At 39.0% G+C, this 288,358-nt stretch overlaps 1 protein-coding gene and 1 non-coding gene across 2 annotated transcripts; one reads left to right on the top strand and one right to left on the bottom strand.

Annotated features, from left to right (window-relative positions):
- Positions 1 to 41,217: 41,217 nt before the first annotated feature.
- On the bottom strand, positions 41,218 to 41,361 carry LOC142452257 (small nucleolar RNA SNORA48). The gene has a single exon (XR_012785280.1). It is a non-coding gene; the product is annotated as a small nucleolar RNA SNORA48 (small nucleolar RNA).
- A 156,128-nt stretch (positions 41,362 to 197,489) lies between these two features.
- On the top strand, positions 197,490 to 200,959 carry ATXN7L3B (ataxin 7 like 3B). The gene has a single exon (XM_075551268.1). It carries the CDS (start codon positions 197,814 to 197,816, stop codon positions 198,105 to 198,107), a length of 294 nt encoding a protein of 97 aa, XP_075407383.1. The 5' UTR covers positions 197,490 to 197,813; the 3' UTR covers positions 198,108 to 200,959.
- The last annotated feature ends 87,399 nt before the right edge of the window (positions 200,960 to 288,358 follow it).

Raw genomic sequence — 288,358 nt, 5'->3', positions numbered from 1 at the left:
CAAAACAAAGAGGAAAAAATTAATGAATACTTTCTATGAAGCCATCATCACCCTGATACCCAAACTGGGTTAATACAATCAGAAAAAAAGGAGACAGCATGGGGAAGTCAACTATATTCTAGCCCAAAGCTTTAAACATCAGTGAAATGTTTAAACAATCCTGCACTCTATCCCAGTGGTATTCATGTCAGGACTACAAGGGACTGACATCAGATGGTTAATCAACACAATATAATATATATGAAAAGAAAATAGTCATATTATCATATCCAATGATGCAGAAAGAGTAACTGCAAGGTTATCAGTTGGAAATCCCTGCAGGAGAAAGATGAGGCTTTCTCTACTGTAAAGACTTCCGGGGTCAGAAACACACAAGGAGAGTTGTGCTCTGTCGTGTAGGGTCACTATGAGTTACAATCAATCTGATGGTGGTGTGTTTTGAGTTTACACAAAATAGCCAGTAGAAGACTCAGCAGAGGAAAGGGCCTTCCCTGTGAAAATAGACCGGAGACAAGGATGGCCTTCATCATCCTTTTAATCAACATTCTCTTGGAAGTCCTAGCCAGAGAAACAAGACAAGAAAGGGAAAGAAGACATGACGTTAAAGACAAGAAAATGGTTGAAGTAATAGAAGAATGTTGAAACACTGTAGGTTTAAAGGTCAGCATTCAATATTACTTGGATTCCTCTACAGTAATAAAGACTGGTCAGCAAAAGAAATCAAGGAAACAGTACTGTGACAGAATTTATGTCAACTTGCACCAGTGTGAATGGGTAGGGGTGCAGTCCAATTTGTCAATCTGGTCACAGCCTCATGATGCATCCTTGGAGATGTGGCTTCGATATGAGAGACTGGGAACTGCTCTCTCTGGCTCTTTGTCTTCCGACCTCCTAGGACTCTGGGTGTGCCTCTAGTGGTGTCCCCATATGATCTCCTGAATCTGAAAGGCAACCTCAGAGCTGTCAGAGCCCTGATATTTTGCATTGACCCAGAATCCACACAACTGTGCACCAGCCAGCCTGCGGTCTCCCTGCAGCCCACTTGACCATTCTGAGTCATCTGCCTCAGTCAGAAGAGGGCTCCAGGTAACATCAGTCCCATGGACTTAAGTTGGGCTGGTGACATGCTTTCTTGGCCTAAAATTACTTCTTGAGACCTTTTAGATTAGCTAAGGGCCCTTTGAACTTATTTTCCAAAGAATGCCCCTATATAAAGCTCATTCTTTCTGTTCAAACCTTTTAAAATTTACTTCTTGATATGAAGTACTTTTTTATATCAATATGAGTGTCAGTTGTTTTGTTTCTCTAGACAACCCAGTCTAACACAAATACCACTTACAATAGTATCCATATGGCTAAAAAACCTAGAAATTCATCTAACCAGGAAGACGCAAAGATTATACAATGAAGAGGATAAAACATTTCTACAAGAGATTAAAAGAGATGTGAAAAAAATGGAAAGACATCCCATTCCTATGGGTCAGATGACTTAATATAATAATCATGCCGATCCTGCATAAAGCAATCTACAGATTCAATATAATCCTAATAGAATCCCAGAAACAGTATATACTGAAATGAAACCTATTGACCAACCTCAAATGAAAAGGAGAGAAACCTGAACAGCCCAAACAACCTTGAAGTACAAGAGCACGGCAGCTGGGTGATGCTCCCGATGGACAGAGTGTGGGGAAATGTGGCACCAAACATGGAGATTGGTAGAACTCTCAAGACTCTGGGCCTGGGTCACCTTTCAGGTCTGGAAATGGGCAGTGTTGACATGAGGACAACTTACAGAAGATTAGTAAGAAAAGGGAAAATTTAAAAAGGAAACATATGGGGAAAGTGGGATTAATAATGGCACATTGAGGGAATTGCCATGAAGGAGAATCAAAATGAGTCTGGACTGCTTATTGTGAAATTATTAGCTGTGCTGTAACTTTTCTTTGATTTACAATTGAAGAAACGGTCCATAACTGACATCCTGTGACTCCTACGGTTAATTTTAACAAATCAAACATCAGACAGGCCTCCACTCCCTGACCTTTTAACGCTATTCCGATATTCAAGAGAAGGCCATGCCCACATCATTGACTATGACTGATTGACAGGCCAGACTCCACCCCTTTGCTCAAGTTGACAGGCAATTATGAGAAGATAAAGGAGCAAGGAAATTAGGGTTTTGCAAAGGAAATGTCAATCACAATGAAAAAGAATGTTGACACTTTGTGCTAGATATAATTAATATCACAAAAATTTATGTGGAAATTGTCAACTGGAAGCATAACTTGTATAATTTCCAACCAAAAAATTAATAAAAGGTTATATTAAAAACTGCAAACAATCTCGAACCAAATTATAAAGTAGGAACCACTCTACCTGCAGCACAAATAAAATAGTCATTTCGGGTGTTTAGGAAGTGAGCCAAACTACAAGGTTCAATTGCTTCCCAAAAGAGAATTGATGGACTGAGCTATTTAATTAAGACTGAAGTGGCAAGAACCGTGGAAAATGATCAGTTTAGTCCAATTGTGACAAAAGCAACCAAAATAAAAAATTGCAATTTGACAAAAATTGTCCAGGATCCAGGGTCTACCTGAAAGAGAGGAAGTGGGGAAAGCAAACATAAAAGATAGACAGCATTTGTTTTGGAGATCACCGAGCTCTAGGGCTGTGAGAGAGGGCATTCATTAAATTAAATTAATAGAAAAGTTACACATGTCTTATACTATATAACAATAGTATAACCTTATCAATACTAATAATGCAACCATATAAGTTCCTTAATTTGTGCTGACAATAATTTCTACTTCATGGGTGAAGAAATTTATATTATAAGTTATATTTAAAATTCAAGGAAGTTACTTAGTTCCACCCCTACTAACAACAACACTGGGGGTGGAATGGCTAAACACCCATTCTAAAATAAATAAACACCCATTCTAAAACACCCAGGGCTAAAATAAAAGTTGGCTGGCTAAATCCACTAACAACTCTGAGGAAGCAAAAATATCTGTTCTAATAAAGAACCAGACTAGTAAACTCTCTGTATAGGGAAGTTCTACTCTGTTCTATAAGGTTGCTATGCATTGTAATTGGCTTCACGGCCCACACAAAATAACACCAACTCACTATACATTGTAATAACACCTTTCCAGGTAAGATTTTCTTCAATACAAATTTCTATATTTGTTTTCATTTAGGAAAAAAATGCCTACCAAGGAGGAGCTAAAATGTGAAAAAGTGTTTAAAACATTCCATGGGAACATTGCACTATTTCTCCATTCCCGTTTTCTAAGAACTTCATTTAGCCCCCACGAATATACCTCAATATGCTGTAGACAGTGATGTGAAACTGAAATATGACAGGCCTGTCCGTGTGGGATTGCAGTCTAATAAAAAAAGCATTGTATAAATTATTACAAAAAGTTATTAAAAGTTAATATTATAAGTATGTTCTGTGGAAGATAGAAAATGCATTAAAACTTACAGCATATTCACATAGTTTACTGTGGCAACCAGTAAAGGTATCTTGAAGAAATTTATTGGAAACCACAAAGTGGAAATCTTGATTTTTTGTGGTGAGGAGGTATCAATGGAGTAGATGATGACTGAACCAGTGAGAAAGGTCAGAACGCATAGAAAGCCTTAGCTCATAAAAGTACCCAAGACTTCCTGGAAGTTGGCTGTCTCCTGAGAAGCACAGTGGTATCAACTCCGCAGACACAAGAACACAAAACAGCTAGAGGGGGCAACTAGGCTCCCTGTAAACCAAGAGAACAGTTTCAAGGCTCAGCGGATTTGGGTCTGTCCAGTGTAGAGTCTGTAGAGTGGGCAGAGCTCGGGGCAAAGCAAGTCCAGAGGAACACGTGGAAATCTGGTGGGTCCTCTCGGCAGACATGCAGTATGTCAGTGTGCCCCTGACACAAGCCACTTCTGTTCCCATGTCTTCCCTTCCCTAGTGATGCGCTCTGCTCGTCATTCGTGCATCCACCTCTGTTACGTACCCCCCGTAGTGACATCTGACCCAAAGTGGAGACCGTTTTTAAAAAATGACATTAACAAGCCCATGAAAAAATGCTCATCATCACTAGCCATTGGGAGGTGTAAATCAAAGAATTGGTGAGCTATTACCTTATACCCAAAATGATAACCCAATTAAAAATATATAACAAAAAAAAACTTGCTGGGGGTGGTGCAAATAGAATGGAACTCTTTTCAACTGGTGGTGGGCTTACAAACATGTCCAAACATTGTAGAAAGTGATATGGTGCTGCCTTAAACAACTGGGGGGTAAAAATGCTATAGGATCCAGCAATACCTTTGCTGGTCATATACCCCAAGAAGTCAAAGACACAAGATGATATGCTCTCCCCTTTTCATTTCGGCACAATTTCCAACATCAAGAAGCTGGAAACATCCCAAAGAGTGGAAAAAGAAAGTCTTCTTTTCCATGTGACGTGGTCACATACACAAAGCAGAATGCTATGCCCCCTTCAAAAATAATGGTGAAGCCGTGAAGCACTTCATGACATGCCTGGACCAGGAGAAATAAAATAAAATTCAGTCAATCACAAAATGGACAGATATTGTATGATACCCGAGAGCAAGTGCCTGAATCTGTGTTGGTGTTTATTCTTCTAGTAATGGTCTCATTCAACCAAACTTCACCTTAAAAACACCTGCAGCACAGTATAGAAATGGAAATATTCCATCGGACTTCAGGCAGACATGCCCTATTGGGAGAAGCGGGTGACTGCTATGCCACCACCATGGAGTTGTGGGTCATTAAACGTTGGTTCAGATCTCTTGATTTGAGGTACCCCAATGAATGACCGATTGCGCTTGCCACGTATTTGCTATTTACATGCTTTCTTTGCTTCTGTTATGTCTTAATCTTTTGAATTGTTGTTTCCTGGAAAGAATATGGGAAGTTAAAGTTTTGATTATTTTTGTTGTAGTCTTTGGTTATTCCTGTTTGAAATGGTGAAAATGAATGTTGTTAATATATATATATATATTGAGCTCATGGAGAGAAATTGCCCCCTCCCCTTTTTTTTTCTCAGAGAGCAGGCTGCTTAGTGAAAATGGCTGACAGAAGGTCAAAATGGCTGACAGCCTGGCTCTCGCAGGATGCTGTCAGAGGCCTAAGCCCATACTTTGTATCAATGAAATAGTTTAGCTAATGATTAATATAAGCTAAATAAGGATTCAATTGGACTGTTTTAAGAATTGAGATTAGTATCTGATTCTACTTTATTTATACTGAGTACTTCTGCTTATTATTGTTGATATCATGATTGATAGAAATGATTATTGGGACATATGAAAATAGAAAGTTTGTAATCCTTTCCTTCAGGCATTAAAATCTAAAACTTTTAATGGGCTAGAACACGCCTGCAAAGAAGGCTCTGAAATAATAAGCCCCACCCAGTGTCTTGAGTGCTCAGGGCATTCGACGGTGAAGAGACTTGTCTATGGAGCTGTTGACAGATTGAAAAAAAGAAAAAAGGAACTCTTTGGATTTTTGAATTTTGGACTAGTGGTTTTCCCTTGAGGCTGGAAAAAATCTGAAACCATAAAGAAAACTCCTTTCTAGGACTGAACATTAAAGGGAGACAGGGCAGGCTGAAATGCCGCTAGGTAACCACTTGGATCCACTCGTTGAGCAGGAGAAACACAGCAATAAAGAGACAAGTTGTCTGGCCACTGACGCCCATGGACCTGGTTCACAGAGACTAGAGAAGATGAGAGTGGGTTGACTGGTCTGAAGTTCATGATCTATCCCAAGGGGGAAGGCTTGTTGAGAATTTGTGATAGGGCCCATGGTCTAAAAGCAAGGCAGCCAATGGGCACCTGGTGAGGCTAAGTGAGGCAGCCCACATTGAGTTGACCAGAACCCGAACACATGAAGAGAAGATTTTTGAGCCTGTGAACTGGTGTATATTGCTGCTGAATTTATAGACAACCTGTCATGATATGACTTTGCTTATGGATACTGACTCAGTACATTCCAACTGGAATGAAGGTTCTTCATGCCAAGGATATGCTTGTCTCCTTAGAGCACTGGGTTGATGTAACCGAGCAGTATAAAATTGAGTACCCAAAATCGGTCTTATAAAGGCATGAAGTGACTGTCTTACAAACTTTCATAGGCTCATAGGATTGTGGTGTAGATGTTCACATAAGTGTAGAATGTTTTTGTTTTGTTTACTTGTAAAATATTATGTTTAAATGAGGCTTTGGCACATTTTGAATTGTATGTAGTTTGGTTTTATCCTATTAGGTACAGATCTGACTTTATTATTGTTTTGTTAAAAAGAATATATGTGTAAAGAGTTGTGTGAAAGTGTCAAATTGATAAGGGGTGGTCTGTGGTAGTTACATAATCTGTTGTTAATTTGAGACTGCTAAGAGTGAAGGGGTGAAGTTTAGCCTGTCAACCAGGTCACAGCTTGATAACCTCATTTAGAGGCACTAAGGAGATAAATAGCTCCCTGGAGGTGAGACACACGCTTGCTCCCTGGGAGATATTCCTCCTGACAGATATATGGAGCTACACTAGTGCCCAGGAGCTGGAGAAGCCATGTAGAAATCCCTGCCAATGTCGAGATGTTTACACCACCACTGGATCCTCAAGACTTTCCACTCGCTGGCCTGTGATCCTACTGCATTCAGTGTTACTGCTCTGCTTTGTGAGTCTGCAGAGGAATGGGTAGATTTGTAGCAGATTATGGGCTAACATCGGATTTATGGACTTGATCTGTACTGGGCAGGGATGTTTTCTTAATGGATGATTGTGCTTTGATATAAAGTTCTCTCTTACACTCGTATGAGTGTTTCTGGATTTGTTTCCCTAGTCAACCTGGGTAACACAAGCAGTTTTGAAAATTGAGAGATTCTAAGGTGTGACTATGAGAATGAGAAAAGTTGATGGACTGGAGTATGGATCTCTGTACGTTTCTCAAAGATGTTTGAGACCAGTTCTTGTGATAGTGTATTTATGTAGCAGAGGTGATGGACTAGCCTAGAGTAGAGATGGTTTATAATCAGAGATGGTCTGTAGGAACATGTTGCACTGTGGCGGACCTGTGTGTATAGTGTTAGTTTATAGCAATGAGCTCTACTTTACTCCATAGCCAATGATCACCTCTCTAGACAAATTTAATGTTTCTGCTCTGACAAAAATTGTTTTTGAATAAAGTCCACCCAATTGGACTCAATTTGAAGAAATTTAAAGCTGATTTGTTATCAAGGGGAAAATGAGGCCAGAAAATTATAAGTATATGTTACTAACACTGAAATAGTTACAAGTTGTAGCAAGATAAGTCATTTGCCTGATTCTAGCTACCATGTTTTCATTGCATATGAGTTGTTAACAATGAAAATATTAAAGAATATATAAAAACCTATCTCAAAATAAATAAATTTTAAATCTATTTAAAAGCATCCTTCCCCACAAAGAGAATCATAAAATAGAGATGCGTAACACATTGAAATACTTCATTGTCAAGCTCTGTAAAATGAAATGACTATATGTACCTATAGAAATAATATGAGAAAGAAATAAGCCAGAAAATTAAATTTGGAGGGGAAATGCATGGTAAAGAAAATAAAGATCTTAGACTCTAACTCTAAAAATATATCAACAAAATTAAAAGAGATACTTAGACACCAACCAAAGGTTTATAATTGCCAATATTTGTTATTAATATGCAGTGTGTATAATTTATAGGAGTCTAGGTGCCAACGTGGCTACACGTTGGGCTGTGATCCACAAGATCACAGTTCAAAACCACCAGCTGCTCTGTAGGAGAAAGATGGGGCTTTTTACTCCATTGAACATTTACAGTCTTGTAAACATGCAGGTGCAGTTCTACCCTGTCCTATAGGGTCACTATAAGTCAGTAACAAGCTAGTGAAACACTGGAAGCACTCCATCCTCTCTATGCCAAGAAATCTGTGAAACAGCTACCTGATCACCAAAGGAACAGATTAATAGTTGCACACACTCCAAAACAAGGTGCTCCATTAAAATGCAGAATGTATTGAAGAGTATCATTAATGTCACATGCTGGTGAAAAGTTCCTGAACATCTTTTAATGATGGCCTCAGCAGTAGTTTGAGTTGGAGCGACAGAAATTCAATCCAGATTCAGAAGAGGACGTGAAATGAGAAGTCTCATTGCTGACATCAGATGGATCTTGGCTGAAAGGGAAGAATTCCAGAAATGTGTTTACTTGTGTTTTATTGACTGTACAAGACATTCAACTAAGTGGATCATAATAAAGTATTGATAGCATTGTTCAAAATGAGAGTCCAGAACACCCATTGTGCTCATGTGGAACCTATACATGGACCAAGAGGCACTTGTACAAATAGTACAAGGGGATACTGCTTGGTTAAAAATCAGGAAAGGTGTGTATCAAGGATATAACTTTTTACCATACTTATTTGTGGGGAAATGCCAGCCCCCACAACTAATCACAGGTTCAGTAAGTGCAATTGTATGGTTAAGATATATAAAGATTTTAGTAAAGTCATAGAGAAATGGGAGAGATGAGAGAGAGAGTAAAATGAAGAAGTCAGACACATTTCATGGTAGCATGGTTACTTCCGGATGGCCATGATCTCAACAGCCAGGTCTGTGCACAGAGCGGGCAGAGAGGCACGAGAGAGGAGGGCGACCATAATTTATTGCTAATGAAGGCTTATATATCTTTTGGGGGTGTGCAAGCCCCTAATTACAGGTAAGGTCATACATCACAGGAAGGGGTTGTACTATAGTAGTATAGTCACGAGGGGGACAATCTAGGGGGATGCACGCAATAGGAAGGGGAGGGATTGGGGGTACACATGTGACAAGTTGGGCAGACCCTATGTTCATGATGGTGGCCTAACCTTGATTGCCCTTGAGGTGGAGACTTGATTTAGCCTGAGGTTTTGGGGGGAAGCAATCCACTGTCCATAACAGCAGGGAGTGAGCCCTACCTATCCTGGGAGAAACAATGGTGTCTGCTCGCTCAGGATCACTGGTGTCTTCAGACAATCATTTACCATTAGTTGCAAGCAGTGTCCTAGATTTAACATATATATTTGGGGGAGTCGAGCTGGAGAACAGTCTTTTTGGTATCCCACACTTATTAACACTGTTTGCTAAGCAGATAACTCAAGAAACTAAACTATATGAAGAAGAACGTGGCATCAGGATTGAAGGAAGGCTTATTGACAAACTGTGATATGCAGAGGACTCAACTTACTTGCTGGAAGTGAGGAAGGCTTGAAGCATTTGCTAATGAAATCAAAGACTGCAGCCTTTAGTATAGATTTCAATTCATTGTACTCACAAGTGGACCAGTGGGTAAAACAAGATAAGTGAAGAAAATACTGAAGTTGCCGAGAATTTCATATTACTTGGATCCACAATCACTGCTCATGGAGGCAACAGTTAACAGATCAAGTGATACACTGTGCTCCGTAAATCTGCTGCAAAGACCTCTTTACATGTTGAAGAGCACGTGTGCCCCTTGACGAGCGAAGTTGTGTCTGAGCCGAGCTATGATACTGTCATACGCATGTGAAAGTGGGAAAATAAAAAAGGAACAGCAAAGAAGGATTGGCTTATTTTACTTATAGCACTGCTGAAGAATACTGAGAGTACCATGTACGGCTAAAAGCACAAACCAAGCTGTCTTGGAAGGAGTACGGTCAGAATATTGGTTAGAAGCAAAGATGGAAAGACTTCATCTCATGTACTTTGGACATGTTCTTAGAAGAGACCAGAGTTCTTGGAAAAGGACATCAGGCTTGGTAAAGTAAAATGGCAGAAAAAAACAGGAAGACCCTTGCTGAGATAGACTGACCTAGTGACTGCAAATGTGAGGGTAAATATAATAAATGTGAGGATGGTTTTGTTTTCTGAGCAAAAGCAGAGTTTTTTCCTTTTGAACATAAGGTTGCTATGAGTTGGAATTGACTTGATACCTAACAACAACAATGGAAGTACTTTGGAAAAATGGAAATTCTAGAACATTTAATAGTGCTTATGTAGAACCTGTGCATAGACTGATCATAAGGGGATACTGTATGGTTGAAAGTCAGGAAAATTGTTTGTCTAGGTTGTATCATTTCACCACACTCATTCAATATGCATGCTGAGCAAATAATTTTATGAACTCGACTACATGAGAGAGAATCATTAGATTCAGAAAAATAGTAATTAACGAGCTATGATATGCAGATGACACAACTTTGTTTACTGAAAGCTAAGAGCTGAGAAGCACATCCTGATGAAGATCAAAGACTAGAACCTTCAGTATGGATTTCACATTAACATAAAGAAAACAAACTCCTCTCAGCATTTGCAACATCGTGATCAATAGAGAAAGGTTTGATGTTTTCAAAGATTTCTTGCTGATTGAATCCACAATCAATACTCATGGAAACAGCAGTCAAGATATCAAATGACATAACTGAATCGGGCAAATCTGTTGTCAAATACCTTTTACAAAAAGGTGTTAAAAAGTGAGGATGTTACCTTGAAGACTAAGAAATGCCTGACCCATGCCATTCAATGTCAAAGCTGGACAATGCATATGGAATACAGAGGAAGAAGTGATACATTTTAATTATGGTATTAGCAAAGAATATTTTGGTGAGGTTCACTTTAAAGTTGGGGCCAACCTATAGTGACTCAGGAACAAGAGAACGAACTGCCATCTGGTCATGTACCATCCTCACGATCGGTCATGCACCATCCTCATGATTGGTCATGTACCATCCTCATGATCGGCCATGCACCATCCTCATGATTGGTCATGTACCATCCTCACGATCGGTCGTGTACCATCCTCATGGTTTGTCATGTACCATCTTCATGATTGGTCATGTACCATCTTCACGATTGGTCATGTACCATCCTCATGATGTTTGTATGTTTGCGGTCACTGTTGCAGCCACGGTGTCTGTCCATCTTGTTGAGGGTCTTCCTGTTTTCCACTGCCTTCTACTTCACCAAACACGATGCCCTTCTCTAGACTGCTCTCTCCTGATAATATGCCCAAAGTACACGATATGAAGTTGCACCATCCTTGCCTCTAGGCAGCATTCTGGCTGTGGCAGCCCATGTTATTTTCAGTATTCTTCACCAGCACCACCATTCCAATGCATACATACTTTTTAAGTCTCCCTTATTCAATGTCCAACTTTCATGTACATATGAGGCTTTGAAAATATCAGGGCTTGGGTCAGGTGCCCCGTGATCTTCAAAGTAACATTCTTGCTTTTCCACACTTTGAAAAGGACTTGTGCAGCAGGTTACTCAACGCAATGTGTCATTTAAATCTTTGATTCTATTGATTGTGAATCCAAGCAAGACAAACGCTTTGACAACTTCAAAATTGTCTCTGTTTATCATGATATTAGCTATTGGTTCCGTTGTGAGAAGTTTTGTTTTCTCTACATTGAGTTGCAGTCCATACCGATAGCGGTAATCCTTACTCTTAATCAGCAAGTGCTTCAATCGCTCGATACTTTCTTCAAGTAATACTACTAATGACATATGAATGAATAAATCTACTCCTTCCAGCATAGATTTGCTGATCTATGGACTACCATAGGATGAAGAAGCCTTTCCTGGAAGGAGTAGGATTACAACGCTCCTAACAAAAAGGATAGTGAGACTTCATCTCTGTACTTTGGGCATGTTATCAAGAAAGATCAGACTCCAGAGTAGGATATTATACTTCGTAAAGTAGAAGCCCCGCAAACATAGAGGAGGAAGGCCTTCCGTGTGACTGACTGCCACTGTGGCGATGACAATTCTCAAGCATGGCGAAGGTAATGAGGGTAGCATAGGCTAAGACATTGCTTCCTCTGTCATACATAGCCCTGCGGTGAATCAAGAACAAAATCATGCTGTTGCACAGTGCCATTGAATTGGTTCCAACTCACAGCGATCCTATGTACGAAAGGGCAAAACACCACCTGGTTCTGAGCAATCTTCAAAATTGCTGCAGGCAATTAATCTCATTGCATCAATTAATCTCATTAAGGGTCTTCCCTTTTTTTGCTGCCCTTCTACTTTACCAAGCACGATGCCCTTTTCCAGGGACTGGTCTCTCCTAATAACACATTCAAACTATATAAGACAAAGTTTCACAATCTTCACCTTTAAGGTGCATTCTGACAATATAGTGAAAATAAAATGGTTAGAATCTCTAAGCCCCAAACACCTGCATCAATTGTCATAAAACTGGAAATAGGAAATAATATAAAGTACAGTATTTAAGAAAGGCAATTTGATTTTAAGTTAGCTAAAATATATATTATGTATTTTAAGTGGCTGTAACTTCACAGCTTTGGACTAAACCACTATAATTTAGTTCATTCTTAAAAATTGAAATATGATTAGTTAACTCTATAGGGAAAGAAATGACTCCTGGTAATGCAGTGATGAAAGCACTTGGCTGATAGTCAGAGCTCCTCCGTGGGAGAGAGAGATGCTCATCTGCCTCCTTAAAGATGAACCGCCCTAGAAACTCACGGACACTTTTACTCTGTCCTTTCCGGTTGCTATGTGTCAGAATTGTCTGGATGAGCATTGTTTTCTTTTTGGACATCAAAGAATAACTATCAAAATGAACTCACATATAAGATTACAGTGTTTATTTTAGGCCATATAGAGAAAAGTTGTGCATTCAATGTTGACAGAACTTCAAAGGGAAAATGATTTTAGACTTTTTTTCTTAAATAGGATGTGAGAAAAATTAGATGTGGTATGAGAAGGGGGATAAAAAACATGGGAATGTCACAATGATAAATACATAGTATTATTACTTAATGTGACCATATATTAAAAAATCAGAATATATTTATTCTACTATTGAAAATGCATTAAATTGCAACACTGATCAGAGTCAAATATTGCTTATTGAACAGCATCTTGTTTTTGAGTAACATTCTTTGTGTTATTGTTTTTCTGTTGAGAAAATTCCCAACTAAAAATACAATGTAAACAATAAATGGTCCATTATTCCAAATATTACTTTTGTTGAATTGTAAGTATATTGGTATATTATTAGTTATTAATTTCACTCACACAAAATCAAAGTCGTGCAATAACCCCCACCTTTTTTGATTCATAAATATTAGTCAAAAACAACTTCAATTGTCATAATTGAGAGAGACTACATATAGGTAAAAAAGAAAACACATGTTTTATCCTGGAATCCAATAGAATATAAGGTTCATAGAATAACACTTTGAAAAGGGAAAAAATGACTTTGGAGAATGCAAACAAAACAGCTTTGCAATGTCTCATTACAAAAGTGATGTGGCAACATGGGCTGAAAGAACCAGGAGCGACAGAATGGCTCCGCTGCAATCTTTGTGCTTGCCACGAGCAAGTAATGATGACGCCCACCAGGGAAAGCTCCCTGCGAGGTGAGAAATAACGTCGAATCGACATAAAAATGGAAGACATTTTGTTTGTTAAATAAGGAAAAGTGTTTCCGTTAGGTCATTTTGTATAAAACATTTTCTATTCGTCCATTCCGTGAGACTCAATCTTTGTTACATAAGAATGGAAACTAAGTCTGGTATCCATCATATACTCACTGAAATGGAAAGAAATAATACAAAAATTTAAGGCTGAGAAAGGAGTAATTTTCCAGTTACACTAGGCCTGAAATGAATCAATAGAAGAAAAAAAGGAGCAGCAATATATGAACACAGGAAGAAAAGCTGGGAATAGACTCGTTAGCCCAGAAAAGTGTCAGAAGCAAGAGAGTGGGAGTCATGCCGTTAGGTTCTAAGAGGATTCTCTTTTTAGACTTTATGGCAAGTTGATGCCCCAGAGCAATAGAAGAAATCTATAAAAGAGATAGCTGACCATTCCCAGGCATGGGACAGCGATGAAAGGTCTACAACTTACACTTATCAAGAATACCCAAAGATCATGGTTCTGAGAAAATATAAAATAACAAATTAAACAAATAGTGGATTCTGACCTTTCAGTGGACTCGTGATACATTCATCCACCCTATGGAGACAATATATCAATCGAGAAAATACTGATTAAACACGAGTGGGAACAGAACTTAAGGCAACTTCAGTATAAAAATAAGTTGCATTGATCGCAAATAGGAAGTGTTGAGTTCAGGTGGAAAATACTAGCATTTATGGATGCTGAGCCAACTAGGAATTGCAAGGCAGAATTCCAGACAGGAGAATTTACATTAAATAAAAAAGGACCAAACATCGCCTTGATTCTTAGAAAATAATGTAGATCAGAGCTCTCTAGAGAAATAGAACCAGCAGGCTATAGGATCTATATGTTTTGTGGTGTGCATTCTGATGGTTAATCTTATGTGTGAAAGTGGTTAGGTTATAACTCACAGCAAATAAGCAAACATTATGTAATCACCTCTGATTTTATGATCTGGTATGAGTACCCGATCAGCTGAAAGAGGAGTGTTATGAATTGAATTGTATCACCAAAACGTATATGCTTTAATTCCTAAACCCTACAACTGTGCTTAGAAATGGTTCTTTCAAAAGTTAATAAAGTAGAACCAGTGGACGGAGTGACTTAAATCAGTAATGCCGAGGTATAAATGGCCGATGAGTCACGCAAGCCGTGATAGGGGACAGATATGCCATGCCACAGAAGGATCACCAAGGAGCAAAAGGCCTTTAACTGAAAAGGAAGACCTTCCCTCCATGCGCTGGCACAGGGAATTAGGATTTCTAGAATCCTAACCTCTGAGGAAATAAATTGCTATTTATCCCAGCCAGCTCTCTTTCTTTCCCCTAAGCTCTTCTAGTCACTTGACCGTGAGTTCTTGGAACCCTGGTCCTGGTGGTGCTGAAGTTACATATTGGGCTGCTGGCAACAATAGTGGAGGTCCAAACCCACCAGCTGCCCCATGGGAGAAAGATAAAGCTGTCTGCTCCTGTACAGATATGGAGCATGGGTGGCAAAGCGTTTATGCACTGCACTTCGATCCACTAGGTCATTGCTTCAAAACTACCAGCTGCTCTGTGGGAGAAAGTCAGGGCTTTCTACTCCTATGTAAAGAGTTATAGTCTCAGAAATCCACATGGGGCAGTTTCAACCCTGGCCTATCAGGTCAACTGTGAGCTGGCACTGACTCCTTGGTAGTGGGTTGTTTGTTTGTTTTGTAGAAACCCTAGGCAGGATTTCTAAATCGACTTAATGGCAATGTGTATATTTTTCTGCGTTTAAACCTGAAGAACTCAAAAAAAAAGTAAAAAAAAAAAAATAATAATAATAAAAAAAAAAAAACCTGAAGAACTCTTTAGCCTATTGCTTTATGTGCAAATATTTGATTCAGGAGTCCCACATGAGCCAGTAGAGGCCTCCAGCATGTTGCCTGCTGTGGTCTTGCTCTTCTAGAGATCTTCTAGAGACCCATTGCCATGAAATTGATTGCAACTCATAGCATCTCTATAGGACAGAGTAAAACTGTCCATAGGGATTCCAAGGTTATAAGTAATTTCAGAATCAGACCACCTCACCTTGCTTCCATGGAGCAGTTGGTGAATTCCGATCTCTGCCTTTATGTATATTGTGTTAGGCTAACTTATATAAACAAAACCGTGACACTCACTGAAGTATAAGAAAGAGCTTTATATGAAGAAGGCATGTTTGTGCAGCCGAAGTCAAGTCCACAGATCCGATGCTAGCTGGAGTCCTCTTCAGACTCATGGAGCAGCAAGCTAATGAAACAGAAAGGTAAAGGATGAAGCAGGGAGATCACAGGCTGGTAGGTGCAAAGTCATGTGGATCCGAGGTCATCAGGGATATGGCAGGGCTCCTACAGCTCCCAGGGGTGGAAGTCCACCAAGGGCTGCCGCTGGAGGCATACACAGAATCCAAGCAAGAGGAAGGCAAAGGGCAAGAGAAAATGATGTTGACACTGACTCTCATAAAATGGTCACAGCCCCAAAAAGGCATCACTAGGCTTCACTGATTAATATGTTTGACTGTTCCTCAACCTGCTCACAAGTACCATCAAGTTGACATAAAATCGAGCCATCACAAATGTATATTTGTGATTATATATGATGTATATATGTAAATTCCAACCCCACGGGTGTATATATATATTTATATTATAAATGTAATTTTTATATGTATAATAATTTATATTTATACCATTAGTATCGTATAAATACTTAATATATTTGGCTACTAACCAAGATGTTAGAGGTTCAAATCTACTCAAAGTACCTTGGAAAAAAGATCTGATGACCTCCTTCTAGAAATCTGCACTAAACATTCTCTAGAAGAACCTTCTAATCTTACACCCATGAGGTCACTATGAATTGAAGTCTCTTTAAAAGCAATGTTTCTATATTTCCTCATCTTAGGCATCAACAGTAAAGAAATTCTAACTTTAAAATAACAAACAATAGCAGTATAACACTACTATTTACAGATATAGAGGAAATGTTAGAATGAAAATAAGTTGGTACTATAAGTATTAAAGTTTCAGAATGCATACTCAGGTACTAACTAGTATTGTTGTTGTTGTTGTTGTTAGCTGCCATCAAGTTGGCTCCAACCCATAGCAACATCATGCACAGCAGAAGGAAACAGTGCGTGGTCCTATGGATTCTCATAATAGTTCCTCTGCCTGAGTCCATTGTTGCAGCTATGGTTTCAATCAGTCTCCTTGAGAACCTTCTTCTCCTTCGCTGCCCCTCCACCTTACCTAACACGAAGTCCTTCCCCAGGGACGGTCTCTCCTGAAAACATATCCAAAGTAGGTAAGACTAAGTCTCTCCATGCTTGCCTCTCAGGAGCACTGTGGCCATACTTCTTCTAAGAAAGAGTAGTTTCTCCTTTTAGCAGGCCACACTGCTTTCAATATTCTTCTCCAGCATCAAAATACAAGTGCATCAATATTCTTCAACTTCTTTATTCAATGTCCAACGTTCACACTCATATGAGGAATTGAAAATGCCAGGGTTTGGGTCAGGCATATGGTAGTCCTCAAAGTAACCCCCTTGCTTTTCAATACTCTGAGGAGTTCTTCTGCAGCAGACTTACCTTGACTTTTGATCTCTTGATTACTTCTTCCATGAGCATTGCTTGTGGTTTCAAGCAAGACAAAATCCTTAACAACTTCAACCTTTTCTCCATGATCATGCTACCTATTGATCCAATCGGGAGCATTTGATTTTCTTGCCATTAGGTTGTAATCCACACTGAAGGCTGCAATACTTGAGCGTCATCAGGAAATGAGTCAAGTCCTCCTTGCTTTCAGTAAGCAAGATTGTGTCCTCTGCATATCTCGGGCTATTAATAAGCCTTCCTCCAATCCTGGTGTACATTCTTTTTCATATCATCCAGCTTCTCTGGTTATTTGTGTAGCATACAGATTGGATAAGTATGGTGAGAGATACAACCCTCTCACACAACTTTCCTGATTTAAACCATGCTGCCTTCCCTTGTCCTATTAGCATGACTGCCTCTTGATCCATGTGGAAATTCCACACAAGCACAAGAAATGTTTTGGAATTTCTATTTTTCTCAAGATTATTCATAGTTTGCTATGATCCACAGAGTCAACTGCCTTGTCATAGTCAATAAAACAGATGTAAACATCTTTTTGGTATTCTTTGTTTTCAACCAAGACCAGTTTAATATCAGCAATGACATCTCTTGTTCTATGCTCGCTTTTAAATCTGGCGTGGACCTCTGGCAGCTCCCTGTCGATATACTACTGCAACTGTCATTGGATGATCATAGGAGAATTTTATTGGCAGGTGATGTCAGTGGCATTGTTTTATAGTTTGATCATTCTATTGAGTTACATACCTTTTTTGTGTACAAATATGGATTTCTTCCAGTCGATGGCTCATTAGCTGCCTTCGTAATGTTCTGGCATAGATGAATGAGTACTACCAGCACTTCATCACTTTCTGAAACATTTCAATTGATATTCAGTCAATTCCTGGAACTTTGCTCTTAGCCAAGGCCTTCCGTGCAGCTTGAACTTCTTTCAGCATCATTGTTCCTGCTCATCTGCTACCTCCGGAAATGGTGGGATGTTGACCAGTTCTTTCTGATACAGTGATCTGCATGTGCTTCATGATTGCCATTCAGTAATAGATGCTTTATATTATCATTCAATAATTTGGCCCCTAGAGTCTTTCAATATTGCAACTTGAGGCTTAAATTTTTTCTTGATTTCTTTCATTTTTAGATAGGCTGAGTGTATTTTTCCCTTTTGACTTTATAATTCTAAGTGTTTGCACATTTTATTATATTTGGCTTTATCATCTCAAGCTGCCTTTTAATTTTTCTGCTCAGCTCCGAGTTCATCATTTCTTTCATTTGTTTGAGAGACTATGATTAAGAGCAAGTTTCAATGTCTCATGTGATATCCATCTTTCCCTTTTTCCTGCCTCTTTAATGACCTTTTGCTTTCCTCAAGAATGATGTTTTTGATGTCCTCCCACATCTCATCAGGTCTTCTGTCATTAAGGTTCAATGTCTCAATTTTTTTCTTGAAATGTTCTTGAATTTCAGGTGGGATGGACTAAAAATGAGATTTTGGCTCTTGTGGATTTATTTTAATATTCTTCAAGTTTATTCTGAACTTATATATGACTGTGGGATCCTTCCCACATCTGGATGGGTCCTAAGAGATGGCTGTGTAATTGAAGGGAAGAAGTTAAGAGACAGACAAGTTTTGGGGGCTCACCTCCATGGTATCTGGAACCAGGTCTGGGAGAGAGAGAAAATGTATTCTTACACTAAGTTATATAGTCTAGAGGCATGCAAGTCCCTCTAATTACAGGTAACCATGTAGTAACGAAGTAGGCTGTGCCCTAACCCTGGAGTTCCCTGAGCTCAGTGGAGGTGGAGCTTAGCACCAGTGCAGCGGGCCTATCAGAGGAAATGACTATCCGACTATCCTCTGAGCAGGGAGAGCAACAACAACATGTCTGCTTCTCTGGATAAAGCTGCCAGCCAGATAGCACTCAGTCATGTTCTTATAAGAAGTAACTTTAAGATAGCACTGTCGAGGGAGGATATTGTGGGGATTAATCTGAATTATGATATTGAGATTTGGGCTTATCTCTAGTTGCAAGTGCGAAGGCATCCTTCCACCCAGAATCCTGGTCTCCCAGGTTTCTTAAATCTGAGAATAAAGAAGTTGTCCTCTTATGCTCCCCTCCTGGTGCTCAGTTTCACACATATGAGCAGTCAGTCTCTGATCTGTTTTTAACTGTTGATATTGAGCTTCTTCAGAACCTCTTTCCACAGACATCGTCTAATGTTTGTGCATTCCTTCCGGAGAAGTCCATGTGAGCCTCATCTTCTTCTATGTTGTTGGGGGGGTGGGGGGGAAAAGATATTTTCTATAGTCATATTGTTGTTTTTGCAAAATTTGATCATATGATCACCAGGTTGATTTCTATCAAGTCCATATTTTCTAACTACTGTTCTTTCCTCTTTGTTTCCAACCTTTGCATTTTAATCACCAATAATTATCAATGCATGTTGATTGCATTTGTGATCAGTTTCAAAAACAAATTACTGTAAGTGTGACACTTTCCCTTAGAATCCAGGACAGATCGCAGCAAAAATATTAATAAGTACATATTAATTTGATCTGTGCTGGAAACATTCAGAAAAGTAAGAATAAGAACAACTAAAGGGGATTTTTAATTGAAGTGGTGGAGGGATGATTAGCAAAAATACATTCATCTACTAAATTTTTTATTTGTCTTATATTTTTATCATGAGTGTTATACCATAACAAATGCTCTGATACTTCATTGGTCAGAATATCATGTATTTATTATTTCTTAATGAATTCAATTACAAAATAGTTCCTTAGTGAGCTAATATGGATTGTATATTTTATCATCAATAAAGGTACTTCTATTGTTATTTTTCCATGCATCATTCTGATTCAAAGGACCCTATACATAACAGAACAAAACCTTCAAACTGTTAATGACTGTTGGTGGCTCATAATTCAAATTATATTGGATAATATTCTGTTGGAATCCATAAGGTTTCTATGGTCAAATTTTCATAAATAAATGTCCAAGTCTTTCTTAATGGTGCAATTTATTGTGGAAGCTCTATTAAAACCTATCTACCATGTGTGACACTGCTGATGTTTAAAATACCAGTGCCTTAGCTTCCGACATCACATCAACACACAAATCACCACAATATGACAAACTGACACACCTCTGGTGGAGTTGGAGATTTTAGATAGATAGATAGATACTAAACAAAATCTCTCAGGAAATTTTATTCTAAGACAGGAACTGACATATCCATCCATCGAGATGTGTCAACTATTGTGCATATTTTTTCCTTCAGAAGAAGTGAAATGCTCAAATTTTTGTTCAACATTAACAAAGTCGAATTAGCTGACAACCGAGGAAGAAGAATGTAACCCTGTGATGCAAGAGCCCCTTAAAGCCTGTGCTTTCAGAATTCCTAATAAAAGATTAGGGGGTTGGGGTGACCTAAGGGATTCTACTCACCTCACAATGTTCAAAATCATCATCTCTTTAAAAAAAACTGAACGTGAGATTGAAAGAGATCTAAGACACTGTTGCATCTATGTTTCAATTTCCAGATAAATTAAATCAATAGTCCAAGGGGTTAGTATGAGACTCTCATCAAAAATGCATGGTTTTTGCCTCACACCGACTTATCTCGTTTCCATCATGCCAGGAATCTAAACTACTGTTTCTTTTAAAGCATTAGAGTGTCTCTTTTCCTTTTATTTATCAAATCTACACATAAAGTTACTAAGCAGAAGGTAAAGTCAATAAACACAGTGACATAAATAACTCGGAGTCAAGATCTTAAGGCTTTCTCCCCAGCACAGTTGATAATCATTGGCAAGTCACTTAACCCTCTGGGACTCCAGTAAAATGAGGACAAAAGCAAATCCATAGACGTATTGTGATATGCTGTGACCAATGCTGCTAGCTAATTCACAATGAGTCAATATCCATGTGCATCTACCATAGATAATATGTATTATTGAAGAATTCTTCCTCACACAAGGCCCAAAACACATTTTTTATATTAACTACTTTATGTGGCTCCCACTACATATAGTTATCAATATGCATCACTTTTATCTTAAAGTGTCTTTAGGAATGATACTATGTCTGAGCCTTTTTCAATACAGGTGCACAGAAGTAAACTTTTATTTTAGTGGGCAACTATGTGATACCCTGTGGACATCTCCATCTACACAAAAATGCCTCCTTCCCTTCTGCTCTGCTCACTATTCTCAGTGATGATTGAACTTCCCATTGTATGTTAATTTTTAAAACTTCAGAAGAAAATTTTATTTTATATCAGTAGTTGCATTCATTCATAAATGTTATGTCTCTGATCTGTATCTAGCTGTGGGCATAACAACATCATCACCATCATCAAAACTGATGTTGCCGGAAATAGTACTGAAATACTGGGAAATAACAGTCAGTGAAATAAGCTATGTAGATTAAGGTAGAGTAAAGTTAATGAATAGAAACATCTAGATGGATTCTATATTCTTCACTGAGTTCTCTCTGAAAACATATCTTCAGTAATGCATTTGTTCTATTTTCCCTACTGATTTACTTCTGATTCCAAGAACTTATTCTCCCTAAATGAGATACATCTCGGTTTTTGTATCAGATTTTGCTTTTGAGAGAAAACAAGCTAAGGGACCCATAAACTTATGTAGGAATAGTATCCTCCTCATTTATTCAAGGATTTCACTGGGGATCTACTATTCACTCAAACGTGATTTTTCATTTTGTTTGAAATGAACTGGTTTGCCACTAAAAATTCCAAGGCCATTTCAGTTTTATTATTCCTCCTCTTCTTAAAAGCCATTCAAACCACTATTTAGGTTTGATAGAAAAGGAATCTTGAGGTATTGTTTGTTTGTTTTGTTGTTAAAGAAATATGCTATATGTGTTTATGTGGCCCATCTTAAGAAATGAACTCAGCAACAATAACCTGTTAAACATTCCATAGATGTGCTGTTTTTCTTCATTCAAACTTTAATCAGAATCTCTTTTATGGACTTTTTCAATTATACAAAATGCTATACCATCCCTCTTTATATCAAATAACATTTCTGTAATATCTCTTCCCTCAGACTTCCCCCTGCCTTTCCCTGTTAAGCTGTTCTATAAAGATCCTTAAAAGACACTGTTTTAGTATCACAATTGCCACTCATTTCTTTGATACCCAATTTAAAAGATTTTGCTCCCCAAAACTCCATCAAAACTCCATTCTAGAAAAAAATATGGAAACAACTTAAATGCCTGTTTCTGAAAGAATGGGTAAATAAACTTTGTTACCTACTGGTGGTAGTTAAATAATCTGTTGTCAACTTGAGACTATTAAGGGTGAAGGGATGGAGTTTAGCCTGTCAATCAGGTTGCAGCTTGATGACCACAGTTGGAGGTGCTAAGTAGCTGAATAACTCACTGGAGGTAAAACACACACACACTTGCTGCAAGATATTCCTGTTGACAACACACATAGAGCTATGCTGATGAAAGCCAGAGGCTTAGAGCTGGAGGAGTCACATGGAGACCCATACCAATGCTAAGATGCTTCCACTACCACTAGATCTACAAGACTTTCCACCCACTGTCCTGTGATCTTCCTGCACTCTGCATCATTGCATGTGTTGAGTGAGTCTGAAGAGGAATTTACAGACTAGTACTGGAGATATGGGCTAACATCAGACTTTTATGGACTTGATCTGGACTGAGCTGGGATGTTTTCTTAATGTACAATTATTTTGTATATAAAGCTCTCTCCTGTACACATGTGAGTGTCTATGAATTTGTTTCTCTAGTCTACCCAGACTAACACACTACCTATAATGAAATTCTGCACAGCGATAAAGAGCCATGATCTATTGAATTGGTATCATATAACACTGATAAACTTGGAGGACATCGTGCTGAATGAAATGAGCTAAGCACAACAGGACAAATATTATATGAAACCACTCTTATCAAGAGAAAAGGTTTTCACCCTACATGAAACAGACCTTTATGGTTATCAAGTGTGGGAGGGAAAGCGAGAGGGAAAATCTCAGACTGGAGCTTTGCTATCACTGTTATTCGCCACTGAATTGGTTCCAAGTAATAGCAATCCATTTCATAGCAGAACATTTCTGAGTCCTGTACATCCTCAATATTGTTGTGATGCTTGAACCCATTGTTGCAATCACAGTGTCAACCATCTGGTCAAGGGTCTGCTTTTTTTTTTATTTTTCTCGCTGCCCTTCTAATTTACCAAGCATCGATGTCCTTTTCCAGGGCCTGTTCTCTCCTAAAGCGCATGTGATGAAATTCTTGCTTCTACAACCATTTCAATGTGGATGAGGGGGCTCAGAATGGAGACCCAAAGCCCATCTGTACACAATTGAACATCCCCTCACAAAAGGGTCACAAGGAAGGGATGAGCCAGCCAGGGTATAGTATAGCACTGAAGAAACACATAATATTCCTCTAGTTCTTTAATGATTCCTCCCACCCACTACCATGAACCAAATTCTATCTTACAATTCTATCTGGCTAGAGCACAGCATGTACACTAGTAAAGTTAAGAGCTCTCCACACACAGAATCGAAGACAGATAAACCTCTCAGGGCCAATAATGAGAGTAGCGATACCATGAGAGTAGGGGGAAGGTGGATGGAGAAGGCGGAGAAAGGGGGAACCAATCACAATGATCCATGTACCACACACACACACACACACACACACACACACACACACACTACCTCCAAAGGAATGAACAGCAGAAACATGGATGAAGGGAGGGAGCAGACAGTGTGAAATATGACAATAAAAATAATTTCTGAATTATCATATTTAGGTAGGGGAAGGGAAGGAGTGGGGGTTGGGGAAGGAGCTGATACCAAAGGCTCAAATAGAAAGAAAGTGTTTTGGAAATGATGATGGTAACATATGTACAAATGTTCTTGGCACAATTGATGTATAGATTGTTATGAGACCCCAATAAAATGATTTATAAAAAATATATATCTTGCTTCTAAGGAGCATTCTGGTTGTACTTGGTCCAAGAGAGATTTGTTTGTCCTTTTGGCAAACGATGATCCTTTCAATATTCTTTTCCAGCATCATAATTCAAACACCTTGATGCTTCGTCTGTCTGCAGTGTCCAACTTTCACGTTCATATTAGGTGATTGAAAATGCCATGGCTTGGTCAGGTGCACCCGAGTCCTCAAAATGGTATTCCTTCCCTTTCCTGCTTAATGGCATTCTTTCCCTTTACTGCTTTAGAGAATGTTTGCAGCAGATTTACCCAATGCAATGGGACCATTTGATCCCTTTAATGCTGCTTCCATGAGCATTAACTGTGGACCCAACAAAGATAAAATCCTTGAAAACTTCAATCTTTACTCTGTTTATCACAATGTTCCATTGAGTGGATGCCAACATCGAGTGGATGCCAACGATAGCAGCCCTATAGGACAGGGCAAAATGGCTCCTGTGCATTTACCAGACTGTAATTCATTATTGGAGTAGAAAGCCTTCACTTTCTCATTTAGAGTGGCTGGTGGTTTCAAACTGCTGACCTTGTGGTCAGCAGGCCAATATGAACCACTACACCACCAGGACAGCACTACCTATTGGCAAAATTATGAGGAGGTGGGTTTTTTCCTTCTTCTTTGCAATGATTTGAAATCCATACCAAAGGCTGAAATCATTGATCTTCACCACCAAGTACTTCAAATCCTCCCCACTTTCATCAAGCAAGGTTTTGTCATCTGCATATCTCAAGTTGTTAATAAGCCTTCTTCATTTCAGATAGGGTGGCCTTCTTCATATAGGCCGGTTACAGTGTTCTTTGCTTAGCATACAGAATGAATACCCAAACACCAACTTACTGCTATAGAGTCAATTCTGACTCCTGGAGGAACTGACTGGAGTTCTGGCTACTTCGTTGGCCAGGTAACTGCTTTCCAAATTTCTTGGCACAGAATGAGTGCTTCATAGCATATTGAGTGTAGAAAAATTGGAATTTGTGCAAAATAAAATGGATGACATAAAATCAATATCCTAGACATTAGTGAGGTGATATGGACTGGTATTGGTCATTTTTTTATCAGAATATCATATAGTTTATTATGTTAGAAATGACAAGTTCTAGAGGAATGGCGCCACATTAATCATCAAAAGGACATTTCAATATCTATCTTGAAGTATAACTGTTGTCTGTTGTAAGATAATATCTATCCACATACAATGAAATACAGTCAATACAACTATTATTCAAAATTACGCACTTGTCGCTAAAGACTAGAGGGTAGATAGGTATTAACTTAGATAAGAGGGAACTACTACTCAGCGGGACAGGGTTAAAAGTGATTGAAACAGAGCAACAAATTTTGAGGATTAATAAATTGTCGAGTGAAAACTGATGATCAACTTCATAACCTTAATCTAATTCAAATTAAAAAGTAAAAACAAAACAGAAAACCTACATTGTATCAACAATCATCTCTACATTAGCAAGTGGTACATAATTAACTCCTATTTATGGCTGTTGTATTTTTTCTCTTCACTTGTTACCTATTTTCACTTATTTTCTTACTTCTTGATTACATTTTTTACTTTTAAAGTTTGAAGTGTCCCAAAAGTACAGTCAGGAAAACCAGACTCATCTCTCCTGACATCATGTCCAATGTACATGAGACAGAGTCTTGCTCTGCTTCTGTCTAAACTTTTTCAAGATAGATTTGTTTATTCTTTTGGCAATCCATTGTGCATTCAATATTTTTCACCAGCATCATTATTAAAATAGATCGATTTTTTTTGGTCTTCCTTATTCAATATCTAACTTTCACATTCATATGAGACCACTGAAAATACAATGTCTTGAATCAGACATGCCTTAGTCCTCAAAGTAACCTCCTTGCTTTTCAACACTTTGAAAATGACTTGTACAGACTTACCCAGTACAATGTGTCATTTGATGTCTTGACTGCCGCATCATGAACATTCATTCTGGATCCAACCAAGATTCATTCCTTGACAAATTCAAACCTTTTTTCTCCTTATGATGGTGTTAACTTTGTCCAGTGGTATAAATTGTGGTGCTTTTCATATTGAGTTGGAATCCTTACCAAAGGTTGCAAATCCTTGTTCTTCATCAGCAAGTGCTTCAACTCACTTTCAGCAAGCAAGGTTGTGTCACCTGCACATCACAAGTTGTCAATAAGCCTTCCTCCAATTCAGATGGCTTGTTCTTCTTCATATAATCCAGCCTCTCTGATTACTTGCTTAGCACATACTTATTGAATTAACAGGGTTAGAGTTTGCATCCCTAACACACCTTTCCTGATATGAAAACATGCAGCATCCTCTTCTTCTGTTTGCACAGTCATCTTTTATTCTATGTATCTGTTCTGCATGAGCACAGTTAAGTGCTCTGGGATTCCTATTCTTCTCAAGGTTATCTATAGTTTGAAATGGTTCTTATAATCGAACGACTTAGCTTAGTCAATAAAACACAAGTAAACATATTTCTGGTATTCTCTGCTTTCTGCCGAAATCCATGACATGAGCAATAATATCCCTTGTTCAACATTCTTTTCTGGGCCCTACCTGAACCTCTGGAAGGCCCCTTTCAATGCACTTCTACAGTTGTTGTTGGAAGATCTTTAGAAAAATGTTACTTGCATATGATATCAACAATATTGCTCTATAATTTGAGCATTGCATTGGGTCGTCTTTCTTTGGAATGGGCACAACTACATAACTCTTCTAGTCATTTCACCAAGCAGTTGCCTTCCAAATTTCCTGGGATAAACAAGTGGGAGCTTCCAAGGCTTTGTTAGCTTTCTGAAGTATTTCAATTGGTACCCCATCTTTTCCTATCAACAAAGAGCTAAGCAATATAGTTATAATTCTTTAATAAGTTCATAACACAATCACTTAATAAATCCATTGCATGAAAATTGAAATAATTTCATATATATTGAGAATTAAAAATTAACTTTCTTTTTGTTTGCTTCACTAATACTCAATCCCTCTACGTTCTGTCCTGTGAAAAATATGTATTTTTATATCTCTAATCCAACTCTTCTTATTTCAAAATTTATCTTTTAAAGCCAGTATAATAGATTATCTTAAGCAATCAGTACATATTTGTTTCTTTCTATACATATTAAAATAATTTCAAAATATATTGTAGTAACTATATGCAATAATTCTTAGTATTTCCTACACTTTCATTCTTAAAAACATAAAATGTGTCTTTTTATTATTTCAAAGATTCATTTTTAAGCTATTCAACCCTAATAAATGCTTTGTGTATTACATCAAAAGAGTTAATTTATCTAATAAGTCTGGTACTGTTTACATTCAAACCTATTTAAAAATTTTAGTTTATATGCATCTCGACAGTCTAGAATGGGCCTGGGAGGACTGAAACGATATGCAATTTCAAAAGCAAATGTATAGTACTTGTGTTAGGCAAGGTTCTCTAGATAAACAAAACCAGGACACACACACACACTCACACACACACACACACACACACAAGGATAGGTTTATATAACGAGAAGGAATACAATAGCTAATTAGTCCATACAGAAGTACAGAGGGCTCAGTGAAACTCACTTTCATGGAACAGTTAATATATTGAAAGTCCTTCAATTCACTCCAGCTGCTGCCCCAATGGCAAAGAAGAGATGGCAGAATCGGCCCTCAGATGCAGCAGTGTGGGGGCAACAACAACAGGGAGATGAGAAGTAGCAGAGACCCGTAGCCAGAGAGGGTAGTGAAGCAGGTTCTGATGGAGTCACAAGCTCTAGAGATGCAAGACAAGGTAACATGATCCGGGAGTTGGCTCAGCCCACACAGTGCAGGACACAGTTGAGGCAAAGGACTAGCTCAGGTAGCAGAGTGCTGGTTCAATCAACCGGGGAGAATGACACACAGTTGAGGCAAAGGACTAGCTCAGGTAGCAGAGTGCTGGTTCAATCAACCGGGGAGAATGACAGGAAGAAGCCAGTCTTGGAGAGCCATTGATCTCAATGAGCCTTCAATTAAGCTGCGATGTGATTAAACTCTGACTACATGTTCTTGCAGGAGCCAAGTTGGCACAATATACCTAACTGTCACAGTACTTCAAAAGCATACCAAGAGTATATTACTATATATTCTCGTGTATAATCTGAGTTTTTCAGCACATTTTTATGCAGTTTTTCGTGATAAAATTAGGTGCCTCATCTGATATTTGGGGTGGCTTATCCTCAAGTATATATGGTAATTGTAAATCCTGATTTAGGTACAAGTTCCTTTTCGTTTTATTTTTCAGTTATCGTCATAGATCCATCTTGACTTCCATATACAGAAAAGCATACAAAACAAGAACAAAAATAAAAAGGACCCAGTGTTACACACTGACCAACAAAAACAGAGAAAATTCTCAATCAAAAAGGAAATAGAAAATATTTAAAAAACAGAATAAATTCAAAGGGGCCAAAAGGGAGACCTACTGAGAAGGTGTTACATTCCAGCTTAACCACAGCTGCTAAGATATGGGTGCTATAGCAAAGCGTGGTGAAGACATCTGATTGTACCCTATTATTAGAAAAACTAGTATCATCTAGGGGCTGAAAGACTTGTCTCAAAACAAGCAGCCAGCTAAGTGAGGAGTATGTTAATTACACGCAGAAGAAGCACACCAGAATTTGTGATCCAAGGACTTTAAATAATAAAATTCAAATCAGGAGGAACGAATGGTACCAAAACCTAAATTCCAAATATCTGGTTTGTGGAATGGTGTGGATAATAGTGGAAGTCCCAAATCCATTTGCAGGGTCCCTCATGAATTGAGTCGCTAAAGAATTTCCACTGACCACAGTTTAGAAAACAATCAACCATAATATCAAATATCCTCCAGCTGCAGGAGGAAAGCCGAGTCAGTGAGTGTGGAAGCATCTCAGTGCTGGTAGGGCTCTCCACGCAGCTGCTCCAGCACCCAGGGCTGCATCGGTGTAGGTCTATGCGGCTTCTCCTTGGGGATGTCTCACAGGAAGTGAGCCTTGTCAGCTGAACCAGGGAACTGGCTAAGGCAGCTGCACCCTAGTCCGACCATCAGAGAGCAAGAAACCCCAGAACTAGAAAGGCGAGGTTCACTGAGCCATTTAGCCCTCTGCCCTTCAATTAATCCTACATGTGTTTCTCAGCCATGTTGGCATAATAAACCTTAACTATCTCACAAGAAAACACAAGTAATCATGTAACAAATGGACCCAGATGTGAAGAGGCTTGGACAGCACTGGGTTGGTATGCTTTCTTAGTGTGTACTTACCCTTGATGTAAAACTCTTTCTTACACATATATGAGTTTATATGGATTTGTTTCCCCCTTTTACCCAGGCTAACACATCTTGTTAAGGTATTGTAGGTTCCTGTAGATCTTTTTAGATTAGGCTTTCATTTGATATACCATTGCCAAATATATTTTCCCAATCTCTGTGTTATTTTTTCATTCTTTTTTTAATCATTTTATTGGAGGTTCTTACAGCTTTTATCACAATCCACACATACATCCATTGTGTCAAGCACATTTGAACCTATGTTGCCATCATCATTTTTAAAATATTTTCTTTCTACTTGAGTCCTTGGTATCTGCTCATTCTTCCTCCCTCGCCCATGTTTTTTCATTCTTTTGATGTGTATAGGAGGACTGGCGAAGTAGTGCTTAGGTACCAGGCTGCTAATCAAAAGTTCAGCAGTCAAAATGAACAGCCACGCTGTAGGAGAAATAGAAAGCTTTCTACTGCCATAAAATAAATTCAGTCTTGGAAACACACAGGGGAGTTCTACCCTGTGCTATGGCTTCACTCTGAGTCGGAATCTGTTCCATGGCACTGAGTTTTTGCTGTTGCTGTCATTTATTTGGTTGGGGTTATTTTTGCATGGTTGATGTATGTAAATGTAACATTTAAAGAAGCCCCAGCCTTCTATTTTATATTCTATAGTGTGCATATTTTTCATTAATTTGGTAGTGCATTTATGCCTTGCATTCGGCCCTGAGGTCTGTCCCTGTTTTCCCTGATGATCATTGTAGTTCTAGGGTTTATATTTACATCTTCATCTATCATGACTTAAGGTTTGCATACGGTGTGAAACATGAGGCTGCTTCACTCTTTTGAAGGTTGAGAGGTTTACTTGTGTTTCATTGACTGTGCAAAGGCATTACACTGTGTGGACCATAATAAACTGTGGATGACCTTGAGAAGAATGGGAATTCCAGAACACTACATTATGCTCATTTTGAACTTGTACATGTATCAAGAGGCCATTGCATGAACAGAACAAGGGACTGCTCAATGGTTTAAAGTCAGGAAGGTATGCTTCAGGGTTGTATTATGTCACCATACTTGTTCAAACTATATGCTGGGAAAATCAGCAGAGAAGCTGGATTCTCTGAAGAGGAATTCGGCATCCAGATTGGAGGAAGGATGAGTAACAACCTGTGCTATGCAGGTGACACAGCTTTGCTCACTGAAAGTGGTAGGAATTAAAGCACTTGCTGATGAAGATCAAGAAAATAGCCTTTATCATGAATTGTAACTTAATATAAAAAACCCATAATCTTTACAACTAGACCAATATCTCACATCATGATAAATGGAGAAAATATTGAAGCTAGCTGTAAAGGATTTTGTCTTATTTGGCCAATTAATGCTCATGGAAGCAGCAGTCGAGAGCTCGGTAGACATATTGCAGTCGGTAAATCTGTTACACAAGAACTCTTTAGAGCAGGGGCCTCAAACTTTTTAAACAGGGGGCCAGTTCACTGTCCCTCAGACCATTGGAGGGCCGGACTATAGGTTTTTTTAAAAAAAACTATGAACAAATTCCTATGCACACTGCACATATCTTACTTTGAAATTTTAAAAACGGGAAAAAATACAATATTTAAAATGAAAAACAAGGAAAGTTAAATCAACAAACTTTCTAGTATTTCAACGGGAACTATGGACCTGCATTTTGCTAATGAAATGGCCAATGTCCAGTTCCATATTTTGTCACTGCTAGTCCTAACAAGCAATGCAAGTGTGCATCAGTTAGTCTAGATCTGGTTGCAGATTTCAGATGTTTCATTCTGGAAAAAGTCCTCTCACAGACATAAGTGCTGCCAAAGCTGGTTGCCATTTTGAATGCATGGTTCCTGCGATGAGGCTATGTCTCAGAGGGGAGAGCTGCACAGAAATCAGGAAGGCTGCTTGACTTGAAGGAGTCTTTCAGAGAGTCACAATTCTGCAGCGCAGCCAGTCCCATTTGGTAAATTGTATCTACATTTCAATGTCAAAGAAAATGGGTTATGGAAAAGCTGTATGTCCTGTTCATGGAGATGAGGCTCTTCAAATCTAAATTGGAACTCCTTTTGCAACTTTTCCAGTGAATCCACACACGTTTTGTTTGGGAACACAACCAACGGATTTTCTGCTAACAGATTTTGAGTTGTGGGGAGATGGCAGAAATTTTCCTCCTTCACTTGTTTGATGAGGAGCCCTGATTTTACTTCACATGCTTTCACATGTGATTGCATATGGCAGACGAGCTTCCCCTCTCCTTGAAGTTGCACATGGAAACTGGTGAGTAGCTCGGTTACGTCGTCAGATAGGCAAGGTGCCATTTCCATTCTCATCATTGAGCTCTGCTACTTCTTTGCTTTTTGAAAGCAGAAAAACTATAATCTGTGGAAATAAGTCATAGAAATGTTTCAAAACTCTCCCTCAACTCAGCCAAAGGACTTCTGTGTGGTACAGAATATCTTCATAGGCAACATTTAGCTCAGACAGAAATTCCTGAAATTGTCTGTGGTTTAATGCATTAGAAGTTGTGCAGAATCACGAACATCATTACTTTCGTAGAGTGCCAAGGAAAATCAGGAGAGTTTTTTTTGTGGAGTTTTACAAATGCTGATGCAAATTGCCTCCCATTTCTTCAATCCTTCGTGTAATTGTAGGTCCTGAAAGACTCCCTGTACTAAATAAATCGGCCTTCTCTGGACACATGTCTTTGGCAGCGGAAAGAAGATATTCTTTACCAAGCTCCCCTCCACGAGTGGTCTGTCTGCGCGCGATTAGCTTGTGCGTCGATTAGCTTGGCAACTTGAAAACTTGCTCGCAGTGAGGAAATATTCAGCTGCTTCTGCTTCACAAAAGCATTTTGCTGAGTTGCCAATGTATTTTTCAGTTTTAATATTTTACCTTTTCTCACTTATCCAAACAATCATATTTATCTTTATGTTGAGTTTGATAGTGTCAATGCAAATTGTATTCTTTGAACACAGACACTGTATTCTGGCATGTCAAACACACAGCTCTTTCCTTGGACTGCATGAAAAAGGAATCATAAGTCCACTGTTCTTTGAATATCCTATACTCCGAGTCAGTTTTTCTCCTTTTTAATATATACAGTGCTACAGAAACAATACACCAGCAATACCTTTGCCACACAGAGACATAGACTGCACCGCCCATTAATGCAGTCTGATCAGTGCCCATCAATGCGGCCTTCCGTGCCAGTCCACATCATTTCAGCCTCACCAGTGCCCATATTGGACATTGGTGGAACTCCACTTTTACCTCAGGCTCACACTGGTGCAGTGCGGGAATCGGCAGGAGAACAGAGCCCGTTCCTCCACCACCCTTCCTGTTCACACTACCCCGTGCGCACCGCACTGCGATCTGTGAACTCGCACAGGAATCTGATCGCATGGATGAGAAGACCAATGCAATCAGATTCCACTGCAGGAAAAAGGAAGGCACGTGTGGCTTTTTTCTTCCAAAACCAACGCAAGTTCAGCCAGACAAGCATATGGCAGAGCTCGCCCTGCTCAGAGATCGCAAGTGTGAACCGGGGCTTACACAGCACACAACATCGTACACAACTGTGCAGCAATCAGAACACAAATGTACTTCCTGTCAATTAACTTGGGTTTCCTACTCCTCGGCAGTCTGCAGAGCTGGATTAAGTTCCCAGGGGCCCTAGGCAGATTACCAGTTTGGGGCCCCCAGGCGATAACACTGAGCACTGACCATTTGCATTAACACTGACAATTTGCATTAGCACTGAACGCTATTTGCATTATCACTGTGATGCAATCCCCCCCTAAAAACCACCCCCAACCAACTGACCAATTAAAAAAAAAAGACCTACCTTCAGGGAAAAAAAAGCCCCCCCTTTACCGCAAAAAAAAAAAGCTCCACTAACTGCAATTTCTTTTTTTAAATAGACCTCCTAACAACAACAACAAAAAGAAATCCTAACTTGTTCTTACCTCCATCCTCCGGCAGCAGCAGGCTCTGCACAGGCAAGGTCGTGACTCCTCAGATCGCACCAGAGACTGAGAGGAGGAGTCAAGAGACGGAAAGAAGGAGGGGAGTCTGAGGGGGCGGCGCACATTCCACACATGCGCGCTGCGGGCCTGGGAAGGTGGGCTGCTAAGCAGGTCAGGTAACTCAGGCAAAAACACCTGGCGGCCTGGATAAATGTTGCTGGCAGGCCGCATGTGGCCCGCGGGGCCGTAGTTTGAGGACCCGTGCTTTAGAGTATTGAAGAACAGGGATGTTACTTTGAGGACTATGGTGCACATGACCCATACCTCCATCACTTAATATGCAAGTGGAAGTTGGACATTGAATGATAAGGAAGGCCATAGAAGAATCAGTGCCTTTGAATTGTGGTACTGGAGCAGAATATTGAAAGTAGCGTAGACTGTTTAAAGGACAAGCCTATTTGTTTCGGAAGAAGTAAGGTGAGAGGCTTCTTAGAGGTAAGGATGCAAGACTTCGTCTGACAGCCTTTGGACATAGTGTCAGTAGAGAGCATTTCTTGGAGAAAGACATCATATTTGGTAACGTGGAAGTGTGTTCAAAAAAGAGGAAGGTCCTCACCTCGATGAATTGACACAGTGGCCGCATTGATGGGCTCAGGCTTGGGAGCAATTGTGAGGATGGCGCAGGACCCTGCAGGGCTTAGCTCTGTTGTGCAGAGGGTCACCGGGAGTCAGAGATGACTTGATGGCACCTACAACAACAGCAGCCCTTCATCAAAATGTGTACACCTCCAGATACTCAGTTGTATCTGGGTGCTCTGTTCTGATCCATCGGTCTACATAACTAGTGCTGAACCAATACCAAACTGCTTTTTGTGGTAGTGGTGTTTAAAATTAATTTGAACAGTTTTATAGACACACAATTCAACAATTTAAACATATTACAGTTCTGCACTTATCACACTATAATCACCACAATCAACTTTAAAACTTATTTTCTTTCTTGTAATGATTCTTATTAGCTTCTTATTTACTCTCAACCTCCTCTGCTATCTCCCAAGAAATTATCATTTCAGTAATGGTGTGTATACATTTACATATCCTGGACTTTATAAAAATGAACACATGCCAAAAAAAGGAAAAACAAACAACTGTAACCAAATAAAACAGGGAATCACTATTGAAAATACAGCACGTTAGTCCTTTTTCCAATGTCCTCTGTGTCATAACAAAGCAATTCACATCCCTGATGATCTTTGGTGAGAGGGAACTCACTGGAAGCTTAATCCACGTGGGAACGCTGAAAATGGATTTAGGACTCTACAGTCATCCATGTTGTTGTTGTTAGATGTCATCAAGTTGGTCCTGCCCCACAGTTACCCTGTGCTAGAAAGAATGAAGCACGGCCCAGTCAGTGCAATTCTTACAATGGCTCTTCTGCCTGAGCCGTTGCTGCAGTCGCTGTGTCAATCCATCTCCCTGAAGGCCTTCCTATTTTTCCATGTCCCTCCACTTTATCAAGCATGATATCCCTCTCCGGGGATTGGTCTCTCCTGACAACATGTCCAAGATACGTAAAATAAAATCTCGTCATTCTTGGATCTCAGAAGCTTTCTGGCCATACTTCTTCCAAGGCAATCGATTAGTCCTTTCAGCAAGCAGTCCGTGGTGCTTTCAGTATTCTTTCCCACAATTCAATGTGTCGATTATTCTTCCCAATGCAATGTCCAGTTTCCACATGCACATGAGGCGATTAAATATATCATGCCTTCAGTCGGGTGCACCTTAGTCCTCAAAGCAATATCTTTGCTTTTTCAACATGCTAAAGAGGTCTTGTGCAGAACATTTACCTAATGCAACTTGTCTTCTGTCACTCGAATGCTGCTTCCTTGAGCATTGCTTGTGAATTTAAACAAGGAAAAATCATTGGCAACATCAGCCTTTTCTCTATTTATCATGATGTTGTCTATTGATCCAGTTGTGAGGATTTGGGTTTCTTTACATGGAGTTATAATCCATGCTGAAGGCTATAATCCTTGATGTCCACCAGGAAGTGTGTCAAATCCTCCTCACTTTCAACAAACAAGGTTGTATCAAGGTTGTAACAGCATATCACAGGCTGTTAAAACTTCCTCCAATCCTGATGTCAAATTCTTCTTCATCTAATCCAGATTCTCTGATGATTTGCTCAATATACAGATTAAGTAAGTATACAGAGAGCATAAAACCCAGATGTACACCTTTCCTGATATTAAACCATGCAATATCCACCTGTTCTATTTACACAACTACCTCTTCACTCATGTACAAGTTCCAAATTGTCCCAATGTAGTGTTCTGGAAGTCCCATTCTTCTCAATATATGGATAACCATCCATAGTTTATGATTCACATGGTCCAATGCCTTCATACTCAATAATACACAAGTAAACATCTTTGTGTTGCTGTCATCTGTATTTTTCTGCAAAGCCCAAAATCGGTTTTCAGGTTTTTTGAATAGATTAAACCTCCAGTGAACCCCCTCAGGTGATGGACCTTAGATGGGAGTGGCCAGAATACATTGTACGATGGGTTACTGAAGATGTAGTTAGATTAAAAAAACTAGTTATTTGCCTCAGCCACATCCTACACTACCTTGGGCTGAGCCAACCCATTCATTGTGTTGCTAGAGCTTGAGGCTCTTTGAGAATTGCTTCCATGCACTAATGGTGCTTACATTGTTTGAGATCCTATCTGGGCTTGCTTCTCTAAATTCCCAAGATACTGACTGTTGCTGCCCCACCCTGCTGTGTGCAGGCTGACTCTGCCTGTCTTGCTGAGGACAGACTCTGCTTTCTGCTTCCTTGACCTTGAACTGGCAGCCCACATGAGTTGAAGGACATTCAGTTTATTAAATGTTCCACAAAATTGTATTAAATTGAGCCCTCTGTAGTGCTGTGTGAACTAATTAGCCATTATAGTCCTTCTTCCTGTGTAAGCCTAGCTATGTATTTATATATCTAAAACCATAAGTGTCCTGATTTTGCTTCTCTTGAGAACCTTGATAACACAAGGAGGCAATACTTGGGTCAATAATTTCTTAGAGGCATGGAAGAGAAGGTTGGCAGGAAATGAACAGCTAGCAACAATGAATATAAGGAAGATGTTCGAATATCAATTGCGGTGATGATTATATAACTCTTTTTGTTATGATTGAATCATGGAATGTATGACATTGGAATTATATGTCAATAAAACTGTTAAAAAATTAAATTTAAATGAATAAAATCCAAGACCAGAGGAGGGAAAGGTATTAGATCAAACTGCTTTGATTATATCATTCATTCTTCACAGCAGTATTATGAGGCAAGAGGTAGACTACCACTATGAACATAGATAAGGGAACAGGGAAGAGAGGCTAAAATCCTACCCTACAACCTAATGATCTGTAGTTGAGTGTGACAAAAACAAGCTTAGATTGCGCAATTAATCTAGCATAACCTCAATATCTGTCTTCACATGAAAAAAATCCAAAATCACTTACTTCTCCTTCTCCAATATAAAAAAGTTCAGACCATTAGCACTGGAATCAGTAAATAAACTTCTCTTAAATGCAGTTTTATTTAAATAGTAAAAATACTCAATTACCTATTTTGTATTCATTTGCAGAAAATAGAAGCTTCTTCTAGACACATAGATGAAGAAAAGGTATCGTTTTGTTTCATTTTTTGTGAATTGCCTTAATTTTACCCCATAGAATAATGAGATAACTATGTTAACAAATTTTATAACTCAAATACTATTGATCATAAAGAAACCTCCACAGGATCATTCTTTACTCTGGATCATCAAAGATAAAATACAGAATATATAAATTTAAACCCAGTATATTTTAATCCATGCTGACCATACATTCACTAGGATATTCCTATACCAATTCTTTGATATCTGAAGTAGAAATGGATTTTATATTTTCTTATTTCCCACAGTTCCTGATGTAGTAGCTTTACACATCATCTCTTATCAAGTATTTATTGTAGATGAATAAGAATATTGTAAATATGGCCAGAAAGAAAGTTAAGACACAACTGGAAACACACCAACCACCGTAGCATCTGCCCTCTCTCATGCTGATAGTTACACCCACAGCTACCAACGATTTTCTCTTAGGATTTCTATGCTCCACCAATCAGCTGTGGCTGCCAGTAAGCAGCCAATTTTATAAACACAACTTATTTCTTTTTAAAGGGGTGGGAAATTTTTATAGTTAAAGAAAGAAATCCCACAAACAATTCATGATTCGTATATCTACTAATATTAGAAATCCATCCAAAGCAAACTCACTGCGTTGGAGTCCCGCTCAAAGTGACCCTGGAGGTAAGACTGCCTCTGTGTGTCTGAGTTAATAGCTCTTTCTGGGAGTAGAAAGCCTTTTCTTTCTCCTGTGAAAGGGCTGCTGGTTTCAACCTGCTGATCTTGTGGTTAGCTGTCTACTACACCACCATGACAAGCCACACTCTTCTAGGTGTTACTCATTGATTTGGCAATGCTTGTAATTTGGTTACATGCAGTATTTTGTTGTAAATTTTCTTTGTTATCAATCAAGAGGGAAGAATGAGCCTTTCTTCTAACTGACAGTGCTATACAAGAAAAATATATGGCAGGAAAAATGTGTGGTAAAATGATTTCCATATAATCTTTATGCAAAAGGTGTATTTCTTATTATCTTTGCTTATAAAAGGATTATGAAATTCTGAATTACCAGCCACTGGAGAAAACTCCCCTAAACAAATGTTAAAGCTAGTTGAAAGATAATCTGTCTTTGAAGCAATTATATGTGTATGGATATATATGTAAATATATAAATCTGAGTATGTGTATTTGTGTATGTCTATTTTTATAAATAATAAATATAGCCATTAAAATGTAATTTGTATTATACACATGACATGCATATATGTTTATATATTTCTTTGTTATACTTCTTCCTTATCCACATCTTGTTATCCAAAATTTATTTCTATTTATAGTAGTCAAAAAATCTGCTATCTGATTACTTTGCACTTTACTGACATGTATACATCAAGCACATTTCTCTTTGCCAACATGCAAGGCAAAAGTAGCACTGCCTGTAACCTTAAAGTTATTTGTCAACTTGGCTAGGCTATAATTCTTAGTGATTTGGTAACTGTGTAATGATGTAATCATTCTCAATTTTATCATCTAATGTCAAATGTTTTGCACAATGTAGTTTTTCATATAATGATCAAGTTTGGGGACCCCAAAATATTGATAAATGGGAAGTGGGTACTCTATATTCTCCAAAAGAAAATATCTCCTACATTTTAATTTTCTTCCCTTTAGCTCAACAACACATACACTCATGTACACACAAACGCAGAAATCACCTTAATTTTGTTATATAATTTTGATTGTTTTTCTATTTTACATTATTTTTTGCTTAATTAAAATGTAAACAAGTAGCTCCTAGTAGCATAATATTTTGTCTCAAGTATTAGGTGGTTTGTAATTTATAATTATTTAATTTATTTATTTTTATTTTTTAAATTTTATTTCTTCAATTACTAAGGCATTTGGGAATTATTTACATTGATTGATAATTATTAGGTAAAGTGTTTCTATTAAAATCTACATAATTTTACATCAATGCATCCTGGAAAAAGACAAAACTGTCAGTTTTATAAGCTAAGGCATCTTTTCGAATCCAGTTGGTGGGGTGCAATTTCAGTGGCTTAGGTCCTGTCTGACGTGGGTGTTACTGCGTTCCATTGAGTCTATTCCCACTCGAACTGACCTCATAAGAATAGGCTCGAACTGTCCCGTAAGGTTTCCTTGGCTGAAATATTCTGGAGAGCCGGTCACCAGATCTTTTTTTCTGAGTTTAGATTATGACATTCAGGTCAATAGTCACATCTTTGACCTTTATGCCCGCCCGGACTCTTGGAGTAGAGAAACCTATATGATTTCAGATCATGAAACATGTCCAAATGTACATGGAGTAAGCAGTATATAAAATGACCACAAGATGTCAATGACAAGTCACAATAAGAATTTAATTAGTTCAAGCTAATCTTGACAGATGGGAGGTGATTTTGCTTCAAGTAACTCATCCTGTGCTTGTCTCTGAGGTTTGAAGTCCAATTTCCTCATGCTTATTCTGGGGTCAAGATAAGGACGCCACTGCCCCCAGGGTCAACCAGAGCTGCAAGAGAATGACTAGAAATATGCGTAACCCCTTAAGGCGGAGGAGGCTATGAAGTCATATTTTCCCATGGTGTCTCATTGGATGGGTCAAAGCAAGTCACATGGCTGAAACTAAAGGCAAAGGGTAGAGCAATATCATCACTCCATTTCTTGGAATGAAAGCAAAGTACATGGCAGAGAATATGAGCCAGAGAGAGAAATTGGGGCCAACTTTCCAAGTGGTCATACATGGAAAGTGAAAATCCTTCAAAATTACCACAGAAAAATAATTACATACTAAGTCTACATGACTTAATTAAATTGAATCAAATTAAATGAAAACCAAAAGTTACATAAAGTCTAGCACCAAATAATGGATGTCCAAGTTATATTTTATATAATAAAACTTGTAAGAAGTCTATCATAAAATCTGTATATACTATGGTTTTCTCTGAATAACACATTTCTCTTTAATCTTTTTAAAAAGGAGAAAGGAAGACTGGCTTCGGTTTGGCTTGGGAACAGCAACGTGGACAGTTCAAACCCCGGGTTACTCCATGGAAGGAACATGACACTTCCAGCACTTTGTAAAGATTGACAGTCAGAAGCTCTATAGAGGGGACCTGTGAGGGAGAATCAACTCAATCCCATTGGAATGTGCTCAGGAAGAAAACCTTTCACATGTGGGGTGACCCTAAAAGAAAGTTAGGTAAAGTCAGAGAGAGTGGTTAAACAATTTCTCAAGTTCTACAAAATTATATTTAGATGTATCTCTCTGATCATCAAATATAAAATATTTTCATATTAAATACATGCTTTAATCATCATTTATGTGAAGAAAAACAAGTGCAAAAATAAAGACTTTTCCAATAAAGTTCAAACACAAAGCATTTGAGGTGATACAATAGATGCACCCAAGCATTTATCACATAGAACCCTAATATTCCCATAGTCTCAGGAATTATACTAGCTATATTGTATGTTTTACACTTCATAGAAACTTTCTGTTAAGATGATATTAAAGTTTAAAAGGTAGAATTAGGGAAATATTTGTTCCTCTATTTGGATTGAGTATTTAAAATTGACCATGAGCTGTGATACAGATAGTTCACTGAGAAGAAACTATGCAGCATTAAAAGTATCCATTTATTTTATTTTCCTAGTGAACAATAGTTTAAACACTTGCCTACTACCCAAGGTAGTTGGTTTGAACCCACTAACAGCTCAGCAGAAGAAAGATGTACCTGTTTGCTCCTGGAAAGGTTTACAACCCTGGAAACTCTGCAGGACAATTCTCTGTCTGACAGGGTCACGTGGGGGAAAGTTCTCAACTTCAGAGGTCTGTGGGCTTTTAAAATGGACCAGGTCTCCATTTTGTATTGCCTTTTCTAGTTTTTAAATAAGAATCATGTAGCATATTCTGATTTCTTTTTTATCATTTTGTTGAGGACTCATACAAGTATTATCACAATCCATACATACATCAATTGTATAAAGCAGAATTGTATATTCATTACCCTCATCATTCTCAAAACATTTGCTCTTCACAGAAGCCCCTGGCATCAGCTCATCATCATTCCCCCTCCCTCCCTGCCCCCCTCCCTCATGAACCCTTGATAATTTATAAATTATTATTATTTAAAAATTTTTTCTCTTTTTTTCACAATTTAATGTGCCCTAGGCATGAAACATCTCTGGCCATGATCTAGGCATCAAGCTAGGATGAACAAAGGGCTGCCAGTCTGCTCTGCCCCTGACTGATATAAGAGCACCACCACTAATCAGGTGTCTCTTTGCCCATAGCCAGGGGATCTAAAGTATTACTTTGTAATATGGATTAATTATTTCAGCCAGGAAGATTCTACGACCTAAAAATAAAACAAACAAAAAACAATCCTTTTTATTCTCTTGAGCTTACAATAGTTCACGGTCCCATGGGTACACCTTTTCCAAATCTTCGAAAGAAAATAATATGTCAAAGCTTTGCAACTTTGGTTGTCAAAGTTGATACTCAAATCCCCAAACATGAAAATAACTTGACATGTGGTTGCGTCTTGGGATCCTCCAAAGTCATAAAAATCTGGAGTTTCTTTTCTTTGTTTTTTTTAGAAGACCTAAATGTGGAGAGTGTTCTTTCAAGAATGAATTGTCCTATAAGAAATGAATCTAGAATTGCAAGGACATTTATAGTGTTGCAGAAAAATTACCTCAGTCCGTTTTATCCACTGGATTATTTCATGGGGATAAAGCCCATCATTTATTCATAGATTCATTAATTCATCACCTACTATTCAGTCATTTAACTGTATAATAAATAAAGATATAATTTTGTCTTTTCGTGATAGTGTTGTATGTAGGGACATAGAAAATTACATTTTGACATGACAATCTCCTAGGTAGTGGTAAGAACAGAACTGAAGGAGTACTGAGCGTATAGGAAATCTCTTTTGGATATTTGTTTGCATGGACATTTGCTGCTGATGAAGTAGCTTCAGCAATAACACTTAGAACGTACGATGGTTAGGTTTTATGTCAACTTGTCAGTGCCTTGCCGTGTTCCTGCCAACCTTGGGTCCACATAATTCTGCACGACTGTTCTGTGATCTCCCAGCTTCCTGCTTTGCGTTCCTGCTTCATTGGCCATCAGCTATGTGAGCGTGTGGAAGTCTCCAGCCACCATGTAACTGATGGATTTGAGTAGGACGGGGCTGGAGCATTTTAAAATTTCTTGATATAAATTTATTTCTTATGCACGGTCTCTAGTCTTGTTTTGCTAGAACACCCCAGCATGACATAATAGAAAGAGTTTTATATGGGAATATCATTTTTTTTCTGAGAATGATACACATTTATTTGCTGGTGATAACACAATAGCAAAACCACAGAGCATACCTCTAAGCTTCAGAGCAGCTCCATACCCAGCATGTCAATAAATTCTGTTTTTACAGGACCAGTTTCCAAGTTGCTGTTAGGTCCTAGTGGACACTTTTTCATTGGACATCAAGCCATCAGGAAGGATACTCAGGCTATTTATGAATGGGGTACTAATTGACTTTCATCTCATAAATGGAGTTTGCAACAGTACTCCATCACCATTTAAAGTAAAACTATACCAATTGACATCAAGTCAAATTCAACTCTGCCAACTCCAGGTGTGCCACAATTGACCTGGGCTCCACATGATTTTCAATGGCTGATTTTTGAGATGTGTGCACCAGGACTTTCTTCCAAGGTGCCCCTCGGTTGATCAAAACCACCAAGCTCTTGGTTAGCAGCTGAATATGTTAATCATTTAACTGCAGGGGAACTCCTGAATGAGACTAGACTCAAGCAAACTTGAAAGTAAAAGGAGAAAATTAAACAAGCTATAGTGCGATTAAATAAGAGAGTCACAAAAAAAGAAAAGAATCACATTCCTATAAAAGGACATTATGAGGAAATGTACACTGACTTTTCTAAAGATAACCTCCCTGTTGTTATGCTGTAAGCCCTAGCCGGCTACCAGGGAGCTCAGAGCTAAGATTATTGATATTCTACCAGAATCAGTAAACTCTAGCTTTTAGCAGATGTGCAGTGATTTTAAATAGTCTTAGTCTACAAAAGAGATGATAATGGTTAGAAAAAATAAGTTGAGCGTGCTTTCCCTGGCTATAATGTTTCACTCAGAAGCAATCTTAGAGTTACTTAATGCTTTATTGATCATGCCATATGTCATTCCTTATTGCTGATCAAGAAATGAACTGTATAGAAAAATATGGATGGGATTACTGCTCTTGATTTATGGCCCATCACTTAGGACAATTACAGAAAATTTATTAAATAGACAACACCTCATAACTTCAGGATATTATCATAAAGCTTCTTCTTCTTTGTGTGTGTGTGTGTTTATTTCCTATGGAAATTTATTTTCTCACACTTTAGACTAGGAGACAAAGGCACCAGCCCTTGGGGATGAAGCTAGATGAAGCTAGATGAAGCTAGATGAAGCTCCTTGTTTCTTTCCAACCTCAGAGGATCCAGCATTCACTGGAGATCTTCAGTGTCTTGTTACCTATCTTCCCCTGAGTTTCAGAGGTTCTCAGCACAGAGACCCAGGTCCAAAGGACACACTGTTACTTCTCTGCTCTCCTCTCTCTCATCCTTTTTTAAAAATAATAGTTTTATTGACATATCTTATACAGTCCAATATGTCCCTTTACGTACGATTTTCTCATTCAATCACATCGAGTGAAGTTATACAATCATCAATGATCTCAGCTCCCCATCCAAACCCATCACGCCATTACCCACACCCTCAGGGAACCATTACTCCTGTTACTGTTTCTGCAGTTCTCTATCTTGACTTTCACGTACCAAACAATCTTAAATACACAAATGAACATATGCAATTCTAACATGATTAATGAGGTAAAACAAATATCAGCCTTAATAATAAGGGGAGGAAATATTAAATAACTAGAGGATAATTACCTGGTTCATCAATGCCATACTACACCCTGGATTTATCATCCTTCCTGTGTGGCCCCTTTGAGAGGAAATGTCCAATTTCCTTGCATGTGAGTTTGGGTCTCTGTTGCATCCATGTGTCTTCACATTGAGTTCATTGGATGTTTTTGAACTTCTACTCTCTCTCCCTTCAGCACCTCATGATCACACAGACTGGTGTGCTTCTTCCATGTGTGCTTTGTTGCTTCCTGCTAGATGACTGATTGTTTAATTACAAGCCTCTAGATCCCAGACACTATATCTTTTAATAGCTGAGCACCATCATATTTTTTCACCACATTTGCTTATGCACGAATTTTGTCTTCAGCGATAGTGTCAGGAAGGTGAGTATCATACAATGCCGCATTATTAGAGCAAACCATTCTTGTATTGAGGCAGGATTTAAATAGAAGCCCAAAGTTCAGCTGCTTCATTGTTACATATGTATATATATATTTTTTATTTGTTTTTTGTTTCATTTCCCCTGTATCTCACAATTATGTTTACCCATCATTCACATTTCAGTACTTCCTCTTAGATACAATTAGTTGTTCAAACATGTCAAGAAAAGCTACTCCTTGCCGTCAATTTTGGAACACTTGCTAATCTCTTATACCAGTAATTATTGGCCCCTGCTCCCCTCCCCACCTGCTCCTTCCCTCCCATCCCCTCTCCCCAGGAACCATCAGCCCAATCACTATGTCCGCCAACCCCCATTTCAGATGGGGTTTCAAGTACTGCCACCCAAGTCAGATATCTATACTTGGGATTTTCAGTGACTTCGTGGGTTTTCACACATCACGGATCTGCTGCACACCCTCCTTGGTCTGGCTGCAGGAGGGCGATTCAGGCCGGCCACTCTACCTGAGCTGTATCTTCAGAGCTCTTTCTGTGGCACACCGTCAGCTTCCTAACAGTGATCAACACATGGTGTTCTCTTACAGTCAGAGAATGCTGGTCTAGAAACAGGACCTGCTTGTGTAAGTCTGCTTAGGTCAGCATTATCAGTGGTTTGACAGTTAAAATTTAATAAGTCCTCATGATTTATTCTAACACAATATAATCACTTCCTCAATGGGATCTACTATGAGCTGCCATAAATTGAAGCTATCAAGGATTTTGTCTTGCTTGGTATCACAATCAAGGTTCAGAGAAGCAGCAGTCAAGAGATCAAAAGACATTGCATTAAGTAAATGTGCTGCACAAGTCTTCCTTACAATATTGAAAAGCAAAGATGTGACTAAGGTGTGCCTGACCTAAGTCATAGTATTTTCCATTTCCTCATATGCATATGAAATTTGGACATTGAATAATGAAAACTGAAAAGAATCTATGCATCGGAATTATGGTGTTGAGAAAGAATTTTGAAAGTAACATGGACAGCTGGAAGAATAAGCAGATATGTCTTGGAAGAAGTACAACCAGAGTGACCTGTACAGTCAATGATGGACATACTTTGGACATATTGTCAGGAGAGACCGGTCCCTGGAGAGGGGTATCATGCTTAGTAAAGTAGAGGAAAAACCGTGAAAAATAGGAAGGCCCGCATGGAGATGGAGTAACACAGTGGCTGCAGCAATGGGCTCAAGCATAGGAACAATTATGGCAATGGCACGGGACCAGTTCTGGAGTGCATAAGGTTGCTATGGGTCAGGACAGACACCATGGCATCTAACAAAACAACAGGACCTGCCAATCAGCTGTAAGATTAGGGGGAGCTGCCAGTCCCACACTCAGATCACTGTCCTGATCCAATCAAAGGAAGTTCCCTTGAAGGTGTGGCCCACTTCCAATGTAAGCTGATGCTCTATAAAAGTTTTGTTTTTTTCCCTGCATCTGGCTCATTCTTTTTGGACATGAGCCTGCAGCCTACCCTCAGAGTTGTCAGAAGCCTGCCATCTCACCTGTAGACTTTGAATTCATTGTCTCTGCTGCCACTAGTCTATCGGCTTAATGCTGATCTTGGGTTTGTCATCCCCCTTGGGTACACTAGTCAGAAATCTCCGGATTAACATTTAACCCACAAACTTGGAATTTATCAGGAATGAGGGCTTGTCTGTGCCAACAACTATGGAAACGATTTTCTTGATATCAACTTTTCTACATATATAAGCTCCACTGGTTTTCCTCCACTAGAGAACTCCTACTAAGACACTCGGCATTAGCGTTCTTTGAATTTTGTTGATTTGAAAGCCTTCCATTCTGATGAAAAAATGTTTTACTGTAGAATGCAAATATCCTTCCAATAAAATCTCAGTCACCATTTGATCACGTGAGATTCTTCACTCTACTTTTACATCCTAGGCGATTGTGGTGATTCATATTGATTTCTAAGGGAAAATATTGCTAAATAATAGTTGCAAACACCTGTACCTTTGTACCAAAAGATGGTTCTCAATGGTATAGCCTAGAATTCTCAAATACCAAATAAAATTCCCTCCCATAAAGTCAGTTCTGACTCATCGTGACCATGTGGGACAGAATAGAAAGGTCCCTGTGAGTTTCTGACATTGTAAATGTTTGTGGGATTAGAAACTCCCAACGTGCTCCCAAAGCGCTTTCTCCCAGAGTGCTCCCGGTGGTTCCAAACTGCCGACCTTGAGGACTTAGCCCCAAACATACCCACGACACCAGCAGTCGCATAAATGTAATGAAAGACTACATCATAAAGAACAGAATCACCAAAGGTTTAGACTAATCAGGAATTAAAGTTTCAACCACTTTTCACTTAAAAGAGCATTTAATTAACAAAAACAAGAACATTTCTAAAGCAATTTATAGAGGGAAGCACAGTCTTATTTCTTTTAACAGCTTTTTGACACTGATGTATATTTTTAGTTTCAGAAATACAATTCTGAAATTGAGCTTTGATACTTGTATGGGGCTTGGGGGCTTGTGTTTCAATTTGAATGTGCTGTTTTCTTTCTGGATATTTTAAAATGAATATTGTTTCAATTTTGCTAGTCATTTCTACAATGAATGGTGATCAGAAATATATTAAAACATGTAGAAACCCTTTTAAATAAGAATGCATTTATCAAATTTGTCTGTGGTTGTTCTTTGACATTTTTTGAACTAACCGATTAAAAAAAAGACTCTCAAAAGGCTACTGCACTCTTCTGGATATCAGGAGATCTGGAAGTGAAGCAGTGGAAGACAGAGTGGAGCATCACTATGTGACACCTCAAACTCCAGGGTCAAACTCCATAGATTATGTCAGAGTATGATCCCTCCTCACCCCACCCACAACTGCTCTAAGGCACCTGAACAGAAACATACCAAAAGGCCCAAGTTTTCTACCTTTCATCTGAAAGCCCAAGCCCCAAATCATGAGTATTATTGCTCAAAAGACAGAGATAGTCAAAATGAAATATACTACCAATGATAAAAAGAATTCCAGAGAATATCTGTTAGAAACTACAGTCTATAATTATAATTTTTTTCTAGGCCTTGCTCTGCTAGTGTAAGATGAAAAAGTGTCCAAAGATGATTTGAAAGATTTTCAAATTCATTAAATGTTAAGGAAGGAATAGCAGGAATTTTTATGCCAATTAATAGTCTCTTTCTACTCCCAGCATTTGAGTATATTATTCTGAAATTATATTATCCCAAATGAGTTTTATATACAAAGAAGAGGAAGATTAGCTAGAAGTAGAAGTAATGTGTTGTTTTAACTAGTATTCGCTAGTTTTATATCTAGGTTCTAATAACCATTGCAATGGCTACAAAGAACTCACAGACAGTATTCTGTATTGATTAAAGGATTTGTTAAGAAAGTGAACAGGTTGTAATAAAAGTGAGAAATACTTAGAATAGAGTTGCTCATCAGGACATGTAGCAAAGATCTTTAAGGGCGGCTAAGAGGCGTTCAACGCACACAGCACTCCACTGTAGGCCTCAACCCCGAAGCATTCTGCTCACAGTCCGTAGGTCAACAAACCCAGCTCCCTACATGAAGTGCTCAGAGTGGCCCTACACGAGTAGGCCTCAACCCAGACAGGCAGCTCCGCTTACGTGAGCCAGTAAACCCAGTCCCCAGTTCAATGCCCAGAGCTACCCTCCTCTGCAGCCAGTCTCTTACTCAACAGCACTCAGTTTGACTTGCTCTGTGTGGGTCCTGCTGCTCCTCTCAGCTCACAACTGCCTTCTGGATGCTGTTGCTTCAACGGGCTGTGTGAGACACACTCTACAGCTGGCTCTTGATGGTAGTGAGAGTCTCCCTCCCTCTTTCTCAGGGGGCTCATTTAAAAAATATTTTATTGGGAGCTCTTACATTTATCATAACATTCCATCAATTACATAAAACAGTATTGTACAAGTACTTCCACAGTCGATTTTAAAATGTTTTATTTTTTTTACATAGATGGCATATAATATTTAAAAAATACCATTAAACAATGTATTATTTAAGGTTAAGTATAATATGAAGGGATTTTTTTAAGTGTAGAGAAAATGAATTAAAATATAATGGCATCTTCCCACTTTCCCCCACTTCTTTCTTTGTTTTAAATCATTTTATTAGGGACTCATACACCACCCATCTTGATCCATACCTACATCAATTGTGTAAAGCACATTTGTACATTTGCTCATTTTATATGGAGCAGGATAGCATTCCTTTCTCTCTCTTACCAACACCACCACCACCACCCCCTTCACCTTCTTAGCCACATACAGAGCAAACCTCGTTTGGTCAGAGTTAAAGAGTTTGGCTGGAAGAGACACATTAAAAACCTCACTGCCCCTGCAAGTAAAAAATGTTGCTGCTATTGTTGTTAGATGCCCGCAAGTGTGTTCCGTTTATAGTGAACCTGGTGTGCAACAGAAGAAGCGCTGCCCTGTCCTGCACTCTGTTACAGGGGGTTTACATTTGGGCCCATTAATGCAGTCCTTGTGTCAATCCGTCTGGTCGGAAGTCTTCCTCTTCTTCATTGTTCCACTACTTTACTAAGCATGATGTCCTTCTCCAGGGGCTGGTCTCTCCTGCTTACATGTCCAAAGTATGTGAGCCAAAGTCCCACCGTCCTTTACTCTGCAAGCTCGTTGCTGTGTCCTGGTGGTGTAGTGCTGTGTGTTGGTCTGTGGTCCTCCAGGTCAGCAGTTAGGGACCACCAGGTTCTCTTGGTGGGAGAAAGATGGCACTTTCTAATCCCCTAAAGAGTTACAGTATCAGAAATCTTCAGGGGCAGTTCTACCCTGTCAGTTTGGAGTTTTGGGTTTTCTTCCAAGATCGAATTATTTGTTCTTTGGGTAATCCAGGGGACTTTAAAGATTCTTCTCCAGCACTATGATTCAAATGCATTGATTCAGTCTTCCTTATTCAATGTTCAACTTTCACATTCATGTGAGACAAGTAGAAATACCATGGCTTTGGTCAAACCCAGCTTAGTCTTTAAAGCTTGTCAACACTTGAAAGAGGTCTTCTGTAGCAGAATTACCCAGTGCAATGAGTCTGTGGATCTTTTGACTTCTGTTGCCATGAGCATTGATATTGGACCTAAACAAGAACAAAATCTTTGACAACTTCAAACTTTTCTCCATTTATCATGCTATTACACACTGGTTTGGTTGTGAGGATGTTGGTTTTCTTTACATCAAGTTGCCCTCCAGAGTGAAGGCTGCAGTCCTTGATCTTCATCAGCAAATGTATCAAGGCTTCCTCACTTCCAGCAAGCCAAGTTGGGTCATCTGCATATCGCAAACACTAATGTCTTCCTCCATGTCTGATTCCGAATTGTGCTTCATATAATTCAGCTTCGTTGATCATTTGCTCACAAAAGCAACTCGACATCAGCTAATAACAATGACATATTTCAGGGTAAAAGAGAGATATCATGAAGTAAGGCCGTATAGGAAATGAAAATGTGTAGAACGGAATATGCGGTCTAGTTAGAGAAGTTGGAAGGAAATGCAGATGTGCTAATGCCAGGCAGTTTCTACTCTAAATTATCTATTCTTTTTGCAATGAAAAAACCCACAAAACATGTTGAATTTCAAATAAGTTATTCACGACGTGAAGTATACCTCTGGCCTGTATTCAGTACTTGAAATACCATCCCATCATGCTCTGCTAGCTAAGTGAGAAGATATTATCCCCTACCTAGCATTCCTTTTATCAACAAAAATACTTATTTATGTCTCATTTTTTTCTGAGTATGGCCTCTGATTATCTCATTGGTATTATATAAGTTACTTTGCTACATTTTTACTTGTTTTTATGGTTCTTTCTAATTGTGTATCAAATTTGTAGAGGAAAAATTTTAACTTACTAAGAAATAAAAAAAACTCAATAAAAAACAAAATTTAAGAAAGTATATAGAATAAGAAAGTCAGCTTTTTTATTCCAATGGCCTTATTAAGAATACGGTGAACCAGGGGTGGGATCGGGGAGGGAGGGGGGTGGGGGGGGGGAAAGGGAAACCGAGCTGATTCCAGGAACCCAAGTGGAAGGTGAATTATGAGAGTGACGAGTGCAACGAATGTATAAGGGTGCTTTGCTCAATTGATGTATGTACAGACTGTGATAAGAGCCTTATGAGCCCCAATAAAAAGATTTTTAAAAAAAAGAATACGGTGAATGTCATGAACTCTCTTCAAAAATATATACACACATCGGTGTACACATCCAACTTTTAATGGCCTTATTAATAATATGGTGAATGACGTGAACTCTCTTCAAAAAACATACAATTTTTTATATCCAACTTTGAATATAAGTGTTAAAAGTCTTTATAACAGTGCGCATCAGCTTCAGAACTACTAACAGAGTCTCATGAGGCATTTTTCTTGGGCTGGTTGCCAACATAATTGGCCTCTGTCACCTAAATGCCAACGTGACTACTATAACCCTTGTTAGTCAAGCATGTCTCCAGCCATGGCCAAATGTTCCCTCTAGGGCCAGGTCATAAAGCAAATAATTTTTCAAAAATGCTTTATTTTACAACACTGGTATAAAAATTCATTTTTGCTGTTTGCAGTATTAATTAAAATTCAAAAATAAAGTGTACATTTAAATATTATTACTTGAGAAAATATGAGACTAAATTAGAAATAGAAATTGCCTATAAAATTAGAAACAGTTACTAAGAAAGCTGTTTATTAGTTACTCAGCCATTGATGTGCATTGCTAAATGCCAGTGTAGAGTACATACGTGCGCAAACCAACATTCAGTACCTGCCTCCTGTGAAGCACTCCTGGAGCTCTGAAAGCTCAACAAGTGAAGAGAAGACAGGATCTTGGTTTCCAAATAAGCCACTCCCACTGATATTTTCAGGTACAGGGTTTAAAACTTAGTTTGGAATCAAATTATCCTGTAAGAAAAAACAAGTGCTTCTTACATTAAAGTTAAATCGGGATTGGTTTGGCTCAAGGATGGTTTAGTCCAGAGGAAATAAAAGATAATTCATTAAGGCATCTCTGTGAAGACAGTTTGCCCAATAATGTCAGCACTCTCTTCCAGAGATAGCTAAAATTGTATACCTGAGAATCCAGTAGGCTTAGTTCAGATTCTTGCCTTTGTTCAGAGTAAGCTGTGGTGTTAGGAAAATCAATAAACTAAGTTGTTTTAAAAATATATTAGTAGTATAATAAAGATACTAGATGATTAAATACATTCATGTGCTTGAAACATAACAAGTATTCAAATAGGTTGTTTATCAGAAAAGAACTTGTATTTGGTGAATGCCTAGTCATGGGCTACTGACTAGAAGGTTGGTGGTTTGAACCCACCCAGAAAACATCTCAGCAAAATGGCCTAGTGACCTTTACTTCCACAAGGACACAGCCAGGAGAACCCGGTGACGTGTTCTCTCTGAAATACACGTGGTCATCATGAATCAGAATCAGCTCGACAACTAGTAATCAATAGTGTGGCAACAATTGTTCTGATATTAGTTATTCATATTAAAATATCATGTCAATTTTATTGTTGAGAAATCCTAAAGCTCTGTAAAAATAGGAAACATGGGTTCAGTGAAATACCCATCATAAATGTGAGATGCACTTAATTTTATGAACTCCTTAAAAAATTATTAACAAGCTAAATAGCTATTCATTCTTAAATATAAAATGAAAATTTGGATATTTATTTGTATGTACTTAATATACGACATGTGTTCACTTTTTAAATAGAAAAATTTCTTCCATTGTATCTTATGTTTTTTACATTTTCATTTCCCAGAGGCCAAAGATGTGTGCTTTGTTTATCTGCAAAATCGTCTCTAGGTCTAACACAATGCTCTTATCTGCTTGATCTCCAGGAGTGGAGTTTGGGTGAGGAAAATTGAACTGAATTTCTTTAAATCGAAAGCTCCTTTCAGCACTGTTTATTTATATAGAATCCTGGAGGCAGCTGGACCTGAAATACTTCAGATATCTATTTTTCACTTCTGTATACAAAATCACTTCTAGTTTGGCCTGAAGAAATAGAAATAACTTGACACAAAGGGTTGACATGATTGCTAAAGCCACCTACTGTTAGAGTCAAGATGTCTATCTAAGATTTCTGGCTCAATTCCAGAGCATTGGGTTTTATAGCCTTCTGCCTCTCCTTTATAGGTAATTATGATTTTTAATTGGAATGTACATCAACTTTTATGTACTGGTTTGGCCCCTGACATGTCAGGTGTGCTGTAACTCTTCAAATGAACCTAATTTGGAACCTTAACCTCATAAGTTATGGATTAAAATCAAATATAAAAGACTTCCCTTGACTGCCACCTTGTGGTGCTTTATTTCAAAATAACAACATACAATCTTTTGAGAATAAAAATGTAGATTTCCAACCTTGTTCATAAAGAATGAAAATCTTACAAAGCTGGCTAGACTAGAGCATGTACACTGGTACAGATAAGAGCTCGCAACACGCAGAATCCAGGACGCACAAACCCCTCAGGACCAATGATGAGAGTAGCAGTACCATGAGGGCAGGGGAAAGTGGGTGAGAGGACGAGGAGGGGAGGACCGGTCTCAATGACAGATGTACAGCCCCTTCCTCCCCCAACCCCAGAGGGACGAGCAACGGAAATGTGGGCGAAGGGAGACAGTAGATGATGTAAAATATAAAAGCAATTTATAAATGATGAAGGGTTCACGAGGGTAGGCGAGTACGCGAGAGTGGGGAGTGCAGGGAGAGGGAAGCTGATACCAAGGCTCAAGTTGGAAGGAAATAATGATGGCAACATATGTACAAATATGCTTGATACAATTGATGTATGGATTACTGTAAGAGCTGTACAAGCCCCCAATAAAATGGTATATTAATTTTTAAAGAATACACAAAAAGAATAAAACTGTCAGTAATTTGTGTGTGAACATTAGTTTTGCCATGAGGTAAATAAAATTTTTTAAAATGCCATCTCAGAGTTAAAATGGACATTTAAAGAATATATTGCTTCTACACATAGTTTAACACATTAAACACTGGGGAAAATTTAATATATCTCATCAGTCCCTCAATTCCTATAAAATGTGGCATCATCAAATTAACTGAAGCTTTGCTCTTTTTCTCCTTCTGCACTTTCTGAAAATTGTAAAGTTAGATTTAGCTGTAGAATGAGCTTTAGTGTAATATTTAAAAGTTCCAATTATTGAAAACTTTAAAAACCTGCATTCATATTTAATGAAATGATACATAGTTATCTTACCTAGTTTAATTATTATTACACTAATAATATTAGTTAATTAGTAACATAATTTCATTGAAGAACTGAAAATATGTGTATGACTTTAATGTTTGTTTTCTTGGTGCCCACAGCTAATCTGATCTCTGTTGAACATACCTAGTTTACGTGTAAAAGGAAATTAATTACATGCTTGAGAAAAAATTATCAGTTTCCTCAAAAGAAATCAGATTGTTAGGTTAGAATTTATAGTGAAAAAAACAAGACAATTGGTGCAATCCAGTAACAAAGAATAAAAAAAAACAACACAGGTGAACCACAATGACATCAATCATGCTGATGAAAGAAGGTTGACAAATGATTGCTAACTCACATAGTCAAGTGATCTATTTGAATTTTAAATCTGACAGTATTGGGCCATAAGAACTCTGCTTTTCGCTGCATTAACATTTTCATGAACTAATTGTAAAAATGGCTAAGCCTAGGAGTTGCTGGTTTTGTAATACAAATCTGAGAAATCCTGCCTCAGACCTAGTTTAATACGTGGACGTTAAATCCAACCTATGTTTGAATTAGAAAATCCATTTAAAATTCATCAGGCTCAATGTGGGGAAACCCTGGCAGACTTGGGAGATTCCACACCTGATCCCAAAGCCAGAGTTGCCTTTATTTCCTATTGCTAAGGAGAATAATCCTGGTTGAAAGTCAGAGTCGGAGATGGAAATTATAATGGTTTGATCTTTCAGCCACCCTATAACCTGTGTATTATATGATACTGTTACTGGAATCATAAGCAGAAAAAAAAAAGCATTGAGCACAAAGTTTCCTAAGGACCGCCAAAAAGTGTACCTTCAGGTAATACTACTCCCAATAAAATTCTATTTTAACAACTCCATAATGTCAATAGACACATGTATCATGAATTTGGGAGACTCTATTTTGTACCCACTACTGTTCTGAGAAATGGGTGTGGACAAAATACTAGAATGTCAAGATTGTATTGAGGCATTTATTAAAGAATAGAGACCATAAATACAGACCTACAGTGAAGATGCCGCAGACAACAGGGCCTCTTCAAGTGTACACAGGACACAATTTTTATAAGGCTGTTATCTTAGCCAAGAGTACCCATGTTTTCTGGGGTGCGTTCTCAGATCTGGCAGATTGCACAGTCATGAGGTTGTAACAGCCTCTTTCCTCTCCCCATTTTTCAGTGGCTGCAGGCGCAGCATTGGGCCAAGTTGGAGTCTGAACATATAAGTGGAATTTTTTTTATAAATCATTTTATTGGGGCTCATACAACTCTTATCACAATCCATACATGCATCAATTGAGTAAAGCACCCTTATACATTCTTTGCCCTCATCATTCTCAAAATTTGCCTTCCTCTTGGGTTCCTGGAATCAGCTCATTTTCTTTTTTTCTCTCCTCCTCCCTCCCCGCTCCCCCCTTCCCCTCCCTCATGAACCCTTAATAACTTATAAATTAAGTGGAATTTTTAGGTAGCTAGATTTAGGGCCAGGGGATTGTCCCCCCCCCCTGTGCCTGCAAACCCCCCTAGAGGAGGTTGGAATGAAATCAGGCGACCACTGGATACCTATGGAGACCTCAAACTGATATTCAAGCTCCCCAGCCAGGTGGGGGATACACCTGGCCAGTGCCATCTAGACCTAGGGCTCATGACCTCATCCAGGTGGCCTTAACCCAGCCAATTGGATCAACCAGTACCTTCAAGCATGCCTCCCCCAGCCAGGGGTGTCCTAGAATAAAGGCAGGAAGCCTGCTCTGGCCTACCTCTTTGACTCTCCTGTCCCACTCGTGCCACAGCGTCTCTGATCCCAGTTCCACACAAATGAGTGTGCTGTTCCACGAGAATTCTTGTGTCCAATTATGAACCCCAGCACAGCTTCAGCGCAGCTTGGCACTCTTCCCTGACACAACGTGTACCCTTTTGAGACTTTAAAACCTGACACTTGTCCCGTCCATCACAAAAACCCACTTGGATTACGAAACGGGCTTTGGCGTGAATTCTTTCATCTTGGGAAGCCAAGAACTGAGGTGTTACCTCACCCCCCTTGAGAAACCTTACAGAATCCGTAACAAGGGGATCTGGAATACTTGGTATAACCAGTTGGGCATGCATGTGCACAACTAATTCATTCTTAGCTCAAATCCTGGGTTAGTTCTGGAGCTGCCATTTTATGTCTTCTATTGATTATGAGGAACTGATGAAATACCAATTGAACTGTTCAACAAGGGGAGGGACACTGGCAGCATCCACTCACCTCTGCTACAATGTTTGGAAGACAGCTGATTGAAGGAGATCGATATCTGTGCCCATTCCAAACAAAAGTGACCTAACAGAATGCTCAAACAATACAGCGCTGTCATTGACATTATGTACGAGCAGGATTTTGCTTAAAGCTATCCACCCAACAACGGTTGCAGCCGTACATCGATAGGGAACTGCCGGAGGTTCAGGCCAGATTCGGAACAAGGGATATCATGGCAGATGTCAGATGGAACATGGCTTAAAGAACCGAAAGCAAGAAAAAAATGTTCATTTGTGTTTTATTGACTATGCCAAGGCCTTTGCCTGTGCAGACCATAATAAACTATAAGTAACCATGAGAAAAGAGGAGAATTCCAGAACACTTAATTGTGCTCATGTGGAATTTGTACATGGACCAAGAGGCAGTTGTGTGATCAGAACAAGGAATATTGAATGTTTCAAAATCAGGAAAGGTGTGCATCAGGCTTGTATCCTTTCACAATACTTATTCAATCTGTATGCTGAGCAAATCACCAGAGAAGGTGGCTAATAAGGGGAAGAAGATGACATCAGGGTTGGAGGGAGGCTTACTAAGAACTTTTGATTTGCAAATGACACAAACTTGCTTGATAAAAGTGAGAGAACTGAGGTTCTTCTGATGAAGACCAAGGATCACAGCCTTCAGTATAGATCACAACTCAGTGTAACGAAGACCAACCCCCCACCACCTGAACCAATGGGTAACTTCATCATAAATGGAGAAAAGTTTGACGTTGTCAAGGATTTTGTCTTCCTCGGCTCCACAATCAATACTGGAAGGAGCTGTCAAGAGATCAAAAGAAGGCTTGCATTAGGTCAATCTGCTGCACATGACCTTTTGCAAGTAACGAAGATCAACAATGTCGCTTTAAGGACTAAGGGGAACCTGACCGAGCCGTTGCATTTTCCATTTCTTCATATGCATGTGAAAGTTTGCTGTTGAATAAGAAAAGCTGAAGAAGGGTCTGTGCATTTGATTGTGGTGCTGGAGAAGAATATTGAGAGTACCATGGACTGCTAAAAGGACACACCAATCTGTCTTGGAAGAAGTAAGCCCAGAGGGCTCTTTGGAGGCAAGGACAGCAAGACTTTATTTTACAAACTTTGGACATACTGTCAGGAGAGACCTGTCCCTGGAGAAGGACGTTGTGCTGGTAAAGCGAGGGCCATTGAGAAAGAGGAAGGCTTCAACATAGTCTGACGCACTGGCATGAACAATGGACTCAGACAGGGCAATGATGGTGAGGACTGCCCAGGGCAGAGTGGATTTCCTTTTGTTGTGCATAAGTTGCTGTGGGTTGGAACAGCACCTAACAACAAGAACAACACTGACTATCAGCGTTCTTAGTCTGCATGTTCTTTAAAATGCGTTGAATCCAGTCTTTGAGCAAGAGGAAGTTTGGAATCTGACCGACAAATGAAGACTAGAGTGGATGGGCTCACAGTTATGTTACAATATCACATTGTCCGCCCTGCTCCTGTCAGTGGTTGTTAGGCTTCCCTCAAAGCATCGTGTCTGCAACCTGTGGTTTCTCCTTATGTGGCCTGCTTCTTTGATTAATGTCATTTTTATAGCCATTATTTCCTCTGTATACTGTCTCCTATCTTGAGCACCACTATATAGAATGGTTTGTCATTAAAATATTTCTAAAATAGTGTGTCACAGTGTAGTCTTTGTCCTAAGAGATTGAAAGAAGAAACCTATATTTGCATTACCAAATTTTTATCGAACATGTCTTTCATTTTGGATAGTCTATTTTTTAGCATTTGTGCAGGAAAGATTTTTTAAAATCTGTTCCATTATGCCTTTGAGGTGGCCTCATTTTCTTAATGGAAAGAATATATTTAAATTGTTTGAGAACTGTATTTGCTTTCCTTGCTTGCTGCCCTAGAATATGTGAGACTAGAAACTCTATCAACATATTTTAATTTACTTTCTAACATTCACTCTCTCCATAGGAATAATTTTGATTAGTAGAGAAAACACTTTCTCATTGTCTTTTTTCACTGCCAAATAATACATTGCATCTTAGTCTTGCTTTACGGAGCCTAGAGCCTTTAGATTCATTAGCCAATTAATCCTCCTAACATTGCTGTAAAGTACAGATGGAGGAGTACATTCCCATTCCACATGTAGGGAGATTAAATGACTTGTACTATGTCACCAAGCCAGTAAAACCCAGAGTTAGGAAACTGCTTAAGGTTTGCCTTTGATTCAATATTAGGTCATTCTTTCTCATATTATAAGAACCTCTTCAGAAATAACTGATACTGGTAGTTGAGAACAGAACAGATATTTTCCTATTTAATTGCGCTAGCTTCTCTAAAATGGCTTTTTGAAATAATAATCCAGAATCTAAATGCATTCATACCGGTGGGAAGGAGATCTGCTGATATAATGCTTTAGCCTGTAGCTGCTAACTGAGAGGTGTGAGTTTTGAACCCCCTAGCACCTCCATGGTAGAAACAACCTGGTAATCTTCTCCCAGTAAAATATCTATATGAATCAAATCTACCAATGGCACTCAATAAGTTCAAATTGGTGTGACACAGTAAACGTTTTAATGAGCTATAAACTAAAATCACTTAATTTTTTTAGTTATGTGAGTTGCTAATATTAACATTGATTAATCCATGAATGTGGAACTGAGTATAATTTTTTCATTCATTTATCTTTACTACTCAACTCACTTGCTCATTGTCATTGAGTTGGATACCAACTCACAGTGACCCTCTAGGAAAGAGTAGAACTGACTTTGTGAGTGCTCAAGAGGGTAAGTGTTCATGGGAATAGAAAGCCCTGTCTTTCTCCCATGGAGCAGCTGGTGGTTTCAAACTTCTGATCTTATAGTTAGCAGCCCAAAGGAGTAAATATTCCACTGACTCTATCCCCTCTCTCTCATCAATTTCATTTTTAAAACTCATTTTATTGGGGGCTCTTGTGGCTCTTATATAGTCCATATATTCATTGTATCAAGAACATTTGTACATATGTTGCCATCATCCTTTTTAAAACATTTTCTTTCTACTATCAATTTCATTTTTATGTAGTTATTTAATCATTCATCTTTTAAAAACTTTTTATCATATTCACACACAAACAATTCAATGAGCCAATGAGCACTAGAATTTTACTTTCATTATTTTAATAAGGTATCATTCAATCTGGAAAAATAGAGAAAAGCTTTACATATTCAATGTTTCTGTGTCCCCACATTTCTTACTACATTAAGAAAACAAAACAAAACAAAAAACTAGTTAAGAAAACAACTGTATGTGTGATTCATTAACTATAAACTAAGTTAAAATATCAGAAATTCCAGAAGCACAGAGCTCCCTGACAAATAACAAGTCCATGTATGAGTGATGGAAGAGACAAGAGATTCAGATAAATTTCAGGTTCACATGAGAACTTTAAGATCTTTAGTAAAACACAAATTTGGATTCACTTGAAGTTTTCTTTTTGTAAGTCGTAGATATGGAATCTTAAAGAACCTTTTAAAATGTCTTTGAAGTTTTCTTTTGCTTAAAATAACTTTATGAATAAATGAAAAATAAAGGTCCATGGTACCCGAATTGACTATGTACCTGCTCACTCTGGTGGACGCACGCCACCTTATGGAACTAGAGATCTACTACACCACATGTTTACATAGTAGAAAAACGACCAGCGAAAGGGCTCATAACTTAAATTTAGTCAATATAAAAATTTTCAGTGCATAAATAAAATAGGATATTAAAAATAAAGCTTTGTACGCAGTTTTTAATTCACTTATGTTCTAATGTTTTCACTGCATAATACTAGTCAGATAGAATTTATTTATTCCAGTTTCTTGACAAAGTTTCTTACAAAACAATAACAAACATCTATTTCAGACATCCAGAAAATGGTTTTCTTTCATGTATTATTTGGTCCTTTGTTAATCCCTTCCTATTTATTTATTTATTTATTTATTTATTTGCTTATTTATTTACATCTGGTGGGGTAGTGGTCACTCATTGGGCTTTTAACTCCAAGGCCAGAAGTTTGAAAGTACCGGTTGCTCAGTGGGATGAAGATGAGACTTACTACTCCTACAAAGAGTTGCCGTCTCCGAAAAGCACAGGGGGTGCTGCCCTGTCCTGCGGGGTTACTATGGGTCCTATCAACTCGAAGACAGTGAGTTTGGTTTTTGGCTGGCTTTTCATTCCTCCATTTCGTGTTGTATGTAGGCTCATCAGTTACTAGTTAACTAGGATAGATGAATGCTAGATGAACATTCTTGCATTTATGATGGCATTGAGAGTGAACAGAGAGATTGAACCTGGCGATCATTATCCTGCCAAGGCCGCTTCCTGAGAAAACCTGTATAAGGAGCAGAATAGGAAAGATGGAATATCTATTACTTTTATTAGGAAATGAATGCGGAGGAATTCAGATGATACGTGTAGCTTTTAAAAAAAGAAAGAGAAGCGTGGAGGGAGGGTGGGGTAAAAAGGGGGAACCGATTATAAGGATCTATGTATAACCTCCTCCCTGAGGGATGGACAGCAGAGAAGTGGGTGAAGGGAGACTTTAGATGGTGTAAGCTATGACAAAATAATAATAATTTATAAATTATTAAGGGTTCATGGAGGAATGGGGAGTGGGTATGGAAGGGGAAAATGAGGAGCTGATACCAAGGACTCAAGTATAAAGCAAATGTTTTGAGAATGATGAGGGAAACAAATGTACAAAAGTCCCTGACACAATGAATGGATAAATGGATTGTGATAAGTGTCATACGAGCCCCCATAAAATGATTTTTTAAAAAGAAAGTAAATGTTTAGAAAATAATGATGGCAACATATGTACAAATATGTGTCATACGATTGATGTATGAATTGTCATAAGGGCTGAAGAGCCCCCAATAAGATGATAAAAAAAGAAAAATGTTTTGAAAAAGATCAACCGATTTAGACATACTAGTTCACATGTGTAAGATTAAAAGAGTTACCTTAAATTAGAGATCCACTGAGAAAATAATTTGGATTCCAAAACAAAGTGATTATGAGAAAGTCAGTGTTATTAAAAATGGCACACTTCAAATCTCAAAATGGAGAATGACTACTGTGATGAAGTGAAAAAAAGTGACTTTTCTATATATATATATATATATTACCTTTGTAATTACCATTGTAAGAGTTTTGTATCAAGTCAGTATTCTCAGTGATTTGGCAGTTAAGGCCTAGCAATCCCCTGTGATGAGACCCAACATAATGCAATCAGCTCCATGATGGGATCTTTTAGAAGATGTAAATCACTTGGAAGAAGATTAGGTTAGAATTTAGCCCTTTCTCAGGTCACCTGATCACCTACCTCTGGTTCTTTGGATTTGAGCCAATGGCCTGCCGTATTATCTGTCAATACCAGGAATCACCAATGTCCTGCCATATGACCTGCCAAATGTGGATTCACTTGCCTTTCTGATCACAAATCTGACTTGCTACCTTTGATTCATCTACTTCTCTAGTCAATAGCCTGCAATGTTTTTTTCCAATCTTCAGTTCGTCAGCCCCCAGAGAAACAAGAGGAAGGAGAAACCTCTGGAAGAACATCTAAATCAAGAACTTGGATTTGCCTATTTCTTCAATTGTGGAGTATGTCTATGTCCAAAGTCTCTGTTTGAGAAGTAGAATCGTAGCAGCGTAAGACAGAGCAGTTGGATTTCCAGTCCATCACAGGAGCAAAGAAAGCTGAGTACCTTTGGGCAGGCGAATGACTTGAAGAGTGTGGGGCTCTTCCGGCATTTATTAGTGATAGTGGAGCTTTGTAGCACTTGTTTGAGCAGGATCAAGATGCAGAGACAGCAATGCCGAGAAAAGCCAGAGACAGAGAGAAACATGCTTGATGACATGGCTGAGAAAAGCCACTGCAGATAAAAGAACTGCATACTCAATGCTTTCTTATTCTGTCTGACTTATCATGGCATGTTAACTTCCCTGATAAGCCCTATAAATTTTAGTGTTGTCTGTGAGTTCTGTGTGGCCATTACAATGAATTACAGAATCCATCAGAGAAGTAGGGTATGGTGGGAGGAATGATTGGTGTCACAATAGGGTAAAGAAGATTAGAAGGTAGAGGCATGTCTGACCTCTGCCTTTTAGAAATTAGCATTAAAATGGTGTGGAGCTGGATTCTCCTTCCCTCTTGTGTAGCTGATCAGATAAGGCCCCCCCAAATCATACCTTCAACTGGACATTTATGTAACTACCAAATTGTATCATCACATAACGGGCAAGTGATATCACCTAACAGCCAAACCACTGAGAATCATGACTCAGAAAAGTTGACACATAACCCCCAACTATCAAAGTCAAAGTTATACTCATCTACCAACTTGGTATTCATTACTGCCAGAGACCCATCATTAACACACAAAATAATAAAATAGTAAAATTTTACTGTTGTCATAAATGCGGAATTCTGGATGATGAGCTGGTTGAAAAGTGTGGGAACAGAGAGAGCTTTACTTACAACATATTTGAATGACACCGAACTTCTGCTTTGTTTTTAATGTTTTCTGTATTTTATGTAGGTAGGTATTAAAAGATATCAGTAAGTTTATATGCAATGATTTCAACCCTCAAAGATAAAGATCAAATTTGAAGTATTTTTAAAGAGATATTCAAGTCATATTAGAACCAACTTAGAAACAAGTCATTGAATGAAGCTTTATCATAAATTGGAGTCATAAATAGGGGAATCCATATAATGGAATTTTGAAAAGTAGACTGTCTGATATTCATTAGGTACATTGTAAATTATTTAGTCAACAGCTCTATAATCTAGAGTCCTTTATTAATCTAAGATCTACTGAGATCCCAGACATGACTGATTATCAGATGCCTACATCTCTTTCATAAAATGCTATTATGACCCAGAGGTAATCTTATCTTTTATTAAGCAGCAGATCATGTAGGTATCACCAAAATTTGGAATCTATCTACTTTCTCAGACTTGGAAATGCCTCATAAAATTTGCTGGTCAACCTGACCTTTGCCAGCTCCTGTCAATGGAATTTCTAGATTATTTTCTGAAATGTTTTTCAGAAAATACTAAGAAGTCTTCATAATTGGGACACAATATGAACAAAATTGAGACTCGGTAATAATTTTCTGGTAGTTGTGTATAAATTTTAGAGTTTTCTCCTAATTCTTTATACTCTAACTTCAGAAAGAGTCCAAGAGAAATCAACAGTAATAATTTGAATGATGGTTGATCTCATACAGAGCTGTTCATCATTAAGTGCACTTCCTGCTGCTTTAAGAATATAGTTTAAGTTGCCATTGTCTTCCTGTTTAATACCATAAGCATTTGAAGTTGAAATAAGCATGATCTCCTCTCATTATGTAATTTTTCATAATCTTTTCCTTATTATTTCTCATTGATTAGGCACCCTCAGCTTTGTCTCTATAACCAGAGTCTAAAGTGCCTTCTTCATATTAGCATTTCTTACTATTTGTTCATCATCATTCATTTCAGTTTCTCATTCCTTCTTCAGAAAAATTATATAAATATATAATATTGTGTATATATAATTCTTGTCATTTATTTGAATACTATTCTATGATTTTGCCAGCTGAAAGAATCACGCTGCTGTGCTTGACCACATCTATGTCAGTACACTTCTAAGTTTGTTCTCTTTTAGTAAGAAAATCCTTTTGCTGCTCCAGCCAATATACTCATTATGATCAGCTCAGATGGCGACAAAACCTTCATCATTAGACTTTCGAATAAAATTCTCTTTGTGGTTGTAAATTGTGATCATAATGATAATGGAAAAAAGGAACCAATAAAAATTTATCTGCTCCCACAGACTAATTTTCAACCCTCTCATGAGACCTCTGAAGTCAGCCTCAACAACAGACCCAAATTCAAACACTCAGTTTAAGTATTCTTGCCATTCTTTGTGGATAGAAGCATCAATAGGAAGTATACCTACAGTTCTTAATCACTGTGCAATCTAGATTCTATACTGTAGTTTCTTAATGACTTTTTAAGACCTTCAAGTTATCTCCTTTATTAAAATTACTTCTGGGGGGTTAAGATGGTGACCAGGTAGCATACTCAGAGCTCCGTGGAGATTGGTGAATGGGGAGATTTGGGGGCCAAGTAAGGGTTTCACGGTGTTTGGTTGATTCCCGCAACAGACCAGAACACTTCTCTGAAGCAGAAGTGGACTCAAACCCATAAGCTGCACTCCATGCAGATTCCCGAGGTCCCAGACCTACCAGCCACCCTGGCAGAGGCTCACACCCCTCTTGTAGCACCCCAGGTACACCAAACCCCCAACAGAAGTGCCCGCCCTAAAAGCTGTGCTCAGGCCCACCAGTTCACTGGCAGAGGCTCAAACCCACTTGAAGGTGCTCAGGGCCATCAGCCATCTGGAAGAGATTTGCACCTATTTCATGTGACCACAAACACACCAGCTGCCCGGCAGAGGCTCAGGCAGCACCCAGGCTGCCTTTTTGCAGCACCCAGGCTGGCCAGTTTCCCAGAAAAGTCTGTGCCCCTTTCACAGCACCTCAGGCCAGTCATCTGCCCAGAAGAGGCTCATACAGCTATGGTTTGGAGACTCAAGCATAAGGACCTTCCCACTGCCCATTGGTAGACCATCAATCTGCCTCTGTCCTTTCCCTGTGCAATACCACCTACGCTCTGTGCTCTGAACAGAAGAGCTGCACGCCAACAGAATTAGCTAGGTCCTTCTTCCCACTCTCCCTCCTGTCTATAGTGCTCCTATCTGGGAACAGACCAACCCATCTTCACCTCATACTGCCCCTCCCCCAAACAAAATGCCACCCCCCCCCCACACACACACTCAGGCAAGCACTTTCCTTCAGACTGAGACACACACAGATTCAAACATCCCCAACGGAAGTCTGAGGATTGTTGGAGTGCGATGCAGGCTGACCTCAGACCCTGGCTACTGAGAGGGCCATCCAAACTGCCCTCAAAACAAACAACTCCTAAAAGGCTAGGGTGAGAGGGAAACTCCAGTGGGACAAAGGTGAAACACAACGCCTCAGGTAAGTGGCTATAGGCAGCATACAGATGCATCAATACCCACCTCCCAAAGAGAGAGCCCAGGGCTCTATGACTTCTGAGAAAATGGCACTTAGGGCAAATAAATTGATAAGGAAGCGGCAAGCTGCTTCAATAGCTTCAACAAGAAAAGAGAAAGAAAATTCAAAGTAAGAGGATGACATGGACCTAAGGGCAGTCATAGAAAAGGCAGACCTTGACCTCCAACAGAAATAAATCTTCAGAATTATGCAGGATGTGAGGAAAGCAATACAGAAAAAGGATGAAATGATGGAGGAGATAAAAGTTTTGTACCAAAGGGAAATACAAGAAGTAAGGAATGAAATAACAAAAAACAGTAGCAAATTCAAGGACGTGACCAACTGACCAGAGGAGGCAGAAAGCCACACCAGTGACCTAGAGGACAGCCAAGCAGACTTTAGCAAATGTGAAATAAAGTCAAATAAGATCATAAGAGAAGCTGAAGAAAACCTGATGCTATGAAGAGGAACAAGATCTGAATAATTGGATTACCAGAAGACGACACAAAAAAGAAGTCACTGGCAAAAATAGCGAGGGAATTCTTGGAGGAAAGCTTCCCCAGTTTAATGAATGAAAGCTGGGTCACCATTCCAGGGGCTGAAAGAACACAAGCCAGACGGAATCCCAAGAAGTCACCAAGGCATACAATAGTTAAACTATCCAACTTTGAGGAAAAGAAGAAAATCATAAGAGCAGCTAGGGAGAAACAAGCAGTCACCTATCAAGTTACAAAAATAAGAGTATGCTCAGACAAATTGGCAAAAACTCTGAAGAAGAGAGTGAAGTAACATATTCCAAAAATTGAAGGAAATTAATGCAAACCCAAGAATACTTTATCTAGTCTAATTGTCTATCAAAGTTGATGGAGAATTGAGTCTTGCCAAACAAGAAAAATCTCAAATAATACATTAAAAGAAACCCAGCCTTACAAAAGATCCTTGCTCAGTATGGACAGAAAAACAGCACTCACCAAGCACAAATACGAGACCAACACATAGAACAATTCAACGCAGAGGCCAAGAAAGGGATAACGGACCCCAAGATAACATTGTCTCAACAGTGGAAAAAAGGCAAGAATGAATCACACACACACACACACACACATGTGCACAACCCATGGATAAGAAATTGTAGGAAAACACCCAATACAAGAGATGTAAGATGACATCACAGAATCCACAGATATATGTAATAGTCCTGAATATCAATGTAATGAACTCAGGCCTTAAATGTCAGAGGCTAGCAGACTGAATTAAAAAACACAACCCCTACATATGCTGCCTGTAGGAGACACCTCTCTAGATTACAGACAAAAATAGTCTGAAAACCAAAGGCCGGAAAAATGTCTATCAAGCAAACAGCAATTCAAAAAAGCAGGGATTGCAATCCTAATCACAGATAAAATTGATCTCAAAGTGAAAACTATAAAAAGAGACAAGGAGTGGCAATATATAATGCTCAAGGGAACAGTAGACCAAGAAACAGTGAGCATAATAAATATATATGCACCCAATCAGAGACCTGTGAATTTGTCAATCAAATGCTACAAAAGATGAAAAAACAACTCACAGGCTCAACAATTATAGTAGATGACTTTAATACACCATTCTCTGTGAAAGATAGATCACATGGGAAGAAATGTAACATGGAGGCTACATAGCTAAACAATTAGACAATATAACCTGACAGAAATTTACAGAACTCTCCACCCAATATTTCACATTCTTTTCAAGTCCACGTGGCACATACTCTAAGATAGACCATATGTTGAGACCCAAGTCAAATGCATAAGTAAAATCTGCGTAGATTCAAGGACATTGAGATTCTACAGATCTCTTATTCTGACCACTGTGCAATAAGGCTGGAATTCAACAAAATGACTATGAAGAAAACAAGGGTTAACAATTGGAGGATGGATAATTATCTATTACAAAAGGAGTGGGTACAGGCCCAGATCAGAGATGAAATTGGGAACTTTCTAGAAACCAATGAGAATGAGAATATTATGTACCAAAACATGGGATACAGCAAAGGCAGTTATCAAAGGAAATCTGATAGCAATACATGCACACATGAAAAAAGAAGAGAGAGTTGTGATTGATGTGCTGGCACAAAATTTATAGCAATTAGAGCAGAGAAAACAGGACAATCCTAATAATAGGAAAAGAAAAGAAATCATTAAAATCAGGACTAAGATTCATGAGAGAGAAAACAAGAAAACTATGGAAAAATTAATGTTGCTAAAAGTTGGTTCTTTGAAAGTATGAACAGAATCGACTGACCATTGACAAACCAAAGAAAGGAAGGAACAAATTTCAATATCAAGGATGAGAAATTTCAGTTGCAAAGATGAGGGATGAAACAGGCAATATTACAACAGACCCTAATGAAATCAAAAGCATCAGGTCATAGCCAATGAGGCCTCTGTGTAGACAAGGCCTTCTCCTGAGAATTTTGGGAACTCTGGTATTTCCTCCTTGGTGTTGGAAGGGACTCTCACTCTCTACTCACTCCCTGGAAGACATTGCAGCTGACAAGACACAAGGAACTACACTAGTGCCCTGAGCTACAGAAGCCACATAGACCTACCCTGATGCAGACCTGGGTTCTGGAGAAGTCACATGGGGACCCCTGCCAGTGCTGAGATGATTACACCACTGGACCCAGAAGATTTCCATCACACTGGCCTGTGATGGTCCTGCATTCAGCGTCATTACGTGTGTTTCATGAGTCTGCAGAGGACTTTATGTATGGGTATTGGACAAATGGGCTAATACCAGACTTATGAGCTTGAATTTGACTGGGTTGATATGCTTTCTTAATGTACAATTACCATTTATATAAAGTTCTCTCTTACACTCATGAATCCCTAGATTTGTTTCTCTAGTCTACCCAGACTAACACAATGACAAACTCACAAACTCTCTGTATGAAGCTAGTATAGCACTGATACCATTGGTATTGGTATAATGACAGATACTCAGACCAATGGAAAAGGACTGAAAACTCAGACATAATAGCATCAGCATACAGACAACTGATCTTCATTAAGGGCCCCCAAAACATCAAATGGAAAGCAGATACCCTCGTCAACAAGTGTTGCTAGAAAAAAAAACGATATCTACATGCAGAAAAATGAAGCAAGACACTTACTTCACTCCATGCAAAAGAATAAACTCAAGGAGGATCAAAGACCTTGAGGTGAAACTCCAAATTTTTAGGGCCACCAATGAGGGATTAGGGACAAACCTGAGAACTTTGGCTCAGGAAATATATTGGCTATAGGAAATAGGGAAGGACACAAACACAAAAGAGGCACAAATTGACAAGTAGGATATACTGAAGATAAACCACTTGCGAACATTGAAAGAATTTGCCAAGAGAATAATAAGAGAGCTGGTGAACTGGGAAAGCAACTTTAACAATGACACAAAAGACAAAGACCTTATTACTAAAATCTAAAATACTCTGATAACTTACAATAAGAAATAAAAACAATTCCCCACTGAGGAGTTGGGCAAAGGACCTGAACAGAAGTTTCACAAGGGCAGAAATCCAAATGGCCAATAAACATATGAAAAAATGCTCCTGATCATTAGCCATAAGATAAATGCCAATTAAAACAACTATGAGATACCACCTAAAGCAGGGGGGGGGGGTCCTCAAACTTTTTTAACAGGGGGTCAGTTAACTGTCCCTCAGACCCGTTGGAGGGCTGGACTCTAGTTTAAAAAAACTATGAGCAAAAATTCCTACGCACACTGCATATATCTTATTTTGAAGAAAAAGACAAAATGGGGCAAAAACACCCAGCGGCCTGGATAAATATCCTCCATGGGCCGCATGTGGCCCGTGGGCTGTAGTTTGAGGACCTCTTACCTAAAGAAATCAGAAAGTAACAAGTGTTAGAAGGACTGTGAGTAAGTGTTGGAAGGAAGAGATAGGAACTCTTGTCCACTTCTGGTGGACCTGTAGGTATGTACAGTCATTATGGAAATCCATTTGGCTATTTCTAAAAGAGATAGAAATTGAGCTACCATGTGACCCAGCAATTGCCCTACTGGGCATATACCCAGAATAGACAAGAAACAAACCACAGTCAGACATCTGTGCTCCAATGTTCATCACAGCGCAGTTCACAATCACAAGGAGTTGGAAACAACTCAAATTTCCACCAATGGATGAATGGACTAAAAAACTGTGGTACATACATTCATTGGAGTACTACACATCCCTAAAAAGCAGTGATGAATGCATGAAGCACATCACTGCATGAGAAGACCTGGAGGAAATTATGGTAAGTGAAGTAAGCCAAGCACAAAAGGACAAGTACAATACGAGTCCATTGAGGTAAGCAAAAAATAAAATTGTAAAAGGGGACATAGGGGAAAAGGTACTATATCTATACATTCCTGGTGTGAGGTCCAGGTACTATTGCAGGGTCCAAACCCAACCCAAGGATATGTATAGCCACCAAGGAGGGGGAAGCAAAACAAAAAAAGAGGGACAGAGATAAACAGGGGTAGTGGGGAGCAGGGCACTAATCCACCCACGGGGAGGGTATTGTTTATATCTCCACAAGAGAGTGAGAAAGGGACCTAACTTCAGCCCGATGCACCAAGATATGAATCCAACATACAGGCACGAACCAGGGAACCAATAGAGAGGACTGCAGGGCCAGCCCCAATTCCAACTATGCGGGCAGCTCCTCCAGGCCCTCCGCCTCAGAAGAATGAACTTAAGATGACTGAACTGAAGTTACAGCTCAGGAACAGGTGCACATCTGATCAGGAGTAAATGAAGAGTAAGAGAGAGTGGAACACACCCGGCCCACCAATCCCTGAGGACAATGCCCTGGTCCTGAGCAGCCAAAGCGCAGAGAGGATCACAAGGTTGGCCCCACCATGAGTCATGACTGCCCTCACTGACCCATAGCGCTATGGGAGACAGCACTGAGGACATAGTGTGGGAGATGTGCCCAAGTTGACCCCACCACACTAGAGTGAAACACTAAGGACATGCAGCAGAGCAGCAAGGGGAGCAAAGCCCCAAGGAATGCCAAAGGTGGACTTTGGGGTCAGGGTGTGGCACCCCTGATGATTCGACACTCATAAAGGTCAATGGGCTTGTCTCTTTTCCAGTTGGTCTTTAATTTTATTTATTTATTTTTGTTTTGTTGGTTTATTTTTTGTTATGTTTTGTTTTGCTTTGTTTTTGCATGTATTATTGTCTCTGTCCATCTGGACAAGATGGTGGGATGAATAATCTGGAGGAGGGAACAATGGAACCGATGTTTCCAGGGGGTCACACAGCAGAGGGGAATAGTGGTACTAGGAGAGGAAGAAAAGGGGGTGGTTAAGGGGAACCGCTCACAACAATAGATGTATGCGCCCCCCACCCTCCTAGGGGGACAGTGTGTGAAGGGAGATTGCATTTGATGTAAGACAAAAAAATAAATAAGAATCATTTATAAATTATCAAGGGTTCACGGAGAAGGAAGGGTGGGGGAGAGAGGGAAAAATGAGGAAATGATACCAAGGGCTCAAGTAGAAAGAAAATGTTTTGAAAAAGATGATGACAACATACATACAGATGTGTTTGACACAATGGATGGATTGTGATAAGAGTTGTAAGAGATCCCAATAAGATAACATTTTTTAAAAGTACTCCTAGTTTTTTGGATGAAAAGCAGACATGCAGAAGTGTAAATGTCTTTCCTTTCCATACTTATGGAGCATGCTCCTAGCAGGAGAATATTGGCAGTGCTGCTTCTTTCTGTTTGTACAAAGAAATCAACCCAACATTCAATGAGTAATCTATAAAGGGAGAAAGATTCGGAGTGGCCCAGACACAGTATCTCTCTGTGCTCTATGATCCATGTCACAGAAAAGAGGTATCTCTGAAATTCTTGGAGTGAATCAGTGCAGGGGTGGGACTCCAGAAACAAGGACAGTGATCAGATATAAGGCTTACAAAGACTTCAAATTTTAGTATAAGCCAATATAAAGTATTAATTTCTAGAAATCAGAAAGGATCCAATCCGTAAAATAAAGAAGGTTTAGCAGCATCTGTCCTATATTCATCAGTGCTTCACAATCTTTATTCTCTATAGGGATTTCTCAAGAGAGCTATGTCAAACCCTGATGATTCACACAGAATAAAAACAAGGAACACATACCATACATTTGGAATAAGAACTTTCTCTCTTCCTAACAGAGAAATAAATTATTTCAAAGAATTAAAATGACTAGAATGATTTTATTTTGTCCTTATAGAATAAGACTTTCAAAATTTTCCTTAAATGCAAGGCAAGATAAATGAGTACAGAATAAATTCATATAATTTTAGAAATGACAGTACTTTAGATAAAGTAAACTTAACTGACTCATTTTACACATGAAAAAAATTCCAGATACAGAGGTGTGTTAGGCAGGGTTCTGTAGAGAAACAAAACCAGGACACTTATGATAATTAGACAGATTGAAACATAAGTAGATTGAAACTAATTAGATAGATTGAAACATAGATAGATTTATACAGCGAGAAGGAATATAGCTGCTAATTAGTCCACACAGCAGTACTGAGGGTTGAATTCAACTCATTTCCATGGAACAGTTAATATACTGGAAGTCCTTCAACTCAAGGGGGTTGCCAGGTCCAAAGTCAAGGAAGCAGACAGCAGAGTCCTCTCTGGGGCAGGGCAAACAGTTTTCCCACAGGCAGCAAGGAGCAGGGTAGGACACCAACAGTCAGTAGCTCGAGAGCTTAGCGAAGCAGGTCCCATGGGACATCAAAAGCAAGCAATGCAAGGAGACAGGATCCACCAGCCTCAAGTTCAAGTGATATACGCACCACCAGTGCAATGAAGGAGGCCTCAAAGGAGCCTCAAGCTCAAGCGACAGGCTCCATGAGTTGACCTGGCCCACAGGTTGAGGCAGAGAGCTAGCCTAGCTACAGCAGCAGCATGCACACTCCAGCACATGCCAATCACCAGAGAGCAAGAGAGAGCGGGTGGACCTTGCTGAGCCATTTATCTCTTTGCCCTCCAATCAAACTGTGACCTGATTAATCCCATATGTTCCTATTTGTCAGATAGGCACAATAAACCTAACTATCACAAAATGAAAACGGGTTTCCTTACCAGATAATATTGGTAATGAATCTGGAATTCATCCATGTTACTCACTGTCCAACTTTCATAAATATATGAGACGATGGAAAATACTATGGCTTGGAAAATACTCTATCAGGTATACCTTAGTCCTCAAAGTGACATCATTCTTCAACACATTAAAGAGCTCTGTGTAACAGTTTTTCCAACTTCTTATGAAAGTCTTAGCCAAGATGTTGAGAATCCCAAAGCAAAAGTTATTTATTAAATAAATAGCTCATAGGAATCAGCTCACTAATGCACTGCCATGTTTTGTAATTAGTTGGGAGCACTGACATGTGAATAAGCAGACCCACGATAAAAATGCTCACCCTTTCCCTGCTCTTTCAATGAGTCGCCTAAATCCCATAGGTTCAAATTGAAGGAAGAAGGGTTAAACACACATGGTAGATAACTGGGGAGGAGGTGGGGAAAGGAAAAAAAAGAGAATGAATATAAGAAAGAAAAGGGGAGTGGGGGCATGGGGCTCTAACCCACCCAAGGGGAGGGTATTGTTTATATCTCCACAGGGAAAGAGGGACCAGACTTCAACCCAGTGCCTCAAGGTGTGAATGTTAAATTCTGGCGTGGAGTAGGGAACCAGTGGAGAGGTCTGGGAGGCTGGCCCCAGTACCAAATATTAAGTAGAAGCCTGCCCCTTCCACCAGAAGAATTTGTTTCAAAGGATGACGTTGAATCTACAACTCCGGGAGAGGGTCATATCTGATCGGAGCACACAGGAGCAGATGAAGGTGGAGCTGGAGAGAGTGGAGCACAGCCTGGCCCACCAGGTCCTGAGGATGATGACCCCAATTAGAGCAGCCAGTCCACAGAGAGGACCACATGGCCAGCCCACTATGAGACATGACATCTGTCACGGATCCCATGGCCCTGCAGGGGACAACACAGTGTGGGAATTGTGCCCCATCTGATCCCACCACACCGAGGCAAAGCACTGGAGGAGTGCAGCGGAACAGCAAGGGAATGGAGCGGCAAGGTCCCCAGGGAATGCTGAAGGTGGATTTGGGGGCCAGGATGTGGTGCCCCAATAGACTGGAAAACACTCCTAAAGGCCAACAAATGATCCTTGAACTAACTACAAGCTTTTCTTTCTTGATGTGTTTTGTTTTGTTCTTTGTCAGTGGTTTGTTGTTGTTTTTTTATTGTATACAGTTGCTTGGTTTTGCTCTGTCTTGTTTTTGTGCATGTTATTATCTCCACAGGTCTGTCTAAATAAGATAGGTTGGATGAACTATCTGGAGGAAAAACAATGGGACCAACAGTTTCAGGGGAACATGGGCTAAGGGAGGTGGGGTGTAAGGAAGTGGTGTTAACAAACCCAGGATCAAGGGAACAACAAGGGATCCAAACTGGTTTTGAGGTGGGTGTGGCAGGCCTGGTAGGGCATGATCAAGGGTAAGGTAATGAAGAGTTATAGCTGAAACCCAGGTGGGGGTGGAGCATGATAGTGGGACAGGAGGAAAGTTAAGGGAAATAGAGGAAAGAGCTAGGAAGCAAAGGGCATTTATAGAGGTCTAGAAAAAGACATGTACATATGCAAATATATATATGAGGATGGGGAAATAGATCAATGTGTCTATAGTTATAGGTTTAGTATTAAGGTGGCGGAAGGACCTTGGGCCTCTACTCAAGCACTCCCTCAAAGCATGAATACTTGCTTCTATTAAATTGGCATTCTATGATGCTCACCCTCCCGATACAACCGCTGAAGACAAAGCGGGTGAACAAACAAATGTGGTGAAGAAAACTGATAGTGCCCGGCTATCAAAAGAGATAGTGACTGGGGTCTTAAAGGCTTGAATATAAACAAGCAGCCATCTAGCTCAGAAGCAACAAAGCCCACATGGAAGAACACACCAGCCTGTGGGATCATGTGGTTCTGAAGGGATCAGTTATCAGGCATTAAAGAACAAAAAAATCATATCATTGGGTGCACACCTCCATGAAATGATCGCTGAGGACGATTGGGTGCATAAGTAAATGTGGCAAAGAAAGCTGATAGTGCCCGGCTATCAAAAGAGATAGCGTCTGGGGTCTTAAAGGCATGAAGGTAAACAAGCGGCCATCTAGCTCAGAAGCAACAAAGCCCACGTGGAAGAAGCACACCAGTCTGGGTGATCACGAGGTGTCAAAGGGATCAGGTATAAGGCGTCATCAGAAAAAAAAATCTCACCATAGTAAATGAAGGGGGAAGTGCAGAGCAGAGACCCGAAGCCCATTTGTCGGCCACTGGGAATTCCCTTGCAGAGGGGCCTATGGGAGGAGATGAGTCAGTCAGGGTGTGATGTAGCACAGATGAAGAATACAGCTTTCCTCCAGTTCCTAAATGCTTCCTCTTCCACCTCCCCCCCCCCAACTATTATGATCCAAATTCTACCTTGCAAGTCTGCATAAAGCAGAGGATGTACACTGGTACAGATAGGAGCTGGAGACACAGGGAATCTAGGGTGGATGATACCTTCATGACCAGGGTTGTGAGGGGCGATACTGGGAGGGTAAGGGTGTGTGGGTTGGAAAGAGGGAACCGATTACAAGGATATGCATGTGACCTCCTCCCTGAGGGGACAGACAACAGAAAAGGGGGTGAAGGGAGACGTCAGACAGGGCAAGATATAACAAAATAATAATTTATAAATTGTCAAGGGTGCATGAGGGAGGGGGAGTGGAGAGGGAGGGGGGAAAAGAGGACTTGATGCAAAGGGCTTAAGTGGGGAGCAAATGCTTTGAAAATGATGAGGACAAATAATATACAGATGTGCTTTACACAACTGGTGTATGTATGGATTGTGATAAGAGTTGTATGAGTCCCTAATACAATGTTTAAAAAAATAAAAATAAAATGAATTCCCAAAATTTAAAAAAAGAAAGGTTAAACAAAGGTATAGAACATGGATGTCATGTTCATGCATTTTACTCCTATTCTCTGGTACATCCATATCTCATTTCTAGGTGTACCACTTCACTTCTTAACAATTGGTGATAAGGCTATCTTATTTTATAACTAGACAGGTCTGATATTATCTAGTTAATTATAAGAAGTTCTAGATCTTGGTCCCTATGGTCAATGAGTTAGTTAATTGTGCCAACCTGGCCGACAAATATATGTGGGGTTAATTGATGGGCAGAGGGATAAATGGCTCAGTGAGCCTCACCTTTCTAGTTCTCAGGTCTCTTGCTTTCTGATGGTTGGACCAGAGTGTCGCTGCCTTAGCCAGCTCCTTGTTTCAGCATGCAAGGCTCACTTCCTGTGAGACATCCCTGAGGAGAAGCCACATGGACCTAACCTGATGCAGCCCTGGGTGCTGGAGCACCCATGTGGAGACCCCTGCCAGCACTGAGATGCTTACACACTCACTGACTCAGCTGTCCTCCTGCAGTCAGCATCATTGCGTCTGTTTTGTGAGATGGAGGAGGAGTTTGTGGATTGGTTTTAGATACATGGGTTAATGGGAAATGTTGGACTTGTGGGCTTGGACAGCACTGAGTTAGGATGTTTTCTTGATGTCCACTTAACCTTTATATAAAACTCTCTCTTATGCATGAGTTTCTGTGGATTTGTTTCTCTAAAGTACCCAACTAACACAGTCAAAATTTTGTTTCTATTAGGACTTAGTAACAGACCAAGAAATGTTTCCCTCGGGTATATAAATTTTGGGTGCAGATGACAAACTTTAAATCCAGAGTATTAAGTTCCTGTGTTGTGATTCTCCAAGTGGATTTTAAATAGTCTCTACACTGCTTTTCCCCCATAGTTGACACCTCCAGAACCATAGGGTCTACTACTTCATAGGATCCCAAAAGTACAGCTGCTTGCTTTATACACTTGACTTCTTACAACATCCTTTCTTGCTTAATCCTCAACACAAACTTGCCATCTTTTCGGTATATATATAGATAAGAGCTGTATTTTTAATTGTGGAACAAGTTGCCTCCAGAATTCAAGCACTGTGTTTCTTCCCCTCCACCCCGCAAAAGACAAATCCATTGTTTGATCAATCCCAACTCACAGCAGTTCTGCAGGGCAGGGCAGACCTGGACAACGAGTCCCCAGAGCTGTAAACTCTGCGAAAGCAGAAGGTTCTATCTTTCTTTCATCGAGGACAAATAGGGCATCCAGTGCAACAATTTGCCTTCTTCATTGTATTATTTTGGCACACAACTTTGACGCCTGAACTTGAACATTTATAGGAAGGTTTTTGAATCCTCAATGATTCTGTCTCCCCTACTTTGGAGCACTTATCTTCCCAAGACCTCTAGTATATTACCCTCCTTTCAAATGAACTATCCACTCATCAGGAACTCATCAGGAAATGGATGAATTTTTGAGACCTGTCCAGTGGATTGTTCCAACTATGTTCATATTATTTTATCACAGATGGCAAAAGTATTAAATTAATCCTGGGATAAAGCTGAAAACAAGTATTGTTGGCCTTTCCACATAGAAGTCAATTGCTTTCTGATTCATTTTAGGGGTTTTGGAATGGAAGATAATGAATTTGTCAAATCAATCACAATACCATTTACAGCCATGTATATCTTAAATTCCATGATGCATTCTATGAAATAGGATTTTATATGATTTAGATGTTGTTTGATCAGCATATTATATATAGACAGTCCTTAGATTATGAATGAATCACATTTCCAAGTTTGTCTTTAATTAGAAAGTACGCAAATTGGAACAGTTGATAAAATATATAATTAATATCAGTTAGTCCAAAGTTTATCTTAGTATATACTGTACATTTATATATATATATAAATTAAAGAAACATTTAAATATATGGTAATACATGTTTAACAGAATAGAATAGTAGTAATGACCATACGAGAACAATTTTGAGGAAAGAGCAGGACTGGCAGTGTTTTGGTCAGAGGGCTGCTGTAGGGTCCCTGAGTCAGAATCAACTCTATAACACCTAAGAACAACAATGACAAGAATGATTTGATGTGCATCACAAATTTGTGCCTGTTTGTTATTATCAGCTTCAAATTCCAAATCTAAGAGTTTTGAAGTTGGAAAAATGGGAGCTGAAACAATGGACGTACATGTTGTCAGATTTGCCCAAGCAGAGGTTCTGTGGAGCATGACTGTATGTGCTGACTTAATCAGGTGCTTCAGCAACAAGCCCATATTAGGCACGGCAGTTGTAGTCAGAACAGCTAGTTGGCTGAATGTTCACTCATGTCCAGTGATTTTGTATGAGTCAAACTGATTAATTAGAAAGACAACTCAGTTAAGACCATTTCTGCAGCTTTCAGGTCTTTGATGATCTAAATGATCTAATTTTTAACCACTTGTCCCAGGATATGATACTGTTTTGTTTTTAAACAAATTTAGGATTGTATCATAGATTTATTTTACAGATCATTTGTAAAGTTAGTAAAAAGAGTTCCGTATGTCTCTCGTGTGGCGCATGCTCTGTTTTTCACAGTTAATAAATCATCATTACCACATCATTCATTAAAGTTCATCATTTATTCATATTTCTTTATCTATACCGTCAGGATAGCTCAGGATGTTTATTTCTCATATCTCCTCAGACTCCTCTTATATACTTTATCAGACTATGGATATTTTTGAGGACCTTGACAGTTTGGAAGAATAGTGATACGATGTTTGCATAATATTCCTCAAACTTTGTATATCTTGTGTTTTTAAATTATTTAATTGGGATAATGTTTAATTACTATTTTAGTTTATTTGGGGGGAAAGATTACAAAGGTAAACTGCTATTCTCAGCATATCTCATCACAAACTATCAACTACATAGGACAGAGTAGAACCGACTACTCTATAGGTTTCTATGACTGTAAATCTTTACAGAAGCAGAATATCTCATCTTTCTCCCATCAAATATCTGGTGGATTTGAACCACCAACCTTATGGTTCATAATTATAGCGGTTAGATTTTATGCCAACTTTGTGTACCTGTGTGGAGGTAGGTGTGGCGTCTATCCTGTCAATCAGGTGGTAGCCTGGTAATGACTCTTTGGGAGGGTTGTATTTTTATAAAAGAGACAGTGAGAACTTTTTTCTCTTTGGCCCTTCAAATTCTTTGCTTGCTAGGATCCTGTATCTGCCTCTAGTGGTGGTTCTATGTGGGCTACTGACGCTAAGACCCACTTACCACCAACCAAACTAGGTTTGCTGACCTGGGAGCTCTTAGTACCCAGTCATATTCCTTCCAACCTGAGATTCACAAGACTCTGCACCCACCAGCCTATGATCTCCCTGAATCCCACTTCATCTTTCTGAAGCATTAGCCTGCAACTCCTTGAGTCTGAAGAGGGCTCCAGCTAACATTGGACCCATGGACCTGAGTTAGACTGGGCTAGAGTGCCTCTTAATATAATTTTTATATACATATATGAGTGTCATTTGTTCTGTTTCTCTAGACAACCCAGCCTTAACCAGTAGCTCACTGCTTTGCCTGCTATGCCACCTGACTCCTTATGCAAGCCAAAGCTGGAAATTTAATAATAATTGATGCTTTTGAATTATGATTTTGGAGAAAAATATTCACTAAACCAGGGACTGCCAGAAGAGCAAAACAATCTGTGTAAGAACAAGCAGAGACATATTTCTCTGTAGAAATGAATAGGGCAAGACTTTTGTAGGGGATGTGAATGATTTAATGTGGGACTTGTAGCATAATCTCTAACTCCTATCAAACAATCTTTATCTGCATGTGACCGGTAGGAAAGTAGGGGGAGATACTGATAAGATTCACCTGTGTGTAAATATGAACAGGAGTACTATTTTGCTGTGTATAAAATGAGTCCCCTGCGAAGCAGGAAGGGAAATCTCATGACAGCAAGAACCAGGAGTGGAGTGGGTCCTCTGGATTTCTGATCTCTTTGCAGTAGGATTTCCTGGGTCCAGGTGATAGCTATACAATCAGAGAAGCAGCAGCAAAACCAGGATCCAGATCAGGAGATAAGTGGTGGATTCCTAAACCACCGAACAACTTCAGATAAGTGCTTTTATGCAGAAGGCTGGTTTGTAAAGTGGGGTGCTTACGGACCCTCACTTAATTGGAGCAGGTGGACTTTCTGACCCATGGAAGGGAAGATGTGTACCTTGGGCTGAGGCTTACTAGAGTGTGGTGTCTCTGGGCACTGAATTCAGGGAACTAGGTTTGCTGATCCAGTTTAAGCTGAATGCCTTTGGATTAAAGTTTATAGCTGAGTGGTATGACCTTTGGGCATTTGTTAGCAGACCTGACAACTTACAGATCCTGATAAACAACTCACCCTGTTCATTTCTCACTGGCATTACACCTTGTTGAATTCCTGAATAAATCTTGTAATCATGAAGTTTGTCTGTGAGGTTTTGGGTAGCCATTGTGATGTATATTAGAAACTAGAAGGGTGAAACAGAGAACTTTAGTTAAGACATTATAACTTTGTCTTGTGTACTTTGAATATGTTATCAGCAAGCATCTGTTCATGGAGAAGGCAAAGTAGAGGGCCGTTGAAATAGGGGAAGACACAAGGAGATGGATTAACACAGCAGTGGGCTCAAGCCTCGCCACGATTGTTAGGATGGCACAGGACCAAGTGGTGTTCTGTTCTGTTGTGCTTGAGGTGGCTATGACTAGGAAGCAATTAGATGGCACCGAATGACCACAATGTGAGGGTGGCAGCCATGAGTTGGAATTGACTCAATGGCACAGGTTTTTGCTTGTTTGCTTATTAGCAGGGCAGAGTTTCTGGCTGATGGAAACAGCTAATGTAGCTTACTGCTAACTCAGAGTTGGAGGATGGAGTCCACCCAGAGGTGTCTCAGAAGATAGTCCTGACAATCTACTTCCACAAGATCAAGACATTGGAAACTCAATGCAGCTCGGTTCTGCTCTAACATTCATAGGTCTCCAGGAACCAGAAACACATTTTGGCAGCTGATTTTATTTGCTCGGCAGTCAGGAGAGGGACCGCTCCTCAGGGGATACTGCACTCCCACGGTGACTCCTCAGCTGCGTCTTCTTTAAGAGTGATGTGCTCATTCTTACTTGAAAAGGGGGACCTACATCTACAATCTTTGAAGGCTTAACGGAGGCAGCAAGCTTTAAATCCTCTGGGTACCCGTCCTATGATTCAGGATCTCAGAATTTTTTTTCCCAACCAAGGCCTTGGCTTTATCATAACAGATGACCTTGGCTAGACATTTAAATATTATTGACCCTGCAACCTTAGCAAATCCTGTGTCTTTTCCTCACTTTCTTCTCTTCCTCTACTGACTCTAAAGACCTCTGTGTAAGCTGCCAAAAAAGGTTCTCCGGATCTTAGTTTCAGTCGGTAGCTGATTATAACAGCGCTCAACTTTTCATCCTCTGTCTTCTTCCTGTCAATACTGCTTGGTAATAAACAGCCACCTCTATTCTCCTCATAGCGATTCATCTGCAGAGCAGAAAGGCACTTACCTCTATAAGGATATGCTTCAAGCTCAACGCTGAAGAATCTTTCACCAATTGTGTCACAACCTTCCATTATGTTCCTCCATTCTACTAGGATCAGCCCACTATTTTATTCCGCAAATCTCATAATAAACACGAGAAGATACATTTTAAGCCAAGAACTATGAAAAGAGATAAGTCATGAGTGAAAACTGGGAGGGGAGAGCTTCCAGATTTTCAAAAAGAGCAAGTTCAAAGGTCATTCATTAGTAGCATGTGAGGAATTGAATGCAGCTGAAGTGCATGAGCAAACAACAGAAAGAGGATCGGATCTGATGTGTACCTGAGAACCAGAGTAATTCTGCCGTAAAGGCCACAATAAGGCATTTGGTGATTAGTCTGAGAATATTGAGCCGGAGGCAGTCAGTCAAACATAATGTTTAACAATAAAGAATGTTGCACTATTAAATATCAAGAAAAAGTTGCAACCTTTTATCAGATTTATTTAACCTGTGTGCTGAAGAGAATGATCCAAGAACCTGTGTCGTATGAAGAGACAATCGGGCTCGAGTGAAGACTCATTAATGACCTCAGATACATAGATGATACAACCTTTCCTGCTGAAAGTGCAGAAGATTTGAAGCATTTAATGATAAAGGAACTACAGTCTCCGGTGTGGATTATACTTCAACATAAGGAAAATGAAACTCATCACAGCTGAGCTAGTAAGAAACATGACAATAAATTGAGATGAAATCGAAGGGTGCGTAGTCAACACCCAGGATTTTACTTGGACCCACAATCAACACCCAGGAAAGTAATAGTCAAGAACTCAAGCAAATGGTTGGATTGGGTACATCTGCTTCTGAGAAGCTCTTTAAAGTGTTAAAGCACAGAAGATAGAAGATATATCAAAGAGCTCAGTGCATCTACTCAGAGCTATGATATTTCAACTGCCTCGTATGCAAATGAAAGCTGAACAGTTAATAAGGGAAACCAAAGAGGAATTGAAGCCTTTGAAATATGGTAAGGCAAAGAATAATAAATAGATCATGGGCTGTCCAAAAAACAAACAAATCTGTGTTGGAAGTACAGTCAGGAGACCCCTTAGAAGAGTGGATGGTGAAACTTCCTTTCACAAGTTTTACACATGACATCCCGAGGAGAAGGGCCGGAAGGAGGACCCCCTACTGGATAAAGTTAGCTAAAACCCACTGCCAATGAGTCAGCCCCTATCATTGTAACCCTATCGAAAAGAGTAGAACTTCTCCCTGGGGTTTCCCAAACTGTCCATCTCTACAGAAGCACATACCTTCATCTTTGTCCTCAGAGAAGCTGGTGGATTTTAAGGGAGACTTGGTGATTAGTAGTCCAAGGCTTCACGGATGACGTCAACAGAAAAGAAGTTCCTCAACGAGGTGGGCAGAAGCAATTGCTGCGACATGGGCTCCAACATAGCAGTGGTCCACAGAATGGTGCAGGTCAGGCTGTACGTGGGTCCCTATGGTTTGGAATTGGCGCCGAACTACAAACCAACATTTGTATTTAAGTAACATCACATGTTACTGTTCCATATTCATTAAGAAGAGGTATTTTAAAGTGTGATTCTATTAACACAAATACAAAAAGAACACAGAAAACCCTGTGAAATAATCTAAAGTAAGATAGTACTATCATATAAGATAACGCTCCAGAGAATATTTGAAGGGGAATACCCATTGTTAAAAACTTGCTGAATACAGAGAAATGGGGAATCCAAAGGACAGACTTGAACTTCTTTTCCAAGCTCACCACATACCCATCTTTCTTGAAGACCTTTACGACTAGCAGTCTATCAAGGGCTGAGCTAAAGCAAATGGCCCTTTTGAATCTGTGGACTTCTCCGAAGAAAAGAGCGTCTGCAACCAGTGACACTTCGGGGCTCTGGGCACCTCAGAGAATGACATCAGCCAAAGAGGAGTGAAGAGTAGTTATTTAGAAACACAATGGCCAGAAGGTAAAGCATTCTTGACATGATCAGACTTCAGTGGAGGCTAGACCGTGCCTCACCCAAAAACGAAACAGAAGACTTCATCATACTGTGTTTGCTATTGCAAGACAGGTAGACAACTGTACTTAGTTCCACCAGAATTGAAGTCAGATTTCTTTAAGATGGCATTGTTTCCGTGTTTCAAAAAGAAACATTATAAATTTCAACATCTACCAGAGAATATCTTTATTTTCAAGTTGAGAGCATATTCTATACTATGATTTATGAAGTTAAAGATAAAAGAACTGTTCTTTTATGAAAAGGTTTCCAATTTCATAGGGAAATTACTACTATTATAATTTATTACCTCGCAGTAAGATTGCTGTCACAAGTTATTCGAGCACATTTGCCTTAAAGATGCTGTTGTTATTCGCTGGCGTTTACAGAGTATAAGATGTTCCTGTAACTGATGCTGGAAGACATTAGCAGCAACAGCTATTAATTACGTTGCCTATAATGTGTGCATATCATTCAACTTCTGGAGAATAAGGGGCCAGGAGAACATGAATGCTTATTGAGAGTTAAGCTGCAACAGAAGTGGACTAAACATTCTATGAGCAACTTTTGAAAAATCTTTAGAGGTACATTAAGCAGGCATTACCCCGGTTTTAAAGATGCAGAGACAGTGGTTTGAAGAGACTGCCTGACTTCACCAAGTCTCATGTCTAATAAATACTCAACTGGGTCTGAAGCTTCATTTGTCAGACTAAAATTCTTGCCTTCTTATCTCATTTCATGGTGCATTCTTATAATCAGCTACACATATATTGCTACCTTGGCTTATAATTATAAATATATTGGGTGTTTTAATAAATTGAATATAATTTTTTGTCTCATGCTGAGTTCGCTAAAGAAGCAAAACCAGTGACACCGATCCAAGAGTCTCTGGGACAGATGTTAAACAGGAAGGACCTCCTGACTTGAGTAGCTTCTGGACTTGATGGAGGCCAGAATGCAGGAAGACCCCAGCCGGTGATAAGGCAGTGAGTGAATCCAAAGTTAGTAGGTGCAGCTGTGACAGGAGGAGAAAATACATGTAAGGTTGGCAGGTTAGAAGACAGGCAGCTGTCGGCTTCCGATACTATAGGCAATATAGTAGGCTATTGGCTCAAATCTAAAGACCCAGATGTAGGAGCCAGACGCAGCAAAGCACAAGCAACCTTTTCCACATCCTCCACTTAGCTAGGAAATAGGTCACCTTCATAAGGAAACTTCCTTTGAGTTCCATCAAGGCTCTGATCTGAGTAAGAGATTGCATTTCAGCCTAATCTTATGGAATCAATTCAATTGTATTAGGTCACATCATGAAGGATTATTACGCCTTAACTCTGAAACCACTGAGAATCCTGGCCCTGTCAGGTTGACACAAACCTATCTCTCACAATTGAAAATCATATTTTTAAGTGCATGCTAGATAATCCTGAGATGATAGAGTGTATGGCAAAATCCTCATCTTTATTGAACATACTCATCTCTTATAAAACATCTCCTGGTAGAGAGAATTTACAAATTTACTACCTATGAAACTGTGGCTGTATTTTAATGTGCAAGAGTGCATACTATGCACCGCTGTAGTTCACTTTATTGAATTTGTCTTTGATGGTGTTAGCTAAATTTATGCCTGTAAGCTTGGAGTTGTTCCTTCATAATTATGTAAAAGAAAGCTGCTTTATTGCCCTGCTAGGAAAGAAGGAATAATTATTAACATAGAAATAATGATGAATTAGTAAACATTTGAAAGCCATATATTAGTTCATATTAGTTATTGGCATACCTGCAATATGAGGGTGAGTAAAAAAGCATGCCTAATTTTTTTATTATTTTATTAGGAAGACTCTTTGGGAAAAATTCAATTATTAGATCTTATTTCGGAGGTTTCATTATTGACCATTCTATTCTTCTTCAGTAGCTCATGCTTCCTTAATTTCTTCCAACAAATATATTCTCCAGTTGTGTCGCTTCTTATCATCTATCATCTTTCCTGGGTGTCCTCTTTTCTGTTTCTACTGTTTCTATTTTAAATAATGCTGTGCTGGAAACAACCTAAACTGTGTAATTTTAAGAACTTTATTAAAAAGTCATTTTTCTGTTTCTTATTTTTTTGTAGTTAGGTTTTTTGTCATTTTTCTGTTTCTTGTTTTTTTGTAATTAAGTTTTTTATTTTGAACAGTTTAACTTACATACATACAATCCACATATCATGCATTTCAGTAGTTCAATCACATTCTTAGTAATTGACCAATCACCACCATAATAAATTCCAGGATTTTTTTTTTATTTCTTCTTCCCGTACTCTTTATGGTTAGTTTCCCATCTCCTGCCAGCCTCTCTGCCTTGTCTCTATGACATGGCTGTTGTTATATATTAATCCAGATGTTGTCTGTAGTTTAAATTAATCTGGGCTTCATATACAGAAAAACACACAATAGCAAGAGAAAATACAAACAGACAGCCCAACGACAATGACAAAATGAAAAAAAGAAAAACTTCAATCAAAAACAAAGCAAAAAATATTAAAAACTAGAGGTTTATATATTGGATAAAAAGGGAAATCAATGACACAATGTCACATTTTGACCTACCTACAACTGCAATAATCCAGTCTGTAGTGTACACTGTCTGATAACAAGGCCTGTAGCCCTTATCTGGTTCTTATTCAGAGATCAGTAGAGACAATCCACATGATGGGACCCTGCAAATAGATTTTGGGAAATTTAGTTATTATTAAACATTGAGTTATCTAAACATATTGATTATATTTTAAACAAATACAAAAATATTTATAACTACAATTGTGAATTCTAAGTATGTCAACAATTGCAATATTAGTAAATTATGGGTCTTACACTATTCCAGAATTATTAGACTTATTGCTTTGTTTGAATTATTTTTGACTGAGTACCAAAATGACCAAGAAAACCTAAGTGGCATACCAAAGCCATTTCATTATCCTCCAGAATCCATGAGTCCCAATGTAGAATGGACACAGCAGGTATAGCTTTGCCATGATCTAGTATACATTGTTGGGAAGTACCACTGAATCAGTTCTGACTCATCTCCATGCTATACGCAGCAGAACCAAACTCTTCCTTGCCCTGTATCATCCTCAAACTGTTGTTAGGTATAATCCTATTATGTGATATCAATAATATTGTTCCATAATTTTCGTAGTCTCTTGTATCTCCTTTCTTTGCAGTGGACACAAACATGAATCTCCTTCAGTTGGTCACCCAGATAGTTCCACCCCCACCCACCAATTTCTTAGAAATGAGTGTTTTCAGCACTGCATTATTTTGTTCAAACATTTTAGTTTGTATTATGAAGCCATCAGTCTCTCTGTCGGAGAAACAGTTAGTCTCAGAAATGCACAGGGACAATGACACCCTGATCTACATGGTCTCTATGAGTCAGTATCAACTCAATGGCAGTGAGTTGTATTTTTGAGTTGAGTACATAATAAAATATATGGTCATTTGGTTCAAAATGGATAATACCAGTCCATTTCAACTCATATGCATAGGAAATCTATCTTTATTCATTCCATTTAATTTTTGATGACTTTCAATTTTCCTAGATTCATACCTTTACATTCTAAATTCTTATTAATAATGGATATTTACAACTAGATTTTCCTAGTTTTGAGTCATGTCCCGTAGATAAATGAAGGTCCTGCACGCTTTACTCCATCCACACAATTATGGGTGCCTCAACTTTAAGAAGGCAGCTTTTCTTCAGTTGTATTCTGAATGACTTCCAATGAGACAACTTCATCTTCTAGTACTAGATCTGACAATGTTCTCTTGCTATTCGTAAGATTTTCAGTGCTTCACCCCTCAGAAATTGACAGTATATTGCTTCTTCATAGTTGATTCTTAGTCTGGAAGCTCTACTCAGACTAATTCACAATTGATGAGCCTGCTGGTATTTGTAATACTGGTTACATAGCTCCCAACATCACGAAGGATGCAAGTCACTACAGTACCACAAAATGATGGAAAAGTATTGGTGAGCCATAGAAAAACCAAACTATTAATGGTGTCTACAAAGTAATTAAACAGGGCCAAGACATCATCGCATGTACAAAATGAACTCAAGATGAAACCAAAACCTAAATATAAACCACACAACAGTAAGGATCATCAAAGAAAAATTAGGGACAACTGATGAAACACAATATTCCTATGGTCCCCAGAGGCTTCCTCACCCTTGATATCATGACGCCAGCTCTCTCTTACAAATCTGACTAGACCAGAGCATGTATACTAGTACAGACAAGAGCTCTCGACACACAGAATCCAGAACAGATAACCCCCTAAGAAGCAGACACGGGAGTAGTGATACTAAGTGGGCAGGGGAAAGGTGGGGGGAGAAGGCAGAGAAAAGAAGGAACCAATTCCAATGAGCGGTGTATAACACCCCACCCCACCAAAGGAGAAGAACAACAGAAACGTGGGTGAAGGGAGACGGCAGATGATGTAAAATACGAAAATAAAGAATCAAGGGTTCCCAAGAGGTGGAGGGTGGGGGACGGAGGGTGAAAAGAGGAGCAATATCAAGGGCTCAAACAAGAGAAAATATTTAGGACATAATGATGGCCACATATATGCAAATGTGCTTGACACAATTGATGTGTGGATTGTTATAAGAGCTATAAGAGCCCCCAATAAAATTATTAAAAGAAAGAAAATCTAGGGACAAACTTCTGGGCTCCAATGCAAGGAATAAAGACATTACAGAAACTAAGGAAACAACGTCCACACTATAACTCTTTAAGGGAGTAAAAAATGTCCCATCTTTCTCCCATGGAGGGGCTGATGGTTTTGAACTGCTGACCTTGTGCATCGCAACTGGATAAAGATGAGCTTTCTACTGTGAAAATTCACAGTCTCAGAAACTAACAGATGCAGTTCTATCCTGTCCTATTGGTTCTCTATGAGTCAGCACAACTAGGTATCTTTGAGTGAGTGAATGATACATCTGATAAAGTGCTAATCTGAACAACCTATAGAAAACTACAACATCTTAACAAGAAAAGTATAAATAACTCGATCAAAAATAGGTATAAGACATAAACAGACAATTTATCAAAGATGGCATCCTGGCAAGCCAACAACCACATGAAGAAATATTTGAATTCATCAACAATAAGAGAGATATAAATTAAAGTAGCAATGAGATACCCCCTCACACCAACATGTTTGACAAAATTAAAGAAAACAGGAAAAATGCTTGAGAGGATACAGAGACTAGAACACTCTTGCATTGTTGGTGGGACTATGTAATTTTATAACACGATGAAAATCAGTATGGCGCTTCTTCAAACAAATGCAAATACAGTCCCTTATGATACAGTAACCTCTGTACTGGCTACAGACCCTAAAAAAATTAAGAAAATAACATGAACTGACATATTCATACCTATGTTTATTGCAGCAATTTCTATAACAGCAAAAACATGGAATCAACCAAAAACTCTGATTATAGCAGAGTGGATAAACTCTTGTGCATTCATACAATGGAATATTATCCATAATAAAAAACAATGACAACTTTCTTGAGCACTGCAAGACTTAGACAAATCTAGAGAATATTATAGTTAACAAAATTAGTCAATTTTAAAAAGATAAATGTTTAACGAAATCATTATTACAAGGAAAAACAAAAGAGAAACAACTGTTACACCCAAAGGTAAGGCTTTGAAGACTATGAGGAGACCAGGAATGGGGGCAGGCACAGGGATAAGGGGGTGATAGGGAATTACAGAGGGAGGGAGGAAGGACTGGAGGGGAACATGAGAAAGAGAATGTTATTCATGGGGGTGTAATGGGATAGTGTTACTTATTCCACTTGCTGAGAACGTCTGTGTAACTAGATAGAAAATGCTTCCTTTAAAACCAAAATAAATTTTTAAAAAAGAAAAGAAACAGAATGAAGACTCACAGCCTTAAGAATAAACCTTCAGATTCAGACCTAAATATTGGTCAAAGTAGCTATTAAGAGAGGGAAAGTAATTTTCAGTGGGCTTAGAGGTTTAGAATTTTCACTGACATATGGGTTCATTTTAAACTCATGGGAGGGGTGGGAAGAAGAAGAAGAGAGGAAGAAGTAAAGGGCTGCGAAAAGGATGGTCGGTGTCAGAATATGTTCTAAGAGGAAGCAAGGTCTCAGTGACACGTCAGACCTCTGTCTTTTGACTGTTGCCCTTGGGAGCTGAACGAGGTCACAACGGATCCCCACACCCCTGGCTCATCAGCCTAAGTCAAGAGTCCTAAAAGCATTACTCCATCCACATCATGAAGATTGACTACCATGAGGAGGCCATTTTTCCTCAATTGTACTTTTAGTCCTTTCTTACTGGATTATCTTATCTCCTAACCCTGAGCGATATGATGTTCTCGACATTCAGAAGGTTTCAATGGTCAGTTTTTCAGAAGAGCAAAACGCTCTTCCTAGTCTGCCTTAGTCAGGAAGCTCCAATGAAACACGCTCACCAGGGGTGACGTCCTGGTATGTCCAACCCTGGTGGCATAGCTTCCAGAACCACAGCCAGATGCAAGTCACCAGAGTACAAACTGACAGCTTTGTGGTGGGCGACCTGAGATATACAGGGAGTAATTACGCTGGGAGAGTAGAGCTTTCATTGCATGTGTTTTCTCTGCTAGGCAAGTATCAAATTAGTGCACCCTGTGGCATCATCTGGGAAGGTTTTTTTCTGGTGACAGTGAATGTTTCATAAAAGCAGTTTTGCTCAAACTTTTTTTTTTTTTTGCGATGGCCAATTTAAGGGAGCAACACGCAGCTGTGAAATTTTGTTGCCTGCTCGGGAAAGATGCCTCAGGAACTGTTGTGATGTTGAACAGAGTTAACAAGGACAGCGCTATGGGAAACACTCGAGTGTAGGAGCAGTTTCTGCATTTCAAAAAAGATTAAATGTCCAGTGAAGACAAACCTCATTCTAAACATCTATTAGCTTCCCAGATGGGTGAAAATATCAACTCGTAGTGCATTTGGAGTTCATTTCGGCAGGTCAGACTGTTAATCACGCTTTCTATTTAGACGTTCTGAAAAGATAACATAACAGTGCTGCAACAAAAACGGCCTGATTTGTGGCAGACGGGGACTGGTTTGCCACCACAACCACACGCCTTCTCACGCAGCCGTCTCAGTGCGCCAGTGTTTGGGAAAAACCAGCATGCCTCTCTTGCCCCACACGCGTGACTCACCTGACCTTGCTCTGTGCGACGTCATTTTGCTTCCGCAGTGTAGGGGGACAGCGATTTGACAATGGAGAAGAGGTGAAGCGAAAAAGAGGGAGGTGTCTGTCAAAGAGCCATCCAAAAAGATGAGTTTAAAAAAATAGTTCCAAGAGTAGAATCACAGATTTGGCAAATGTATGAAGTGTAACGTAAGCGCAACTTAAATTAAGTGTTGCGCCCTGAAGGTGATAACGTTGTTGTGTAAATAAAATCAAATACATATCTTTGAAAAAGAAATTCTGATTTTGGGCGGCGCCCCCTCATATAAAGCTTGAAATGGATTCACAAACATGCTCGGGACTGTGTTTATCTGAACTGGTCTTCACATGCATGTTTAGTTGTGGATGCTATTGCTGGGATCTCACTGAGGGCTGCTGAGCAGAGCCACATCATATGTCTTCTCCATGTGACATAGGCTTCATTATAGCAGGAGGTTTGGAGTCCAGGAACGTGCATCTCAAAGTAAATAGGTTGAAATTATATCATCTTTAAATTACCTTTCCTTGATTGATACTACTGTAGTGACAGGTCCACTCAGATTCAAAGCAAGAACACATGAGCCGTGCCTCTCATTGAAGGCAATCTTCAAATTATGTCACAAGTAGAACATGTGGGATGGAAGTGCTTATAGGGACTATCTTAGAAAATTCACTGTGGCGTTTTCTGGGCAAGGCAGGAGGAGAAGAAATGCAACATTGAGGTGTTGTATCTAAGTAAGTGAAGACAATCCAGACGGGCATTTACTGATTTGTAGTTTTCTCCTGGAATCCCTAGATAGTGAAAAAGTTATTGTCCTCACTGTTAATCAAAAGATTGAAGATCTGTTTCCATATAGAGGTACCTCCAGAGAGAGAACTGGAAATCTGCTTCCCAAAAATAAGCCATTGGGACCTGATGTATTGCAGCCTTTTTCTCACGTGCATGTGGTAACCACGAGTCAGAATCTGCTTCCAAGCAACTAGGCAATTCTGATACCAGCATACGCTAGCTGTATATCACCAAGCAACTTAACTGTGCTTCAGTTTCTTCCTCGGATGATGATAAAGTCTGATAATTTTCTAGAAAGATTTGATAAGTTAGTGCTCATAAATATGCACAATAACGTCTGAAATACAATAAGCACTAAAATCTGATAAATTAAAAACATAAAAATAAGCACACAAAAAACCTTACCGTAACATCTTTTATTCAGGAAGCAAATACCTGAGAAATATCATTTGTACTTTTAATCTCCTGGCATTAGCCATTTGTTTTCTCCATACAAATCATTTGCTGCTAGTGCCACCTGGGCACCTTGATGTGGCGAAGACGGCATTAGGAACTCATTCTACAGGGGCCTTCTCAAGGCAGAGAGTGCACTTAACGAGTGAGCTAATACCCTGCCAGGGATAGAGAGCACAGAAATAGTTAAACAGAACACAGTTTGAAATAGTTAAACAGAACCTAGTTTGATTCGCTGATAAAGTTAATAAGTATGCATACAGGAGTAAGAGGGAGATCATCTATTTATTCTCCTCTAAGGCAGTGACAAGAATTTGCTGCAAGTGAATTTGCAATTAAAATCTTCTCTATCCCAGGTACAAATATTCAGCTTTATCTGCTGTCTGCACTCTGCCCATTACACAAACCTTGTGGAAATAAATGACATTCCCTTGTGCTACTATTCCTACCACATAAATTGTTATTTTAAATGGCAAGAGATTAAGAAACCACTGAATAGTGAGTTTTCTGATATTTCCAGAGTAAATAAATTGCATTGAGAAAAATTAACTTTTTCTATCAAAGGCATGTTATCAGTAACTCTGCCTAAATTGAGCCCAATGGCATCCATGGAGCCACACACAAACATTATATAGTACATTTAGGATTCAAAGTCCTGCAGCTAATATTTGGGAAAACATCATTTGTCAAAGAAGAAAGGGAATTTCATCTTAGGGATATATAACAATGAAACTGACATATAGCCATAAGAAGGAAGAAGAGTATTTTTTTTGAAAAATGCTGTTCATTATAGGTTAGGTGAAACATGAACTAGGAGGCAAAGGAAAAAATTTTCTAATGAAAATAGACACACTTGAAAAATACTCATTCCCTTAAAATAATATGTATTAGAAATGTATGATAAGTAAGGAACTTATGAGATAATGTGAATTCAATAGTAAGCAAAAGTATATAATGCTACCTTCATGGTACCCACAACCCACTGAGGGTTTCATAATCAAGTAAATGATCAGGAAATTGAAAATATCATCACTATTACAAGGTAGATTTAAAGGAGGCATTTGCTCTAGTGAGGGATCTTGGTGACACAGGTACAAAATAAGGACAGAACATAGGGTGTGGGACATTAGCTTGCCTGGCAGCAAACAGCATGGTCGAAAGTCTCAGGGATGGTGAAGGTGGCCTGTGTCTTGAAGGGGGGTTGTCGATGAAGTGGAGAGTCCTAGAGGAGGAGGCTGGCTGAAACTGAACATCAGGGAAGAGCTAAATGATTCTGTTATTTTCTATTTAGATAACTTAATTATTGTATCAGAATAATTCTTTGATGATCATGAGCTTAGCATACTATTTTGACAGAGTATTGCCCCAGAAATTGAAGTTACAACTCTGGAAATTCTTTCATCTGCTGAAAACAATTGAAAATCTTAAAAGTGTTGTAAGGAAACATATCTCTCAGGGTTGACATTTTACAATCTCCCTTGCTACTGGGTAGCTGGGCACAAGATGTGATATGGTGAGAACAGGCGTGAGGTTATCATGCATATGAGAAATAGCTTAAGCAGCATCCCCTCCTTGTTGGGGCCAGCTGGAAAGGAGAGGCAAAGACTCAGAAACAGATTTCTTCCCTGGCATCATATCCTTTTCTAATATTATTCAACTTGCATATCGAGTAGATATCTGATAAAAAAATTGGACCTTCTAAAGAAGAGCATGCCATCAGGACTGGAAGCAAGTTTATTAACAACCTGTCTGATGCAGATAGTACAACCTTGTTTGCTACAATCAATGAGGACTTGAAACACAGGTGAAGATAAATGACAAACATGCTCCATTTGGATTACAACACCATTCAATGAAAGCAGAAATTCTCACAGCTGGCCCAACAGACAATATCGTGATAAATGCAGACAATACTTGGACCCACCGTCTATGGTCATGGAACCAGTAGTGAAAAAAAATGTACTGCTTTAGGCAAATCTGCTGACCCACACCTAATTAATGTGTTCTAAATACAGTGTGAAGAATACAGTGCACGAGACCCAAGTCCTGCTATTTCCAATTGCTTCATATACATGTGTACGTTGGACAATGAATAAGGAAGACCAGAAAATGATTTGCATTTCAATTATGCCATTGAAAAGGATATTGAAAGTACCATGGATTTCCAGAAGAAGACATGTAGTGACTCCAAAAAGAAATCTGTCACGGAAGTACTACAGACAGGATCTTTCTTAGAAGCGAAAATGGCAAGATTTCATCTCATTGATTTGGACATTTTTCCAGGAAGGACCAATTCCTGAGAAAGGCCAGCATGTTTGGTAAAGTAGACTAAGCAAAAAAAAAAAACCAAAAAAAAAACCCTCACTCTTACCGAGTCCATTCTGACCCATAGCAACCTTGTAAGACAGGTTAGAATTGTCCCGTGGGTTTCGGAGGCCATAATTCTTTTAGGGGGTAGGAATCCTCACCATTCTTCTAAGAAAGAGCTGGTGGTTTCAAACTGCTGACTTTGCAGTTAACAGCCCAATGCAAACCCATACATCGCCATGGCACCAGTCAAGTAGATAGAGGGTCATCAAAAAAGAAGAGCCTCTATGTGAGAGACTGTCACAGAGATGGTAAAAATCGGGTTGAGCAGGACAAGTGTGAGGATAGTGCAGGATTGGCAGGTGTACTTGAGTCACCGGTTGTACTTGGGGGTGGTGTGAGTTGGAACCACCTAAGAGCATCTAAGAAGAAGAATATTGACTTCTAAGGGCACCAGAAAAGATTAAAGTCATTACGCTAGCTTTGCTTTGGATATTAGTAAGCATCAGTAACCAGTGGCCATTCAAACAGCTCTCAGATTTATGTCATTGTGCATACCTTCATCCATCTGAATTGTGGATTTCTTCTGATTATTTTGGGCCAAGAATAAAGCTTAAGGCAAAAACCGGGGTCCCAGCCAGTTGAGCGGTTTCCCACATTATTTTCCATTACAGGGGCTTTGAATAGTGGGAAAAAACACTTATCACTGATCACTTCGGGTACTAAAATATTCCTGAAGTGGTATTATGAAATACAAACAAGAAACAGTAATAATAAAGAGGAAATAAATCATGCATGGGAATCAAATGTAGAAAAGTGTGGGCAGTTTAAACATTAATTGGAAAGTAAATTAATGACTCAAAACTCTTTTAAACCTAAGAAATTGAAATATTACTCAATCTGTCTCACTTACCAAAAAAATTGTTATTATTATTATAAGAATATATCTCCACAATCAATGTCAATGGAATCAGCAGTTGAGAAAACAAATGACAAATTTTAATAGGGAAATTTGTCGCAAAGATACCTTAAAGTGTTTAAAGGCAAAGATGCCACCTTAAGGAGTAAGGCGTACTAACCCAAATCATGGTCTTTTACATCACTTAGAGCAATGGGAAAGATGGATGATGAGAAAGGAAGAGAGGAGGGTTAATGTGTTTGAGTTATGGTATTGGAGAAGAACATTAACTATAACATGGATTGCCAGGAAAAGAACAAATTGGTTTAGAGAAAAAGAAATCCGCTCAGAATGCTCCTGAGAAGTGAAGGTGGTGAGACTTGACTTATATATTTTGGAGATATTATCAGGTGAAAGACGCCCAGAGAAGGGAGTCGTGCTTGCTAAAAAAAGAGTGGAAAAGATGAAATCTCTTAATGAAATGATTATGAAAACAATTGTAAAGACAGCTCAAACTCAGGCAATTATTCGTTCTAGTTGGCAAATGGTTGCTATGAATTGGAACTACCTCCATGACATATAACAATAAATAATATATAGAACGCATTTTCCAATTCAACAATTTTCAGTGACATACCACAAATAAATGAAATTCAAGTATGAATGTATGGAGTTTTGTCAAACTGCATCTTCAGAATTGCTCTCTCTCCATTTCTTGTCTGTTTTTTTTCTATGTTGTCTTTAATATGGGAGGGCCTTTACATCCAAATTGTCAAATATAGCCAACAGGACTCAAATTTTATTAGGAAGATTGGATAAAAAAACAACAACAATACTTTCTTAATTGTGCCAAGAAGATTCTTGAAACTGGTTATGCTTGACTTGTGTTAGGTTGCATATAGATCCTTGAATTAACTATGACTCTTATTGACCAGACTTGGTTGGTCCTACTGACATTGCATTAATTGAGCATTAAGTAAAAGTGATTATTCAGAATATATTAATTTTTAAGCTATTGCTTTCAAAGTGAAATGAAATCTAGCAGGCAAAGTAAACTGTTAATAATTACAAAAATATATAAATATATCTACTGATGACAGAGTTTGATTTTGTTTTGCTGATGTTCTTGTCTTATTTATTTGGTTGTGTTTTTTTTGGTTATATGTGGAAAGGTAACAGTAATATTGAGATAATGTCAATATTCATGGAAATTACTAATTTCCCTCAAAATCTCTATACCTAAGACTTCTTCTCATACAGATTTATATTAGAAAAAATAGATTTGACACTTTCACACCGATATTTAACACATATAATGGAATATAAATATTATGACCAATTACAGCATGAAGCTAGCTCAAATTTTGACCAGCAAAAAAGGAAATATCTTTTAGGTTTCAAAAAAAATGCTTTAATATAATCTACATTAACACTTTTCTCCTTGTCTGTAGCGATAATTTCCCTTTTCTCTATTTTAGTTATTTACCTTAAAGGTTGATTTTAGTGATCAATATAGATTGCAAATTCCAATGTAATTGTGTCAGATAAGAGTTGCAGGGGGTTGATAGAAAATAAATTTTAAAGAATTTTATTAAAATTAATAGGTAAGTAGATAATCCCTCGTCAGACTAGCCTTCTTCAAACTCTGATGCTCCTTTCTCTTGGGATGTATATTTGAGGTCAACTAGATACCTGAAACCCCCAACTGTGGAACACAGTCAATCCCTCCGGTCCATCAAGCACTTCTTAGATGACAGACACACTTTTGCAACTAAAAGCAGAAAAGTAATCTTTAAAAAATTGCTTAGTTTGACTTAGTTTTATCTTTATAAGATATAAACAGTAAAGAGATAACTTTTATTGTGCCATGCTTCTTAGAATCAAATAATCCCTTTGTAACCTCAGACTAACAAATTCCTTTTGGGGAAGCATTTCATAACCCCATACCTTCAGGGGGAGCAAAGTAATGCCTTAAATCTGCCCCGAGCTCCCGCTTTAGACATTCATAACACAACAGAATTAGTTTCTCAGTGCTATGTAAAAAATTACTAGTGACTTGAAGACTTAAAACAATGGAAATTTATTCTTTCTGAGTTATTGAGACTAGAAGTCTAAAATCAGATGTCAGCTGTATCCTACTTTCTGGTGACTTCCAGAAATCCTTGGTATTTCTTATCTTATAACTGCATAGCATAGCTCCAAAATGATCCTCTATTTTCACAAAGCCATTTTCCCTCCGTGTCTCTGTGTGACTTCTTCCTCTTAATAAGAAAAGGAGTCGTTAGATTTAAGGCCCCCACTTCTCTGTCAGTTTCTCATATTATGGTGGCTTGCGTGTTTTGTGTTGCTGGAGGAAATGATGAAGTAAAAGAACTGAATAGAAAATTTGAAAAGGTAGTTACAGAAAGCAAAATATATATAATAACAATAAAATTTGCAAAAATGTGGAGTTAGCAGATATGCAATCAGTATATCATAAAATGAAAGGACTAAAGGGGGAAAATCCAAGCCTTAAATTGCAATATTGAAAGATTTGTGGGAAAAATATTGAACAAAGCAAAGAGCATCAAATGGAGAGGGAAAAAAGACATGAAATCACTATACCAAAACCAAATACCGTATATGCTGGACTATAAGTCACCCCAAGTATAAGCCGAGGCACCTAATTATTTCCTGGGAAACCAGAAAAACAGATTGACTCAAGTATAAGCCTAGGGTGGAAAATGCAGAAGCTATTGGTGAGTTTAAATAATCAAAACAAATGGAAATAAAATTACTAAAAATTGAGGCATCAGTGGGGTACTGTATTTAAATATTTATTTTAAATAAAAAACATAAATAAAAGGACAAGTCATTTAACATTAGTAAACCAGCACAGTAAGTGGAAAATAGGTTCAACAAAAACAATAAGGTATCAACAATGATACCTTAAGAGTACTATTCCCTGAGCTCAACCAGCAACCCCGTTAAACTGTAAAGAGTTAAAATCCTTCAAAACTGGATTCCTCATCATCATCCGTATCCCAATGCAGATACCTCAGCTGGTTTGAGGTCATAATAGACGCTGTCCTCACTGAGATTGCTGTCATCACCATCACTGCTGTCATTTTCATACAAAGCACAGTCTTCAAAGTCTTCCATAGCATTACTAATACTACATTTCTGGAAGGCACGTCGCACCATGTATTCTGGAATGTCTTCCCATGCATCTCGAACCCACTTTTCTGTGAACTCTATGTCAGGCTTCATGAGATTTCCTCCTTTTGTTAGTCGGGCTTGACCAGATGACAGCCATTCATGCCACATCCTTCACACACGGTCTTTAAAAGACTTATTCAAAGATACACGTCATAGGATGGCTCTGATTGGTCAGATGTGAGTAAACAAACATTCAAAGCCCTGCAGTGTCAGCAGGGCTTTGAATGGACATCCGAGAAATAGCAATCACCTGCAAGATAACAGGCGCTCATCCTGTTACCTGTAGAGGGGAGACAGCGAGATGTTACACCTCGCTGGGGTACCACGGGCCCGTGTATAAGCTGAACCCCAGTTTTCAGCACATTTTTTGTGCTGAAAAACTTGGCTTATTCACAAGTCTATACGGTAGTTAACATTCAACCATTTGAATGTGCAACATTTGAGAAAGAACCGATGATACTAAAGGAAGAAGTTCAGGCGGTCCTGAAAACATCAGAGAAAACCATGACTCTCGAGAATGATGAATATGAATTGAAATGTTTCAAAAAAGCTGTCAAAACACTGGAAGCATTCACTCATCTATTATAAAGATTTTGGACTATTGACTTGGAAAACTGACTGAAAGAGATCCGTATTTGTACCCATTTAAAAGAAAGGTGACCTAGCACAATGCCAAAATTAGAGAAAATATTCATGTCTTATTCAAATAAAGTTTTATTGAAGATCATACAACTGTTGCATCAGTACATTGACAGTGCAATTCCCGGGGGTGGGGGAGGTCAGATTCAGAAGAGGACATGGGACAAAGGATATCATTGCTGATGTCTTAAGACTGTCTGAAAGCAGAGAATACCAGAAAGACGCTTACTAGCATGTCATTGACTGTGCCTAGGCCTTCGACTGTGTGGATCAGAACAAACTCTGGGTAGCCTTAAGAATGGAAATTCAGGAACACTTCATTGTGTTCATGCAGACTTGTACGGGGATCAAGAGGCAGTTGTATGAACAGAGCCATCGAATAGTGCACGGTTTAAAATCAGGAAAGGTGTGTGTCAGGGTTATATTTTCTTACCATACTTATTCAATCTTTACGCTGAGTAAATAATCAGAGATCTTGATTCTATGAAGAAGAACGTGGCATCAGGATTGAAGGAAGGCTTATTAACAGCCTCCAATATGCAGATGGTACAATCTTTCTTGCTGAAAATGAGGAGGATTTGAGTCACTTGCTGATAGAGATCAAAGATCTTTTAACGAATTACAACTCAATGTAAAGGAGACCAAGATCCTCACTACCAGTCCAGTAGTTTACTTCATGATAAACAGAGAAAAAACTTAAGTTGTCAAGGATTTCATCTTGCTTGGATCCACAATCAATGCTCAGAGAAGCAGCAGGCAATAGAGCAAATGACACACTGCATTCAGTTAAATCTGCCACATGAGACCACTTCAAAGTATTGAAAAGTAAAGTTGTTGCTTTGAGGACCAGGTGGGCTATACCATACAAGCCATGGCATTTTAAATGGCTTTAGATGCATACGAAAGTTGGACACTGAATAAGGAAAACCAAAAGAGAATTGGTATATTTGAACTACTGTGTTGACAAAGAAACTTTAAAGTACCAAGGACTGTCAAAAGAACAAACGGATCTGCTGTAGAAGAAATACAGCTAGCTAGAATGCTCTTTAAAAGAAAGGGTGGCAAGATTCCGTCTCATGTACTCTGCACCTGTTGGCAGGATAACGCAGTTCCTGGACATCAGCTTGGTAAAGCAAAGTGGAAATGACAACAAGGAAGCCCCTCAATTAGATGGATTGACACAGTGTCTTCAACAATGGCCTCAAGCATAAGAATAATTCCTTTTGAGCGTGGCGCCGGACTGGTGGAATTGTTCTGTGGTACATAGGTAGCTATGATTTGGGAGTGATTCGAAGGCACCTAACAACAGATTCAGAGCACACCTTATCCAACTTTAGATTGTAATATAGATTGTTCATTTTCCTGCTGAGAAGTAGCTAAACTATAATTAATACTAGAAAAATCAGCTGTGATCTTTGTGCAATGTGGTATTGACTCAGATCTTCACCACCAGCAGGGATGGCAGCGAGAGGACTTTACCTCATTACCTGTGGGACGGCTGTGGTACTCAGGATGGTTGCCACATCCTCTCCAGAGATTCCAAGAACAAGTCAGAGAGCACTCTGTAGGTCTATCTACCCCAACGAGTTCAAAGCAGTTGCTCCACAACACTACTGGTCCTTGTGATGCATGTACTGTCTTCACTCCACAATTAATGTGGTGTATTACTCCCTCCCTAACAGGAAGTGTTGCTCATTCAGTCTATGATGAGACTACTGGTGTGGCTATGCCCTGGACTCTAACTTGGCCCCACTGGTCAGGTTGTGTGGAAAGAGGGTCAAATTTTAAAAAGATCAAATTCTTGAAATTCAGTGAATATACTTAAAGAGCATAAAAGCAGTTTTTCAATTATGGTTGTATGTTGGCTTGTTGGCTTCACTTATCAACATTCTTGTTGTCCAACATTTTCCATTTTTGACTACAGTAAAAAATAAGACTATTTTGAACAATGGCAAAATATGTCTACCAGAGCTGAATGACAAGGTCATAGACACTGGCTGTGATGGTTGAGGGTATATTTCAACTTGGCTGGGCCATGATTCTCAATGATTGGGCAGTAATGTAATGGTGACAGTGTGAATGTACGTAATGATATAATTCAGTGTTTATGTAATTATATATCCATTAATTTTTGATCCAATGTGGTAATCCTTTATTTTGTGTATTGCTAATTAATGCAGAACGACCTCATCTTTGGAATTTAACTATATTGATAAGTGAATCTTAGCTATTACAGTAGAAAAATTTGTGACAATAATGAGGTCCCGAGATATAAGATAAAGATATAAAATTAAGTAGTGTTGGTGGTATTATAAATTGGGGATATTCCACTAGATGAAAGTTCAAGGTTTAAGCCCACCAGACATTCCACGTGAAAAATTTGAAGTTTTCTACTCCTGTACCTTCGTGGGGTTGCTATGAGCCTGAATTTACATGAAAACAGTGGATGTTTGATACTTGAAGCTTGGTAGTCAAATTTAAGTCTGTGTCAAGACGTTTTTGTAAAAGCAAAATAAATTCTAATTCTCACACAACAGTTGAATAAGTCAGAGCCAGATCAATTTTCAACAGCCAAAAAGAAAGATATGTAGGATGCAAAAACAGGCAGAACCAAGGTAGATTTCCAGGGCCTCGGAAATTTTAAAAACACCCCATTGAAAGAAGAAAACAAGTTATATGTGTATTTCTAAGAACAAGAGCCAATTTCAGCACCTATTGCTGCAACACTTCAGCTTTGATGAATAGAGTCGTATCTATGAAAGTCTTACATCCTTTGCAGCATTACAGTGCTAATCCGTAACCTTATATATAGGCACAGAGACTGATTTTGAAATCAGAAGCTTTCCTCTTCTTCAAAAAAAGCATTTGTGTTTTGAAACGAACAGTAGATGTGATAAGTTGTAGCAAAGCTAAATTTCAGGAACGGATAGTGAGAAGAAAAAATATCAAATAACACTGTTCTTTAATAGACCGTTTTTCATAGTCCATTGAATGTTGTTAGATGTCCTTGGGTAAATTCTAATCCATAGAACCCTGTGTGTAATAGAAGGAAGCAATGAGAAGTCCTGCACCAGCCTCATAATTTTTGCCAAGTTAGAGCAGGTGATTGCAGCCAATTCATCACCTTGAAGATCTTCCTTACTTTTGCTAAGCTTTTATTTTACCAAGCATGACAAAGAAATGTATCATCCACCCTTGATTCCCTATGCCTCCAGCTCCTATCTGCACCAGTGTACATCCTCTGCTCTATCCAGACTTGCAAGGTAGAATTCAGATCATGGTAGTTGGGGGGGGGGGGGGGGGAGAAAGCATTTAGGAACTGGAGGAAAGCTGTATTCTTCATCGGTGCTAAGTCACACCCTGGCTGACTCATCTCCTCCCCTAGACCCCTCTGCAAGGGGATCTCCAGTGGCTGACAAATGGACTTTGGGTCTCCACTCTGCACTTTCCCCTTCATTCACTATGGTAAGATTTTTGTCAAATGCCTGTGAAGCAATTAAAACTCCTGAGGCTCTGGGAAAGCGTATCTAAATCTTCCATTTGACGTCTTCATTTTAACATTTTTTTCTTTTTTTTTAAACAATTTATTAGGGGCTCATACAACTCTTATCACAGTCCATACATATACATACATCAATTGTACAAAGCACATCTGTACATTCTTTTCCCTAATCATTTTTTTCTCCTCTTTTCTTTTTTTTAATTTTAACAATTTATTAGGGGCTCATACAATTCTTATCACAGTTCATACATATACATACATCAATTGTATAAAGCACATCTGTACAGTCTTTGCCCTAATCATTTTTTTCTCCTCTTTTCTTTTTTTACATTTTATTAGGGACTCATGCAACTCTTATCATCATCCATACATATACATACATAAATTGTATAAAGCACATCCATACATTCCCTGCCCCAATCCTCCTCAAAGCATTTGCTCTCCACTTAAGCCCCTTGCATCAGGTCCTCTTTTTTTTTCCCTCCTTCCCCTCTCCCCCCTCCCTCATGTCCCCTTGGTAATTTATACATCGTTATTTTGTCATATCTTGCCCTATCCGGAATCTCCCCTCCACCCCTTCTCTGATGTCCCTCTCCCAGGGAAGAGGTCACATGTGGATTCTTGTAATCAGTTCCCCCTTTCCAACCCACTCACCCTCCACTCTCCCAGCATCGCCCCTCACACCCTTGGTCTTGAAGGTATCATCCACCCTAGATTCCCTGTGTCTCCAGCCCTCATATGTACCAGTGTACAGCCTCTGCCCTATCCAGCCCTGCAAGGTAGAAATCGGATCATGGTAGTTGGGGGGAGGAAGCATCCAGGATCTGGGGGAACGCTGTGTTCTTCATCAGTACTACCTCGCATCCTAATTAACCCATCTCCTCTCCTAAACCCCTCTGTGAGGGGATCTTCATTGGCCGACACTTGGGCCTTGGGTCTCCACTCTGCACTTCCCCCTTCATTTAATATGGTATATATATATATATATATATATATATACACATACATACATACATACATATACATATACACATACATACACACACACATATCTCTTTTTTTTTTGCATGATGCCTTATACCTGGTCCCTTGGCACCTCGTGATCACACTGGCCGGTGTGCTTCTTCCATGTGGGCTTTTTTGCTTCTGAGCTAGATGGCCGCTTGTTCACCTTTAAGCCTTTAAGACCCCAGACACTATCTCTTTTGATAGCCGGGCACCATCAGCTTTCTTCACCACATTTGCTTATGCACTCATTTGTCTTCAGCGATCCTATCATGGAGGTGTGCAGTCAATGATATGATTTTTTGTTCTCTGATGCCTGGTAACTGATCCCTTCGGGACCACTCGATCACACAGGCTGGTGTGTTCTTCCATGTGGACTTTGTTGCTTCTGAGCTAGATGGCCGCTTGTTTATCTTCAAGCCTTTAAGACCCCAGTCACTATCTCTTTTGATAGCCGGGCACCATCAGCTTTCTTCACCACATTTACTTGTTCACCCACTTTGGCTCCAGCCGTTGTGTCGGGAGAGTGAGCATCATAGAGTTCCAATTTAATAAAAGAAAGTATTCATGCATTGAGGGAGTGTTTGAGTAGAGGCCCAAGGTCCTTCTGCCACCTTAATGCTTAACCTATAAATATAGACACAGCGATCTATTTCCCCATCCTCCTATATATATTTGCATGTACATGTCTTTGTCTAGACCTTCATAAATGCCCTTTGACTCCTAACTCTTTCCTCCATCTCCCTTGACTTTCCTCCTGCCATTTTAACATTTTAAAGTGACAGCAGATCTTCTCAATGTGACAAATACTTTAGTCAATGGGCCAAAGTGGGTCAAAGTAAAATGAATCCTGGACAATTTTAACATTTCTGAGTTTATCATGATATTACATTGGTCCAATGAGAGTTTTGTTTGATGTTAAAGTGTAATCCACACTGAAGGCATCTGTCATCTTCACCAGCAAGTACTTCATAGTCACTTTGCTTTCAGCAAAGTTTGCCACCTCATATCGCAAGTTGTTCTTCTAATCCTGATATCACATTCTTCAACAGTTTAATTTATTGGATTATTTAATCAGCATAAAAAACAAATGAGTAAATTGAAAGGATGAAACCCTGATGCACACCTTTCCGGACTTGAAACTATACAGTATTCTCATTTGCAGTCTTGTGAATTGACACTTGGTCCATATATATGTCTTTGTAGAGGTTCCACATGGAGCCTCTGGAGTCCCCCTTCTTTTATGCTGTGTACATAAATTATATTGATCCACACAGTTGATTTTTTTCCCATAGCCTATAAAACACAGGTAAATATCTTTCTTATATTATTTTGTTTCAGCCTAAATCCACCTGGCATTAGCATTTATTTCCTTTGTTGCTTGTTCTCTGCTGCATCTGGCTTGAATTGCTGGCAAGCCCATGCTGGTGTGGCACTGAAACCATTTTTAAATTATCTTCAGCAAAAGTTTACTTGCCTGTGAGACTGATTATATTGTTGAAAAGTCCTGCATTCTGTTGGATTGCCTTTCTTTGGAATGGGCACAAATATGAATCCTCTCCGGTCAGCTGACCATGTCATCCAAATTGTCATAGATGAATGCTTCCCCTTCTGCATTACTTCTTGAACCCTCTCAGTTAGCATTCTGTAATCGTCTAGAGTCCTGCTTCCTACTGATGTCTGCAGTGGACGCTGGCTTCTTCCTTCAACCACATCTGTTTTTGATCTTGTTCTTGAAACTGCTGAAAATGGACTAATTCTTTCTGGGATGGTGGCTCTGTGTATTTTTCCATTTTATTTTCATTTTTCTTCATTGTCATTCAATACTTTACCCATCAAGTCCTTTAATGTTGTTAATAGGGATTTGGATGCTTTCTTCTGTCCTTCCACCACAAGAAATGCTGAGTCTGTTCTCTTTTGGATTTCTAGCTCCATTTGCTCATTTTATTATAATATTTCCCCTTGTCTTTTGGTCAGCTCTTTTACTTCATAATTTCTTCCTTTGGCCTTAGCTATTCTCCACTTGCATGTTTCATAGTCTCTTCTGGCATACATTTTTGTATTTTCTTTCCTGTCTCTTTAATGACCTTTTGTTTTCTTCATGTCTGATGTCTATGATGTTATCACACAACTCATCTGTTCTTGGCTCATTAGTGCTCAATATATAAAGTCTCTTCTTGAAGTGGACTCTAAATCACAATAGAATACACCGAGAGTTTACTCATGTACTTGTTTTCATTTTCTTCTGCTTTAAATTGAACTTGAATATGAACAATTGATGGTCTATTCCACAGCCAGACCTTGACCTTGTTATGATTGATGATATTGAGCTTCATCATCAGCTCCTTCCATAAATGTAGTCAATTTATTTCAGTGAATTCTATATTGCAATGTGTAGTCCACGTGTGTAGTAATAATTTATGTATTTGAAAAAGATATTTTCAATGAAAATATTTATCTTGCATAATTTATATCACTAAGGCTATATTTCCTAACTGCTGGTTCTTTTTCTTTGTTTCCAATTTTTACATTCCAATCACTAAAATTATCAATGCATCTCACTTGCATGTTTGATCAATTTCAAACTATAGAAACTGGCAACATAATTTAAGTTTTCATCCTTAGCAGTAGTGATAGCTGCATAAATTTTTTAAATAGTTTTATTGACTGGTCTTCTTTGTAGCAAGTGGACATCATCTGTCATGGTTAGTATTATACTTCAAGAGAGATCTTGAAATGTTCTTTTGGTGCTGAATTCAATGTTGTTTGTCTCAATTTGTCATACCCAGCATCATAGACCTTATGATTTCCTACTTTAGTATGGTCTATACCAGACTATTTCAACCTTGGATTTGAATCATTATGTGTTCCATTTTATTTCTTATGATTTTCAATTTTCAAGATTTATATGAGGAGGAGTTAAGAGAATGGCTACAGAATTATAGAATGTTTATTAAACACAAATATAAAAAAATCAGCTATTATTTCTTGGTTTTTCTTCCTTCCAGGTCTATAGTTCCAAGGTCAGTGTTTCCATCTCCCTAAACCTTCTCTGTAGGAAGCCCTGTTGTCATCATGGTTACTCACTGGGCTGCGAACTGCGAACTCAGTAGTTTGAACGTAGTTTGAAGACAGGGCTTTCAAGTTCTGTGAAGAATTACAGACTCTGAAACCCATTGGAGCAGTTCTTCCCTATCGTGTAGGGTCTCTTTGAGTCAGCGTCAACTTAGTGGCAGTGAGTTTGTTTAGGTAATGCTTCCCCGAATGCTTCTCTTTGATTCACATAACATCAAACCGCACTTCTACTATCTGTGTTAAGCCTGGTTCTCTAAAAAACAAATACAGTGACACTCATCCATGTTTTTGAGATAATTTTATATCAAGAAATAATTATATATCAAGAAGGTATCCAACAGAGCCCAACGCAAGTCCCTAAGTCTGATGCTAGTCAATAAGTCCTCCTCAGGCTCATAGTTGCAGGCTAGTGATGCAGAAAGGTGAACAGAGAAACAGGAATATCACCTGGGTTCAGAATCATATGGATCCACTTTCAAGTATCTTCAATTTGACATAAAATCATCTAACTATCCTAGCAGCCTTGAGAAATTCTAATCATGTTTTTTTTTAATGCTCTGGAATTTGGGAACAGTAAGAATTTTGGAGAGTAGCATCAGGGCTCTACGGTGGATGGAGTGCGACTTCTCAGTGAGATCCCCATAGAAAAGCCTTGGTACCCTCAAAAATGAACAGATTCACTCACATGATGGAACAACATTTTCTTGACCTTTTGTTTCACCAAAGCAGTCTTAAATTTCCATAAAACTTCTTTATAATATTTGTATGACACCAGCATAATCCTGTTTTAAATAAATCTATCAAAGTTACCCTATAAATCAAAACAAATCCATTTCCATAGTCTCCAGAGATAACCTCTCTGCCTTGAATTTAACTGTCCAGTAGATCTCCTCAGAAGCCACTATGTTGATTAGACCCTTTTTTAGTGATGGCTGCCTAAGGCGACTAAGGTAAGCCTATTACTCACATAACATGTCTCTAGCTATCCATTGTGGGCCAAGACATGTTCAAATGTACTTTGTTTGGAATAAATTAATGCACTTATGAACTGGGACCCAAGTAACAATACTTTTAACACTTACCTTCAAACTTAGCTTCAAACTTTGTACATTCCACATCCTGATTGTTAATGAATGTTTGCAGCTATTTATAATTCTTTTTCACCATACTACATCAGAAAAATGTACATCTCAAAAACATACTCTATGTCATTAAGGTTGACTCTAATTTGAGACATACCTTTCCATCTTGATGGCCTTTGACATGAGATGCTGATTTTCCAGCACTGTATCAGGTATTGTTCTACTGACTTTCATAAGGTTTCCACTGGCAAATTGTTTTAGAAGTCAATCATTATGTCCTTCTTCCAAGTTAGCCTTAGTTTAAAAGCTCTACTGAAACCTTTACACCAAGGATGATCCTATTTAAAAAAAATTGCATGGCTCTTGGACTCATAGCAACACAAAAGTCACCACAGTAGGACAAGCTGACAGATGAATGATGGCTCAATTAGACACATTTTCTTAATACTGTAAAAGTTATCTCCACTACCCACTAGCGTTAGGTTGATTTCCACTCATAGTGACCATATAGAATAAATTAGAATTACTTTTTGGTTAACAGTTCAAAGCTTATTCCACCACCACCAGAGTTCCTTTGAAGGGTAAGTAAGAATCCTTCGTAAATGTCCTCTGAGAAGATAGCACAAGACACTCAATATCAAAAATTTATTCATAATTTCAATATGAATTTGTCAGTTAGTATATTTTAGGTCAGATTCCTCCTGTTTAAAGGTTCTGAAATGGTGGCTTATGTGTAAGGAGTTACTGGGAAGTAGCATCAGAACTTTTGTAATGGACAGCGGAGAAAGGGAACTGCTGATGTAATTGAGGCAGATGCCTCATCACATTCTACAGACACTTGAAAACTGGCTGTGCCCTTCAGAGAAATATACTGAACATAGGGAAGGGTTGTGTATCCTAGCACGCACCAGTTATTGCATGTGGGCTACCCCCAGGGAGGGAAGGAACATTCCTTGGAGTTTCTCCTTTTAGCCTATGGCAATTCCACGGAGTGAGGTCAGGATCTTAGCAGCGGGCAGATCTGAGTGGCACCCAACACTACTGACTACACATTAATGTGTGTGTGCGCACGCACGTGTATGTGTGCATGTGTGTGTGCGTGTGTGTGCATGTGTGTGTGTGTGCATGTGTGTGTGTGTGTGTGTGAGAGAGAGAGAGACCATGTACAGTGAGGTGTGGGCTTGTGTACCCTTTCTCCTCATATGGTCTGAAAGATAACTATGTTTGTTCTGTGTGCCTGCATCTGCAATACTCATGCCCACATTCCAAACCTTCTCTGGGGACTAAAATCCCAGCAGCCTTTGTACAATAATACATTGCTATTCTCAATGCTTTATCCCATAGGGGCATTTTCAACCTTCCATACGAAAATTCAAATGGTAACTGAAGTAGCAGAAGAGCATGCTTTTTTACAGATTGGTGTAATTATTTTATCAGAAGCTATTAAGATCTTCCAAACTCCATCTTGCTTTATAAATTCTCCACAAAGAACAAAAATAATGTCTTGTGATAAGTTAACAGATCCATGAAAAATCTCAATTTTACACAGGGTGGAAATAAGCTAGATCCTCCTCATTAAAATGTATATGCAGAATGAATATTTTTAAATATGCAAAATTCTTCCCACTTACTGGAGACTAAAACTTCTCCAGAAAATCATTAATTTTATTTGTAAAAGTTTAAATAAAGTTTAATTTACTGTTGTTATATTAAGACTGTTAGCCATGCTACACCATGCTTCAAGACAAAATTTCACTTAGTTGTAATTAGAAATAAATATTTCACACTAGAGGGAGATAGAAAAAGATGGCGTCTAGTAAGATTCGCCTGCACAGAGCTCCTGCTGCCAGACCAGAAAAGTGGGAGATAAGGTGAAGCAGACTGGGAGGCAAAGTCCTGAAATTAGACTCAGAGTACTAGGGTCTGTCCTGAACCGCACTTTTTAAAACATTTCCACTCACAAAGCAAACCAAGAATGCAGTAAATCGCTCTAAGTTCGACATGCTGGGCTCATGGGCTCTGGTTGAGCAGCTACCAGCACCTGAGTTTGATAGCGAGAAACAATTTCCTCAGGCTGACACCCCAAAGGGGACACAATCCCAGATACAAGGAGAACCTCTGAAAGCTAGTCACAGGACCCCACACTGGAGCCCCCCTCCCTCCCCTTCCCGAACAGTTAGCTGCCTGAGTCAGGTCACAGTGTGGCAGAAAATGAGCAGATAGTCATAGTCCAGGGGATGAATTCAGTTGCAGTTGGCCAAGAAGAAAACAACGTCTCTGATAAGCTGGATCGTCCTCTCTGGGGGGCAACATGACAGCCCCCAAATCAGTGCACCCCATAAACCCAATATAAAAAAGAAAGAGAAAATATTTTCTTGGTAAAAACTGCAAATCATTGTTTAACTCCAAGAAAACTGGTAGAACAAGTCCTGTAACAGACATTAACACAATAAGGGAGCCCATTGTAAGGAAGGGCAGAAGGTAGCTACAGAGCCCAGAGGCAATCAACCTAACAAAAACCCTTGGAGCAAGCCTCAGTTTCAGAATAACTTAATTCAATTCCAGCTGGCGGAGGGGGGGGGGGAATCCCTCTGAGCTATTAGAACATCAGTGGTCCTGAAACACGCTAGGACAACAAACCTAGTGGGGGCAGGAGCTACTGCCCACTTTCAGTGCTCCTACACACACCTGCATAGGTCCTACCTGTCTGGGGGCTCTACACGGGGCTGGGGGAACACCTCCACCCCATGCAGTGCCGCATACAGCACAATGCAGTTATGGCAGTGAATTCCACAGGAACTACTGTCTGGCCTCTGCTGTGATCTTGCCTTTGAGGGTAATTCCATCCAGCATCTAAGAGACACTACACAAAGCGGGCACACCACCCCACTACCTTGAGGCAGGGTTGATCAAGCCCATTATCTCCTTACTTACTACACTTTTTCTTTTCTTTTCTTTCTCTCTCATCTATCTTTCCCATAACAGCCAGTCTCAATGGGCCCAGTTTTGTTTTGTTTTCTCTCTTTCTTTTTCCCCCTTTTTCTCTCTGTTTTCCTCTCTCTCCCTTTCTTTCCTTTCATATGCCACTGCTGGCTTCTGGGCTACTACCCTCCACCGAGAGCAAATCGACCCAAATAGCCGGGGGAACTCCAGCCTGCCCTCTCTGGGTGCATTACACACCACACAAGGCAGAAGGCAGCTGTGACAGCCTTCTATAGCATTCCATGTTGCTGAGGAAACCTCAGTCCGGCCTCTACGGTGATCTTGCCAACTCAGGCAATTCTGCCTCCCACCGGTGAGACCCTGCACTAAAAGGGCACACCAACCTGCCACCTTGGGGCAGGGTTTAAACTCCTCCAGCCCCACGTTCAGGCAATCAGGGGTCCACTATCTCTTTAGTCTTTTATTTTTCTTGTCTTTCTTCTCTTTTTCCCACCAGTCAATCTTAAACAACTGTGTTTCCCCCTTTCTTTCTCTTTCTTTTCTTTTTCTTTATTTCTGCTCTCTTTTTTTTTAACTCATCTTTCTTTTCTGTTACTCTCCTCTCCCTCTCTTTACTTCCACAGGCTACTGCTATTTTCCAGCCCCCTACCCTCTGCTTAGGGTAACTCTGCCCACCCATGGAGATAACTCCAGCCTGCCACCTGTGACAGGCTGCACATGTCACAAAGCAGTGATGCACACAGCATGGGGCTCATTTATGTTTTTATCTATTTTTTCTTCTGGTTTTTTTCCTGACTTTTCTTCTTCTTTCACTTTTTCTTCTTTATCCCTCTTCTATCTCTTCTCTCTTTCCCACTACAGTCTCAGAGATTCAGTTTAACTTTTTGTAGTTTTCTGGTTTTGACTATTTTTACTTTTGTTTTGTCTTTGCATTTTTCTCTGTGTGTGTTAGATTGTCTATTATTTTTCCCTTGTCTTTGTTTTATCCTTTCTCTTTTTTCTTCTCTTCTTCCTTTATTTCCTTTCAAAAGCCACTGCCATCCTCCAGGCCATTCCACTCTGTCTAGGGCAAATTTGAAAGCCTAGTTGGGGGAACTCCTGCAAGCACATGTTGGCTTTACATGCAGCTGGGGAAATCACGCCCTTATACCACTGTATCCCAAGCAGTGGGGGATCTCCCCTTCAATTAGCTAGGAGAACCCCAGCCTATATCCTAAGGCTCTACAATTGAGTGGGGGCATGGGGGGAGTGGGGGAACTCCTGCGAACCATCTGTGGTGCTCCACAATGCTGTGTGAACTTCTGCCAAAACTCCACAGCAATTTCTATGCCTAGCTAATTACTAGGGTTATTCCGCCTGCCATCTACGGTGCTCTACAACAAGGAGGACACACCCATACGCCCTGTGCAGCACTCCAGTTGCAGAGGGAAACACCACATGCCACCTATGGCACTCCAAGCACTGTGAGACCCAGCACTATGGTTTACTGAGAGATCAGCCAGTGAAACGCCACCCTCAGAGGCCAACAACTACAACCAGCAGCCTGTGAGGGGACTATCCACCTCACATTCCAAATAATGGAATATTTGTTGGCTAGTGCAAGAGCGCAACCACGAGACTACAGCAGAAGCCTGAGCTCCACCCACCCCCCCCCCGCCAGAGCAGCCACCTGCAGGTAGTTCATAGAAGCATTCATACGAGTCCCCAAGAGAGACCCCAGTGCTCTTGACTCTGGAAGATGGTGCCAGGATCCTCTAAAACAACATGTAATGAGCAACCAGCCCCAAGAGCCTCAATTAAAAAGCAGAATAAACAGAAGAAGTCATGGACCTAATCTGCATAGAAGAAGCAGACTTGCCTCAGAAAGAAAATTTCAGAATTCTTCTTGAAGTCATACAGGATATGAGGGAAGCAATGCAGAAAAAGGATGAATGATAGAGGAGATAAAGGCAACGCACCAAAGGGAAATTCAAGACTTAAGGGATTAAATAACAAGATCCAGTAGCAAATTTAGCGACTTTGCCAAACGGCTTGAAGGGGAAGAGAATATCACCAGTGACCTAGAGGATAATCAAGCAGACCTCAACAAATGGGAACAGCAGTCAAACAAGACAACAGAGAAGCTGGAGAACACATGGGAGCCATGTCTGATGTTATGAAGAGGAACAATACTAGAATAATTGGGCTACTGGAACAAGACACAACAAAGAATTCAACAGTGAAAATAGTGAGGGAATTCCTAGAGGAAAATTTCCTCAGCTTAATAAATGAAAATCAGGCAACCATTCAAGAGACTGAAAGAACACCAGCCAGTCTGAATCCCAAAAAGAAGTCACCAAAAACCATAATGGATAAATTATCCAACTATGAGGAAAAAGAAAAAATCATAAGAGCAGCTAGGGAAAAACAAATAGTCAATTATAAAAGTACCTAAATAAGAATATGTTCAGATCTATCAGTGGACTTGATGAAGAAGAGGATTAATGGCATATTCCAAAAACTGAAGGAAATTAATGCAACCTATCTATTAAGATAGGCTAAATTATCTATTAAGATAGATGGAGAGGTTAGAGTATTCCTATTAAGATAGGCCAAATTATCTATTAAGATAGATGGAGAAGTTAGAATATCAATGGACTGAACTCAAGATATAGAAGTTAGAAGCTAACAGATTGGCTCCAAAAGCAAAACCCATTGATCTGCTGCCTACAGGAGACACATCTCAAGCTTGTAGAAAAAACATATTGAGAATTAAAGGCGGGAGAAAAATATACCAAGCAAATGGCAATGCAAAAAAAATGCAGGTGTAGCAATCTTAATCTCTGACAAAATTGATCTCAAGGTACAAGTCATAACAAGAGACAAGGAGGGACATTATATAATGCTCAAGGGAAAAGTAGATCAAGGTCCATTGAGCATAATAAATATATACATACCCAATGAAAGACCCACAAAATTCATAAATCAGACACTCCAAAAAATGAAAAATGAAATGACAGGCTCAACAATTTTATTAGGTGACTTTAATACACCATTCTCTATTTTTTAAAAAACAGATCACAGAGAAAGAAACTGACCAAGGAGGCTGTAGATTTAAAGAGCATAATTGGACGACTTGAACTGATAGATATTTTCAGAGCTTTCCACTCAAATGCAAAAAATTCACATTCTTTTCACATCTGCATGACACATACTCGAAGATAGACCACATGCGGACACACAAGTTGAACCTGAGTAAATTCAATCACATAGAGATTGCACAGACATCCCTCTCTGACCACTACGCCATAAGGCTGGAAATCAACAAAGGATGATGAATAAAACAAGGGCAAGCGACTGGAGGATCAACAACTCTCTATTGCAAAAGGAATGGGTATGACCCAGATCAGAGGTGAAATCAGGAAGTTTCTAGAAACCAATTAGAATAAAAATACAATGTACCAAAACCTTTGGGATACAGCAGAGGTATTTATCATTGGAACGCTGACAGCAATCCATGCACTCACGAAAAAGGAAGAGACACTTATAGTTGATAGGCTGGCACAAAACTTACACCAATTAGAGCAGAGTCAAAAGAACAGATACAGGAGAAGGAAAACAAAAAAACTGTGGAAAAATTAATGCAGCTAAAAGTTGGTTCTTTGAAAGGATTGACAGAGTTGATAGTACGTTGGGAAATCTAACCAAAGAAAGGAAGGAACAAATTTCAATAACAAGGATGAGGGGTGAAACAGGGGACATTACAATGGATCCTAATGAAATCTAAAGGACAATTGCACTGTACTATGAAGGTTTATACTCTAACAAATTCATCAACTTGGAGGACATGGACAAATACTTGGTAAAACAATCCCTCCCTAGACTATCCCAGATGGATGACAAGAACCTCAATAGGCCAATAGCAATAGAAGAAATAGACAAGGTTATCATGGATTACCAACAACCACCACCACCCCCTTGGGCCAGATGGCTTCACAGGAGAATTCTACCAAGAATTTAGGATAGAACTGACACCAATCCTACACAATCTCTCCCAGGACATAGGAAAGTCGAAAACTCCCAAACTCTTTCTATGAAGCTAGTATAATTCGGATACCTAAAGCGGACAAGGATCCCACAAGAATTGAGGACCACAGACCAATATCCCTGGTGAACATTGATGCAAAAATCCTTAACAAAATACTGAATGATAGAATACAAAAGCATATAAAAAATCACCATGACCAAGTGGGATTCATACCAGAGATGCAGGGATGGTTCAACATACAAAAGACCATTAGTATTATTCGCCACGTTGACAGGAAAAATTATAGGAGCCACATAACAATATCGATAGATGCATAAATAGCATTCAATAACATCTACAGCCATTCCTGTTTAAGCCACTCAAGAAGACAGGCAGTGAAGGAAAATTCCTTAATATTATACAAGCTATAAATGGAAAACCAATAGCCAATGTGATAATCAATGAAGATAAGACTAAAAACATACCACTGAAAAAAGGGGACCAGACAAGAATGCTCCTTGTCCACATTCCTATTTAACATTCTATTGGAGTTTCCAGCTAACACATAAGACAAAAAAAAGATATTAAAAGTCTGGGGAAAGAAGAGGCAGAACTATCATTTTTCAGAAACGATATGATTTTATTCATCGAAAATCCCCAAAACTCTACAAAGAGAGTGTTGGAAGCAATAGAGGAATATGGCAGAATGGCAGGTTGCAAGATCAGCAAACAAATCAATTGGACTGCTATACACATCAGACAAGATCACAGAAGAAGCAATTAAAAGGGTAGTACCCTTTACAATATCCAAACACAAATTGAAATATCTAGGGATATACCTGGCAAAAAAAAAATTTGTACAAGAAAAATAACAGAACACTATTAGAAGACACAAGAGTGACCTCAACAAATGGAAGAATATTCTATGCTTGTGTATTGGAAACTCAATATAGTAAAGATGTCAGTTCTGCCTAAGGCACTATATAAGTTTAATGCTATCCTGATACAAATACCATCATCCTTCTTCAAATAATTGGAAAAACTGATTAGCAACCTCATATGGAGAGGGAAGAAGCTGAGAATTAGCAGAGAACTCCTCAAGAAGAATGAGAAAGTGGGAGGGCTTGCTCTGTCTGACTTTATCATGTATTATACAGCCACAGTGGTCAAAACACTGTGGTTCTGGTATAATGACAGATATTCAGTCCAATGGAAAGAGCTGAAGACCCAGAATCAAAAAACATTAGCATACACACACTGATTTTTGATAAAGGTCCAAAAATTGTCAAATGGGTAGCTGATGCCCTTTTCAATAAGTGTGCTGGGGGGAAAATGGATATCTACCTGGAACAAGAAAGAAAGAAGCAAGTCCCTTAACTCACACCATGCACAAGAATAAACTCAAGGTGGATGACAGATATTGGGGAAAAACCACAAACTATTAGGGCCATTAATAAGAGAATTGGGACAAACCTGAGAACCTTGGCACAGGGAATACATAGGCTATCAGAAATAGGGAAGGATACAAATACAGAGGAGTCACAAATTAACAAGTGGGATATACTGAAGATAAATCACTTGTGTACATCGAAAGAATTCACCAAGAGAGTAATAATAAAGCCCATAGACTGGGAAAACATCTTTAGCAATGACAAATCAGACAAAGGTACTATTACTAAAATCTACAATACTTTGCAAGCCTACAATAAGAAAAACAAACAAACTAACAACCCACTAAGTAGGTGGGCAAAGAACCTGAACACAAGTTTCATAGGTGAAGAACTCAGAATGGCTAATAAACATGAGAAAATGTTCCCGAACATTAGCCCTAAGAGAAATGCAAATCAAAACAACTAACACCTTCAAAAATAGCCCAATTCAGAAAGTCAGAAAGTAACAAGTGGTGGAGGGGCTGTGGGGAGATAGGAATGCTCGTCCACTGCTGGTGGACCTGTAGATATGTACAGCCATTATGGAAATCTATTTGGCGACATCCAAAACACATGGAGACTGAGTTACCATACAAACCAAGAATCCCCCTACTGGGCTATACCCAGAAGAGGCAAGAAACAAACAACAGTCAGACATATGTGTTCCAATGTTCATTGTAGCACAGTTCACAATTACAAGTTGGAAACAACCCAAATTTCCATCAACACACGAATGGATTAAAAAAAACTGGTACATACAGACAATGGAGGACTATGCATCCTTAAAATGCAGTGATGAACTCATGAAGCACATTGCCTCATGTGAAGAACTAGAGGAAATCATGCTAAGTGCAGTAAGTCAAGCACAAAAGGACAAGTACAACATGACTCCACTTAGGTAAGCTTCAAAAAAAACTCAAAATGGGGCACACAGGAAAAGTTACTATATACATACATCCCTGGGGTGAGGTCCAGCAACCAAACCCAATTCAGTTATACATACGGCAGCCAACTAAATAAGAGAGGGCAAAAGGAGAAAAAAGCCCTGGGTATAGTGGAGCAGGGCACTAATCCAACCAAGGGGAGCGTATTGTTTATATCTCTACAGGAGAGGGAGAGAGAGACCAGGCTCCAACCCAGTGCTCCAAGACATAAATACAACATATCGGCATGTACCAGGGAACCAACAGAGAGGTCTGCCAAGCAGTCCCCAATCCCAACTATGTGGACACCACCCCGCTTGCCCTCAGAAGAATGCACTTCAGAGGACAGTACTGAGGTTACAGCTCAGGGAGACAGGCACGTCGGATTAAAGCACATGAGAGAAGTGCAAAGAGATGGAGAGGGAGGAGAGGGCATTCTGGCCCATGTTCCTGAGGATGATGTTCCTGCTCAGAGCAGACAATACATGGGGAAGACCTTAGGGCTGGCCCCACCATGGGACATGGCATCCCGCACTGAACCACGATGCTGCGGGGGACAGCACTGGAGACAGTGCGGAAATAGTGCACGGTCTGGTCCCAATCACGCTGGGGCAAGACACTGAGGGCATGCAGCTGAGCAGCAGTGGGAGCAGAGTGATGAAACCCCCGGGAAATACCACGAATAGACTTGGGAGACAGAGTGTGGCACCCTAGCAGACTCGACTGGAAAACACTCTCAAAAGCCAGCAAACAGACCTTGAACTATTTATAGGCTTTACCATTTTTGTCAGTGGTTTTCTTTTTGTTATTTTTATTTTATGTTTGTTTTTTGCAGCTGTTGTTATTGTTTTGTTCGTTTTGACTTCCTTTGTTGTTTTATTTGACTTTGCCTGGTTTTTACTCTTGTTAACGTTATCTACATGCCTATCCAAATACAATAGGTGGGATTAATAATTTGGAGATGAAAAGAAGGGGACCAATGCTTCTGGGGGATACAGGAGAAGAGGAGGTGGGAGAAAGGAAGGACTGGGGGGACCAACTCAAGGACAAGGGAATAAGAAGTGAACTAAAATCAATGGAAGGAAGGTAGTAGGATGCCTAGTGGGGCTCAATCAAGGGTAATGTAGCAGAGAGGAATTACTAAACCTGAATGAAGGCCAGACATTATGGTGGGGCAAGAGGGAAGTAAAAAGGAAATAGAGGAAAGAACCAGGAGGCAAAAGACATTTACAGAGGCCTAAATACAGGCATTTACGTAGATAGATCGATAGATAGATAGATAGATAGATAGATAGATAGATAGATAGATAGATAGATGTAGAACTATGTATTCATATCTATATGTTAAGAATTAAAGTTGCAGATGGACATTGGGTGTCTACTCAACTACACTCTTTTTTTTGTTTTAAACATTTTATTAGGGGCTCATACAACTCTTATCACAGTCCATACATATACATACATCAATTGTGTAAAGCACATCTGTACATTCTTTGCCCTAATCATTTTCTTTTCTTTCTTTCTTTTTTTTTCCTTCTCTTTTTTTACATTTTATTAGGGACTCATACAACTCCTATCACAATCCATACATATACATACATCAATTGCATAAAGCACATCCTTACATTCCCTGCCCCAATCATTCTCAAAGTATTTGCTCTCCACTTAAGCCCTTTGCATCAGTTCCTCTTTTTTTCCCCTCCCTCCCCGCTCCCCCCTCCCTCATGTGCCCTTTGTAATTTATACATCGTTATTTTGTCATATCTTGCTCTATCCAGAGTCTCCCTTCCCCCCCTTCTCTGCCATCCCTCTCCCAGGGAGGAGGTCACATGTGGATCCCTGTAATCAGTTCCCCCTTTCCAACCCACTCACCCTACACTCTCCCAGCATCGCCCCTCACACCCTTGGTCCTGAAGGTATCATCCACCCTGTATTCCCTGTGCCTCCAGCCCTCATATGTACCAGTGTACAACCTCAACTACACTCTTAACACAGAACACTGTGTTCTAACAATCCAGCATTCTGTGATGCTCACCTTCCCAACACGATCACCGAAGATAAAATGGGTCCATAAGCAAGTGTGGAAGAAAGCTGATGGTGCCCGGATATCAAGAGATATAGCAGCTGGGGTCTTATAGGCTTGAAGATAAACATGCATCCATCTAACTCAGAAGCATAAAACCCACATGGAAGCACACCAGCCTGTGTGATCATGAGATGTCGATGGGATAAGGTATCAGGCATCTAAGACCCAGAATAAAACCATAACTGTTGTGAATGGGGGGCGGAGGGGATGGGGGCATGGAGTGGAGATCCAATGCTCATCTGTAGACAATTGGATATCCCCTTCACAGAGGGGTCACAGGGAAGAGATGAGCCAGTCAGGGTGCAGTATAGCACCGATGGAACAAACTTTCTTCTAGTTCGTTGGCTCTTCCTTCACCCCACTATCATGACCTCAATTCTACTTTACAAATTGGATTAGACCAGAGCCTGCATGCTGCTACAGATTAGAGCCCCCAGCACAGGGAATTCAGGATAGATAAACACCTCAGGGCCAACAAGGAGAGTAGAGATACCAGGAAGATTACAGGAGGGTGGGGAGAAAGGGAGTACCGATCACAAGGATCAGCTTAGAACCCCCTACCAGGGGATGCATAATGGAAATGTGGGTGAGGGGTGACAGAGGACAATGTAAGATATGGGAAAAAAAATCATCTATAACTTATGAAGGGTTCATGAGGAAGGGTGGGCAGGGGAAGAAATGAGGAGCAGATATCAGGGGCTTACGTGGAAAGAGAATGCTTTGAAAATGATGACGGCAGCATATGTGAAAATGTGCTTGGCACACTGGAGGAATGTATATTGTGATAAGAGATGTAAGAACCCCCAGTAAAAATATTTTTTAAGTGGAGAGATGGATTAAGATTAAATAAAGATTAGTATAATTAGAAGGAAAGAAAAGTTTAACTAAAGCATCTTAATGCTCACAATGTTAATACTTGGTATCACTGAATTTACTTATTTTTGCCTTTAATATATATCTCTTAAATAAATCATGGAAATCAGGTGAAATTTCTTTCATTCTTCATTGCATATATGTATATTGCTTTTCCTGTCACACGGAGTTTCTGGTTATGGCTAGAACTGAGGCCACTCTGAACCAAGATTATTTAAAATTTTAAATTAAAATTATACATAGTTAATTCACTTTGGGTAAATTAATCTGGTCTCCTAGGTTGGGTTTCTTGGGGAACAGGCTATAAAATGGATTATAACAAACTGCGTGCCGTCATTTTATTCAGAGAGCTCTCAGTATCAGCAAATGCAAAGGCATGAAAGAGGTAGCACTGGCTGAAAGGAGAACTTGAACTGCATTGTAGTTCCAATAAAGGCCTCCAAGGACTTTTGAGGGATGGCTAAATTTGGGATGACCTTTCAGAATTGGCTATAACTGAAACAAGGAGTTTGGATTGGTCTTCATAATGTCATTTAGCAAATATAAATTGAGCATGGTCAGCCTGTGGGGAAATAATGTAATCCTGGGTAAAATATCCTTCAATCTTTGGTAGTTCCTAGAGAGGAGCTTACTGGAGGCAGTCAGCCTGTGATACTAATAGAAACTGGGGGAATGAGTGTTTCAGTCCTAAAAATAATCTAGGCAGCTTGATCACCATGGAATTCACTGTTTTTTAAATGCATCCTTTAATGCCAATTTTTATTTTGGGTGTACATTTATCAGATTTATGATACATAAACATGGGGATGTTTAATTACTTGGAATTCCTTGATGCCAAAAGGCATGTTCTCATAACTCACTCTACTTTGATGACCACATCATGGGATATATAAAACCTAATATTTTTATAGGTTGCCTCAGTTATTAACAGATGAACTTTATACAGTGGTGGCTTGATCAGAACATATAGGCAATTATGAAAAGATAATTTGTTCGATAGGTCCCTGGGTGAAACAAATGGTTAGGCACTTTTTTTTTTACATTTTATTAGGGGCTCATACAACTCTTATCACAATCCATACATATACATACATCAATTGTATAAAGCACATGTGTACATTCTTTGCCCTAATCATTTTCAAAGCATTTGCTCTCCACTTAAGCCCTTTGCATCAGATCCTCTTTTTTATTTTTTCCCCTCCCTCCCCGCTCCCCCCTCCCTCATGAACCCTTGATAATTTATAGATAGTTATTTTGTCATATCTTGGCCTATCCGTAGTCTCCCTTCCCCCCCTTCTCTACCGTCCATCTCCCACAGAGGAGGTCACATGTGGATCCTTGTAATCAGTTCCCCCTTTCCAACCCACTCACCCTCCACTCTCCTAGCATCAAATGGTTAGGCACTTGATGCTGAGTCCCAAAGTTGTGGTTTGAGCCCACCTAGAGGAAGCTTGACTGACAGGCCTGGCAATCTAGTTCCCAAAGTTCAGCACCTCGAAAGCACTTTTGAGCAGTTCTATTCTACATACATGTGTGGCTGTTAGCTGCCATCAAGTCAGTTATGAAGCTGTGGACATCAGAAGGAAAAAACCTTGGTCTTGCTCCATACTCACACGTGTTCTTAGAGTTGAGCTCATTGTTGTGGGCACTGTGCCCACCCTTCTTGTAGAGGCTTGTAGTAGTCATCTAATTTGGTGTCAATTTAAGGATTAAGAGTGTAGGGGTGGAGTCTAGGCTCTCAATTTGGAGACAGTCAATGAGACATCAGTGTGTGCATGACCTTCTCCTGAGAATTCTGGGAAATCTGGTACTTCCTCCTTGGAGGCAAGACACCTTTCTCTCTCTGCCACTCCCTGGGAGACATTGTAGAAGACAATCCACATGAATGAACCAGACCTCTAAAGCCAGAGAAGCCACAGAGAGACCCCTGCCAGTGCTAAGATGCTTACAACACCACTGGATCCAAAGACTTTGTATCCACTGGCTTGCGATTGTCCTGCAATTGCCTTCATTGCATGTGTTTCATGAATCTTCAGAGGACTTTATAGATTGATATCAGACATATGGGCTAATATCGGACTTATGGGCTTGATCTGGACTGGACTAAGATGTTTTCTCCATGTTCAATTGTTATTGAATGTAAACCTCTTTCTTAGACGCATATTTGTTTCTCTAACCTACCCAGAATAACACCAGGGTTTTCCTCTTTTTTGCTGCCTCTCCACTTTGCCAAGCATATTGTTCTTTCTAGGCATCCATCTTTGTTGATATGTTCAAAGTATTTGAAACAAAGTCTCACCAACCTTGCTTCTGAGGAGCATTCTAGTTGTATTTCTTCCAACACAAATCTGTTTGTTCTTTAAACATTCCATGGTACTCCCAATATTCTTTCCGACACCATAATTAAAATGCTTCAATTTTCCTTTGCTCTCCCTTACTAGTGTCCAGCATTCACTTGAATATGAGGTGGTTGAAAATACATGCCTGAGACAAGTGTACCTTAGCCCTCAAGGTGACATCTTTGTTTTTCAAAGAGGCGTTGTTGATTTATCCAATGTAAAATCTCTTTTGATCTCTTGACTGCTGCCTCCATGAACATTGATTATAGATCCAAGCAGGATTCAATCCTTGACAGTTTTAATCTTATTTTCATTTTTCATGTTGTCATCTATTTTTCCATTTCTGAGGATTTATATTTTCACATTGAGTTGTAATCCATACTGATGGCTATAATCCTTGATCTTTATCAGCAAGTGCTTCAAGTCCTCCTCACTTCCAGCAAGCAAGGTTGTGTTATCTGAATTCTTAAGGTTGTTAATAAGCCATGCATCAATCCTGAATACTCCATTTTTTTGCCACACAATCCGATTTCTCTGATACTTTGCTCAATATACAGATTGAGTAAATGTGGTGAGAGGTTACAATTTTGACATATACCTTTCCTGATTTTCAACCTACAATATGTCCTTGTTCTGTTTGCAAAACTGCTTCTAAACCCATGTCCAAGTTCTCTATGAGCACAATGAAGTGTTCTGGTACTCCCATTCTTTTCAAGGTTATCCATAGTTCGTTATGATCCACACAGTTGAATGCCTTTGCCAATTCAATGAAACACAAGTAAACACCTTTCTGGCATTCTCTCGTTCCAACCAAGATGCATCTGACTTTAGCAATGATATCCCTTGTTCCATGTCCTCTTCTGAATCTGACATGAACCTTTGGTAGCTCCTTGTCAATGTAGTGCTACAACCATTGCTGGATGATCTGCAGTAAAACTTTACTTACACGTGATATCAAGGATAGTGTTTTATAAATTTTACAATCTTTTGGGTCATCTACTTTTGGAATGGACACAATGTAGATCTCTTTTCATCAGTGTGCAGGTATTTGTTTCCTGGAAGGCAAATAAGTGCTTCCAGTGCTTCCGCAGCTTGATGAAGCATTTCAACTGGTATTCCATCAAATCCTGGAGACTTGCTTTGAGCTAATGCTTTTAATGCAGCTTGAAGTTCTTCCCTCAGAAACTTTGGTTCTTGCTGATGTTGACTGTTTCTTAAGTGATTAAATTGTGTTACGTGCACATTTGGGAAGTTTACTGCCAATCCACTGAGAATCCTGGCCCAGGTAAATTGTTACAAAACTTAACACACATGGTAAGACACCGTATAATGGAAAAATAAGGTTTAGATTTTAATTGTAAGTTTGAAAACATAAAGGTAGAATGGAAAATCTGTCATGGTTAAGGCTGAATATGAGTGGTAATGGATGTGAATCAAGAGGTGAAAACAGCTACAGGTAGAAGAATGTTCAATGCATTTATTCAGGATCCAGGTGGAGAGAAAACTGCTGAGGAAAGATCATGGTGTGTCATAGCAGCTATCCCCACTGAGATGTCAGCTTCATCAGATGTTAGTTTTATCAATTTTAGTCCTTAGAAATTATAACAATTCCTGGTACAAGTAGCTTTCAGTAAATCCATATATTACCTAAGGAACAAAGGAATTCTACCAGAGCCATGTAGGAAAATATTTTCAGAAAATCATTTTTTAATTATGAGAAATTAGAGAAATATGAATTATTTGAAGTTCTCTGTTTGAACACTCAGAATTACATACCTTTGTAATGCAAATATATAACATGCATCTTGATTTTCTCTATTTTCAAGTCATATACATTAAGTCATTATGGAAATGAAGTAACGGTAGAATTACTCATGGGTGGCATTCTTAATTTTGAAGCAAATATATCCTGAAATGAAGGTCACCTAATTTTCTTTTGGTTGATAAGATTCTTCTACAGTAAACTAAGCTCATTATTTAGTTTTATAAGTAGCCAACCTCACTGTTAAAATCAATATATATAATTTTCCCAAGTGATAGAAACCACAATTGCAATAAAGCCTCTTATGATTAACCAAAGGAAATAATTTGAAAAAAATAGGATCATATTAAAACATTTAGTCGATATAGAAAATATATATAGTTACACATTCAAAGCTGATTAAAAAGTACTTTTTTTAAGTACTTCTTTTTTGAACTATTTTCAGAATTGATATATCTGCTAATTCATGGCAGTATTAAACATATGTTTTTAAGTAAGTCAAGCATTAAACAAAGAATTTAAGTAAAGTATTAAAAGCAAAGTAAGTATTAAAACAAGTAGTAGCAAAAATTTCTCTTGTGGCTTCTCAGGAATGTAACTTCATGAAAGCAGAAACCCTCAGCTTGCTCCTACAGAGTGGTTTGTGATTTCAAACTGCTCACCATTAGAGTTTACAGTCCAAAGACTATCATTGACTCACCGGGGCTTCATGTCTCAAGGAATAATACATGTTTAATAAAAATTCTCAGAGTTTACTAGGGGTGAAATTACATGAGAAGAGGATGACCAGCTCTAGGTAAAGAAAATAAGAGTATTTAGGTACCATAGACATGGGAAATAGTTTTTGTTTTCATAACTATATTAAACTAGTATTTCAAGATTATTATTTGTATACTTAATAAAATTTTTAATAATTTTATCATTCATTTTGCAAAGCATTCTTCTTAAATATAGAGTCATTCTAAAAAGTTAAACTTTACTAATATTTTGCAAGCAGTTACCTGGTTTGTAACTGAAGGTGAAAGGCGAGACTAACATTGACGAATATACATTGATGGATTCAGCTTTGCTTCCAGGCACAATAGGAAATTATATGAATCTCCAAAGAAGAGTCAATGAAATCTTGAAATGAGTTAATTGTAGATATTATGTATTTATGGGCAGAATTGATCTTGTCCCTTTTCCTGCACCCTAGCTTACTGCATTCCTTACTATATTTCATCAGTAATATGCATAAAAATATGATAGCAATCCTTTACTGTCCTTCAAGGGCCTATGAAAAACATGGAGTAAAGGATAATAATTATGCATTTAAAATGATTAAATACTAATGCTGTAAACTTCACAAGCAGCGGAACAGTAAAATAAATTCCTAGTTCTTTACTCCAGACACATTTAGATTAACAGGATGTCTGTAAGATAGTGTGATAAATGACTTGTTCTTTCAAAGTACAGAACTGTCCAGAATTCAAGAACCTTCACCCACAGCCCTCTATTTATTAATTGACTAGTATCTATACATGTATTATAACCATACTTTGAAAGTCACAAAGTCATATTCACATAAACACATACCAATGAAGGTAACAAATTCAGAATTTTAAATTCCATGAGATTGACAAAAAAGAAGAAATGACTAATAGTAGATTCTAAAGTTAATTTAAAAATAAAAATATTTTTCTCCAATTGAAAGATATTGACAGAACAAAGGTATTGACAGAACAATTTGAAAAGCAAGGATACTTAAAAAAATCATTTTATTAGGGCTCATACAACTCATAGCACAATCCATTCATACATCAATTGTGTAAAACACATTTGTACATTCATTGCCTTCATCATTCTCAAAACATTTGCTCTCCACTTAAGCACCTGATAACAACTCCTCATTTTTCCCCTCCCTCCCTGCTCCCCCTTCCATTATGGACCCTTGGTAATTTATAAATTATTATTTTGTCGTATCTTGCCCTGTCTGACATCTCCCTTCACCCACTTTTCTGTTGTTCATCCCCCAGGAAGGAAGTCACATGTAGATCCTTGTAATCGTGTCCCCCTTTCCAACCCACCCACCCTCTACGTTCCCAGTATCACTACTCACACCACTGGCCCTGAAGGGATCATCCACCCTGGATTCCCTGTGTTTCCAGTTCCTATCTGTACCAGTATACATCCTCTGTTCTAGCCAGACTTGCAAGGTAGCATTGGGATCATGATAGTTGGGGGGAAGAGGGGAACCATTTAGGAACTAGAGGAAAGTTGTATGTTTCATTATTGCTACATCACACCCTGACTGGCTCATGTCCTCCCCGAGACCTTTCTGTAAGAGGATGTCCAGTGGCCTACAAATGTGCTTTGGGTCTCTACTCCGCACTTCCCACCTCATTCACTATGATAAGATTTTTTGTTCTGATGATGTCTTATACCTGACCTCTTCGATACCTCCTGATCACACAGGGTGGTGTGCTTCTTCCATGTGGGCTTTGTTGCTTCTGAGCTAGATGGCCGTTTGTTTACCTGCAAGCCTTTAAGACTCCAGATGCCATATCTTTTGATAGCCGGACACCATCAGCTTTCTTCGCCACATTTGCTTATGTACCCATTTGTCTTCAGTGGATGTGTCGGGAAGGTGAGCATCATAGAATGCTAATTTAATAGAATAAAGTATTCTTGTATTGAGGGAGTACTTGAGTGGAGGCCCAATATCCTTCTGCTACCTAATACTAAACCTATAAATATATGCACATAGATCTATTTCCCCATCCTCATATATAAATATATTTCCATATGTACATGCCTTATCTAGACCTCTATAAATGCCCTTTGCCTCTGAGCTCTTGCCTCTATTTCCTTTGACTTTCCTCTTGTCCCACTATCCTGCTCAGTCCCACCTGCATTTCAGCAATTCCTCTTGGTTACATTACCTTTGATCATGCTCTACCAGGCCTCCCACACCCTCTTCACCAGCGATTTGGATCACTTGTTGTTCCCTTGTCCCTGGATTTGTTAACACCACTTCCTTTCCCACTTCTTCCCGCTCTTCCATGTCTCCCCGGAACTGTCGGTCCCATTGTTTTCTCCTCCAGAATGTTCATCCAGTCTAGCTTATTTACACAGACCTGCGGAGATAATAATATACACAAAAACAAGACAGAACAAAACCAAGCAACCATAGACAACAAAACAACAACAACAAACCAATGACAAAACGAAAAGCTTATAGTTAGTTCAAGGATTATTTGTTGGCCTTTAGGGGTGTTTTCCAATCCAGTCTGTTGGGATACCTGGCCCTGGCCCCAAAGTCCACCTTCAGCATTCCCTGGGGACCTTGCCGCTCTATTCCCTTGCTATTCTATTGCACACCTTAGTGTTTTGCCTCGGTGTGGCAGGATCAGATCGGGTGCAATTCCCATACTGTGTCTCCAGTTAGAATACTTTTTTACACTTTAACGCCCATTTTATTATATTTGAGTATTTGGATATTATTATTTGAATATTAAATATTATGACAAATAGACATGTCACATATTTAGGAAATTTTTGCTATAGCTAATTTTTAATTTAACATAGAACAAAATCAATTTAAATGAAATATGATATTTTATTAATGTATGTAGACAAAAATCTATATCATTGGAAAATTATTCTGATTAATCATAACTTTCATTTCTTTTTTTCTGCATTGTCATGTATTTAAAATGATCAAAGGTAACATGTGATAAAATAAGAGAAATTTTCATTGATTCAAATTGCTTATTGCATATTCTGTTCTGCACTCATCCATATCAAACAACACTTAAAATGTACCCTATTTCTAATTATGTATTTATAAAACAGAGATTATTTAATAAAGCAATTAACTTCATTCATTCGTTTATATCACAAATTAATTTTGTTTGTTTCTACCACACTGATTGTATGGCAGTTTTTCAACAAAGAATTCTGTATTCATCATGTAACTGAAAATAATAATTCTCTTTTCAAAACAAGAGAAAGAGAAAAATATCCTTCTGGAATTACCCAGGGAAATTATGAATAAGAAGTTAAAGTGCTCTTGAAATTTCAAGTGCTCCTCTGCTTTCTTTAAATGGAACAAACTGCATACCCCCTCTCTGTCTCACCTCCCACAGCAAGAAATGCAAATCTATATCCTTTAAGATAGCATCGTTTCTCAAAGAAATGCACTTATAGTCAAATATATCCTGCCTGATTTCCAGAGAGCAATCCATATGAGGATTTTAGAAATCCTTACAAAAACACCAAAAGGACATATCAGAACTAGTAATCAAATAGGAAGAAACTCTGGTTTAGGCCTCGGTTGCTAACAGAAAGGATGATAGTTTGAAGTCCTTGGGAAAAGACCTGGCAATCTGATACCATATATGTTACAGAGAAGTCTCTTCTGTCACCTGGTGTCTCCATAACCCAACTGCACTCTATGACAACAATAATTAAAAAGAACTTAACATTGTCATTTGACTTGATTAGTCAGTGAAGCGTCATCCTGGTAGTTTGGGTTTGAGTACGTAATTCGTAACTGCCACTTAAAATCATTAAAACTGATTATGTAATTTCATAAAATTAACTCTCATCTCCCAAAACTACATTAAAATTTTGAGGCAATTGCCACGTAAATAAATAAATAAATAATGAAACTTTTAAAAAAAATGAACTTGGTGCAAAACAAATTGTATTAGTTGACATAAATAGTTCTGTCAATATTTTATTGTTCATCTTGCTCCGGTAAACTGGCTGAGTAGAAACTGTGATCATATTAATGGCCTCTGTACACAATGATGTATTCATAAAATGAGTTCCTTTATGTAGCCTTTTGCCCAGTGCTTTGGAAAAATGGCTTGAGAGATTTTTCCTATGGACTCTAAGGACTTATTTTTCCCCTCGTTTTGTACCCCATAGCTTCCCCCACTTTCACCCTTTTGTACAGGCTAGTCTAGATTTCCTGTATAAAAAAATAACAACTTGATTTCGATATATTTTGCCTAGTCCTGGGGGTGTCTTGCCTTGTGATTGGTATGTACCTTCTAGAAAAGTACTCAGGTTCAGCTCTTCTGTAGAAAGAGACAATGAGAAGTTCCAGATCAGTCGCCTCAAAGAGACCAGGGCAGATCACTCAGTACCCTTATGCAAGTTCAGGATGAAGTTAAAGAAAATTAAAAGAAGTCCACAAGATCCAAAACATGAGCTTGAATATTTCCCACATGAGCTCTGAGACTATCTCAGGAACAAATTTGCCACACAGCATAGGTTTCAGACCTAACTAGCTGTGAGATAATGCCATGAAGATCATCACAGATGAAGAAAGCCAAAGGTGATTCAAGATAAAGGAAAGAAAGAAAAGATCAAAGTGGATGTCAGAAGAGACTCTGAAACTTGCTCTGAATATACAATATTCAAACAGGTTAATTATTAAGTAAAAGAGCTAAACAGAACATTTCAAAGGACAGCCTGAGAAAACAAAGTAAAATATTATTATAAAATTAGTTAATTGCAAAGACCTTCAGATAAAGAGACAAAAGAGGAAGAACACACATATTCCAAGCAGAAAGAACTACAAAAAATGAGTCTCTCAGTGAAATGTTGAAGGATTCCATGGGCAAACTATTGAGTGATGCAGGAAGCATCAAGAGAAGATGGAAGGAATAAACAAAGTCACTGACCAAAAATAATTGGTTGAAATTCAACCATTCTGCAGGCAGTACATGATCACAAACCCATGGTTCTGAAATCCAAAATGCATTGAAAGCATTAGTGAAAAACAAGGCTCCCAGAATTGAGATACGAATTAAAACGTTTCAACAAGCTGATGAAGCACTGGAAGCACTTACTCATCTATGCCAAGAAAACTGGAAGACGGCTACCTTGCCAACTTCCTGGAAGAGATCCATAGTTGTGCCTATTCCAAGTCAAAGTGACCAATGAATTACTGCATAGGGAAACTTTTGGACATTGCAAAACAATATCACTAATATCTCATGCAAGTAAAATTTTGCTGAAGATAATTCAACAAAGGTTGAAGCAGTACATGGATAGGGAGCTGCCAGAAAGTTAACTGGTTTCAGTGGGAATTCCAAAGCACTCACTGCAATCTGGTAGAACCTGTACATGAACATGAACCAGGAGGCTGTCCTTAGAACAGAGCAAGGGAATGCAGCAAGATTTACAACCACGAAAAATGTGAATCAGGGTTATAGCCTCTCACGATACTTATTCAATCTATATATTCAGTAGAGAATAGAAGAAGAAAGACTATGTGAGGAAGAAAACAGCATCAGGATTGAAGAAAGACTTATGAATGACCCGCAATATGCAGACGACACACCCTTGCTTCTTGAAAGTGAGACAATAACGTACTTGTGATTGGAGATCAAACACTGCAGCCTTCAATATGGATTAAAACTCAAAGTAAATAAACACCATATCCCCACAACTGGAGGAATCGATAGCATCATTGTGAGGGAGAAAAGGTTGAAGCTGTCCAGGATTGTATTTTTCTTGGATCTAAAACCAAGGCTCACGGGAACAGGAGTGAAGAGCTCAAACCATGTACTGTGTTAGACGTATCTGCTGCACAAGACCGCCTGAACGTGTTAAACAGCAATTCTGTCACTATGAGAATTCAGGTGCACCTGACCTAAACCGTAATATTTCCAACTGTCTCATATGCATGTGAAAGTTGGATGCTGAATAAGAAAGACCAAAGAAGAATTAATGTCCTTGAATTATGGTGTTGACAAAAAAACAGTCAGAGTGCCATGGAGTGTGCCATCAGGACAAGGAGACTGGCCTGGGCAGGAGTACAGCCACATAGCTGCCTAACTCACATGGCGAGACTTTATCTCACATCTTCTGAACATTGTCAGGCGACAGCCGTCGCTAGAAAAGGACATCACGGTCCGTAAAGTAGAAGGCCAGTGAGAACGAGGAAGACGCTCAATGAGATGGATGGAGTGCTTGACTATAACCGTGGTGCGGGGGGCGCAGGGAACCGCAGTGTTTCATTCCATCTTAAGTAAGGTTGCTGAGACTTGGAACAAACCCAAGACACCTAGCAGTAACATTATTCTCATTGAATAATAGAGACCACCTTTCAGGTTTCCAATAAGAAACTACATTTAAATGTCATCGAATAATAATCATTTACAATCCAAAACGCATTCATTTATTTAAAGCATGATGGTTTGATGACTATGAAAGAAACAGTATTAATATCCCCTGCTTGATGTTGGACGATTTTTGAAAAAAGTGAAAGGAATCCTATAGATGAGATCTGAGAAACGCTATCCTCAGTAGAAAATTCAAATGATTTGCTAAGATAAACAATTTCAACTGACTGTTGACTGTGGCATGGAAATGTCAATCTCAAGATATCATATCTGAAATTCACTAATTGCAAGATAATTTTCATTGATTGTAACTGTTGAATTCTGAATTAAATATGTTTTATCAGTTTAGTTAATTCAGAGAGTTTTATTGGCAACATTATCAAATAAATAACCCTTGAGCCTAGTTTCATATAATCTTCTCTCATTTGATGTCATTTCATATATTTTTTTCTGTTTTATTGTTTTCTCTCCAACATGTTATTCTCAGATTGAAAAATACTTAAATTTGCAAAGCCACTTCAGTAATTGTGCAGTGACCTCTCATACATCCTTCACTTACTTTCCTTCATTGCAATTATGTTACCTTCTTTGCTTTTTCTTAATGCTAATAGCAAGTACAAATATAACAATAAGTATTATTAATGTTTTGTTTTCCTAGAAATAACGATGTTGCATATATCACGCGCCTTTACTCCTAAACATTCCAGCACGTGTCTTCCTTCTAAGGATTATGATATATATATATTTTTTACATATCTAGGCAACCACTGGTTCTCTTCATGCTGAGCAACAGAGTTAGACTAACTCCCATGGCATGCTATAGGCTTCTGCCTTGAGAAATGGTTTTCACGCTAAATTTACACTAACATAAAATTTCTTTTAGTGCACAGTACCCAAGAAGCAGATTCAGAGGAAGAGGGTATACTACAAGGAAACTGTTCATAACCAATTTCTCTTTTCAAATTCATCAGCCAGGTTCAATCCCTGCTCATCGCTTTGGGGAATCATCTGAAAGATGAAAAGCTCCTGGGAGGATTATACAGAACACCAGTGGGGTTACAAGTACACTGATAAAAGTATCGAGAATATGAGCGCTCTTCCGCTCGCTCTTCAGACGAAAGAAAAAAAAAGTATCGAGAATATGATTAAAAGCTTAGACTTATTATATTGTATAAACATACATTGCTCACACATACACAAAGACACAGCTGACCCCTAACCATAGATATGCAATTCAGTCTCAGTCTCAATCATAATAAAATTAATATAAATCAAATCACACTGAGGTCTTATATCTAATTCAATTAGCTTGACAAGGTTCTAACTGAAAACCTACTTTTGGAGCACCTCTGAAAACATATGCACACACACACACATCATTGGTGAGTACACCAAGTCTTCAAGGGAGTCTAATAAACTATAGAAAAACTGCATATGCGTCATCCTTTGGTCCAGCATTCTCACTTCAAGGAATCCCCAAAACAATTTTGAGACTCATCACAAACAATACAAACAACACAAGACAACAACAGCACAACAGTGTAATAATTGTGGTATTATTGATAATAATACAAAAAGTGCAACTTCCTTTCATTATGGTTGAAAGAATTACGTGGCCACACAAAATAGACAACAGCTGCAAAAGACATGACATATAAGTCAACGTACCCTTATGCGATAGTACACGTGTACTTTTTCTAAGTGAAAAATCAAAGTAGAGAAAAATGTATGTTCCATATTATGCTGTTATCAGAAATAAGCAATTATGTAAATCTAGAATTAGTGCTTTAGATCGAAAGAAAGGAAAAACTGGAGCAAAGTGTTTGAAAATCAGACTTCTCAGAATACACTTTGTTTTATCTTAATCTATAAAGGAACCACTTTAAACCAAATTCATGTTCTGTAGTGCTAGGGTGGTTAAAATTATGCTGAGAATGTTGTATACAATATAGGACAAAGCAAATTAATATTATGTTGATATCATTGATAATGTTTTTTTGCATGTGTTTGGAAAGTATAAAAGTACATATGTAAGAATTAATGAAATTAAGTAAAGTTCACATAGGACTAAATCTAATTTGGAATTGCCAAGATATGTAGTTTTAAAACACCAGATCTTTTGTTCCTCTTAACACATATTGTATATATCTTCTTTGAAAATTGTTATGTTTAAGTTATAAAATATATAATATGAGAATGGAGTAGATTTCCATACCAGAAAGCAAAGAGACTAACAAGGATTCCTATTATCCTGTCAATTGCACTCAAAAAGCAACTTGAAGGTGTTCCAAAAAGCCAAAATTGGGCAATTTGAATGATATAAGGGCAAGAAGAATGAATTGAAGTTGTTGAAGCATGGTTCAATCAATGCGTTCATAAATATGCTTAAATAACAGTAATTTAGTCAACTTTGGAGCACACTAAAGAATCCACTCCAATAAAAACTAATATATCCATGGAAAGAACTCTTCCCCAGAGAAATTAAACTTTCCTTATAGAAGGGTTCCAACAATATAAATGTGGAAGCAAAGCTTGAATTAGAACATTGCTATTTCACCATTTCTGACATAGATGAAAGAACTCTGTTGGCATAGTGCTTAAGTGCTCAGCCGCCAATCAAGTTTCTCCATTTGAACCCAGAAGCTTCTCCCCAGGAGAGAGTTGTGGCACTCTGCATCCGCGAAGAGTCCAGCCCTGGAAATCCTCTGCTGTGGTTGACTTTGTCCTATTGATTTGTTATGAGTCAGATTTTTTCAAAGTCAACTAGTAATGGATTAATACCTTCAGCTGATAACCAAAAGATCAGAAGTTCCAGTGAGCTCAAAGGATAATCCAAAAAAAGTCTGGTGGCCTTACCAGAAACCAGTCATTTTAAACACTGGGAAGTATAATTATTTGCTGACATTCATGGAGTTGCATAAATTAAAAAAAAACTACTCAAAAGCAACACGTTTATTTTATTTATTTGATAATTGCATAACAAAAAGAAATATCCTGATATTTTTGACTTCTAATGAAAATACACACCACTTATAAGATATTCTTACCACAATACCAAAGTGAACCTGCTTACTGGTCTGGAACAGTCAACTTATTGAACAAAAGAATATTTAAATAAAAATAAAGTCGACAAAAGAACATATTAAATAATGCCTCTGGAATGCAATCTAAAAAATCCAGTCAGTTGGAACACTACAGAAAAAAAACAAACCAAGGTAAACTGTATTCTTCAACCACTTAATTAACTAGAAAATGGAAAACAAGGATAGTTATAGGTTTTTTAAAAACCATATAAGTGGCATTTCAATCAATTTCACTGTGAGCACTTGAATAAAATAGGACTCTTTATAAATAAACCAAAAAAGATGCTTATAAGGCAAGTGAGAATATTTGAATGCTGATTGAACTTTTTTCAATGACATTTGTTGTTAGACCCTGTTCTTTCCGATTGTTGCTCCACTAACCCATTATTGCAGCCATTGTGCCAGTCCACCTCACTGAGGATCTTCTTTGGCATGGCATTAAGTATTGCTAATAATCTTTTGCTGTATAGTGTCATCATGGTTTTATCATTAGAAGAGCCCTATATTTTAAGGATGCAAAGACATTCAAGGGCGTGAACCATAACAAACTATGGCTAGCCTTGAGAAGAATGGGAATTCCAGACCACTTCATTGTGCTCGTGCAGAACCAGTACGTGGATCATGAGACAGTTGTGTGAACAAAACTAGAGAATACTGCGGGATAAAATCAGGAAAGGTGTGTGCCAGGGTTGTATCCTCGCACTATACTTATTCATTCTGTATGCCGAGATAATAACTGAAGGGCAAATCAAGAAAATGGGATTATAGGGGGAAATGCAGTCACCGAGTTGGAAGAAAGCTCATTAACAACCGGGATATGAAGATATGAAGATAGCATAGCCTTACCTGCTGAAAATGAGGAGGACCTGAAATCCTTGGTGATAAACATCAAGGATTGCTACCTTCAGTATGAATCACAACTCAATGTAAAATAAAATACAAACAAACAAACAAATCACAACTGGACCGGTAGATAACCTTCATGCCGATGGAGAAAGGATGGAGCTTATCCAGGACTTCATGTTGCTCAGATCCACATCAATGCTCATGGGAACAGCACAGAACAGATCCAAGGACTCATTCCTCGGGTAAATCTGCTGCAGAAGACCTCTAAAGTATTGCAAAGCAAGAGTGGATTATGGTGTCCCAAGCCCAAGCCATGGTATTTTCCATCACCTCCTATGTGTGAGTGTTGGATATTGAATAAGGAAGGCTAAAGAAGAAGTGATGCATTTGAATTATGGTGCTGGTGAAGACTCTTCAAGGTACCATGTGTTGACAAAAGAACAAACAGATCTGTTTAGAGGAAGTACAGGCTGACTGCTCTTTCGAGGCAAGGATGGTGAGACTTCATTTTATCTGGTTTGGACATTATATCAGGAGAGACCAACCCGTAGAGAAGGACATAATGTTTGGTGAAGTAGAGAGGCAGCAAAAAAGAGGGAAACACTCAGCAAGGTGAATTGGTACAGTGGCTGCAAAAATGGGCTCAAACATAAGAACAATCATAAAGGTGGCACAGGACCAGATGTTTCATTTTATTGTACATGGAGTCACTATGAGTCGGAAATCACTGGACGGCACCTAACTACAACAACAACAACAACAGCATGTTTTAATGGTATATACTAATATATGTATTAATTAATAATATGCCATTTGTAGGTTACTTTAAAACAATTCTTTTTTTTTTCTTTTTCTTTTTTTACTTAAACATTTTATTAGGGGCTCATACATCTCTTATCTCAATCCATACATCTACATACATCAATTGTATAAAGCACATCTGTACATTCCTTGCCCTAATCATTTTTTTTCTTTCCTTTTTTTACATTTTATTAGGGGCTCATACAACTCTTATCACAATCCATACATATACATACATCAATTGTATAAAGCACATCCGCACATTCCCTGCCCCAATCATTCTCAAAGCAATTTCTCTACACTTAAGCCCTTTGCATCAGGTCCTCTTTTTTTTCCCCTCCCTCCCCGCTCCCCACTCCCTCATGAGCCATTGATAATTTATACATTGTTATTTTGTCATATCTTGCCCTATCCGGAGTCTCCCTTCCCCCCCTTCTCTGCCATCCATCTCCCAGGGAGGAGGTCACATGTGGATCCTTGTAATCAGTTCCCCCTTTCCAACCCACTCACCCTACACTCTTCTAATATCGCCCCTCACACCCCTGGTCCTGAAGGTATCATCCACCCTCGATTCCCTGTGCCTCCAGCTCCCATATATACCAGTGTACAACCTCTGCCCTATCCAGTCCTACAAGGTAGAATTCTGACCATGGTAGTGAGCATCCAGGATCTGGGGGAAAGCTGTGTTCTTCATCGGTACTACCTCGCACCCTGACTGACCCATCTCCTCTCCTAAACCCCTCTATGAGGGGATCTCCAGTGGTCGACACTTGGGCCTCGGGTCTCCACTCTGCACTTCCCCCTTCATTCACTATGGTATATATATATATATATATATTCATATATTCTTTTTTTTTGCATGATGCCTTATACCTGGTCCCTTTGGCACCTCGTGATCGCACCGGCTGGTGTGCTTCTTCCATGGGGGCTTTATTGCTTCTGAGCTAGATGGCCGCTTGTTCACCTTCAAACCTTTAAGACCCCGGACACTATCTCTATCGATAGCCGGGCACCATCAGCTTTCTTCGCCACATTTGCTTATGCACCCGTTTGTCTTCGGCGATCGTATCAAGGAGGTGTGCAGCCAATGCTATGATTTTTTTGTTCTTTGATGCCTGATAACTGATCCCTTCAGGACCACTCGATCACACAGGTTGGTGTTTTCTTCCATGTGGACTTTGTTGCTTCTGAGCTAGATGGCCGCTTGTTTATCTTCAAGCCTTTAAGACCCCAGTCACTATCTCTTTTGATAGCCGGGCACCATCAGCTTTCTTCACCACATTTACTTGTTCACCCACTTTGGCTTCAGCAGTTGTGTCGGGAGAGTGACCATCATAGAGTGCAAATTTAATACAAGAAGGTATTCATGCATTGAGGGAGTGCTTTAGTAGAGACCCAAGGCCCTTACGCCACCTTAATACTAAATCTATAAATGTAGACAATTAGATCTATTTCCCCATCCTCATATATATGTTTGCATGTACATGTCTTTGTCTAGACCTCCATAAATGTCCCTTGACTCCCAGCTCCTTCCTCCATCTCTCTTGACTTTACTCCTGCCCTACTACCATTTAGGGAGAAGTAATAGAACAGTGGTTCTCAACCTTCCTAATGCCATGACCCTGTAATACAGTTCCTCATGTTGTGATGATCCCCAACCATAACATTATTTTTGTTGCTACTTTATAACTGTATTTTTGCTACTGTGATGAATCAGAGAACCCCTGTGAAAGGGTTGTTCGGCCTCCAAAGGGGTGATGACCCACAGATTGAGAACCACTGTAATAGAAGGTGTAGATAACACAAAAATATAAAAAGTTAAATGCTAGGTAGTTGGCGGTTCATCATTCTAGTTACTTTTACTTTGTTTAAAATGTTCCATTAAAAAAACTGTTAAGTATCATTATTTGTCTATGAAGATTTATATTTATCAAGTATTTGTGGATTGTTTTACTTTTGTTTCTTAATATTGATCATTGAGAAAGGAAAAGTAAAATCAGCTTCAAAAGAAAAGGGAGGGGGGAGGGAGGAAGGGGGGAAAAATGAGGAGCTGATGCCAGGGGCTCAGGTGGAGAGTAAATGCTTTGAGAATGATGAGGGCAATGAATGTACAAATGTGCTTTACACAATTGATGTATGTATGAATTATAAGAGTTGTATGAGCTCCTAATAAAGTGATTGAAGAAACAAACAAAAAAATAAAGATTAAGATGTGATATTCTGTGATAAAAAAAGAAAACATGTTTGCTTCTAATGAAATATTTTCACTTTCCTTTAAAAAAATAAAAATACACCTGATAAAGTTAGGTTTCCATTGTAAACATATTTATTTAAAATGTAAAGTGTCACTGAGGAATAAGTATTGGGCTGCTAACCACAAGATCAACAGTTCAAAACCTATGAGCTGTTCCAAGGGGAAAGATTAGACTACCTGCTTCTTTAAAGACTTACAACCGCTATAGTTTCACTATGAATTGAAATGGAATCAATGACAGTGAGTGGGAATATTAAAATATTTAAAGCTAAATTTATTCATCTGAGCAAGTCGTAGAAGAATATTTTGATCAATTTAACTTTGCAAGATGATAGACTAGCCAAGGCAATAGAAACTCTCTTTTCATAATTCTACCTTCTTCTTAAGATACACATATCATTGCTGCCTTTGCCAAACAAATCTGAGAAAACAATTGTGGGTGCGGCTACAGCTGTTGCAATGGCTTGGGGGATGGAAAATAACTGCAAGGGGTCTGGAACCTTTCCATATTCCAGGACAGCTTTATTTGCGCTGAAAAAGTCTAACTACCTGCCATAAAGTAATGCAGTACACCATGGGGCTCTTTGCTTTGTTTGATCGAACATGGTAAACAAGGAGTAATGATCCTAGGGTACCATTACTTCTCCATGACCTAGTGAAGACAGATTTGGTGGTAATTAAAATAGATATCATGTATATAGCACTTCCAGTATGTGGCAAACTTAGTTCCAAATGCTTTTAATATAACTAGTAACTTAATGTTCAAAACAACACTAGGTCCATTTTACAGGTGAGGTCATTTTATAGATGAAGAGACCAAGATGAAGCCAGATTAAATTGTTTACTAAAAAATCACGTAACTTTAAACCTAGGCAAGGAATCCTGGTGCTACAGTGGTTGAGTTCTCAGCTGCTAATCAAATAAGTAAACATTTCAAATAAGTAAACATTTCAAACCATCCAGCTGCTCCACCAGATAAAGATGGAGAAGTCTGGTACTGCACAGATTTACAAACTAGGAAAGCCAGCGTGACAATTAATTCTACTCTGTCCTATAAAGTCACTCTACTTGATGGCACTGTGCTTGATTGGGCAAGTATGAATTTAGAGCACACACTCTTTATCACCTTGCCATACTGTCAACCAGCACAACACTGCCATGCTCTAAGAGGAGACATTAACACTGCAACTGTCATAATGTGTGTGTGTGTGTGTGTGTGTATCCATCACTTGGGAAAAATGTTCTGTGCTATGAAAATGACTTAACCCAAATCAGTGTGTAAAATAATAGAATTATAGCTGCCATGTCATTCCCTGTTCAAAACACTCCTCTCCTACCAAACATACAACACTGTTTTCTTTCTAATAGTTTCAATTATATATTATTTAACTGGAAGCAAAACCTTTGGTTCAGTGGAAATTCTAATTATAAATCTAAATCTCTCAAATTGGTACAGAATACTTTCTAAATTATCAAAATTAAACAAACGAACAATTGCCATCAAAGAAGGATTTAGCAGAGCAGAGATTTGAATCGGTATCTCTCAGAAACAAGGCCCACAAAATTGTGAAAGCTTGGTTAAGTAGGTATCTAACTGTGGGCTACTGTCTTAGCTTTATAATAGTATTGTAAGAGAAATGCAAGTAAATTAAAAATAAACAAAAATTTATTTTCTCATATTTTAGGAGGCTGGAGACTAAAACAATATGTGGCTATAGAGATAGGACCATCTTGTATCTTTCCATCGTTTGTCTTGTCTCTTTTCCATCATCAGAGAGCATTTGTTGTCGCCATAAGTGCTGTCTTGTATTGGTGTCCACATGGAATTGAATATCACTTAGAAGTGATCAGGTTTAAGAGTTTTTCTCAGCTGATATTTTTTCTCATTAACATAACAATGAAACTGTTTACAAATCCACGAGTGTAAGGCTGAGGACTCCAAATATATAGTGGGGAGAGCAATTTAGTCTATATGAGTCCACAGTGGAGGAATGTATGAATTGTGACAGGAGCTGTAAGAGCCACCAATAAAAGTGTTTAATAAAACAAAACAAAAAATTTAAGAAGAAAAAAAAGTCACTTACATATGCTCTTTTACCTTCCACTTCTGTAGATTTGGGGTGCTGGTTTTCTTTATTTTACATCATTGTTGTTAGATGCCATCATGTTGGTTCTCACTCATAGCAAACCCATGTAAAACAAAACAAAACACTGCCCAGTGCTGCACCACCCTTGCAACTGTCCCATGGTTGAGGACACTGTAGCTGCTGCTGGGGCAGCCCGTACTTTAGAGGGTCTCTCTCTTTTTCCAGGTCCTTCTACGTCTCTAAACATGAAGTTGTCCTCCAAGCACTAGTTCCTCCTGAGACAGGTTCAAAGTCTATGACGGGAAGTCTCACCATCCGTTCCTCTAAGGGACAGTCTGGCCCTACTTGTTCCAAGAGAGAGTAGCTTGTCCTTTCAGCTGTCCATTGTACTTTCAATAATTTTCTCCAGCCTCATAACTCGAATTCAAATGCATTCATTCTTCTCCAGTTTTCCTTGCTTAGTGTTCAACATTCACAGGCCCATTCAGCCATTGAAAATACCCTAGCTAGTTGCGTCCTGGTCCTCAAAGTAACAGTCATAGTTAAATACTGTCATAGGTCCACTGCAGCATATTTACCCTACTCAAAGAATTCTCTAATCTCTTGACTGCTGTTTCCATGAGCATTGATAGTGGATATAAGCAGCCACTGGGTCAATTCCCCTCACTGAAGCCCTATCTCTTTTTCACTGTCCCTCAACTTTACAAAGCATGATATCCTTCTCCAAAGACTGATTTCTCATGAAAATATGTCCAAAATACATGAAGGAAAGTCTTCCCATCCTTGTCTGTAAGGATCATTCTGGTGGTACTTCCAAGCCAGATCTTTTTGTCTTTTGGTATTTTAAGTATTCTTTTGCCAACATCCTAGTTCAACTGCTAATTTCTTCTTCAGTTTTCCTCATTCCATTTCCAACTCTCACATGCATATGAGGCAACTGAAAATATCCTGGCTTGAGCCAGGAGTACCTTCGTCCTCAAAGGAATACCCTTGGTGTTCAACACTTTAAAGAGGTATTGCGCAGCAGACTTAAATGATAGGGGTATTGAAAACATATGTGGATAGAAAAATCCCTTCCTACAAGCTTCCAAGGGATTGAAAACAGAATGCACAAAAGCATTAGCGTATCATTTTCATATTTCTATGCCTTATCATTTTAATGTTAAATCATCCATGCATTCGCTTTTTGTTTTTCCTCCTGTAAAATGATAATGATAATGTGATGCTGGCAAGAGGAATGAAGAGATAAAAGGCGACCATGAAGAAAAAGAGAAGTCGAGGGATGAAAAACAACACCCTTTAATTTCTATTATGTGTGTCGGAAGCACAATGTTTTACTAAAAGAATCAAGTGAAATCTATAAACAAGGAGCTATGTCAAATGTAAAATAATCATGGACCCACACCCCCCACATAATTAGGCATGTAATTTACTTGTTTTAATAGCCACAGGAATTTTCATAACTGTTGACTCACCAGAGAAGTTGGTGACTCTGTTTATTGTTCCAAGTCCCATACCATGACAAAGTATACTTTTTTTTGCCTGAAAAAATTCCCTCTGCTCTCATAATATTTTGCATAAGATAGCATGAGGGAAGTTTTCAATGTCTACTTTCATAGAAGAAACATTTCTGGTGTGAGAATGGTCTTCCATTACAGGTTAACTTATTTTTGTATTCAGTGGCCTTCTTCAGCTTGAGCTGGTCACATTTTACAAATCTAATAAATAAATATTTATAGAATGATATCTGCTTGCTTTTGGAAATAAGTTTCAGTGGATCAGTAAATTGGATGAAAGATATTTTCAGCGCTTCTATAGTCTTTGAGAGTAATTGCTTCAACTATTTTCTAAAATGCATGTTTCATTTACATCCATTTTGTAATTACCTTTTTACTTCCTATGATATAGAAAACCAGGTTAAAGTAGACACAGTCTAGCACTTAATGTGGCAGAATCCAAATTGTTCTCAAGTGCAAATTGAAGCTTCAGATTTCCTGAGCAACATTAATGCCACTTATCGATAGAGTGAAATAATCTTTTTAAGAGCAAACATCTTCCATCAGCTTTAGTAACAGCTGATATATAATAATAGTTTTTCTTGAAAATGGTAAGTGGGATTGAAATTCACTGGAATATCTAGAGGCCTCTTTATCTCTAATGCTCCTTAGCAAAAATACTATTATGTTCAATTACTTAACATAAGGATATTCATTAGTATGAATGGATGTGTTGTGATGCTGTGAACTTCATATAATTAATGTTTCTGAAGTTTATTAAACAATTAAAAATTATGTACCTATGCCACAACACATATACACATGGACAACGATGGAAAGAAGGAACATCAATTTGCCTAGTACCCGAAACAATCCGTGTGAAGTGTTGCTTAACAGTACAGTCCAATCTGGGACCTTGGTTATAGAAATCAATTACTAAGTGATGACTTGGTTATAGAAATCCAATACTAATTGATGACTCTTTAAGTTATCTAGTGTTGACATAACAAAAATATCACAAAGGAAAAATTTCAACGAACAGAAATGTTCAAATTCAAGTTGAACGTTCCAACGGTGACTTTATCTTTCTGTGTTAGTTCACAGTTTAGGGGGAAAGCCCTTGTCTTCTCTCAACATCTGTGGACCAGATATTCCTGGTAAATCTAAAGGTGCCTTGATATCAATGTTTCAGGGTCCAGGAGAGTCTCAGTTCAAGGACCCTGGATCGAAATGATATGCTCTGCTTCTAGATCTTCTTTCCTGGTAGGAATAGGTCCCTGCTCCCTTCTCTTTCCTTTTATCTCTTGCAAATTGGCAGGTGACACAGGACACACCTCAGATCATGGATGCGAGCTGATTAAGTGTTCAGCATCTGACCCCAAGCCCCTTACAACTGATTGGTTCATCACATCGCATCATTTCGTGGAGCACATTTAAATTACTGCCAGACTACATCAGCAGTGAGTTGCCATTACACTGGCAATCATGCCCCATGTAGATGACACATTTTTATAAAAATGCAATTCAATCTTTGACAGTGACTATGACATCGATTTGTTTATCCGTAAACATCATATATTGTGGTTAGGTGCCATTGAGAGGGCTCAGACCCATAGCAACTTTTCACATAACAGAATGAAACCATGTCCTGCTCTGTGCAGTCCTCACAATGACCCCTATAGTGGAGAGCATTGCTTCAGCCATTGTGTCAATCCACCTTGCGGAGGGCCTTCCTCCCTTTCACTACCTCTCTACTTTACCAAGTATTATGTCCTTCTCCAGAGACTGGTGTCTCCTGACAACATGTACAAAGTATATAACACACAGTCTCCCTTGTCTCTAAGGAACGCTCTGGCCAATCTTGTTCCGAGACAGCTTCACTTGACTTTTAGCAATCCGTAGTCCTTTCAATAATCTTTACCAGCTGCACAATTCATAGACATCAAATATTTTTCAGTTTTATTTATTTAATGTCCATCTTTTCCATGCATATTATGCAATAAAGAATGTCATGACTTGGGTCAGGAAAAATTCGTCCTCAAAATAACATCCTTTCTTTTAAATATTCTAAAGAGGTCTTATGCAGCAGATATGCCCAATGCAATATGTCATTTGGTCTCTTGACTGCTGTTTCCATGAGCATTAATTGTGGATCCAAGCATGATGAAATCCTTGACATCTCCAATCTTTTCTCCATTAATCATGACGTTACCTCTCGGACCTCTTGTGAGGATTTTGGTCTTCTTTACATTTAGTTGTAAACCATATTGAAGTCTGTTATCTTTGATCTTCATTAGCAAGTGTTTTAAGTCCTCTTCACTTTCAGCAAGCAAGGCTGTGTCTTCTGCATGCTTCAGGATGCTAAAAAGCCTTCCACCAACCCTCAGGCTTCGCTCTTCTTCATTTTCCATCACATAAGCCACCTTCTCTGATGGAGAGAGGGTGAAACCCCATGCACACCTTTCATGGTTTAGTCTACGGAGTAGTTCCTTTTATAACTTAAATAATGAAATATTTATACAATGATCTCTGCTTCCTTTTGGAAATAAGTTTGAGTGGATGAGTAAATTGGGCCAAAGAATTTTCCAGCTTTTATATATTCTTTGAGATTAATTGATTCAAATATTTTCTAACAGGCATATTTCATTTACATCCATTTTATAATTACCTTTTTATTTCCTATTACATAGAAAACCAGTTTAAGCAGACACATTATAGCACTTAATACAAATTGTTCCCAAGAGCAAAAGGAATCAAATTGAAATTCTGCTCACAAGCTTTCACTTGATCTGTGCACAAGCTCCAAATGAGCACCGTGGAGAGTCTGGAGGCCAGCCTTCTCGAGGCTGTCAATAGTCTGCTCCTGTCCACACAGTTGGATGCCTTGCATGGTCAATTAAACAGAAGTAAACATATGTTGGTACTCTCTTATTATAGCCAAGATCCGACTGGCATCGGCAATGATATTTCTTGTTCCACATTGTCTTCTGAATCTGACTTGAACCTCATTTCGTTACCTGTCCGTGTGTTGCTGCAATTGTAAATGGATGATCTTTAGCAAAACTTTTACTTGCATGTGTTACCAATGATATTTTCCTATACTATTAGCGTTTATTTGGTCACCTTTCTTTGGAATGTGTATAAATATGGATCTCTCCCAGCTAGTGGGCCATGTAACTGTCTTCTAAATTTTCTGCCATAGCCAAGTGAGTGCTTCTAGTGCTTTATCAATTTATGAAATATTTCAATTAATATTCCAACAATTCCTGGAAACTCATTTTTGAATTAAGCTTGAGTGTATCTTAAACTGCTTCCTTTAGCAACCTTTGCTCATATGCTACCTCCAGAAGTGGTGGAATGTCAATTAGTTCTTTTTGGTACAGTGACTCTTGTCTTCTTCGCCTTTTTTTAATGTTTCTTGCACCATTCAATATTTTGTCCATAGAATCTTTCAATATTGCAACTCCAGGCTTGATTGAAAAGTTTTAAATGTCTTAGTTCTCTCGGTTTTAGATATGTTGTGTTCTTCCCTCCTGGCTTTCTAACTCTAGGACTTGGCCCCTTTCACTATAATATTTGCTTTTGTCTTCTCCAGCTGCCCTTTGAAATTTTGATTCGACTTTTTGAAGTCATTATTTGGTTCCTTTGCTTTTGCTACTCTACAATCAAGAGCAATTTTCAGAGCCTCTTCTGAAATTCACTTTGATCCTTTATTTTCTGTCTTCCTAATGATTTTTGCTTTCTTCATGAATGATGTTCTTGATGTCTTCCCATAGCTTATTAGGTCTTCTGTCATTAGTGTTCAATGCATCAGACCTGTTCTTAAAATGTTCTCAAAACAGGTGGAATAGGCTCAAGCTTGTACTTTGGCTCTCATGGATTTGTTTTAATTTTCTTAAGCTTCAGCATGAACTTATGTATGAGTAATAGATGATCTATTCCACAGTCAGTCCCTGGCCTGGATTTAGCTGCTGACATTTAGCATCTGCATACACTCCATTTAAATATATATGTATATGTATATAAATTGACTATAAATTTAAAAAATACTTCAGGTAAATACTTTATACTGAAAGGATTGAAAATTAAACTAATAATTGTTGAAATATAGCATAAATAAAAGGTATTATTTGAATAAAAGTTAATATAAGCATGATTAAATATATTAGGAATATTTTCCATATTAGGTATAATCTCCAATGTGAGTCTTACATTAACTTCCAAACTTTTCACATTGCATAATTAAGAAAACACAGTAAGATTAGGGGGGAAAAAAGGTCCATTTATATCTTTTCCCCAGGCAGTTAGGTGTTTCCTATTGCTTTTATTTGTGTATGTAGTGAGTGGCCATCAAAGATATACCTGTGATCATTAATTATTGATAGTGTTGTGAGGTGCCCTGGTCAATTCTAACTCAGAAAGACCTGATACACAACAGAGAGAAACACTGCCCAATCCATGTCATTTTCAGTTTTGTTCTTGTGTCCCATTGTTGCAGTCATTGTGTCAATCCACCCCTTTGAGGGTCTTCTTCTTTGCTTTCTCATTTTTTTCAATCGTTTTATTGGGGCTCATACAACCCTTATCACAATTCATACATACATCCATTGTGCAAAGCACATTTGTATATTCATTACCCTCATCATTCTCAAAACATTTGCTCTCCACTTAAGCCCCTGGCATCAAGTCCTCATTTATCCCCTCCCTCCATGCTCCCCCTCCCTCATGAACCCTTGATAATTTATAAATTATTAATTTTGCCATATCTTGCCCTGTCCAACATCTCCCTTCACCCACTTTTCTGTTGTCCATCCCTCAGGGAGGAGGTCACATGTAGATCCTTGTAATCGGCTTCTCCTTTCCAACTCAACCTCCCTCCGCCCTCCTAGTATCACCACTCACACCACTGATCCTGAAGGGATCACCCTCCCTGGATTCCCTGTGTTTCCAGTTCCTATCTGTACCAGTGTACATCTTCTGGTCTAGCCATATTTGTAAGGTAGAATTGGGATCATGATAGTGGGAGAGGAGGAAGCATTTAGGAACTAGACGACAGTTGTGTTTCATCATTGCTCTGTCGCACCCTGGCTGGCTCATCTCCTCCCAGAGTCCCTTCTGTTAAGGGGATATCCAGTGGCCTACAAATCGACCTTGGGTCTCCACTCCACCCGTTCTCCACCCTTATTCACTATGATATAATTTTTATTCTGATGATGCCTGATACCTGATCCCTTCGACACCTCATGATCACACAGGCTGGTGTGCTCCTTCCATGTGAGCTTTGTTGCTTCTGAGCTAGATGGCCATTTGTTTACCTTCAAACCTTTAAGACTCCAGATGCTATATTGTTGTATAACCGGGCACTATCAGCTTTCTTCACCACATTTGCTTATTCACCCGCTTTTTCTTCAGTGGTTGTGTCGGGAAAGTGAGCATCATAGAATGCCAATTTAATAGAAGAATGTATTCTTGCATTGAGAGAGTACCTGAATGGAGGCCCAATGACCTTCTGCTACCTTAATACTAAAACTATTAATACATGCACAAAAACTATATTTCCCCATCCTCATATATAAATATATTTCCATATGTACATGCCTTTATTTAGACCTCTATAAATGCCCTTTGCCTTCTAGCCCTTTCCTCTATTTCATTTGACTTTTCTCTGGTTCCACTATCATTCTCAGTCTTCGTTTGGGTTTCAGTAATCCCTCTTGCTTCCATTACCCTTGATCACGTGATACCAGGCCTCTGACACCATCCTCACCACTGATTTGTATCACTTGTTGTTCCCTTGTCACTGGGTTTCTTAACACCACTACCTTCCCCCCCCCTCCCCCACCACCACCAATCTCCCCTTCTCCCATGTTCCTCTGGAACTGTCGGTCCTGTTGTTTTCTCCTCCAGATTGTTCATCCAGTCTATCTTATTTAGACAGACCTGCAGAGATAATAACATGCACAAAAACAAGACAGAGCAAAACCAAGCAACAATATACAACAAAACAATAACAACACACCAATGACAAAAAAACAAAACAGAACAAGAAAGAAAAGCTTGTAGTTAGTTTAAGGACTGTTTGTTGGCCTTTAGGAGAGTTTTCCAGTCCAGTATGTTGGGGCACCATGCCCTGGCCCCAACGTCTACCTTCAACATTCCCTGGGGACCTCGCCGCTCCATCCCTTGCTGTTCTGTTGCACCCCCTTAGTGTTTTGCCTTGGTGTGGCAGGATCAGATCGGGTGCAATTCCCTCACTGTGTCTCTGGTGTTGTCCCCTGTAGGGTTATGGGTCCGTGAAGGACGTCATATCTCATAGTGGGGCCAGCCATGTGGTGCTCTCTGTGGACTGGCTGTTCGAATGATGAACATCATCCTCAATGTCTGGTGAGCCATGATGTGCTCCACTCCCTCCTCCTCCCCCTTCATCTGCTCCCGCGTGCTCCGATCAGATAAGTCCCTCTTCCGGAGCTGCAGATTCAGTGCCATCCTTTGAAATAAATTCTTCTGGGGGGAGGGGCAGGTGTCCACATGTCCATGTAGTAGTTGGGATTGGGGCTGGTGCCTCAGAGAGGGACTTCCTCTTTTCAATGAGCCTCCATCATCCTAGTATGATGTAATTTACCAGGTACTGGTTTCTCCTGATAATATATTCAAAGTATGTGATCTTGTCATCCTTCATCTACGGAGAATTCTGGCTGCGCTTTTTCTGAAACAGATTTATTTGGCCTTATTGCAGTCCATGGTACATTTAATGTTCTTCACCAACACCATAACTAAAATGCCTTGATTCTTCCTTATTCATTGTCCAACTTTCATATACAAACCAGGTGATGGAAAATACCATTGTTTGGTCAGACACACCTTGGTTCTCAAAATTACATCCTTGCTTCGTGCGTTAGACCAGGTTGACTAGAGAAACAAACCCAGTGACACTCATATATGTGTAAGAGAGAGTTTTATATAAAAAAAGCAATCATATATTAAGAAAACATCCCTGCCCAATCCAGATCCAAGTCCATAAGTCCAATATTAGCCCATATATCTGATACTAGTCCATAAATTCCTCTTTAGACTCATGCAGCACACTCAATGATGCCCAATGCAAGAAGATCACAGGCCAGTGGTGGATCAGGTGGCAGTGGAAGTATCTCAGCCCAGGTGTGGATCTCCACATGACTCTTCTAGCTCCAGTGCTCTGGCTGCCATCAGCATGGCTCTATGGGGCTTGTCAACAGAATGTATAGCAGAGAAAGAGTACATCCCACCTCCAGGGTGGGAAAGATAGGATTCCCAGATTCCTCATGAGAAGACCATGCATCATTGACTATGACCTGATTGACAGACTAGATTCCACCCCTTCACTCGTAATACCCTCAAGTTGACAGGAGGTTATGTAACACTTTGTAACACTTTAAACAGGCCTTGTGCAGGAGATTTGCCCAATGTAATGTATCATTTGATTTCTTGACTGCTCCTTTCATGGATGTTGATTGAAGATCCAAGCAAGGTGAAATCCTTGACAATGTCAATCTTTTCTCTACATATCTTGATCTTGTCTACTGGTCCAGTTGTGAGGATTTCCATTTAATTTAAATTGAGTTGCAATTCATACTGAAAACTGTAGTCCTGGATCTTCATCAAAAAGTACTTCATGACCTCACTTTCAGCAAATAAGATTGTATCACCTGCATACTGAAGGTTGTTAAGAAAGCTTCTTCCAATGCTGATGCCATGTTCTTCTTCATATAGTTCAGCAAGAGATAAATGCACAACCATGTTTCTCAGATTATTTCTTCAATATCCACCTTTAATAATCAAAACGGAATGATACAACCTTCTCAAACACTTTTCCTGATTTTAAGCCACGTATTATTCCTTTGTTCTGTTCAAATAACTGCCTTTTGGTTCACATAGAGGTTTTGCATGAATACATTAAAGTTCTCTGAAATCCCCATTCTCAATGGTATCCATGGTTTTTTATGATCCAGAAAGTCAAATGTCTTTGTATAGCTAATAAAACACAAGTGAACATATTTCTGGTATTCTCTGCTTTCAGCTAAGAACCATGTGATATCAGCATTGATATTCCTCGTACCACAATTTTTTCTGAATCTATTTGATTTTCTGGCAGGTCCCTGTTCATATCAAGCTACATCCATTGATGAATTATCTTCAGTAAAACTTTAGTTGCATGTGATATTAAATACATTAAATATAATCCCCACATTCTGTTAGGTCAATTCTCTTTGGAAATGCACAAATATTGATCTTCCAGTTGGGTGACCATGTAGTTGTCTTTCCAGTGTTTTGACCTAGACTAGGTACTATTTCCCGTGTTTCATCAGTGTGTTTTCTGTCAATTCCTGGAATTCTGTTCCTAAGTTTTCAGTGCAGCTTGGACTTTCCTTCAATACTATGAGTTCTTGATCACATGCTTCCTCTTAAAAATGGTTGATTGTTAACCCTACTGCCTCCCACCTCTTTTGGTACAATGACTGTGTATTCTTCCAACAACTTCTAATGCTTCCTGCATTGTGCAGTACATTGCACATAGAATCCTTCAGAGATGAAACTCATGCTTAAGGTCATTTTCCTTAGTTCTTTCAGCTTGAGGGACATTCAGTATGTTCTTTGTTTTTTGGCTTTCTAGCTTCAGATCTTTTCACATTTTATTGTAATCCTTTATTAGATAAATTCAAGTCAAAATAGCAAATAGATATAATTTATCTCATTCCAGCATGAATAGCAACTCTCATAAAGAGAATTTGTTTGTTTTTTTATTTTCAGTGATCCCTGTTGAAGGTTGTTTTTTTTTACCTTCATCAGTAAGTACTACAAATTCTCTACACATTCAGCAATCAAACTTGTGTCATATCCATATTACAGGTTAATGAGCCTTCTTTCAAGCCTGTGGTTGTGTTCCCCTCATTTCTTCGATTATTTGTTCAACATAGAGACTGTGTAAATATAGTGAAAGGAAACTGTGATGCATACATTTCTTGATTTTAACCACACAATATTCCTTTATTCTGTTTGCAAAACTGACTCAGTCTGTGTAGAAGTTCCACATGAGCACAAATAAACGTTCTGAGATACTCGTACTTCACAACGTCATCCATAAATGTTATCATCCACAGTGTCAAATGCCTTTAACTTGGACATTTATCAGAGTAAGGGATGTTATTTCTACAGTCAGCCTTGTCCCCATTGTTCCTGAAGATACCGAGTTCTGTGCAGGCCGCCCAGTGAGTTCCATGTACACTGTCCCCATGTGTGTTGTTGGAAAAAGGAGGATTTAATGAAGAAACAATTACTCTTGATAAGTTATATCATACCACATCCAACATCATTTCTATTCCCAACACAAAGTTTTCCAAGATATGATGCATCTTCTTTTTTATCTAGCTTTCGCATTCCAATCACCTGTAATTATCAATGCAGTTTATTGACTTTCTTTGTCGATGTCAGGCTGAAGGAATTAATAAATATGAAACTTTAGCAAGATGAAAATCCTACTTTGGCTACTGTTATATTATAAACAATCATCTTTGTCTCTGATGAAGGGGTCTCATATCTCCTGTCAGTATATATTAGTATAACTAAGACAGACTTCCTTGAAAAATTTTATATCACAGTTTGTGACAAAAATGTTTATATTTGCTATGGTACTGTCTGTAAATCTCAATGCTTACAACAATACACATAAACATCTTGCAGATATTATATTCTAATGTCTGTGAACCAACTGATGCTTCTCTTGTGGTACAGGAGAGAGCGGGAATGCTGATCGGAACATGGTTCCTGTGACCTGGGTGTGAGATATGTTGTTATGTAATATCCCACATATTATATATGTGAGATATTACTTTATCACTGGAAAAAGTAAAATAAGGTACATGGTCAAATGTACTATTAATGGGGTGGAAATGTACACTTAATAGACATGACGTATGGGAGATTTTAGGTCAATAGTTGGGCATATAGACTCTGTGTTAGACAGGGTTCTCTAGAGAAACAGAACCAGGACACTAATATTTTTGTATATATTTAGATAGATAGATAGATAGATAGATAGAGATAGATAGCTACAAAAGAAATAAACAGGTAATTAATCTATAAAGCAGTACAAATGGTTCAGTGCAACTCACTCCCGTGAGACAGCTGTGAGACACTGGTAATCCTTCAAGTCTTGAGGGCCACCGGGTAGTCCTCCGTGGAGCAGTTCAGGCTATCCAGGCACAGGCAGCAAACAGAAAGTAGGTCACCAACAGTCAGTCAGATGACAGGGTCCAATAGTCCCAAGAGATGTAAATTCCAATGGTGTGGCGAAGCAGGTCTTGAAGGAACCTTAAATTACAGTGACACAGTCCATGGGGAAGGTGTCCCACAGGTAGTGTAGCTTGCAAATGGAGGCACAGAACAAGCAAGGCAGCCTCACACTGGTTCGATGATCGATGATCAAAAAGTAAGAGAGAAAGAGGCATGGCTTGCTGAGCGCTTTATCTCTCCGCCCTTGAATCAATCTCACATGTGTTCATTGGCCGTGTTGGCACAACAAACCTACCTATCATGGAATCTACAGGAAGAAAGAGTTCTTGGTGGAGAAGAAACCAGATCACATTTTAATTTTATCACATTTTAAATAACATTTACATATATACACATACCCAAATATATTTGTATGATAATTACTGGTATGAAATCCATCGAAATATTAATGAGAGTGATTTAGAACAAAAACAGTAGTGATATATTTTCTAGTTTCCATGTTGTCTATATTGCAAATTATACAAGGTACATGTACTTTTATAAACTGAACAATACATATGCTATTTAGATGCTGGCATTATATAATAGATCTCAATATATTTCTGATTAGAAACAATTTCACATCTCATTGACCATCAAGATATATATTCACTGAACGTAAATATTGCCTCTCACTAGGAATTAATTAATCATGATCCATTCCTCCAGAGAAATCAATATCTACTTTATTGTTTCTCTAGATCCTAATGAGAGTTTTGATGAGTGTATTTAAATTTTCTCTCAAGTTTCTGATGGAATGTTCTTTAGCAACAATAATAGCTACTGAAAAATTGTCCAATGAATCATGAGATAGATCCTCATATCTTGAAAGAAATGAACTAATATGTAGTAAAGAGATGAATGTCTCCCATTTCTTCTTCAGTAGCAAGTCAATGTATAAAAATAAGGGGAAATTATTTACTCTTTTAAAGGTTGTTGTAACTAGAGTAATGATTTTCTAAATCTTACCGAACTTCTTTAAATGTTGACAACAAAAGATATTTAAAATAAGCAAAACATGTTTCTGGAATTAATATCCTTCAGAATTTATTGACTAAAACTAGAAATGGAAACAAAAATTAAAGTCTATTACAGACATTTTGATGATTATTCTTGGTTCATTGGTTTGTTAAGAAAGCAGTTTCGTGGGGTGGGGGATCTATGAAATACCAATCCTAATTTAAATTAATTAGGATGAGAAAATTTAATGACTGGTAACCACTTGCCTGTCACTGTGTCAGAATATGGTGGCTTACATGTTGCTATGATCTTGGAAGTTATGGGACCAGTATTTCAAATATCAGTATGGCCACCAATGGTTGACAGGTTTCAATGAAGTTCTAAGTCTAAGAACAGTGTAGGAAAAAGGAAGAGGTTATCCATTTCCAAAATTATCCACTGAAAAGAAGCATTGCTTGATATATTGACAGATGAACCGCAGTTAAAACACACTCAAATATGACTTGGGGAGAGCTGTGTCCTCAAAGTAGAGTAGATCTTCGTGATTTAGTGGAGCAGAGCTTTCAGGAAATTTATTTATTGATATGGTGAAAAGCAAAACAGGAAGCAGCAGCTGTGGACATCCCTTAATAATACGAATGTGCAAAGTACAGGTATGAATTTAGGAGTACTGGTAGACAAAAAAATGAAATGTATAGATAAAGATCAACACACTGACTTGAAATGGGCTATTTGAATCAGACAGTTATATGGTTTACTGAGATATGAATGACAAATCCAACAGAAATACCATCACATTCATTGTCAAAAGAACATTTTAAGATCTGTCTTGCATGTGATGGGATAATATGTATACACCTACCAGGAAGAGCAGTTAACAGAACTATTATTGAAATGTATTTGCCAGGCACTAAAGCTAATGGCGAAGAAACTGGAAGTTTCTTCTTCCAATTTCCTCAATTTGAAATCGATTAAACACATAATCAAGATGCATTGGTAATTATCAATTGAAAAATTGGTATGATGGTTGTTTTATGTCAACTTAATAGTGTCTTTGTGGATGTATAAGCGGAGTCCAATCTATCTATCAATCAGGTCATCGCTTGATTATACCTCTTTCAGGGGTAACCTTTTTAAAAGAGAGACACTGGGAACTTCTCTCTCTCTCTCTCTCTCTCTCTCTCTCTCTCTCTCTCTCTCTCTCTTGCTCTCGCTCTCACTCTCGCTCTCGCTCTCACTCTTTTTGCTTCCTGCATGCCTTTGTTGCCTGCCTGGTTCTGGGGCTGGCAGCCCACACAGCCTCCTGACCCTGGGAGCTGCAGTGCCCTGCCACATTCTTGCAGACCTTGGAGCCACGTGACTCCACACCCACCAGCCTGCAGTCTCCCAGCTTCCCTCTTCACCTTTCTGCTCTATCTGCTAAATACAACCTCTTTGAAGTGTTAAAGAACAACAATGTCATTTTGAAGCCCAAGCTGCCCCTGCGCGAAACCATTGTATTTTCAATCGCCTCATATTCATGTGAAAGTTGGACAGTGACTAAGGAAGCGCACAGAAAACGCCATTCATCTGAAATATGTGGTTGGCAGAGACTATTTAGAGCACTTTGGGCTGCTAGGAGAACCAACAGATCTGTCTTGGACAAAGTACAGACAGCATGGTCCTCGGAAGCGAGGACGCAGTCTTGATCTCACATATTTTGGATGTGTTCTCAGGAGAGACCAATCCCTGAAAAACACAATCATGCCTGGGAATGCAAGAGTCAGTGGAAAGGAGAAAGACTTTCCAGGATATGTATTAATACAGTGACTGTGACAATTGGCTCAAAAATAAAAACAATTGTAAGAATGGTACAGGACTGGCAGCACCTCATTAAGAACCTGCTGATGGCAACTGACAACAACATATAAACTCCTGCCAACAGTCGATTCTAACTCATGTGACCCCAGAGGACAGAGTAGAGAGGCCTCTGAGAGGTTCTCAGGCTGTAAATATTATCAGAGCAGAAAACCTCATCTTTCTTCCACCTGGTGATTTCTAATTGCTGATCTTGCAGTTAGCAGCCCTATATCCTTCACCCACTTTGCCAGCAGAGCTCCTTCATCACCACATCTAGAGGATTACAATGGCGGAATGAGAAAGACGTCATCTCCTTTGCTGGAAGAGTTTAACAAGTCAGCGATGGAACCACAGGACCCTTAAACTGCTGTTTAACAAAGACATGAATGGCAAAGGAATTCCCATGAGAATAAAATAAACAAAGGAGTCATTCAAGCATTTGTCTGAACGTTTAACAGGAGTCAGGACCCATGTAGCTTTGAAGAGATTGTAAAGATGTTGAGAATTATTCTAAGTGAAGAGGACAATAAGAGACTTTCAAGTTTGGATTGGAATGATTTGATCTAACTTTTAAACCATTATTCAAGTTTTACTGTGAGCAATAGACAAAGAAGAGAAGCAAGAAAACTAGTTGGATTCTAACTAGCACGATCCCATCAGGTGACGGTGACAGCTTGGATTCGGGAGTAAGGAAGGGAAATAGTAGTAGGATGTGTGTACAGGCTCACAACGCAAATGTGTGTATATGATCTGTCCGTGGCTTATATATGAGAAGTGATAAAGGAATATAACCACATTTAGACCCATGATGCTTGGTTTAGGGCAGTGGGTGGACAGTGGTACCCTTCCTTAAATGGGGCACGGAAGCAGGAACAAGTTCAAAGAGCAAAGATTGAAGCTTCCTTTGGGATGCACTAAGTTTAAAGTCCTTAGTATACATTACCATGGAGATAATGAGATTCCAGGGCTTGTGATTGTGATTTGTGAATCTGGTCTAGGGTAAACATTCAGATTTGGGAATTAGAAGCATAATAATTAATTGTGTATATTGTCATTCCTTTAATCGTTTAAAAACAAACATTATTAATATATGATTTATTTCAGATATTTAATCTAATTTCATATGAAATATTCTCCTTTAGTATCTAAGAGAGTCCATGTATTATACAACATGGCTCTTCTTTTATAATTCAAGCACCTTATATGATAGCAGGAATACTTCAATTTTAGATATTTTTTCACTCTGACATTTTATCAATAGTCATCTAGCAAGTAGGACTTTCCAGATATGAGAAGGAAACAGATAATTCTAAAGGTACCTGTGACAGATACTGTATTCAGTTGATTAATGAGTTCATCCTGCTATTCATTTCACCACGAGCTTCGATTCATCATAAAGGATGCCATTAAGATTGCTCAAGTTTCTACCGAAGGCCGCTTATATGTAAGCGCAGAGATCAACTCTAATCTTTCAGGTACGTAATTTAAAATATGATGTCTGAGAAAATACCTCATTTAATTTTAATGTATTTTTGAAATTAGATAATAACATATCTAACTCTCATTTTCTCATTAGAGTTAACAATTGAATATGCACTTCCCCCAAATCAAGAAACAGAAAATGGCCTATTCCAGTGTAATTTAAGTTGCTGGTTTGCAATAAAAAAAGGACTGGCATTTTACCTAATCGCATTTTACCACATACATTTTTAATTTCACAATTATTACCATCATTTGCAGATTCTCGAGGAAGGCATATAGAACTTGTGTTGGGTGAGAATGAGAAAGGTGGGGCTATTTTGAAATGGAAATTCAAAGAAAATGAGAAGGACTAGGCAGAGTGGTTCAGAAGACTTAGAGGGGGTTTTAAGTAAAGCGCTATTTTGAGGTGGGTGTTTGGTGAAACAACGGGGGGGATATTGCATCAGGTGCTTATAAAACCTAGAGTGGCCCGAGATTTCAGGGAAGGGGAAACTAGAGAGAGCCCAATGGTATTAGCAATCTAAAACTTCAAAAAGAAAACAAACTCACTGCCACTGAGGCGATTCGGACTCAAAGCAAGCCTACAGGACAGGCTAGCGCCGGCCCTACGGTTTGCTGCGACTAGGTGCTAACGGGAGTGGAAAACCCTCACCGTTGTCCCAGGAGCATGGTGGCTTCTAACTGCTGACCTAGGGTAGTTGGCTTCTAAGTGGTGTCTGGGAAGTTTACACATGTGCATCTTAGTACCACTCTTTCCAAACTCATTTGAGAATATAGTAGGACCACATAATTATCTTTTTCATTGAAAACAATTTCTAATGAAAAGGTGCTGCTTATGGGTTAAATGCAATGTAAACTGGAGATTTTCATTACGTTAGCATTACCGTTTTCATTTCCAACAACTTGGGACCTCTGTATTTATGTACCTTGCTAAAGTCTTTATGGGAGATTCTATATTTAATACAAAATAACGCTGACACTGAGCCATATATTGGACAGTTATACTTAGAAAATGTTCTTTATTCTTACTTGCTTGATTATGTTCTAGTTGGTATCATTTCTGTAATCATTGAAAGAATTGAATCCTTTTTCGCATATTTGCCTCTAGAGCAATGCCTTTGCTATGGAGGCACCATTGAGCACACTGGAAAGTAAATCTGCTTGTTTCATGAGAACTGAGATGGGGACGGCAGAGGCTAGTGCTGGGGATGGGGCATTTAAAAATTAACTGCTGCTGGTTCCCAAGCAGTAGCACTAATAGCACAATGAAACGCAAGCTGTTGAATTTGTTGGCAACTGAATAGATAGTTGTCAGCAACTGATCTTCATTTTTCCAGACAGTCCATTTCTGTCTCTGTTCTATCGCCCACCACTGGGAATCTATAATTGCTATCGAAGCATGGCAGTACATTTGCCAGATTTAAATGGATTTCGTGGCACACTGCTGCAATTACATGCCCTTTCTTTAAAGGCGAAATGTGTGTCAATTCTGCAAAGTACCACATGGCAGCCAACAGCAATATTTGATTGCTTGGTCTAAGTTAGTGAAGAGTGTCATTCTGCTCTCAACCACTTCTGCTTAGCCTAGGAAAATCAATGTACAATGGAGAAGAAATAAAGCTCATTCATTCTGCCCACTTAGTTACCTACTAGAACTGCCACAGTTCATAGTGTCAAAGACAGCATGACATCGCTGATTCTAGACCAAGTCTCATAAACATTTGATTCATCTCGTGTTCTCTCTATCCCAATTCTACCTTGCCAGTCTGGCTAGACCAGAGGGTGTACACTGGTACAGATAGGAATTGGAAACACAGGGAATCCAGGGAGAATGATCCATTCAGGACCAGTGGTGTGAGTGGCAATACTGGGAACATAGAGGGAGGGTGGGTTGGAAAGAGGGAACCGATTACAAGGATCTACATGTGAACTCCTCCCTGGGGCACGGGCAACAGAAAAGTGGGTGAAGGAAGATGTCAGACAGTGCAGGATATGACAAAATAATAATTTATATATTATCAAGGGTTCATGAGGGAGGGGGGAGCAGGGAGGGAGGGGAAAATGAGGAGCTGATGCCAAGGGCCTAAGTGGAAAGCAAATGTTTTGAGAATGATGAGGCCAATGAATGTACACATGTGCTTTACACAATGGATGGATGTATGGATTGTGATAAGAGTTGTATGAGCCCTTAATAAAATGACTAATAAATAAATAAATAGATAAAATGCAACTATGTAGAAAAAAAATAAAAGGAGTCTAGGACTTCAAGATCCCCTTAATGAAAATTTTGGTTCTTCTATATCAAAGCTTAAGGATGTCTACTTGGCTGTCTGAGGAGAATCAGTAAGGATGAAAACTTCAGCAATTATCTACTGTCCATAAGACATAATATGCTGGTTGCTACATTAACTGAAAGGAAAAAGGGAAAAAATGCAAGAGCTACATATGGCCAAAGAAGCCTGTAACAGGCTGCTTTCAATTAAATAGATACACAAAACCTCAGAATGAGAATCATACACTAATTCTGGGGATGATGCCTCCAAACGGAGTTTCCTGATTTTCTCTTCTCCTAGATGGTACTATTACCTCATCCATTATTTCAAGGTTCATCAGAGCCACAGATTAAAGTATTATTGCTTGAATACATTACTCTCACGTTGACTTTGATGTTAAGCTGGGACACCTCATGCTGGTATGATTGCCCAGGAAAAAAGGTCAAAATTCTTCCTCCTTCAGTCCCAGGGGAGGGAACACAAAATGGAACCACTCACAGCTAGCTAGGCACAAGCACCCCTGCTGGAGCAATAGGCTCTGATTGTGAATTACCAGCTGCTTGGAAATATGTACAAATTCTTTTTTGGTGCTTTTTGTCAACCTTAGCAATGCAGTTATAGAGCAATCCCAGTATGTATCTCCAATTCATGCCAATAAGAAAATAATAGATTTGGGGTTTTCTTCCAAATATACAGTTGTTGCTGTTTTTATCTATGTATTACCTATATAAACAGGGCACCATTCATGATCCAAACTTTTTGTTGTTCTTCTATTTTGAATACAATTACTGCTTTCTCCAATTGTAACTGATATCAAAATCAACTGTAATGCACTCCAGTTCAAGGAATCTTCTGTATTAAAATGATAAACGATAGAAATGTTGCAATGTCTGAAATCATAAAATCTGACCTCCCTAAGAAAAACAGGAGAAAAAAATCTTTTTCTTGATCTAAAGTTTAGAAATTAATAGATGTCATGTTATAGATAGTAACTGACTGTTTATTGAATCAAACTCCTGATAGGGAAATTTGAAATGATAATACCATTGATATGTCTTAATAAAATCTTATTTAACATTTAAAATCCAATGAAATTATAACAAGGAATTGATTATTTCTAAAACATTGCTTTCAGTGAAGCTTTTTTAATGCTTTCTTTCTCAGTTCTTGACACCATATAGGCACAATCCAGCAGGTTTTGCTTGTTTCCTATCATTTTACCCCTTTTCTGATCTTGATCACTTTTGTGTATAAGGAATAAGTCATACAACAATTAATTGCATATATCAAAACAGCCAACTAGTTTAAATTAAAATTTCAACACAAAAAAATTTCATGTCCACATCCAAGTCAATTCTCCTTACCACACCTTCTCATCCAAATTCACATCTGTCTCATGGCTTCTGATTTTACATTTCAGGACACCAAAGTTATCAAATAAAGGGCCCTACCGTGTGTAAGAGTTGAACTGCTGACTGCAAGGTCAGTGGGTCAAACACAACAGCGACTATACAATTGACAGATGAAGCTATCTATGCTCAGAAAGATGTACATACTCCATTTATGTACTCCAAAGCCTTCCTAAGGACATTGTGAGTCTGAATCAACAAAACAATAGCATCCTGGCAGCACTTCACCCAAGACAGATTGGTTTGTTCTGCTAGCAGTTCACGGTTCTTTCGAGACTCTTCACCCGCAGCATAATTAAAAGATATCAATGCCCCTCCATCTTCCTAGAAAGAAGGAAAGGACTGTCCCCTTTTGCGACACTTGAAAACTTTATGACTTGTAGTATAAAATTGTCTCTTACGATGACTCAATTGACTACTGAAACTATAGAATGATATCATTGATATTGCATACAAGTAAATGTTTGCTTAAGATCATTCAACAACAAGTACATTGGCTGGGAGCTGTGAGAAGTTCAGGCTGGATTCAGAAGGGACATGGACTAAGGGGTATCATTGCTGATGACAGAAGGGTCTTGGCTCAAAGTAGAAAATACCAGAACGATGTTCACTGGTGTTTCGTTTAGTATGCAAAAGTATTTCCACTGTGTGAACCATAATAAACTGTGTATAACTTTGAGAAGAATGGGAATTCCAGAACACTTGTATATGGATGAAGAGGCAGTACTGTGAACTCTCACTGCTATCTAGCCAATGTTGACTCATAGTGACCCCTTGTGGGTTACTGAGACTATAACTATTTATGGGAGTAGAAATTCCAGTGTTTCTCCATTCAAGCTGCTGGCAGTTTTGAACTGCCAACCATGCAGATCACAGCTCAGTGGGTACCGCATTGCTCAGTTGTGTGAACAGAACACGGGAATACTACATGGTTTAAACTTAGGAAAGGTGTGTATCAAGGTATATCCTCTCATCCTCCTTGCTCAATTTATATGATGAGAAAATAATCAGAAAATCTGGCTCATATGAAGAAGAACATGGCATCAGGATTGGAGGTAGGTTTGTGAGCAATCTTCAGAATTCAGAAAATATAACATTGCTTGCTGAAAATGAAGAGGAATTGAAATCCTTGCTGATGAAATCAAGGATTGTAGACTTCAGTATGGATTTCAACTCAATGTAAGAAGGACCAATATCATCACAACCAGACCAATAGGTAACATCATGATAAATGGGGGGAAAGGTTGAAGTAGTCTAGCATTTTGTCTTACTTGTATCACAATCAATGCTCATGGAAACCGCAGTCAAGAGATCAAACACACATGGCATTAGATAAACCTGCTGTACAAGACCTCTTTAGAGGATTGAAGAGCAAGGATGTGTCTTTGAGAACCGAGGTGTGCTTTACCCAAGCCATGGTATTCTTCATTGCATAAAATGGATTTAAAAGTTGAATATTGAATAAGGAAGACCAAAGTAGAATCGATGCATTTCAATTGTGGTGCTGGAGAAGTATATTGAAAGTACCATGAGCTGCTAAAAAAGGAAAGCCAGTCTGTCTTGGGTAAAGTACAGGCAGAGTGCTCCTTAGAAGCAAGGATGACAGGAATTTGTATTATATACTTCAAACATGGTCAGGAAAGACCAAGCCCCAGAGAAGGACATCGTTTTTGGTAGAGTGGAAGGGAGGCTAAAAAGAGTAAGGCCCTTGACAAGATGAATTGACATAGTGGCTGCCTCAATGGCTCAGGCATAGGAACAATTGTGAGGCGGGCACTGGAATGTGCAGTTTCCTTCTCTTGCGCATAGGCTTGCTATGGGTTGGATCCCACTCAGTGGCACCTAACAACACTTTCTTTGAATGCACTGGAAAATGAATTGTTGCAGATGCAGTCAGATTAAAATTTAGCACCCTATCATTTGATCTCCTTTATGATCCATTTAAATTTGTTTAGTTTTCAATATTTTCTTTCATTTGAGGGTTTTATGTTGTACTATGTTATTCTTCTTAGTTCCTTTTGTTTGCTTGTTTTTAATGTTTCTCTGTATATGAAATCAGTAGAGGCAAATCTCTAGACACAGTCACTGGGTTAAAGGTTGCTCGTGGGCAGGGCAGGGAAGGTTGGGGGGAATGGATAGCTAATAATGATGAGCGCAAGAATGAACAAAATGTTATGAAATTGATGGTGATGATGACTGCACCGCTCTCCTTGATGTCATTGAACTATTAAATTGTATGATATTTGAATTATATGCCAATAAAACTGATGTAAAAAATAACTAAATGTCTCTGCTCCATATCTCTCTTTTCTGAATTTCAATTTTGATCTGCATTAGACTTCTTTCTCTAACCTCTATGTTTTTAACCCTTATCTTATTTGTTTTAATACTGTATCATTGTGTTGTAGTTTGTTTGATATCTTCGTTTCTATCATCCCATTTTTGAGTCCCTGATAAACAATGTATATTCTGTTATTTTAGCCTTTGAAGACTGCACCACTACCAGCACCAACTTAGTTTTATTTTTTTCTTTCTAAGACTTTATTTTGTGCTTAATCAAAAGTATCTAGCACTCTTTCTAGGTAAATATTGCAAAATCATCATTTTAATGACTAATTTTCTTTCATATAGTCTACATTTAATTCAGCATCTGAATTGTTTCATAGGTAAGATTTTGTTTTCTATATTTCTTTACTGGTTCTTTTTCATGGTGCCTTTTTAATAATGAGTTTTGAAAGTTCAATGAGCTAAGGAATTGTTTGTAATCTGTTTTGAATATAGCTTTTCTATAGCGATAATTAGCACTTTCTTCTTCCAGGCATCTCAAGGGATGACCATTTTGAAATGATTCAAAAATAAAATTTAAACATAAATTTCCCATAAAATGGCTTTTTTGTGAAATCTGTCCAAAGACCTGCATGCCTCTGTCTGGTAAGCAAAATTAATGCTGACTGGTAGGCAAACTTAATGGTGCCCCCACAAACAATCATCTTGTGTACAAAATATATACTGTAAATAGAAATTGGAAGATTAACAAGATAGACATATGGGCATCCCACAGAGCACAATTATCATATAAGTTAATTCATCTCCATGAGATATTAAAAATATTTATTATTTCTTAAAAGACGATTTATTGTATATATCTTCCACAAATCACTAAATTGAGACTAATAAATATAATCTAGTACCCAAAGGTAAGTCAGGCAACTTTCTATGTGTTTATCATGCACATGGAATTAATAGGAGGTCAAGTTTTGTGCTTAGAGTGCTTAAATATTAAGCAGGCATAATTTTAATATTAATTTTGGAGTTCATGTCAGAGATAGATCTCAAAAAAGCTACTGCCAGAAGTAGGTCAAAAAACTAATTCACTGCCATCAAATTGATGCTGGCTCATAGTGACTTTTTAGGACAGGGTAGGGCTGCTAGGAAGTTTGGAAGACAGCTACCTGGCCGAGTGACTGAAAGAGATCCATGTTTGTGCCCGTGCCAAAGTGAGCCATTCGAATGCTCAAACTCTAGACCACAAGTATTGCTCTTGCACAAAGGCAAAATTTTACATAAGATCATCCCACAACAGCAGCACATTGATAGGAACTGCAAGTTCAGGTCACTTCAGAAGAGGACCTGGAATGAGAGATATCATGCCTGATGTCAGATGGACCTTTCCTTAAAGCAGAGAATGCCAGAAAGATGTTTACTTGTGTTTCATTGGCTATGCAAAGGCCTTCCACTCTGTGGACCAGAATAAACTCTGGATGAACTTTAGAAGAATACGAATTCTAGAATACTTCATTGTGCTCATTCAGAACTTGTACATGGATGGAGAAGTAATTGTGCAAAATGAACAAGGATGTGCTGCACAATTCGATATCAGGAAAGGTATGTGTCAGGGTTGGATTGTCTCACTATATTTATTCAATCTGAATTCTGAGCAAATGATCAGGGATGCCGGATTATATGATGAAAAGCGCAGCATCAGGATTGGAGGAAGGATTGCTAACAGCCTGAGACAGGCAGATGCAAAAACCTTGTTTGCTGAGAGTGAGGAGGAATTGAAACACTTGCTGATGAAGATCAAGGATTTTAGCCTTCAATATGGATTACAACTCAATGTAAGGAAGATAAACATCCTCACAACTGGACCAATAGGTCACATAATAATAAATGGAAAAATGGTTGACGTTGTCAAGGACTTTGTCTTACTTGGATCCACAATCAATGCTCATGGAAGCAGCAGTGAAGGGATCAAAAGACACATACATTAGATAAATTTGTGTACAAGACCTCTTTAGAGTATTGAAGAGCAAGGATATGTCTTTTGGGACTAAGGTGTGCCTGATCAAGCCATGGTGTTCTCCATTGCACCATATGTATGTGAAAATGGGACATCAAATAAGGAAGCCCATAGGAGAATAGATAAATTTGAATTGGGGTGCTGAAAAAGAGTATTGAAAATACCCTGGAATAATAAAAGGATAATCCAATCTGTATTGGAAGAAGTAAGGCCAGAGTGCTCCTTGGAGGCAAGGATGGAAAGATTTTATCTTACATATTTGGGACATATTGTTAGGAAAGTCCAGTCCCTAGAGAAGGACAGCATGCTTGGTAAAGTGGAGGGGAGGCAAAAAAGAGAAAGACCCTCATTATGATGGATGGGCACAGTGGCTGCCCCAATGCACTCAGGCACAGGAGCAGTTGTGAGGATGGTACAGGACCATGCAGTGTTTCATTCTGTTGTGAGCAGGGTCATTCTGGGTTGGAGCTGAGTAGATGGCATCTAACAAGGACAGGACTGCTCCTAGGAGTTTCAGAGACTAACCCTTTGTGTGCATGCGTGCATAACTCTTTAGTGGAGGAGAAATTATTATAGGATACTTACATAAGGGGAAGTCAAGAAAGACAAAAGGTATACATTACATGAACATTTAAGTCATCACCATTTATGGCAGACATAGTGTTAAAAATTCTGAAGAATTGAAAATAATCACCAGCTCTTGGTAGATGACAGGGGTAGAAAGATAGGGCTTTCTACTTCTGTAAAGAGTTATAGTCTTAGAAACCAAGGAGGGCAGCTCTACCTTGTCCTGTAGGGTCAAGAGGAGTCAGCACTAACTCGTTAACCGTGAGCTGCTTGCTGTTGTTTTTAGATAACTGAACTAAAGAGAAGAAATGGGTAGTGGTGTCATTGATTTACTGATGTTTTTAGCATCAGGGAAACTATTATTTAATCAGTAGTAAGACATCCACTTTCTATTTCATATTTTAAGAACTCAGAAATTGAATGTCTTGCAATTTTATAGCATCTTAAAATCTCTGTCAGCTAGATAGCAACCATGACCTAATTTTCACTCTAGTTTATATTGGCACTTTGTTCTTTTCCAAACTACACAAAGAGACTACTACAATCCTTTCGTGTTTTAGACAACAAAAATCTTAATAAATATTATTTGAGGGAAGAATATGAGGCCTAGTTGTTGTCAGAAATCCAGTTTATGTTTTATAGTAATAATTGTTTTGTAGTTCAGAATGGATGGCAATGTTCAGAAACAACCCCCGCCCCCAGAAAACAGTGGGTTCCTTGTACAGAAATAAGACGCCAGCACAGCTACCGTGCTCACCATGGTGATAGTAGCCCGTTCTCTCGATGACAGAGATGATGATACTGTGCTTAAACAAATCTGAACCTTCATTCGGAGTTGAAACTTGAAGGTGGCAAGTCAAATGCGAAAAGCTCTAAGAATAACGATAACAATAAATGCATATTTATCTTTCACATTAACGTGAAAGTGATATTTGATACAAAATAAATCTGAAACTATTGTTTGCATAAGCATAAACTAAAATGTATAAGAGTTATGAAAGCATTATATCACGATGTACTTGGTAAAGTGTTTTTTTGTTTCTTCTGACAAGTTTTGGACATGTTTTCAGGAGATAGAATCTCTGGAAAAAGACTTCGTGCACAGTAAAGCGGCGGGAGGGGGAGCAGCAAAAGAGCAGACAAGCAGAAGGGATTGACACGGTGGCCTAGGCATGGGAGCAATTGTGAGGCTTTTCCAGGACTGCGCGGCGTGGCCTTCTGTTCTGCATAAGGTCTCTCTCTGTGAACCGCAACCTCCTCAACGGCACCCACAACAACAACTGTTCAACAATGGAGTAGAGTTAATCGTGTCTTTAAAATAAGACACTACCTCACATTTTCATGTATACTAAATTTATGTTAATTTATCATTGTTAATATTTGGTAGCCCTATTATTTCCCGTATCTTCTCTCTAGGAACTAGGAAGAAAAGATTCCATATATATGATCTAGGTCTCTTGACAGGTGTATGATTAAGTGTTCATGTCAAACTTCTGATATGTAGCAGCAATTGTTTTCTCGAAGGTGTTCTCCCAGCTCACAAAGACATCTCTGGAGAGTCAGATTCCATTTCAGAATTCCCACATCTGAAACATTTAATTAGTGTTTAAAATTATCCATTTGTGCTTTTTTAAAATGCCTGTAGCTAATTCAGATAAACCTTACATTTTGAGAAACTTTGACTCAGATTTTTAGTCTTGGACAAGTCAGTTTATTTCCTATTGTACTTGTTTTTCTAATCCCAGCAATGAAGGACATGGATAATAGAAGCAGTCTTAGATTCACATCCTGCTTAAGTGCATGGTGTCTAGCCAGTGAAACTAGACTTAATGAAGGCAATAGGCAGGTCAATTCAAAACCAAGAAAGGAAGCGCTAATTAAGAGTAAATGGTTGAGGAGGCAAAGAGTAGTCTATGGGTTAAGGCCAGAGAAGCCACCTCCCCTTATAATAAGATACTAAGAATTATGAAAATGACCCAAGACTAAGAAAGATTTCATTCTGTTACAAGGTTGCTACCAGTAAGAGCCTATTCAAGGACTTCTAACAACAACATAACTAAAAGGAACAATTCATACTAAGCCCTTAGTAGAGGTGCAGGGCTGCTGAGATCTTTTTCAGATTTATGTGTTTTATCTGATCCCATCTAATCCGCCAACAAGCCTATGAGGGAGGAAACACTCTTGTTTCCTATTCAATTAAAATAGCATGAAGGCATAGAGAAATGGTGTCTTGTTGTTTACAGTTAGTATGAGCATAACTCGATGTTCGGGATGTGCTTCAAGGAGAAAACTGAGTAACTGTGAACAACGGCCTCGGATGACACTGAACAATCATTCAGACTCTTTATACTAACTCTTTGCTGCTGCTTTTAATCTTCAATAGTTCATTTGTTTTTTCAGTTAAATTGATAGTAAATGGAAAAATGATCCCCAGTGTGATATTGACTGACTATACCGCTACATATATAAATTAAAAGCAATTTCAAGTAATAGAAATCAACACGAGCCTTCTTAGGTTAGCATAACATTGTGGGAAAGATATGTACTCACATGCATGAGGCAGTTTAAAAATGAGGTCTACCCAGCTATAAAGAGAAATGAAGTCCGAGCATATGGAAGACCTTGTATGAATGGACCTTGAAAACCCCACACAGAATGAAATAAACCAATTACAAAAGGATAAACAGCTTGTGATCTCACGTAAATAACAAGAAGAGGCTTTTTATAAAGCGGAAAAGTTTATGAAGAGCAAGAAGGAGGGAGAAGAGTCATTTTTTAGAAAGCAATTATTTCTTGATTATGAATCTTACAAGTTTGGTGAGCATTAGGGGTGATGGTTGTACAGCGTGATTAAGGCGGTTACTATCGTTAAAATGTGCACCATAAGAAGGCTGGATTAGCAAACATTGTGCTATCTATATTTTTAGAACAGCAACAATACATTGATGTTCAAAAAAGGGACTCTATTTTAGGACTCCAGGAAACTGGAAACAATTAACTTGTCTAATTGCATGGTTCTGTTCATTTCTACACTTAGGTCCCTCTCCAGGAGACCTAGTGACTTCATAGGCGACCTGCTGAGTTGCTACCCTGAACAGCACAAGGTGGAGCCCCCCAGCTGCTCTGCGGGAGAAACAGGAGTCCTTCTCCTGCCATCAACATTTACAACCTGGAAAAGCCACCGGGACAGTTCTACTCTGAGGCTTCTCGTCCATCCTACAGGGTCGCTAAGAGTCAAGAGTTGATTCAGTGGCAGTGAATGTGAGTTGCTTTAGGTCAATCTATGGTTTGTATGTGGGCGGCATGACTGAATCATGACTAAAAATCTCTTCCTGGCCACACAGATGTGAAGAATAAATGCACATGAAAAAAAATCAAAAGAAGAATAATGCGTGCCAGAGGCAGCAGAACCACTCAAAAAATCACGGGACAATATCTACTCTCAAAATGTCCAGTTATGTCTGGAGAGTTCATTTCTGTGTTTACAAGAGTGGAGAATCGAATTTTATGTTCTATATTTGATGCAATAAATATTTATGGGGAGTCTACATTGTGAAAAACTAATAACTTGAGAAACAAAATTGAACAAAACTTCAGTGATATCAGGATCTTAGAGTGTAGTTTATGAATATAACGATTATGACAACAAATTATATTAAATTGATGAATTGAATAATATATTACACTGATTGTGTTCCAAACCATTTCTTAAATATTTTACGGGAATTGAAGAGTATTAGGAAACCTCTTCCTATTGCCATCAAATCAATTGGCTCAAGGAGCCCTGGTGACTTAATGGGCTGTGCTTGAGCTGCTGAGTGCAAGAGCAGCACTTAGAGGCCAACAATAATTCCATGGAAGAAAGACGAGGCTCTCTGCTCTCAAAACACTGGCTGCCTCAGAAATCCTTGAGGGCCAGTCTACTCTGACCGATGGGGTCAGTATGAGTTGAAATTGACAGGGCCTCAGGGTGTGTGTGTGTGTGTGTGTGTGTGTGTGTGTGTGTGTGTGTGTTTCTCTCTATCAAAAAATCTTATAGTTGCTCTTACAGTTTACATTTAGTGGAGAGTAATAAATCAGAATTGACTGTTTTTATTGCTGTTTAGTATGTTAAAAGTAAAACCAGTGTTGCTTTGAATTTCAACTAAGCATTGTTCATTTGTTGATAACTTTGCTTTATTGTAATGTCCTTTTGGACATTAAAAAATGGTTAAAATGAAAAAAATATGCTGGAACCCAGAGTTTTCCTTCTTTCTTTTTTTTTTCTGTTTGCAGAGATGAGGTGAGGATAATTGTCATTCTTGAAGACTAAGAAGTAAGATTTTTTTTTCTAGTAAAGTGAGATAGTATCTTAAGGGAAATAATCAGGTTGTTCCAGCAAAGTGAGGACGAATTCTGCTGGATAAAAAGAGGAAGAGAAAGAATCTTAATAGAATAACAATGGAATATTAAGCAAAACGTGTACATGGTTGAACACAACAAAAGGGGTTGTCAGGAATCAACCTGAAATGTTTTGCCCATAAAGCACAAGTGAATGTAATTTGAAGTATAATGACTATAGGCAGAGAAAGAACCTAGCTGCTAGGAAATGATATTCCCACTAATGAGAAGGGGCAGCAGTAAGTGAATACAAAGGGATGACAAAGCGCATTTCCCCCATGGCAAGGACTATGTACCAGAAAGGTAAAGATTTGAAGCAAACCTAATTCTAAACTCTAATACGAATGTGGTTGGGAAGTAGAGAATAGAACTAGGAAAACAAACGAAACCACTTATCAGCATGTCGCTTCTAGTTCATGGCAACCCCACGTGTTATGATGTACAATGTCTCCACCTTTATGGAAGGCAATGCAAAGACTTTCTCCAGTGGCACCATGAGTGGGTTCAAAGTTCTAATCGTTAGTTAATAGCATGCACTGGACCATACAATCCATAAAGCGTAAAGGATGCTGGAGGGTCTTGGCCTTCAAGCCTCTCCTCTCAGTGCTTGTCACGATCATAACCAGGGATTCAAACAAAACACAGGAATAAGTTTTAAATAGAGCTAGTGAGTTTATGAAAGGGTTGCGTTTTACAAAAGCTTCTTAGAGTTGGAATTCAGCAATGCTTGCTGAATGTTATTGACTACCCTTCACCATTGACCAGTGGCCTTAGCAACTTTTGTTCCTCCGCCACCCCCGCACAACCTAATCCTTTCCTGCATCTACTCCAACACACCAAGGGACACCTCTCAGCTCTCCAGCCTCTGGCGTCCCTGCATGGACAGCAAACAACCTGGGCAGTGTGGCGCAGACATCGCACTGCCCTTCAAGCCACCCTCTGTGTGGGCAACTCTTCCAAGCAATGCTTTCCCTTTAGTTTTTTCTTTCCTTCTTCCTCAGGGGACCCCACTTCCCTCCCACATGGCAGTTGAATGAACAGGCCAACACCACCAAAGGCTCAGGAATCCCCAACCAAACTGAGGTTTTCTTTTACTTTGTCGAAATTTTTCTTCTTACACCTTCTTCCCTTGTGTCTCTGTCCTCCTTCAGAGAGGCACTTCTGCAGTGGACACAGGTACGCATGCTAACACCTCCACAGATTTAGGCACAACCACTCAAACTAGGTTTTTGGTTGGTTGTTGTTTTTTTAATGACTTGTTTATTATGTCATTTCCTGTTCCCCTTCCCACACATGGATACCCATGAAGGCATGGAGCCACCAATGTTGATCACTGCCATTACAACAGAACTCCACATCCAGACAGAAGGCGTGTCCCTCTTTTTTATTCCCTGAGTCTTTCAATGTTTACCTTCAACTCTTTCTTGCTTTATCCCTTTTTCTTCTTTATTCTCTCTTTTTCTTTCCCTCTTTCTTTTTACCTTTCCTTCTTAATTCTTCTTTTCAACATGTACATACATAAATCTTTTTCTTCTGGTGTGGTTATTTGGTAACACTTTTTTTCCTGCTCCATCCACTGTCTCTTCTGCTCTCTTCTTTTCCTCATGAAATAGGTATTTTCACAATACCTCTTAATCCTTATTACTATTTTTAAAATACATTTTCCCATTACTTTAACAGTTCCCTTGTCCCATTCAAAGGGCCCCTTATTATAATGATTATCGCTTTTAAGTTAGTACTTAGGAATAAAGCTAACCAAAGAAACAAAAGACATACAAAAATAACTATATAACAGTACTACACGAAACCCAAAGAGACTTACACAAATGGAAGAATATCCCATGGTCATGGATAATAAGTCTTAATATTGTGACTATGTCAGTGTCACCCAAGTACCATCAGATCCAATTATCATCTTAATTCATTAAGTAAAAGGAAAAAACTAATTACCAGCTTCCTATCAAGGAGGAAGGGACATAGGCTAAGTAAAGAACTCTTTAAGAAAGAGAACAGAAGAGGAGATCTTGCTCTATCCAATCTCAAACTCTATTAAACAACCATAGTAGTGAAAAGAGCTTAGTACTACAATTAGAGACATACAGACCAATAGAAAAGAATAGAAACTCCAGTATTAAATCCACCCCCTACAAACCATTGATATATGACAAAGGACAAAAAATATTAAGCGAAAATGAAATAGCCACGTACACAAATCGTCCTAGAAAAATTGGCTCTCCATTTGTAAAAGAATGAAATGGGAAATAAACCTCACTTCATGCACAAAAAATGAACTCAAGACAGATCAGAGACCTAAATGTACATCCCAGAGCTGTAAGAATCATAAATTAGAAAACTGGAACAAACTTATGGGCCCTATTACAGAGAACACATATACTACCAAATATAATAAAGGAAGCAGAAGACAAAATAGATGACGATGGCCTATTAAAAATAACACATTCTTGCATATCAAAAGATTTTATATAGTCAATTAACTGGGAAAATATCCTTCACAATGACATAACAACATGGGTCCAATTTATAAAATCTATAGAATTATATAATGCCTCAACGAGGAAAAAATGAAATAATCCAATTAAAAAGTAGGCAAAAGACATGATCAGACAGTACAACAAAAATGGTTTTCAAATGAATAACAAACGCATGAAAAAAAAATGCTCGTCATCACTGCTCATCAAAGATATGCAAATAAAACACTGGTGAAATATCATTTGCCCTGACAAAGAAAACTCAAATTTAAAAAAAACAAACAAACAGAAAATGCTAGGGGCTGAGAGATTGGAACCCTTAGACACTGCTAGTGGGCTTATAAACATGTACAACCATTGTGGACAGCAACATGGCACTACCTAACATAACTGGAAACTGAAATTCACTAGGAATCAGCAATACCTCTAATGGGGTAAGAGACAAAACACGAACAGACACACTCTCCCGTGTTTGTTGAGAAATAGTCTTCACTAGCTAGAAGTTGGAAACAGTACAGATGTCCTCCGGTAGAAGAATGAATGAAGAGATGCTGGAACACACGCAAAATGGAGGTAATACATCCTTTAAAAAATGATAGAACCATGAAACACCTCATGACATGGATGAACCTGGAAACCATGTGGTCAGTGAAATTAGTCAATCGAAAAGGGCAAATATTGTATAAGAATACTACTATAATGATAAACACCAAGACAAAGATGGGTATCTATTCTCAGGTCACTTAATCTCCTGATCTGGCTTCCCAAGCAATGAGGTGGTTTGTCGGTGTGCTCATGATTCGTGTATCAGTCCTTTATTTGTCCATCTTAAAACCACTTCACTATTGAGGCCTCACCTAAGCTGGAGTCAGTTTATACTTTTGAAGGGGGAGGGAGGAGACCAGTCAGTTCTCGCCAAATAGCTTTGCTTTATGGCTACCCCAAATCAACAGACACTCCTGGAAGCGTTCTCAATGAACCTTAATGGAAATTCCAGTCCAGAGGTGGGGAATTGGGGCATATCTGTCTCAGAGACGACAATTTCACTTCTGTTGGTGGGTAAACCAAATAGGGCAACCTGACATTGGGAAAAAAAAAACACTAAACATTATTTATATAGACCCTCAATGGAAAATATGCCCTGTATTATGTTCCTATTCAGGTACGTTTCACCAATTTTCTATCGAGCCCTTCATGATCCAGACTGTGTTCTATGGGCAACTACACATTTAGGCTTTGTCCTTTTGAGGTGCACAACATTCTTCATAGGCCTCACCAGAAAATTGTTCATATGACTCAGCAAATTGGACTTTACCTTAAACACACCTATAGCAGACGACAGGAACTGAAATAGCCCCCTTGGACTTGCGGCTGAAATGCCCAGTGTGAGAAGAAGGCAGATCGCTATCCCAAGATTATGGATTGGAAGCCATTGGACTTTGGTTCAAATCTCTTACTTAGAGAGTGCCCAACTTTAGACGACCATATATTTGAATGCTTCCTGTCTCTTTGCTTTATTATGACACGTCTTTGTCTGGCAGGCGTAGTTACGCCTTAGTGAATGAGTGCTATTGAAAGGTTTGTCTTAGCTCTGAACCTTACTATTTGCACAAACAGTGTGCAGTGTCCTGAATTCTAAGTCTGTAGGAGTCAACAAGCCATTTATTTTTGTCAGAAATAATATTCTATGCATGTATACTTTCTTCTTATTGCTAGCATTTTAGGTTTAAATCAATGATACTATCAATAGAATTACCATATGCTCCAAGGGGAAAATTTGTAATATTCTTCAATAATGTGATAATGATGTCTCTAAAATAGATCAGGGGCATATATAAACCATAGATATATGGAAGGATTTTGAGTTGGGTTTAATCTTAAAAACTTGGTTACTTCTTTTGAAATGGTCAGCTATCAGAAAGGATCCTGTATGAAGTATTAAAAGTGTGTTGTCTGCTGAGTCCTCACAGAAGAAGCATACACAGCCTGTGTGATCAAAGGATTGTAGGTAATATAATCCAAGACTGGAGGATGAAACCATTTTAGAGCTTAAATCTGCAAGAGTCTATGGATTACAGAGAAAGGTCAAAATGCACTTGCACATCCTGACTTAATTATAATGACATACGATGATTTGCAAAGAGATATTTGATCTAACCATGTAGTTCAACAATTTGAAAGCAGTGGAATTACTAACAAGCTCTATGAAATGAATGAAGCCTATGTAAAGGAATTGAGATAGATAAAAAAAAATTTGTTTACCTAATACCTGATTAGGAACTTTGCAGCCTAGGCATGGTCACAGAGCATTATGGCAAAAGTCAGGTAACCACTGATCAGTTGAGAAGCTGAATTGGGCTACCTTCAGAATAATACATATGTAATTAGTAATAAAAGGAGCCCGGGTGGTTCTGTGGGATAAATATTGGAATGTTCATTCAAAATGTTGGCTGTTCAAACCCACCAGCTGTTACATCAAAGAAAGATGAGGCTATCTGCTTCCATGAAGATTTATAGTCACAGACATCCTACATATGATACCTGGGACACCTAACCCGTGGACTGTGTTGCTGTAATCTGAGGTTCCTTCAAGACCTGCTTTGTCATGCTAATTGGAATCTACATCTCTTGAGCTGGGGACTGTTGGACCCTGTCATCTGGCTGAATGTTGGTGACCTACCTGCCTTGCTGTTTGCTACCTGTGGCCGGATAGCCTGAATTGCTCTACAGAGGACTAATCTGTGGCCCTCAGGACTTGAAGGACTGCCAGTGTGTTAGCTATCTCACAGAAGTGAGTTGCACTGAGCCATTTGTACTGCTTTATAGATTAATTAGCTGCTTATTTCTTATGTTATCTATCTATATAAATATATATAAAATTATTAGTGACCTGGTTTTGTTTTGCTAGAGAACTCTGTCTAATATACCTATGAATCAATTCAAGGCCAGTGGGTTTGGCTTTGGTGCAGGGTAATTAGTAACAAATGGATGGTAAAACACAACATAAGAAAATTAATTTCTTAAAACTAAATAAATAACTAACCTGCATTTAGGATGATGGAAAAATTAAGTCCATTTCACTCATCCACAAAACTATTTTACAAATTATTCACTAATAAATTCGGTATGGATTATTTCTTAGAGTATCATATATTGCTAAATTGTACTTGAGGAGAAATCAAATACAGGAAATGATTCCTAAAATGCACAGTGTGCAAAAATTCAACAGAAATCTAGGTGCACATAATTTTTGAACTCATCATTTAGCAAAAAAAAGTTGAATCACAGTGCCAGCATACAAGAGGGGGTGGAGGGTACCACCAAAATGGAATTTTTGTTTTTCAAACCTATGCATTACAATTTTTTTTATAAAACAACCGCATCACGTTCAATGTACTTTCCATTACCCTTAATGCTTTTGTCAAATCTGCTATTCCATTCTGGGAAATATTTTTCAAGCATCTGTTTGGGTGGTTGACAGCACCTTTCTCATTTTTTTCCCTCACCTCTTGTATATTATCAATGCTGTTCTTTCATGGCCCTCTGAATTCGCGGAAGCAAAAAGTCACAAAGAGAGAGGTTAGGTGAGTAAGGTACCCAAGTGGGGCAAGAGAAGCATGCTGTTTTTTTTCCCCAAAACTGGCACACGGATGAAGCTCTAAATAGAAAGCTTCAATAACAGTCTGATCTGGTAGAATGCCCTACCCACCTCACATAAAATAAATTTAAAAAAGAAAATCATCTTGATTGATCGATCTTTGATTTCACTTGACAAGCTTTGGGGGAAGGGGGGTGGAGGCGTGGCCGAGGTAACAATGGCATCTTCCCCTGACTTAATTGATGTTTGCTTTTGGGGTTGTAAGAAGAGCACCATGTCTCATCACCAGTAATGACCTTGGGGGGAGAAAATTCTGGGTCACTCCGGAGCTTTTTTTGAAAGCACGACATGCTTACACTCAACGCTCATTTTTGCTGGTCAGTCAGAAGCGGAGACACGAATTTCACAGCGACCCTTCTCATTCCCAAACCTTCTGTTAAACTCGCTGAACCAAGCACCAGGTAGTCCAGGTAACTTCCCCATTTCCTTACGAGCCCGTTGTTGGTCTTCCAGCACAACTGCACAAAATTTGCCGATATCTTCGTCTGTTCACGAAGTTAACAGATATCCAGAACAAGGTTTGTCATCAATAAACCATTCACTTTTTTTGAAACGAGGAAACCACTCATACACTTGAGTTTTTCCCATAGCGCCGTCCTTATAAGCTGTGTTCAACACCTCAAGTGCTTTGGCGGCATTTTTCTAGAACAGGAAACCAAATTTTGCAGCTGCACTCTCTTCTCTTAAATGGGTCATCACAAAAAAACGAAGGTTCTAGATTAACTGCTTTTATGAAAAAATTTGCTGCGACCAAAGAGAACCTTCCCAGGTGATGCAACTGGGTCCACTAACTCAGAGCAAGTTGTCGGTGCTTGCCTAGCAGAAAAAATGTGTGCTAAGAAACCTCCACTCTGCCCAGTGAAATCGGTTGTTTTTTATTTTTAGGGTACCCCCTCATATAATATTTAATTAATTTGGGCAAACTAATGAAATTATTTTTTTTCACCTATAAGTACTTAAAGATAAATATCTACATCACAAGGTCATTTTAAAGATCAAAGTATTAATATATAAAAGCTACCTAGTCAATGTTTGATTAATCTTAAGTGCCCAGTAATTCATTGCTTTTACTATTAGCAAGAATAGTTGTAATATTCTTATTACTTTTTAGGTTCAATGAGAAAAATAAATCATGTTCATGTCAACAAATTTTGAAAAAGAACTTAGTAAAATTAGTTAACTAAATGTTTTTAATAATTAACAATATGGTAGATAAATCTCAATGTAAGGCAACTTATTTTTAACTGTAAAACACTAGAAGTTGGTAAAGAAACAAGCTTGCTACTATTTCCTCCATCAATTAAAAATTGTTGAACAGAGCAATTAAAGTATAAGATAAAAGATACCAACATCGTATAGGAGAAATAATAACTATTTTCAGAGAATATGTTTTTATACATAAAACTTCATTATCAGCTGAAAAAATTTTAAATGAAGAGTGGTCAAAAATACTATAAATCTCTAAGAGTTTCTCTATAAAAAATCTTAACAGAAGTAAATATATAAATAAGACAGTGCTCATTAAAAGAGAAATACATACATAAATACAGTTTTGGGTTATAAATTTAAGAAAACATGTTCAGAGCTTTATATAAGGTGAGGAGAAACTGTAAAATTTTGCTAAGAGATATGAAAATTGATTTTTAATAAATAGATATAGCTATCTCCTAGCAAGGAAGCCTTAATCTTGTAAAGATTTAAGTTCCCCCAAAATTCAACAATAATATCAAAGCAATATATCTGCCGTACAGTTTTTTCATTTCTTAAGAGGCATGTTGTCAAATCCTGCAGTAAAAGTAAATGAATAACTTTAAAATTCCTCAAAACAAAATTGTTTTGTTACCAACTTAAATATAAAAAATATGTGTATTTAAATAGCAATATACAGGAAGATTAGCTAAGCAGGCATCTAGGAAATTCTCTGTAATCAGTTAGCCCTAACAAATAAAATTGTCAATATATATCCACAAACACAAGAAATCAAAGCTAATGGTTAACTACAAACTATACAGTTCTTAAGTGTTATATATCTTTATATAAGATCTTTTAATATGTTGGTTTATGATATAGCATATTTGGCTATATGAAACTTGGAAAAATAAATCCATGTGTATTTAAAGTTTGAGTATGTTTTTGCAGGAGAGAGCCATGAACTGTTTGAAACTGGCTGTCCACATAAAGTTTCAAAGTTTGGGGACTGGTCTCTCTAATGCGATGAAGGGTCTTCAAAAAGTTCACGGAAAACTGGAATGAAAAGATAATGGAATTTTTTACAAACATGTGCAACCCTTTGTCCAAAATTTAAAGACTCTAATTAGCATAATAAGTATGTGATTAATAAAATTCTAATACAAGTGATGGAGTTGTAAAAAGTATATGAGATATGTGCATCAAATAAAAAGCAAACAATCCAAGATATCGAAGGACTCCAGATTGGCAAAGAAGATGTGACACTCTCACTATTCACAGATGATGTAATTTCATACATAGAAAATCCCAAAGACTCAACAATGAAAACCCTTGGAAGTAGTCAAACTATTTGGCAATGAAGCAGGATAAAAGAATAACATACAAAAACCAATTGGATTTCTTTATACTAACAAAACAAAGAAAAATCAAGAGAGAAAATAGCACCACTGATGCAAAAGATTAAATATTCAGGAAAAAGCTGCCCAGAAAAATAAAATATTTGTACAACGAAAATTATAAGAAGCCAAAAGTGGTATGATGTGTGAATCTTGTTTCATTCTTTTATAGATGGAAATCCAATTTGGCCATGCCATTGTTAAAGGGAACTATGTACCATGTGATATGTTTTGGCTCTTTGTTAAAGATCAGATTTTTGTAGGTGGATGAATTTATTTTTGGATTCTCTACTTGCTTCCAAAGCCCTGGTGGTTTAGCAGTTACTCATGGGCTGCTCGCCTCTCAAAGTCAGAGCTCAAAATCTCCCACAGCAGCTCTGTGGGAGAAAGAAGTGCAGTTCTCCTCTGTTCTACAGAGTCACCATGAGTGGCATCATTCAATGGCAGTAAGGGGTTTTTTTCTTCTTCTTTATACTTTATTTTATTGATCTTTTGTATCTATCATTGTACCAGTGCATGATGTTTTACCTACTGTAAGAAAGAATTTCAAACTAAGTGAAAATCAATATAATAAAAATGAGTTCATCAAGATAATTTTGTATGGGCCATAATGAGTGAAGTCAAGAAGATGGGCTTTAAAAGGAAGCCAATATTCAGATCATGTAAGACATTGTAGATTAAAGTAGATAGTGTGGAATTTAAACGAAATGTATGAGAAAGCCATTACAGTAATTTAAGCATAGATCTATAGTTCGGCCAAATGGAAGAAATTATGGACACAAATATACTGCTAGGAGATTATTGCCCAATAGGGATGTGATTAAAGTTTTAAGAATTTCGTCTTGCTTGGATCCACAATCAAGGCTCACAGAAACAACAGTCATAAATCAAATGACACATTGTGTTATGTAAAGATGCTGCACAAGACTCTTTAAAGTGTTGTAAAGCATGGCTTAATTTTGAAGGTGAAGGTGTGCCTGACCTAAGCCATGGTGTTTTCAATAGTCTCATATGCATGTGAAAGTTGGACGTTGAATTAGGTCTGAAGAAAAGTTGATTCTTTTGAACTACACTGTTGGTGAACAATATTGAAAATATGATATGGACTGCCCAAAGAACAAACAGATCTGTCTTACAAGTAGTCACAATGTTCCTTAGAGGCAAGAGGCTTCATGTCACACACTTAGTCATGTTGTCAGGGACAACCAAAACCTGGAGAAGATTGTTACTTGGTAAAGTGAAGGGGCAGAGAAAAGAGAAAGGCCCTTTATGGGATGAATTGACACACTGGCTGCAAAAATGGGCTCAAGCATAAGAAACAGTTTTGTGAGGATAAGGCAGGACTGGGCAGTGTTCTACTGCACATGAGTCAGAACTGACTCAATACTACCTAACAATGCCAACACAAGGGTGACATGAAAGGAGCCTTGGAATAATGTTGTTTGGTGCCATCGAGTCAGCTCTGACCCACAGTGACCCTATGCACCACAGAACAAAGCACACATGACCCCGCACCATATTCACAATTGTTCCTTTGACCCTTGATGCAACCACTGTGTCAGCCAATCTAGATGAGAGCCTTCCTCTTTTTCCCCACCCTCACCCCACGCATGATGCCCTTCTCCTGACAACATGTCCAAAGGTTGCAAAGCGAAATCTTGCCATCTTTCCTCTAAGAATCACTCTGGCCTCCAAGATCGATTGACTTTTCCCTTGTACTTTCAATACTCTCCTCCAGCACTGCAATTCAAATGTGTCCATTCCTGTACAGCATTCTTTATTCAATGTCCGACTTTCCCAGGCATATGATGCAATGGAGACTGCCATGGCTTGGGTCAGGCACAGCTTGGTCCTCAAAGAAACCGGCCATTCTCTAAAGAGGTCTGTGCAACAGGTTTGCCTAATGCAATATGTCTTTGGATCTCTGGATGCTGCTTCAGGAGCATTGATGGTGGCTCCAAGACAAAATTCTTGACAACTTCAACATCTTCTCCGTCTATCATTATGTGATCTATCAGTCCACTTGTGAGGATGCTAATCTTCCTTACATTGAGTTGTACTCCATACAGAATGCTACAATTCTTGATCTTCATTAGCAAGTGCTTCAATTCCTCCTCACTTTCAGCAAACAAGTTTATGTCATTTATATATCGCAGATTGTTAATAAGCCTTCCTCCAATCCTGATGCCATACTCTTGTTCATCTAATTCGGCCTCTTTGATGATAAGCTCAGCATATAGATTGAACAACTATGGTGAGAAGGTACAACGCTGAAGCATACCTTTCTGATTTTAAACCATCCACATTCCCTTGCTATGTTCGTACAACTGCCTCTCGATCTGTGTAAAAGTCCAGAATGAGTACAAGGACGTGATGTGGAATTCCTATTCTTCTCAAGGTTATCCACAGTTTATTATGGTCCATGCAGTCGAATGCCTTTGCACATCAAAGAAACAGAAGTAAGCATAGTTCTAGAAATTTCTGCTTTGAGCCAAGAGCCATCTGACATTAGCAGTGATTGTATATATCCCTTGCTCCACACCATCTTCTGCATCTGGCCTGAACTTCTGACAGGTCCCTGTACATGCACTACAGTAAACATTGTTGGATAGCCTTAAGTAAAATTTCATTTGTGTATGATATGAATGATATCATTCTATATTTGATCATTCTTTTGGGATACCTTTCTTCAAATGTGCAAAATATAAATCTCTACCAGTCAATTTCCCAAGTAGCTGTCTTTCAAATTTGCTGGCATGGAGGAGCGCTTCTTCCAGTGCTTTTTAAGCTTCATTTTTGGCTAATGCGTTCAGTGCAGCTTGAACTTCTTCCTTCAGCAACATTGACTCTTGCTCATATGCTACCTCCTGAGACGGCAGACTGCTGACTAGTTCCTTTTGAGAATAGAAGTGAGGACAATTACGTAATAAATAATGATAATACTTGGGATATGTTTTATTTTCAATTCTATGGGAGGCTAACAGATGCAAGTACATAGAATGAATAGAGAAAAATAAAGATTAACTTAGATTTGTAGGTCCATTATCTGGTGGAATTTTCCGGAATGACTGCAATACAATAATGAAGAGAGAAGCAGTTTTGTGAGAAGGGTTGACTTTCACAGTTTGTTTAAGACAAGTAAAGGTATTTGAGATGTGAAATGGGTGACCGGATCAGGATGTCATGCAAGCAGTTCAACATTTCTGCCCAAAGCTCAAGACAGTGTTTGGAGCTCAAAATGTAATTTAGGAATTGCGTGAATAAAAGAAAATTTGAATACCCAATACATTTTAAACACACGTCACACTGGAATATAACTCTAATATATCAATTTAGATGATTGGATAAAAATATAAACTTATATATATATAAACTGTATTTGGTACTCAATTAAAAAATGCGGTTAGATTAATTTTCAGAGCAGAGTGCGACTGTTAAATGTGCTGTGGACAGCCATACAAGCTAACCAATCTGCGTTGGAAAAAGTACAGTCAGAATGCTCCTTTACAAAGGAGAATGGCAAGACTTCATCTGAGGTACTTTGGACGGACATGTTATCAGGAAAACCAGTCCCCAGAGAAAACTATGCCTGAAAAGGAGAGGGTGAGTAGAAAAGATGAAGCGCGTCAAAAAGATTAATTGACAGAATAACTAACAATCGGATCAAACTTGGCAGCACTTTTAAGGACAGCTCAGGATGAGGCAGCACGTCGTTCTGTTGTCTATAAGGTCACTTTAAGTCAGAACCGACTCAAGGGCACCACCAACACCAACAGCAGACTGGAAGTTCACGGAAATAAATAGTGGTTATAATATTTATATGGAGACTATGTTGTCCACAGATGTTTTCAGCTATCTGGATAAGATATTCACTTTTTCTGAAATTAATAGTTACAGTTCAACTTTAACATCTATATAAAAACATAACTTTGTGCACAGGTCATTAAATGAAGATAAATATTTTTCTAATATTCAAATCAGTATATATACTATATTTACATTTCATATGAATATTATTTGGGTGGGGTGTTTTTTTTGAGAAACTGTTACCAAACAATCCATCTTTATTTATAAAGCTGTTTTTATTCACATCACATCTTAAAGGCTGGGGAATAAAAGGCATAAAAATACCAGTGACAGATACAACAGAGAAAATTGCTCTGAACAAACTCTTCTCAGATAGTATAGTGCATATAAATTATGAAAACACTAAAACTTGATCAAAGAGAAAGGTCTTTAACTTCCATTTAAATGCATGAACAGATGTAGGAGACCTAAGTCAATGGATAAACAGGCCCAAAATGCGAAGAAAGAGAGCAAGATCTCGGGATGTTTTTAGACTCATTTGAGGCATGGCTAGATTCTTCCAACAAAAAGTGTGTAAAAGATCTAGGGGGTATATAGGATAATTGTTTATCAAAGTTCGTAAAACTTTGGCCAATAAAGTCTTTCCATGATTTTGTGCAAAAAAATAACTATTACTTAAATTAACTTGCTATTTCGCATATATCTACGCATAAGAAAACAAAAATTTTAGTTCAAATATGTATACCAGGTAAGAATATATTGGATGTATCCAATATTATTATTTTATTAAACATTCTTAGGAACACACTTTCAATTGCTCACATACAAATTAAAGTTGAAGCTGATAAAATGTAAACAAGTCCATGAGAGCCAAAATAAAATCTTAAGTTAATACCTTCTGAATTTAGGAAACATCTTCAGAATGGATTCGAGACATTCAACACTAATGGCTACACAGCAGTTGTACCATGGTATGGCATCAAGGATCATAGATGGAGAAAGTCAAAGGTCCTTGAAAAGACAGACATGAAAAGAATAAATGTCAGAAGAGACACTGTAAACTTCTAGGTTGCTTAGTGGTTAAAGTTCCTGCCTTCTAATGAAAAGACCAGTAGTTTGGGCCACCGCCCCAACCACTCCATGGAAAAGAGATGTGAAAGTGTCCTTCCACTGAGACTTACAGTTTTGGAAACTCTACGATACAGTACTAAATAATCCTAAGCAAATGAGAAAAAAATGAACAAAAAGAATCGAACAGCTCAAGAAGACAACGTCAAGCAGTGTAATGAAATGTACGAAGTCCTCTTGCTAGAAAACCAAAAGTGAAGATCACAGTTGATACTTTTCAACGAAAAAATTCACGTCTCGATTTTTAATATGGAAGGGCTCTGAGGACACAATTTTCATATCAAATCTATCAGATGGGGTGGCACTGCCCCTGTGGGTTCCCAAAGCTGTAACCTATTCCAAGAGCAGAGGGCCTCATTTTCCTCATGCAGAAAGGCCCGTGGGTTCAAACCAGAAGGTTAGCAACCCCACATATAATCCATTGTGCAACCAGAGCTCCGTAGGGTCACTTTGAGTCAGACTTCACTGGACGGCAGGAGTTTCAATTTGTAGGAATGGGAACATAAAAAACGACACAGGAAGCATAGAAAAAAATACGGAAGGTACAAAAAGAACTGGTTGAAGTTCAACTACTTCAGGAGGTAGCAAGTGATAAAGCACTGGTGCAATTGAAGAAAGAAGTCTAACTTTCCCTGAAGCCATCAATAGAAAAGATGGGAGAGAAAACCAAGACTTGAAGGAATACCAACTGAAAGGTTTCAACAGATAAGATGGCGAAAGTGCTCTTTCATCTACGACAATAAATTTGGAAGAAACTCCTACATCTGTTCAACTGAAAGAGAGTCATATTTGTAGCCTTCTGAGGAGAACGTGGAGCGCATAAATTATCAAGCAACATAGTCAACATTACACGCAAGTAAAATTTTTTTGAAGAAAACTAAAATGCTTGCAGAAGTACATCGGAGGGAGCTGCTAGACTTCACACTGGATTTAGAAAGGCTCTTAGAATAAGGGATATCATTGTTGATGTCAGATGAATCTTGGCTAATAAAAAGAGATCATTGAGGAGGCATACTTGACTTGAAACTCATGATAAATTATAAATAGCATTGCAAATAAGGGGAACACCAGAGCACTGAATTGTGCTCATGTCGAACATGCAAATTGACCTATATAGCCAGTCATATGCACGGAACAAAGGAATGGTGTAGTTCAGAATCAGAATCAGAAAAAAATGTGTGCCAGGTTTACACCCATTCACCATACTTATTCAATATGTAAGCTGAGGAATTAATGCCCCAAACGGAACTTTGTTAAGAACACAACACTGGAATTAGAGGACATCTCGCCAGCAAGCTATGAGGTGCAGACGATACAACCATGCTGATAGAGAAGAGGAAATGAAGCATTTACTGATGAAAACCAGAATACAGTTTTTATAATGGATTCCATCTAAGTAAAATGAAAACAAATATCCTCACAAATGGGCCAAAAAAAACAGCACCACGACAAACAGAATGAAGATCTGCGTCATCGAGGATCTCATTTCGCTTGAGTCCATACCATCCACTAAAACAGCAGTTAAAAAGCCAGATGCTTGCTGCCTTGGGAAAATCGGCAGAAGACCCCTTTGAAAAACAAAGGTGTTACTATAAGGACTAAGGTGCTCTGGACCTAGCCCATAGTCTTTTCAGTCACCTCATAAATATGAAAGCTGGACGATGAATAAGCTAGGAGAATCGATTCCATTGAATTACAGTGTTGATTGAAGAATATTGAATACACTATGATCTTCAGAAAAATGAACAAATTTATCTTGATGCAAGCACAGCCAGAATGTTCCTGAAAAGTGATGATGGTGAGATTTTATCTTATTTATTCTGGACCCAAGACATACCATTCCCCGGAGCAGGACAACATTGCTCAAGCAGAGGGTCGGCATGAAAGAAGACCCTAATGCAGACTGATTGCACAGTTGACTCAAACATGGTGGTGCTTGTGAGGGTTTTATAGGACTAGACAGTGTTGTATTCTGCTACAGATAAGGTTGCTGTAAATTGAAAGCAACACACAACATATAAAAATAGAAAATAGCTAAAATACTAGATAATTGTTTTAAGCTCTACTACCGCAATAATCAATTTATGTTTGACTTGAGTTGTGTGACTATTTGTGTGCATGTGTATGTACACACTGTAATTTCTGGACATAGCTTAAAGTTTAGTCCACCTTAGCTGATGTTTTAGGCATTGAAGAAACTTGAATTCTATGGAAGTATATATACTAAATAGATATGTTGCTGTTGTTAGGAAGCATAGAGTCAGCTCTGACTCATACTGCCCCAATGTACAGTACAACAAAATATCTAGCCCATCCTGCGCATCCTCAAATGTTTAAGCCCATTGTTGCAGCCACTGTGTCAATCCACTTCATCAAAGGTCTTTCTCTCTCTCGCTGCTCCTCCACTCTATCAAGCATGATATCCTTCTCCAGGGACTGATTCCTCCTGACAACATGTCCAAAGTATGTGAAACTGAGTCTCACCACCATTTGACACCAAAGAGCATTCTGGCTGCATTTCTTCCAAAGCAGATCTGGTTGTTCTTTTAACAATCCATAGTACTTCAAATATTCACCAACCCATTTCAAATGCATCCAGTTTTCTTTGCTCTTTCATATTCAGTGCCCAACTTTCAAATATATTTCAGGAGATTCAAAGTACTATGACTTCTGTCAGGTGTACCTTAGTACGCAAAATAACATACTGCCTTTTTAAGATTTCAAAGTGCTAAAAGGTCTTGTGCAGCAGATTTACCTAATGCAATGCAATTTGATCTCCTGATTGCTGTTTCCTCGAGCATTAATTGTGGATCCAAGCAATATGAAATCATTGCCAACTCATAGCCACTCAACAGGACAGTGTAGAACTGCACACTCTTTCTTCCATAGAGCTGCTGGGGTTTTGAACTACTGACTTCGAGGTGAGTAGTCCCATGAGCAACTGTGTCAACACCAAGGCTCCAGGAAGGGAATAGAGAACCCTGACAAAAATTCATCCAATTATAGAAAACTGATCTTCAACAAAGAGCCAAAAATATTATATGGGACAGACATACTCTCTTTATCAATGGTCGTGGCATAATTGGATTCCCATCTGTAAAAGGAGGAAGCAAGATTCATATCTCATGCCATGTACAAAAAACTCAAGATGGAGGAGAGACCAAAATGTAAACCCCAGAGCTATAAGCATTATCAATAAGAACATAAGGAATAAATTAAGCCCCTATTTTAGGGCATGGACACATTATTAGTTTATCAATAGTCTCTGAATTCCTCGTCATTCTTTATTGTCTATTTGTCCCATAGTTTGCTCATCCATTCTTTCATTGATGAGCACTTAGACATTTCCATCTTTTTGCTGTTGCAAATAGTGCTGTGATGAGTACGGATGTGCATAAAGACAAATTGCAATTAATAGAAACTGAAATAAATACCTGAGAGCTACTAAAATATGACATTTATGCATAACAAAGCTTCATCAAAAGAGCCAACAGGGAATCCTCAGATTGAGAAAAAATATATAATAATAATACATCATCAATAAAAAACAATGATAACTCTCTTAAGCATTGCAAGGCATGGATAAAATTAGAGAGCATTATGCCTTGCAAATTCAGTCAATCTTAGATAATATTTAATATTATCATTGTTATAAGGAAAAACAAAGAAGAAGAAATGTGTTTTAAATATCAATAGACAAGACTTTGATTATTATGAGATGGTTGGGAAAGGAGGTAAGAGCAGGGAGAAGAGAGGGATGGGGAGGATAAAAACTTGAGAATTAAAACATAAAGTAAAATGAAAATTGATTCCTGAAAAATAAAAAGCCCTCCAGAATCCTGACCCCTAAGATCTAAATATTGATTTAAGTGGCTAAAAAAGGAGGACAAGAAAAACTGAAGTGGACTTGGAATCTATAGTGGCGTTCAAGTTCATCTCAAATGTTCAAAAAATGCTACAGTTTTAGTTTTTAAATTTATAACCTGTCACCTGTAATATGAAATTTTCTACTAATCATCCTTTCTTCCAATGGTTGTTTATCATTGTAGTTCACCCTCCACATTGATCCCATATAATCTTTCTAATTTAAAGTCTGAAATTACCGTTCAATAATCATAAACCTTTCCTATACTCCTCTCCATCCAAATCCAAGTTTCTAAACATTTATTCCTCTACTTTCTATATAAGGGATATAATAGCTTGTAGCTCATAACATAAAATCTTTCTCATACCATAGACCTTGTCACCAACGGGAAATAATTAGAATAACATCTCCAAAGGGTTCTAACTTCAGACGTGCTGTGGCAGGATTCCTCCCGCAACCAGGAGGGGGAGACATAGAACACGGGTAGAGCCATTGTTTGTCAAGGTATGTAGAACTTTGGCTGTCACTGGCCTCGGGATCTGTGCAAAGAATGATTAGAACTTAAAATTTAATTTACTGCTTCACAGGCATATAAAGACAAGTTGAACATCAACTGAAACCAAAGATGATGAATATTTTTAATTATGCTGTTTCCTCCCTGGAAAATGTCACCTACCCACTATCTGCTGAAAAGCAATAATTCATGCCCAAGTCCTAAATCAATTTCCATGAGATACTCCTTCTCTTGACTTAGAACTGACCACTGCCTTGTGAGCGTTCCTACTGGATTCTGCACATCCTTTTATACTGGCTTTTATAATTCCTAATTGCATGAGCTTATGTTTATCTCTCTATTGCAAATAAGCAACCTTGTTTGAAAATCTGGATTTTTTTATCATACTACCGGCAGTTCAACATGCAAAGGGGAAAATTTAAAAAAACAAACCTCAATACTTACTAATAGAGGAATTAGTTGTTAAAAACCATATTATTTGAATTCAACGACTATCATGTTTTCCACTTTGTTATCTTATTCATGCCAACATTCTTTTCATTAAGTCACATTTTATTTGACTTTCATTATAGCCTTGTAAGAAAGCACTATTTTAATACCTTGTCACTAGAATTGCCTATAGCCATACAAAAGTAAATGACCCAGACTCAGACTTTAAGACCCATGGATTTAACTACTACACATGCTGGTTGGCGTCCAGTCCGGGCACTCATGACAGCCCCATCTGCGTACAGCAGAGCTGCTTCATAAGCTTTCCACATTGTAACCGTTTGGAAGCGGCTCAGGACGCCTCTCTTCTAAGGAACGTCGAAATAGGTTCAAATTGCCAACCTGTTAGCTAGTAGTCGAATGCTTAACTGTCGATGCCACAACAATATTAAAAATAGGAAACGTTTTGGCTTTTTAAAATTATTATTAATGGAAACCAGATAGTGGACCTTTTACATTTATTCTTATGAGACTTTAATGTAGCTCTTGGTTTCAAGTCAAAAACTGACAAAATTTACTGAGCTCTCTTCTATTTCTTGTCTTTTTCTATGATGTTTTCTGCAATGAAAACCCTACAGTGAGATTTGTAAGGAATTGCATTCGTCCTATGCAGGGAGAGATATGAAGAAAATGAATGCCTTTTTCATTTTAAAAACTGCTTGATTTCAGTGCTAAATTGTGAACCTGGCTTGGCTTCTATCCCCACCAACTGTTAAAATGAACTAAATCATATATGTATTCCAAACTCACTGCCATCAAGTCGATGCCGACTCATCAGGACCCTAGAGGGCAGGAAGAACTGTTCTCGTGGGTCTCTGAGACCATACTCTTTACTATGGGAGTACGAAAACCGTATCTTTGTCCCAGAGCAGCTGATTTCAAACACTTGCTCTTGAGTTTCATAGCCAAACACATACCACTATACATCAGGACCCCTTGAATAATATCTCGTTGACAAAAAATTGACTTTATTATTCTAAGTGTAAAAAGTAGAGTATTAAAATTGTGAATGTTTCTCTTTGCTCACTTTGAAATTGAAGGTATTTTAAATTCCAGTATTCTATGTTTTGTACTGTTTATGTATGTAGAAATTATGTATATACAAGTTTTTACAACTTGATAAATGTAGCGTGCGCACACACACACACACACAGACACACACACACACAGACACACGCACACAGTTTCCTCATAATTTCCTTAAATCTTCATAGGAAAAACTATCAAGAACCTAAGCTGGGCCCACTGAAATCAGAAGGAGAAATAATGTTTACTTGAATTAGAAGAGGAAAAAGGCTGTCATAAGAAGGAAAAACTGCAAAATTAAAATTTATCCCCAAACCTGACATTGGATCTGGAGAAGCGTAAGACCAAGTATGTTTGGCCATGAGAGGATTTCACGGCAAAGAAGTGTCTCAAGAGTATTGTTATGTTTTAAGTAAGCCCTTGGTCAGAACCAAATTATATATGAGTGCTGGACACTTAGTGTAGAATATACATAGCTCAATATAAAAATAAAATACACAAACATTATTCTCAATATTAAAAACTGTGGATTAAGACCACTAATTTTAACTAGTCTAAATTTATTCCTAGTATTTGTTTCTCCTTTCTCTCCTTACATTAATTTTTAATTCTCAATTTATCAAGACAATAGTCACCATTATTTGTCCTAAGTCTAACAGACCCTTTTAAAATGATTTTGCCATTTAATAAATAAGACTAAAAAGCATGTAAGATCTATACTACGTATTTTTTAATGAATCTACAAGTTGAAGGCCTTTTTGTAACAAATACATTTTAGTACAGAACCATCATAAAAGGTGGAAAAGACTACACTCCCTTTTAGCAAAACACTGTAGTTCAAGTCCTTACTTGCAAAGCATCGCGTGCTCAAGTTCTTTCCATAATAACCTACAGGGGCAGCAAATAGAATAAGGGTTTCGGGAGAGACAGTTGTACAGGAGTAGTGGGGGTGTAAATGGGAGACAATGTCAAGGAGTCCAGGAAGAAAAAGAATGTTTGGAAACTGATTGTGGTAGCAATTGTACAATTCTGCTTGCTGCGATTGAACTATAGAATAATATGGTAAGATATGTACATTAATTCCCAATTAATAAAATTTTTATGAGAGGAAGAAAAAATATTTTTTAAAATATTAACTGTTTAAAATATCACATCCCTTCTTGTTCCATAAAATACAACATTTATTTATACATTCTAGAGCTTGAGAACTTTTATCTAGATGTTGTCATCAGAAAACCGGTCATCGGCCTGATCCATTTCAGCCTCAGTACTATAGTTCTCTTGTGTCTTTGTGTGTCCTCTCACTTACCTAATGAGTTTCCAAGATCTTCTTGGGTCATTTTTCTACTTTATGCCATTTTCTTCCAAAACAAATAAATAAAATTCAGGATTTCCCATTGCGTTAAAGGAAATCTAAAAGCAGATCTACAGAGATGGTATACCTTCTTGACATAATATTTTGAGCAAAATAACTAAACAAAAATATGTTAATTGTTTCACTAATACCTGTTCCTTCTAAAAGAGGCACAGCATAGGTAAACTTTATTTTATAGAGTCTTATTTAAAACATCTGAGATTTATGAATCATATATTTAGTCACTACTCAGCTATGTGAGCAAAGCAAAGGCAGGCAGAAACAATGCGTAAATAAATGGCAATGATTAATAAAACTTTATTTGTGAAAACAGAAAGGCCCAAATTGGACCTGAGCTGTATAAATTCGAGCCTCTATATGCTATATGAGTCAAGTATTCTTTTGTTATTTTTCTTGCATCTTAACAATAATTGGGAGGCACTGATAACTGATGATAAAATAGTGCCTAGTATGGTAAACAGAAATAGGAAAAGCACAATACCAGAAGGCTACAGTGGGGTTGATAGTTACAGGTAAGTCCAAAAGACTCATAAGATAACTGCAAGATATAATGAGTTATATTTTACTTTTAATAACATTTTCACTTTGTCCTTTGAGAGAACCTAATAAAAATAAATACAAATTTTACCCAAGCCACAAATGTACAGATAGACCCTATGATACATCAAGTGTTAAATATAGCTTATGTGCATGTCATTGAGTTAAAAGTCAACAGCTTGACTTCATTTTTTTCTTTAGAGTGAGAAAGTTAAGCATCTGAATCAAGAGAGAGCAACATAAATTTAAAGCGAGAGAACAATGCTTATGCACAATACAAGGATTTATTCACAGTGGGCCAAAATAAATTTTCAGTAGCAATGGAGGCCTGATTAAGAAAATAAGCAGTAAAATAATAAAGATTAAGGATTCAGAAGCTTAGGGTAAGATTTCTAAAGATGTTTTAATAAATTTAGGAAAAGGGAGGCTTGACGACACCCCATGAACACAGAAGGGAAAAAGGAAGGTTCTGAATTGCCTTCAAGGATTGACGGGGAGAGCAAGTTCGGTCAAAATGAAGTGAAATGTAGGTGATGTGAGATTCAATCCAAAAAAGGAAACTAAAATTCAGCTTAATAAAAAAATATCTGAATCAGTTTAATAATAAATAAAATTCAAAGGGGGAACCGATTACAAGGATCTACACATATCCTCCTCCCTTGGGGACGGACAGCAGGAAAGTGGGTGAAGGGAGACGTCGGACAGGGCAAGATATGACAAAATAATAATTTATAAATTATCAAGGGCTCATGCGGGAGGGGGAGCAAGGAGGGAGGGGAAAAATGAGAAGCTGATGCCAGGGGCTTAGGTGGAGAGCAAATGTTTTGAGATTGACGAGGGCAATGAATGTATAGATGTGCTTTATACAATTGAAGTATGTATGCATGGACTGTGATAAGAGTTGTATGAGCCCCTAATAAATGATTTTTTTAAAGTTTCTGTGTTTGATCTGTGAGATATTTGGTGATATTTTCATGTTAGTATTTACATTGCTCTTAATTTTCCATTTTCCAAGATTTTTGTAAAAAAATAATAAAATCTCTCACTTGGTAGCATTTGCCAGATGCTTCTCTGTGGAACACAAGGAGCAAATGCTTCCCACCTACCAGTTTAACAGCTTGACTTCAGAAAATACGAGACAGCTTCTGGATAGAGAATACAAACAAAAGCAGACCTAATGGACATTAATCAACTTAGAAAGAAAGGCATATGCAACTAAATACATCAATCCTTTTTATTTAACTTTAAGTCAAAGAACTACTAAATAAGGGGTGAAAGAAGCAAGGTAAAATGAAACTTAATTTCATATCAAACAAGTTAAAATCAACTTGTTAAGGAAGTTGTAAAAATGATACTACTTTTAGGCAGTAAGAACTTCTGTCTAAAGATTTTATTCTTAAAATTGCCATAAAATACATTTCCAGATTAATTTTATAGTCCTTGGTTGAATAAATTCTATGTTAATCTGAAAGACATGCATTTTGAAGCTCTACTAAAAATAAAGAAAAACTAAATTGATCTGTTTTGCAGAATTCTATTGCTTCATCTCTTATATTTTCATCCTCTGGTACATTCCACATTGGCAACTCAATTTTACTGTATGGCATTTTAATGTTGGTTCTAAAGAGTTTTTAAAAGTTCCTTAGAGGAAGTAGTCATTATCGAAGATTGTGTAATTTAAAAAAAATTGAAGACTTCCTTGAATAACAAAGAAATTATATTAAGAATTAGGCCTTGGAGATTTAGTCCTTTTTCTGCCAAGAGTTAGTTTGATAATTCAAGTCTGATATCTAGTCATGCCTAGTAGACTTGAAAATTAAAATAAATAACTAAATAGATAAATGACAAATGAATTAATTCATAAATGCTGAATTCTTCCCAATGATTCCTGTGTAGTTGCTCCTGACATGTGCAACCGTTAGAGAGAGCAAGTCCAAGCAACCCTATGCATGCTATGAGAGACATCTATCACCAGAACACAGTGTCTATGTTTCTGAAAAGTAATGTCCTCCGCAAACGACAGCTAGCAAAAGCAAGGTTTCATAAAGGGAATGATGTTAGCAGAAAAAGAAAAATAATCACCATCCTGCCACTAACTATGTTTTTAAATGAAAATAAAAGAAACCTCAATTGTCAATATAAACCTAATTAGAGTGAGTAAACTTTCTTCAGAAAGAACCACTTTCAAATGTTCAAGCAACTTTGCTACAATATCCCAGGCAATTGAGATCAATTTTATCATGCATGTTAAAGAAATTCACATAAAAATACTTTTATCCTATTAATTGCAGGGACAGGGAGTTGTTTAATATAATAACTTATAGCCAAAGTCTCTTAACTCTCTCCAAACAATCTCCTTCTGTATAGGTCTGATAAGAAGGTGACATAAGTTTCTGATAAGATTCACCTGTGAGAAATTGGGGCCAGGATTATCTGGAGTGTCATCCTGTTGTATAAAAAATGAGCCCTCTGAGGAGAATGAGTAGAGATCCCATTGCCAGCAAGAGCCAGGAGGAGAGCAAATCCTGGCCCTGAGATTTCTACACAGTGAACCTCCTGGATCCAGATAACACCATCAGAGGAGCAGCGGTAGTACAAGGAGCCAGAGCGTGGAACGAAGAGATGGAGTTGTCAATCCACAAAGCAAGAGCTTCTGTGCAGAATGCTGGTTTTAGGATGGGAGTGCCTATGGGCACTTCACTGGGGATTTGCATCTGCTGCCTCAAGGGAAAGAAGTCCAGTGGCATTAGGCCGAGGTTTTCTGGAGTGGCGTGCCTCTGGGCACTTAATTCAGAGAGTTGGGTTTGCTGATCTTGAGCTGACTGCCTTCAGGTTGAGGTTACAGCAGAATGGTATGCCCTTTAGGGCATTTACTAGCAGACCTACAACTTTTTAACACGTCCTGGTAGACAAAAGGTCATTGGCATTATAACTTATTGACTTCTTTGATAAACCTTTTAATCATGAATGTTTTCACTCAGTTCTGTGTAGCTATTACAATGGATATTAGAACCCAGAGAAGAAAGAGAGATTGAGTAGAGATTAATTAAGACACTAGACTGTTATTAATCTGAAATTAAACGTCTTTCAGTTGCTGTACATCATTATTTTTATTTTCAAATTGCTTTGCTACAAAGCGATTCTGGTTTAAAAGAGATTGAATTCACAAGAGATGAATAATGGCAATGGATAGTCCACAATTGGATCACGGAAAATTTTAAAACTGCCAAAAATGACATCATTGGTACAAATGGAAATATTTGAATATGCATTGCGTGTTAGATACTAATATTAAGCACTTTCTGACTTACTCACTTCTGACATTTGATCATTATTTTGTGGTGATGTAAGAAAATGTAGGGCTCTTAAGGAATAAACAGTGAAACTTTAGGGACAGAGAAGCATGATGGCTACAGCCGCTGGCAAATACATTAGAGGGGGACAATTTTCAGTGCAGTTCGTAACAATAACATTTCACGTGGACTCGAGTGAGGGGGAGAAACGGAAAGGAAAGGGGAGAGGGAACAAATATGACAAAGTTTAAATACTGTACATGCATGATGACAATTTAGAAAAATTTGTAACATTCTCACAATTCTTTTATAAGTTTGAAATTGTTTTAAAATAGCTTTTATAATCTTTGGTAAATTTAGCTTCAGCTGCTTTGTATAGTGTGGCAGTTATATAAACTGTGAACTCTTGAAGGGGCGGAGTTTAGCCTATCGCTCAGGTCACAGTCAATGAGGCCCCTGTGTGTGCATGGTCTTCTCCTGAGGATTCTGGGAACTCATGCCTTCCTCTGGGAGACACGTTCTCTGATTCATTTTTCTGCTGACATGACACATGGAGCTACACTGGCGTCCAGGAGCTCCAGCCAGTGCTGAGATGCTTCCACTGTCATCGATCTTCCTACACTCAGTGTTATTGCATGATTTGCCTGAGTCTGAAGAAGAATTTATAGATTGGTCTTCGACATATGTGCTAACATCGGGTTTATGGACTTGACCTGGACTGGGCTGAAATGTTTTCTTAATATACAATTATTCTTTATATAAAATTCTTTCTTTTTTAAAAAAACATTTTATTAGGGGCTCATACAACTCTTATCACAATCCATACATATACATACATCGATTGTATAAAGCACATCTGTACATTCTTTGCCCTAATCATTTTTTTTTTACATTTTATTAGGAGCTCATTCAACTCTTATCACAATCCACACATATACATACATCGATTGTATAAGGCACATCTGTACATTCTTTGCCCTAAAATTCTTTCTTATACACATAGGAGTCTCCCAAGATTTGTTTCTCTAGTCAATCCAGACAAACACATTTAGCAATAAATTATTATCAATGTTCAAATTTACATTTTTGTGGGCCTATTCTGTTCCTGTCTGAGAAATTCTCTCTTGGAAAATTGTTTCTGTGCCTGCTGTAATAGTGTTATGAGATTCCAATAATTCTAATCTTAGATTTCTTAGTTGAAGCCCATTTTTCCATTTTGGGTTTAATTGCAGTTTTGTCTTCTTCGATTTTGGCTTATCAGATTTCAGTTTCGGTCATCAGGGGGTTTTTCAAACATGGTTGCGGAATGACAGAGGTATGAGTGGATGGAGTCCATGTGTGCGGTCTGCTACTGCATCTAGTCTTGAATACTTTAGTGTCTTGAACACTTTAAGGAAGTCTTTTGCAGCAGTTTTGCTTAGTGCACTGTTAATTACTTTCACGGTTGTGTTGACTGTGAATGCAAGGAATTGTGCTAATGATTTCTTTTAGAAGAATTAATCCCAGACTAGTCCAAACGAGTTGGAGAATAAAGGCATCCCAAGTGTCTAACCATTCCGAAATCCTCTTTTACCCCATATCCCGCTGACCCCTCTCTTGAGTATGTTATCTCACATCCTTGGGTTCTGCGATTCGCTTCAGCCTCTTTTAGAAACTCAAATCATTTTGAGGAAATGTTTCACGTGATAGTCGGTACTGTTCAGTGCCAGCTTTGAAGATCAGGCAGAGGTGAGAGGTAGAGGGCCAGTGAAAGATTATTTTGATTCACCATCAATGACCATTTTTGAATGAAAGAAATCAAATAAGATTGAATTAATCAATTTTGCTGCAATAGATCTTTTAAAGTGCTGAACAAATGATCACTTCATTTTGAAGAGGCGGTGTGCCTGACGCAAGCCATGCGATTTTTAATCACCTCATAGTCAACGAGGAAGCAGCACAATAAACAAGGAAGACCAAAGATGAAAATACAATGTTAAAAAAAGAGAAAGAAATTACACTGTTGACAAAGAATATTGAATATACCACGAACTTCCAAAAGACAAAATAAATCTGTGTTGGAAGAAGAATAGCCATAGTACTCCTTTCTTTTCCTTTTTCCTTCTTGGAAACCATGAATTGGCAGATATGGTAGACCTTGGCTATTTAAGGCTGGACAAAAGAGTACTTTTTAACTTAGGTCTGAATATTTCTCCCCCTATTGTAGCCATTGTGTAATTTATGTTTTCTCTATACAAACACTTGCACTGTATTTTGATATAAGTTGGAATCTTAACATAGCTGTATGCTAGATTACATTAGATAATGCTGCTTGTACAAGTTCGTAAAGTCGTGGTTCTCAACCTGTGGGTCACGACCCCTTTGGAGGTCGAACAACCCTTTCACAGGGGTTGCCTGATCCATAACAGTAGCAAAATTACAGTTATGAAGTAGTAAAGAAAATAATTTTATGCTTCAGGGGTCACCACAACATGAGGAACGGTATTAAAGGGTTGCGGCATTAGGGAGGTTGAGTACCCCTTTTTAAAGCATACCCATACCTATGTGTGTGAATTTGGCCAGCTCACTTGATTTGTTAATCTCATTTTTTTCTTTTTATAAAATATCAGTAGTAAATTCAATTGCATCGCTTATAATGAGATTTAAGCATGACAATATAAAAATCTTCCCCCCCCCAAAAAAAAAATCTTCCCATAGTCCCTGAAAGCAGAAATTCTCCGTGTATACCACTGTATTTAGACATGTTATCTGCGGAGACCAGTCCTTGGAAATGGACTCCTCAGCATCAGCACTAACAAAGCAAAAACACAAGTTCTCTTGCAGACCTACTGAATCCTAGTTCATGTTTTAAAAGACCCTGGTTGTTTTCTGTCTGTTAAGATTTGAGAGGCACTTTTTACAATAAATTTGGAGAAGATAAAGGAGAGTGGGAATTGTAATTACATATGTATTTTTTCACTAACTAGACGTGCTACACTCAGAGGTACCATTGTTGTTGTCTGCTGCAAACTTGGCTTTGACTCATAGCGACCCTATGAACATCAGAATGAATCACTGCCCAGTCTCTCATCATCCTCAAAGTTGTTATGTTTGAGCGCATTGTTGTAACCAGTGTGAATCCATATTGTCCAGACTTTCTACCAAGCATGGTGTCCTTAACCATGAGTAGGATTAACTTTATTCTGATAAAGAAGCACAGTTGGTGGGGAACCAATTACAAGGATCTACATGTGACCTCCTCCCTGGGGGACAGACAACAGAGAAGGGGGTGAAGGGAGACACCGGAGATGGCAAGATATGACAAAATAATAATCTATAAATTATCAAGGGCTCATGAGGGAGGGGGGAGCGGGGAGGGAGGGGAAAAAAGAGGACCTGATGCAAAGGGCTTAAGTGGAGAGCAAATGCTTTGAGAATGATTAGGGCAAAGAATGTACAGATGTGCTTTATACAATTGATGTATGTATATGTATGGATTGTGATAAGAGTTGTATGAGCCCCTAATAAAATGTTAAAAAAAAAGCACAGTTGGTAACTCCATTATTTAAATAGTTAGTGTTTCTCTTTCTCACAATTTATACTGCTCAACTTAACGAAAAGATTCATCTTTCCATATACGTCATATATTTTAGGTTGCTCCCCCTTCAAGGCAAAAAAAAAAAAAAAGACTAGATTACTTGAACAATGAAGAACATTTTCTCCTGGAAATATTCCATTTTTCCAAGAATTTTTGAAGTCCTCTGTTATGATATTCTGTTTATACTCACACTGGACTACTGGTCTTATAATTGAGATAAATGCCTGAGTTTCATTTGATTTATATATGTATTTCCATAGTGCCTAGTTTTTAATTTAAAAATAACCAAAAACCAGAAAGTTAAACTATACTGTAATTTGCTTTCTTGCACCATCTAGTGGATTTAAATGACAAGTACTGCACCACTATAAACGACAAGTCAACTGTATGACAAGAAAAATTTCCATATGAATCTGGAATAGTACAGTTTCTAAAACCGTACTATTCCGGAACATACTACGAGAATAAGTAATTATTATTTTCCATAGGAAACCAGCAAATATGGGCGCTGCACTCATTAAAGAGTGTTAACATCTAAAATCAAAATAACATGCTTGAGGTTTTCGTTTTGCTTGCTTATTTATTGGAGCTAAGCGGCGTTCAGCACGCAATTCAGCAGCCACTTGCACACGCCGCATCTCGTCCGCCGCCGCGGCTGCAAAGGGGACGCGGCGGCCGAGTCTGCGCGGAGCCCGTGCGCAAGCGCGCTGGGGAGCGGAAGCCGGCGGCGGGGAGGCGGGGCTTAGCCGGGACTCGCGAGCGGAAGGAGCCGGGACCGCCGACTGAGGGCAGAGCCGGCCGACGGTTTGGTTTCGAGTCTGGGGGCAGCCGGGGCGCAAACCTTCCGACCCGGGCACAGACTGAAGCGGTCGGGCGTGGGCTTCCGGCACTGTCACAGCTGTGGTTGCGCTTTGGCCGCGGGCGCCGCCGCCGCCATCACCCCCCTCAGAGGACGCGGTCCTGAGAGGCCTTTGGGCCTAGGCGCGGCCTGCGGAGCCCGAGGTGCTGCTGCCGGTGCTTCTGTGAGTAATACGAGCGTTCTGCCCACAACCGTTTGCAAATTAAGATGGAGGAGATTTCGTTGGCCAACCTGGATACCAACAAGCTCGAGGCCATCGCTCAGGAGATATACGTAGACCTGATAGAGGATTCTTGTCTGGGATTCTGCTTTGAAGTACACCGGGCCGTCAAATGTGGCTACTTCTACCTGGAGTTCGCGGACACTGGGAATGTGAAGGATTTTGGCATCCAGCCGGTGGAAGATAAAGGAGCGTGCCGCCTCCCTCTGTGCTCCCGACCTGGAGAACCCGGGAATGGGCCTGACCAGCCGCTGCAGCGCGCACCTCCTGAATTCCAATAGCTGCTACATGAAAGAGCCCGTGAACGACCAGGACACTTACAGACCGGTCCTGTTGCTTGGAAAAGTAAGCTAGGTAGAAAAAAATAAGTCACAATTTGCCATCAAGATCTTAATCCTTAAAAACGCAAGGAGAGTTTACCAGTTCAGATCCTGGTAAAATTTCTATCATTTGGGACTCTAAAGCTGGGGCAGGAGGAGTTGAACTGCTTCCTCACTCACCATGTCCCACAGCTGATGTCTGAACATACCAGGATGTGTACAAGGTCTCTGTGCTACCCCCAGTGTACAGATAAGCAGCCGTGTGCCCCATTGCGAAGGCTTTTGCCTCCCAGCCTTTCTTACTACCCGATGCCAGGAGCGTGCTGGATAACAGTGTGGCTGGACATTACTGAACGTCAGACCCTCATCTGTGCTTTGATAGGATCACTGTGTCCTTGGTCCCAATAAGAAGAAAAGGCCAAAGCCACTTGTTTATGAAAGGTCCAGCATATACAATGACTTCAACAGACTTGGGGACCGGGGCTGGCCTTTGGCTGACCAGAGTCCTCTTTTGTGGCCCTCTTCTGTTGGCATAGGCCTGGCAAATATAAAAACACTGGGTTATGCAGACAGACTGAGGTACAGTTATCCCCTGGGCAAGTCATGGGGGCATCTGCAACTATGCACTATCTCAAACAAGACTCCTATCTGGATGTGTTATGCTTGGACGAAACTAAGTGGCAGTCATTTTCCTACTCTCACTATAGGTTCTTGCCAGGCCAAGGGTCTGACTTGGTCGCTATACCAGACCATTACCTGCCTCCCTCTTCAAGGGCAGCAGTAAATTATAGGGGAGTACATGGCTTTGTGCGAGGCAATAGCTTTAAAGCTGAGCCCAAAAGGAACATTTTCCAGCCGCCCTCAATAATGTGAATGGGTGAGTGCTAACAGCCAAGGTGCAGGATTTGGTCATCTCGCTTGGACTATGTGCAGAATCATTGGATGCCCGATTCCTTGGATTAGGCAGTAGTATCAGTTATTTCTGCTGAGCATCCAGACTTGTCATCGCCTCCATCCCCTCACAGGGGCAGCCCTTTTCCACCTAGTCCCCTTTTGTAGCTGGAAGTCAAGGAAGGGCCTCTAAATTCCCTTCATTTCAGTGAACGGGATGGAGATGTTGGGGAGGGAAAACTACATATCAAAACTACTTGCCACTCATTTATTGAGAGGTGGTGAGGTATAAAGGGGTGGGAACCCCAAGTTAGCAGGTTAGCAGGAACGGTGCTGCTTTATTTAAAATGTTTTCTTACCTCATTCTGTGTCCCAATTAGGGGCCATCTTTTCCCTCTGGCTAGGTCCCATGTTTTCCTTTCACATAACTGGTTCAGCCCAAGTTTCCAGGTGCTGCTTGCCACCCTGACTTCCACAGTGATTAATTTCAGTTCGTTTCTAGTAATCCTATTTCTGATGCCTGCCCAGTTTTCCTCTCCTTAGGCTCTGTTCAGTCTTGTTCTTTTTGTTTTTTCCTGTTCTTGTTGAAGACTCCGAAGCCTCTTGCTTGTGTCTCCCTTTATTGGGACTGGATAGGAAGAGAACATCATTTTTGTGTTTGAAAGGCTATGTCATACCTAAGCATTTCCCTTTTATAGGACTGCCTTGTAAATATGCCATCCTCTGTGGCTTATTTCATGAGGAGTTAGTTATATCTTCCCACCTCCCCTAGAACACGGCCTCTCTTAGGACCTAAGCAGAAGAGCAGTAAAAACTGACTGTTACACACAGGAATGGAGCCTGGTTCTGATCCATTTCTTTGAACTCTGCTGTGCATGTATTTTATTTTTCTTTCCAAAGGGAACTTCTTGAACTATTTGGGCTGATTTGGTTTACTCAAGAAGGTTAAGGAAGTCATAGGAAAAAAGGCCTCAACACCCTTAGAGTAATCTAGAATTGCCCTGGTCAGGGTAGAGATGTAGTTACAAGTTGGCCTTTTTCCAAAAATTGTGATAGTTTTTTAAAAAGTCAAACTTTGACAGTACATAAAATAATGTTGAGGCCTAGGTTTTCTTTGCTCTTGACATGTAGAGTTGTATTGGCATGCAGAAGCAAAGGAGGGTTTTGGTGAGACGACAGCCTATTTTCCCATTATGTCGTGGAAGCAGGTTGAAGGGCAGGGTTGGGATCCATTCTTCCTTTAGAGAGAACCTAGAGCATAACTCCTGTTTCCGCTCAAACTTTTTCTCATTCTAGTTGGAGGAGGAGGGCGTGGAAAGTAGTTTTAAGTAAAGGTTTATTTATATAACCTTCTGTTATGTTTTTTTGGGGGTGGTGGTTATTTTTGCTCCCATAGTACCCTGCCCTGGGTGATTAAGAGGCTGACTTGGTACACAGGTATTCTGAGGGAACAAACTTTCTTCTGGTAGGAGCGAATACCCCCTACCATATAGCTAACAATAGTTAGGAACTCTCCTCTCCCCTACTTACCTTCCCTTGAACAGCAGAATCCCCATCCTTTCCACCTCAATTATGTGTATTGATCACCTTGTAATTCTATTATATATCTGAGTGTGTATGTACGGGGGAGAGGGGATCCTTTATAAATTTCTGTGGTTTGTGGCTTTTTCTTGAAAGCATTAACTTCTACCACCGCATGCCCAAGGACCACTGCCTGGCATTATAGCATGCTGGGATCATTTGGGGGAGGGTAGTGAGGCTCACCACTGACAATTGTTTTGGAGAATCTTCTTAAGTAGTCCATCTGATACTGATAGCTAAATAATTCTGTGTATTCCTTTTGGCCCTTTGGCTACTGGTGTAAATAAACTGCATCTCCCCATTGATAAACAGTAATAATAAAAGTGACTTTGAGTTCTGTATGTTAGTTTTTCAAATTGTATGTGTTTTTCAGGCATTGACATGGTAAAATAAATGGTGAATCTGTTAAATCTTAGTCACTTTTTCCTGAAGCGGGATTTTATCACAATAGAGAAATGATTCAGCCCCCATAGTTGATTCTAAGCTCATTGTCTTCTGGTTCATAGTGTGTTTGTAGGCTGCCAACTATAGGGAATGCTACATCATTGTCAATGGAGTGGCTAGTGATTTCGACAGCTGTGGTACCACTAGGGATTCTTTAATTTGTCCTGGATCTAGTCCTACACATTTTAGTAGACTGTGAGCAGCCAATGCAAGAAAAAAAATACATAATCTATTTTCCATGTAGTAAAAAGGTAAACAAATAGACCTAGACATTTCATGCACAGCACACTGAAAGATTTTAAAGAATAGGACTCCTATCAATAGGGCTTAACATTTCAAGCTGAAAATCTTGTCAAAAAACAATTATTGATGGAGAACAAGAAAGTGGGAGTATGACCTTCTAAAAGGGAGGTTTTTATTTTTTAAAACGTTTTATTAGAGGCTCATACAACTCATCACAATCCTTACATACATTAATTGTGTAAAGCACCCTTGTATATTCATTGCCCTCATTTTTTTCAATGCATTTGCTCAAAAGGGAGTTTACTTATTTCTCTTTTTTCAGAATAATTCTGAGATTTTTCATTTCTTCCAATTCCTAATCCAGAGCTTAAGTGTTTTACCCTGGAGATGGTTGTGTACTGCTACTTTTTAGTGCCATTAAAATTTACTTGACCTTTTTTGGGTAGATAATCTAGTTGATTTAAAGTTTCTAAATTGAAGGAACAAAGAAACAAATGTTATAGATGGGGGACCAGAAGAAAAACTTAAAATAGGCTACCTCAGAGAACTTTATTGGTATTTCAAGGGTATTCTCTCCTAATCACAATAATTTAAATGTCCCTATAGTTTAATGATTACACGGGTACTGCATGGTGTTGATTTAGTTGAGAAAACATAGAAATTAACAAAAACATGATCAAACAAGAGCAATAAGTTGCTGAAATGAACAACACATTTTACTTTAAATCACTTCTACTTTGCAGAGGTAGACTACAGCATTCTAATATCGCTGAATGGTAAATGCGGGAATGGCAATGCTTTGAAATCATCTATACACACACACACACACACATTTGCATCAAAATGGTTGGTGCTAGCCTAGTTTTCTGAAAAAAAGTTGTTTGCAAGAACTTCTAATGCTTTATCTTTATTTGAGATGGACTTTTACTGGTTTTAAATCCTTAGGTGCCATCAAGTAGATTTTCCGTGCATAACTCCATTGCCAGAAGTTCCCTATTGGATGTTCTAGGCTGTAATCTTTATAGTAGCAGATCGCCAAGTCTTTCTCCCAGAGAGCCTCATGCTGGCTTTGAGCCATGAACCTTACCTTAGCAGTTGCAGCTCTTTGAATTAAATTAGTGTTTTGTTTTTCTTTCTGTGCTTCCATACCCTTCATGTGGTCAGGTACCTGATAATGGCTACTTGATGTTGAACAAAGAGTAAAACAATGAAGGATAGTCAAGGAGCTAAGAATTCAGGGAAAACAATTTGTTTTTTCTATTTTGGACACAGCTCAATAACTTCAGAATTTCTCTTTAAAGAGTCTTAAATTGTTTTCTACTTTTAAAAACTAGTTTTATAAATGAAATGCTATATTAAAAGCACAACACTTAAACTTGATTAAATAACTTTTCCCTTTGTCTTAATAATTATCATTAATGAACCCCCACTTCTCATATCAGTCAAATATACTAGTACTAGACCTTGAAGCTTACTTTGTGGGGTAGAGCATAGATATGGATTTTCATTTAGGTACCAAACATAGCCTGTTAGCTTTTGCTGAAGGAAAAAATAAATACGTGTGACATGCTTGTATAAATTGATATTTTAGATGAATCTACAATGTTTCCCTTTTGAATCCATTTTTAAAACATCCACATGCAGATTTATTTGTGGGCTTAAATGTCCTTAGTTTTTAAATAATTTTCGTTGTAAATTAGGTGGGGGTGTACATATCAGATCACAAACTTTGCATTCAACAGTCCAAACCAGTCACCCAACCCTCCAGCCGTCCACCCCTCGATTCCCGTGGACCACCTTCCTCCACTTCACTCGGTTGTTGACATTTGTCAATAGTCTAGCCTACTTCCCCATCTGAGAAAATTTTCATTCATAACTGTACTACTTAAACTTCATATTGAATCCATTCTAATAGTTAAAATATATTCAGAGATTGACTTGTCACACTTCAAAAAGAGCAAGGACAAATGCAGAAGTTAGAAGCAAAAGTAGAATGCTAGCAAGTGATTTCTAGACCAAAGGTCTTTTTTGAAGCAATGAAATGTTTAATAAATGATTTTGGCATCTTTGATTCCACGATTTTTTTTTATTATTGTACTGAGCTCTTAAGTTCTATAGAGTTATGCCTTCAAGACCTTTGAGGGAAGAATGAATTTCTTGGAGGAAGCCAAAAGAATAGTTTTGATTATATCGAAGGTATTTTACATTTTTGGACTTTAAAACAATTTCCTTTGCTTGGAAATAAGATTATAACTCACTAACTGATTCCAGTATGTCCTTGTATTTAAAATCTAAATCTCTCCCAACTGCAAATAATAAACTTTTCCTGGAGTAGGTGAAATAACTAGAAAACTCTATGAAATATCCTAGAAATAGTTGACCATGCTTATAAAAATTGATAGCTGAGCTCCTAAAAGGAAAATGAAGGGCATAGGTTGAGAAAACTAGAGAAGCAGACAGTAAGGTTAGAGCAAGAAGCATAAATTGATTATAGTGCATTCCTGGTTTCCTTTGACAACCTCCTCGGAAACACACCTTAATTCCATAGGCATCAAGTAGTTTGATGCTCATGTTGCTCCATTTGAAGCGGGGGCTCTTAAAGGCCTACTCATCAAATTAAGAAATGGCTGGAATGGGAGGAGGGGAGCGGGGGACATTACCATTGAGTCAATTTTGACTCAGCAACCTTATGAGAGTAGAATGCCTCCAATAGGGTTTCCAAAGCTGTGAGAGTTACAGAAGGAGCCTGCTAAATCTTGGTTCTGCAGGAGAAAAGGTGTTTGTGAACTACCTACCTTTTGGTTAGCAGTCAAGCACTTAATCATTATGTCATCAAAGAGCCTTTCTTTTAACAATAATCTCAAAAACTGCCATGGAGTCGATTTTCACTCTTAGCCATCCTATAGCAGTGGTTCTCACCTTTCCTAATGCCACAACTTTTAGTACAGTTCCTCATGTGGTGGTGAGCCCCAACCATAAAGTTATTTGTGTTGATACTTCATAACTAATTTTGCTACTGTTAGGAATCATAAATATCTGATATGCAGGATATATTTTCATTATTTCAAATTGAACATAAAGCATAGTGATTAATCATAAAAACAATATGTAATTATATATTGTGAAATATTTATTTCTAATTACAAATAAATCAAATTTTGTCTTGAAACATGGTGTAGCATAGGTAACAGTCTTCATGCTGGGTACTCATGTGTATGGGTGTATCTGCTTGTTGGTGGACCCATCTGAAGATGGATAGAGGAGTGGTGGATCGGTTCCTAAACATATCAGAAATATGTGTTTTCTGATGGTCTTAGGTGACCCCTGTGAAAAGATCATTGACCCCCAAAGATCCCGACCCAAAGGTTGAGAATTGGTGTTATATCGGGTTATGGGGACTGGATCTTCAAAAGAGTAGTCAGTCTCATTTTTCTCCTACATAGCAACTGTCGGATTTGAACTGCTGTGGTATTTGCATAATCTCCTGTCAACTTGAGTGTATTAAGAGTGAAGAAGTGGAGTTTAGCCTGTCAATTAGGTTGCAGCTTGATTGGAGGGTGACTGAGATAAATGGCTCTTTAGAGGCTGGGATGCTGCTTCTTTCTCTCCTTCACCTCCCTGTTGACAAGCCACGTGGAGCCACGCTGAGAGCTGCAAGAGCCCTGGAAATGCTTCCACTGCCACTGGAGCGACAAGACTTTACATCCACTGGCCTGTGATCTCCCTGCCTTCTCCGTCATTGCATATATCTCTGAGCCTGGAGGGATTATGAACTAGTATTGGACTTAGGGTCGTAATTTGGATGGATGTCCTGGGAAGTCCCTTAACATCCTATCAAACCATTGTCCCCAGTCAGTGTATACAGTCACACATTTAGCCATTTCTCATAGGCAAACTGAACAAAGTAAGTGTGCTGAAAGTTCTTCACATTGGGAGGATTTTCATTCACTGTTGCCCTTTAGGGAGGTCCTGGATAGGGCTACCATTCTACTTTTGGAATGGTACCTGCATATTGTGCAGAACCAGCAGTAAACCAAGCACAAATGTTCTGCTCCTCAATCAACTGATCATAAGGAACTGCCCATGAAACCGTAAGTGCAGGTTGATGGAAGGTGCTGTGACAGGAATAGAGACCAGAGGCATTTGGGCCACTTCTTCATGCATCTTTCGTCTACCTTTGGCTCCTGCTCTAGTCCAATCTCACATACAACTTCCATTTAATGGTGGAGTGCCTTTGTGCACGTCAAACCTTGTGGGTCAGACAACACTGAGGTCAGGATGGCTCAGGCCTCTTGGTGACATGATGGCCAAAAATTATGTGTTCCAATAACAGGCCAAAATCTGTTTTTCAAAAGGGGAGTCGTTATCTGTAAAGGATGGCAGAGCTTTACTCCTAAATCCTAAGGGTCTGTGCTGTGATTTTCCAATAGGGGCCTGTCACAGTCTTGAGATGCACCTCTATCTGTCACTGCCACTTCATGCATCACTGGATCAGCTGAGTCATATGGCTTAATTGGCAGAGCAGTTTCCATGAGAGCCTGAACCTGTTGGAAAGTTGTCTCTTGTTCTGGTCCCCTCTCTAAACTGGAAGTTTTTCAATTCACTTACTGTATAGGCCAGACTAGCACACACACATGAGGGATATGGTGTCTCTAAAGTAGAAAGTCTCCTTTTTAGTTGTCTCCTTTTTAGTTGGTGGTGTCTCCTTTTTAGTTGTGGGACGAGGTGTGGAGGTGGGGTGGGGCTGGTGCAATAACATCTCACTTTAGTAAGGATATCTCAACATTCCCCATGCCTCTAACCCCTAGAAAGTTTACTGAGGTGGATGGCACCTGACGTTTTATTGGGTTACGTAATTTCCCAGCCTCTAGCATGCAGATATTTTACGATTGATACTTCTTCCTTGCTTGATCCAATCAGCAGACTGTCATCATTGTAGTGAACTATGTGACATTTTGTGGAAGGGAAAGGAAATCAAGGTCCCTGTGGACTAGCTTATGGCATATTCCCAGAGAGTTGACATAACCTCCTAGGGAGAGCTGTAAAAGTGTATCTTTGCCCTGGACTGCTGAAGGCAAACTGCTTCTGGTGGTTCTTTGAAATCAGAATTGAGAACAGACATGGGCCAGAACAAAAGCTGCATCCCAAGTTCCAGGATGAATGAGTACTCATTTGCTCAAGCCGTAAAACCACATCTGCAATGGCTACTACAGTTGCTGCCACCACCTGGTTACGTTTACCGGAATCCACTGTTGCTACTCAGATCGATCTGATTTTTGCACAGGGAAAATAAATGAGTTAAATTGAGATGTGGTGGGAGCCCCTAACCCTGCATCCTTAAATCTTTGAAGGCGATACTAATCTCTGTATTCTTTCCAAGAATGTGGTGTCGCTTTTGGTCTACTATTCCCCTAGGCAAAGGCAGTTCTAATGACTTCCCCTTGGCTTTTCTTACCTTAATAGAACTTATTCCGCATTTCAGAGATTTCTGCCAGTTGCTGAGCATTGATATTCCAATAAGGCATTCTGGAACTGGGGAAATTACTACAGGAAGGGTTCAAGAACCCAATGGACACACTGTTAGATGGGTCTGAGCTAAGACTCTATTAATAACTTGAAGACAAGTAGATTAGTATTGAGAACCCAGAAATATGACCAAGTTCCTATAGATACCAAATCTTTGATGAAGGACTGAAGCCATTAAATGGGGAAAGGTAAGAAAAGGCCTCAAGTACCATATCAGCATACACCCTTGGGTTAAGCTCATCAAATGTGGTTGGAAGAGATAATGGGTTTACTGATAATGGTTTAGAAGCAAAGAGCATCGCTTCAGCTGAGGGAGGTGATGCTGTTGGCTGAAAGGATTCAATGGGCTCGTGTCACCATCGGTCTTCCACATTTCCTGGCAAATTCTTATTTTCCTGGAGAAAAATATTGATAGTGCCGTGGACCGCTAAAAGGAAAGATCAATCTGTCTTGGAAAAAGAAAGACCAGAGTGCTCCTTATAGGCAAGGATGACAAGACTTCCTCTTACATACTGTGGGCACAGTGTCAGGAAGGAACAGTCCCTGAAGAAGGACGTCCTGTTTGGTAAAGTGGAAGTGTGGTAAAAAAGAAGTCTCTTAACTAAATGGATGGACACAGTGGCTGCATCAATGGGCTCAGGCATGGGAACGATTGTGAGGCCGACTTAGGACCGTGTGCCATGTTTCGTTCTGTTGTGCAAAAGGACATTATGGGTCAGCGTCAACTCAATTGCCCCTAACAACAACAATTGTAGTTATCTTCCCGATGGTCTGCCCATATGTCCCCGTCCCATGTTTAGCATTATATATTGTTTGGGTATAGAAATTCAGTTGGCAATGTAATTCAGCCACACTCGGTTTGGTTTTCAGCAATATCAGTGCTAATGTTATATGAAATAAGGCTTTCTTTTAAGGTACAAATGTAAAATGTTGATGCCTTTTATGAGATGCTTAGGTCTTGACCCTGAAGTCTTCAGGTCATTTCTTCTACAACTGTGTCTATTGGAAGTAGTGCCATCCAGCAGCTTCCTTACACCTTTCCTCCTGACAAAATTGTACCAAAGTATCAAACACACAGTAACTTAGATCCCCACCTCCCATTAATATTAAATGTATCGGTGAATGATATTTAGTGCATTATTATTGCCATCTCATGGATCAGTAGCCCCTTCATTATGAATGGAAACAGAGTCATCAGTTCGTGTCAACTGAATCAGACTTAGAACTGTGGTAGTTAGGGTTTATATCAACTAGATTTTCTACCCAGAGGTAGAGTCAGACTGTCAAACAACTTGTAGCCAGATGACACCTCCTTGACATCAGAAATCTTTTGGTATGAGAGAGAGAGCCATGGGAATCTGTGGTCTCTCTCTATCTCTCTCTCGCTCTGCCACGTTGCCTTTCTCCTCAGTGGGACTTAAGTGGATTGTGTGTCTGCCTCCAGGAGTGGTCCCATGTGGGCCACCCCACCCTGAGAGCTGTCATGCCCTGCCAGGCTTCTACCCGCCTTTGGATCTATGCACCTATGAACTTCTGCTTCCTGGTTTACTATTTGTGTCACTAGCATGTGTCTTCATAAGTCTGAAAGGAATGTATGGACTAGCATCAGACTTAGAGACTTTCTTTGGACCTAGCTAGGATAAATTCTTGACACATAAATGCTTATTGATATAAAGCTCTTTTTTTGCATAGATGACATATGAGTGTCACTGGATTTGTTTCTCTAGACAACCTGGCCTAACACAAGAACCAATTTAGAAATCTCCTCCTTATTATTTTATTTCTCTAGAAACAAACTTCTATTGATATCAAATGCCTTGACTTTCTAGACGAGCAAAACAAATGATGCGTATATGCATATGTTTTGTTGTTGGGTATCATATAGGTATACTCTTATATCAAGGAAATAGCTCACACAATTATAGAGATGAACTAGTTCCAATCCATGGGTCAGATACCAGGATGCATGCTTTCCATCCCATAGCTGAGTGGCTTGATGAATTACAGATCTGGCTGCAGAGGCTAACAGATTTACACTGGCAGGTCAAGCTTCTGGCTTTAAAGGTGAATGAATACAAGGTTAATGTGTTAATATTATAATGATTTGAAACATTTGATGTTAAAAGGTGGTCATTTTTATTTAAAACTTCTTTTTGTGTACATGTTATTATTTTTCTGATATCAATATAGAAACCTAGATTTATTTTGATAGGGCATGTTTCACCATATTTTAAGCAGTTTACTAGAATTCTTTTTCATCCTTTCATTTTCATCCTTGTATTTCAGGTATATCTCTTGAACACGGCTGGCAGTTAAATTCTTAAAAATATGGCCAAATATCTTTCTTATAAATAAAAATTTTAGCCTATTTAATATATTGTTGTACTGGACATATAGCTATCATCTTATTTTTTCACTTTCGACTTACATCAGCTTAAAATCTCCATAGTAACTTCACACATACACACAAGAACAACTCTTAATGCCTTGCCATAACAATAGAGAAATGTACACATATAGACTTACAATTGGTTATGTCCTTCTCATTCTAAAGATCTACCATGTACATATCAACATCAATATATAATAATACAAAAAGCACAAGAAGTTGACAAGCCATCCCCAAAGTGCAAAATGTAGCTATATCTCTCTTAGAAGAATAGATTAAAATATTATAGTAACCCTATTAACAATTTTGTCTTAATAGAATCATATAGAACAGATCAGCCACTGTAGGCTACAAATTGATCTCCAGCTTACTTTGAAAATTTAGCAATATCATCCAATTAATGTATTTAAAAAGTCTCAATATAAATATTACTATAATACAAATGTCATTTTCTAACCAACCTACAACAAAGTTAGAAATCAATCTGAATATTAGATCTCAAAAGAAAAATAAAACCAGCAAGAATTTTTTAAACTCCTAATGGGATACCATGGCTTGAACATTTATTTTTAAAATTTATTGAATGTTGTGTTGGATAACATGGTTGAGCTTATTAACTCTACACATCTTTACAAATTAGTACTTATTATATTAGTTGCAGAGTTATTGTCCCTCTTAATTACCTTCTAGTTGCCTCCTACTCCCATTGACTCTGTGCACAACAGCCATCCCCACAGTCCATTGTTGCAGTCAGTCCATCTCATCGAGAGTCTTCATCATTTTTGCTGAGCTTTTACTTTTTAGTATGGCTTAGACCTCAATTTAAAGAAAACAAAAATCCTCACAACTAGACCAATAAGCAACATAATGGTAAGCAAAGAACAATTGATATAATCAAGAATTTTATTTTCTTTAGATCTGCAATCAGTGCTCAGGTAGCTGCAATTTAAGACATCAAACATAATGTATTGGGCAAATCTGCAGCAAAGATCTCTAAAGTGTAAAAAGCAGCATCACTTTGAAGTCAGAGTTATGATTACCCAAGTTAATGAATTTTCATCATCTCATGGACATGCAAAAGCTGGACAATGAACAAGGTAAAACAAAGAATTGATGCCTCTGGATTATGGTGTTGGCAAAGAATAATAAATGCTCCATGGCCTGCCAGTAAAACAAACAAATCTGCATCGGGAGAAGCATGGCCATAATGCTCCTTAGCATGGAGGAAAGTGTGCAGTCATCTTACATACCTTAGACATGTTATGAGGAGCAATCAGTCCCTGGAGAGGGACTCGGGCTTGGCAAAGTAGTCAGCTAAACACCAAACAAACAAATGAAAAAATCCAAGAGATCCTCCATGAAACTGATTGCCACAATAGTTGTAATATGGACTCAAACATTACAGGGATTGTGACTGGCTTCGTATGGACAGGGTTTCATACTGTTGTTGATGGGATCACTACAAATCATAATTGACTTGAGGGAAACTAACAACAGCCTATATCAATGGAGACATCACTAGCTTTTTACAGTTTTAAACTAAATGTAATGATGTTGGGGTAGGGTAGAGACAGGGATGATACAAAAGACTTTTATGCAAATGATATATAAACCGAGAACTGAAAAAGAAGCTACTTAAGAGAAATCTGTCATAATCGATGAGGAATGAGTTGGGTGAGAGTAGTAAGGTAGAAAATGAGATGTGCAACATGAAGGGTATAATCAATGGCACTGAATTAAAAATGTAGAAGTTGTTGAATTGAAGAATTGTGTTTTGTTGTGTATATTTTTATATAATTAAAGAAATAATTACACTAATCACAATAAGTACAAGAAAGTATGTGTTCTAAAATTGATTGTGGTAATGCTTGTACAATGCTTCTAATTGTGGTTGTACTATTAAATTGTATGTTGTGTGGATGAAGTGCCAACAAAATGGTTGGTAAAAAAAAAAAAAGCAAGTAAGATGTGGAGCTTGAGGGGTTAGAGAACCCAACCACTGAAATAGAAAGCCCTGCAGGCAATTAGAATTCAATACCTCTTGCAGATGGAAAAAAATCAGTTATGAACATAAAGTCACATATTTGCTTCTTTCCCACAAGGAAATTTTAGTTTGCTATTTAAAGGAAATCTCACAAACTCTCATTTGGGACCTTTTGTAAATAGTCAGTAAACAATACAATGCCAATGAAGTATAAGAAAATAACAATTTCTATTTAATAAAAAAGCCCTTCCAACTGCAAGTTGATTATACAAATAGATAGAGGGAGCATTGTTTTAAATAAACCTGTATATTTTTCATGTATTTTTATCTCTTACCTTTATATTTCTCAAACTGCATTGTCCTCAATCCCGTTTTCTCCCTTTCTGTTTCCCACACACAAGGGTATAACTTTAAATAAAGCCTTTACACATGCCCAGTGAAGAATGAGGTTAACTAAACTGCATTTGCTCTTGCTGTTGCATGGTTTATTACAGTTGAAGAGCTCACTCACAGACCAACCACTTTTGCCATTTGGAACTGCAGAGGTCAAACTGGAGATGCGCTCGTCTTGGAAGCATACTTTAGTACTTCTTTTAAATCTGAACCTTATTTTAGAATTAAAACCACCTGTATAATTTGTGCTTGGTATTTGATTCAGGGCATGCTAGAAATCTGAAAATACATGTTCCACAGGTACTTCACATCGCATCTGATGAAAAACATGTTTGGAATCCGCATTCACAATATGTGCTTTGTGCATGATATAAATTCTAAACATTGAGAACCACTAGGCATTTATCTCTTTCAGTCTCCACTGTGCCACCTCTAGGAATTCTTGGAATTAGTGTTCTAGGAGAGAAAAGAGACCCCAAATTAAAAATTATTTTTCAAGATACATGTATTAAAAACTTAAATAAGGGGAGGACAAGACAATGACAAAAGCACATCATCGAGATTAGTGAGACCGTTCGCACGGGGCTGTAGTGGTCCCCGAAGATTTGCAGGAACTCCATCGCTTACATAGGATATGGAGAGTAAAGGAAATTGTCAGAAAATCTTCGTGGCTGGCATTTCCATGCATCATAGTTGCAGGCAGGACTACAGAAGCAGAAATGGGACCATGATTGGAATATGTACACTCCTGAGGTTCAAGAAGCTTACAAGACTAATTTAGGATCCTCTCATCAGGATCCTCCCACCCAAATAGTCAACGTTCACTCATGGCCATGTGTATCCCAATTTAAAACCAAATGTACTGCAGCTATAGTCAATTCCAACTCATACGAACTTTAGAAGGCAGAGTAGAACTGCCTCGGTGATTTTTTGAGATTTTTAGTCTTTACAGAAGCAGAAAGCCTCATTTTTCTTCCCATAGAGCAGCTGGTGGGTTTGAGTTGCTGACCTTTCTGATGGCAGACCAGCTCATGATCCAGTACATGGCCAGGACCCAAGTACTGAAAATGCTACAAAGGCACACCCAGGCAAGACCTTGAGGACTAGGTTGCCTCTCCCTGAGCTGGCCAAGGGAGGGGCAGCTATCTATTATCAAATATGCTGTGTTCAAGGACAAAACTATTTACACTGTTGAAAGAATTCAATAGAGGCTGAATCTATGTAGAGACTCAAAAATGGATTGGAGCTCTCACTGTAAAGCTGCAGCCTTCTGCGAACCCAGTCCTCGGAATGTAAACTTGAGTCCACTGGTGCACCTATGGTAGATTCTTGTAATTGGTTCCCCCTTGCACCCTGACTGGCTCCGTTGTAAGTTCTAATTTTTTCAATGAAATTTTTTAAGCCTCTTTGTGCATCTGTGGTTTCATAAGAGTTTAGAAACTCTGATCAGAAATTGGGAGCTAGTAGGTATACTTTGCTAAATACAAAGCTCTATCTGATATGCCGCTTACTAGCTTTCCAAGTCCTCCTGAGTATCAGCAGGAGAGGACATACTGACACCCATCTGTAGCTGTCCAGTTTTCAGTCTGTTGCCCTGTCACTGGGCCTGAAGTCATGACTCTTTCTGCAATGGCAGTCACTTAGAACAATTTGGACAGTGGAGATAGGATTCACAGGGAAGGTGGCCGGAAGAAGGAATGGTAGGTAGAGCTGGAAAGGATTTCATGCCCATTAGGGAATGGGGAGAGAAACCTGGCAGGAAGGGAGAGAAGGGCAATGAGAGACAGGATGACTCTGACGGAGGGGGTGGAGGCTCCGTTTAGTTCTCAGAAACTAGATGGCGTCCAAGCCCAACTGACAGAGGTGGAGTCAAAGGTTTTCATGGAGTCCCTTGTCATGCTGCCATTACCACAAGCTCCATGACTAGCCTCATCGATATGGTGCTTGTATGATATACAGATTGCAGCATGTCCAATTTCACATGTACTATATCACTAAATACTCTATAGTTATACACAGTTTTGCTTCGACAGTTCCTTAATATCCTTCATAAATGCTTATTCTTTTATTAGTCGTGATGCAGCATCATACCCCGTACCTTCATGAATATTGACTTCCAGAAGCTTTCTCAAATGCTCTTGCTATGCTTTTTAGATGATGATCACAAATGCCTTGTCCATTGTGGTTGCTGTCACTAGGTGGAGTGGAGTCCTAGCAATCCAATGCACACCAGAACGAAACACTGCCCTGTTCTGTTTAGTTGCCATCAGAGCAGTCTGACCCAGCGTAGGAATGGAATGTTACCTGTCCCAGGGCTATCCACACAGCTGTTGTGATATTGGAGCCCACTGTTACAGCACAGTGTCACTCCATCTCATTGAGGACCCTTTGTTACAGCACAGTGTCAATCCATCTCATTGAGGATCCATTGTTACAGCACAGTGTCACTCCATCTCATTGAGGATCCTTTTCTTTTTCTCTGGCCTTCCACATTACCAAGCAGGATGTCCGTTTCCAGGAACTGGGCTCCTTTAATAACACGCCAATGTATATGAGATGAAGCCTTGACATTTTCACTTCTAAGGCTGTATTTCTTCTAAGACAGAGTTGTTAGTTCTTTTGACAGTCCATAGTCCTTTCAGTGATTCCCTCTTCCTCATTCAATGGCCAACTTTCGCATGTATATGAGGTAATTGAAAAAATATCAAGGCTTGGATCACGCATACCTTAGCCCTCAAAGTGACGCCCTTATTTTTTGATCAGGTGTATCTTAGCCTTGCTCTTCAATAGTTTAAAGAGGTCTTGTGCAGTAGACTTGGCCAATTCAATATATTGTTTGATTTACTATTGGATTCATAAATATTGGTCATGGATCCAAGTGAAATAAATCCTTGAGAACATTAATATTTTCTCTATCATAGCATTGTTAATTGGTCCAGTTGTGAGGATTTTTTTAACACTTAATTACAATTCATACTGAAGTGTATGATCATTGATTTTCATCAAGTGTTTCAAATCTGCTTGGCTTTCAGCAAGCAGGGATGTATTATCTGCATATCAGAGGTTGTTAAGCTTTCTTCCAATTCCAATGCCGTGTTCTTCATCTAATCTAGTTTCTCATATTCTTTGCTCAGCATACAGATTGAATAAATATGTGAGAGGATCCAACCCTGACTCACACCTTTCCTGATTTTAAGCGTACAACATTCCCTTCTTTTGTTTGAATGACTGAGTCAGGTTTCACATGGACAAAATGCAGTGTTCTGGAATTTCCATTCTTTTTAACGTTATCCATAGTTTACTATGATCTACGCAGTAAAATGCCTTTGCATGGTCAATTATACACAGGTAAACATCCTCCTGGTATTCTCTGCTTTCAGCCAAGAGACGTCTGACATCAGCAATGATTTCCCTGTCTTATGCCCTCTTCTGAATTCAGCTTAAATTTCTGACTGTTCTCTAGTGGTGCACAGCTATATCCATTGTTGCATGATCTTTAGGAAAATTTTACCTGAAAGTGGTATTAATGATATTGTTCAGTAATTTCTGCATTTTGTTGGGTTATCTTTCTTTGGAATGGGCACTAATCTGGATCTTTTCCAGCCAGTCGGCCAGGCAACTCTGTCTTCTAAATTTACTGTATACATGGGTGAATATTTCCAGTGCTTCAGGTTGTTGAAACATTTTTAATTGGTATTCTGTCCACTCGTGGAGATTTATTTTTGGCTAACGATGTGTCAGTGCAGCTTGGATGTCTTCCTTAAGTCCCATTGGTTCTTGATCATAGGTATAATCCTATTGGTTTTGCTCAGAGGACAGGAAACTGTGTGTACCCACTCATGACTTGCCAGACATATGTCATTAATGTGCAACACAGTAAAATAACAGATATTTTACCATTTTAGATGTGATGTCATAAGAGATGGTTTATAAGTAAGATGTTGGAGTACCGTGATTTGATGTCTGGATATATACCATTTACCATTAGCAATTTTATGATGTTAATGTAGAACAGCACATCCCTCAACTATCTCAGCTCTCTATCATTAAACCTATTCCTATTCATAGCCACTCTAGAACATTTGGACCACAACCCAGTGCATAACCACCCACCAGCATAGTTAGAAAAATTATTTAATGTTCATTAAGCCTATTTACTTCATTAAAGGGGTGCTATCTTTGTCAACATTGACAGTGTTTCTACACACCCCCAAGCAATAAGGTGGAAAGGTGAGGACCCAATGGTAGAGTTATAACTACAATCCCGTTCAGAAAGAACATGTCTATTACACACCTTTTACATCTTAAAATCAAGTTGGGGAGAATAAATCAATCACACTAATCAGAAGCAAGAGAGCACATCTATTAGAAAGACGAACAGATTCATGAGATAACTGTTTTAAAACCCTAGAGAAGATATACCCATGAAATAGTTCCTCATTTGATCTTGGAATCACCTTTGTGCCAGCAGAGGAACGGCCGTGTTAAGGACCTGGGCTGCCATCCTTGTTACACGTGGGAGTAAGAGTCAGCGCCAGAGTTCTAGCACAGACACAGGCTGCTTTGTCTAATATAAATTAAGGATTGGTACCTATTAACAGGGGAAAGAATAATCTATACCACAATCTAAAGTTCTCCCAAGAAAGTAATGGTAACTTTTCTACAAAGTTATATCTACTATTGGGAAAAATGTGAGACTGGCCTAAGGGAGGATTGTGGGCCCAGAAAATGTTATATTAGAAACATTTGTTTGGTTCAGATGGAAAAAAACAATTAAGCTACTTTATCTCTTGGATGTATGTTAGTATTTATCAGACCTCCTGCCTTAATAAGGCCCAAGGGATTATTACTAGCGTGATCATACATTACAGAAGAGTATTCGTTTATAAGTGTTATTTGGTATAATAATAGTGCCTACTTGTCTTTTCAAAGTTATTGTGCTTAGAATAATAATTTATACTTATAACCCACTGAAGAGCTGAGCTTTTAAAAGGAGATCAAATACTGTTTTCTAATGGAATTTGTGAGGTGGGAAAGCAGCCATCCTCAGGGAGCCAAGTAAAGTACTACGCCTACATATAATAGGACACCTTGATCATAATGTGTAGGCTATTGAGAGATAGCAATAAGGTTTGAGTTGATTTGCAAACATAAAATTAATTAGCTGCTGAAATCATTTGGGGTGTATATATGAACTAGCCCACTGATGCTGCAATGGGCTCAAACGTAAGAACGATGGAGAACAGGACAGGACAGTGTTTCCTTTTGTTGCACAAGGATTGGTTATGAGTTTGAACCGACTTGGGGGCATCTAACAACAAAACAGAAAAATATGAATTAGAGTAAAAAGTGGATAGGGGTGACCTATCTCTTTAAGTGCTCAAAGAGGAACCTCCTAGCCCTAGCTCCAACAATGTTCTGCTTCCATTCATTGGGCCTTCAGTGTCTGACAATGTTTCAAAGTTATGGATAAGATTTTCAGTGCCTTCTTCCTCTAAAGTGGGGAATCAAGTCCTTCTTCATTGTCTATTATTAGTCTGGAAGCTCCCTAAAACCTGTTTACTTTTGGTGACCCTGCTGGCATCTGAAATACCAGTGACATAGCTTCCAGCATCCCAGCACCATGCAAGCCACCACAATATGACCAACTGACAGACAAGTGGTGGCACCAGGATTGGAGGAGGGCTTATTAAAACCCTGAGCTATGCGGTTGACACAAGCTGCATACGGAAAATGAGGAGGATTTGAAGCACTTACTGATAAAACCGAGGACTGCAGCCTTCAGTATGGATGACAACTCAATGTAAAGAAGACCAAAATCTTCACAACTGGACCTGCATGATAAATGGAGAAAAGGTTGAAGTTGTCAAGAATTTCTTCATACGTGGATCTCCAATGCTTATGGCAGCAGCAATCATGAGAAAGGATGAGTTGCATTAGGTAAATCTGAGGAATAAGATCTCTTTAGAGGGTTGAAAAGCACGGATGTCACTTTTAGGACTTAGGTGCACCTGGCCCGACCTATGTTATTTTCTACTGCCTCACATGCATGTGAGAGTTGGACATTGACTAACGAAGGTCAAAGATGGATCAACACATTTGAATCATGGTGCTGGAGACAAATGTGGAAGTACCATGGGCTGCTAACAGGACAAACATGTGGAAGAAGTAAGGTCAGAGTGCTCCTTTGAGGCAAGGAGGGGAGCCTTTGTCTTACATACTTTGTATATGTTGTCAGGAGAGACCAGTCCCTGGAAAAGGATATCATGCTTAGTAAAGTCCAGGGGCAGTGAAGGAGAGGAAGTTCCTCAAGGTGATGGATTGACATAGCAGCTGCAACAATGGGCTCAAGCCTGGGAATAATAGTGAGGATGGTGCAGGACCAGTCAGTGTTTCATTCTGTTGTGCATAAGGCCACTGTGAGTTGAAACTGACTAAACGGGGCCCATCAATGCAACAAGAGGGACTCTGGAAGGACTATTAGGTTAGTGTTGCACAGCCAACCACAAACTGGGCATTATAAACCCACCAATGATTTAGTTGGAGAAAGACAAACCTATCTGAGTCTATAAAACTTTAGAGCCTGTGCAACCGGACATCTCTTACAGAAGGGGTGCGGGGAGGAGACTAGCCATTCAGGGTGCAGTATAACAACAGTGAAACATAATGCTTCCTCCTCCCACCCCCCAACCATCATGATCCCAATTCTGCCTTAGAAATCTGGCTATACCAGAGCATGTACACTGATATAGATAAGAACTGGAAACACAGGAAATCCAGGACACATGAACTCTTCAGGACCAATAATGAGAGTAGTGATACAAGGAGGGGAAGGGGGAGGTGATGTAGAAAGGAGAACTGATCACAAGGATCTACATATAACCCCCTCCCTGGATGATGGACAACAGAAAAGTCAGTGAAGGGAGACATCGGACAGTGTAAAGCATGACAAAATAATAATAACATAAATTATCAAGGATTCATGAAGGGGGTGGGGCAGAGAGGGAGGGGGAAAATGAGCTAATACCAATGTTTTGGGAATGTTTTGAGAATGATGGTGGCTACCAAAGTACAAATGTGCTTGACGCAATGGATGTATGGTTAGATTGTGATAAGAGTTGTATGAGCCCCAGGATTAGCTAAAATAGGCTAATATGCAAAGGCCAAAATTTATTGGTGACTATCAGGTAGGAGCGTGAGAGAGAGAAAGGAGGTATCAATATTTGGGACATTGAAATTCTGTTGTGATTGAAAAATTTGGGGGCAAATAAGACTTAACCAACATGGTGAGCATAACTAAAGCCAATGAAATGTACATGTGAAGATTATTGAAATGACACCTGCTTTACTAATATCACAAAAAATCTCCCTCCTACTCCATGTCTGATACAGGTGGTATGGGAAGTTCTCTTATAATCCCTTAGAGTCCTAGGCTCCACGAACCCCATTGGGATTGAACTTGCAAAGTCAGCAGGAGAAGGAACAGTGAAGTGTGGTGAGTCTTGGTCCAGTATTTAAATGCGGTGACCCAGAAATAGTACTTGTCACATCTGTCCATGGCTTCTGGGCCAGAAATAGTCAGGAGAGAGGGGATCTCTTGCTTCATTGGTCATATTTTAGGTTTTAGTTCACTGCAGCTGAAGAAACTCCTGAGAAAGGGACTTTTTAATGAATTCTGGTTTGATTCTGCATTATCTTAAAAGATTAAGTGGACGCTGTCTTTAAAACCCTTTAACCATCACTGCCCTCATGTAACTTGTCAGATGAAGGAACTCCTAGAACACACAGCCGGACTGTTCCAGTGCTGCATTTTACATTGTTAGCTCTTATTAAAGGTGCAGGGATTGGCCATGAGAAGAACCAGGACATGAGCTCATGGATCAGAGGAGGTGCCCTTAGACAGGTGTTTCTTATAAGAACATTAATCTTGTCCGAAGAGGAAGGCACAGCCTTGTACATCCGGTGGTTTTGTAAAATGTCCATTGTGCTCCAATCCCCAGCAAGGCTATTACACTCAGAACAAAGGAGAAATGGACTGACACCCCAAAGGAGTAAAACACCCAACTACATGAGAAAAGGCAAGGCTGTCCTGGACATTTTTTCTTACTGTCCTTCCAGATCTGTTAATAACACTGCTTCTCAAAAAAAAAAAGAGAGAGAAATAATTATAGCTTATGATAAATGGTAGTTAGTTTTCGTGTGAACTTGACTGGGCTAAGAAGCTCAATGGCTTGCATCTACCATAATATAAATCACTCCAGGCTGCCCTGTGTAGCAAGACAACCCTTGGCTCAGGTTGAAGACTGAGGATGATGCCTTATTTCATATGCATGAATTGACACTGTGGAGAACTTGCTTCCCTTTCTCCTTGCTGGTGTGGACCCTGCATCTGGCTCATCAACCTCCAGTTCCTTGGACTTGACCATAAGGCATGACATATTGCCTGCTGACCCTACTTGATGTATTACTGCTACTCAACCCTGTGCGGACCTTCTTAGTAAAGTGTTATAGCTCCTATTTGTGTGGGTTGGCTAGCCATACTGGAGTCATTTCTCTGTGGCTTTCTGCTCTTTTCCCCCATGCACTTGTTATCACTCTTGATGTTACCACAACATCAGTGTTACAATTCTGTCTCCTGAATCTAAGAGTTGCTCAGTACAGGAACCATGGGTTCAAAGGATGAACTCTGCTCGCGGCTATTATTGATAGTAATGACATTCCGCTCTGCTTCTGAGGTTGGCTTTAAGCTAGTAGGATAGCAGGGATGACACATTCCCTTGTTAGAGTTCCAAGAACTTTATTTGCGTGATCCCGCCTTACAAGGGGTTCGGGCAGCTTATTCGTATTATTAGAAGGCTGTCCAGTACCTTTGATATGCTACAAACACCTTCTTTTCATTTTGTTTTTGGTACTGTTAGGAGCTGACAAGTTGGTTCTGACTCAGAGACACTCTAGGTAAAACAGAATGAAACATTGCCATACGTAGAATGGTTATGTTTGAGCCCATTTATGCAGTCGCTGTACAAATCCATCTACTTGAAAGTCTTTTTGCTGACCCTCTGCTGCACCAGACATGGTGTGCTTTTCCAGAGACTGTGTCTCCTGATAAGGGGTCCAAAGCATTGAGTCAAAGTCTAACCACCTCTACTTCTAAAGAGCATTCTGGCTGTGTTTCCTCCAAGACAGATTTATTTGTTGTTCTAGCTGCCCATGGAACTTTAAGTGTTCTTTGTTAACACCATAGCTCAAATGTATCAACACTTCTCTGGTATTTCTTCTTCATTCCCCGGCTTTTAAGTGCATATAAGGCAAAAGAAAATAGCACGGCCTCATTCTCAAAGTGCTATCTTTAACACTTTAATGAGGTCTTAGGCACCAAATTTGCCCAAGACAATAAGTCATTTGATTTCTTGATTGTGAACTCTAGTAAAATGAAATCCTTGATAACTTCAATCCTTCCTCCATGTATCATGCTGTTGACTATTGTTTCAGCTGCGAGGATGTTTGCTGTCTCTACATTGAGTTTGAATCCACACTGAAGGCTGTAGTCTTTGACGTTCATGACTAAGTGCTTCAAATCTTTGCTTTCTGCAAGCAAGGTGATTTCCTCTGCATTTTTCAGATTTTAAATAAGCCTTCCTCCATTGATGCTGCATTTTTCTTCATGTAATCCTGTTTCTCAGATTATTTGCTTAGCATACTTATTGAATAACTCTGGTAAAAGATTACAACCTTAATGCCCCCTGTCTGATTTTAAACCATGCATTATCTTCCTGTTCTGTTCAAATAGCCATTCCTTCTTCTACATATGTGTTCCACATAAGTACACTTGAGTGTTTTGAAATGCCCATTCATTGCAAGGGTATCCACCACTTGCTATTGTGGGGCATAGGTATAGTCCACCTGGGTCAGCGCTAGACTAGGCTGTGGAAAACCAAAGTTTGAGGTGGGCCTATGTTCCGGTTCCTTAGAAAGGGCCTAAGGTTCAGTTTCAAGTTCCTGGAACAGACGTAAACCACTGCCTGATGTAGCCTGACCCACGCTGACCAATGGGACACAGTGTCCAACAGGTGACCACCCACTGTCGGCAGACCAATCAGGAGGACACACGTGACCCTACTGGCCAGTCACTGATGGAGAAGACTGGCACCAGAAATATTCTCCAATAAATATAAAGAATAATAACCCTGGACTGCCCCTTGCCCCCTAACCCTATAAAGCCTGGAGAACAAAGAACTCGGGGTTGATCCCCTTTGAACGCTGGGTCCCCACTGCACTGGGCAGTGGAGGGAGGAAGCCCTAGCTCGAGCTAGAAAAATAAACTCCTTTTGCTATATTTTGCATCTCAACTGGTCGTAATTCTTCCATGCGCCCAAGGTAAGCTCGCATTCCATTCCCCAATCTAACACTATAATCCATGTAGTCGAATACCTTGCATGGTCAAAAAAAGACACAAGTAAAATTTTTTGGTATTCTTTGTTTTTAGATCAAATCTGGCAGATAATAGCAGTGAGATTCCTTGTGCCTCCTTGTCTTCTGAAAATAGTTTGACTTTGGCAAGTTCCTGTGTATGTACTGCTGCAACTGTTTTTGATGTCTTGTCACATGTGGTATGTGATGAAATAAAATTTCATTAAATGTCTTTTCAATACAAATCTTTCTAACTCCTACAAAGCTATTGGTTGGGAGTTGTGGGATCCAATTTCACATGTGGATGGGTTCTAAGGGGGCAGTTCTGCAAATGAGGGGTAAATTAGAGAGACCTGAGACAATGGGCTCACCTCTTCTGATGGAGACGAACCAGAATGAGGAGTAATGTATTCTCTCACAGCCTTATATAATCTTGGATATGCAAGCCATGGTAAGCACATACATACCAGGAAGGGATGGTATTAAAGGCATATGTGTAATATGAGGAGGACAAGCTAGGCATACACACACAACAGGAAGGGAGGCGCTAGAGGCATACATGTGACAAGACAGTACATGCACAACAAGATGGGTGGGTTCTAAAGCTTAAATGGTGGTTTAACTATTATCTGAGCTGACTTGACCTTAGGTGTCTTTGAGCTCTTCTGCAAGGGAACAATCTGTCCCTTATCAGAAGGGAGTGGACCCTATTTAGGGTGGGACAGACAATAGGGTCTCATTGCTTTTGATGACAAACAACCTTCAGGCAAGTAGCCTTTCAAGAAGTTGACCTTCAATATAGTAATAACCAAGATTGGCAGTTATTCTGGGGTGGGGTGGGGTTAGGGCATCCTTGGAAATAGCTTCTATTTAGCAGAATGTGACTGGAACACATCTCCAACCCATGAACCTGAAGGTCTCCCTCCACAGGAGTCCCTGTCTGTCAGACTCCATAATGTATGAACATTGAGAGTTTGTCCACATACACTCTTTGCAGGTCTGTTTTCCACAGGGGCTATGTAAATAGTGTGTGTAAAACCCTAATAGAAGGGGTCGCTCAGATTTGGTGACATTCCTCTGGATATAAGAGAGTCATCTTAAATTCAGAGAAGGAGAGAAAATTCGACTATCAAGAAAGAGGAGCCCACCAATTGCACATTTGAGATCTCTCTCTGCCTGAAGTGTGGAAGGCAGCAGAGGCCATGTCATGCTGAGACCAGAGGCTGAGGCAAGGAGACCATAGATTGAACAGAGGAAGTGCAGTGCTGAGAACAGAGATCCTGAGACGGTGAGGCAGAACAGTGGGTAGGCTTACCACCCCACGGGATAAGGCAGAGGCCAATGGGCTAGGTAGCAGAGAATGTGGCTACTGGCTGAGCAAAGGTATTGCTGTGGACCAAAGCCTGTGCCCTTAATGTTTCAGGATCTTGACTTGTTAATTTCTCTAAGAAGTTCCCATTATTTAAGTATTGTCTGTGCTGCCATGTGGCTATTTTTATGGATTACTGAACCCAGCGGGCAGGTAGAATGGTGTGGGAGCAACATTTGGTGTCAGAATAATGTAAAGAAAGATGAAGGGTAGAGGAATGTTTAACCTCTGTCTTGGGCTAGTGTGGAGATGGATTCTCCTTGCCACTTGTATACCAAGAGGAGATAAGATGTGTCACCCGTCCCATTTTTCAGATATTATTAAGACTATTGCTTGATAATGTCTACATTCTGCAGGGTCACTTTTTTTAATGGGCACATATATTAATCCCTTCCAGTCAGTTGGCTAGATAGCTGTGCTGGATATGGTTTATATCAACTAGATGCTATGGGTATGGGTTTCATCAAAGCCCAACCTATCTATTCAGTTGCAGCCAGATGAGACCTCCTTGTTAACCTAAGGCTTTTTGTATCAGAGAAAGATTGAGCACTGTCAAATCCTCTTTGGTCCTTTGCCTTTTGCCAAAGGTGGATGTTGCATCTGGTCTCTGTATCTCCTGTCGTGTCACCTGTCAATCCCAGGAAACTGTCAGCAGACAACTGGCGGTGGATTCATTAGACCAGCTCCTGATTCATAGTACTGTTGCATCCACCAGTCTGTGTCCCACACTGTCTCTGCTTGTTATCTTGTTTCCTCTTCATCCACATCCACAAGTCAGGAAAAGCCTAAAGTGAACCAAAATGAATTTACTTAGTTATATAAATGTATAAGCCATTTCTTGATATATGTTTCTTTCTATAAGAATACAAGCGTCACCGGTTTTACTTCTTTGGATAAACCAACTTAACAGAGTAGCTATCTTCCACATTTCCTGCCACTGCCTAGACTTCTAGCACTGCATTAGTCTTTTGAAACACTTCAATTTATATTTTATCACCCAAAACTACTCTCTTCTCTCTCTCTCTCTCTCTCTCTCTCTCTCTCTCTCTCTCTCTCTCTCTCTCTCTCTCTCTCTCTCTCTCTCTCTCTCTCTCTCTCTCTCTTCTCATCTCTTTTTTTCTTCCTAAAGCCTCCAATGCAGCTTGGATTTTCCCCTTCATTATCATCTGTCTGATCATATGTAACCTTTGGAAACGACTGAGTGTTGGCTATCTCTCTGTGGTATGGCGACTGTGTGTTCCTTCATCATATTGTGACGCCCTATGGCAAAGCCTCCACTGTTTCTTTCCCTCTTTCACTTTGAAAAGCGCGGGGCTTATTCTTCTCTTTTTGTTTCTAGCTCCAGCATTTGCGCATTTTAATATATTTTATTCTGTTTTCTTGAGCTGCCTTTTGAAATTTGTCTGCTCAGCTCTTTCACTTCATCATTTCTTCCATTCACTTCAGCTTATATTTAAAATTTTATTATTAATTGGGAGCTAATACATATGTCATATTATTCCATATTTCAATCACATCAGATAGAATTGTACAATTGCTTCCACAACCAGTTTCCAAACATGATTGTTCTTCCTGTACTCCTTCACATCATCTCCCTTTTACCCTACTCCACCCCTGTGCCAACCACATGTCCCCCATGTCCCCCCAACACCCTTATTCTACTTGTCCCTACAGCTTCATCAACCCCGGGTTTAATATACCACAAAACAAAACAAAAAAGTAACAAAACTTCAAGAAGTAACTTCCAATGACATAATACCTCTGAGACAGACCCTCATATGAACAAATAAAAACAAAACAAAAATACAGAAAATGTTGAAAACCAGGCCCAGCATAAATCAGAGGGGGGATCAACTGACAAAGCTTTAACTGTTCATGTCAGATTTATGTCTTTGATCTTCTATACTGATCTGTCCAATGGCCTCTGTTTAGTAACTTTCCTCCCACTGTGGAAAGCGGGAGTTCACAGGAGACTTGTTTGCTATGTAATTCCCACAAAAGAATCTTGGACTGCCACTGTCATCCATAGCCTTCTGCAAACGGGATTCGCACAATTTAGGCTCTGATACTAATCCCTCCTTTGACTTCAAATTATGTGATTTACGATCCTTTGGCGACTAATGATGGTATGCTTCTTCCATGTGGACTTAGTTAACATCATATTTAGATGGCTGCTTGTTTGGGACAAGCCTTTAAGACCACAGATGCTATTTTATCTGACAGCCGGGCACCATCTACTTTCTTCACCACCTTTTGCTATAGAACCCTTATCTTCTGTGTTCTCCTCCTGCGGGCAAGTATCAAGGAGGGTCGTGATGTAAGAACTAATTGTTCTTAAGTTAGAGTTAGGATTTAGTTTGAGCCTCAAGCCAATTCCTGGATCTATTTTTAAAATTATTATTAATTGGGAATTAATAATACATTATATCATTCCTTAGATTAATCACATCAGACAGAATTGTACAATTCCTTCCAAATCAGTTTCCAAACACAGTTTTTCTTTCTGAACTCCTTGTGGGTTTCCTAGAATATAAATCTTTAGGAGTAGAAAGCCTTGCCTATTCTCCTGAGTAGTGGCTAGTGGTTTCAAACTATTGACCTTGTGTTAGCAACCCAATGTGTAACAACTATAAGAACACAGCAGGCCATATCCCGAAGAAGTCTTCCTTTCAATTGCATCATTAATATTTTAAAACTATTTCTTATAAAGTAATATAATCTAGTTTGGTTTACCTCTTTTGTTGTTCTTATTTAATTATTAACTGTATGTAATAATAAACTACTTTTCAGTATATCATTTAAAAACTATTTAAAGCAATCATTAGGTCAGTGAACCAGTTGTTAAATTATTTGAATCCCACCACTGGCCATAGCCAATTACTAAAAGTATCCAGTACTAACCAACTTTTGCTTGGGAGTTTGGGAATTAACTGTGTACAGCATATAATAAGAGAACAAACATGAGAAGCAGCCTTGGTTTTTTTTCCATGAGTCTTTCCCTCTTACTTTTCTTTGTCCACCTGTACTTAAGTACTTTGGAGTTTAAAATGCAGTCCTACTCATGCATATCCATTGGACTTTCTCTTTTAGTTTACATTGTGTTTGCCTTCAATGGTATGGTGGAAAAGTAGTCTAGGGATGTTAAGAATATGCAAAATTAAAAGAGAGTCAAGGCTGATTATTTTTCGTGACTTGTTAAGGTACTCTTCCATTATATTTTTACTTCAGCATGATTGGTGACTTTTGGAACTTCAAAGCTCTGATTCTGATTAGCTAAGTATACTGGACAAGTCACTTAACTTCTCCAAGACTCAGTTTCCATATTTTTGCTTATTTGCTTGCTTGAAACTAACTTGTGTGTCTGGGACACACACAGACGATTGAAATCAGTTTCAACTTTACTTTTACTCCTTCTATAACCACCCTGGCCTGTGTTTACATTTGATGGGCAAGGAAACTGGAGTTAAGGGTATGACTATCTCTCTTTTAAAAAAATATAAATATGTTATTTAAAATTATTATTATTTCCCTTTTATCTGTGGAGTATGATACTTGCGAAGAAGACATACTGTACATGATTTCTTCCCAGCCCATTACATCAGAACATTGCTGTGTCCCCAGAGTATGTGGTTCATTTCTCTTCTTTTCTCTCTTTTTACCCTCCTTTTTACCCTCTTTTTACCTTCTTTTCTCTCTTTTTACCCTCTCTCTTTTATACTCCCACCTTCCCTCCTGGCCCCTCCTCTCTCTCTACCCCCACCCACAGCCATTATGTGCAGAGAAGTCAGTCAATCTCATAGAGAAAAACATTCCATGACATTGTTATGATAAAGTAAAACAACAGCAGAAGATGGTTTTCTACATCGGTTTATTTAATTTCAGTAGGTAATGTGTTCCTTTACTTTGGATATGTTGTTAGGAGAGACCAGTCCCTGAAGGAGGACACCATGGCTGGAAAAATCGATGGGCTCTGAAAAAGAGCGAGGCCCTTTGCGATATGAACGGACACAATAATGCGCTCAAACACAAGAACAATTGTGAGGATGGCAAAGGATGGAGCACTATTTTGCTCTGCTGTACATGGAGTTGCTATGAATTGGAACTGATGTGATGGCACCTAACAAAACCAATGTGTTTCTGGAAATGTTTCTGCTTCTAGAACCAACTTCTTGTCCTTTTTACTTTATCTACTGGATTTTAGTTTTTATGATTCTTTTATTTCTACTCTAATCTTTATTATTTGTTATTTTCTTCTAATGTCAGAGTTTGCTAGTGTTGTTCTGATTGTTGTAGTTGTTATGTTAAGGTTTTATTTCAATTATTTCTTCCTTTTATTTTAAACATGATCTTTTTCTCCCAACAGTTTTATAGGCACATTATTTACATATCATACCATTGAATAGTTCAATCATTTAATCATATCAAGGGGAATTTTACAATCACCATCACATCAATCTTGGAGCACCCCCTACCATCACCACACCCCCATGGTTAAATCGCCTTGAACATGAACTGTGCAATCTCAATCAGTTCTAGTGCTCCCTCCCTGACCCACCTCCATTATTCACTCCCAAGATCCCCTTTCCCTCCCATCACCTGTGCCCCTGACCCCTGTGTTCCCTATAAATCTTTGTATCAGCTAACATTATTATCTATCCACCTGTCCTGTGCTTCACAGCTGGGATACCCAATAGCAAAAACAAAAAACCAAATCGTACCATGGTGGTAAGGATAAAAATATAATAGGATACGTACAAAAATACAAATAATGTGTGAGAAGAAGATCCCCATCAACATTAAAAATTCAGGAAGCCATTTCTGTCATTGAAAAATTGAGAGGTACTTGCACCCAGTACAAATTCAGGTCGTGTCTATAGGGAGGTCAACCAGCCAAGAATTGAGTTTGACCCAGCATAATCAAGGTTACAGTGGTCTCCGTCTGATAGTGAGGATGTTCAAGACGCTTGCTTGTGGCTAGAGCAGATCTGCCAGTGGCTCAGTCTGACCAGATACCCTACAGATGTGTATTGGGCTCCTACTGTCTTCTATATCCTTCTACAAATTGTGTATTTGTAATTTTAGCTCTGCCACCTTTCACTTCACCATAATCAAATTTTGTAATTGTCATATTTGTATCACACAAGCTGGCCTACTTCTTCAGTGTGGAGGTGTGGGCTTAGTTGACTCCTCACTTGATGGCAGCTTGCTTGAATACAAGCCTTTAAGACCCTTGACACCATTCTCACTGATCGCCAGGGCACCGTCTGCTTTATTCACCACACTTTGCTGTAGCTACCTGATCATTTCATGAAGGTGAGAATCGAGCAGGTACATGATCTAAGAGGCAATTGTTCTTTCGTTGGAGCTAGGATTTAGTGTGACCCCAAAACTCATTCCTGGGTCTATGCTTTTGTTTTTTTAATTTGCTGTGACTTGGGAGTCAATACATATGTCACATCATTGCATTGTTCAATCATGTCAAGCATAATTGCACAATTGCTTCCCTAAGTTTCTCCAAACATACTTTTCCTTCCTGGGCTTCTTGAAATCATCTCCATCTTATCTCTTCCACACCTCTATATTGTCCCTACCCACCAAACCCTTGTTATATTTTCTTTCCCTATAGGTTCATTTACCAAAAACCAGAGAAACAAATAATAAGGTTTAAGAGAGTATCCTCAATGGCAGTGCACCTCTGAGAGAGATACACCCCAATATAAACAAGCATAAGCAAAATATAACAGAATGGCTATCACTGGATTGTCAGAAGAGTACGTATCTTAATATGGCATCCAGGGCATTGATGTCCACTAACCAACAGTACATGCTCTTGATGAAGCTGTCTTCTGCATCCTCACACACCATGTAATTTCCAGCTTAAGACCTCAGGTTACAAGTGTGTCTGAGCTGGAGCCTGGTTCACCTAGTAGGGTTCCCATATGAAACCTCTCACCAAGGCCACCTCTGGAGCACACCATGTACTCAAAGATCCAGGTTTCAGCGTTCCAGGTGTTCTACAGCCCTGGGCCTGGGTTGCTGGGACACCACAGACACCCTAGGTCAATTCTGCCCACCGCTGTACACCATTAAAGACCCTCTCCCTATAATATCCCAAGAGCATCCTATGTTTCTCCTCCCCTGACTTAGATTTCAGTCCTGCCTTCCCTCCCCTCAACAGACATGCACCTATGTTTCCCCCAAACTTGATTGTTGCCTCTTCCTGCTCCTGTGCTGACATTCTCATTAGTAAGCCTAATAGGGTTGCCTCCCTTTCTGGGGGCTCTCACCCCAGATTGACTTGGCCTCCACTCTGCAGACAGCATCCCACCCCACTCTCTCTTGTCTGTTTGATTCCAGCTGTCCTGAGGTGTCCGCAGGCCAAATGACCTACACTGTAAGAACTTGGAGCAGGTGATGTACCTCTTTACCAGGCTGTCTGGTCCCTGACCAGAGCACTGGATGGCCTGTATACTTGTGCTTGAGCCTTTTCTGCTGCTTGTTCCTACCACAGTGGACTCATATCACATTTGCCCTTTTGTGCTTGACTAACTTCATTTAGCATAGCGTCTTCCAGATCCCTCCATGAGTTGAGGTGTTTCATCACTGTGTTTTCAGTATGCCTTCCTTCCTTTTTGATTTATGCATGAATTGCTACAAATTTCCCTCTAAATGCTGCTTCTCTTGGGTCCCAGCTATTTTGGTATGTTGTATTTTCATTAACATTTTTTCAAGGAATTTTAAAATTGTGCCTATAATTTCTTCACTTCAGCTGTGGTTCTTAAGTAAAGTGTTTTATTTCCTTGTAATTGATATTTTTGATTGGTTGCCCTATTACTGATTTCTAGTTTAATTAATAACACTGTGATTTGAAAAGACGGTTAGTTGTTTCTCCATATTTTTAATCTATTGATGCTTTATTTATGGCCTAACATATGATCTTTTCTGGAGTACATTCCATGTGTACTGGGAAAAATGTATGCAGTGTTGTTACTATGTAAAGTGTTCTGTGTGGGTCTAAGTGAACACATTGACTAGTTGTTTAAAAATTCTATATCACTGTTGATTTTTTTTCTTTGTCTAAAGCAATGTATTAAACTCTCCTAGTGTTACTATATTTTGGTACTTTGCCCCTTCAATTCTTCATTCTTGCATTTTGAGGGTCTTTCATTGGGACCATAGATGCTTTCTATGAATAAGTCCTGTTTTTCAATTGTGACTTTCATCATTGTCTAATGACCTTCATTGCTTCTTCTGATATTTTCACTTTGATGTCTATTTTGTCAGAAATTAACATGATTACTCCTAATTTGACTACTATGAATTTTATATCTTTATTTCCATCCTTTAATTTTTTTTCTTTCCATTTTTGGCCTTTTGTCTGAGGTGTGTTTCCTGTAAGCAGCATATTAATGACTCTTGTTTTCTCATCCATGTTGCCATATCTATCCCTTAAGGGGTGAATTGAATCCAATTTCATTCAATGTTAGTAATACATATGGTTTTAGTGCTGTCGTTTTATTACATGCTTTTTTATAGTGTTGTTGGTTTCATTGTTCATCACTGTTTTTTATGCTGCTTTCCTTTTTTATGAATTTTATGTCAAATTTTCTTTGATTTTTGATTTGTACTTACTGTTTAACATAGTATTGTAAGTTTTCACTTTTTAAAATTTTTTTTTAGGTTTTAGCATTTTCTTTGAGTTTTTAATTGTTTTCTTTCCAAGTTTGAGTTCATTGCTTATTGCAAATGACATGATGTTTACCTCCATTCAACTTTTTAATGTATACTCTGTTTCTTCTTCTTCTTCTTCTTCTTCTGGATGATCATTGTGGAATTTTATCTAGGATTTGTTATTTGGAATTCTCTGGTATGCTTCACCTTGTAGTATTACTCCATGTTGGATGATCTCTCAATAATGGGTGATAATGATGTCAGGTTGTGGTCTCTGTCCAAAGAACTCCTCTTCACATTGCCGTTTAAGGCTTACCATATTTCTCAAATTTCCTGGCTTTTTCTTTGTCTGAAAATTACTTTATTTTTCCTTTAGAGTTGAGGGATACTTTTTCTGGATGTAGAATTCATGCCTAACAGGCTTTTGTTTGTTTGTTTTCTTTTTCTCTGTCTCTCTCAAGATTTTTAGTACATCTATCCATTGCCTTCTACTTTGCATGTTTTCCATAGGAAAACCTAACCTTATTTTTACAGCTCACCTTTCTGTGGAGTATTCTTTTTTTTTTTTACCAAGTTGCTATCAGGGGTCTTCCCTTTTCTTTGATGTGAGAAAGCTTATCTATGATATGTCATGGTGGTTTTCTTTTGGGATCAGTTCTGCTTGGTGTTCTGTGGGTTTCATAGTTAGTCATTTTATGTTCAGTTATAATGTTAAAGAAAGTGACTGTCAAGAAAGCTGATGGTGCCTGGCTATCAAACGATGTAGCATCTAGGGTTTTGAAGGCTTGAAGATAAACAAGTGGCCATCTAGCTCAGAATCAACAAAGCCCACATGGAAGAAGCACACCAGCCTGTGTGATCACGAGGTGCCAAAAGGATCAGTTATTAGGCATCAAAGAACAAAAAATCATATCATTGGGTGCACACCTCCATGATATGATCGCTGAGGACAAATGGGTGCATAAGCAATTGTGGAAAAGAAAGCAGATGGTGCCCGGCTATCAAAAGGTATAGCGTCTGGGGTCTTAAAGGCTTGAAGGTAAACAAAAGACCATCTAGCTCAGAAGCAACAAAGCCCACATGGAAGAAGCACAACAGCCTGTGGGATCACGGGGTGTCAAAGGGATCAGGTATAAGGCATCATCAGAACAAAAAAATCTTACCATAGTGAATGAGGGGGGAGTGCAGAGTGGAGACCCAAAGCCCATTTGTTGGCCACTGGACATCCCCTAACAGAGGGGTCTAGAGGAGGAGATGAGTCAGTCAGGGTGTGACGTAGCACCAATGAAGAACACAGCTTTCCTCCAGTTCCTAAATGCTTCCTACGCCCACCCCCACAAGCTCCCCCGCCCCACTACCATGATCCAAATTTTACCCTGCAAGCCTGGATAGAGCAGAGGTTGTACACTGGTACAGATAGGAGCTGGAGGCACAGGGAATCCAGGGTAGATGATACCTTCAGGACGATGGTTGTGAGGGGCGATACTGGGAGGATAGAGAGTGAGTGGGTTGGAAAGGGGGAACCGATTACAAGGATCTGCATGTGACCTCCTCCCTGGGGGACGGACAACAGAAAAGGGAATGAAGGGAGATGCCGGATATGACAAAATAATAATTTATAAATTATCAAGGGCTCGTGAGGGAGGGGGCAGTGGGGAGGGTGGGGAAAAAAGAGGACTTGATGCAAAGGGCTTAAGTGGAGAGCAAATGCTTTGAAAATGATGAGGGCAAAGAATGTACAGATGTGCTTTATACAATTGATGTATGTATAAGTATGGATTGTGATAAGAGTTGTATGAGCCCCTAATAAAATGTTATATATAATCATTCTAGAAGGGACTCATACAATTCTTATATAATGTGATAAGAATTGTATGAGCCCCTTCTAGAATGATTTTTTTTAAAAAGAAACTGCCTCACAATACTTCTTCAACTATTTTATCTGTGGTTACTTAGGTTTAATCGACTCTTTAATCTTTTATACAATTTGATCTTGTATTTTAGTTTTGACAGCATTTTCTCTGAGATCTCTGATGCATATTTCCATTGTTTCAATTCTTCTGTTTTGTTCTTTGTTCTTTGTCAGTCAGGTAAGTAGGCAATGCTTTGAATAGTCTCTTCTCTCCCGCCTAATGTCAGTTGTGTTGATCATTGGCTTACATCAATGTTATCCTTTTCTAATATAATTCATTTCTAATGTCTCAGTATTTACCTTTTTGATTTCTATTTTAGTTATTGAATTATTCCTAGATTTATATTTACTTTGTCTGATTACTCTGATAGTACTGTCCTTAGTTCTTCGGTCATATCTACTGGGTGTTTCTTTTTCCTTCTTTCTTCATTTGTCATTTTCCCCTTTCATTTGTTTAAAACAACTGTAGATCATTATCCTAAGCTAAATTCCCTCATAGTAAGATTGAAAGCTATCTCCCCTTCTAAGGCCTGCTCTATATATTTCTCTGTGTTCCACATAATCATACCATTTATTTTTCTTATTTGTGCATGTTCATTAAGATTGGCTGATGTTTCTGAGACATTATGCTATCTTTTGCATTTGTGTATTATTTATCATTATTTTTATACTGTTTTCTATTTGGACGGAACAGCACTCTCCATGCACCTGTTGACAATCTTGAACCGTCAAAGGTGGCTAGGTTATATGGCACTAGCCTATCCCAAGAAGGGGCTGGCAGCTAGAAGCAGTTAAATACTGCTCAATCAAGTTCCTAGTCTTGAACTCAGCATCTGAGGTTTCCGGGAGTGCCAGGCAATGATCAACACAAAGAGAAGGGAATATTCAAGGCACTGCTTCCTGGCCTGCCAGAGCTGCCTTCACTGACTCTGTGTAGCAGAACTGGGTTTAGTCTCTTTAAAGTAAATCCCTCTGAGCATCAGCCTAGGGAAGGCCGTGTCCCTCAACCCTGGGTCTGAAGAGAAGTAAAACTCAAACTCTCCTAGGATCATTTCCTCCTAATGCAGGCTCACCTATCCTTGCGCTCCCCCGGGGCTGGTTTATGCCCCTGTATGACAGAGAAGTGTTGTCGCAGTCCAGTTCCATAGTTCAGAGTTAGCTTCCAGCTTAATTGAATGTCTTTCATCTGCCCGGAATGTGGTAAGTACACTGTGGCTTTCTCAATCCTAGGGTGCAAGGAAACTATGAATTGTCCCATCTGAGTTCCCTCTCCCCAATGTGGACACAACCTCCCAATATGTGACAGCAGCACCAAATCTATGACTCTTTGGGGGCTTCTTTGTGGTGGTTCTTCCCTCGGAAACACAAGGCTATATTTGGTAACAGTTTCTGATCTTCTGAGAATGCTTAGAATTCAGATTTTTGAGTTGTCTCTGCATTTTTTGAAGTTTTATTTGAAAATGGTTTTACAGAGCCTCCTAGTTCATGTTATGCTCCACCGCCCCCCCCCCCGAGTTTCTTACTTGCTTATTTGTTTTGTTTATCATTTTTTGTCTAGTGCTCCTGGAGGAACTGTCAGGTAAGTGATGCACTTCTAACCACAAGGTTGGTGTTCAAAGTCCACCAGTGATGTCACAGAAAAAAGATAAGACTGTCTGCTCCCCTCACAAGTCTTTACAAACCCTCACAATTACTAGAGATGGTTGCTGTGTGCAGAATGCATTTGAGGGTCATGGATGGGGGGGGGTGCAGTAGTGAATTTAAACAGTGAAATATTAAAAGTTTTACTGCTTGGTTGCAAAATTAAAATGAGATAGATTAATATAAATCTGATAACTCCTCTTTCCAAGGGAGCATCTTTATAATTTTCATTTAATATTTTTTGTGAGGCACCATTAATTAAATTGTTATAGTTTATATAAAAATTAAAATGCTAGGTTATGAGGGTGGTATGATTTAGTCACAAATTTAACATGTTCATTTTGTACAGAAAAACATGCATATGGTTTGTTAGCTTAATTCATTAAAAGCAAACTGTATAGTAAAACATAAAGCTCGCTATCAAAATCATCTAGCAAATCATAGAGAGTTACAATTAAGCTCACCCACTGGAACAAAGAAAAAAACGAGCATGAAGAAGTTGGTCCACTTGTCTGCAGTGCTCATAGAGCCTGTCATTTATCTGCACCGTTGAACTTCCTAAATTGAAATCTATTCTAAGTTTTTATCAACTCTGACATATCTGTTCATGTCATTGTGGAATGTGAACAAAATTTTGAAGGTTGATTAATTTTTTTTTCGGTGACCAAACAATGGTGGAAAATCTCAGGTCTATTTAGAACAGCAAAACGATTAATAATAAATGTCATATTTTAAGAGAACTTTAAAAAATACTATTATTTTCATCAGCGTCCACACATTGGAAAGAGTATTTTTAGGTTAGAGAACAAAGAAAATAACAACTGCTTTATAGATCACTTAAGCTATAATTTTGTATGCCACCTATTCGCCCCACAATGATTTTATTCTTTGTTTTAAATTCTGTGATTTTGCTATAGGTCAACCAATTAGTGGACAGTTCAGTTATAGAATCAGTGAAATGGCTTCTGAACATCATTTACTGAAACAGCCTTTGTTATAAAAAAGAATTCAAGTAGATAAAACCAATTTATAACATTATTTCAAAGTAAACTTTTGGGATGTAGTTGAATCCACAGAGGAGGATAAAAGGGACATAGATATTAGTCTCAGTTCTGCCGTAAAACAGCATGTGATATTAAATGAAGGGGGAAGTGCAGAGTGGAGACCCAAGGCCCAAGTGTCAGCCAATGGAGATCCCCTCATAGAGGGGCTTAGGAGAGGAGATGGGTTAATTAGGGTGTGAGGTAGTATCGATGAAGAACACAGCTTTCCCCCAGATCCTGGATGCTTCCTCCCCCCAACTACCATGATCCGAATTCTACCTTGCAGGGCTGGATAGGACAGAGGCTGTACACTGGTACATATGAGGGTTGGAGATACAGGGAATCCAGGGTGGATGATACCTCCAGGACCAAGGGCGTGAGGGACGATGCTGGGAGAGTGGAGGGTGAGTGGGTTGGAAAGGGGGAACTGATTACAAGGAGCCACATGTGACCTCTTCCCTGGGAGAGGGACAGCAGAGAAGGGGGGAAGGGAGACCCCGAATAGGGCAAGATATGACAAAATAACGAGGTATAAATTACCAAGGGCATATGAGGGAGGGGGGAAAAGGGAGGGAGGGGGGGAAAAAAAGGAGGACCTGATGCAAGGGGCTTAGGTGAAGAGCAAATGCCTTGAGAGTGATTGGGACAGGGAGTGTATGGGTGTGCTTTGTACAATTGATGTATGTATATGTATGGATTGTGGTAAGAGTTGTTGGAGTCCCTAATAAAATGTAAAAAAAAAAAAAAAACAGCATGTGATCATTGGATATCACTTCTCAAATTCAAGTGTTCTCACATTTCAACGGAGATAATGCTTTCCATCTCCTCATTGTCACAGGGATGTTGCTGAAAGAAATTAATTATTCAAATGTAATTTATTTTTATTATTTGCTCCAAGTCACCTAATATGCAGGAGAAATGCAACTGCTTGGCTGATGTTAACTAATGACCACAGTAGGGAAACTGTTGAGATTCTCATGATATACTCTTGTTTACTATGAGTTTTAACTATACGTAAAGGTTATATTTTCACTGTTTCTACAAGTATTAAAAAAAGTAACTTTTCTATATTTGTTATTTCTCTATTTCAAAACTGAGCCAAGTATTCAAGTATTTGGGGTTTCATTAGATGTTCTAAGATTTTTGGAGTAAAATATACCTAATTTTTGTCAATCTTTTGTTTTCTTCTTATTTGGTCTGTAATAGTTGGTTGGCCTACTTATATAAGACAGGCATAGGAAGCAAGCCTGAGGAGAAAGTAGGGGGACCAAAGTCCTGTGGGGACTTGGGGAAGGGTTCAGTGAGCAGGAAGCACCATAGACAGGGGAACAACTAGGGAATTAGAGTCAGGAACAAGGAGGACATAGGATTGGGGTGGAGCAACAGCAAACTAGCTAAGAGGAAGTACCAAGAAATAGGGGGAAAGTGATGGTGGGACAGGAGGAAGATAAAAGGAAACAGAGAAAGCACCTAGGAAGCAAAGCAATGGATAGAGGTATAAGCATAGGTGTGGTCATATATAAATACATTAATACACAAAAATAGATATATTGGCAGATATACATACAGTTACACGGCAATACACTAAGGTAGTCAGTGGATGAACTTCAACCCTCTGCTCACACCCAATGCAAGGACACTTTGTTCTCACAAATTGGCAGTCTGAGATGCTCACCCTCCCGACACAATCGCTGAAGACAAAATAGGTGCATAGCAAATGTGGTGAAGAAGGCAGATGGTGCCTGGCTATTAAAAGATGTAGCATCTGGGATCTTAAAGGATTGAAGTTAAACAAGCGACCATCCAGCAGAGTAGTAACAAGTACGCATGGAAGAAGCACACCACTTGTGCGATTATGAGGAATCATGGGACCAGGTAATAGACACCAGAAGACACATAGCAAACAAACAAAAACATATTGTTGAGAACTAGCAGGGGTTGAGCAGAGACCCAAAGCCCATCTGTGGACAATGGAACAATCCCCCTATAGAGGGGCCACAGGGAAGTCATGAGTCAGCCAGTGGGCAGTAAAGCATCAACGAAACATATTATATTCCTCTGGTTCCTTGAGGCTTCTTCATCCTCATCTACCATGACCCCAGTGGTACTTAGTTCAGACTAGACTGGAGCATGTACACAGGTATAGATAAGAAATGGGGGCTCACAACACACAGAGCCCAGGAACAGGAGTGGGAATAGTGATAGGAGATGGAGAGGGGGAAGTGGGAGAGAGGAAGGGAGAAAGGGAGAACCAATCACAGTGATGGACACATAACCATACACCCTTCTCCAGGGGGAAGAACTACAGAAGACACGTGGGAAGGGAAACAGTGGTCGGTGTGAGAGATGAAAATAATCATTTATAATCTATCAAGAGATTATGAGGGTTGGGTGGAGAGGGAGGGGAAAAAAGGAGAGCTAATACCAAGGGCTCAATTTAGAGTAAATGTCTAGAAAAGAATGAAGGCAACATAGGCACAAACATGCCTGATGCGATCGATGTATGGATTGTAACAGGAGTTGTAAGAGTCCCCAATAAAATGATCTTTTACTAATATATATGCAATATATATATATTATTGCATATATAATATACTATATATATATATATATAGAGAGAGAGAGAGAGAGAGAATTATACGCCATTTTTATCTCAATTATTGCCAACCCAGTATAATGACTTATAACTGGTAACTGTTGTCAAATAATCCTCTGGTATATAAATACCTCCCAGTGCTCAAATAAGAGACACTTCTCTTAACTTCTCAAATTGGATCTCCATCATTAGTAGTTGAAACAATCTCTCCTGGTACTAGTTGATCTGCCAATTTCAGCTAAAGTAATGGTTAGGTATTTATGACATGTTAATAAATATGATAGAACTCTGTATATTTAGTCTTACAGCCACTAGTTATACTTTCATGATGTGATACAGGATAATGGGCTAAAGCTTTGATATTTCTCTCATATGTCTCAATATGAATTATTTTATTCCAAACCACCCCAAATATACTTTCCAAATTTGGGGGAAACCATCTGGCTTCTTTTGCTAGATGTAATCTTCAGACAAATGGATAAAAATTTCATGTGTAATATAGAGATTATGTTGAAATTGAATGGTTCTAAATGAGCGCAGCTTCGCGATGCAATTGCGCTCAGTCATTACCATCAGTGTTAAGTACAGACAGTCTAAGTTGTTCTTCTTCTGATGAAATTTTAGGTCTTACAGCTAGTCTTTTAAGCTGGTTCATTTCAGTTTTGTCTCCTGATGAAAGTTTGTATTTTCTTCCCAGATACACAGTATCAAAACCAACAAAACTCCTAGGTGATATATACAGATCCCAGGTTTGAGGCTGTTGTTGATATCATCTGAGTCACATTTTTATATTCAACCAAAAGCACTGGGTTATTGTCTGCACATATAAAAGAAAAGTAACAGTCTCAGAGTCTCATTGAATAATCTTCTTAGAAGTTTGTCAAAACCTAGTCTAGTTTCTAGCGAGAGAGCATTGTGCAATAGATTATTAGATCAGTTCTATAATGTTAAAATTCTGAATTTTAATCCCAGACTTCTAACTATAACCTTGTCATCTGGAACTCTCTGGGTAAATTTTCTGATCTTCATTTTCTCTTATGTATAACAGGAATATAAAATCAATTTATTATATGGTTGTAATAAATACAAAAGGACCCTAGATGACAGTAACACCAAAAATGATTGTCCATTAAATTTTTCTGCAATGTTTCAGCAGAAATTTATTATGTCTTATAGAAATTATCATGTATCTAGTTATAACAACAAAGCCTTACAGCGTAAACCCAGATTGCACTGATTAGTAGACCCATAAGCTCAAACTCTATGCTAATTTTCTGTTTGAAACTTCTTGTGTACCTGAATCAGAACAGTTCTTGTTACTCAATTACAATGAAGATTCAAATCCTGTGGTTGCTTCCACACACACTTCAGGCACACATTGTTTCCATTCTGCCAGGGGTTCTGTAGGCATTCATTTTGTCAAATGTTCCCGTGTTCTAGCTACCAAATTGTGGTGATTAGTATTTGTGAGCCTACACATATGGTGAATCTTCAAAGAGTTCATGGAAAAGAGAAATTAAAATATATTGGAATTTCTCAAACTTTTAAAAACTCCCTTTCAGATTAATAGCAGTTTAGGAAAGGAATAGTAATAAATGAAAAGAAAAAGACATGAAAAAATAATCAGTATACCATTTAATTACTAATTTTGTAATTTGATGCTGATATATTTTATAAAATGATTTTTCTATCAGTATCCCTGTGATCTAAGAAATATTACATTCAATTTTAACAATATTTATCACGTTATTCTATCCTTAAAATTCATCATCTGAGGGAGGGCATTTGAGACTCAATATTCCTAAGGATTCTGTACAGAAAATCTATGGGGATGGGCTTGACACCATGAGTTACTTCACCTATCATACAGTTCAATCACTCAATCATATTAAGAAAAGTGGTGCACTCATTACCACACTCAACTTTACAACATTTTCTTCTTGGTTCATTATTAGCTCCCCATTCCCCCCACAACTTCCCCTGCCATTCAACCAGGGAATTATTAATCCAGTTATCGTCTCTATAGAGTTATCTATCTTGGATTTCATGTACAGAAAATCATACAAAATACAAATAGAAGCAAATAGCAAAAAAAATTAATAACAATGGCAAAACAAAACAGAAAACAATTATCAAAAGAAACAGAAAATATTAAAAACTGAAACAACCTTAAAATTGGTCAAAAGAGAAAGCAAATGATAAGATGTTATATTTTAACATAAGTATACCTGTCGTAACAACTTTATAATACTCTCTGTGTTGTAGGGCTATTCACATTCCCGAGGGGAGATTCTGCAAATGAATCTGGCTTCCAGTGTCAACCACAAACTTCTGTAAACCAGGTGGGTTCACAATTTAAGTTCTGATACCATGCCTTCCTTTGGACTTGGATTTTATTGTTTACAAAACTGGAATCACACAGATCGGTGTACTTCTTTTTTATGTGTACTTAATCGAAGCCTCACTTAGATGGCTGCTTGTTTGAAGATAAGTTTTTAAGACCCGTGATGGTCTTTCTGATAACTGGGCACCATATCTGTTTTCTTCACGAGACTTTAATAAAACATCCATAGCTTTAGTGATCTCTTTATGAGAGTGAATATTGAGTAGGCCCATGTCATAAGCACCTAGTGTTCTTAGATTGGGCTAAAATAAAAGACAAGTTACAAATCCATTCATACATGTGTGATATATCTAGATCTACATCTATATCTATATAATCTATATCTATACCATATATATATATATATATATATAGCTCACATTGGAGACATCATTATCATTTTATGATAGAGAATATTATAAATGATCCTCCTGGGGCATAAGGTAATTCTGTTGATAGTATCATTAATTTAGCTAACAATAAAGAAATTTAAATACTTATTTTCAACATTTTTATTGACACACAATTTACATGTGTTGATTGTACAATTCCCTTGATAAGATTGAATAACTGAAATATTCAATTGGTTGATATGTAAATTGTGTGCCAATAAACATTTCAATACTTTTGAGTAAAGGAAATTATAAATGTATAGGCCAGCTTTTCAGATTAAAATATATGAATTGTTGACTCTTACAGATTCAATGCTTCAGTGACTAAACACTATTTACACAAACAATGGGGGCTGGAAAACTTTCAAAATGTTCACAAAGGCAGAACTATCAGTACCAGAACAATACATGTCATAAGAAAACAAAGAAAGCTTTAAAATAATAAATATATGGTAGTAAATAATAAATGTAGGAGTCACCATTCATTAAATCCCTTCAAAGCAAGAGATCTGAATCAAAGTTCAATGACCACCAATTCCATAAACTTGGGATAGCAATTCTCTGCTTCTCTCACACTCAGGCGTTTCAGCCTTAGGTGGAAGGGTGTGTGTCAGTTCCTTAAATATGCTTGAGGTACAGCCTAGTTCACTTAGTGTGGAGTTTCCACATCAAATCCTTCTGGTGCGGTCTGTGAAGGATCTTGTGCATCTATAAAGGACAGTCTAAAGTCCCAGTAGGCTACTGCACACACCCTGGGTCACCAAGTTCAAAAGTATTCAATTAGGAATATAGTAGCAGGTGTATTCTTGGGTTCTGTATAAGTATTGTTAAGTATTTTATCCTGATAGGATGGTTTACCCTGGTTTTACACTGGTTTACCCACCAATGAAAGTGTAATTACCTTCTTCAAGATGTACATGCCCTTCCCGATATTGACTTGACTTTCCAGTAAGGTTGTATTATCACTGTAATAGAACTGTCTGTTGATTTCAGTGACCATAGCACAATATTGCATGGCAGCAACTGAATAGTCTTTTCCCTTATCCCCCAATCTAGAGAAACTGACCCTAGCTGAGGGAAAGTCTCCTCTGTTGAAGTGCTTTTTACAATTTACATGTAACAGGGGTGGCATATGGTTTGGCGTTAGGCAGGCTGTCTACATCATTGCTTGGGAGATCTGACCACAAGATGCCCAACTTGAGAACAGAAGCATGCCTTAACATTGGTGTCTATCCTTATAGTAATGGTCACACACTTGCCCTTTTGTGATTGAGTAATTTCACTCAGCAGAATGGTTTTCCAGGTCCATGTATGTCACAAGGCGTTTCATCAATATTTTTTTATGAAAGCAGAGTATTTCATATAAAGGTTTAATTTTAACTTAACATGCATATATCTTCTGGTGTATTACAAAAATCCACTCACTGGACTGTGTCACTTTATCCCTATTTAATCTGTGGTCTAAGTAATTAGAGCCATCTGCTTGTAGCAGAATTCCTAGTTTCACTTTGAGGTATACTAGGCGTATCTTGATACTGGTGAAACTGGGCCATCAAGATTCTCAAGGAAAATATATTGTAAGTAAATACTATATTTGGTTTAAGATTGATAATTTAACCAAGCTCCCACAGAGTTATTGTAAATGCTTACTGGTCACACTAAAACATAAGAGTGACTCAAGCTGAAATGATATTTGCCTAATTTTATGTCAGCAAGTAGCAGCTTTTTTGCCAACATCATTTATAATATGGCTTGAAAATACAGTTACTTTTTTATAAATATGAGGATACTACAGAAAGTTTTATAATAGAATTAGTGTGTTAGGCCAGGTTGACTAGAGAAACAAATCCAGTGACACTCATATAAGTGTAAGAAAAAGCTTCATATCCAGAAGCTTTATACATCAGGAAACATCCCAGCCCAGTCCAACTCAGCTGGCTAAGTTTGGCACTAGTCCATAAGTGCCTCTCCTTACTCACCTGGTGACAGCAATGATACAGAATACAGGAAGACCACAGGCTGGTGGGTGCCGAGCCCTGTGGATCCGCTCTCTGAGCCTCTGGAAGCAAGCAGGACTGCCAGCAGGAAGGTGCAGAAGGAGGGGAGTGGGGCGCAGGGAAGAGGAGTTCCTATGGCCTCGTCATGAGAAGGCCATGCCCACAAGGAGGCACCATCAGGCTGTGACCTCATTGACATATCATACTCCACCCCTACACTTTTATATATCTTCAAGTTGACAGAAAATTCTGTAACTACCACATAAAGATAATGATAATTTTCTTTAACTTTATAAAGCCCCTCATATAACTTTCATCATGCCTGGGATGGTTAAGTATTATGTCAACTAGGCACTCATGGTTAAGGGTTGGGCCAGAACTCTCCTTGGTTGTCATGAGCCTTTTGGTATAACAAAAAGAGACAAGGCAGAGTCAAAATATCTTTGGCCCTTCATCTTCTGCCAGAGCTGGATTTTGTGTCTGGTTCTTTTATTTCCTTTGGTGTTGCCTGCTGATCCCAGGAACTATTAGCAGATTATTAATGGTGGATTGATTCATCTGACTTCAGAACTCTGTATCCACCAGCCTGTGCCTCCTGCTGCTTCCGCTTCATTACACTGCATCTAGTTCATTGGCTTTCACAAGCCAAGAGAAGCCTGACTTGCACCAGGTTGTACGTGCCTATTTCCATAACTGTGTAAGCCATTTCTTGATATATATCTCTTTCTCTATAGAGCCCATACAGTGTCACTGGTTTTGCTTCTCTAGTTACTGGTTTTGTTTCTCTAGGGTTGTTTCCCAACTTAACACATGTCCCTTGAGAACGGGAGGAAATGAGAAAGAAACTGTCAGTGACCCAGCAACTATTTGATGTGCTAGTCCTAGGCAGCTTGGTAAATATACTCCCCAATTTTACCCCTGGTGTATCACTTCCCAAAAGAAATCTATTATTTTGTATTATTATGATTTTTTTACATTCTAATAGCCTAGAAATTACAATTAAATTTGTGTGATATATGTTATGCATATGTATAGTTTATATTTAAGATGGATTCTTTAATGTTTAAACCGTAATTTGGCCAAATACCATATTTGTAGAGTTGGTAATGAAGAATGTTGATGCTACTAAAGTGTTTCTGTAACCAATTTCTCAATGTTTTTCATTTTGATTTAGCTATAAATTGAATATATATTTATAAATAAATTATCCTAATAACTATACATTGAAATCATAGCCTGAGAAACGAAGTTATAAAAACACTGATAATATTCTGCTGTCATGAAAACCAGAAATAGCCTTTTTAATAAGTGGTATGTTTGGAGGGCACAATAAATTTCTGGATGATGTTATATAGAATAAAATATAGACAAAGAACCAGGCTTATCAAAACACATTTGTTTATTATCAGAAGTATTCTTATTTTAGACCCCTTCCACAGGGGTCACCTAAGACCATCAGAAAATACATAAATATTTCACAATATATAATTACATATTGTTTTGTGATTAATCACTATGATTTAATAATGTTTAATTAAGTTCAATTTGTAATAATGAAAATCTATCCTGCATATCAGATACTTACATTATGATTCAGTGATGAAGTAGCAATGAAAATAATGCTATGGTTGGGGGTCACTGCACCATTAATAACTGTACTAAGGGCTGAGGCATTGGGAAGGTGGAGGATCACTGATTTAGACTATCGGGCTGTATTTCTTTTCTGTCCATATTTTGGTCACATTTCACTACCATGCATCAATACTTGAAGCCTAAATTTTGTTCCATTTTTATTCATACATTGCCTCATTCAATTATTAATTAAATTGTTCATTGAGCACTTCCTAGCTGTATCAGTCATTCTCAATGTGCTAAAGTGCTAAGAATTTTGAGTAGCACATTCTGACTCTGCTGTCAGAAGTAACTGCCATCTCCCTATGACTAGTTCATGAATAGACTAAATCCTGTATCAGGGCATTTATATTAACTGAGGTCTCTGTTACTTTCTGTTTCCATAGTTTCACCCATACACCCTTTTTTTGTTCATTTCTCTCCTCCTTATTACTGTTCCACTATACTGTGAAGTAACAATGCTAAGCCCCAGACCTGCATAGTCATATCTCTTAGGACAAAAAAATTGAGATTCACAGCTAGCAGTGGTAAAGAAATTAAACAACGCATTGGATTTGGCAAAACTGCTATACAATATCTCTTCATCGTGTTGAAAATTAAGGATGTCACTTTTAGACCGACAGTGTAGTGGGCCTTATCCAAGTTATGGTATTTTCAATTGCTTCATATGCATGTGAAAGTTGGACAATTAATAAGGAAGACCAAAGAAGAATCGATGCATTTGGACTATGGGGTTGGTGAAGTATATTGAAAGGACCACAAGCTTCCAGAAGATCAGATAAATCTGCCGTGGAAGAAGAATCATCAGAATGCTCCTCAGAATAGAGGCTAGAATGACTCCGTATCAAATAATTTGGACATGTTATAAGAAGAGACTAGTCTTTAGACTAGGACATCATGCTCAATGAAGTAGATCAGCAAAAAAGAGAAAACCCTCAGTAAGATAGAAGGACCCAACGGCTGCACCAATGGGCTCACTGTGAAGACAGTGCAGCACTGGGCAGTATTGTCTTCTCTGCACATAGTGTCACTGTGAGTGGAACTGACTCGATTGCATAGAACAACAACAGATGGCACAGCCACCATTCAATAGCAGTTTGTCCTATCATGGTGACTGGTATGTTGCTGTGATTCTGAAAGGTATGTTACTGGGGGTTTGTTTGTTTGTTTGTTTTTAATACTGGAAAGGTTGTTGAAGAGGGAGAGATTCAGCAGAGCTTCCAAACTCCAGACTAGGGAGAAGAATCTAATGTTCTACTTCTAAAAAAAAAAAAAAGATTATTGAGAGCCTTATTATTAGCAGTGGGAAATTGTCTGACACAGGGCTAAAAGATGTGCCCCTCAGTTGGAAGTCTCCCAAAATATGACTTGGGGAAGAGCTGCCTCCTCCAAGTAGAGTCAGGTTTCATAACAAAATGGAAGAATGCTTTTGAGATCTTCATTAGTTGATTAACATGATTCAAAATAAGGAAAAAAATCCATTATTGGAATATTTGAAGTACCGATCAAGGAAAATAATAAGGTAACAAATGTGAAATGGAATATTTGTAAATAGATTTTCTAGGCACTAGTCAACTGATGTGGAGCGTTCCATTGTGAATCAGATAATCTTATGGGCTACTATGCTGGAAATGAAATATTGAAGATGAATAGTGACTCATTCACTGTGGAAAGCACTGTCAACGGCTAACTTAACATGCTCATTACCATGCTCTGCCAACTCATGGTAACCTTGTAGGACAGAGTAGAACTACCCCTGAGCTTCCAAGATGCCAACTCTTTATGGGAGTAGGCTTCAATTAACAAGGTTAGTCGTTTGAAACTACCAGCCACTCTGCAGGAGAAAGATGGGTGTTTCTACTCCTCCTGTTACCTGTTACAATCTTGGAAACTCACAGAGACAGGTAAACCTATAGGGTTGTTATGAGTCAACATCAATTCAATATCAGTGAGTTCATTTTTTAAGTTATTCTAAAATAGCATATTTACAGTGATAAAGTAATATCCATATTTCTAAAATGAAGGCAATTAAAAATAATTATTATTCAAATTAACACATTAAATGCTCGTGTCAAAGACGAAAGAAAGATTTTATCTGCTTCTGAAATCTGATATAAAGGAAACATCTGATAAAGATGTACTGATGACTACTAGTGATAAGAATGTGAACGTTGGAAGCAAAAAGGATAACTAGTTGGGGGGGAAAGAGTTTGGTGATAAAAATTATACAAGAGTTCACATGATATATGTTTAAAACATAGATGACTTATTCATCATATATAGCTTTTATGACAACATAACAATGACTGCATATGTGGACCTTGCCAAATAAAATACATAGGAATCAAATCAAAATGGAATAAAAAGGAAACAAATAAGAGGATGGAGAAGCTCAATATCAGTCAAAATAAGGTGAATAACTGAATGAGGAACAGATCATCAATTGCTCAGAGGCTCATATGCAAGCTGAAGTTGAAGAAAATTAAAGCAAGTCCATGAGAGTCAAAATATAAGCGTTAGTAAATCCTGCCTGAATGTACAGATTGTCAAAAAATCAGTTGACTCATTGAACACTAATGACTGAAGACCAGAAAAGTTGTAGGATGACATTTGCTTTTAATGAAGCAGGGAATGGTGCAATATTTAATATCATTGCTGATACTAGATGGATCTTGGCTAAAGTCAGAGACTATCATAATGGTTCTTCCCTTTGTTTCTGTAAATTATGCAAAGACATTGGCCTGTGAGGGTTTTGAAAAATTATGGATCACATTGTGAGAAATGGGAAGGCTAGCACACTTAACTGTGCTCTTGAGGAACAGGCAGCTACTGCATGGTTTAAAATAGGAAACTGTGTGCATCAGGGCTACATTCTGCTGCTATGCTTAGTGAATCTGTATGTTGAGTACGTAAGCAAGATTCTATAAGAAAAGTGCTTCATCAGGTTGCAGATAAACTCATTAACAATCTGTGATACATGGAGAACACAATCCTACTTGCTGAAAGCGAAGAGGACTTGAAGCCCTTGTTGATGATTATCAAGGACTACAGTCTTCAGTATGGATTACACGTCAATATGAAATAACAAATCCTCAGGGATTTAATTGTACTCGAATCCATAATCAACACTCATGGAAGCAGCAATAAAGAAAGCAAATGACATAGTGCATTAGGCAGAACTACTGAACAAGACCTCTTTAAAGTATGGAAGAGCATGGCTATCATTCTGAGGATTAAGGTATGTCTGACACAAGCCACGTTGTTTTCATTTGCATCACACGAATGTGAAAGTTGAAAAAATGAACAAAAAAGACTGAAGAACTGATGTATGTGAATTATGCTTTTAGCAAAGAATATTTTAAATACTTTACACTACCAGAAGAAGTTTGGAAGTTTGCTTTGGAAGAAGTTCAGCCAGAATACTTCATAGAAGGGAGAATGCTGGGAGTTTTGTCTCAGGTCGTTTGGACATGTTTACAATGGGTTCCAACTGTAATTCTGTTGTACGTAGGGCTGCTATGAGTCTGAGCCAACTCAAAAGCATCTAACAACAACAACAAACACTAATAAGGTTAAAGAATGGACACACCTGTCTTGGAAGAAATACAGTCAGAATGCCTCTGACATATTCCCAGGAAGGTCCAACTTCTGGTTAGGAAAAAAGAGAAAGACCCTCGAAGGTATAGATTGATTTTCAACACAGGTGCTATATGCATCTGTTTTTGATGACATATGCATCACTGGGTTTGGTCTGGGTCATGCCAGAATTTCTGGTCCTCAGCCTGGGAGTTATGTGCATTTTCCTTATGCCCGTTCTGCTGTTTAAACTTACCTCAGTGGACTCATGTGGTACGTGACCTTTTGTGCTTGGCTAGCTTCAATCATAATATCCTCCAACTCTTTCCACAAGATGAGGTGTTTCATATTTTCATCATTATCTTTTAGGGATGCATAGTATTCCATTGTACATATATCAGGGTTTTTTTATTCCATTCATCTATTGATATAAATTTAGGCTTTTTTTTTTCAATTTTTTTGCATCTATAAACTGTGCAGGGACAGATATTGGAGAGCAGATGTCTGGCTGTGTTTTGTTTCTTATTTCTTCTGGGTATATACCCAGTAGTGGAGTTGTTGGGTTATAAGGTCATAAGGTAGCTCAATTTCCATCTGTTTTAGGTATCCCCAAATCACTTTCCTAGATATATATACAGGATACATACAAGTGGCTGTATGTATCTACAAGAACACCAGCAATGAATGAGCATTCCTGTCTCACCGCACCACCTCTAACACTTGATGCTTTCTGGGTTTTATTTTTTTTAAGTTGGGCTATCTTTGTGGGTGTTAGGTGGTATCTCATAGATGTTTTGACTTACAGTAAATTCATATGTTTACTGTCTATTTATTTCCTCCTTTGTGAATCTTCTATTCATGTTTTTGCCCACCTCTCAGTGGGCTCTCATTTTTTTCTTGTTGTTTTAAGCTTGCAGGATTTTGTAGATTTTAGTAAAAAGCCCTTTGTCAGATGTCATTATTAAAGATGTTTTCCCAGTCTGTGGGCTCTCTTATCATTCTCCTGATGAAATCTTTAGATGGACGCAAGTGTCTTATCTTCACTAAGTCTCACTCATCTATTTTATCTTCCTCTGGGTCTGAATCATCCTTCCTTAAGTCTGACAGCCGAGGTAGTCTCTGCACGAAGCTTCTTAGCTTTGTCCCGAAGGCCACAGGAAAGGGAGAGCCAGAGTGGACCTCACTTTTGCCAATTATTGAGGGCAATGTTCCTGCTAGGAGCAGCTCTTTCCAGAGATGACTGCAGGGCTGGCCTTAGTGCGAGACTTGAAGTCCTCTCCCTAGATGCCAATGCTGGCGAGGACAGCCCTGAAGATACAGTTCATGGAAAGTGGCTGGTCTGACCCCCCCACATGGGGAGAAGTCAAGGCTGGAGTACAACAGACCAGTGATGACAGCAAAGCCACACAGTTCCCTGACTTGGGGGTCAGAACTGGTTGGGGATTACTCACAGAGGACCACACTGAGTGTCTACAGGCATAACTTGGGGTGGGTAGGGGGGTGCACTAGTCCACTCTTCCCCTGACTGCAGGAATTGCAATGGGTGCTTTCAGGAGGCTCGCTTTTCAGACACAAATGTATTGTTAGGTAAGCGGGGCCTGGGATGGGTTACCCTGAAAGAAACGGGGACTGTACTGATGGGGTGGTTTATAACATGCCTGCTCTCTATTTAATAGACACACTTTCGTCTGCTCTATGTCTGGATCCCTGATAGACTTGTGACTAGCTATCTAGCTATCTATTGGTGCTTATCTATATAATATAGGCAGTGTAGGTAATCTTACAGAGACAGTGACTGGACTGATGGTCCCTGGGGTCATGGGAAGGGAGGAGGCAGGGTAAGGGGAGTAGTAAGCCAATAACCATGGGTACAGGGTAATAGTAAGGAGGGTGTAGCTTTTCAATTCATGTTTGATCAATTGAACTGTATCTGAGAGGAATTACTGAGAGGTGAAAAATGGGCAAAATGATAGTGGAGTAGGAAGAAAAAATAGAAAGAATAAGAGGAAGATTAAAAATATATTTATATGTGTATAAATATATAAATATGTATTTGTTTATATATGTATATATATCTGCAATGCAACAGAAACACAGATGGACTTTGGGACACTACTTAAATCTTACCACAGAACAAGAATGGTTCGTTCTAATAATGTGGCATTGCATGATACTCACCTTCCTGACATGATTGCTGAAGACAAAATGGTTGCATAAACAAATGTGGTGAAGAAAGCTGATGGTGCCCAGCTAGGGAGGGAGGGGAAAAATGAGGAGCTGATATTAAGGGCTAAAATAGAAAGCAAATGTTTTGAGAATGATGATGTCAACAAATGTACAAATGTGCTTGATAAAATGGATGTATGATAAGAATTGTGTGAGCCCCAATAAAATTATTTTTAAAGATATAGTGCATGGAGTCTTAAAAGTTTGTATTTAAACAAGTGGCCATCTAGCAGGGAAGAAACAAAGCCCACATGGAAAAAGAACACCAACCTGTGTGGTCATGAGTTGCTGTCAGGAAAAGGTGTCAGAAGTTCAAAAATAGGAAACCCAATCAGTGTGAAGGGTTGTGGATGTAGTGGAGACTCAAACCCCGCATGTAAGATAATTGGACAGTAACCTCTCAGAAGGACCACATGGAAGGAATGATAAATCCAGAGTGCGGTATAGCAGTGATGAACCAGATAACTATCCTCTAATTCTTTAATACTTCCTCCTCTTACTATAATGATTTTTATTCGTTTTACTTCATTAATCATATATTTGCATAGGTTCATTTGTATATTTAAGATCACTTCATACATGAAAGCCAAGTTAGATAACACTTCAGACAAAGTAACAGAAGTAATAGTTCACTGAGTGTGTCAGAAAAGGAGGGGTGAAGGGAAGAATAGGGAGCTGATTGCATTGATGACTGTGTTACCCCACTCAACGTGATCAAGCAACAGAATTGTGTGTGAATGAATATATTGAATGTGTAAGACATGGGAAAATAAATAAATAAAAAGAAGGGTTGCTGGGGGGTAGGGTGAGAGAGGGAGGGGATAAAGGGGAGCAGATATCAGGAAGTTCAAGAAAGTGTTTTGAAACTGCAGTAGCAATTGGACAACACTGCTTGATGCGACTGAACAATGGGATGTTGGAAGAGCTGCAAGAGCTTCCAATGAATTTATTTTTTAAAGGGGGGATGGATTGTAAGTACGGTAATGGACTCCAACAGTGAAGATTGTGAGGATGTTGTAAAGCAGGGCAGTGTTTTCTTCTGGTGTGCAGAAACATTAATAGTTTATACATACAGGTTAGTTGTTTATTTTTTTAGCTGCCAAGAGGCACCTCTTAAGACAGTCCTGGCCATCTGCTCCCCAAAGACCACATCCTTGAAAACCCTGCTAAACGGTTCTACTTTGCGTGGGTGGGGTCGCCAGGAGTGGCATCAAATCCCAGCAGCCAACGACGACACGGCTGTAATCAGAAATGCACTTCCCTCTTTGCTTTTGCTTCACCTCGGTGTCTGTATATTTGTGTCTTCTTTGCAAATTCTGTATATTTTATTTCTAGCCTTCTGTCGCAGTTAAATAATCATTTGTCATTTTGAGTATTAAGAGCATAGGGATGGAGTCTAGTCTGTCAACCGGATCATAGCCAATGAGGCCTCTGTGTGGACATAGCTATCTCCTGAGAATTCTAGGAAATCTGGTTTTTCCTCCTTGGAGGCAGAAGACAGTCTCAAGACACTCTCTGAGAGACATTGCAACTGACAAAACACAAGGAATAAAGCTAGAGCCCTGAGCTGGAGAAGCCACATAGACCTACCTTGAGCAGCCCCGGGAACTGGAGGAGCCACATGAAGACCCTTGCCAGTGCAGAGATGCTTACAACGCCACTGGATCCAGAGACTTTCTACCCACCGGTCTGTGATTGTCCAGCACTCAGCATGATTGCATGTGTTTCATGAGTCTGAAGAGGAATGTGCATATATTGGTATCAGACATACGGATTAATATTGGACTTAGGGACTTGGACTGGACTTGGTTGGGATGTTTTCTTAATGTAAAATTTCCCTTTATATAAAACTCTCTCCTATGCACATGTATGTTTCTATGGATTTGTTTTTCTAATCTACCTGGACAAACACATTACAGTACCTTGGGAGTGGGCTACTGGAAAAACAGATCATAAAGATGGAGAGTAGATGTTTGTTTGACCTCTCCCTCATGGTAGTTTTTCTTCTTTGCCTAACCAAAGGTCAGATAGAGCCACACTGTTTACTGGATTATTTTCTGGAAAGAATATGGAAAGTTGAAGTTTTGGTTATTTTGTTTGGTTGGAGTCTTTGGTTATGCCTGTGTGAGCATGGCTTTCTCCTGAGAATTCTGGGGAATCTGTGCCCCCCCCCCCTGCCCCGGATGCAGGGGACACACTTTCTCTCTCTGCTCACTTCCTTGGAGACGCTCTACCGATGAGGCTGACTCCTTGTGAGACATCCCTGAGGAGGAGCCGCATGGACCTTCCCTGATGCAGCCAGAATCCTGGACCTGGAGAAGCCACGTGAAGACCCCTGCCAGCACTGAGATGCTTACGCAACTGGATCCACAGACTTTCTACCCACTGGCCTGTGATCATCCTGCATTCGGCATCATTGCATGTGTTTCCTGAGTCTGAAGAGGACTTTATAGATTGGTATCAGTCATATGGGCTATTATCAGACTTAGGGGCTTGTACTGGACTAGGTTGGGATGTTTTCTTAATGTACAATTTCCCTTTCTATAAAACTCTCTCATATAGACATATGAGTTTCTATGGATTTGTTTCTCTTGTCTACTTGGACCAACACACCTATGTTAATTACATTGCGCTGGTGTAGTACCACATATAGATGTCTTTTAGGAACTTCTCATAGTCTGGAGGTTAAGCGTCCAAATCAGGTATATTGATTCTTTCATTATTGATCACCCTGTGTGTTCCCTTGTTTCTTGGAGTTCATTGATACTGATAACTCTTACATGGTGTCTTCACTCTCCAGTCTGTCTCATAGTGTCTATACTTCTATCTATCTGTATATAATTTATCTATCTATCTTTATAAATATAGATATAATTATCAGCAATCTGGTTTTATTTCTCTAGAGAACCCTGTCTAACTCAACTTCCTTCAGGTGACTAAACACATAAACAGAAACTCTATCTCCAATCAGAGACCATTCACAGATACAAAGACCTGGAATTCAAAACACGTTTGGATTTAGGACTAGTGACACAATGGAATTCCTATGTACCTGGTTAGAATTCTGCCTCCCCCACCCTGCTCTACTGCCTGTACCGAGTGTCCTAAAGTGTGCGACCAAGCCCCGGGGGATCTTGGAAACCATCCAGTGGTGCTGAACAGGTTCTCATCTGGTATTATTATAGTACAAAGGTTTGCCATTGCCAGTGGGGCTGTGAGTAATTTTCTTTCCCCCTGAGAAGTGGGAAGGATGCCAAATAAATGTAAGGTCCTATGCTGTATGGCTTTGTAACTATTTTGGAAGACAGGATTATCATATAGTAACTCCTTCATGTTTGGTCAAACTCTGGGGAAATGAGGTCACTCACTCCTTGCTTCCTTGTCCTTGCTGCTCTGTGCCGTCCTGGCCTGATGGAAGCAAAGGTCATGCTTTGCAATCAGAAGGAGCATTGCACATCCCGAGACCCCAGCAGACTCCTTTCCAAGGTGTTCTCAATTCATGAGTGGCATAGGTCATAGGGAATCCTCAATGGCAGTTTTACATATTGGCTCTTATTAAAGAGAGGTCTGGGTGACATTGGAGATATCCTTCAAAAGAAAGAGGAGTCAGGAAACTCAGGAACAAGAAATGATAAATAGGAAATGGGACAAAAATCAATCTAGTGGGCAAATCAACAACCCTTTCCCCCAGAAAAAAAAAAAACTACTTATGCTTTCACAGCTGGAAGCTAAAATGAGCTGCATTATCTATAACTCAATGAATGGAACTCTATCATTAATATTTTACTCATGTACACATTTCATCTTGTTGCAATTTTCCTGTAAAACTAGTCAGATTCATTTGCAGGCTATTTAACAAAAGATGATGGAAATACTCAGCTGCATCTGTTCATCGTTTGGCCAACTGCATTTCTGCACAAATGTAACATGAGTTTAAGCCACTGCCATTATCTCCCCACCCTTTCCCCTCACTATTCAAATATGCTTGTCAACATTTCTTAGTAGTCAGGTATCTAATCACCCTACTATCCCAGTAATCAAATCAAAATTTAGAAGATATTGTTTTCTAAAACCGATGCCCCCACTCTTTCCCTGAGACAATAACCTGCGGCTGTCGCAGAGACAAACAGCTTTCATAATGAAAACAGACTCCCTGTTTTACCTACACAGATGCAGTTTAATTTTCTTCTTCCTTATTAGAATCTTCAGTAGCTCTCCTCCTCCGCCTTGTGCCCAGTGATAAAAAATGAGATGGAAAACACAACAGTTCTAGTCATTCTCTGTTTAATAGACAATTTCTCATATACACAAAGGGGTGAAATGGCTTCTAAAAACATTGGCGGGTAATGATGACAGTAGAATCTAATTCCCTCAGGTGATCACTTAATACTTATCTCTCTCTGCTGGAGAGGGTAATAAGGTCGTCAGGATTATTGAAGCTGACAGAGCACTGAGCTCAGATTAATTACATCATAACATTCAGAAGGAATTAGAAAAAACAACAATACCGCCCCTGGCAAATGCATATCTTTTTTATAGTTCTCTAAGGGCTCTCAGTATAAAACAATACAAATAAGTGAAGGGTGGCTAATGTAATTGATTTGTACATTTTGTGATGCAGATTTTGAAAGATTCATTTTTCTGAGACAAAAAAAATGTACCATCAAAAATTAAAAGAGAGGGAAGCCAGTGGAGGGGTCTGAGGGACCGACGCCAATCCCAACTACATGGACAACCGCCCCTCCCCACAGAAGAATTTACAGCCTGAGGCGAGGGACACGTCTGATCAGTGCACACGGGAGCAAATGAAGGGGGAGGAAGAGAGAGTGGAACACATCCTGGACCACCAGGCCGGGAGGACAATATCCCCGCTCCAATTAGCCAATGCACAGAGTTGACCCCACTATGCAACACATCATCCCTCACTGATCCATGGTCCTACAGAGGACAACACTGGATTCTCAGTGTCGGGACTGACCTGGACTGACCCCGTGACACTGAGGCAAAACACTAAGGGGCGTGTGGCAGAGCAATGGGGAGAGCAGAGCAGGGAGGTCCTGAGGGAGTGCAAAGGATAGACTTTGGGGCCAGGGTGTGGCACCCCATCTGACTTGACTGGAGGACACTCCTAGAGGTCAACAAGCAGACCTTGAACTATTTACAGGGTTTTCTTTTTTATTTATTTATTATCGTTGGTTTTTTTGTTGTTGTTGTCGTTGTGTTTTCTTTTATCGCTCTGTCTTGCTCTGTCTTGTGTGTGTGCATATGATCATCTCTGCAGTCTATCTAGATAAGACAGGCTGGATGAACAGTCAGGAGGACAAAACAATGGGACTGATGGTTCCAGGGGGACATGGGAGAGGGGGAGAGGGGAGAAAGGAGGTGGTGTTAACTAACTAAGGAACATCTTCAACCTTGACTGTGAATGGGCTTCTGGCAAGTGCAATGGATTTCAGGTAGATTTGGAAAGTACGATGAAATTTCATCTCCAAGCTTATTCAAGTGTTCTTTCACAGAAATTGTCATCGTCATCCTTTTGTCTGGTTTAATGTCCTGTTCCTCAAAGGAAGCAGATAAGGTAGGCAACACGCAAATTTTATTTTCATCCTTTTTTTTTTTTTGCCAAACTGAACTTTCATTTGGAATGATTGGATATTTTCAGACAAATCAAGGCATGTTGCATTTGGTCCTTGCAGTGATACATTTAACTCATTCAAGATGACAAAGATGTCAACCAAGTCAGCTATTTTCTGCAGTTCACTTTTATTGCTGAAAAGTGCTTCAGACTGAAGTCTTGTTTTCTGATTAGAACAGATTTTGAGTTCATCACGAAGCTCAAAAGCACATTGTAAGGCATTTTTTCTCGACACCCATCTCACTCCAGTGTGAAATAGCAGAGCATTATTCAGCTCATCTAATTCATTGCACAGTCGCGACTATTTAAAATACTTCCCTTTACAAAATTGACAGAACTTATGCCGCTTTTTGTTACTTCTTGTAACTCTTGTGGCAGCATCTACATTGATAATATTTGCTGGTGAATCAATTTATTGAGTTCTGATGACTTTTGGTGACTCATTCAGTACCAAACGTTGAAATCCAGATAGACAGTCTAGCACAGTTGGAGCAACATCTGTGCAAACACCACCTTTTCCCAAGAGATCTTATGCTCTTTCAAAAATGAACCACCTGTGTCAAATACATCACGTGCAGTAATTGTCATTTCAAGAGGTTTGCAAAAAAGAAACTCATTTTTAAAATCGCCATTATGAATACACATCACATCAACTGGTAACTGTGAACAGTTTGCAACATCTGTAGATCCATCAAGCTGGATGCTAAATATTGAAAGTGGAGCAGATTTAATTTCCTGGATTACCTGATCAAGAATATCAGCAGACATGTCATCTATTCTTCTGCAGACAGTGTCATTAGATAAGGAAATTGCACTCAATTTTGTAACAAATTCATCTCCGATCATAACTCAAATAATGTCTTTGGCTGCTGGCAACAGTAAATCCTCAGCGATGGTGTGAGGTTTCATAGCTCCGGTGATTCTGAGTGCCACCAAATATGAAGCTTCAATCACTGCTATGTTTTGTTTGTGGTACTTGCCACCAGGGTTGTCTAGTTTTCTTGAGTCCATCAGCTGTGCTTCTAAAATAGCTGGTATCCTTACAGGCAACGCTCGGATGCTCGCTATCAAAATGGTGTTTTAGTTTGTTTGGCTTTATAGATTCGGCTGATAGAACTTCACAACAAATAACACATTGCAGTTTCTCAATTCCTGCTGTAATTATTGAGGTAAAACCATATTGTAAAAAAAAATCCTCACTATATTTTCTTTTCTTAATGTTCTTCTCTACACGATCCATTGTCATGGGATGGTTTGCTAATGAAAATAACATATAAAAATAGCTTGAATAATAGAAAAGATGATACATGGCATAGTTCAGTCAATACTGTTCATTAAAGTTTCCTATGATCTACCATTTTCTTGTGTTTTTATTTAAATACCTGTTACCATCACAAGGGGGCAGTATTCACATGAACCACATATAAAATATAAAAATACTGATCAGCATCCAGATTAAATTCCCACAGTACAGATATATATCAGTAGTGGGTGATTTTACAGTACATGATTTTACACTTACCCAGTAATTATAATTCGTGAAGTATCATTTTACCTCCAATACTGCTGTTTTCAACATAATAGCTGCTTTTAACAGAGTAGCTGCTTTCAACATAGTAGCTGCTTCCTACACAGTAACTGCTCTCTACACAATAGCTGCTCTATACACATGTGTGACTGGTCCACATATGTACATTATGGCACCAATCCTTTCACATACACCTGTATTTGTACAGGGTGTATGTGATGAGGTTGGGGTGATGATGTCATCAGCTCAGCCAGGTACTTGTATGTGGGTATATCTGCATGTGGGCAGACTTGCCAGGAGACTTATAGAGGAACAGTGTCTTGGTTCCTAAGACCAACAGAAATATGTGTTTTCTGATGGTTTTAGGTGACCTCTGTGAAAGGGTTGTTCGACCCCCAAAGGGGTCGCAACGCACAAGTTGAGAACTATTGTCCTATGGGATCAGAATCAATTTGATTATAGTGGATGTGTGTGTGTGTGTGTGTGTGTGTGTGTGTGTGAGAGAGAGAGAGAGAGAGAGAGAGAGAGAGAGAGAGAGAGAGAGAGAGAGAGAGAGATGTGGAGGTTAGTAACTAGAAGTTGGAGGTTAGGATCTATTCAGATGTAACAAAGAAATTGCCATATAGTTTTGTAAGATCACTGTGTTACTCCGGGTACTTTAGAGAAACAAATCCACAGTAACTCATGCATAAGACAGAGTTTTATATAAAGGCTAACTGCATATCAAGAAAGCATCCCAACCCAGTGCTGCCCAAGCCCACAATTCCAACATTAACCCATATGTCCAAGAACAATCCACAAAGTCCTCCTCCATCTCACAAAACACCTGCAATGACACCGACTGCAGGAGGAAAGCCAAATCAGTGAACTTGTGAGCATCTCAGCTCTGGCAGGGGTCTCCACATAGCTGCTCCAGCACCTAGGGCTACATCGGGGTAGTCCATGTGGCTTCTCCATGGGGATGCCTTGCACGAAGTGAGCCTTGCCAGTTGAAGCAGGGTACCGGCTAAGGCAGCTGCACCCTGGTTCCACCATCACAAAGCAAGATACCTGAGAACTAGAAAGGCAAGATTCACTGAGCCACTTATCACTCAGCTCTTAAGTTAGCTCCACATGTGTTTATAGGCCAGGTTGGCACAATAAATGAGCTCCTTCAATCACAAACATTGAAAATTCCATTGATCTTAGTTCTACCCTATAACACATGGGTTGTCTTGACTTAGTGATCTACTTTATGGCTGTAGGTTTGGTTGATTTCTATTATTTAGGTTGAAAGGTTGTCCTGAATTACAAAGCTCAAGATAAAAGGTTAGAAGGGCATTTTTGCATTCTAAAGAAAGGTGCTCATACATTCCAGAGGGCATACTAAGAAGTAGCCAAGCTAATTTAACCCCAAACCAATCTTTTTGCAATTGATTTAAATTTATAGTGGTCCCAAGGGGTAGAACTGAATGGCCCCATACATGTCCATGCTGACGAATTCGAACCATTATTCTTCACATTAGCTGTCCAGCAGTTAGCCACTACTTCATTGGGCTTCGTGTAACCAAGTTTGACACATCAAAACCCATTTTCAGCACTCCAGTGACATTGGTAAAAACAGTTAAATCTTCACTACAAGCCCAAAGATTGGCAATTTGAGCCCAGTTAGAGGCAGCATGAGAGATAAGCCTAGTTATCTACTTCCAAAGATCAGAACCTTGAAAACCCTTTGGAAGAGTTCGCCTCTGTACACAGGTATCACCATGAGTAAGAATTGACTGGACAGCAATGAACAATAACAACAGAGACTAATTAGAGTTGGAGATTTCTATGACATTTCCCCTCCCTTTACCAAGAATCCAGAAAGACAGGTCTTTACATCTCAAAAGGGGGTGTTGACCCCCAATAGGATCACTCATATAATTCGGAGTTTTCTGTCATAGAAATGACTACTTGAGATGAGCTACAGAAACGTGGAGGGAGAGCATCCTTAGGAAAATATTTCGCGGTGAAGGCCAGATTCAGAAGAGGACGTGAGACAATGATTATCATTGCTGACGTCAGATGGCTCGTTTCTGAAAGCAGAGAATACAAGAAAGATATTTATTTGTGATTCGTTGACTGTGCAAAGGCATTCAACTGCATGGATCCTAACAAACTATGGGTAGTCTTGAGAAGAATGGGAATTCTAGAACACTTCATGGTGCTCTTAGGGAACCTGGCCATGAATCAAAAGGCAGTTGTGTGAACAGAACAATGGAATACTGCACAATTTAAAATCAGTAAAATTGTGCCTAGGATCATATAAACTCACCATACTTATGGAGAGAAAAAGAAGCTGGGTTGTATGAAGACGAATTCTGTATTAGGATTAGGTGTAAATTTATTAACAACTAGTGATATGCAGATGACATAACCTTGCTTGCTGAATGTAAGCAGGACTTGAAGCACTTGCTGATGAAAATCAAGGATGACAGCTTTAAATATGGATTTCAATTCAATGTAGGATAAAAGAAAAATTTTCAAAACAGGATGTGTTAATCTGGGTAGACTAGAGAAACAAAACCATAGAAAGTCATATGTATATAAGATAGAGTTTAATATAAAGGGTAATTGTACATTAACAATGCATCCCAACCCAGTCCAGTCCAAGCCCATAAGTGCAATATTAGTCCAAATGTCTAATACCAATCTATAAAGTCCTCTTTGGACTCATGAAACATATGTAACGATGCTGAATGCAGGATGATCACAGGCCATTGGGTAGAAAGTCTTTGAATCCAATGATGTTGTAAGCATATCAGAGCTGGCAGGGCTCTCCATGTGGCTTCTCCAGGTCCAGCATTCTGGTTGCATCAGGGTAGGTCCACGAAGCTTCACCAGCTCCCAGGGCGTAGATCCATGTGCCGTTTCAGTAAAGCATCTCCAAGAAAGTAAGGTGAGAAAAAATAGTGTCCCCTGCCTCCGAGGAAGAAATACAGGATTTCCCAGAATTCTCAGGCGAAAGCTATGCCCACACAGAGACCTCATTGGCTGTGACCTAATTGACAGACTAGACTTCACCCATACACTCTGGGTCCTCAAATTTACAATTGATTACATAACTACCACACTAGACCAGTAGGTAACATAATAGAGAGAGAAAAAATTGAAGTTGTTAAGGATTTTCTCTTGGATGTACAATTGGTGTCTGGAAGCGGCAGGATGTTACTTTGAAGGATTAAGGTGTGCATGACCTAAGCCATGGTATTCTCTATTGCCTAATATACATGTTAAAGTGGGATATTGAATAAGGAAGATGGAAGAAAATCAATGCATTTGAATTATGGTGTCAGCGAAGAATAATGAAAGTCCCATGAACTGCCAAAAGCACAAAGAGCTCTGTCCTAGAAGTACATCCTTGCTCCTTCGAGGCAAGGGTGGTGACACTTTTCACATACTTTGCACATGTTGTCAGGAGAGACCAGTCCCTGGTGAACGATATCATCCTTTATACAATAGAGGGGCAGCAGAAAGAGGATGGACCTTTATAAGATGTATTGACACAGTGGCTGCAACAATGGGCTCAAAGTTAAGAGCAATTGTGAGGCTGGTGCTGGCCTGGACGTTCTTCATTCTGGCATACCTGGGGTCACTATGAGTCAAATCCAACTGAATGGCACAGAACAACGACAAAGACCGAATTGGGAGGAAAAAAGAGAAATCAGTCCTTGCCCTGCCCTGGACGAATCCTCAAGCCAAAAGCTGGCCGGAGCAGGCGAGGAAAGGAAGAGCTGGTAAATCTTTACTTACCCTGTTTTGTAAGAAAGTACTTGTGAGTTTTCTGAGAGTTGTCCAAGAGGCAATCATAGAGGTGCCCTACAAAGCTGCCCCTGAGACTGAAGGAAAGTTTAGTTGTAGAGTGTGAGAAGGGGCTCAAGAGACTGATTTGAGAGTTCTAGAAACTAGGTCTGCCAAAAGAGAAAAAAACAAAAGACACCGTTTGCTAAAATTAAGTCAGAACCACAAATAGAGAATCGGGGCTTGGACGCCTGAGATGAAAGAAGAAGCTTTTGGATTAAAGGGAATAAAACAAGAGAGCAGTTTTCTGCCAGTCATCCCACCCCACCCTGTGCAGGTCTTTTACTTTACTGAGTCACTATGGAGCAAAGCCAACTGGATGGCTCAGAACAACAGCAAAGACTGAGGTTGAGAAGGAAACGCATAACTGGGCTTTAAATTACTGAGCAGTAAAAGTTTTCAATGGAATGAGATTATATTTTGATTTAAAAATTGGATTGGACAACTCAATACCTGAACCAACAGCTGCCATCGAGTTGGTTCTGAGTCATGGAGACCCCATGTATGCCAGAGTGAAAACGTCAACACCAATTTTCCGAAGCAGAGAGCAAGGCATTTTTCCTCCGTGTCACCTCTCAGTAGACTCTAACTTCCAAGGTTTGGTTTAACAGCCGAGCATGGTAATCATTTCCACCACCCAGAGGTACTCATTTCCCCTGAAAATCACCCCTAATTGCAGTACATCTCTGAAACTCTCTCCTTGGGCAGATACGAAACTTTAAGAGAACACAACAGAGGAAAGTGGTAGAAAAACAACCTAACGTGGTTTCAATCGCCTAACCCATCACATGAATTCGTTCCACATGCATGTTTGAGTCCCTTGAGCCTAGACATGTAGGCTAGTTACCCTGATTTTTCTAAGGAATGTATGTATCACTTTTGCAATATTTATCATTTAAAAATATGACTACATTAGGCAGCAGGGGAATAACTTACTGTCTGATATACTGTCCGCAGGGACCATTAACAGCTGCCAGCCTCATAGCAAGGCAGAAAACAAAAATGCTGAAAAGTACCTTAAAGAACTGCAAAATCGGGATTGTTGGGGAAGATGGCCGACAGGGACACCCGCATACTCTGAGAGCTCCTCCAAACAAAGCGGGATTGGCGACCAGGTAGCTGAATAGTAAGAGTCTGGTGAGTGAAATATCCCCCTGGGACAGCACCCCAGTCCTACCCCACGTATTTGTCCTGAGCAGGGGTCTAGGTGAAAGAGGACCGGACTAGTGGGACATCTCTGGCCACTAAGCTGCCGTGAGCTCACTGGCGACCGGCTTAGGCTCCATCCCCAAACCGGACGCCAGCCCAGAGCCGCTTGCCTGCCCTGCCTACTCCAGCGGCCCATTCCCCACTCCCCACTCGCGGATCCCCACTGGGAGAGAAGCTTTCCTCTCCCGCAGTTCCCCTCTCCCCGCAGGGCAGCGATCTGCCCTCGGGCCCACGTCCCTCCCTCCATTCATCCAAGCTCAGGGGAGCGGACCCGCGGGTTGTCTGGCGACCCCCACGGGGGACCATCCACCCGCACCGCTGCCGCGGAACTCTCCACCTGCCCTCCGTGCGCTGGCCTCCCACCCCCGCCCGCCCCCGCCAGCCCCTGGCAGCCTAGCGCCAGCTCCACTCCTGGCCGGGACCCTGCGCTGAGCACTTCCCGCCAACAGGAGCCATAGCCCAACCCGCGCCTGTCCCGGACCCTGAGCTTCCGCGGAGCGCCGCGCCCCGCGCTGCTGAGTCTGCCCACCAAGGGCCCCTCCCTGCGCAAGGCACAAGAGTAGGTGCCCTCCCCAGGGTGCTGCGGGGATCCCGGCGGCCTCGACTCTGAGCCTGAGCAGAGGAAGGGCGCCATTGCCCCCTGCGGTTTCGCGCCAAGCCTCCTTTGCCGGCGCCATTACCCCCTGCGGTTTCGCGCCAAAAGGGTGGAGAGCGAACACCATTGTTCCCTGCAGTGTCCCGCAGCTGCCTGCGCAGCTATCCAAGGGGCCTCCCCGCGCCCGCTCACAGCCCGGGCAGATCAAACATTCCACCTGCAGTGGAGCCTGGGTCTCGGTTTTGCAGTCCCTGAGGAGCCGTCAGTGAGCTCCAGCCAGCTCTCACCACCTGGGGCCCTGTTGGGTCCCCAGTGCCAGCCCTAAGCCTGCCGCAGCCCGCCCCAGCCACCCCAGGAGACGGCACAGTGGCCTGAGCCTCCACACAATAAGGTTACTCCTGTCTCCCAGAAGCATGGGGCCTATTAAAGGATCAAGGAAAAATCAACAGACCACATCACTCCCAACAAAAAAATCAGAGAAACGAGGCACTTTAACAGACCTAACGTCACTCATAGAAGAAACAGGTATAGATCAGCCACAAAAGGAAATCTTCAGAACTCTGCTTGCAGTAATACAGGAGCTAAGAGAAGCAAACCAAAATAAGGATGCAACGATAGAAGGGATGAAATGCACAATAGAGGGGATGAAGTCCACAATAGAGGGGATGAATACTATCCACCAAAAGGAACTGCAGAAACTAACAGAGGAGGTAGCAGAGGCCACACAAAAGGTCACAGAAGCTATATCTAGGCTTGAGGAGGCTGAGAACCGTATCAGTGAACTCGAGGACGCTCAAACCAAACGAAGCAAGCGAGAAAAACAATCAGATAGGAAAATTAAAGAAACAGAAGACAGCCTGAGATCAATGACAGATGCTATGAAGAGGAATAATATTCGAATAATCGGTCTACCGGAACACAACATAACACACAAATCGACCGCCAAGATAGCAAAGGAATTCCTGGAAGAAAATTTCCCCAACCTAACAAAGGAGAATCCGACTCTCATACAGGAAGCAGAGAGGACGCCGGCTAAGCTAAACACCAAGAAGAACACGCCAAGGCATATAATTGTAAAATTATCCAACTTAGAGGAAAAAGAGAAAATTCTACGAGCATCAAGAGAAAGGAAGACAGTCACATACAAAGGAGCGCAGGTAAGAGTATGCTCAGACTTATCAGCAGAAACCATGAAGAGGAGGAGAGAATGGAGCAACATCTTCCAAAAACTGAAAGATAAAAATGCCTCCCCAGAATCCTATACCCTGCCAAGTTATCCATTAAGATAGAGGGTAAGATAAGGGTCTTCCAGGACAAGGAAGAACTCAAAAAATATACTGCAAGTCACCCGACCCTGCAGAACATACTGGCTGACTCACTATGGCCAGAAGATCAAGCTCCAACTAGAACCACCAGGAGACCACCATATAGCCCATCTCCATCTAGAAGCCAACATGCCAGCAACACGTACCAGGACAACACGGTCTCAGATGGAAAAGAGGACAGGATAGAAACCCTCCACTCAAACGCAGTACACTGATATGAAGGAAGATAGGCAAAGACCCAAAACACAAAACAGAATATGGCAACCATGAAGCCAGAGATTGTAATAATCACTTTGAATACAAATGGGCTCAATTCATATGTTAAAAGAAAGCGGCTGGAGGATTGGATTAGAAAACATAACCCATCAATCTGCTGCCTGCAAGAGACACACCTTAAGCAAGCAGACAAGCATATGCTGAGAATAAAGGGCTGGCAGAAAGTTTACCAAGCAAATGGTAACTCCAAGAAGGCAGGAGTGGCTATCTTAATCTCCGACAAAATGGATCTCAAGATCCAAAACATAAAAAGAGACACAGAGGGACATTACATAATGCTCAAAGGCTCAGTAAACCAGGAAGCAATAAGCATACTGAATATTTACGCACCTAATAATGGTGCGGCAAATTTCGTCAAACAAACTATTAAAAAAATGACAGAAGAAATCACGGAAACAACAATAATAGTGGGGGAATTCAACACTCCACTATCAGAGAAAGACAGGTCACAGGGAAAGAAGCTCAGCAAAGAGGCCAGAGAGCTAAACAATGTAATTAAGCAACAGGGCCTGATAGACATCTATAGAGCCTTTCATCCAAAAGCAAAAGGTTTCACATTCTTCTCCAATCCACACGGATCTTTCTCAAGAATAGATCACATGCTGGGGCACAAGGCCAGCCAGAGTAAATTCAAACACATAGATATTATCCAGACGTCTTTCTCAGACCACCATGCCATAAAGCTGGAGATTAATAGGAGGGCACCCAGAAAAGCAAGGGCCACCAATTGGAGAATAAACAACGATCTCCTGCGACATGAATGGGTTAAGGTCCAGATCAGAGAGGATATCAGGAAATTTCTAGAAACTAATGAGAACGAGCATACAACATATCAAAACTTATGGGACACTGCAAAGGCAGTTATCAGAGGTAGCTTGATATCACTGAATGCATACATGAAAAAATAAGAAAGGCGTATGACAGATATGTTAACACAAAACCTCCAACAACTAGAACAGAGTCAACAGAACTACCCCTCCAATAGCAAGAGAAAAGAAATAATAAAAATCAGGGCGGAGTTAAACCAGTGGGAAGACAAAAGAACAATGCAAAGGATTAACGCAACTAGAAGCTGGTTTTATGAACGAATTAATAAAATTGACACTCCCCTGGCAAAGCTTACCAAAGATAGAAAGGAACAATCATCAATAGCCAGGATGAGGGATGAATCGGGGGCAATAACAACAGACCCCAATGAGATAAAAAGGATAATCACAAAGTACTATGAAGGTTTGTATTCTAATGAATTCAGAAACCTGGAAGACATGGATAAATATTTAGAAAAACAATCTATCCCTAGATTATCTGAGACAGAGATCAAGAACCTCAACAAACCCATAGCGAAGGAAGAAATAGAGAGTGTCATCAAAAACCTACCAAGGAAAAAGGCCCCAGGGCCAGATGGCTACACAGCAGAATTTTACCAAACATTCAGGGAAGAGCTGACACCGATCCTCCAGAAAGTATTCCATAACATAGAAAAGAACGGCAAGCTCCCAAACTCATTTTACGAAGCCAGCATTACTTTGATACCCAAACAGGGAAAAGACCCCACAAGTGTAGAGAATTATAGACCAATATCTCTAATGAACATAGATGCAAAAATCCTTAACAAAATATTGGCCAATAGAATACAAAGGAACATGAAGCATATCATTCACCACGACCAAGTAGGATTCATCCCAGCGATGGAGGGATGGTTTAACATCCGAAAATCCATCAATATCATACACCACATCGAGAAGAAAAAGGATAAAAACCATATGATAATATCCATAGATGCAGAAAAAGCATTTGACAACATCCAGCATCCATTCCTAATCAAAACACTCATGAAGATAGGATTGGAAGGTAAGTTCCTCAAGCTCATACAAGCTATCTATGAAAGACCAACAGCCAACATCATAGTCAATGGAGAAAAGACAAGAACAATACCACTGAAAAAGGGTACAAGACAAGGATGCCCCCTGTCCCCTCTTCTATTCAATATCGTTTTGGAGGTTCTGGCTAACAACATAAGACAGCGGAAGGACATCAAAGGGATCCAGTTGGGAGAGGAGGAGGTGAAACTATCGTTATTTGCAGATGACATGATCCTATACATTGAAGACCCCCAAAACTCCACAGTTGGAATACTTACAGCAATAGAGGAATACGGAAGAGTAGCAGGATACAAGATCAATAAACAGAAGTCGGTAGGGTTTCTATACACATCGGACAGGGCCATGGAAGAGGCGATTAAGAGGGAAGTACCCTTCACAGTAGCCAAGAACAAACTGAAATACCTAGGAATATACTTAACAAAAAATACTAAAGACCTTTATAAGCATAATTATAAAACCCTATTACAGGAAACCAAAAGTGACCTTCACAAATGGATGAAGCTCCCCTGCTCATGGTTAGGTAGGCTGAACATAGTAAAGATGACAGTTCTTCCTAAAGCACTCTACAAGTTCAATGCTATACCAATCCAATTACCATCAACCTTCTGCAAAGAATTGGAAAAACTGACCACCAACTTCATATGGAGAGGGAAGAAACCCAGAATTAGCAGAGAACTCCTCAAGAAGAAGGACACAATTGGAGGACTCGCCCTACCTGATTTTAATGCCTACTACACAGCTACAGTGGTCAAAACAGCATGGTACTGGCACAATGATAGACACTCAGACCAGTGGAAAAGAATAGAAAGCCCAGGAGTAAAATCATCAGCATATAGACAACTGATCTTCGACAAGGGTCCCAAAAACGTCAAGAGGGAAGCAGTTGCCCTCTTTAATAAGTGGTGCTGGAAACAATGGATATCCACATGTAGAAAGTTGAAACAAGTCGTCTACCTCACCCCATGCACAAGAATACACTCAAGGTGGATCACAGATCTAGAAGTCAAACCCCAAACCATCAGGACCATTAAGGAGGGAATCGGGACTAATCTCAGAGCACTGGCCCAGGGAGCACATAGGCTCACGGCAACAGGGAAGGGGACACACACAGGTGATCTGGAAATCGACAAATGGGATCTAATAAGAATAAAACACCTGTGCACCTCGAAAGACTTTGCCAAGAGGGTGACAAGGCAACCCACAGACTGGGAGAAGATTTTTAGTAATGACACGTCAGACAAAGGGCTCATTACTAAAATCTACAACACCATCATGACCTGCAAAAAGAGGAAAACAGTTAACCCCCTAAGGAAGTGGGCAAAAGAAATGAGAAGAACTTTCACTAGAGAGGAGATCAATATGGCCAATAAATATATGAGAAAGTGCTCGAAGTCCCTTGCCATAAGAGAAATGCAAATCAAAACAACCATGAGATACCACCTAACACCCCTGAGGCTAGCCCAGATCAGTAAATCAGAGAGCAACAAGTGTTGGAGGGGGTGTGGTGAAATAGGAACCCTCCTCCACTGCTGGTGGTCGTGCAGATTTGTACAGACACTGTGGAAAGCAATCTGGCGATACCTAAAGAAAATGGAAAATGATCTACCTTACGACCCAGCCATCCCTCTACTGGGCATATACCCGGTTGAAGCAGCAAATAAAACACGACCAGTCATATGCGCTCCAATGTTTATTGCGGCACAATTCACAATAGCAAAGACTTGGAACAGCCTAAGTTTCCATCGATAGACGAGTGGATTAGCAAACTTTGGCACATACACACAATGGAGTATTATGCAGCACTAAAAAGCACCGATGAGCACATGAAACACGTTATTTCATGGGAAGAGCTGGAAGGAATTATGTTAAGCGAGGTAAGCCAGACCCAAAGGGACAGGTACAACATGAGTCCCCTAAGGTAAGTACAATCAGCATGACAGAAATGGGGCATTAATCCACCCAAGGGGAGGGTATGGTTTATATCTCCACAGGGAAAGAGGGACCAGACTTCAACCCAGTGTCGCAAGGTGTGAATGCAATATCCCGGCGTGGAGGAGGGAACCGGTGGAGAGGTCTGGGAGGCTGGCCCCAGCACCATAAATTAAGTGGATTCCTGCCCCTCCCCCGAAAAGAATTTGTTCCAAAGGACGACATTGACTCTGCAGCTATGGGAGATGGGCATATCTGATCAGAGCACACGGGAGCAGATGAAGGGGCAGGAGTAGAGAGTGGATCACAGCCTGGCCCACCAGGCCATGATGATGATGTTCCTGAGTAGAGCAGCCAGTCCACAGAGAGAACAACATGGCTGGCCCTACTATGAGACATGATGCCCCTCAGTGACTAAGGGCGATACAGGGGACAGCACCGGAGACACAGTGTGGGAATTGCACCTGACCTGATCCCACCACACCGAGGCAAATCACTGGGGGAGTGCAGCGGAACAGCAAGGGAATGGAGTGGCAAGGTCCCTAGGGAATGCTGAAAGTGGACTTTGGGGCCAGGGCGTGGTGCCCCAACAGACTGGACTGGAAAACGCTCCTAAGGGCCAGCAAAGATCCCTGAACTAACTACAAGCTTTTCTCTTGTGAACTGTTTTGTTCTGTTCTTTTTCAGTGGTTTGTTTTGGTTGTTTTGTTGTCTGGTTGTATACTGTTGCTTTGTTTTCCTCTGTCTAGTTTTCGTGCATGTTAGTGACTCCACAGGTCTGTCTGAATAGGACAGGCTGGATGAACTATCTGGATGAAAAACAACGGGACCGACAGTTCCGGGGGGACTTGGGGTGGGGGGGTAGGGGGGGGTAAGGAAGTGGTGTTAACAAACCCAGGGACAAGGGAAAAACATGGGACCCCAAATGGTAGAGAAGGGGGAGTGGCAGGCCTGGTGGGAAATGATCAAGGGTAAGGTTCCTTAGAGAAGAGGTATACTCTAGCCCAGGTGGCGATGAAGCATGGTAGTAGGGCAGGAGGAAGGTCAAGGGAGATGGAGGAAAGAGCTAGGAGTCAAAGGGCATTCATGGAGGTCTAGACAAAGACATGTACATGCAAATATATATAGGAGATTGGGGAAATAGATCTTTGTGTCTATATTTATAGGTCAAGTATTAAGGTGGCGGAAGGACCTTGGGCCTCTACTCAAACACTCCCTCTATGCATGAATACCTTCTTTTATTAAATTGGAACTCTATGATGCTCACTCTCCCGACACAACGGCTGGAGCCAAAGTGGGTGAACAAGTAAATGTGGTGAAGAAAGCTGATGGTGCCCGGCTATCAAAAGAGATGGTGACTGGGGTCTTAAAGGCTTGAAGATAAACAAGCGGCCATCTAGCTCAGAAGCAACAAAGTCCACATGGAAGAACACACCAGCCTGTGTGATCGAGTGGTCCCAAAGGGATCAGTTACCAGGCATCAAAGAACAAAAAATCATATCATTGACTGCACACCTCCATGATAGGATCGCTGAAGACAAATGGGTGCACAAGCAAATGTGGTGAAGAAAGCTGATGGTGCCCGGCTATCAAAAGAGATAGTGTCTGGTGTCTTAAAGGCTTGAAGGTGAACAAGCGGCCATCTCGCTCAGAAGCAAATAAGCCCACATGGAAGAAGCACACCTGCCAGTGCGATCACGAGGTGCCCAAGGGACCAGATATAAGGCATCATGCAAAAAAAAAAAAGATATAAGTGTGTGTATGTATGTGTATATATGTGTATTTGTATATATGTATGTGTATATATATATTATATTAAATGAAGGGGGAAGTGCAGAGTGGAGACCCAAGGCCCAACTGTCGGCCAATGGAGATCCCCTCATAGAGGGGCTTAGGAGAGGAGATGGGTTAATTAGGGTGTGAGGTAGTATCGATGAAGAACACAGCTTTCCCCCAGATCCTGGATGCTTCCTCCCCCCAACTACCATGATCCGAATTCTACCTTGCAGGGCTGGATAGGACAGAGGCTGTACACTGGTACATATGAGGGCTGGAGGTACAGGGAATCCAGGGTGGATGATACCTTCAGGACCAAGGGTGTGAGAGACGATGCTGGGAGAGTGGAGGGTGAGTGGGTTGGAAAGGGGGAACTGATTACAAGGAGCCACATGTGACCTCTTCCCTGGGAGAGGGACAGCAGAGAAGGGGGGAAGGGAGACCCCGGATAGGGCAAGATATGACAAAATAACGAGGTATAAATTACCAAGGGCATATGAGGGAGGGGGGAAAGGGGAGGGAGAGGGAGAAAAAAAAAAAGAGGACCTGATGCAAGGGGCTTAAGTGGAGAGCAAATGCCTTGAGAATGATTGGGGCAGGGAATGTATGGATGTGCTTTACACAATTGATGTATGTATATGTATGGATTGTCGTAAGAGTTGTTTGAGTCCCTAATAAAATGTAAAAGAAGAAAAGAGAAAAAAAATGATTAGGGCAAGACTGTACAGATGTGCTTTATACAATTGATGTATGTATATGTATGAACTGTGAAAAGAATTGTATCAGCCCCAATAAATTGTTAAAAAAAAAAAAAAAAAGAACTGCAAAATCAGAGCAGAATTCACCTTTTGCATCGGGAAAATCCCCTCCCAGGCTTTCAATATATACTCACCATTGCCACGTGGTCTCTGGGAAAGTCTGACTCAATCGGTCTAAGGTGAAGCGATTTTGTAAATATTCACCAACAAAAAACCCCATGCAAAATGAATTCAAAGTGAGAAGAAATTGCTTTAGTCCTCAGGGTAGGGGTCATCTTGTAAAAAATAATTTTACACATTCTGTTATCAGTGTGCATTCTACAAAGTGAGGGTGGGAAAGGGAGGTGCTTATTTATGAGCTTGTTGAGGGGTATGTTACGTAGAAGATAAACTTGAGCACTGTATGGTCATGCTTGCTCATGTTGCCCACATGCAAGCAAATGCTCCACACAATTGCTGTAGGCAATAAAATCTTGAGATGCTACATATATTGTGCAAAAAACTAGGATAAGGGTTTTTACTTAGAAGATGCCAAGGAGAGAGTCTGAAATAATTTATTGCATTGCCTAATTGCTGAGCTCTCAGAAGACTGAGAATAAAAGAAAGAAAAATATAAGGAAATCCACTCAGCAAATCACAGAAGCAAAAGAACTTGTCCATGAGAGAGAGTTGCAATTCTTGTTCACTGAACATTCCTGTTTTACCCAATGCTAATAGCATAGTGTTTATTATTAGTAACTTGTATTGGAACTGAATATTAGGAAACTTACTCGACTCAGTAAAACTAAAGTCAATCCACTAGCCTTAAACCAAACCCTACTGACATTAAGTCAATTCTTGATTCAGTCATCCTAATCCTGAGGATCAAAATGACACTTCAAGGACCTCTGAGTAGAAGTGAGTGCTTGCCTGTTTTTAGGATTTCCTTCTACAACGTAGGCAATGAAGATGGTTTTGCAATACTATCTCACGTTTGTGTTTGTCTTGTATCTCATGAGGTATCCATGATTTTGTAAGCAAATCGTGTTCACATATATGCAAAATTCCAGACAAAATGGAGTTCATTAGTATTCCTAACACAAACTTGCATACATGTTCCCTTCTCTCTATGATATGGCTGCTGAAGGGAGCACTGTTCCCTTCTTTCTAATCAATGTCGTCTCTCCACCACTCAATCGATCGATCCGATCTATCTTTACACACATTATCATTCATATTCTTCAGACAAATATTTAACCATGGGGCCACCAGGACTCCTTTCGGTGCTTGCCTGGGCCTCCATTCCCAGCTCCTCTGCTCAGAAAGAGACGACTGATTTGGAAACTGGCTTTTTTTTTTTTTTTTTTTTTTTTAAGTTTTGCAACTAGTGTGTCCACCAGGTTTCAGGCTTGGAGATAATAGAGAAGAGGCAAACAAGAACAGAAAAAGAAATAAACTGAAATCCAGTTTATCGGTACTTTGGGTGCCTGAGCCCTTAGTTCACCAAGGTCTGTCGTGGGCATATTACTCAGGGTTGCCAACTGCATTCCTTGCCTAGGATTTTTGTTATTAGAAAAGTCAGGATTCTTTGCGCTCGTGCTGTCAAAATGGAAGTGTCTCACATCTCAGTAAAAACCTCTCTGAGATTAGTAGCCGAACATTTCTACTCTTGTTCAGAAAAAAAATCCCTGAATGTTGCTGATCCTTAAAATTAGGCCACAGGTACAAATGGAAGTATTGATCAGTTTTCCTTCAGGTTTCTTTGCCGCAGCCTGTAGGACCTAAGAACTTGTTCAAGTTCAGCTTCTTTCTTAATGCTCGTCCTGTCACTCTCTGCAGTAACTTTTTCTCTTCTTCAAATGTGATCATCTCTCTATGAGAAGCCCAACAAAAAGAAAAGAGCCAAATTAGTTCTGTACTGAAAACTACATAATATCCTTTTCTGCAGATACATCATCATTTACATTACCAGACTAGAACAAAGGAGTCTGAAGGTTGCTTCCTGTGCTTCCAGAGTAAGCATCGTTACACTTAGGAATGCTGTCTATGCCAGGGCTTACATGATCTACAATGTGTGTTGAAAAATATCCGAGACAGATTTCAGAATTTATGCAGTTTAAAAATTAAAGTGATGTGCCATTTCCTTCCATTTTTCTCATTACTCCAAGTATCATTTTTTATGATATCTATTGTCTAATACTTTTTTCTCATAAAAATATCTTTATTATTACCATGTGTTAAATAATATTTCAAGAGATTATTTCATTCGTATCTATTTTAGATCAGTATTCTGTTAACTCTGAATATAGAAAAGCTTAAACGCTATTAAAGTTTATACAAGAGAAACGGACATCTGTAGCCATCAAGCATTCAATGTGGTTAGTGTGACAGAAGAACTAAGTAAAAGTTATTTAAATTTTTTATTTTATCTTAACCCATTAAATTGGAATTGAATAGACACATGTATTTATTGGCTACCCTATTTGGAAAACAAAATCCTAACTCTAAGGAAGTTAGAGAATGATCATTACATCTTATTTATACATCTTTAACACTTAGGATAATCAGAAGAGTCTAGGTTCAGCTGTAGCAACAAATCAACTTGACATTGGTGTTGAGTCATTTCCAATTAATGAAGATCCTAAAGGACAGAGTAGAACTGCCCCAGAGATTCCCAAAGCTATAATCTTATGGTGAATATTGTCAGGTATTTTCAGATGCTGAATTCCTACAATTGACTTTTGGTTAGCAACTGAAGTCTTAACAATTGTGTGTCTTAACGAGTTCCTTGTTTTAATATTTCATACTCTATTTCTTTCACTTCTGACATGTCCATTGTGGACTGGTTAGAGTTTAGATTCACAACATTACTCAAGAATTCAGGCTAATGCAAATTTCAAAAATTGTATTATTTAATACATAAGACCTCTATGATTCCCAGAGTGGGATAAAGAGATCTTGAAAATACAAATCTCTTCTTCTATGCCTCACTGAAATAATAGAGAAGAGGAGAAATTTTGAGTTAATGTTTTTTTTTTTACACAGAATTTTCTATAAGGAAACATTTCTGGGAAAGTAGAATTTTCATCACTAAAAAGATATAGGCTCTTGACGATGCCATTATGCTTCACAAAATCAGTGAAAACTCAGGGAAAAAGTGTTTGGCAGTACAAATTCACATAGTTACACATCAATTATTTGTCAGGTGGGAGTACATGTTGCTGAGAACAGATGACATCTGTAGAAAATCAAATAAGGCAAAGCAATAATTTTGAAAGTGCCATTCTAGTTTCCATCCATTCTCATAATGTTTTTCAAATTGCATCATGTTCTCATTCCTGCTGTTATGTTGTTATTTTTGAAATAGGAACCAAAAATTACACTGCATTCTGAAATGCACCTCAATTGAACAGAGAGGTAGCCATTATCCTTATTGTAAACGCCACTATTTACCAATACATTTTATTCGATGATGAGCCAGAAACTAAAGAAGGTTATTTTGAGAGACATTAATATAATATATCCTTGCTCCCTCTTAGAAAAGGGTTGTTTCCCAGTTTGCATGAATTTGTGCAGGTCACCATTGTCTAGAAACGCTTCAAACACACACGCACGCACACACACACACATATAAATGAAATCATATGCTTGTATTTTTCCAAGGAACATTTAGAGTGGTAAAATATTTAGTTTATAAATTAGTCAAGATTACCACTCCCTTTAGACATTCATTTGCTAACTCCTTCTTCCTTTTCTTTTTTTCCTTTTACATTTTATTAGGGGCTCATGCAACTCTTATCACAATCCATACATATACATACATCAATTGTATAAAGCACATCTGTACATTCTTTGCCCTAATCAATTTCAAACCATTTGCTCTCCACTTAAGCCCTTTGCATCAGGTCCTCTTTTTCCCCCCCTCCCTCCCTGCTCCCCCGTCCCTCATGAGCCCTTGATAATTTGTAGATTATTATTTTGTCATATCTTGCCTTATCCGGACTCTCCCTCCCTCCTTCTTCCTTTTCATAAGTAGTTTGTAGTCAAGTAAAACTATCCATAGCAACCAGAAAGCTCTTGTTGGTAGCCAAAGAGAAACCCACAATTACTAGGCAAGAATTTAAGGTAGATTAAATCCATTAAAAAAGTAAATGAATAAATAAAAGCAACAACAACAAAAACACAGAACCAAAGCCTTTGCCATCCATTCTGACTCACAGAGCTGCTGTACAGGCTACACTTTAGAGAAGCAGACCCCTCATTGTTGCTGGTAATTTGAGCAGGGATCCCTATATAAGACACTGCTTCCATGTCATTGAAAGTCGCCTTTGGGGCTCGTTTTCCAAAGATAACAGTGGGGGCCGGGGGAAAAGTCTACATTAATCTTGTTAAGGGGAGACAAATATGAGTGGTGGGAGTGTGTTAGACTGAATTGCCTGGAGAAACAAACCCAGTGACACTCATATGTATATGGAAAAGCTTTATACCAAGAAGTAATGATATCTCAAGAAAACATCCCAGTCCAGTCTGTCAGTCCATCAGTCTGATGCAAGTCCGTAAATCCCTCTTCAAAATCACGTTTCTGTAGGTTGGTGATGCAGAAACGTGAACTGGGAAGTAGGAAGGTCGCGGACCAATGGGTGCAGTCACACGGATCCAAGGTTGGTGCGAACAAAGCGGGATGACCTCAGCTCTCGGGCAGGTGGCCCACGTGGGACCTGTGAGTGGCAGACAGAGTCCCAGTAAAGTCCCTAGGAGGAGGGAGGCAAAGTGGCAGAAAGACGGCCAGTTCCGAGTCTCTTACTCTTATATAAAAGGCCACAGATTACAGATTTTAACAACACCCCCCTCCAGCTCAATACAGCTCTTTCCGCTTTAAGTTAGAATTGACTCAGTAACAATGGGCTTGTTTTGTTTTTACTGTGTTTTCAGTGGTAATTTTCATTTGCATTTCTCTGAAGACTAATGGTATTAAAAATTTTCATATTGCTTATTGACGTTCACATACATTCTCTTGTAAAGCATCTAGTCAAATCTTTTGTCCCTTATTTGTTCAGGGTCTGTTGTTTATTTTTACAATTGATTCTAAGAGCTCTTTATATTTATATTCTGAAAATAATCTTTTATCAAATATCTTATTAAAAAATATATATATATACATATATATTGTCTTACAGAATGTATCTTACAAAAACAATAATATCAAACATTCACAGCACTTGAATTCAAGGCTAAGTATAAAATCACAGTAATCAAAAATATATGAGATTATTGTCAGGATGGATATTTAGAAAAACGAAATACTCTTAAAAATGTATTTATAAATAGGCAGTCCAGAAATACTCTGTAACTAAGGGTCCCAAATGTCTTTCAATAGAAGATTTTTTAAAACAAATATTGCTGGCAAACAGGAAATCCACATGTTTGTATGTAAAAACTGTATTAAATGTACTTCTCCCAGTACCTCATTCTACTCTCAAAATTGAGCTGGAAACATAAGAGAAATCAATAAAAATTCTATAAAAAAAACAAGGAGAAAATCATTATGATTTATTTAGGCAAAGATTTCTTAGAGAAGACAAAACAAAACAAAAAAACCCATGAACCATAAAAGCTTAATTACCTTGAACTGCTTTTAGTATTTTCTCTCTCAGGGATTGTGAAAGAAACAGCATCACTGTGAGGAGTCACATGATTACCACATATTATGCACTTAGGAGACTCCTTGTGTGTGCTGCTGTTTTAGCTAGTTCTCTGCCTCAACCTGTGAGCTACACTACCTGCTGAGCATGTTGCTAGAGCTTGAGACTTCTTGGAGACCTGCTTCACCACACTGCTGTTGTGTACATTGCTTGAGTTGGAGGTTGGTGGATCCTGTCACCTCGCATTACTTGCATTCGATATCCATCCAGGTCTCCCAGTCTAGTGACTGATGGTGATCCACCCTGCTGCGTGCTGCCTGTGGGAAAGACTCTGCTTTTTTTGCCCAAGGGAGGACTCTCCTGTCTGCTTCCTTGACCTTGGACCCAGCAGCCCACCTGAATTGAAGGACTTCCAGTATATTAACTGTTCCACAGAAGTGAGTTGAACTGAATCCTCTGTGCTGCTGTGTGGACTAATTAGCTAACATATCCTTTTTCACTGTATAAATCTATCATCTATCTATCTATCTATCTATCTATCTATCTATCTATAATTATGCGTCATGGCTTTGTTTCTCTAGAGAACCCTGCCTAACACAGAGATTAAGCAGAAATATCCAATAAAACAAAGTAGATATTATTGTTTCAGCAATAATATTCTTCTCTCACTAATAAAGTTGTGTATAGCTGTTCCATGAGTCCCGGTGAAACTAAGATATGCTTAAACTGTCATTACTTTCAGCTTTCTGAACCTGCTACTGTCATCAGTACCTGCTTGTCAAACAAGCAATCATCTCGTTCATCCATTCAGCACATAATTATTGAGTTCTCTTATTTTTAGCCACTCCAAGCCAAACCCACTTCCATCGAGTCAATTTAGATTCATAGAAACCCTATATGACAGGATAGAACAGCCCCTGTGTATTTCCAAGACTGTAGCTCTTTATGGGAGTAGAAGGCCTCTTTTAATTTTTTTCCTGAGGGGCAGGTGATTTGGCAGATAGCAAGGTCAAACCGCTGACTTTGTAGTTAACAGCCCAAGGATTAACCACTATGCCACCAGGGAATAGCAACAGAGGAATGCAGAGGATAAACATTTAACTTAGACATTGTGTTAGCCTGGGTAGACTAGGGAAACAAATCCATAGAAACTCATATGTATCAGAGAGAGTTTTACATGAAGGGTAAGTGCACATTAGGAAAGCATCTCACTCAGTGCTGTGCAAGCCATAAGTCGAATATTTGCCCATATGTCAAGCACCGATCGTTAAAGTCCTCTTCAATCTCACAAAATACACGAAATGATGCCCCCTGCAGGAGGAAAGTTGAATCAATGAGTGTGGAAGCATCTCAGCACTGGCAGGGGTCTCCATGCAGCTGTTCCAGCACCCAGGGCTGCATCAGGATAGGTCCATGTGGCTTCTCCTCAGGGATGTCTTACAGGAAGTGGGCCTTGCCAGCTGAAGCAGAGAACTAGCTAAGGCAGCTGCACCCTGGTCCGACCATCAGAGAGTTAGAGCCACGAGAACTAGAAAGACGAGGCTCACCGAGCCATTTATCTCTCCACCCTTCACTTAATCCCACATGTGTTTATTGGCCAGGTTGGCACAATAAGCCTTAACTATCTCAGTCATTTACTTACAGAAATTAAAAGATTACATATGATAGCTTAAATGTGTATGTCAGAACTTCATGAAAGCCTTTGTTCAACACAGTACATTGATCATAATAAGAATTCTTCATAGTATTGTTGAAGAACCCAGTTTGGGCAGACTTCAAGTTTGAGAACTGTTGATATGATAATAAAGACATTCACAGTGACCACTTTGGAAATTTGATATTTTTATACATAGGGTTTCCACCTATGATTTTTAATATATAAGTTTAAGTTGTCAAACCAATTGTAAACATCAGTACAGTACTCATAGTTATGGTAAATAAATAAATGGATCGCATTTGGGGCAATGTTTGATGTTCAGAATAAAACATTACAACAAACAAGTGTAAAACAAAAAGAATGCAAAAAATCATAAAACTCCTGGAACTCTGTCTTGTAATACATATTTTTAAGAATGGGAATAATTTGAATAATCAGTTAATCTACATATTTCACAAAATACATATTAAAAAGTTTAATGCTATTTCCATAAATGAAATGCTGTAATAAAATATATCATGCATTCCTTATTGTTTCCACTAAGGTGTCCAACTGTGGATATTGATGATACATGAGATTATTATCCATGATTTGAAAGTATGGCAATGTTGCTATTGTCCGAAGCTCTGACTCGCTGAGACCCTGCGTACAACAAAATGAGGCACCGCTGCTCCTGTACCATCCTCAGGACAACACCGTCTGAGCCCATCGTTCGAGGCCATCATGTTATAGAGGATCTTCCTCTTTTGTACCAACTCACTACTTTTCCAAGTATGGTATCCTTTCCTAGGGACTGGTCCCTCCTGATAACATATTAAAATGAAATTATCTCTCACGATTTTGGGTTCTAAGGAACATTCTGCCTGTGCTTCTTCCAAGATTGATTTGCTTCTTCTTTTTTTTTTTTTTTTGGCAGCCCAGGTTGTACTAAATACTTTTTTCATAATAGCTTACAGGCATCAACTTTTCTTTCACTTTCCTAATTCATCACATGCATATCTAGAAAGTAAGACTCACTGCCATGGAGCCGAGTCATAGTGACCCTATAGGACAGGGTATGTTTGCTCCTGTCAGTTTCTGAGATTATAACTCTTTATGGGAGTAGACAGTGTCCACTTCTTTCAAGGAACAGCTGGTGGTTTCAAACTGCGACCTTTCAGGTCACAGCCCATTTCGTAACCACTATGCTACAAGGGTTCCTTTGCTTGCATATAAGGCTACTGAAGAACTACCTTTTCAAAGTTGCGTCAGCTTAATTCCATGGGCACAGCAAAGCTTTACTTAAACAGTTTTATTGGCATATAATCCACATTCCCTATAATGCAAGAGTTCAGTCATGTTATTAAGAGCTATACAATTATCACCACAATCACCTTTAGAACATTTTATTTTCTCTTGTGCTCATTATTATTAGCTCCCCCTCCTCCCACTCCCAATTTCCTCTGCTGTACCCCCCAGCAAATAGCTTTACCTATCTTGGATTTCATATATAGAAAATCTAGCAACAATAACTAAGTAAAACAGAGAAACAACCTCAATCAACAAGAAAACAGAAAATACTAAAGAGTAGAACAATTTTAAAATGGGTCAAAGGAGACCAAATGATCAGGTGTTCAATTTTAACCAACTGCATCAGCAATCATCCAGTTCTACGGCGCTCAAGGCTGCTAGCATCCCTGGTCTGTGGCCTGCACGAAACATTGGGGACCTTCAATTGTGGATGTGGCGCAATTCAAAATGAGAAGCATTTTATAGCTATTGCTTCTCAAAAGCTATCAACATTTATTAGTAGTTGAAATGTGGAATGAACTCTGTATGAATCTAGGAAAATTGTAAGACATCAAGAATAAAATAGAACACTTGGAAACCGATATCATAGGTATTAGTGACCTAAAATGACTGATATTCGTCATTTTGTATCAATCAAATAGTCTACTATGTCAGGGAGGACAAATTGAAGAGAAACAGCATCGAAGTACTTGTCACAAAGAACATTTCAGGATCTGTCCTAAAGTACAGTGCTGTAAGTGACAGGATCAGCAATCGAGCAAACACAATTTAAGGATACAATAATTCAATATTGTTAACAAAAATTATATTCACTGGATCATATAAATTTATAGATATAACTTTTAATTTCTTTTCAATGGAGAGTGAAAAACATAAAATGGCAGTTATTCATGAAAATTACTAAATTTTCTGAATAATTTGGCAGCACTTATCACTGCGTTAAGGTTTGTTCTACCTTAATCAAAGAGTGCAATTCACACTTTTTAACTGATTTGAATTTTTAGAATGAAAAAGTTTTTGCACTCATAACAATTTTTCAAAATTCTCATTTTACAGAAATTAATTTCTAATAGAGTATGAATTTAAACAGTGCTGCATTTTCAAATTAAATATTTCCTACTTATGATCATTTATCTAAAAAAGGCCAGCTATGATGCAGAATGCATGTTTATTTAATGCTTATATATCCTACTAATTATAAATATTCATATTACAAGGTCTCAGACATTGTGTCTAATGACTGCAACCATTAAAGTGACTAAATGCCATATGCAATTACTCTAAATAATTTCTCTTTGAGCATGTTTTATTTTGAGCTGTTATGGGAGGAGCGATTGGATACAGGATGGCTATGCATCTGAACCAACTTGACAGGGCCAAAAAACAATATGAGATTTTTGTTTACATTTTCTCAGTTATTCAATACAGTTAAGTTTTCAACTCAATTCACCTATAGACTTATAGTTGGGAAAGTTTCCCTTATGGATCCTTTTGCAATAGTTCTTGTACTATGATGGTTTTTAATGTTTTTGATTTACCGTGTTAGGACATCCTTTTGAAAGTGTGCTTTAAAAGGTCTTGCATCAATTATTGCCAGTTTCCTCTTAGCACTCCATTTCATTTCCCCACCTCACCCGTTCCCCTTGCTACAATACCAACTTAAATTTCAGGGTGAATATTTGTGGGATTTTTCCCCAAAACTACAATGAAATCCCTTGCATTCTTCAAAAACCTATGGACATCACGTGCTTCCCTATTGATAAGCTATTGCAATGAACATGAAGCAATATAAAGAAAAAACAAAAAGCTCAATGGCAAGCAAAAAAAGTTATTGAACATTAGTTACTAATTCCTGATACCAGTGACTAGCACATGAACTTGGAGAAAGTTATTACAGCCTTTTCAGAGCAGGCATAAATTGATTATTATAAGCAATGCCTTTGCTTTCTTTCTCTTCCTGTTTTCTGAATTGTTTCTAATCATTTCACTTAACCCAGATAATTTTGTAAGTGGAATGTTTGGTTCGGTAAAGACATTATTTGAACCTAAATTGATACGTATATGTCTATACATAGATTATTATTAAAATGTGATTTCTGAAAACAAGATAGGTTTTGCTGAGTAGAAAGAAGTGTATCTGGGACAAGCTCTGAATTTGTGTTAATGAGAAATCTGTGACCTATGCCTGTAGAACAAAAAAGAGTAGCACATCGTACTCATTTTATGAGCTCACTGTAGCAGGAAAAATGAAGATTTTTGACATATCACAACGAAATTTATCTTAACTAAAATTGATGGTGAAAATGTCCTGGTTTTCAAAATAAAACGACATTTTCAAGTAAGGATACAGTCACAGTCTCTGCTCTGATCCATCCCTGGTTAAAGATTCTGTCCCACACTGACAATGATGCAGGAAAGAATAAAATTAGCAGGCAAAGTTGAAAAGAGTGATTATAGACCACAATATGAGGAATTTTCTGGATTAATTTTAGAAAACAAAGGTTTATATCCTTGGTCAGGATCAAGTTCCAGATTTCACCCACTACAGGCTTTCATTCATTCCCATTCATTAGTCTTCCTCTTCAAATATTTTCTATTTAGGTAAATGATAATTGTTTTCTTTTAATTTTCCCACAGAAAGTATTGTCTAAATCAAATGCCATCTTAATGAAAAGATGGATGGAATAAAAAAATTGGCTTTCAAAATTTTTTTTCACAATGAGAAGTATTTGACTAAATTAATTAAGTGACTTGCTCCATCTCATATTTCTTGTATGACATTGTCCTAAGTAAATGTACTTACCTTCTACTCAGAGTTTTGGTTTTGGCTACTTGCATATTCAGATGAATTCCAAAGGATGACAGAATATTCTTCGTCAAGTTATACTCTTCGAAATAGATATCATTTTTAGGCAATTGCACATTTGAAAATGCTGTAGTGTTAATGATTTCTTCTCAGAATGAGTAATTACATGTCACCATCCTGGCCAGGAAGATCATTTTACTTTCTACTTCCAGGCAGAATGCTAAGATACTGATTCGTATCAGCTTATTAAATTCCACAGAAGAAAATGTAGCTTGCATTTTCAAAAAAAAGAAAAAGAAAATTTCCTGTCTTCAAATGAGACTTCATGCTTTCCTTTCAAATTAGAGTTGAAGTACAGTCATGTTAAAGTTTTCTCTTAAAAGTCATTTATTTGTGCATTTTAAAAATTCATTGAGACACTCCTGAAAGATATGAACATGAGACATTCTAAATTAACAGAGATGACTTACTAGGCTGAAGGTAAAGCACTGTAAGGTCTTGGACTCTATAGGGTGGGTGTGTGCATGTGCACCTTTGCATGTGGATACACATGCATGCAGACTCTGGCGCCTTGTGTTTTTTAATGAATAGTAGTCGCTACCATTAGTTTATGTTTACCTTTCTGAAACAACTCTAACTAAATTGAAAATATTCATATTCCAGTTGATAAATGTTACTGAAGAGTTAAAATAAAAGCAAGCTTAAAAACCTCACAATGGCTTTAAAAAGCTTAAAATCTCAAAAGCTTGATAATTGCTGTTTGTGCTCTGGATAACAAGAGAACAGCTTTGGAAAGGTGTGTTGTTAGGAGGGGGGTGGAAGTGCTAAGCAAGGTACAAAGAAACCAATACGACAGTAATCAGTTCTTCCAATGCCCAAGGGCGGGTGTTGGTCACTTTTACACACTATGGCTATTTCAGATCGTCTAGTAGATTGCTCTGAGGCTAGATTCTTTTTTATCATTCCCAACACTGGATAAATCCTAAAATCAGTGCCATCAATATTACTACTAAAAACTTTCCCCACCAGCAACCTGATTCTGTTATTGCTACTGCATTTTACCTGTTGTGCCTCATTACTTCACTTAGAACTTGAGCACTCACTGTTTAATCTTTGAAGAAAGGACTATGTTGCTCCCAAGTCTGAAAGGGAACACTGGGCATGGCGATATGTGTACCTGAAACTTGAACAAAAAGACTCGCAAAGTGAAAAATGTAGATAGACATGGATTTTAGAGGAAAGCCAAAACAATGGAATTGAAATAGTTAAAAAAGAAAAAGCAGAAAGAAGTACTCTGGTGGCTCCACTGAAAAAATATTTCAAATATATTTTCCATTTTAAAATAAAGCTGGAAGGTAAATATTACACAAAAGGGAAGACAAAATTAGATAATCATCCAAAATAATAAAATATGGCTTACTCCTAGATAGATTTATCAAATGCATGAATCCTGGAGTTGACTGACATCTTAGTTTTGCTTCTTGTCAGATAATCTTAGGCAAGCTACCAATCTTTTTGAACTCATGTTTGGTATTATTATGAAGATGATTTGAGAAGTCAGTGAATATGATCTACTAAAACTACTTATATTATAGTAATCATATGGAATGTAAGGCCTTCTTAGTCTGGGTTGACTAGAGAGACCAATCCAGAGATGCTCATATGTAATAGTTTTATATCCAAGAATAATTGTATATTAAGAAAATATCCCGGCCTAGTCCAGATCAAGTCCACAGTTTTATATTAGCCTATAAATCCTATAGTACCCATATGTCTGATACTAGACTCATGCAGCACATGCAATGGTGCCAATAGCAGGAAGATCACAGGCCAGTAAGTGAAAAGTCTTGTGGAAGCATCTCAGCGCTCGTGTAGCTCTCTATGTGGCTCAGGGATCTGGCTCTATCAGCATAGCTTCATGTGACTTGTCAACAGGAAGGCGAAGCAGAGAGACTATGTGTTCTGCCTCCAGCGAGGATGACAGGAGTTCCCAAAATCCTCAGAAGAAGGCCAGGCCTCACACAGAAGCATCATTGGCTATGACCTGATTGACAGGGTAGGCTCCATCCCTTTGCTCAAGTAAACAGGAGATGTTGTAACTGCCACAAGCCCAGAGATGAAAAAGTAGAGCTGTACATTTTTAAAATAATGGGGAAGGCAGATCCAGCTAAAATTTGAACCAGGGAAACTTTCTAGAATGAATGATCTCCCAGTGATCTGTACACATTTAGAAGTGAAATCAATGACAACTTCTAGAAGTTAGATCAGATTTAAATCTGGCACATCAGGAGAATGATGTTGGGGTCTCAAATACAAAGTCTGATAAGAAATATAAATGTGTGAAGCAGTTAATATAATAAATAGAAAGTTTAGACAGAGGCTTATGGAATATGGAACATTCTTGCCTCCATTAAAACTAATGAATTTTATTTTTAAAATGTTTTCAGGCTAAACAGCAAATGTCAACTGTGAATTCCAGCAGCCCCTATAAGATTTCCTCATACATAATTTGGATTTCATCAATGCTTCCTAATCTCCCATCAAATTATTCTGTGACAATAATGGGAAATTATGATTTGTATTAAAGTAAAGGGAATTTATAATTGGTTGAATATACCTGAATGATTATCTACATTGAGAAGTAAGATATATTGGATTTTATATCAAAATACACATTCAAAAACATAATGTCTTACATGTTGTACTTTATGGAAGAGCAGCAAATAATTTGAATGGGATGAAATGTTATATCACCCTTGAATGAAAGTAAAAAACCTAAGAATTGTTAATATAGACTCCTGAAATTAGGTGAACAACAGATGAATTGATGTGGTGGAGTAACATTTCTTTTTTTTAATAAATCATTTTACTGGGGGCTCTTGCAGCTCTTATAACAATCCATACATTAATTGTATAAAACACATTTGTACATATGGTACCATCATCATTTTCAAAACATTTTCTTTCTACTAGAGCCCTTGGTATCAGTTTCTCATTTCTTCCCCCTCCCTTTTCCACCCTCCCACCCTCATGAACCCTTGATCATTTATAAATTTTTTCTTGTCTTACACTGACCAATGTTTCCCTTCACCCACTTTTCTGCTGTCCATCCCTCTGTGAGGGGGTTATATGTAGATCAATGTGATCAGTTCCCCCTTTTTCTCCCCACCTTCCCCTACACTCCTGGTATGGCTACTCTCAATATTGGTCCTGAGGGATTTATCTGTCCTAGATTCTCTGTGTTTCAAGCTCTTATCTGTACCCATGTACATGCTCTGGACTAGCTGGATTTGTAAGGTAGAATTGGGGTAACGATAGTGGAGGGGAGGAAGCACAATATAGGGTTAGTGTCCTTTTCCCCTGCTACTCCTATCTTTTTATTTCTTCCCCCCTCCTCATTAGTTGGCTTCCATACATACCCCTAGATTTGAACTGTTGTTGTAGGTGCCATAGAGTTGGCTCTGCCCCATACCAACCATACACACAGCAGAAGGAAATACTACACAACCCTGCGACCTGCTCACCATTGTTCCTAGGCTTGAGCCCACTGTTGTAGCCCATTCATCTCACTGAAGGCCTTCTTTTTTGCTGCCCCTCAACTTTATCAAGGAACTGGTCTCTCCTTACAACATTTCCAAAGTATGTAAGATGAAGTGTCACCATCCTTGCCTCTAAGTAGTATTGTGACCATCCTCTTCCCAAGACAGATGCATTTGTTTCTTGGAAGTCCATAGTCCCTTCAATATTCTTCAGCACCACCACAACTCAAACATACCGATGCTTCTTGAGTCTTCTTTATTCAATGTCCAATATTCACATGCCTTCGAGGCAATTAAAAATATCATGGCTTGGGTCAGGTTCATCTTAGTCCTCAAGGTAAACTCCCTGAATTTCAACACTCTAAAGAGATCTTGTGCAGCAGATTTACCAAGTGAAATGTGTCATTGGTCTTTGACTGCCACCTCAATGAACACTGATTCTGTATCCAAGCCAGACAAAATCCCTGACAATATCAATCTTTTCTCCATTTATCATGATATTACTTATTGGTCCAGTTGTGAGGATTTTTGTCTTGTTTACATTGATTTGTAATCTATACTGTAGCCTTCAATTTTAATAATAGCTATATTAACTGTAGTACTTTGTAATTTTATAGATGTATCCTATTACAGACAGTATTAAACTTCAAGTTAGATCTTGAAATGTTCTTTTTGACAATGAATTCACAGACATTTCTCTTCATTTGTCATTCCTGGTATAATAAATCATATGATTGATTCAAAATGGACGCTACTTGTCCATTTCAGTCCACTAATGCCTAGGACCTAGACGTATGCTTTTCATTTCATTTTGAAGACTTCCAATTTTCTTAGATTCATACTTTGTGCATTCAATGTTTGCTCTATATCTTGTCTGTCAGTTTATTGTTTTGATAGGACTTGTTTGTTGCTGTGATGTTAGAAGCCATGTCACTTCTATTTCAAATTTCAGCAGGATAACCCAATTTGAACAGTTTCAGTGGATCTTCCAGACAAAGATCAGACTATGAAGAAGAAATAAGAGGTATACTTTAGAGAGATTAGCCACTGAAAATTTATGAAAAAAGCAGATCACTGTAAGATATACTGAACACCACCCAGTTGCCGAATCAGGCAAGCTTTGACAGGTCCCCAATCTGTGAGTCAGATATTAAGTTGGAAGTTTCTCATAACTCTCACAGCTTTCATAGCTGATAAACCCAGATTGGCAGGAGCAACACTGCCTGGTGACTACAGAGGTAGATAAATCCATGCTAGGCTTATGATGGAGAGGTAAATGAATTCAAGGATTTCAGGTCAGATGACAGGCTGCTGACAGATCCCAGGATCAGCAGGTAATATGGCAGGCTGTTTGCTCATGTCCAAAGGACCAGAAGTTGATGAACTAGATCCAGGGTTCAGGCCCAGGAAAAAGCAATTAGAGCAATCAGTCCACAGAGAGGACCACATGACCGGCCCCACTATGAGACACGACATCCGTCACTGACCCATAGTCCAACAGGGGACAACACCAGAGACACAGGGTGGGAATTGGGTCTGATCTGATCCCATCACACTGAGGCAAAATGCTAAGGGGGTGCAAAAGAACAACAAGGGAACAGAGCTGCGAGGTCCCCAGGGAATGCTGAAGGTAGACAATGGGGCCAGGGCGTGGTGCCCCAACAGACTGGACTGGAAAACATTCCTAAAGGCCAACAAACAGTTCTTGAACTAACTACAAGCTTTTATTTTTGATGTTATTTTTTTGTCATTGGTTTGTTGTATATTGTTGCTTGGTTTTGCTCTGTATTGTTTTTGTGCATGTTATTATATCCACAGGTCTGTCTATATAAGATAGACTGGATGAACAATCTGGAGGAGAAAACAATGGAACCAACAGTTCCAGGAGTACATGGGAGAGTGGGAGGTGGGGGTGGGGGCAAGTAGTGGTGTTAATAAATCCAGGAACAAGGGAACAACAGGTAATCCAAATTGATGGTAAGGAGGGTGTAGGAAGCCTGATAGGGCATGATCAAGGGTAATGTAACCAAGAGAAATTACTGAAACCCAAAAAGAAGACTGAGCATGATAGTGGGACACATGAAAAGTCAAGGGAAATAGAGGAAAGAGCTGGGAGACAAAGTGCATTTATAGAGGTCTAGATAAAGACATGTACGTATGCAAATATATTTATATATGAGGATGGGGAAATAGATCTATGTGCATACATTTACAGGTTTAGTATTAAGGTAGCAGAAGGACATTGGGCCTCCACTCACATACTC

Source organism: Tenrec ecaudatus, chromosome 6 (genome assembly GCF_050624435.1).
Source record: "Tenrec ecaudatus isolate mTenEca1 chromosome 6, mTenEca1.hap1, whole genome shotgun sequence".
Lineage (NCBI taxonomy): Eukaryota > Metazoa > Chordata > Mammalia > Afrosoricida > Tenrecidae > Tenrec > Tenrec ecaudatus.
The sequence above is the reverse complement of the archived record's forward strand: the minus strand, read 5'-3'. Positions and strand labels throughout refer to the sequence as shown.

What these genes read in the sequence shown, in the direction of transcription:
- ATXN7L3B (XM_075551268.1), top strand. Translation starts at nt 197,814, where the DNA reads ATGGAGGAGATTTCGTTGGCCAACCTGGATACCAACAAGCTCGAGGCC.